Source organism: Chaetodon auriga, chromosome 7, assembly GCF_051107435.1.
Source record: "Chaetodon auriga isolate fChaAug3 chromosome 7, fChaAug3.hap1, whole genome shotgun sequence".
In the NCBI taxonomy this organism is placed as follows: domain Eukaryota; kingdom Metazoa; phylum Chordata; class Actinopteri; order Chaetodontiformes; family Chaetodontidae; genus Chaetodon; species Chaetodon auriga.
Window position 1 is genome coordinate 7,652,892 of NC_135080.1, and position 217,109 is coordinate 7,870,000.

The 217,109-nt window shown below is 42.7% G+C and overlaps 2 protein-coding genes across 2 annotated transcripts; one reads left to right on the forward strand and one right to left on the reverse strand.

The window, feature by feature from the left end:
- Nucleotides 1-994: 994 nt before the first annotated feature.
- rtn4rl1b (reticulon 4 receptor-like 1b) lies at nt 995-129,083 on the reverse strand. Its single transcript, XM_076735092.1, has 3 exons — nt 128,253-129,083; nt 4,344-4,795; nt 995-3,865 (listed from the first exon to the last, which is right to left on the reverse strand). Exons 1-3 carry the CDS (start codon nt 128,263-128,265, stop codon nt 2,972-2,974), a joined length of 1,359 nt encoding a protein of 452 aa, XP_076591207.1. The 5' UTR covers nt 128,266-129,083; the 3' UTR covers nt 995-2,971.
- Nucleotides 129,084-130,131: 1,048 nt separating this feature from the next.
- Nucleotides 130,132-189,279, forward strand: dph1 (diphthamide biosynthesis 1). The gene is made up of 12 exons (XM_076734506.1): nt 130,132-130,219; nt 132,557-132,709; nt 141,552-141,615; nt 160,591-160,712; nt 164,723-164,877; nt 166,826-166,947; nt 170,373-170,441; nt 171,134-171,290; nt 173,511-173,611; nt 179,045-179,123; nt 181,635-181,763; nt 182,151-189,279. Exons 1-12 carry the CDS (start codon nt 130,150-130,152, stop codon nt 182,229-182,231), a joined length of 1,302 nt encoding a protein of 433 aa, XP_076590621.1. The 5' UTR covers nt 130,132-130,149; the 3' UTR covers nt 182,232-189,279.
- Nucleotides 189,280-217,109: the final 27,830 nt, after the last annotated feature.

Sequence of the window (217,109 nt, forward strand, 5' to 3'; positions counted from 1 at the left end):
AATAGTTTAACTGTGCACATCATCCCCAAAGGTAGAAAATTGGCAAGATAAGATTTTGCATGCGGCTTCCAGCCAAAGCGTAATTCTCTTAGTGTAATAAAATTTCATTTGTATGACAGTTTTTGGGCTGTTCCAGCAATAAAATGCTTAATCTTGCAACCAAAAAGAAAGATATTAGGGACTTATATATATTAAAGCGGAAAAAAGTAGAAATAGTTATGGCATGGCTGCTGGAATGAGCTGGAAGGGGAGTAAAAGCTGCTGGTGGTGAGTAGATGAGCATCAAACACCAGATGCCAGACCTGCTATCAGTTTAAATATAATTACGCAGCACTCTCATCCATGCATATAACCACTCCTTCTGTGCTCATTCATCATTTAACAGAATTTGAAAAAAAAAAAAAAAAAGAAAGTTTAATGGAACACTTACTTGCGGATCAATTTCTATCACGGAGAGGAGAATGTAAAGAAGAGGAAATAGAATTCATGCTCTAAAGGCCCATTAATAATAATAATAGCCTAGAATATCTACAGATTCCATGTGACACTTTCATTAATATCCTTAGTGCTTTTCAATGATTTATGGAAGTACAATATATCACACCACGGCCCTTGCGTCATCTTTGAATTTTCTTCTTTTCCTGTTGGTCAGGAACTTATTTCATGTCTATCTCCTGCATGTTGCTGCTGTTTTATTCCACTTACATTTCACTCGTGTTTGCATTGTATACTGTGCAAGTTGCTTACAGGAAGAGAGGATTTGTTTGTAGGAAGCAGCTGTGGTTTAGCCAGCAGGGTCTGATCAGGGGGGACAAATTGCAAACTGGTGCAAAATATAGAGGAGGAAACGGGATGAGAAAAAAGCTAAATTTGCTGACAGAATCAATTTCTGGTTTAAATGAATTAAAATGAAAGAAAGGCAAGAAAGGGGGAATCAGGATGCCTTTTACTCTAAAACCATAAATGCAACAATAAACAGACTCAGACTGCAACGGTAGACATAAGAAGATATAGATTTTAATATCTTTATAAACATTTTTGTACTGTTGTTTTCTGATGATAACTTACTGAACAATTGATTTATGGCAAAGAAAGAAGATGAGTAGGCATACAGTCGGACGAGAAAGAGGGAGGTGAGGAATTGTGCCTTGACAAATAAAAGAATCTAAAAATATAACATGAAAAACACGTAAAGAAACAAATCACCAGAAAATCAAAACTCGAAAGACTCCTCCTGACAGGAGGAGCAGAAAACCCTGTTATCATCATCAATGTCACTGATATTGTTTTTCTCATAGTAATACAGTAAATGATTAATATCAGCACTGCAAGAAGTCCTCTTGTCTCCATCGTTACAGTTCACATCATTGATACAAACACCATCTTATCAGTACGTTTAAGGGAGGCACAAAAGCTCCAGAAGTACAGCGAGATGTCCCGTAACTGTCCGTCTGTCGATCTGCATTGTACTGCATCCCCTTGTTACTTCAGAAGCGATTGTCTTGGTCTTGGATCCCCACAACCATGAACAATCACATCAGTTAATGAACAGGCGTCATTCTCTCTGCATGATCCCTGTGTTGCCATGCTCCATTCAAAATGTTTTTTTTAATCTTTTATTGATCACGAGTCAGTTAAGGTACACACACATTTTTTTTCTTGAGTCTTGTTGTTGTATTCCTTTGAAGTTTAGTGATTAAGAAGAAAAATGTGTTCCTCATGTTCTCAGTAAGGCAGGTACGCCCTCACCGAGGAGGGATCAGTTCAGCACAACCTCACTGGGAAACTGAGAAAGCCCCGTTTGACCCTCGACCTCTAAGGCTCCTGTTGGCCCTGCAGCAGGGATCTGTCTCTAGGTCCTTTTTGTGTCTTAGAAAAATCAAATGAACAACATCTGACACAGATATAGACAAACTCCTCGATATTCACAGCTTGATCTCCCAGAGACACCAATTGTTTTTCCAAGCAAATGAAGATAGCGCATGACAGTCCTCGTCATCCTGAAACAATTAGCAGCTTAATATTCAGTTGCACAGAGGGAGAGACATGGTGTAAATGAAGATGGAAGCCGAGTTGTGCGTAGAAATGTAATACCAATGAGGAATACTGTTAAATAGGCAGAAAGGTTGGTACAGTACCTGAAAAAGCCAGCATTATGAAGAGAGTCGCTGTTACAATTTGTTAGGGCTTCATACAGAATATGCTCTGACTGGTTGCTCTGTTTGTAGCCTTACAACATCTGTGGCCATAGATTTCCATTTTCTTATGAGAATGGCACATTGCTATGTGTGATACTGACCGATAGGTTATTGCCATGCTTACTCTTTACCTCTTCTATGAGTAACACTTAGACCCAATTGTTCGGATCACTTGTTAGCAAAGGACGCAACACAAGAATATTTGGCAGAAAGGATGAGCAATATAGGACTGACGCTGAAGGATTCACATGGTCATTGACTTTCCATTTGTACCTTCTTAATAACAATTTAAAACCTGTGAACTGAAAATTAAAGCTGGATGGAGAACTTGTACTGGCTTATCTGTCTCAGAGCTAATGAGTCTACAAGTTTTACCTTGTTTGCTCTGTCGTCTCTGTCCTCTTTTTCTCTATTTTCACCAAATTTTGGTTATCTGAGCTCCAGTTGAGTGAAAAACAGAAGTTTAAAAAAATACACCAAGACATATGAAGATGAAATCATACTGGCATAAGTGGCAGTGCAAGCTTGGTCTGCATTAACTTTTTATCATTCTCTGACTCTCAGTCCCTCCGATTCTTGTCTTTCTGTTGTAGATGTTTGATGCTTTGTTGCCTGTTTCTGTCTGAACAGTAAAGCTCCCTACACAACATTTACACATATAATCACACTCACACACACATACAGAAAAGACACACAGGCCTTGTAGTGCAGGAGCAAGAGAGGGTCTGAGGGCTGTGTTTTTTGTGATTAGCATTTGCCAAACCCTCTGAAGGTCAACGGAGAATGTAGTCAATATTTGTTGTTATCAAGGCCACAAAGAGGGCAAAGACGTGTAGTAAGGACTGGGATAAGGTTGCCCTATTGTTGGCTTGCTGAACCCCACTAGGGGGGCGAACAGTGGTCCGGGGAGTGCACTTGTGCTTCCTCCGTGTGACGGTGCCGTCTGGAGACGTGTGGTCATGTTTGCCCCCGTCTGTGAAATCTGGGGAGGAATCCTCCTTGTCTGCCATGACCTCCTTTGAGTGGTGAACCTCATTGTCACCCTTCCCCTTGCTCACCCTGTTACGAGGCTTTGTGCAGTTCCGAGAACGGCCAGGCCTCGAGGGGTGCACTATGTGGGTCTGCCCTCCAGAGCCCACCACTACGCCGCGATTCATGGACGGATTCACCGTGCCAGATAAATTGTTAGTCTGGGCTCTGGACTCCGAGTTAGGTACAGTGGGCGAACAGTTGGGGAAGTCCTCCTTGCGCAGCTCCTTGAGGTCTTTCCCAACCATATCAGCTGGCGCCTGACAACCCACTGAAGACGTTGAGCCTCGGAAACGTTTCAGCCATTCCCATAGCGACAGGGCCTTGCAGTCACATGACCAGGGGTTGTCGTTGAGGCGCAGGTATTCCAAGGCGGGCAGCATGTCCAGGCACTGTCCAGACAGCTGTATCAGAGAGTTGTTGAACAGGTAGAGGGTGGTGAGACGTTTCAGGTCATGGAAGGCCAGGCGGTCAACCCACTCGATCTGGTTTTGGTGCAGAAGAAGTCGGTCCAAGGCTCGAAGGCCTCTGAAGGTGTTCTGGTTAATGCTCCACAGACGGTTTCCATGCAGAAACAGATGGCTCAGGTTGTGGAGGTCCATAAATGTGTCATCCTGCAGGAACTTCAGATGATTATCCTGAGGAGACACAGAGAGCACGATTTTTCATATTATGCAATGTTTTCATTCCAGAGTTACTGCACTGTATCACTATAACCTTAACTTGTGTCTACATGCAATGAATACTAATGTCCTCTTAAAGTACTAAATAATCTGGAAATGTACAGTCCATTTGATCTATTGCATGTTCTGTTGCCTTCAGTAAACTAGGCTGTTGTTGCTATTTTTGCAAAATGGAGAAAACTAGCAAACAGTGCTGAGTGGATAATCATGACACCAAACCATCTGACAAATAATGTGTTGAAGAATTTTGGATTTGATGAGGCAGTGGAGACACCGTGAATACAGAATATTAACTATAATAATGTAGTGATGAACAGGCTATGTGGGTTGTGTTCAAATTAATCCAAATAGGTCAAATTTGTTATTTCGAAAACTGACAGCCCTAATAGAGTCTTAGTCATAAAATGAATCAGAGTGAAACTGCCTAGTGTACCTGCAGGTAGAGATACTGCAGATTTCTGAGGCCTTGGAAGATGTTATTGGGAAGTGAACTGAGCCCACAACGGTACAGGTGTAGCGCATTGAGCCGACTCAGCCCGTGAAAGGTGTCCTCAGCCAAGGAGCGCAGGTGGCGGTTGTCTCCCAGATCCAGCTCCTCGAGCAGTGTGAAGCCGTGGAAGGTGGAGGGCTCAATGTATGTGATGTTATTCGAGTAGATCCAGAGAGTCACGGTTTCGGAGCTGAAGTGGCCCCGAAGTAAGCGATGGATCTTATTGTTCTGCAAGAAGATGCGCTCACTGTCAGGGGGAATGCCTTCAGGGACAGACAGGAAGTTGTGGGCTTGGCAGGAGACAGTGCTGGGTGCAGTGTAGCAGATACAGTGACGGGGGCAAGACCAGGAAAACTCGAGCCCACAGAGAACCAGCAGGAACTCCAACCCACAGCCTGCAGTGAGCGCGCGCACACACACACACACACACACACACAAAGAAGAAGGTTGAGAAAGAGAGGAGATTACATAAATCACAAACACACACACATGCACACACACAAAGAAAGACAAGAGAGAAAAAGGAAAACAAATTAAGAGCAGAGTTCATTTTAATTTCATATTTCAACTTAGTGCCTTCTTGTTGGAGAAATATTGTTTATATGAATAACACCACAAGTCTGCATCCGCTAGTGGCTCTGTGAGGCTGTACTTGTCCCTAAAACTAATATCAACATGCCCAAGATCTAAATCCCAACAATTGTAAATGTCATTGTATTTACTGTTCAGACTTTGTCTTTTTGTCCTCATTGAGCTGTATGTCTTTTTTCTGATGCAAATACACTGAGTGCAATGTCTAAATGTAATATTCCTTGTTTGAACACACACACTTGGCCAATAAAGCCAATTCTGATGAAATCACTCTAAGACTTGCCAAAATATTTCACACTGATGTTAACCTCATCACTGTGAATATCTGAACAAAGTGTCATGAAAAATCATCCAGCAGTTGGACGACTGACGCTGACATCGCATGCTGCCAGCATGGCTATAAATGGATGTATGTACGTATTGATGCATACACCACAGGTCAGGAAACACGAGCAATGAGCAGAGTCCACAAGGGATTGAGTCACGATTTTGCAAACAAATTTATATTCTGATTTTGTGCCAAATGGGGACATGTGTTGCTCAGCCTAGATTCATTTTGTGTTTTGTTTTTCATAAAGCAGTGATATTGTCTCTCTGATTGGTTCGACTTGTGCCACAGCGCTTGCTACACATATGGACCTTATCTGTCACAGTTTACGGACTGAATCCACTGAGTGTGTTTAGGCCTACAATGAGGAGTCTATTGAAGAGAGCAAACAATAACACCTGCTCCAGTGAGTCACAAGACATCTCAGTGAAACTGATTGGGTCCCTGGTGCAACAATCTTGTCTGATTCGACACATATGCGGCTATTTCAGAAATTACCAGTTCCAATATTCTCCCACCTTAGGGAGATGTGCTATTAAGAGTCCAATCCCTTCCCTGAATCCATTGGCACTACTTTGCAGCAAGTGGAGGCTGTGATCAGTCTTTTTGTGTTGTTAAATGGGGCATGGAATGCTTACTTAAACTTGTAGTAAGCTGCTCTGAGGCACTTTCTGATCGGTGACATGATTCCCTAGATCCTTTAGACGGGAGATGTGACTTATCCACAGTCTCATCGAAAATGAGCACAACTCACAGCCCATCATGAAAGTTCCATCTGACAACCCCTGGCTGTCTTCTACTCAATTTATTATTCACAGCATAGCGGAGGTCTGATTCACTGCCTCTAATCGATATGCTTCTGTTGCCTTTTAACTCACCCTGTAATCCTGGGTCTTTTATGCTGGAAATTCAGGAGCTGCAGAATCACTCTCCACCAGGAGACAGGCGTATTTATCTAATGTATTTTCTCGCCAAACTGTGGCTAAGCTGTGACATTCAGCGTCTGACTCCACTGACCTTTAACAGTACTTTTCTGTGTCTAGTTGCAGAGCTGGAGCAGGGAGCTGTGTGTCACCTGAACAGGAGTGTGCTCTCCTGGGCATGAATCTAATCCTATTTGTTAAGCCCTGCCACTGGGCAACAATGGAAATGCATGCATCCTCCTAAACCAGAAATGTGCCCACTAAATGAGGTGATTCTTCACGGTTGAACACTGTCAAAAGGTTGAACGTGAGTATGCGTTCATGTGTGCCGGCATGCATGTGAATATGTTGCGTTGGAGACCATGACGTGCCATGGGAGTGCTGCAGCGGGCCTAGGCTTTATTTAGACTTTTCATTTTAACGTCATGACCCGCATCACGTCATGGATCCTTTAGTGTATTACTGGCTCTATCCAGATTTGTCGCACTGTCAAGACTGAACAAGAAAGCTGTTCCACTGCAGCTGTTTTCATCTCAATCTTTTTCTCTACTCTCCATTTCCATCAAGATGTATCAAGCATGGCACCTATTGACTGAGTAAATGGGTGAAAACGTTTTGCATTACTCTCGGGAAATAAAGGTTTACTTTATTTATCAGACAAATAAGCAAGACGAGACATGTGAATTTTCCCAGCCGCTGTTTGAGGAACATTTGCATTAAGCAGCAGCTACCAGGTACTTGAGATGCAGATTCCTAGTCATTTGATATTTGGTATTTGTCGTCAATTTGTTCTATTATTGACCCACGCCACAGAAGAAGCATTCTGCTAAAGAAAACACAGTATGCAACAAATTGAATCTATCTTTTGCTGAAATGATACACGTTTCAATCACCTGCCTTTGCAGCGATTCATCCGAGAGATTCCATTATTCCTAAAACTGATCCTTCTCTCACTCCAGTAATTATATTTTTGAAGCCTTAAACTTATTCCATTAACACTGTACTTCATGCACGTCAATAGAATTAGGTAGCAGATTTCTAACAGCGGAATGATCAGAGCAAGCGAGAGACAGACTGATAAGTGCGATACACAGGCAAAGCAAGGGGATGAGAATGTAGATGCTGCCGAGATAGTGAGACAATTTGAATCAGTGATCCACTATGCTTTGGACACAAGGATGTGCCTCCTCTCACTCTCACTCTCCTCAGTTTGTCAGGACAAAGTAATAGATTCTTTATCCTGCCTAATCTCTTCCTCTAAAATAGCTGATTTTACTGCTTTGCCAAAATACCTCTATTTGTGGTGATAAAACATAAAGGGAAAAAAAAAAACATGGTAGATCAGGGGGGCAATATCTTCCTCATTTCTTTCCTGTGAACAAAGTCTTTTAACTTCATCCCTGATGAGGCTTTAGAAGATGTGAATTTATGATGTGAATGCTCTTTAGATGCTCAAAGTATCTCATACGCTCTCTTCTGCATGCAGAGTGAGCGGCGAGGGAGAAGCGTACACCGTGTTTCTCGTTTTGAGCCACGCTCAGGTCATGTGTGCTCTCTTTTGAAGCTGGTGTAACATGCACTTCCACTGGAGACTTTAACACCTGCCTGCTTACTCATCTCAGCACCACATATATTTGCATGTGCAAAACACTATAAATACAGATGTCAACCTAAATTCACACATGCATTCACACCATGTCGTAGAAATATTATATGTGGTCTTCTTTATGTATGTATGTACAATCACTCTATGGATACACTGAGTCATACATTCTCGGGCATGAACACATGCATGAGATTTGTGAATGAATGAGATAGATCGTGCCATTGTGACAAGCATAAAAGGCTGATTGATGCTTGTTTGCAGAGCTTTGAATAGGGAGAGTGGTTTGCAGCACAGAGGAAGAAATACATATTGTGTGGGAATGCTGTCCTTAAATGAAAATGTAAGAAATTAATGTGTGCCGTTTCTGCATTGTGCGCTCACACAATGAGCCATTCAGCTCAAATTGTATTATATAAATAGCTCTGGACACAACGGAGCATATATATGCCAATAGTGCCTATTGGAATTTGGCAGAATAGAGGAGAGGCTCTAAAAGAGAGATAATGTGTTTTTGGAAAGGGAAAGACACAGCTATTTCTGGTCAGAGCCTGGGCTGTGTTTTAACACTCTCCTCGCAAGTCTACTCCCCCCCCCGTCACCCCGTTTTCCTCCCCTGATTACTGATGACAGATGCTATTGATAACTCCTCACAGGCAGAATCACGTTTGACCCCGTGACCTCATCACCACCGAGTTCCCTTTTTCTACAGGGGTGTAGAAACGGAGATAGATAAATAAATGAATAAGACACAATGGCTGGGGTCCCTTGACAGACTGAGAAGGGACTGTGTAGAATATCAGTGAGGCATAGTTCACACTAGATTTGCCCTCATGAATAACACATGTCTGCTAATAGGAGAGAAATGGTACGTCTGTAGAGCTGTGTGACTCTGCCCGTCATTAGACTGGACAAACTCAATTTCCTGTGTCTCTCCAAAGACCCTGATAAGCACCCTGGCTTTTTCGCTCCTGCTATTGGCTTTTGCTAAATAATGCCTCGACTCACTCCGCACTCAAACGGTGTTTACTGTCATGTTCATGCACACAGTGGTTATTAATGTTAAAGCAGTGTATTAGATTATTGATTGAATGGGCTCATTCTTCTGTGGACCAAAAACCCAGCTGACAAAATGTATAATGTCAATATTGCCCTGCGGAGCTAAATGAAGCATCACTATCTGTAATGATCTGTAAGATTATACTCTGCAATACTGTAGTACATGTTATAGGGGGGTCTTGCAATGCTACTATCTGCATCTGTGTCTCTGTCATAAAATATCTGTATTGTTATCTGTATTTCTATGATACTCACATACTTATAGCTGCCAACAAAACATACAATAATAGTAATATATGAGCCATATACCTAAATTAATAAAGCGTTTTGATTCATATTTAAACCACAACTCCAAAAATATAAAAAGTTGAAACTGAAAATTTGTGACCATTAATGGCCATTTTTCAGGACTTTTTCTTGTAAAAATGGAGTTTGTTCTGAAATATCTCTTAAAAAATCTGAATCAGTGTAAAAATGCTCTTTTGGTTTTATGGCATACACTGTTGAGACGGTCCATAAATTTAGCTTGTCATGCATGGCGCCAGGCTTCAAAATCGGATGGTGTGGTAAAATTATACAATATTACTACAAATATCTTCAGAGCACATTATCTGTTTCATGCGTCCCTGATATTTTATCATAAAGTCTCCATAATAGGACGTTTCATCACAGGCATCTTTTAATGACTGGGAAAAAATCTCATTAACTCAATCAATATTGACTCAATGCTTCCTATAATGTCTTATGTTGAATTTAATGATACCAAATGCTGCAGTACAGAGAAACATCTGTAAATGATAAGTTTTACAGAAAATCATTTTCTGTTTCTATTAGTAGTTTATATAAGCCTTGATTTCACAGCAAGCTGAGCAAATGCTCTGAGTGGAACATCAGCTTCTGCCATTTCCAGCATAGGTCAATGATTGCACATTTATTTTAATTAACAGTGTTGGAACAAAAGCAGAACTGCAAGCATTTATTCTTAAAGGATAAAGAAACAGCAATAATGGCACAACACAATTTCTTTCACTGAAGCTGTTTCTCATTACCATTTTTAAAGAATGTTTCTGTTGACTTGTTAAAAACACTGATTACTGCCATTATTTTCTGACTGAACAACAAACTCGCACATGAACACTCCTGCCAACAGCTGTGGCCAGCAACACTTCTGCCCGGGAATGTGTCTTTTATTTTTTTGTTTCACAGCCTACTGCAGAATGTTATAGATTTTGTCTCATTTGCTATTCCCCGGCTCCACTGCAGGCAATATTGGCTCATAAGGTTGCCTGACTATTCTAGTGAATGAAAGGAAAATGGGGAGAGAACACTGACAATGCCGAGATCTCCGAGAAATGCAGCAGAATGGAACTATTTCAGAAATATATCACGTCGCCGAGATATTCTTCTGGTGCAGAGGCATCAACAACCTGAGAGATTGCTTACATGTGCATGAGAGTTGGTGTCTTTCTGTGTGTGCTGGAGCAGCATTGTAGCTGGTTTCATCTCTTATCTCATCCTCGCTCACTGCAAATAAATTAGGTCACACAGAGCTGATAGAGTAATTAGTATGTACAATAAATTTACAAAATATTAATGGTGTTTTCTTGATAATGATTCCAGCTTTCTGAAAGATCCTTGCTAGGCGTTGCCATAAACGTTTATCTGTCTCTTTTTCTCCATCTTCTCTTTTGTGATTGATATAGATTTTATGAGAGCGATCAATCAGCTTTTACCTCAATTCACCTCATCTCTCTACTTCATAAAAATACTTTTTAATACTTTGGACGTTTAGGATATTATAAAAATGTTCAGACACCCAAATGAAATTCAGACTGACAAGGCTTGTGCTATTGATTTCCACTTGTTTGTTCTGCTCCACATTTGATTCCTTTGATTTGTACCACGTGTGTTGGCACAGTATGTGCTGTGAAACTGTAAATTGTCAACACTTCCTGCGCATTAATTATGATTTGATCGTTCTTCTGTCAGGTTGGCTTCACATCAAGGGACTGAACTGCTTCATGTTTCTGACTGCATCCCTGCTGAAACAGAAGGACGGTTAAAGTAAAGAGAGCTGGAGAGAAATGGAGCCTGGTCACATAGCAGGCTGGCATGCGGAGTGCCAGGTTGTGTCAGGGGTTAAATGGGCCAGTATGTTCCTCACATTATTGCTATTTATGTCTGCTAAGAGCTATTTCATGGCTGTTTGATATCGTGAGCAGCAGTGGCTGGTCAATGAGGCGGCCCTGTCAATAAATCTCTTCAGATTCATTATTTGGAATGGACAACTAAAGAGATATGCTGAGAAACTGCAGACAGTGAGAGAAGGTCAGAGGTATGACAGAGGTCGCTCAGCTGAACAGTGCAGACAGCTGCAACTTCAGAAGGATGAGGATCTCATTGGTTACAGTGCTTCTTGATACACAAACTCATATAAAAGCAAACGCGCACCAGACCAGAGGGACGTCAAAAAAAAGGCAGAGATGGTGTGAGTGACAGCAGCGTTTCTGAGGTTGAGCAATCAGAGGGCCTAAAAGCAACTCCTGCAAACAATAAGCAGCACCATATGGAGCATGAACACAATAAAGAGGAGAGATTTGTGCAGAGTGTGCAGGTGATGGGACTTGAAGATGCTGAGAAGCCAGGCGGATGGCTGCTGCCTGAGCTGTCCACAGATGTTTAATACCTACATTTTAATTAACAGGCTTAATGGATGTCTAGTAGGTGCTAATTCCACTTGCTTACATTTGCAGGCACATCTGTACCCGCTGGTCTTTTACTCTTCACGCCTTCACAGCATTCTGTTGAACCTTGATAGAGGCCATACGGGCTCCATGCACACACACATACACAGATGCAAAGGCACACGCGAGCATACATGCAGCGCACACACACCATCCGGCGCATCACTGCTGTTTGGGGCAACACTATCAGCCACCAACTCCATTCATTCATCGTGACAGCACGAAGCCAAATGATTCAAATATATTGCACTCCCTGTGGCTGTATTCCCTTACACCGGCCAAACTAAAGTAATGGCTCCGCAAAACCTATATAAATCACTCAAGTGCATCTATATTTAGTTCAGCAGGAAATAGAGAGCATTTATAATGTACTTCCTGTTGGTGAAGTGGCTAATAATTATCTTTCATGGTTGAAGGAGTTTGATATAATCTTGTGGCTCTTTCCCGACACATGTGGGGAAATCTTCACAGGCTGTTTCACAACATACACGATGGGTCTTTGGCAGCAGTGTCATCTCATAAGCTAGTGGCACTAAAATGCATGGTAAATCTGTCTCATTAGCACAACATATGGCAAATTCCAGTTTGATTTATTCCTGCATGATGGGGCAACTACATACACTATGTGCCCAATTTTAGCTTTTATAGATTTTTGTAATGAGAGTCTCCACATTTTGCCTGAGAGTAAGTTGCTTTGAGTGACACAGAAGTTAAGCAACATTGTTGCCAGAATCACTGAGGCAGCAAAGCCCATGATAGACTTCTGAAAATGACTCAATCAACCAGCTAGGATGTTTGCTTCACAGCAATTTAATTAACAACTTCAGTTCCTCGCAGGGGTAAAGGTATATGCTTATTTTGTTTGTGATCTTAAAAGTTTTAAAGGTCATTGTGTCACGAGTACAGCTATGACAAATTTAGAACGAAATAATAATCAATGAGAACAAAGGACTGGTCGGTGGTTGAAGCAGCATTTAATTATTCATCAACATTACCAAAAAGTAACTGACCAAAAACTCCAAATGTAAATTTAATGAAACATTTTTTGAGTAGATGTAGTGAAAACAGTAATGACAACAGCTACCTTTAACAGTAGCTTTAGAAAAAAGCACAGCTCATTTGGCTGTTGTGGAGACCATAACCTTGTGAATTGACTGTTTGAACATCCATAGACAGCTATTTGTGTCAGTGTCAGTGACATTTTTGGTTTTAATGGTCAGAAAATGTAGACTTAATGTGGTTACACTCTGATATTGTCTTAATTTAAGTACGTAGATAAATTTACGCTGCTAATTAAGTTGCCCTTTTATAGCTGGACTGAGCCCATTTAAGGCTGCTGCACACTGAGCGTTAGGACACTAATCGCACACACTAACATTCTGTCTCCTGTTTCACACACTTGTACGCAGCTATACTCCGTTACACAGTGTGTGGAGATGAGTTTATAGCTTTCAGCAGCAGACTGGACGGTTGTCAGTCTCCCTCGCTCGTCCGGTCGCTGTGTCTTGTTCAATCACGCGCATGTATGTCAATGACAGAGTGCAACACAGCCACTCATTGTGTGTCTCTGTCAGAGTGACAGCTGAGTTGTGGTGATGCTGTGACGCCGAGCAGATGGACAGAGAGAAAAGCAGCAAATGACAAAAGAAATGTCTTGGAGAGAGATAAGTTATAATGTTCTAACGCCACTTAACTTAAAGTAAAGGGAGGCTGTTTTAAGGATCAGCAATGCACTTGGGGAAACATGTCTGCAGGACTGGTGCTGTAGTTTCTCCATGAACCAGATCAGGACCTGCTTACAAGCCTTGTGTCAGTGAGCATCTGCCTTATGAAGAAGCTGCAAAAGGCACTGAATCATTACCAGCTCCAGGGCTGATGCTCTTTAACTCGCTCCATGCTTTGATGTTTCTGTAGAAGGGGCCAAACAAAATAGTGAAATTTCCCCATGGAGTTAGTAAATTAACAGAGTGTTTAGAAGGCAGAGCAGAACGGCCAAAGCTGGGCTGCAACCAGAAGTGGAAGGAAAAAAAAAAGAAAAAAAAGAACAACCCAAAATTCTCCTTTTGGGATTCATGTGGCGACACGAAAAATATAATAAGCTATTATATATAACGTTCCAATCAGTCTAATAGCATGCTGATGTACCCCACAATTTGTCTCAATCTGCTCCTCATTTTGATCTCAGTGTCCTTCCTTTCAGATACCTGTCGGCTCAAACACCATAATCTCCTCCAGGATGGCCTGGGAGAGTTTACTGCACGACTTAACAATGTCCATGTGCTAACATGAATAATTTCACAGTATGTACCAGACAAATATTCAATTTGTTTTAGCACCTGAATTGTTATTGTGTTGCTGCTTGGTTATCAACAGGCAAGAGAGAGTAAATTGTGTTGCTGAGTGTTTTGTTAATTCTGAGACGTGTTTTCCCCAATGTCAACATCCTTCGTTCCACCATCTCGTCCTTTTTATACCAGACACGGTTGTGAGTCGAAGTCTCAATCCTGGTTTAGCTCCCTAAAACTGTTGATTAAAGTTGCATCATGTTGACGTGTAGCAGTGACATTCACTAACCTTGGAGACACCCACAACACATTCTAGCTATAGTACGGGCTGCTAAAAGCTTTTGTGGATTAATGATTTAGAAGCCGCACTGCTCTGATTTGAAACCATTGGGTAGAGTATAGACCTGTACCTGCACTGAAATGTGGCATTTTCCACCTCACTAGTCTCCACCTCCTGGCACCCCTTACATGTTTCTCTTAAAACAAACTGTAAGGTACCCTCCTGCTGCAGCAGCTGCCTCCTTGCATACAAACCTCATGTGCCCTAGATTCAGCAGATCAATTATTCATAGCAGGTGAGAGTTTGGTGCTCCATGTACGTAAAGGCACACATACCCATACAGAGGGTTTCAGCAGTCTCAACTAATAGCTTCAAAGAGGCAAGGAGAAACGTGAAATCAAGCAGAAAAGTGTGTGAGGGAACAGCGATGCATTGTGGCTCATTAGCTCAAGAGATGACCAAGAGATGAAGAAGACTCACTGGGTGAAAGTCAGAGCCGAAAGACAAGGGGAGGACATAACACACAACACATGCGTGAGTGTGCACAGAGGTCTGTACAGTAGAGCTACATCTACCAACACAGTGCACATTAATGTAGGCTACATGCACACACTATAGCTCAACGGCTGATGCTTGACGCTGCACATCAACTGCATTAAGTAGATTCAAGCAGATTAAAGAGGAACACAGGTATCAGAAGTTTGCAGTTTGTTCCTTCACAGAGGAGGGTAATCAACTTCGATTTGCAGCCATTACAATGGATTCAACTAGTGACTCAAATGTAGCAAAACATTCACAGAAACTTCTCCAACGCCATGATCCACTTTCCTATCGATCCAGACGCTCAGTATGCTCAGTGTGTTCCAAACAAACAATCAAATCACCAATAAATTGCTAAATATGCTACTTTGGATCTTCGGTTGGGGTTTAGGAGCTACGACAAGAAGATAGGGTGACGCGAAAGTGTATTGAGCGCTGTCCAGAGCCACAAACCGAAGGGAGTGAAACGTATCTGATGTTCAAAAGACACATATCTGGTGAAGTATTCATTTAAGAGGAGACATCCGAGAAGTCAATAAAGTGCACATAGACCTAAATACATGATGCACCCATGTAATCACAGTGCTCAGTGATTGTGGACAAAATTAGAACATGTGTTTTCTTCAGAGAGGTTGGGGGAACGAGGAAAGAAAACACAACAGGCTGTAAAAAGAGCAGGAGAAAAGAAGCAGTGGGGAAGAAGGGAAGTGCAAGACCTTGATCTTAAGAGAGTAATCCCTTTTCATTAAGTGTAGTTTTTCAGACCCTGAGAGCTTCACCATTGATTCTGGTGTAACGTCAATTCATTAATGTACTGCGCCTCGACAGAGCTTATCACCTTGAAGGCCTCCGACGCGCCTTCCCAACAAGCACGTTTGGCATCCACTGAAACTTTTTCTCACAATGAGAGGGGAGCAAAAAAAAAAATACTGTACTTTCAAATCTCATCCAATTGAATTTAGATCTGTTCTGCCCCCGATTGGATTCCATCTTGGTCCTTCCACTTTTTTAGTCCCGCTGTTCTGTCTTCATTCAGTCCGTCTTCGGTTTCATATAGTCTAGCTCCAGCTGAGGATGATAACTTATCATCATTTCATTCGCTCAATTCTCTGCCGTGTATTAGGGTTGCCCTTGAGTTACCATTGTGTCTCCATCGAGCAAATGCACAAATACCTGCGCCTGTTTATTAGTCTACACTCTGGAGAAATTTACCAGCCTCCATTGTGAAATCTCTTCAATTTAAAGTCTAAACAGCAGCAGTTCATGAATGTTACCTGTTAGGCTTCTATAAACGGATGCTGCTTATGTCTCTCTTGCTCATTCAAATTACTGTTCCTCTTTACGACCTGTCTCTGCCACTCTTTACTCCTCTCTTCCCTCCATGCCATGTCCCCCTTGCTGTTTAATTGATTCTGCTGTTGTTTCCCAAAACGACAGAGCAGGAGGCTTTGCTGAATAAAACACAGTCACTGTCTAGGTGTGATTAAAGAAACCCTGGTCTGGCCGTTAGAGATACTATGGCAGCTTATGGGATTTAGTGAGTCACTGAAAAAGCACAACACCGCACCAAAGATTCACTTCAAAGTCTGCCATCACCAAAACCTTAAAAAAACATACAGCCCACTAATGAATTTCTCAGTCTTATTATTTTGCCCAGATGTCCGTGTGTTATCCGTGAAGGCGAATCTGAGGATCGTCATAACAAATCGCTTGATCTTTTCACGAGACGTTGTGCTGTTTTATCATGTCGTGAGTGCTGCTGCTTTTTCTGCAGCTCTGCCATTTGAAGTTCCCATTTTGCTTTCCTCCTCTCCATTGTAAACCTGAACCCTCTGGAGGCGAACCACACAAACTACTCAGCTTTGTGAGTGCTTTCCCCTCCCTCTCAGCTGCTTGTCTGCATGCAACTACCACTCACTAGTGAGTGCTCCCAATCCCCTCTCTCCTTATAAAGCCAAGTGCCTTGCCGCAGACGTTCCATAGATAAGTGGTTTACCCCCCCCCCCCCCCCCCCCCCCCCGCAGTGATGGCCTGAGACTAATTTTCGTTGCATGTAATGACTTGGTCCCTTGAACTTTTTCGACGTATGACCAGAGAGAGAGCCTTCCACTGAATTTTGCACCATGTGAGTCATAAACAACAATGATATTCAGACAAGCAGTCACCAAAAGAGATGTCAGGCTCCATCTCAGTTCATATGGCTGGATGATGAAACATGATTCCCTCCAGCCCCACCAACCCCACCCCCCCACCCCCCCATCTCTCCTTGAAGACGGATAACGAGAAGTGGAGTCAAGGACACAGAGACAGAGCCAGTGAGGGGTTTGTTTACACAAGAAATTGTGAGTGTGGTGTTTCAAAGACAGACAGAAAAACGAGGGGGGAGACAGTATGGACATAGAGAAAGACAGTCACAGTGTGTGAGAGATGTTTTCATTTGTAACTTACACTTTTAATTTGCGTCTAAATAGAGAGGAGAACATTAAAGGGTAACCTAACACCCCCTGAAAATCTTGTCTTTGCTGACCTCTAGTGGTTTAACTCTTCACCTTACCGCAGTGACGTACAGGTGGACTCCATGACATCACTGGTGGGTGTGGTTACAGGTTCAGCAGAGCACAGAGAGCGCAGCAAAACGCGTCTTTTCAGCCTGGTGTTAAATTACTCTTTAACCTTTGTGTGTTCAGTTAAGTGTGGAAAATAATTTAAAATCAGTGCACAGAGAAAAACTTACAGGTGCTTTAAAATATCGTTATTAGCAGCAAACATAACGGATAGCATAATTTGTTATTTTGAATTTATATATATGTATAAATTCTGTTGTATTTTGTTGTACTACGTGTAATTTTTCCTTTCAGTAAAAATGTAAAATTGGTCTTTGACTCAAACACAACATCTGGGTTAAAGCCCAAGCTCCCGCTGAGCTCCATGTTGCCGAGAGGGGAAAGTCCCATGAGCCAGCTGGGCGTGAGCCTCAGCTCCTCTAACTGAAGCACAACTCTCACACAGTCTGGGCCAACAAAGTCCAAAGAAAAGAAATGTACATCAAGCACTGGGCATCTGCTATGCTATTTAGCACTGGACAGACACTACAGTCGCATATTATCTGGACATCATGAGTGACCAGAAACTGAGAAAGACAGACACTAACTGAGTGACCGCAGTCTGGCTGGTGAGACTGTTGGACAAACCTGGCAACCCAGAGAAAACAGACTGTGTAAGTTCTGCCAACAACAAGAGATTTAAAAAAGAGCAACAGTTCCTGCTACACTGCAGCCTTCATGAAGACAAAAGCACAAGTTCTTTACCAAAATAAAGCTAAAATTCAATATTCACCGTCAGAAAGAAAAATCTGGCATCGAGTATAGAAAATATGCCAGAACATGTCACAGCCTGAGGGAGAACCAGCACAACACATGAAACTGCTCGGATCTGCCTCCTCCATCTTATTTCCTTTCTTACATTGTTGTATTTCATTGCCATTGATATATACTAAATCAGTTTTTGAAAGCAGATACATACAGTACAAATATACTATAAGCTGTACAACTTCAGCTGTCAAGTGTAAATGTTACATGAATTGATATCAAAGAGCAAAAACATGTCAAGGACAAGAAAAACATACCAAGAAGAGAAGATACATTTAGACAGTAGAGCTTATATTATAGTTATGTAGCTGTGTACTGTATATCGTGGTAATGTGCAAGCTATTTATTGCCTTTCTTTGTTACATTGCGAGTCATAATACCTACATGGTAAACCTAACAACACCGGGCTTAATTACAGCGTATCCGTGCCAATAAAGCAAATTTGAATTTGAGATGAGACGAGAGAAAAAGAGTGTGAGAGAAAAAACAAGAGAGAAGAAGAGAGCGATCCAAAGCCACCTGAAGTATAAAACTGAATAAGCTGAAGATTACTCTTTCAGTTTCTGTGTGCAGTGCAGCTCTCCTTCACACCACACTGACCAAGCCTCATAACGCACCCCTGCCTTGCATATCTTCCCATTGGGGCTATTATCTTCACACCTCTCTGCCCTCACCACCGCAGCCGTTACCACCTCACCATGTCGCCCTTCCTCGACCACCTACTCTGCTCTACCCTCAGGCAGCGTTGTTGGTGGGGCCGCTTCAAAGGTTAAACTGGGCCCCAGTCAACCATGGGAGGCTGTAATGGCGAAAGCCCAAAGTCAAACACACCAAGTTTGCCAAAGTGATTCTTTCTGTTAAACTCACACTGTTGACAAAACAACAAACTTGATGTGTGTTCAGCACTTTTAAAGGGGATTTAAATGTACTTTGCAGAGAGTAAATAACGGACAAAATCATTACTATAAACAATAAAATGTCTTGACATTGATCAAATGCAGGGTTAAACAACCTAAATGCTAATTCAAGAGGCGAATTAAACAAAGTCACACCATAGGTGTCTAGAAACTATATAAAACTCTTAAATGAGACACACTGTTATAGAGGGTGACATGCTGCATCATTACCATGAAGATGGGCACCTTCATGCTGCAGTAAATACTAACCAGGACAACAAATGTGTCTTAATGCGCAACTGAAAATAGTCCCCAACAAAATCACTCTTTAGTTAGATGACTGGGTTGATTTATTAAACTCATGGTCATTGTTATAAGAATACAACTGGCCACCAGACAAAAGATCTGCAAACTGCACCTCCCAGTGCAAACACACTGTATGGACGTTTTGTCAAAGAGTTCTGGTTGTGCGTGTTCTGCACTCAGTGTCTTGCAGGCTTTGTTAACCCAACCAGCCACTTTGCTATTTTTTAAAGAAAAAACAAACAACAAAACATCTTAGAAATGGCTATTTTCATTAAAAGAAACAAAAGACAGAACATCCATCTACACTCTATAAAGCCTTGTTTTTTTTTCCCAGTGAATATGGTGAACAAAAAAGATCAAGCAAGACTGTCAGACATAAAAGCGATAGAGTTCAGTCATGAAAACCTCTCAGGGCCATAACATGGCATGATACAAAGTTATGTAGCAAATCAGCCAATGCTTGATGTTTTTGGAGCCGTTTCTGGATGTTCTTCTTCCTGCTTCCCTTGTGGAAATGCCCACAATTCTTTTCAGAGATTTCTACTGAGGGAAAAAGCTACAGTTGGCTGCATTGAAAATGGGATGTGTGGGTGGGTGCGTAGGCGGGTTGGGGGTAGGGAGGTTTGGGGCCTGTACAGTAGTTTTCCATGAAGTGATGATGGCACTGATTAATATATAGTATGTGGTTATCTTCTCTAGAGAAACAAGGGTTAGCATAATGTTAGGGATAATTGGAGGTAAAGGAATGTGAAAATTTCATGGTATGATAATCTAACAGGAGTATCACACAAAATGCAAATTCAGGGCCATGTGTTCAGTATGGCTGGGCTAAGTTTTATTGCTATTCAAATATACTTTCTGTGATGTGCTGATTGATTTCAAACTCGCACGCCACAATTGCTAAAGAAGTACATTTCGCATTTGTGATTGTAGAAGTGGAGTGAGGAAACAGTGAGTAAATGAGCTGTTAATGCAAACGCTTCTCTGCTTATGGCAAAGCCTCTTTGTCTTGGAAAATGATGTACTCCACCACGGTGTGTAATAATCCTTACAGTTAGAATTATGATGAAACCTAATGTAGATTACATTAATGGGTATCAATTTTAACATTTAATACTTTAGATCCACTGTATTATTCCTAATTCCCCATTACTTGGAATCCATCATACTACACTATTGTCCTGACCGCTGCAATGAATGTAATGAATCTTTCTTTCACAGACACATAATATGATCTTCCCTCTCTGCTTTCCGTGCAGCAGACACTCAGTATTCACTTAATTAGACACCTCTATTTAGCACTGGGTGGTAGTCTGCTGCTAACCAGTCTGTGACAAATTCCAGTAAATTATGTGTACTGAGAAGCTACTGTTTGGTTATTTGTGGAGTGTCAATCTTGACCTCTTTTATCAATGTGCTCACCATAAAACTGTATTCCATCACAGAAAATTAGTCTCCATTGTGCTGAAAAGGGCTGTAACAGGACAGTACCTCGAAGAGGAACTAGTGTGCCTGAAATTGACATGTCAAACTTACAGCCACCGAAAACTTGCTTTAAAATCTGACAAATGTTTCAATTAAAAATGTGACCAAGCAGACAACTAAGCAACAGGTCAAAGTTTGAAGAAAAATAAAAGAAAATGCGAAGATGATGAAGAAATAACCAAAATAGCTCCAACTGAGGCATAACGTGTTTATGTGAAGACCCCTCCAAAAATAGGCATTCCAGCCATTGAGGATTTGGTCTAGTGGTCAGTGCAACAACACAGCCAAAAAAAAAAAAAAAAAAAAGTTCATTATAAAAAGGACGAGCCTAAAGACTTCCACACCAAGTTGGAAATAAGTTAATATTACATAAAATCTAAGAAACACAGAGCCATGTCTTTTTCTTAGAACTTGCTAAGTGCCACTGACTGGATCTGGCAGCCATACAGTTTATGTGCCAGACCCAACTCACAGTTGGTCATCTGGAGACAGAATAGAGCCGACACTCAGCCACAATCAGCCCAACTTGGCTGGAAACACCTGAATCCCTCTGTTGCTCTCTGCCTTGTGTGTATAGAAAAGCACAGCAGGTGATAAACTGCAGGAGGGAGTGTGATCAGTTAAAAGAAGGCAACATACCTTACACGCCGCTCTCCTCCCTGCTCTCAGTTTGCAACTGCCTTCGAGCCGTCTGCACATTATGACACATTTTCATTTCGTTTTCAAGCTCTCAAGTTCAAAACTCTTACAGTAGTCCTTCCAACATCTCAAGATTTTTGTGTGCTGTTGAAGCACCGCCATAAGAGTCAGGCTGTGTGTCTTCAAGTGTATGTGCATCTGTTTATGTGTAAAGCTTTTTAAGGTGCTTTGAGGGTTTACAGGGAGCACCTTCCAAATGCTGGAAGCATATTGGTGGTGCAGAATGGTGCATATTTTGCTTTGTTTTTGTTTTTGTTTTTGTTTGATTTCTCATCTTCCAGTCCCCATATGGTTTCAGTACAGTGACAGCATAAAAATCAAGAGATTATTTACTAGCTAAATCATCATAATTTCAAAAACGCAGCCTTTTTTCTTAAGTTTTCACCATTTCACTAAGCTACATCACTAGCAGGAAACTAAGAAATGTGAGACTTGAACTGCAAACTTTATAATGCGAAAAATTCACATCACCCTTGAAGCAAAACCCATTTTTTGTCCTCCAGGTTTGATTTCCCCAAAACACAGCTTGCGAACGTGATGCTCGTCTGCAACTGGCTCTCAAATACGAGATGCCAGATCTTCCTCGAACACACCAGCACATTTTCATAGCCGTCTCCGCTCTCGACTGAATTACAATGAGATGGTAATGTAGCCTAGACAGGGGGAAATTGTATGCTCCCAGAAAGTGGTCAGAAGTGCACATGAAACATGGTTAATGGGCTAAAACATGAAAAACCAATGGTATAATCAAAGGCACAAGAACACTTTTCTTCTCCATCATCGCCTCCATGTACAGTAAAAGGTGGTTCATAGCACACATTTTGTGTCTAAATAAAAATAACATTGGAAAAGAAATGTTTCAGTTCTCTCATTGTGAAGCTATGTGCCATGATGAAATAATCACTAACTGCGATGCCAATATGAAATTGGACATGGGTCAATTTTTCCATCACTATTGATCAAATGAAGGCAGCGTGTAGTTTCAACTTGGCATACTAATTTTTTACGATCATAGCTGCCACACACGGCCATCGAGTGAGTGAGCGAGCGAGCGACAAATGGCACTACTTTCATTATACTCGCCGCCCTGACGTTATTATCCCCAGGCTGCTCCTCCACCGATGACAGCCTACGTGTTTGAAAGTGTAAATCTGCACAGAGATAATGCACAGAGTCCTGTACTTGGAGGGGAAGAGAAAATGAATCTTTTTTTTTTTTTTTCTCACCCAGAGACTAATGACACCAGGGGAGGTGAGAAATAGTGATGGTGAAAAAAATTGTGCAGCAAATGCTTCTTAGTCAAGAAGAATTATTCCCTGTTAAGTGCGGGAGATTTCTTTGCATCCTTCCCCACTTTCTCTCTGCCTCTCTTTGTGACATGTACTTTGGTACCCTGGGAATTCATTCAGTGGATTGCTCCAGTTAAAAATGACAAAACAGAAATTGGAAGTATATTTCTTTTACGGAAATAACTGCGCCAGAGCTGTGGAGTGAGAGGAATGCCGCTGATGTGTTGAGGGATGCAAAGTGGGGCACTGTGTGGCGTTTAGTGCGTTTTGGATTTTCACAGTCCACCTGCCCCACAGACATTGGCAATGATGTGCATCAGACTGATGAACACGTTCATATTAGATGGTGTAAAAGCAGCAGGAACTCCTCTCAGCTCCACATAGCTGGTGAAATAGAATCTGTTATGGACCATTTTATAGATTTGGAATCACCAACCTGACATAGCACGCTGTTTGTGTGTTTGTGTAGTGCTCACAAACCAATCTCTGTCAACTCGAAATTCTGCAGCATCAAACAGACTTGAGGTGAACCAGTTGGTGATCAGGATTTTCAGATATGCAGTGTTTTCTTCAGACAAATCAACATGAGATCTGGGGTTTAAATCATACGTCACTGGTAAATCTTACAAATGCTCAGTTCCTGATTGGCTTTTGGCCTTCTTCAAAACAATGCCTGTGCCTGTTCATAGGCACCATGACCAGTGCTACAAAGATCATTTTTAGGATCAGTTTAAAATGTGGCATGTTTTATCAAAATAACAATCAGAACTTTTTTTGACTATTTATCTTCTTGTCTTGATTTTCAATGGTATAAAAACATCAGGAATCAAAAAAATGGTTGGCTTCTTTTCTTCTATCAGAGTATGACAAGCAAGGATGGATTACGGACCAGGCAAAGAGGGGCCACAACCAATCAAATCCTCCTCCCAACACCTCTAAAGCACAGGAAGTCACTGTGCCCAACCACAGGAATAGACTACCACAAAACCAAGGACTAAACAAACAACATATTCCATAGGTTGATTTTGTTACCTCTGAACAGAGTCAGGCTAGCTGCTTCCCCCTGTTTCCAGTCTTAGCTAAGCTAACTTTCAATCTTCTCATCTAAGGGAGAATAAAGAAGGTCATTTTTACACGTCTCGACGTCCTGTTATGACGTTTGACCCTGATCCTGGGTCAAATTGCATGGGCAAAATTCAATTGAGTTCAATCACATTAGCACAAACAGGTGACCCATAAAGGACCCTCAGCTCCTTTATGCTCCAGAAGCCCCCGAGTTGGTTAATCTGAGCAAGTAGTCAGTGTATAGCTGCGCGTGTTAGAGGAAGTAGCACATAGTGGAGGACAATAGGGACAGTGTGTGTGAGAAAACATGTTTGTACTTGTGAGAGGGTATAGTAGTGTGTGGGAGGGAGTATAATAGTTCATGATCAACATTATGATGCTGTTGGGAGAGCAAGTGAGATTTATAGCTTAAACAGTCTCTCATATAAACCTGGTGTTCATCGCTCTCTTGACAAATCTATTCACAAACCCATCTGTTTTTTTTCCTTATTGTTCTCAGCAGTCAGCTCGCAAAAATGGCTTTTTTTTTTTTCTATATCTTTGCTTCCTTCCTCCATGCTCGTAATAGTGTTGACAAATAATACTGTACGTGCCCATTTGGCACATTGTCACATTTCTCTACATACAGTCCCTCCAGCAGTGGCGAGCCTACACGTACATGCCGTGGATATATTTAGAATAACACAGGCCGGTTGAACAGCCCTGCAATTATTGTAGTTTGTAGTGGTGTTTGTGTAAAGTTGGTCTTAAGGACAGCACTGCAGACATTTATCCATTTCACAGGATCTGGCACAGCTTTTAACAGCTCAGTTTCAAGTTAATATATTTACTTGTGCTTTTTATATACTAGAATTTAAACCCTTATCCGTCCATATAAATTGTCTTTTTGTATTGCTGTTACATGTGTATTGTGTCAAACGGCACAACAAGTCCATTGTCATGTGTTCTTTATCTGCACTGACCTACAAATTAGCCCTTGTTTCAGAAATTGTCTTGTGGCTGTATTGCACTATGGTCCATTAAATCTCCTGTTGGAGGAAAAGCTCTCTTGTCTGTTGCTCTGATTTTCCTGTTGGAAAATGGTGCAAATGGTTGTTGAAGAGAAAATCATCAAAATGTTTTCTTTAGCATGGATGTTTTCAATGCCAGAAAGACTTTCTGCTATCAAACCTGCGCTGGAAATAACCCTGTATGTTTGCATTTATGTTTGAAATGGGCAAAAAAGGGATATAAGAAGATGAAAAAACATGCTGAGTACACAAAGTCCTCCAAATCTGAAAAATACATCATTTGTCCATGCCCTCTTAAACGATGCATTCTGTTGACAGGACGACAACACTTCTTTGTACCATTGGAAACTTGTGTAACAGCACTGTGGTTAAGGTTTGGTTAAGTTTAGGGACAAAAAAAAGTGACTTGGTTGTGTTTGGAAAAAGGTCATTGTTTAGGTTAAAATAAGTTTTTAGAAAAGGTAAGGGAAACATTGTGGTTTGGGCTGAAATGACTTGAATTTCATTCAGGTCAGGAGACCTTCAACATCAAGTTTACAATAACTAACACTTAAGTTTTGGGAACGATCATGGTCATGCTTTATAAAAAAAAAAAAGAAAAAACCAACAAGGCTCCATATAAGTCTGTATAAGTGTTGCTGCAGCCTGGAAGAGACTCCATCAGCATAAATCATGCTCATAAATTCACTACTGGGTGTCAACAGGTTGATATAACAACTACCCTTTGACCAAGTAATGCCCCGCTGGGTTAACCACTGAAACTGCAAATGCCAAGCTGGATAAATAGAGTCTGGCTTGTTTGCTCTTATAAATGCATCGTTTCGCAGCTGCCCACTGCTGTTTTGTACAGTCGGGGCTTGTCGGCGTGTCTAGTTTCCAGCCTGAGAAGCCAGTCGATGACTATGTTGCCATCTGTCCCACCTTTCTGTCTTCGTGACTGCTGTTTGCTCTGCTACATCACTCACGTCTCGTCTGCTGTCTGCATCACCTCAGACTCGTAGTCAGTCTTGTATTTATCCACAGTATTTGTACAGAATAGATTATTCATGTGGCTGGTAGGTTAATTTATCCTTTTCAAATATCACACTGACATCTGATCCAGCGCGTTTATGGTTCAACAACTCATTGGAAATGTCTTTGTTTGAAACTTCCACTGACATTTGCTTTTTGTTTACATTTTAAATAGATGTGATGAATAAATTACACATTTAATGGGAACCTAGTTTATATGCGAGAGTGAGAACCCTGAGAGGAGGAAATTTTATTAGCTGTAATGGATGCTTGAAATTGTAACTTCAGATTCTGCGAGTTGTATGTTACATTTAGCTTTACTTGCATTCTCATCACATCGCCACAAAATGACTTCTCTGGCACAATTTCTTTAAATTTCCACAGCGAGGGAAAGCAGGACCCTACAGCAGCCTAATGTACATTCTGTATGGTTACAAATATTCAAGACATTTTCTATAAGTCAGCCATCTCCACTGAGCTGTTGCTGGATTGCCTGTAAACCTCTAAAGCTCAAACACTTGAATGTTTTTACCTTGTGATTACATTACAGTTCACTATTTATGGTAGTTTCTGTTCATATTGGTTAATCTCTTCTCACAGCTGCCCTTGTGATACATTGGCGTATCAGTCACCGATACCACCAGCACAACACTAACAGGCAGTGTTAATAGCATGGCCTCACATTTGGGCTCAATATGTTTTGTTTTGTTGGCACAAATGTGCTGATAAGTCACTTCTGTGGACATAAAAATGATCCCTTGTGCACTATTCTGCAGAAATAGCTCTAGTTGAATTGGAGGGCAGCCCTGTTTGCCCTGCTGTGAAAACATGGCACTACCAGGAGGGGACTCCCTCCAGAGCAGCATCATTAGATTTTGACTGATCTGCCCTGAACTCTCTGGTAGCTCTAAACATCCTGCACCTCATATTTTTAAGCATTTATGAGCCATCTCTTGAAGGACCTCTCCTTCGTAATACTCATTTCAAAGCCATTCCACATGTTCCCTTCTCTTCTACAACTGTCCATTTTCATTCACTCTCCTGTCGTCACCTGTTGCAGAACGTCGGCGCTGCGGGCAGTGGCGACACTAACAAGGCAATCCTGTGCGGGAGACATTGATTGATGATATTTTCACCCATTTCCCACTCATTATTCACGACAAGCAAAACTGTGTCAAATGTCGGGATACTTCCTACGTCCATAGATTACATCTGCTCAGCCGTGCTGACAGATGACTGTTTTCTCTGCTTAGTTCAACTGGTCATCTTTAGGCAGTGCTTTGATCTGCAGGCCACAGCTGCCGGTCACATCAGTAATCTGGCTTGTGGGGCACTGAAAGATGTTCCAGACCTCCCACTTGTCACGCTGGGGATTTTTTTGTCTTACTAATAAAAATGCCATGGAAGTTAGAAGCAGGTCATACCTTTATAACCTTCACATAGCTCATGGATAGACTGGTTTTAATGCAGTGCTTTAAGAAGCATCCAGGTAATGGCAGATATAAACAATAAATCATACATTTAAAAACTGCATTACAATTAAATACTTTTTATGTCCAGTGTGTAAGAATTAGAGGGATCTATTGGTGCAATGTGTCAGAAATGCCATATAATATTCACTGAAGTTTCTTGCACTATAATGTTATGCACACATTTGTTATGTTTATGCCCTTATGTTTTTTTTTTAATGCCTATGTCTACTTTCTACCTGTTTATCTGTTCCTCTCCACGGAAATGGCATTTCATCCCAAAGGTATAGGAGGTTTAAGATACGTAGGCTCATTTCCCAAACTTGCAGATTGATAATTAAACATAAAACTTAAAATAAGACAATGGAGATGACGGCCTCAGAGTTCAGAGAAAATCCAAACTGCAGAGTTACATCTGGAAATCAGTTTTGTTCACGGGATGCTCAGTTTATTCCAACAGATAAGCGGCCAAAAGCAGACAACAGAAGATGTTTTCAGCCGACTAAATCCTCATTGATAGCAGAATATCAATGATTTCAGAGCTTGACAGCAGAATATTTATGTTGTTGATAAAGATTTTGGTGTCAGCCTCACAGAGTCAAGCAGCAAATTATCCTTTCTTGACTCACCATTTGCATTGATGTTCTACTCATCCAGGGAGAAATATGTCATACAGGAAGCAGAGATGCCTCCAATTTGTTCCCAGTGGCAGCCGAGAAAGAGCTAAATGCAATGCAGCCACAAAACATGTCATCTTTGGGTTGAGTTACAGGTGTGATGCTCACTTTTCCTCAACTGGAAAAATTCTCCGTTATTGATGTTGCTTTTGATGTTGCTGCACATAACTGAGCTGAATGCATCAGTTTTTCCTTCACGGAGGGTTGTTGAAAGACATCGGTAATTGAAGTGGCAGGAGACAGGGCAGGTTAAGAGAAGGCAGATTCACAAAAAAAACAAAAAAAACAACTTAAAGTGCATCAGTTGAACACAGTGAACATCACAGATTTTACTTCATACTTCATTGTGAACATTTTCGTTATCGAAAATTCCAGACATGTTGTGGATGCTAAATGCTGAATGAGCTTAATGAGATCAGCTAATTACATCTGATAAACCAGTGAATTTGGCTGCGGTTAAAAAAGAAATGCAGCCAGAGAAGAAGTTCTCAATTTGAGGACTGCATAACGTTGAGATAATGAACTCATAACATGTATTTAAATGTACCATCTGTTGCAATGCTATGCATGAGTTGATACAGGTATTTTTGATGGATTTTGACCCGTTTCTCTCTGTCAAACAGGGCTCCATTTTCTGGGCCCATTAGAAAGAGACACTTGGTGATGCCGGTCCATATTTTTCACAAACCATCAATCAGAGCGCCCCGAGGAAGAGACTGTCGAGCCATGTTTGAGTGAGAGTCTGTTTTTGAGTAACATTCTGCTCTGGAAGCTATTTAAAAAGAAAAGAAAAGACAGAAAAATCTGCATAATTGCTGCCCTAAAATGTGACAGGCTATCATTAGCTCTGGACAGCAGCTCTCTTTGAGCCGGCCTTATTCTTTTTTAGAATGTGGTCAAAATTGAGTGGACACAAAGTCCATATTCTGTTTCAACTCTGGTGCCTCTCACATCCCAAAAAACACTTAAAAGCTACACTGCTGCAGTAATTACAGCCGCAAAGATCATTTGCCAGAAGTTGGATGTTTAATGTTATCACAAGCAATCAACACAAGGAGACACTGCCACATGTGTGATGAAAGTCTGTAAATGCAATGTTCCTTGATGGTTTTTTTTTTTTTTTTTTTTTTTTTCAATTTTATTCTGCAAATCATTATATTTGCCTGAGCTAAGAAAGTGCCAGTGGCTCAGCCATGCTTCATTACAGCTGAGCATTCTGTGCAACAGCATTTCCAGCTCATATTCAAAATAGCTATTATCACACAAACGTTTAAAGACTTTATTTATGTGTGTAAGAGAATAAAAAAATACCAGGTAACACAAACTCTGCTCAAGTATTTTGTCATGATTACATCCCAAACCCCTCACTGGACATTACTGAGAGTGCCAAGTATGAGCACATGCAGTCTGCTCTCATAACCAAGCTGGGATACAGCTTTTACTAGAGACTTCACAACCTCAATGAGTCACGGTCTCTCCAAACGATGGCCAAAAGGACAGCCCAGCGCCAAAACAAACATTTGCCTGTGACTAATATGAAACCATCTATGATGAAATAACAAAGTGTGATGAAATTGGTTGTCATGATTTCCATAATAACGGTACTTAAAATGATCTTTAGTTTCCTGGATCTTATCTTTCACTGACATCCAAGTCTAGCATATTTTTTTTTAGGAGAATATGAACCTTTTTAAACATAAAACATGCAGAGAAGGTGATGTTTTTTTTGTAGTGTCTGCAGGTCTTCCTTTCAGGCTACATTCAACCTTCACCAACAAGGGAAAGACTGCACGTAGCCTAAAAGGTGAAAGCCAGGGCGAAACAGGTGTGCAAAAAATATGAGCGTTATCAACATTTATCAACTCACATCTGTCATCTGGACTATAGAAGCTGGACAGTTAGGACACTGTTTACAGAGATTATAGTTAGAAAATGAACCTGAAATAATAAAAACGAGGGCGATAAAAACAGGATTTTGAAATGGAACATGTATGATTCCTGTACGTACACCCGATGAAGGTCATTTAGAGTAAATTTATCAAATAGACCTGTGTGTTTGTGCCTTTATGCATTGTTGATCTGATCCTACTTCAGTGAAAGCAGACACAGCATTTCTGTCCACTGAAACAATGAACACTTATGACAAAGACTCCCTGAACTACACATGATTTATATCCAACATCCTCCGGGTCCTGGTGCAGTTAATTCACCTGTCACATGTCACAAAAGTGAGTAATGTCAAACATAAGCGATGTCTGCCTAATCTTTTTCTTGGTAAAGGTTTGAGCTTGGCTTCTAACAGCTGAGTCAGGCATCCCGAGGATCTAACCCCCTCCCGCCCGGGGAGGAACATGTGAAACAGGGGAGCAGGCAGCACATAATCACCACATGACATGCATCTCCACTGCCAGACATTAAGGCGGATTAGGGTGCTTCATGCCAGTTTAACAGCATCTTCATGGGACTGAAATTTTGTGCCGTTTTATGGAATCAGAAAAAGCTCGCTCCTCGTGTTCTTTATGGACAGATTTGTCATCTTGCAGATAAATTTTTAATAATGACCCAGGGAGTTTTAAATCAAAACTCTACAGCACATACAACCCAAACTTTCTTGGCATTGCTACAGTGGGAAAATCCTTATTTCGGTCTAAGCTGTTGCGATCTGCCGTTTCCTCTTCGGCGCTGGAGGTTGATTGACTTTGCTGCGGTAGAATCCCTCTCTATAATTACCGGTAATTACATGTTTCTCCTTCCATGCCAGTGTTTACATGTGTTGTGTTTAATTTTAGACTGCACCATTAAACGATTCCCAACTCTCACTTATTTGTGAGAGCAGTAATAATTACAGTGATTGTCTGTGTTGGGTAAAAGCAGAGAATCAGAAGAGGCTTTCAGTATTGTTAGTATGAGAGGCTGTATTTCCTGTTTTATTGCTGCTGCTGATAGAAGATAAGGAATTGGAGCCTGAATGAGGTGTCTGAATGATGAGAACCAGTTATGAATGCTTGTGCATGTGCAGTTCTATCTGTCTATCTATCTATAGAGGTAGGGGACTGTGTCTTCCCAAATGTGGACAAACACCCGTCTCCCCCGGCCACGAGGACTGTTGTTTTTAACAAACTCCAATTATTTTCCCTTAATGAGCTCCCGTAGTGGTGGATGTGCTCCCCCATCATCATTACTGTAGGGACAGCAGTTGCAGTGCTGGGCCTGACTGGCAGCTTACATAGACCTGTTCCCCCTGACTGACTGCAGGCTGCACTCCCTGACAGCTGGAAGCCAGCCTCCTGGAGCACAGCATACTCTCTCTCTCTCACACACACTCACACAGAAAAAAAAAGCATGAACTCGTGAGGCCGCACGGGGCAGAAATACGCAGACTTTCCCTCAATATCGTGAAGACTTGTAATATCTACAAAATCAATATTACAGCACCACAACAAAGAACAAAATGCCTCAGAGCAAACAGTGTTCTTTACTTTAACCCATTAACATGTTGTTTTCTTCTTCTATTTCTCCTTTAAAGTTGAATCTTATTCCACACTGTCTGGCAGCAGTGCATATGCATTGTTTATCAGCTTGTTCCAGCTCTTCATTGAAGCTGTATGATGTTTAAACTGAGTGAAATATTCAAAACAAGTTGTTTCACAGCTGCACCGTTCCATCAAATGGAAATATTCTACATCTTGTGTGTCAGTTTGTACACATTTCCTCAAAACCCAGCCTGACATGTTTGGGATCTTAGATCTCCACTAGGATTCAGACAATGTTTCACTGCACAGCATAAGGTTTAAAGGGTGAATCAAAAGCACCATCATGAGTGCAACCTCAGCTTAAATTAACCTGTTTCAGCTCCACTTGTACATTAAATGATACCAAGAGATCAGAAATAATATTCTATATATATCTGGCTTCAGTTTGCTGACCAATAGGTGGCCTTGGACTGAGTCTCTTCCACTTCCTCTTCATTTTTTCCTTTTAACAGTTCTAATCCATGTATGCCACAGACATAAGCCCTCTGAAGATGATACTGACATTGAATTTCAGCTTGCACATTTTATGAAAGTATTGAACATTTATCAAATAAAATCTCAAATTCAATCATGCAAATTCTCTCCAGCTCAATCTCCAAAGAGAGAATGGAGTGAAGGATTGCACTCATTTGTGACTGCGTTTCTACTGAGACGAGACCGGAGGTCAGCAGCAATATAAAAAGCAGCTGCCATAGCAGACCCACACAAGACTGCTATTAACCTGGCATTATGAACTCAGTCTCAGTGTTGGATTTAAGCTGTTACATAAGTACAGTGGTAAATTTTCATCCCTCTTTTATACGACTTTCTGTGAAACTGTGTTTAAAAGTCTTCAAAGTGCAATTTTTTCTTTCCATAATGTGTCATTCTGATGATTAATATAACTTGCACGGCTTCACAATAGCTTTCACATCACATTTCACAGTATTGACTCTGCCTGCCGGCATCGCACGCAGAGAAGCCTAAAAGAGCCTATAAAGAGCTTGAAAGAGGAGCTTAAATAGAGAGCTTTTGCACTGGAGCATGCTTACTTCACCTGACTAAAGGAAGGATGTGAATTCAGCACAGAACATACCTGTTGACTATGGTTGGACTATGGCTGACTAAGGTAACTAGATGGGAGTGACTTGAACTTGGTGAATGTTTCATCCAAAAACATCTAGAATGAACGAGAGCTGTCTGACTTGTCACATCAAGGTAAACAAAGGCATCAGCAAGTGTTGTGTGCCTGTGTAGTTAATTAGTGTAGGGTTTTTGGGAGGTACTGTGGTTTGCCGTAGAGTACACTGCATATAGCTGACCGTAAACGTGGCTTGATTAAATTGACCCCTGGGGCACAGACACCCTGTCACCACGTCGGGCACATAGCAGTCAGCTCATGGCAGCTTCATTAGATTTTCCTCAGTGACCCAGAAATTGACCAGGACTCCTGAGCTGGAACAGTACCTGAAGTTTGTGCTAATTTGATTGAACACAAATTTAAGAAAATGTAACATGCGAGTGCATTATAAAATAATGCTAAATAATAAAGCACTTCACACTAGATTTTGACAGGGAGTCCTTGTTCTGCAAGACAAGGCAATTACAAGATAAGGTAATAATACAAAACCTACCTTTGTTTGCATTTGACTTCAGTGGTGTAATTTCTCAAACAAAATGAGCAATTAATTCAGCTGCCAGCGATCAATGGGGACCAAACCTGGAGGTTTTGGGCCCCCTGGTGGTCTGGGAGCCCCTCACCTGGTTGTTAATCCAGATGTGTCCATAAGTATGTATAATAGTGTGTATTAAAGCATTATAATATCATCCTCTTCTGACTGTAAAGAAAAAGTGGAGACTGTGGAATACTGAACGTTTTGTGCATCACGATATAACCAACCTGTTACACATGCTGCACAGGTATCGGCATGGATTTTGTATATTTCATTAACTAACCGATCAGTCCTACTCAGGTTTTCTTGATGTCTTACATTAATTTAACATCTTAAAAGCAGCTTTTTCGAATCCTTCGTTTCATTTAGTTTACCCACTAATCCTCAGCTTTTTTTATCTGAAGGAAAAATCGCTGCTAATTTACGGACTGTGGGATGTTTATTTATAGTCACAGTATCAGATAATGAAAAGATTACGTTCTGCTTTTTCATATGTAAAGTGCTTGCTGTGGTGGCTTGACAATATGAAAACAAAATGGATTTAATTTTGTTAATGCTACAAGTATTCATCCCCCAAATACACAAAAACTACATATGTATTACAAATGCAAGTGATTTCGCCAAATGCATATCAAAGTTAAAAAAAATTGAACTCCTGGTGAAGCGAAGAAACTTGTGCACGTGCCTCTCTAATTTCACGCATGTGTGACTGTACCCTTAAACCTAAAGCATGTGGGAGGACAAAAATGTTGCAAACACCACAAAGTAGCATTCAGATAACATAATAAATAAACTTGTACAACAATAAAAATACTTTAAATCTGATTTCTGATGCATGAACACATACTATACTATGCTAAAGAGTTTTATTGGTGCAGCTGGTTTGGGTGGAGTTCATTTTAACTGCTTTAAACTACTCAGATAAAGGTAGTGGAGTAGAAGTGACAATATTTCCCTGTCAAATGTTGTGGAGTAGGAGTACAAAGTGGCATCAAATCAAGAATAAATACCTCAAAATTGATTGAGCAAATGCACTTAGTTACATTACATTACCCCACTGCTTTCAGAATAATGCAGTCCAATCCAAAAATAAACTAATGCCCTAAAAATGACCTCAGATTTGAGCCAGATTCTCTCTGGCCTTGAAACTGAGCATCATTATTGTATTGCATTACATTATGCAAGGCATTTCTTTAGTTGCTTTGTGTAGTTTGATTTGATGGTCATGTTTTATAATTAGTTCACACAACACTGTCCTCTGGTGTTTTGAAAAGGACTGCTGGGAAATACTGTATGCCCTACATATCTAATATATGAGTGGGTCAATTGTCCTTGTAACAAGAATATTTACACCAAGGGGTTTCTGCAATAAGCGTCAGCAGTGTCAGTCATCTGCAGGTCCCATAGTGCCACCTTTGTGGTCACGTGACTGTCTGCCTAATGAACGTGCAGGCCGTGATCAGTGGACATGTGAACTCCCGGCAACATTGCGCCGAATGAGCCGAACACAGTGACCTTGATAGCCAGACTGAGAGTGGGAAAAGAATGAAGATTGACAGAAATGTAATGAAGTGTTTGGGAATATTAAGTGCCATTCTCACTGACATTGGATTGCAGTTTAGAGGGGATATTATTCCGAAATTGCCCACTGCACCTGTAGAAGGTCTATCCAGAAGTCAAAGTCACCCCATAAATGACACAAAGAGAAGAAAACAAATGGTATGGGGTGATATTGCAACCTGTGATGAAAAGCCGCCAAGTCCCTGTTTTGTTTTGATTTAATAAAGCGGAGATGCTGTTACCGGCCATCAAAGCAGACTTTAATTTTATCTCTGGCAGAGGTGAAGTGTTTGTGTAACCATATAATTGCCCAAGAGGTAAAAGACATTTGACTCTGCACATTGTATACAGACAGAAAGTGCAGTGTTTGTCTGCTTTCCCAGACAACTATTTGCCACCCACCCATTTTTCTGTGGCCTAGATCCCCACTCCATTGAACCAAGATTGCTTCTTGATAACACTGTTCTCACTCCTCAATCCCCAGCACTCATAACTGCAAACACTTCGACAAGATTCAGAATGGGAAAAAGAAAAAAGAAAGAAAAGAGTTGCAGTGGGGAAGATGTGTTGCACATATCTGGAGAAGAAAAGTCTTTTTTTTTTTTAATTCACACTCACACTCACAGGTTTGCTACATCTGTTCTTATCACGGTGTCAGATTTCATGGATTTGAGGAAAGTTTTCTATCAGTGCTTTGTGATTGCTGGCCCACTCTGTTCTAGATAAGTGCAAATTACAAGAGGATCATATCCCAAATGTTACAGCATTTTTGAAAGTCTTCATGTTGTTTGTGACAGCAGACATCATCATGGATGTTACATTAACTTTGGTTTTTGCTGAGCCTGCCGATCTGACATAATGAACGATATCAACTTCACTGTGCAAAGGAGAGCATGCCTTTCAAATGCACCTCATCAAAGCAGGCATTTTATAAGAAATGACCGAACACTGCCTCCACACATTTTGTCCACCTTTCACTAACTAAATAACTAGAATATAATTTGCCTACTAACTGCAATCAAAATGATTACAGATGATAAACATGAGACTCTGCATCCTAAACCTGCTGTTGCCATACATTCTGGCGGTGTACCAACTCTGCCCCTCCAGCCCTGCAGTCCTTCAGAAAATGGTGCTGTTGATAAAACTATTGATAAAACTACTCTGTGATGGATGGTTCAGGGATGTGGATGCAGGAAATTTCAGAATCAGAATCAGAATCAGAAAAAGCTTTATTGCCAAGAATGCTTTTACACATACGAGGATTTTTTTCTGGTGAAATTGGTGCATGACACATCTACTAAAATATGACACATCTACTAAAATAAGAGCATAAAAAAATAACAATTTAAATATATATACACAAGTCTGTTATTGTTAGAAACACCACCCAAGCCACAAGCTGAAGGCACAGGAAGACTGGGTCAAAAACTCTGCATTGGAAATTGGAAGGAAGTTGCATCAAAAAGAAAAAAAAAACAGGAAAAGTTTTTATTCTGTAGATCTTGAGAAATCAAAATCATTTCAGAGAACTTAAGCTTTTCATCAGCAGTCACTGCTTCCACGGTCTGTTTGTCTGACCCCTTGAAAATAAAGTTACGCCTACTTGTGGCCCCTCATCAAGGGCTGCAACCACAGCTTGTGAGCAGTTTAACTATATTATTAACAGAGCCATGATGTGTTACAAATACAGTATATGGTTATTGACAAGAACAGGCAGAGACTTGAGGAAATTCTGAAAAATCTTATCCTGTAAATAAGTATTTTGTGGCCTTTGATGACATCCTGTCCACCATTTGGGAACCACGGGTCATGAAGGTATCCTGTGGTGTTTTCATGTAAACAGCGTTATGTTTGCGTTCACGTTTCTCTCACCAAAATGCATCGTGTGTATCCTTGTCTTTGTGGGAGCATTGCTAAACATCTTGTCAGCAGCATGAAATCACTGGCAGGACTTGCAACCCACTCTAAAAAACACTGCTCCATAGCACTGCTAGTGGTCAAAAACTCTGACATGCACTTTAATTATTCTGTTTGGCCCACGTCCCATCTGCTAACATGGAGGGGGCGGAGTTTAGGATCTATACTGCATCCAGCCAACAGGGGGTGATCCAGATGTTTTGGCTTCAGTTTTGGGGAGCAGTCATATCATCCATCTTTATATACAATCAGTGGTTTTTGATCTTACTCCTGTTGTGTCTTGCTCTAATATCTGTGCACTGGCTAGGTTGCAATTCTCCAAATTGATTTGTCAGGATTTGAATCAGAGATAACACTGAGCCCTGCTCTGAGGGTGGGACCTGAATGAGATACAGGCTCTTTAGGAAACTGGTTGCTGGCGAGCAGGGCATTATTGTCTCATGATGAGATTGCGAGTGATTTAAGTAGAAGATAATTATAGATTAAACATGTAATCCTAATTCTCCAAAGGCAAAGAAAGATATTTCACCAGATTAGTTTTTCACAAGGATGAGGATTTGGGACTTTGCAGGTGATAATAAGGTTGTGAGACGCAGACCTGCACTGCTCTGATATGCCTTCAAGGCAGGATTGGATTCAGAGGAACCTCAATGAGAGCATGCGTCCCACAGTGGCATATCTTCTTAAGGGAATGCCACCGCAGAGGGAGATCACTTGAAGTTATCCTTGATGGTGGCATTCGGGAACAGTCGCCTTTGTCATTTTGTGGAACTCAGTTCATCACAATTACTTTCTGTCCCACTTCAACAGCAGCACAACACACACATTCACACAAACGTTTTATTTTATTCAGTCTGCATCCTGGTCCACACAAGCCAGATTCCAATTTCCTAATTACTCCCCCTCATAAAAATTCTCTGTATTCGTCTTCTCCAATCAACCTGACACACTGTAGAGATAGTTTGACTGGCAAGAGAATAACACTCACCCACCTTCGTCTCCATTTATCTATCCCTAATACATTTTGCATTAATGCTAATATTTGTAAATGGCGCACTGAAATGCAGCCCGGTGCTGTTTGCTGAAATGGTTCACTGTTTGTGGATACAAGGTTGAGATAGCTCGAAGAGATAATGGGCAGGAGTGTGTGTGAGGAGAGGAAATGGGAGTGAAACTGAAGCTAGCTGGCACCAATATAGACTGGATGGACAGGCCTGGCTTGTCCAATTATACTCGAGCCGAGGTCACGAAGAGCGAGAGTTAGGAATGTAGGCATCCATGTCACCTTGAAAAACTAGAACAGCGTGCCAGTAGTATCTATGTACAGTACGTAGACACTGGCTACCGCAAATAAATTTCTCTTTTCTGCTCTCTTTAAAGCAGCGTGAAAAGCACCATTAACTGCCAGCATACCATTGCAACTTAAGTCTACACTGTTCTCTAGATTTACAACTACTGCATAAGTCTAGGATGTGTGATAAACGCATGTGTTTAACTCTGGCATGGTTGTTGTGTCTTGTGATGAGGATAATACGAAATCCCCCAAAGGATCAAGGTGGATTTTCTTTTGTTTTCTTTCTTGTTTCCTCACAATACTTTTTTCAGGCCCAGCTGTGATCACAGTCAGTGTCACTGGTTGTGATCACAGCATGAGCAAGCACTTCGCTACAGCGCGTCTGACTGCGAGTCAGGCACTGAAACATCACTTGTAGGTACATTTCTGGCTAAAGGTATGTCTGGGCCTGTGGTTTTGACTCACTCCAGCACTTGAGACAGTAACACTGGGCCAGGAAGCTTTGTCGAGCCAGACTCTGCTGCCAGCAAGACAGCAGTACTGTGTGGGACTGCAAAACTTATTGCGTATGCAGTACTTGAGAAAACTTCACATCGTGACCTTTCGGTGTCTCCAAAGGAAAGTATAAATAGGAATCTAAATCTATCATTGAGTCAAAATGCCAAAATGTCAACTTTGCACATGAGAAATCTCATAATCTAATGGATGGATTATGATCATAGGATGTAATAAACATAGGGGCTGCTAATGGGACTGTAGATTTTAGATTGATACCAGCGTAAATCTTTTGAGCATCAAACACTCAATTAACACAAATTCAAGCTGATCAGCCTCTGTCTTTCCTGAAGGAGGGAACTCTGACATTTATATGGCTTCCTTTCAAGCGTGCAGTGGGTAATTATTTGACACTTTTTTTTTTATGATGGTGTAGGTAATTGTTTTTTTTTTTATTATTATGCCACGGGTAATTGCCTGATACATTTTTTATGATGGTGTGGGTAAGTGTTTGAAACTTTTTTATGATAGTGTGGTTAAGTGTTTGATACCTTTGTTTGATGCTGTGGGTAAGCGTTTGATACTTTTTTGATGATGTATAGGTATTTTTTTCTTTATGATGGCGTGGGTAGTTGTTGATGCCAATGTTCGATGATGGGGTAAGTGTTTGATACTATTTTCCTGATGGTGTTGGTGAGTGTTTGATACTTTTTTGTGATGGCCTACCACTTTTGCTCTGTTCTTCCTCTTTGCAGAATCACTGTACAAAAATAATTAACTGATTCTTCTCTTCATTGTGCGAGGGGTGATAACACAGGCTCTGTGTGCTTATTCAGGAGGTGTCGCCTCATTTTTTTGTCCAATTTTTAATTTGCACAATTAACGTGGGAGGAAGGCTAATACAGAAAGCATCAATTTACTTTTCATCAGCTTTTATATTACATTGTTGTATATTAAGAAGAGAAGTCTATGGATAATTTTGAACATCATTGGTATTGATGGTGCACAATTCATCAGGAAATTTGAACTCTGCGAGGACAGCTGATTAGTCTGCTACAAAGATTCCTCCTAGTTCTCTTCTGTCTGGTGTTGTGGTGTGTTTATGTGTGTGCGTGTGCATGTGTCGCAGTCTGCTTTTGTAATCAACCTCTTTTATTAGAGAGTTGTGCTCTGCATAGTTTTTTGAATTACTGTGGGCGCAGGTGGTTTGTCATCTAAGCTGATTGATATTGGATCTTTTAGTTTGTTGTATGGCGGCACAATAAAAGCAGAAGGAAGCAAAATTACAGGTTACTCCTGTGGGGCAGCAGGTAGCCCCCAAGGCAGACAGAAAAGCCCCTTTAAAGTTCTCACCAGGAGGCACAATGACCGTGTAAATATTGGTAGCAGGCAGAGGGGCTGCAGAATGGATAAGAAGGAGAGGAGAATGGAGTTGGAGAGGAAATACAGAGCGGGAAAGGTTTGTTGGAAGAGATGCTAACATGTTTTGTGCTGCTTTAGTCAGAAAAATGCTCAAAATGTTGCTGTGTTGTGCTGCAGTGTGAAAGCCTTGTGCCTGCTGATGAATGTGCTTTTTTCCCAGTCTATCTTTAATGAGTGTTTTTCAGATTTTTCACTGGGCCTCTCCTCTGTCTGATGCATGTGTTTGGTGAGTCCCTGGAGGATAGAGGCCTTTAGAAAACTGACTGCAGAACTGCACTAATATGAAGAATTGACCACTTTCACACTGGCTAACTTAAAGACAACTTGTTCTTTAATTGCTTATTTTAAAATATCAGGGGCAACTTGTCAGCACAGTCTACAGGCTCTCTCTACTGTGGCTCTTTCTCATCATGCCAGCAGAAGTGTCTAAAATATGCATCACAACAACCAAAAAGATGACATTGGCGGGCATATACATGACAATTTTGCTGTCTGCGAGATGGGAAAGGTAATTTGGGAATAAATAATGTCTGCCTCCTGCTTCAGGGGCTTTAAGTGGTGTTTATGCAGAGAGATTGCTGCTCAACGTAAATATTTATTTGTAGTCATGCTTCCCTTGATTGATTTTCTGGCAACTCCTTTCAGTGGAAAAACAGCAGAGGACTTGTGCAGCATTGTTAAACACAATCCTTCTGAATAGCTTCTACAGCCACAAACCCATACAAATCCATGATGACACAGGAGTCTATCTACTTAATTTTTTACATGCTGCCTCCATTGTCCTCAAAATACAGCAAAGCCAGCATGAAATTGCAGATGCATTAATCTGGCTAAATTACAGCTCGCGGGCTCAACTGGCGCTTCCTAAAATAGATGAGAGACAAGGGGTCAGTTACAGTTTTGTCATCCACTGATAGGAGCTGCTCATTCCAAGTCCGTTCCACCTACTTAGTGTGTCACCAGAGACAATTCCTGCATGTGTGATGGGCACGAGAGCTGTCGCTTTGATTAATGGGACAATAACATTTACAGCCACCATCCCAGTTTATCCTTCCTCAAATGTGTCCCCTGACCCCTCCAGTTTCACCCGCAGATATTTTTTACTTTGGTATCTTCCCTGGTGCTGAAAGAGCATGATGTGAGACAGTACAGGAAATTCACTTCCCAGCCTCTCCATCTCTTTCATTTATGACTGGCCCTGCACATAGAGTTAATACGGGGTCGACCGAAGGCTCACATGGCACTTTGAGCTTGTCTGGCGGTTTGAAAGTGGTAACATGAAGAAAGGAATTCATTCTGCTCGTTGCATTTATATTAAATCATTTGGAGCCCTTTAGAGTGATAGCAGCCAGGAGGAAAGGTGCACTGAATTCACAAATTAGTAGGGTAAATTTTTTTCTTGCATTTTTTTGGAGCAGCATCTGCAATTTTTTATTTATTTATTTTTCAGCAGAGCTAAACGAGAATATTGATATCATATCTATCATTAAATATAAAGCTAAAGCCAGCAGTAGAATGAGCAGAGCTTAGCATGAAGCATGGCTCTGGCTAGCATTCAACAAAATCCACCTACAAGTAACTCTAAAGCTCACTAATTAACAAGTTCTGCCTTGTTTGTTTCATGTGTAAAAAGCCAAAGTGTAAAAATTACGATCTGTGTTTTTAATTCCAGTCGTTATGCTAAGCTACGCTAAGTAGCTGCTCGTTGCAGCCTCATCTTTAACGGACAGATATGAGAGAAGTATCAGTCTTCTTGTCTAACTCTGCACAAGAAAACAAATAAGCATATTTTAAACAAACTATCCCTTCAAATCAATAGCAACAGTCCATTTAAACATGCAGATGCTTCGAGCTCTGCCTCAGCATGTGTTTAATAGTTATCTATTAGGTATCTAGTGTTAATGGTTACATTGAGCCCAACTCTGCCCCACAGTAATCATTTAGTCTCGGCCGAGTTTTATAATGAATATTTATTTATGACAGTTTCAGCAGCCAACATTAGACGATATAGATGATGTTTTTCAGGAAGTCATTATAACTTACTTTCAGAAAGAAAGATACTTCCCTTTTCTGCAGTCTCATTTCCTGTACCTACTTATGCACGAGTCTCACCCCTTTCTCTGCAGAGTTCCTCACAAGCCTCCCCGCCAGAAAACACCTTCCCGGCTTTGTCTCCTCCTTCTCTATTATTACAGGATCCACAGGGGGGACGCCAAAGCCTCATTGAGACCTGTCCAAAGCCTGAGTTTCACTGCCTGGGTTCATCGCTACCACAACGACATCGATCCCACTTCAACAGTCTGATCATCCCCTTGTGTTCCGCCCCATATCATTCTCCTCATTTAAGCCCCACACTTTACCTGCATTTCAATTATAATAATAATTTTTTTAAGTTAAGTTTTATTGGATTTATAACTGAATACCATTTGGACTCTACTCTTGATTTTTCAGAAATGTGTAAATGACTTAAGTTAGCCTGTTCGTGTGGGTTGATGTTGTGCGTGTGTGGGAGGGTGGGGAATGATGTGCAAGCCATGGTGCACATATCCATATATGTGTGTGTCTGACTTACATTTTTGATGTGTGTACGTGCAGCTCGTCTGGACGGGGCTGTCAGGCTAAAAGCAGGGCAGTGACAGGTCCTGACTGTGAGACTGACAGGCCTACTGGGAGTTGGACGAGAGATGGATTTGGCTCCACTAATTGAACTGTAAGAGCACTGAAGCTTTCAAAGTGGTTGGGCTGAGCACTGTTTTCACTTAAGATATGTTAAGGTGCCTGTGTGTGTGTGTGTGTGCGTGTGTGAATGCATGTGCGTTTTCACATTTCTATCCTTATTAATGACTCTGCATTCTGTCAGGGTTAATGACAAAGCATGGATGTGGTCCATGTTCGCCATAAAGAAAGAATGCTTTGATTGAGATTTCCCTTTGTTGCTGTGAATTGTTTTTGACAGTCTGTGCCGAGGCCCCATGCCTCACCATTGACAGCTCTAGCTTTAGTCAATGTTATGTTACATTTGCTATTTATCAGCAGCCTCAAAAAAACCCTCTTTCTCTATCTGAGATCTCAGTGAGGAACTTTTTTTTTTTTTTTTTTTTTATAGAGCCGCCACTGTGATATCTACATTGTAGTTTCTGTAATGTAAACCAAAAGACACACATTGTGGGTCACTATGCAAAGTTCCACTCACACACATACTCATGCACACACACACTCTCACCCTTGACTTCTTGTAAGACAGGTTGATGAATCTTTTATATGTTTGTCCATTTTAACTCCATGGCTGGTGTATTATTAAAGTGCTGGTGTGCAGCTTATTAACCCTCTCAGACAGGGCAGAGACAGGCTAGGACAGGCCAGTCACTCTCTCCCTCTCTCTCTCTCATATCTCACTCTCTATCATCTATCATCATCTGTTCATCTGCCTCTGTCTGTTTACTAGCCTTATCTCTATTCATCTCCGTCCTGCCTCTCATCCACTGTCACAGCCGCCTTCTTGCTCCTTGCACCTCTCCAACGTCCTTTTCTCAGTCGCCCCCACCTTCGATCTTCAGCGTGTGTTTATATATCTTTGCTGTCAGAGAGTCCCTATGCTTTCTCTCAGTCTCTCAGGAGCTATCTATCAAGATGAACTGTCTCTGTGTCTGTCTTTTTCTTTCTGCGTGTCTGAGCCGAGAGACCTAGTCCTCCTCATGGACGGCCTTTTGAGTCTGACTGAGCTTTGGCCATGGAGCTCTGACAGAAACTTTAGAGAGCCTGTCTGGAGGAAGACAGTGAGGGGAAATTGAGAGGGCATTGAAGAGGTTATGAATCCCTGTACCAAGTCCTCTGCTGACAGTCAGCTCATCCCTCCTGGCTCCCAGTCAGAGGCTGAGATGGATGGTGGGGATAGTCGGGATGGACGGGACCCAGCTGGAGAGAGAGCTATGAGCGGCGACACTGGCAAAACAACACCATCGGGGGATAAACCGAATGATGAAAGAGTTAGGACAACAGCCTGAGCATGAGCATGCATATGTTTGTGTACGGCTCCATGTTTGAGTTTATTTGGATCCGTATGGGTGCAGGGAACGCGAGGAAAGATGTGACTCGTGCTGAAGCACTGCAGAAGGCAGGGCAGATTATGTCTGGAAATCCCTGCATACATGTGTCAGCATTACGGGTGTGTGGTCTGTGAAAGAGAGTAAATACGAGGCAGGCCATGTTGGGCCATGCTGTTTCAGTACGCTGTGACTCAGTGCGGCCTCGGCTTCGCTCGTGCCTCTTTCCCAACCTGCCCATTGTAATCACAGTGCCTGGCACCGGGTTCTGGTTACGGCTCTGCCCATCCCACCTGGATCCTGGGAGAAACACAGTATTCCCTCCACAGACAAGGCCTATTGATTGCTGTGTCAGAGGCCATATTATATCAACCACTCACTGAACTGGCAAAGGTTTTATTCAGTCTGTCTCAGGCTGTGTGTACAGCCAACAGATGACATTTAAACTATGGCTGGTGCAGGCCTCTGGACTGGAGCTGACAGCCTTACTAATGGCTACTTTACAGATGGCATTTCAGTCTTGGCTTATTAACACTATTAAAAAACAGCTTGGTCGCACAAGGTGAAGGCCAATCATGTTGTTTTGGTCAGACACAGTTTCAAGCTAAAGGGGGTAAATATTGTTCATTACTAGGACCTTTTTAAAGCCTTTGCAAAATGACACAAAGCCATTGCAAAATTCCCTCTGACCTGTAGGCAATGCTCCATCAGCACAGAACAGAGTCATTCAGGGATACATAGACAAACATGTCATTCTCTTGATGTGCCGTTCTGCTTAGATCACAGTGAACATAAAGGTCACACTACTGCTCAGTCACAAATGCAACGGCTAAGTGGTCAAAGTTTTACATCCAGGGCCCAGACACCAGGAGCTACAGCACCTATGAGCCGCCAGCCTGCTCTGTTCCTCGTCAGCGGATCAGCCAAGCAGACCAGCTCATTTAAATCCCATTTAGAGAAGAATCGGTCATTATTGTCACGGTATCAACCACCTTGATGCCCAACGCAGCTCAGAGTCATGTCAACATCGGTTTAACATACATTTGGATCCCTTTATGTATTACTCCAGGGGTAATTGGTGTTCCGCTCACGTCCGCAGGCAGATGATACGGTTACATGTGGGAAGAAAGGATCGCCTTTGATTATAATGGAAACCAGATTATTAAATATAAATGGGGCAGAAACGACCATGGACAAATGCACACGGTCACAGAAAATGGCTGTTAAAATTGTTTTTATGTCCAAGTAATTCAAGATATTACTTGGACAGACTGTCTTGTCAGATGGCAGTGGCTTTTTTTGTACAACCATGATTTACATGTTCAGCAGGTGCCATGGAAATAAGCACAACGGGAAAGCAGCTTATAATTGGCAACACAATCAGGAGGAGAGATTGCAGTTCAAATGTCCTTCAAGCAAGTCCAACTACCAACAATTATATAAACTTTTACCTTGAGGAAAATTGATTTATTTCTAATTGTAGACATGAATGCAATTCCAAAATGACAAATGTCACTAACAGTCAATTTGACAAATTAAAGGTATAATTAAATAAATACATAATGAGTGGTTTGAATAATGCAAATTGATTTTTTAAGAAATCCAAAGCTTTTAACTCTTGTAATTACTTGCTTTGCCCCAAATCAGTCTACAACATAAATTAATAATACAACTACTGTTTTTGTTAAATTTTTTAACTTTCCTTATTCTCCTGGTCCCTCTCTGCATTTAAGTCTGTTATCTGTTTCCCCATTTCCCTCATGTCACTTTTTTATGCTTTCTTTGTCTTAGTCTTGCTCTCATTAGTCAATGCTAATTAGAGGGGTCTGTCTAAAATGCATGGCCAGTATTAGCTCATGTGTCCAAGACGTCATTAGGGAGCTTTATTTCATTCTTTTGCTTTTACACAATCCACATAAGCCTCTGTGTTTCCTAAACATCTGCTGCACTTTGTCAGAGATGTCATTTTATCTGATCTGTTGAGGGAAAAAAACCCCTCTAAATGTACTTTTAGGGTTAATTAGCACTCAGCGGCTAAGCTAAAAGCCTTCCAGTAGTTCATGGGGCGTAATCAGTTGCCAAAACAGGCTTCTGGTTGTTTTACTGCTGCACAAGTCAAACTAATAATGTGTAGCCATTTTTAAACACGCCTCTCTTACTAGGTTTTATGTAGGTGACAAGGAAAACGGAAAATGCTCAATGGGAAAATACTAAAGAGGTAGGAAAGTTAAAGAGCAACAAAAGCGGCTGTTAATGATACACAGGAAAATTCATTTTGCATTTGTTTTACGGAGCGATTGGCGTTTAAGTCGACTTTTTGCTGTTTATCCATTCCCATTATTTAACACACTCTATTATGTATTTGCGTGTGTAATGAAACTTTTGATTTGATGTTTGTCATCTTTGGGATCGCATGGACACTGTGCTCATTTCACACCTTCTGCCTGAGCTAACGCCTCTCAGAAGGTGTAGTATTTTCTACAGCGACACCTACGTGTGACATTTTCATTCACATAATTAGCATGGTATAGAGAGGGATCCGGTAAACAAATGCAGTTTAATGTCAGCGCTAATAAGGTGATGAATAGTTATGGTCTGCACTCCTGTCATAGCAGAAGAGGAGGGCCATCCGTGGGGATGTTGCGGCTGGGGTGAGAGCCGAGAAAACTCGCCTGAACCGCTGGGGGAAGAAAAACATGGGGAGTCCAGGTGACAGAGGACAGAGGTGCGGAAGATAGCGGAAGGAGACATCAAATGGGAGAGAGAGAAGTAGGATGGTGTCATTACCCCTGAGAGGACAGGTGTGGACCACGATTAAGACTGAGTTTCACTGGCAGCCATCTGGAAACAACCCTCACATCACCCGCAAGGGACGGGACATTTGCAAGCATCCACAGCCGTGTGCACACATGAGGCCACACACAGATGCACATACTCACTCACACACACATACGCACCCACACAGCAGCATCTTTATGAGCATGCTGCTGGGGTGAAACAAACAAACTATGCAGTGATGCTGCAGTTGAATTGGAGGCTAGAGGGACGCTTGAAATGAATAATGAATACAATAATATTTCCCTCCATTTTAGATCTTCCTGTTCCAGCCTCAGCCTCAAATGCAGACACAACCTCTGCTATAGGTCTCAGTCAGTCTGTCCTTACTTCTCTGCTGGCTCAACCCAAATCATTTCCCTTCCAAACTGAGCTGCAGGGTAATAAGGGAACAGGAAAAGGGAGGGAGAGAAAGAGGTAGAGTCTAAATGAAAAACCAGTTTGGTTTAACATCTTCTCTTTCTGGGGCACGGCTAAGCTTTATTGGATTTTTTTTTCTCCTAGTTTCGTAGAATCAGAGAGACTTTTCTCATAACCTTTGGCACATGTGCAATGTCAAATTTAATCACTTTCCTTGTCGAAATACACTGTACATGAAATTAAAATGCAAAGACAGGGACAAATAATAATTTGGTGTCTGACAAGAATTGCACATTATCCAGTCCCTACACCCTCTCCTTCTGTTCGCCAAAGTGATGTTGAAGTCTCCGCTCTGCATCTTAACACTACTTTAATCAAAAGTTATATGAGATTCAGAATCTCATGAACCCGCTTAATGCCTCGCCTCATTGTTGTTACACAGTACAATAACTGAAAGATAATCCCCCAAACTCATCTTTTTGATTGGAGACCCTGACCTGGTACGGTCAATCTCAGATTGTTTGGTATGAGGGTCAAGAGCCTATATGGAGCCAGGCTCCTTAAAATGTAATAGCATGATGGAGGTCGGGTAGAGAGGCACTCTGATGTGTGATGTCAGGAAAAGGGAGGAAATCTTCCCGCTGTATGATGAAGGTCAGACTGAATTTTCTTACCTCTTGATTCTAGTTGAATCAAAACATGGCAACCTTTTTTTTCCATTCACACACCCACGCACTCGGCCACCCATTCATCCATAATGCAGTAATAAAATTTGCTGATGAGGAGATGTTAAAGGCCACTCATAATTGCCTCTAATGGCCTGTAGATTGTCACACATTCAAAACTGAAGTGTTGCCCTCTTTATATTTTATTGCAGTGTGTCTGTCTCATTAATTCCGGTCCAGTTTCTGAGAGGACTCACATGTGAGTATTTCAGAGAGCGCTGCGATGAGTTAAAAAGTGAAACGGGAATTCAATGGCATTCATTCGTCTTTTTTTTTTTTTTTTATCATTTTATCCATAAAATTGATGTTTCTCTGATTAAATTATTATTTGTGACTCTGAATCCATCACACAAAGTTCAATTAAAAGTTGAAGATATTCACTTCTTAGCATAATCTGTGGGCCAGATCAGTGTTTTGATATTGACATTTAAACCTTGAATCTAAAATCAAATTCTTCTTATGTGCCTCAATAAATAAATAATGACGATAATAACAGTGTCAATAAAAGCCATTAAACAGTCTGACCGGTGCATTAACTGCAAAGCTGCATTTGAATCAGGTTTATATTAAGGCTTATATTAAGGCTCATTTCCTGCTCCCCCTATTAATGGAAAGTTCATCATCATCAGCTCAGAATCCTTTCTGCCCAAAAAGGTGCTTGTGCAAGTCACTGGGATGGAAAAACAATTCATTAAAAAGTAATATAGTGCATACAGTCTCTGAATGGTGTGCTTTGTAAGAGGTGAAATGATCCTTGGGCACGGTGGTGGAGTGAGTATAAACCAAGGAAAGGATTGGCTTCAGGCGAGAGGCAGCCATCAAATCTGAATATTAAAACTACTGCAAAGTGCACGGAGATGCAGTTCTTCATCTGTTGCTGATTAAATCATGGCTTCAACAAAACAATACTAAAAAAATGTTTTAAAGTCAATTAGAGTGTTCAGCATGAATCCCCATACATATCAAACAAAGAGGTTCTCAAGTGCAATTAATTGATTACTGCATGTTGGATAAAGTTTCACTTGGTGTTTGTGGATTTGTTTTCTCTCAGCAATGAAAACAGAAACCACAGCATCATGAAGTGAACTACTCTCAATCATGCATGAACGCAGCACTGCAGGAGAGATGGAGCCCTAAAACCCACACTCACTTAAAGCTGCTCCCTTGGAGAAACCTCATTTGGATGCAGCTGAAAAAAAGTGATGCACAGTTTGTAAAGCAGACCTTCACCCCCCTCATGATAAATTTTATGCTCAGTAAGTGCACAGATTTGTTCACATGGGCTCGTTTTCTGGTGTTAGCATTACTGATGTTGTTGTATGTTGTACACATATTTGTTTTTTTTTTGGATACATAAAATGTTGCCATAGTGCGCTCGAAATATTCCTGCTGCTAAGCTCCCCCACTCCTGCAACTCCTACTGGTACACCTACAGCAATGCCTTTGTGCCCTCAGCAATTACACACTTGTTTCACCAGAAGATGCAGTCAGAAATCTCAAATCGGAGGAAGCATTCTGTTTCTCACTTATTACAATTTCACAGGAAGGAAGTATGAGAGAATCACACTCAGCATGTCCTGAAGGTCCCCATGCTGCCCCTGCAGACGAGCCACTGACTGCTGGCACTATTACTGTGAGCAGTGAAGAGCTGAATAGCTCTAGCTTGCACACAGCTGCTGGGACTGACTTTTAATTCTTTGAATCTGGTTGAATCAACCTAAAAAGTAAACGTTTCCTTAATGTTACTGTAAACGATTTACTTCATAGAAATAGTAATTAAGTAATTAAGTATTCCTTTGTCTCTATGGTTGAAAGAAATACATCATGATAATATATAAAAGGGAGAAATAATTAATCCTAATGTTCTGTTTGGGACCCCCCCCCAATACTTCACATTGTTTAATCATCTTAAAACTTCTATTAAAATGCTGTATGTGTGGATATGTCTTTTTTAACAATATGGCAGCAGAATATACTAAAAATAGAATGAATAAAAAAAAAGAAATCAGTTCTGTATTTCTAGAGCATACGGTGTCTTGCGTAAGCCAGGAACCTCTCCACAGAGTTTAGCCTCGCCCAGCCAGCAGTCTGCACCAGGCGGTCAGCTAATGGGCCGGTGTGGCGCACGGCAGGAGCAGGCGTTCTTAATGACCCGTAACTGAGCAGCACTGGGCTGTACTGTAAGAGCACTCAGGAGCCTCGTGAAATCCAAGCCCGATCTCATTTTGTAACAGCGTGCGCTTCCTGTATAACATGGCGTCACTGGTGGGCGTGAATAATAGAGGAGATGGGCTCCACGCATGTAGTCTGACAGCAGTGGCCCTCTCTCAGCGCCCTAAGAGTAGTAGTAGTTTTGGCTCTGAGCATTTCAATTCAGCCAAGATTTATTCAAGTCTATTTCATCCACGGCAGCTTCTCTGAAGTCACTCCTACATGCATGCAGATGGGCTGAGCTGGTCCATTGTTGAGGGAGGGAAGGTGAGAGAGGCTGTGCTGATGCTTCACAGCCCCTAATCCTATTGCAAGTTAGGCCTGCTGTTTGTTTCCCTGTGTTGGCCCTATCAGTCACACTTAGATGAAGCCTGAGGGGAAGTAATATGGGTAGATTGGGCCTGAGTGGCACAGGGAAGTTGCCTGGGCAGATGGGGGACCGTGGAGTAATACTGTGTGAAGCACCACAGCCAGAGGTTCAGTTCGCTGTGAATGGATGTGCAATGGTAATGAAGAGAGATGAGATGAATCTGATACTAAGAGGAGGGAGATGTCTCACACACATACACACACAATAGGCTCAAGAATGGCCCCATGGATTACGCGCTGAAACGTTCGCTCGTGATAAACATCATTCGGCACGGTGCCATTTCTGCAGTGTCTCCACTTTTAAATGTTTCAGAAGAGATAGAGTGAAACTTAGAAGAATATAACTCACTGATATACAGTATGAAGGGAATGTGCTGACATAATAAATTGTCAGTTCTCGAATCATGGATGCCTTGAAATAATTTCTATGATAGGCTACACATCCACACGCTGTATCAGTGGGAAACGGACTTCCTCTGGCGCGCACTGAATAAGGACTCTGGAAGATGGACGGGGAGATAGGCTGGCATTTTAAAATGTCTGCACCTGATCTAGGCTCTGTCTGGCCTGGTGGGACAACAGTGTCAATGGGATGATTCAGTGTGCCTATTTTTGAACATCTAGCAGACACTTTCAATGCACAGCTAGCTCATTTTTTTTTACAGAATGTGCTATGACTTTTAAAATATGCAGTGATGAATGTCACATTCAGGCAGAGAGTGCATTTCGGTCTCGCTTCGAATAAATAAAATATAGATGGGACCTATCTTTAAAGCATTTTATCTTGAGTGCTTAAATAAGCTGCAATAAAATCAATAAGTGGACCTTTGACAATGCTTGTTATCGCATTAAAAGCTAAGCAAATACATCCAGTGTTTTCTCAAAACAGCTGTTCTAAAGCCCAGTGAGCTACATAATGAGAAATAAGAGAAAAATGAGAAATTATTTGCAGTCTGTGTTCCCACCCTAGCATGGTAGCTAATGAGCTCAGAGTGTCTAACAGTATCTCGGAGAGAAATGAATGGGGGTGGTTGAGGTTGCGCTTTTATTCAAATTAAGGTAAAAGCCATCAATAATACTCTTTAGTCAGTTGCAAGGTGCAGATTAGTGCTCGCACCGTGACTTCAGACCTATTTCTCTCCATAACAAAACAGCTCTAAAGAATCAGAAAACAGCTCCTTCCTCTTTTTCGAGCTGCTAATGAAGATTTATGGCTGGTGGTGTCAAATCATAGATGATTTACATAACGCAACGGGTAGCCTGCCACCAGTGGAAGGACAGCGAGAGAGAGCGAAGGGGGAGGGCTATTAAGAGCTTTGAGATCCTCCAGCAGGCATGGCGCTCCATTAATATGCACACATATGTGCCTCTGTTAAATAATTTTGGGCATATGATCATATCTGTCAGATTCATGAAGCACAGCAACTGCAAACAGCGCACATGATATAATTGTGATTAATACACTCACGCTCAGTGGCTCCAACTAAATAAGTAAAAGTCACAAGCAGTTGTGATTTTGAAATATCAGACAAGACAATTTGTTTCTCATTTGCATGCTAACAGCTAAACCTAAAACTTGCCATTAGCCCACTTGGGATCCTAAAGACCCTTTGACCCTTTAACAGCTCAAAAAACCTACTTAACATTTTTTTAATCACTTTGATACTAGATTACTTTTTGTAATTTTATTTGAATTGCATATAAACCTCAGTATGAACTGGTGACATGCTTCTGAAGTCCTCTACAGAAAATAATGCATTTTTTTTTTTGTATTTCATCAAGATGGCGTAAGCACTTAAATACTTTTCAGTGCACTGGGTATCACAAAAGAAATAGTTGAATTTGCGATAATAATTGACACTGAGAGACTTCCAACAATGAGGAAGTAAAGCTAATATCAATAAAACACATAAAACAAAGTCAACTAGAAATCAGTGCAGAAAAAAAAAACAATTAGAAAAGAAAAAACTGAAAACAAGTACAAGCCAAGTGCATCTAGCCAAGAGAAAGATAGCGAAAAGAGTGCAGCCCTCATCTTTTATGCTGATCAAGACAAGAATGATCATCATCAAAATCTCATTTCACTTCGTCTTTAAAGGACCCAGGAAGCAGGTGGACACTCCAAAGCCCGAAGCTTGGAAAATCAATCAGGAACGTAAGCGTGAGATCCACACAGTTCTCTTGTATAGTCGTCTTGCTATACCCAGGTTAGCTTTAATCATCGCTGATCCCTCGCTATACTATTCAGAAGCTCACAGCTCCTTCTCCTGCCCTGAAAGCCTTTGATATGGATAGGTGTGAAACCGGCTCTCATTGCTGATCCCTACCACCACCAGGCTCACCATCCCAGTAATTCAGTTTGCAGTCTCCGGTTTGTGAATTGATTACTTTGCTTTGCCTCTTTAAATTGGTGTCTGGAGAGTGGCTCTCTCTCTCTCTCTCTCTCCCCTCTCAAAAAAGCTCCCATCAAATCAAATGGAAATCTAATATAGGAGGGTAATGGGAATGGATAGGGGATGACCTATGGTTCCGAGTGATATGCGCGGGCGATGATTTGACGTCTGAAGAGATGAGTCCATAGCTGGCTGCATCCCACTTCTCGGGGTGTTTAACAGGTCCAGCACTCTTCAAGCCAGCAGGACTGCCTTGCAGGGACAGGAGCAGTGTGATACAGGTCCAAGGTCAGATTTCTAAAGCATGCAGCAGAAATGTTCCTGATGGGAAAATAATCACAACAATGCTTCTTTTGATTCTCAGACCTCTCCTCGCAGTCCTTTTTTCCCTTTCCATACCTTGTATCCGCCAGATCAGATCACTCCAGGGCAGACTTTTGTGTACTCTGTGATCCTATGTTGAGATTACATGCTTCATGGCTTGCCAGCACTTAGGATTTTGCCAGTGCAGCAGGAGGTTGCATGAGAAAAAAGGGCCACACGGTAGGAGGTGAGGAACTGAGGTGACTATGAATAATTATTTAGGCATGTGTCAGTCTGACTAATGCATGTGGAGCTTACAGTACATTCGGACTGTCTAGACTCGCCTCCTCACCTGAAGCATCACACTTTTGCTTCGTCGCACTATTGCACATTCATCTTGCCTTTCCTCAATATTATTTCTTGCTTCTCTAATCCTGTCTGTCTCTGTATTCCTCACCACCCTGCCGTGTCTAGACAGTGACTCTTGAGGCAGACTTTGCCATATCACTGATCAATGAATCACCTGGGGTAACACTTTGACAAGATGGTAAGATGCTATGGTAACACTTTGACATTGCATAGCCCCTGACTGAGTCTACATATACTGCAGTAGATTAATGTCATCCCTACAGGCCTCCCTGCCTACCAATCAATGCAGCAGATGCAAAATGTCCAGCTGCGATGTTATTGTACATTATTGTATGTGATGAGATGTAGTTCCATGGGAAAAAGGGCATCTGAAGGGCAGCTTTATCCCAGTAGGTTTGAACACAACGTATGAATTACTTATGGTGTTGTTGCAACTGACATGCCCACACTCAACATTCTCATGCTTAACCCATCTCTTTCCGGTCTCTGCTGGGTTTTATGAAACACCGCTGACCCCAGACAGACTCGAGCATCGCTTCTAACCCCAGACTAGTTGGAGTCTTTATGGAGGGTGTGTTGACATGCAATTAAATAGGAACAGAAGTGTTGTTTAAATATTTCATCACCCGAGTGAAAGAGCGGCAGCGCTAGTGGATAGTGTCAGTTTTAGTGCATAGGAAAGATTTTTTTTCGAGCGCCATGACATGTTTTTTTGTGCGTGAAGGAGTGAGTGAATGAAGAATGTACGAGGGAGGGGAGAGATGGATGGATGGAGAGGCGAAAAATGTGACAAGACAATGGAACACGGGGAAAGTGAGTGAGAGGGAAGAGAGAGTAAATAGAATGAATGAGTCAATATGTTTTTCCTGCCTGACTCAGAAAAAAATGGCCTATGGCTACAAGGATGTTTTAGCTTAGCAACACCTCGCGAAATTATTAAAAAAGGGGACATGGATGGATATGAGTGGTGCATAAACTCACTGAACATGTGGCAACCATAATCTTGTCCCCACTGAAAAATTTAAGGGATGTGCAGTGGAGCAATTTCACCAAGGGAGAGAAACTACATCCAAGACCAAGGACTTGCTCAAGGTCATTCCTTTTTTCTTTTCTCCCATGACAGCTTTTTTTTGTTTGTTTGTCTGTTTTTAAAGCAAAACCACTTTATATTCTTAAATTGTGAATCACAGTTATATACCCAACGTGTTTGCGTAGGTTACAGAAGCAGCAGATGATCAAAAAGGGAGTCGGCTTGATTTTTAGTAAAGCAGGTTGGTTTGAAATGAGACGTTAATGGGTGGGACAACAGCGCTGATATGATTTGCGTGTAGAGAAATATGTTGTGCTGTTTCTGTTTCAGGCACGTTGCTCTTGCTCTGACTCTTCTATATGACGGGAACAACACTGAAAATGACACGTGCCGTCTAGCAGGCAGTGACTCGGACTTTATCTGACTGTGTGAATACCTTTTCTCTTCTGGCTGTTCTGTAAGTTACACTTTATTGTTTCGGGTAGTTCATAGTGCCAGTGATTGCATAATTAGATTGTTCCTTGAAACTGAGAACAAAACTGCCTAACTCAGATAAAGTTTGCCTCACTCCTCTCCACTATCACTATACTTCCCCTTAGTTCCTCTTCCAAGAGAAAAAAAAGACATAATTAATAATGGCCTCGACTCACAGCTTTGAAAAACCTCTTGAGAGCGTGGAGGCAACTGTGGTGCAAGCAGAGCCTTGCAGCTCTTGTTCTGTGTGCAGCCTAGATTTGCTCCTCCTGAGATTGGTGTCTCCCTGGCGACTGTCTGGTCCGATTCCACCCAGTGCTGATGGCCTGTGAAATCCCAGTTCCTGGAGCGCCAGCTTCTAAAACATTCATCATTCCCTCACTTCCCTCTAGGTGCAAGCTCAGCCAATATGAGAGGATTTGACAGGGGCTTTTTGGTCCCCCTCCACCGCCCCTCGCTTGGGTAATTGAGAGCTTTCTGATCACACATCTGTTCTTCTCACTGGTCAATACGTTGGCTGGGTTAAGAGCTATGTGTCTGCTGCATTCAAAAGCCAGTTTACATCAACTCACCTGGCATGTCTCTGAGTGTACTTCAATCTATTACCTTTGGATAATGTAGCTGTGTTACAGCATGGGGGCCAGCTATTTCTATGAGATCCTTGAATCAGTCTGAAAGATGATTACTCACAGCTAACAGCTGTGCCAATGTTCAACTTTACTGTTTATTACAGTTCATTTCAATGTCACTTAAACTTAAGTATATTAGGTGCAAGGACAGGAGCCAACACTTTGCTCATGGTACTCAAATAAACATATCCCAGCCTGTTAGTGTGCATGACTGGCTTCAGATGAGGTGATGGAGGGTCATTTTCTAGCTTTGATTCATCACTGTAAAAGCCAGAGCTCACACAATTATTTGCTGCCATTCAACACCAAGCCGGTCTGTAGCTGTACCTACACAGAATGAAATTAGTTGTTGCTTTAAATCAGCCAACAGTGACGAATGTGCAGTTTTCCACAGTTCTTGCCAATACCTCTTCACAGCCACAAGGCTATTTGTTGCTAAATAAAGATCAATACAGAACAAGATATCCATGCAGATACTAGTACTCAGGGACATTTACTCATTAGTTCAGCACATTTGTGTTTGAAGCAGACCTTTGTGCACAAGAAAAGATTTTCCTGCTGTAGCCGAAGAGGAAGACAAAGAGGGTAGAGAGACGTGACGAGGAAAGAAAAAACTAACAAAACAAAAGAGCTAAAGCAGCTGTGATTTTCATGGCAAAATATAAAGTAATTTAAATAGCTCTGTACTTAAAGTAAAAAATTATGAGGGATACCTGGTTGTGCAAAGAAGCGCCCTCCAGGAAATCAGCCTTACCTTCAGTACACGAAACTGAATGCAGCACAAGGACTATTTGTGCTGTTGTTGTCTGTGCAAACAGAACACACGTCCTTCAGCGCTGTCACTCTCCACGTGCGTCGAAAGCTGCTCTCACCTCGTGTAAATTCAAACAACCTTCAGACTGTACTTTTTTCCTTTTTAAATACTTGCAGTTGCTATCTTGTTTGATTCTATCTACAAAACAGTGATAGAATACATGAAGGGTCTGTTCAGAGGCCCTTTTGTAGTGTTTGTGCAGTCATCCAAGGATGGGTCCTAAACAGATGTACCTCCTCCCCGTTTCTGCTGACCCCGTCTGCTGACACCCCCGTAAGTGTTCAGCTTTATCACCACTCCTCTGGGAAAGTCCAGCTAATAGAATTAATTGCATTGTGTTGTGTTTGTAATATTAATTGTTCTGCGTGTGCTCTTATGGGCTCACTTAATCCCTTCTTTCAGTCGTCTTTATTGAGGTAAATCCCAATATAAAAACGGCCGGCCTGACGACATCACGCAGCGCAACAAAGTCTTCCCTCTCCAGTCATCTGTTTGCTCTTTGTTTCTCTGTGTGATTGTGACCTCTGCTGTAGCCATCCATGAAAACAAACATCCTACTGATAAAGAGGGAATAAAACAGCAAAAGCCTTTGCATCTAAAAATCTGTCTGCTGTTTTTCCTTATGTCAGCCTTTACTCTGTGCAGGCAGCCAGCACAAGTTGGCAGATTGGCTCTTTGGGTAGGAAGTCTGACTGGAACAGTCGCTGTGTTTTTGTCCCTGGCAGTGACAGTGCCCAACATTACTGCAGCAAGGGCACCTTAAAACCATCTACAGTATGCGTGCTGATGTCCTCCAAGGTCTGGTAGTGAATACTGTCTGAGTAAAAAATAAATAAATTGCACACACTGTTTCACAGGCAGTATAGCCAACATTTCCTCCAAATATAAAACAATTTACAATTCTGTCCTTGGTGAAAAATCAGGGGACTATCTCTTATCTGTGGTCTCGTGTTTTTCCATTAAAATCGGCCAGTGTGACATGGAGCTGCAGGCTAAACTAGAAGTGTATGCAGTAGTGTGTGTGTGCGTGTGCGTGCGTGTGTGTGTGTGTGTGTGTGTATGTATGTATGTGTGTTTGCATTTGCATGTGTGTGTGCATTTTGTTTTTATATCCCGGTGGAGACTTAAACCTGACTACACAGCAACCTGTAGTGAATTCCTGTGACTGTGGGGACCAAATGGAAGCCTCCTCGGGTCCAGACTGATTTTTAGGGTTAAGACTAACAGGACTAAGAGGGATTAGGTTAAGGTTAGGATTAGGGTTATGGTTGTGATGGTTAAGGTCAGGGTATGGAGCTAGGGAATGCATTATGTCAATGGAACATCTCCACAGGGATAGTTATACAAATATGTATGTGCGTGCCTCTGTGTGTGTGTTTGCGTGTGTGTGTGTGTGCGTGCGTGCATGCACATTTGTGAAATGTTAAAATTAAAGAGTGGCTTGGTTAATCACCCTTTCTCAAACGCTCCAATCGGCTCCTTTGCAGTCCCGTTCACCGATCAGGCCGACACAGCCGCTGAGATGCACTAATAACATTGCTCATGCAAACAGAATTAAACCTGAAAGGCCTCAGCTAGTGGAAGGATCCCCGAGGAACTGCAGCTAAAAGCCTGGAACCAGACATTGTACAGAGACAGTCAAAACTGATTTGATACATGCCTATGGAGCACCAGCCCAGAGAGTGCACAGGGAGACATCACAATGTTCAGCATTAAAACGACTGTTTTAGACGTTATCCGATTACATGAGGAATAATTCAACCATATTGGAATCTGAATCCCAAAATGTCCATAATGTCTAAGCTCTTTGGTCCTCATAGCAGCATTGTAGAGTGAGCAAAATGACTGCTACATTCACCTATTGTGTAAGTCAAAGCCTATTTGAAGGGGATAAAGAGCTTTCTTGTGACGTTCATGGGGGAGTCAAGTTCATTAGTGGTTTTGATAGAGTAGGTGGTGTGAATCAAACCTGAATCAAAGACAAAGAGAGAGAGAGAGAGAGAGAGAGAGAGAGCTGAGCAAACCACAAACAGGCTCCAAAGAGGCAGGTCTTTGGCCGGTCTGTCAATACTGGGTCTCACACACACACACACACACACACACACACACACACACACACACACACACACACACACACACACACGTACATGCCAAACATACATATGAGCACTTAATGTTACCATGATCACTAATTTCCTGTAATTCCAAAAACCCATAGCTTTTAGTTTTTCATTGAACAGCCCCCTACTTTGTTTCTCCACTTTCTGTGAGTCAACTGGCATGATTACAACACATTCCACGTCTGTAAACTGTCGCAAACACCACTCAGAAATAGTTAAGCAGGAGCAGACAGAACTGGTCCACATCCATACAACGGAATACAGTTAGCTCAGACTGTAGTAGACCATTCTGATAAGTTCATAAAGGTCTTTTCTTCATCAGATAGGTCAGGAATACCACCACATTCTGCACACTTGCTTGATTCTGAAAGGATGTGTTGATTGAGACGATGTGCAGGTGCCAACAGTTAATGGAGTGCAAAGATGTTGCCTCAGCTTGGAAGTAATTTCAACCATTTTCTTGCAAAGTTTCATCGCAGGGAGGACATGATGCATTCAATTGCCCTTGAAATCTACCATGTGGCTAAATGAATCTAAAATGTCTGTTCAGTCTGGATTTGTTAATGCTAGAACTGGTAGATTCACAACATTTAGCGAACAAATCAGCGGGTAGGAAGCTTTGCTGTGTTCTTCTTCTCAATAGTTTGTCAGAAACGATAAATGAAGCAGTTTTATTGATAGATAGAAATGAACTGTCCCAGAAATTAAAGTTAATCGTAAGACAACTAGGCTTTCACTCTTCAGGGAAGTGGGGCTTCTGAGCATCCAATAAAATAAACAAGACTGGAAGCCACTCGATGACACAGTGGCAGTACGAGTAAAACAGAATGCAAAAGATAACGACAACATAAAGCAGACGCAACATGGTTTAAATTTAGAGCTCCTGTCAGGTAGCATCAAATAACAAACCCCTGATCAAAATGCAAGGTCACATGTGCAATTTGTTGTTTCACCGAGCAGCTTCCAATCACCTGTGTTCTATTTCATCCAGCATGAAGGCTGCAGTCTTGCAGGGCTCTGCTGAAGTGTTTCCTTACCCAGTGGTGCAGAATGAGTGTGCATGACATAGGCATAAAATTTGAAATATAAAATACTTCCAAGATATGCTGTCCTGGTAAGTCAAGTAGAACCCCCAGCGCGGCGCGACCTCAGCACTGAAATTCAATCAGCACTGAGGGGGCGTTGTGAGAATAAGCCGTCTGAGTGACAGCCCTAAAAGGGGTCAGGAAGTCCATGGCTACTGTTCAATAACTGTGTGTAAGTATACACATGATACATGCCCAACAAACACATACACACAAACACACATCTGTCTCTCTCTCTGCAGGAAATATACCTCAATTTAGGCTGTTCATTAGATATCACTAGACCCTCCACTATCTTCACTCCCTCCCACACAGTGGGAAGACACTCAGCCCTTTGAACACAGTCTGCACAGCTCCTTATTGTGTATTTACTACAGCAGACCTATGATTGGGTTTATGTTATCTCCCTGAAGCTGCTACAAAACATTTAGCCATCCTCCTCTCTATATTATTAAACGTTCCTGTCATTATTTCTGATGACTTCTCTCCGGCATTCCTCTGAAAATAGAAGGCCCTCATTCAGCGGCTGCCAGGCGAGAAGAGACAGACAGAGCAGAGGGTGGCGATGCTGGTAATGCTGGAAAAGAGATGGGTGAGAATATGTGTAGTCGAGAGACGGGAAAGCTGATCAAATGAGCGAATCCTCATGTTTGGCGCTAATGATGAGCCTGGAGGAGAAGCCTCTATCCGCTCGCCAGATGTGTGTAAGTTGGTAGCTAGGATGATAAAGAGATGAAGAGAGCATGGCCCATTATGGCTAAGTGCCTCCACTCAAACTTTAAAGTGATGCACAGTAGAGGCTTTATATTACCATGAGCAATTTCCAAAGAATATCATACGTTATTGACTGATTTTTTACCTTCCAGGCAGCAATTCAGTTGATTTCAGTGCGCTATTAAAATCAGCCTGAAGACCCGATACTCACACATCGTCAGCTTGAGATCCGGCACTGTGAACAGCATGACTTCTTTATTTAAGTTCCGCTCATATTTTTCAACACTCGCACCAGTGGTGCGTTTAAGGAACTTACACTTAGTCATCTGACAAAAAAGAATTGATGACTGCTGTTTGCTGGCAATCTAATCTAGAAGACAAACGGCAAGCAAACACTGACATTGTGAAAAGAATTGCTGTTGAGCAACACACTCTGACATTTTAGGTGTCAGAGAATTGAGTTTTTTTTTTTTTTTCTTTTCCCTGTTTTCAACTGCAGGAACATAGTGTGACTTAGGAAACTGTCCTCCAAAGAAAAACGACAGCATCAGTTGTTGCAGTAAACACACAAATGTCAGAAGTTCAAGTGGCAGAGCCCTCTAGCAGCAGCATTAATTATGACTCGTGTCTTTAAGGAGCAAAGAGGATATAGTGTGACACTGTTACAGAGCCATAAAGTGTGCAGAAGCAGGAGGCTGCAGAGGCTGGATGGGTCAACAGAAGGCTGGACTTTTCACACTGGAGCTGCTGTTTGATTCAGTCAATGCCAGTTTCTTTTAAATAAGACTGTGATCGTTTAACCCAAGCTACAATCTTTCTTCTTACTCGTATAAAGTCCCTTTGTGCCTGAACCTAACTAAATCTTAACCACGCTTTTGTCACATCATAAAACAGATTTATTTGTCAGCAGTGATTTGTAACGGTTTAGGAGCGCACAGACAAACAACGGCGCCCTCCTGATAGGCGGATCAGATTAGAAACTGCTTGTGTGTGTCTATCCAGATATGGTGGACTTGTTTACTGTGACAGAAGACTTTATGAACTACATCTAGGGGCTTGCCTTGATGGTAGAAAATCAACCTAAAACACAGGCTTCCAGTAAAGCAAAGTCTGTGTTTGAAATAGGCAAAAACATGGATAACGTGTCATTTCCAGTTGTGGAAACTTATTTAATATAAAATTTAATAAGGTTTTCCTGCAAATAACTAACTTTCTTGGGGCCTAATTACTGTGTACTTATTGAACAAGGCATTCCTGATTGATGCGTGTTTACAGCGGGCAATCCATGATTCAAAGCCATTCTTTTTTTGTTGAAAACCATCATGAATACTCCACATGTACATTAATGAGTCATGGCTGTAATTAGGTCAATGAATAATTCATATTGTTAGTATTCAAAAATTTATGCCTGCACATGACGCATCCATCAAGCACACGAAATGGAGTGCATCCTTATGCACTATTTGCCTTACAATGGAATGATGAAAGGAGCGCTGATTGTCAGGGCTTTAGCCTGGTTTCCTTTTAAATGGGGCCAGATACAGCTAGCCAGCAATCTCTGGTTTACTTCTGAGGAGAAAAAAAGTCATTCTCGTTGTGTCTTATTTATTTAAAATAAAGTCTGTTTTAGGAGATAAACAGGACTTCACGTCCAGCCTTAAATGTTAGCTGCAACAATCTATGGCTCCAGCAGTTCTCTCTCAATTTTAATCTCATTTTCGTAATCTGCCTACTTCTTTTAACCCGTGAGCAGCTGGTTTGATTCCACTCAAATCCATAATCTCCGTCTTTGTGCTCTGCTATAAGGGCTTCACATGTTAGCATCATGGTGGAGCTCCCTTCAGCAGAGCACTTCCTGGTCCCAGCATTACCTCCAGCCATTTCGATTACTGATGGATATCATTCTGCTTTTTCCCTCATTCCTTGGAGATACTTCTCAGCTGACTGTCAATCCCTGAAGGGGACCCGTGGGGTGATTCAATAAGATAGGTCCTCTTTCACAATAATCTACACGCGGTCTCTTGAGACTGACTCATAAACAAGAACGCACACATGCGCATGGAGGCAACTACACACATCCACAAACACTCTACCTCCACCCTGTTCAAACGCTGGGACCGGCACCATTTCTGCCTCATCTCTCTCCTACTCTGCCCTTTGCTCCTCTCATTTTCCACCTGTCTCTGATCCTCTGCCTCTTTTACATTTCAATCCACCGCCTGTTCCTCCTTGTCCCGACAGGGGAGTGAGCAGAGAGAGAGCGGGGAAGAGGGAGTTGTCCCCTTTGGGTAGCTAAGCGATTACCGTTTGAAAGATCCAATCCCTTGCATCATACCTCTCACAACCTCCTCTGCTCCTCCATTACTCTGTGGGAACCCGTTTCTGCCTCCTCTGCACGTCTGGCACCTCCACTCCTCTTTTCTTCATCTCTCCTTATCCATTTATTCTGACTTCATTTATGACTCCCCTTGTTGTCTCTAATCCCACCCACAAGCAAGCCATTTAATTCACGCTTATGGATTTCTATGTTTGCATTGTCATTATTCCTTTCATATCTATGCAACACACTGAAATATACTGCAAACTGTAATCAGGTATTTAAAACTGAAGAGTGGTAGAAGTACTTATAGCGCTTTTTGAGAAAGAATCATGTTGTGAGTATTTACAAAAAAAAATAATTCATCATTCATATCTGTAAGAGCACATGCACGCTTCCCTTTGTTGCCTATATTTGTGTGTTTGTAAAAGTATATCCCTGTGTGTGTTAGCATACGTTGTGAGCTGCTTCAGGAGCCATTTCTGCCTGCCTTATCTGGCTGAGTGAAGTGTTGGCTGCTCCAGCAGCAGAGCCAGAGCCCACTGCCCAATGCTTAAGTGGAAAAGGACTAATCCCTTTTCTCAAAGCCCACTCTAGAAAACACCACTTCTCCAAAGCCACCCATGCACACCCAGCATGTCCAGTCCAGCCACAGTCCTCAATATGTGTAGGTTATGTGCAGCCTGGGGATCCTTCACGAAGGGGGAAATTATTGAGGGCGCCAGATCTCATATCAAATAATTACCAGTTCCATGTTTCATTAAGAGTTGACAGCAAAGAGCTTTTTGCACATGCCAGCACTCAACAGTTATTTGTCCCTCGAATCCTTCAGCAAGGCAAAGCATGCCCATGTGTGCTTTCCTGCATCAATATACCAACCTGCCACATTCATTACCCTTCATCTCCATGATAACAGGAGGAGATATTGTTATGGAAAATATAGCAACCGGAGTTTAAATCTTGGAAATCTGAACCATCTAATAGCTGGAAAGGGGAGCAAAATTGCCAGTAAAATGTACCTAAATGGATTTTCATTTAAACCTACGGGGGGTCATTTCCGTTTTTTTTTTTTTGTTTTTTTGTTTTTTTTCAATTGGGAAGGCTCCTATGCCTTTGGAGTGCAATTTATTCTAATGGAAAAACATTACATCTTGAATTAAAAAGTGCTCAGTACTGACTAATACACCGAATAGAAATTTGAGTGAGGGAGAATCACTTTTCCCTTGGTTTAAGGATTTTGTTTTGCTGCTTTTCTTTGTGCTTTGTTTTGCAGTGCAGAGGCAGTTTGATAAAAAAAACAGCAGTTTCTAAGAGTTTTCTTGCCCCAGCAGCAGTGCAACCGTGGGCCATTATCTGCTTACGTTGCTGCTATGAAACAACGTATTTAACAGGAGAAGGTCAGATGCAAAATAGAGATCTGCCATATGGCGTGACGAGTCTTTGATGAGGAAATTCATCAAAATCACTGCCGTATCTGGCAGCCTTGTGATTTTTCACCGTAACACTTCCTTTAGCCATTTGGGGGACATTTTAAAGGTGGGTGGGTGGTTGGAGGGACGGGGTGGCAAATTGAAATTCATTAAAGTGAGCTTTGCATACACACTGCACTCTGCATGCACACTGCATGGATGGTTGGCTCTCCACTCAATCAAGTCTGGTAAAAATTGACCCACATCATCCATTCGTCTGCGAGCCAGGAACAGTGTGTAATGTGGCATGCTTTTTGCATTATTTCAGGGTGGCCTTGCTTTTGATAGATTTTTAGCTGTAGAGCAATTACACTGTTGTCGGAAAGCATGGTAATGTGCCCCTCTGTGGTACTATTGGACTTTAACTGGATATGTATAGTTTCCTATACTGCACTATGCAAAGAAGGTGTCAGATGAGGACCAAATAATTTCTTCCTATTCCAAAAGTATGGAAACATATGCATGCTGAATCAATTACCATTAAAGTAGGAGTGATACTCCAACACTATGAAACATGTGCTTGCAAATATAGCTTGAAAACACACACACTTGTAGACAAATGCACAGTAAATCATGAGTGAGTAAAAACCCATATGTGGCTGACAAATTATTCATTGAGCCTTATAAATGCCATGTATCAACAATTAAGCTGAGAGTTCACTGAGAAGTTTTATTAAATGCATTCATTCAAGCTGACTGACATCTCACAAAGCCTCTGCAGTCTGTGGTTGAATCAGGGTTAATCAAAGTTCAAGTCTGTTCAAATCCCTTAAGAGGACACACGGTAAACTGTTGAGCGAGTTAGAATAAACGTTATAAAATACATGCTGACAAGGAAGGGCATCACATTCCACAGCGGCCTGGGTGGACTAGGAGGCAAAATTAGAAGATTGAACGATATCAGAACTGGATCTGTTGAGTCAGGATGAGACGGGTCCAGTCAGGATGCGTCTAGAGGTTCCATTAGCAGTTCCCTGCACCTGCGAGACTGCTCCACGCTCTGGCTGCTCATCAATCTTTCAGGACTTTGCCTGGGAAGGCAAGGCGGCTCCGAGGCTGGGTCGCTGCCAGATGTAGCACAGCCAGATTCTGAGCTGGTGCAAACAAGCACAGACAAGCTGCAGCAGTCGGCTTGGCTTGGCTGGTCTGCTCCGGTCTGGTGGATGGGCACACCAGAGGAGCTCGGCCTGTTTGTCTGTCTGCACAGCAACAAAACAGCCCGGCTCAGCACAGTCAGTGCCGATATTTTGGCCACAGTCGATGCATGCATGAGTGTCGGACGCTTCAGTAACAACGGGGAGTGTGGAGAGCTGAGAAGACTCCAAGAACACCAAGCGTGCTAGGTAAAGTGCGTTTGTCTCTGCCAGTGAGACCACATAGCACTTTGATCCTTTTTTACTCATCTAACCCAGTACACACAAACACTGAGGCTATCTCAGACTGTCTGTCAGCTGTCAGGGAATACACATCGAGTGAGCGCTGTCTTTTTTCTTTTCAAAGCCGGTCACCGCACAAAAACAGGAATGTTATTTTCTGACAGAAATGTGTTAGAGGTGTAACCCTCCAATGTTACTGTCAGGAAAAACTAATGAGCGTCAGTTCTCATTCATCACTTCTCACTTCACACGGGCACACATCTGCACACAGATAAAATCTTCAGCTCCACCAGCCAAGGACATACTCTTCCACACAGCAGGAGCAGACACTCTGCAGCTGATTGTGTTTGTTTCTGCTGTTTGATGGAGTTGATTGTCCCTAGGGCACAGTCAGAATGTTGTGGGCAGCCACAGAGCATCAATGATGTGAGACTTGCTTTTTAGGTTGTGCCACCATCCAAACAAAAAAAAAAAAAAAAAAGGCACAAGAAAAAAGTGGAATAGCTTCTAGCCCATACAAAACACAGTTATGCTCGTATCTAGATTTTGTAACACAGCAGCATTTAACTGCAAATGTTTGGTTCAGGAAACCATTATAATGCATTGTGCATCCTGGTAATAATGTTCTCTGCATTAATATGTTGATTTTTGCAAAGTTAAATGGGGATAGCATCTGAGAGTGCTATTAAGCCTTTGCATTTCAGAGTGGCTTCAATTAACCTTTTTAGTGATTGCACTGGAGGACACATTGGAATCCATTGTTAATCCAATAATTATTGTCTGGCGGATGTACTTGACTTCGCCCCGTCAGCCAGCTAATTCACTTCATGTGTTTTTTTTTTCGTTTTTTTTTTTTCTTTCTGGAGTCAATAATTCTTCTGATTAGAATTAGATTTGCTGTTTTAAAGGGGAGATGTTTATCAGGTTGTTATCCACACTCCAGTTAACGTGCCAGCGAAGCAGATCCATGTAATTTACCTGTGAGAAAACAAAATGTTAAATCCCTTAAACAAAACATATGCTAATTTAGGTCTGGTAGTTACTTCTGATACACTCAGTTGACATAATTTATGATAAGTATGATGCTAAATGTATGTGATGAGCTGTATTTTTTTCTTTTCTCCTAAATTTATGTAAGTGATGAAATATAAACCCTTCCCTTTGTTGCAACAAAAAGGACAGCATTTTTATGACACCAAAAAAGCCAATATTTCATCAAATGTACCCTATAGTGTTGTTACTTATGTTTGGGGTAAGTAAGTAAAAGAGTGAGTCAACAAACAGTTATAAATCCAAACAGCCTGCTAGTAATTTGGGATTTGGGAGGCATGGTGCCTCAACACCAGTAACAGTTACACAACATATCCACAAATCCACTCTATTTAATCATGTTTTACAGCTTACAGAGACCCAAAACAGATGTGATGTGTCATTTTCTGGTGTAAAAACGATGAAAATAGGGTTGAAAATAGCAAGTCAATGTATCAATTTCTATTTGCCACAAGACAAAGCTATGATTGCCTTGAACATGGAACGAACAGCTCCACTCTTCTTGGATCAACTTGAATTTTCTTACTGAATTGGTCTCACAGCCAAGTAATGAGCTCCAAACTACTATCATCTGTCTGCAATGCTCCACACCAGCATAAGAGCACTTGCCATCATAAGAGCACTATTCTCTGTCAACTGCAGTGCATTCAGCGAGAACACAACTTGAGCTGCACTGGCCGTCTCACAGCCTTTTAACCACTGGACTAAATGATGCCCTTTCGGTCGTACGGGGTGGATATTTTGCTGCCTACAGTATGTTTCTGGAAAAGTGACATGTATCAGGAAAGCAAATTAAACCTTTGAGTCCAGGCACTGAGTGAGGCAGGCAGCCGCTCGTCCCTGTTCTCCTCTCACCATGCTATTTCTCCTCCTCTCCAAGAGACCCATCTGTTGTTAGAAATATATTTATTGATGACTATTTACTTCTCCTGGTTTGCTTTTGTGCCTCAATTTAGCCCCTTGAGTCATTCCAGCATTTCAATGACTCGGGCACTCCAAAGTGTTTGGCTGCCAATTTAAATGGCCAAGTATAAAACACCATGGTGTACCCACAGTATGCCTGGGAATGTGGGAAACCTGGTTAATATTCTAACCAGCAACAGCAGAGTGAAATTTGAAAGCAGAGTCGTTTTAAAGTGGTTCATTTATCTTGTGTGAGGAGAGCCGGCCCACACTCCACTTACAAGGAAAATCCCAATCAAGCAACAGAAAAGCATTCTGAGGCTTTTGTGCGGTCATTTGCTGAGAACAAATTTGCCTCTGTACACTTTGTCCTGCAGAAACAACTCAAAAATGTCTCCAGAACTGCTGGTAATTGTTATGACAGAAGGTGTCTAAATCGGAAAAGTACAGCGTCTGCCCCTTCTCCTCATCTACAACAAGCCCACAATGATTGAAGCAATTTTTTAAATTCCAGGCTCAGCTACAAGCCAAAGAGAGGTTAGAGGCAGAATTCAGATAAAAAAAAAAAGAAAAGATGATAGAATTCAGATCATAAGATGGAAGTGAAGTAGGTTTTTACGGGTGACGGTTAAGGTTGAAATCAACACTGATGAAACACACCGAGAAAATGAATGTGGATTTCTCTACAAGCGCAAAATGACTCTAATGAAGTGAGACAATATCAATTAAAGCAAGAGGGAGGAGGGGTGGAGAGGAGCAGGGGAGGGTACATGAGGAGCGGAGGGGGAGCACGAGATGAGACACTGTGATCGTAAAGGAGAGGTTTGAATTGAGAACATAATGTAGGAAGTGAACATTTTAAAAAGATAATTTACACTTCATTGCGTGGCTATGGAGGTCAATTTGAGCATGACAACAAACAACTGTGTTTAATGATTTATCTGCTTAATCTGATGCACATAATTAGGCGAAAGCCCCTGTACAACCACAAGGCAAGCATAGAACTATCAGCGAATCTGTTTTCTTTAACAAAACAACACAATTCTACCATCTGCAACACTTGCTAAGTATGTTTGGCAGCTGGCTGGGATGCACACATTCAAAGGAACGGATCCAAGATGTATATTTCATTTAAGATTGCCAAATCCTGCATATGCTGAATATGTGCAAGTCTTATTTATTGCCAACTTCTCCTCTTTTCTTCCGTTAATCGTGGTGGGAAGCGGGGGGGGGCTAAGCCTTGTGTTATGGTATGGTGGCTGAATTTTCTTATTAACAGCGGCTGATCAGGACGGGTATACAGCAGCAGGCAGCAGCCTTTGAGGGAGAACCATCCCAGCTGAGACACAGCCTCACTGCTGGGAAGTCACCAGCAGGACACACACATATGGAGGAATGTGTGCTTTCCACATACTCTGTGTGTGTTAGTGTGTGTGTGTGTGAGTGTGTGTGGACAGTGCAGTGTGATAATGCCGGAGCCTGTCACATAGACTCCATTATAAATGAGCATGGCTCACTGGGGCAGCTGGACCAAGCATGGGGCAGCTGGGTAATTTGGAGAGTTGTGGGAGAGCAGTTTGTTGGCCCAGCTGTGTTAGCTGAGGTGGTAAAATTGGTTTGGGTTGCATGATAGAGTGCATGTGTCCACACATATATGCCCTCTGTTGTGCATGTATGCACATGCTTCTGCAGAATGGAAGCATCAGGGGCGGCTAATCTCAAATCCTTGATGTAGACAGGAGGAATAAACAGGCCTGGAACTGAAATGACACTTCACTGAAATATTGATCATCCTCCACAGCAGAGAGAGAATGCACAGTGTACAGACAGACACAAAGAGAGATAGATGAAACAGACTGATGCAGATATGAGGGAATAGGTTTCTCAACAAAACCTTCCGGCGATGCACAGCACTACATAAACATGTTTTCTTTCCTATACTCTGAACCCTACATTGATAATTTGCTGGGATGTCAATAGGTGCTGCATTACCGATTCTGATTGATTCAGTGTTGGCAACTCATATATATGGAGGGTCCTGCTATAACTTTGAATAAATAAACAGATACAGCGCTATGAACTACAGTGCTGTAAAAGGGAAATGTAGCAATTCGTCTTGCTACTCCAAACAAATAAATTATTCAGCTTACAATCAACTCACCATCTCAGCTGCTATGCACACACACACACTGTAGGTGTAGAACAAAGATGGAGGAGTTGCTGCTCCATTCCCACTTCCTGTCCTTTGAAAAATAAAACTTTGGACTGTGTTGTCTTGTCACACAAAAGCCCTTAAAATACCATGAGAAACTGAGTGGGTTTTAACAAATCAATTAGAACTCTCTGCCTGTGATCCAGCTGACTGAAGAGCGCGAGGGAGGGGAGAGAAAACTAGAGGCGTTGGAAAGAGGGAGAGGACATGTGGAGGGAAGCGAGAAAAGGAGAGGCCTTTGTTTTTCTTTTTCTCTACCTCTCTCTAATTAGACAGGCCAGTGTGAGCAGAATCCCAATAACAGCATGCAGGGACTAACAGATGTAGAGAAGAGGAATGAAAAGCAGAGCGGGTGGGGGGTATACCATGACACTAACCTGAGCTTACACAACGGAGAAAGCTCGAGAAAGGTAAATATGGTCTTGTGCTGCAAGATGGGATGATAAAGAGCTGGCATATGTAAAACAGACAGATGGGGAGGTTGGGATTTGCTTGGTAAAGAGGAGAAAAAGAAGACGGAGAAAGACAACTAACAGAACTCTGTGTGCCTGATTGTAGACAAAAGGCAATTTAGGAGAGATGCTGCAGAGTGCAGCAAGCAGTGGCTCCCCACCCCGTCAACTATCAAAGACCTTGCATTGCTATTTATGCTCCTTTCTGAGTGACAGGCTCTCTAAAACTGTTTCTCCAAAGATTTCCAGTCATACGTAACTATTTCACATGGACTCAGCATGTAGGTTTTGGAGGGAATGTAACATCATCCAGATTATGTATTTTTAACCAACATGCTGTACCTGCACAATGTTGACTGGCAGCCTGTTTTAAAGATGCATGCAATGTCTGCTCATGTCAAAACAACAGGATTATGGTTAAGTTAAGACCTCGAAACACTGGGGCAACTGCAGCATGTTTAAAGTGTGGTTAAGGTTAGGCGACTGAAGCCGCTTGACTGAGGAAAAGATGGCTGTACTGTAACAGTGAAAAGAAATGTGAAACCAAAGTGAGATATGAGACAAATCTGAGTCATGCAGCTGTACACTCATCCACCTCAAACACCTTCACTATATCAGCATGACATAACTTCCTGTGCTGCCAGTTTTGCTGCTGAACATAATTTTTCATTGCAAATTAGTTGCATAAGAATGCAATTTGTGGGAGACACACACACACACACACACACACACACACACACACACACACAGGACAATATCACAGAGTGACTATCAGTATGCTCCCTTTTGAAGCCTCTTTTAAAGTCCAATGTTTTAGAGCGGCTGGAGGGCAGCAAGACTTACTTACTAAGCTTAATTAAGAGTAATTAAATAACTCTGGATCAAATTAAGCCAATAACAGAGCAACTGATGTAGGCAACACTGAACTATGTGATGTTACAGCATTTAGAATCAGTTCAGTGCAATTTTGGTTTATTGTCAAAGAGGAAATGTCTGCAGACTGGGAACAGTAGAGGAACATAATTGATTTAGTTAAAGTGGATCTGCAATTCAAGAATATTGATCTATGCTATGCCATAAACTGCCTACACACTTTTCAAAATGACAATGTGCTAAGACATCAGACGAGAGGTGATCAAAGTTGTATCAGTGCAATCAACAGAATCTTGTGTCTGAGACAAATAAACCTTTGAATCCTTAGACACGTGAGCCTTTTGTAACTTTCTTGATGAGTGACAACCCGCCCTCTGTTCTTCAAAAGCAAGCCTGTAAATGTCGCCGTCAGCTGTGTCAACTTTCAGCACAACTATGGAGTAGGTAAGAAAAAGCATCGGCACAGAATATTTGGGGAACAAATGGATTATATGCCTTGAGCTCAGCCTCATCGTCAGAGGCCAGATTTGTCATTCTGCAGGATTTGAAATGTCTTCCTCTGAGCTCTTAAAATGGCTTTCCTTGATTTGTGCCAAAGTTTGGATAGCCAAGCCCACTGATGAGTCAACACGGGGCTCATTTTTTTTAACAGTGCTGAGAGGGGGGTTTTCAAACTGAACCTGACTTCAGTTCAACAGAATCAAAGCAATTTTCAAATCAAAGCTTTTAATGCTTGAAATACACAGAAAAATGTGCATCATCACAAGGCAACTGATACAAAGTATGAAAGTAGAGCAGTTCAATTCTTATATTTATGATAGTCTCACACAGACTGTGCAGCATAGTACAATGGATGCTTACCGAGATCTAAGGTGGCTTCATCAAATATTGAGCAGCATTTCAAACGCAACTGTCAGGCTGTGATTGAGAATCGCACACTTGAAAGTGAGATAATCCATCAACACATTTGAACCTGCAAACACTGATGACCCATTTCCTTTTGACACCTGTTTCAACACATCAGTTGAAAGATGCATTATTAACAACATTTATCTTTCACTTCCTGAGCTTGTGGGCGCATGAGTCTGCATTTGTCTGAGCAGCCTTTGTATAACAAAGAGACAGGACTTGGGGAAAAAAAGGAAAACTGAACTTAATGACCTGCAATAAAGAAATAATGCTCTCTTTTTAGAAGTGTGTGTATCATACAGAGAATATTACCTTTGGGCTTTCAGTTCATGTCCAGTCAAGTACCAACATGGCTGACATTTTTTGGATCTTATTGCTATTAATAGAATACACGCTGTAAAAATCGCTTAGCTGCATTTACAAGCTCATGTTTCAGTCTTTTAACAAACAAAATGGTCATATTTTATTAAATGTATCTCTTTCATATGAGGACTTGGTTGCCATGCTTACGTGTGGTACTTTAACCCAGTACAATAGCTGCAGAATGGTTTTGAAGGCCATATTCCAGCACCACATTCAATGGACTTGTTTAATAGCACATTTTTGCCTAAATCCTGTCTCTAAATAGAGGCTAGCAAACCTTAACGCTGTTCTGCAAACTTCCTGGAAGCCCCCAACTCTGAAACAAAGCTTCCTGGCAACAGTGGATAATCCATCTGATTGAAGTTTTTTCAGGAGCTGTAATTAAATTTCCTAATGATCGAGGCACTATAACAGAGGGGGATTGGACTCTGAGTGGAATTGAAGTTCAGAGGAGCGAGACCTCTATAATGAAGCTTATTCATTTAAAGCATATAGCATGCCACCAAGCAGCGCTATCTCACTTTCACCATGTAGTCGCCAAATGACCTGACAAAAAGAGAATGATACACTGTACTGAATGTGGCAGCAGCAATAATCCAGTTTAATATGAAACCTGGTGCAGATCACCAAGACGCAACACATGTTTTTTAATGAGGGAGGCAATTAGATTGTGATTCTGAGGGTCCATGTGTATGAGATTGTTAATTTCAATTAGGGGATACATCAGTATCCACCTCAGCTCTCTCTTTCCTCTATGGGGAAATTTTAGAGGCTCCACTATATTAGGGAGCATAACTGTGCTAAGTTAGGTGAGCCTGCAATTAAGTTCAGCAGAACACAGCAAGAACAATTAAAGGGAGAGAAAACAGATGGAAAAGCTTGTGCTTTGAAGAAGTGCAAACTCTGCAAATGACGTCTGGATTTTGGGAGCTGTGCCCCTGGCCTGCACACAAAGGTGATGGTGCCCATTTTTATATAAAGGGGACTGAGAGGATATCTCTGTGTCTTGTTCATGAGTGAAGGTAAAATGGAGCATTTGATGAAACACGTTTGGAGGATTGGTGCCACAACTGCAGTCATGCAGACGTTGTACCAGACAAAGTTTGCAGTAAAAAAAGGCCTGAAGGCAAAGCTCTCAATCTACCAGGTGATCTGTATTCTTCCCCTTACCTACTGCCACAAGCTCTGCTTAGTAACTGAGAGGATAAGACTGATCCTTAGGGAGAGGGTGAGGGGCTCAGGGTGGAACCACAGCTTTAAAAACGCGCCAATTGAGGTGGTTCAGGCATCTGATTAGAAATCCTAACAGGCGCCTCTGTTTGTAGGGCATGTCTGACTGGGGTAAGACTGAAGGATTATATTTATTGCCAGACCTCGATACACCTTGGGATCCTCCTGGATGAGCTCAAAGGACACCCAGGCTATTCTGCTACAGCTGCTTCCACTAGTGGACCAGCTTGTACTGTAAGTCTCTTTAAGATGATAGAGGAGTCGTGGGAATTTGCTTGGTATCCGACAACATGTGAGCTGTAGATTTGCAAAGGACTGAAGACACTTTGGAATGTGTCTGTATTATCATTTGGTCTGTAGGTTTAAGATGAGAGCTGAGTTTATTCCACACTTTTGAAAACCAGATCCACCCTGCAGAGCGTCCTGTTTGGTGACATTTGGATTGAGCTTTGCAGATGTTGCCAACCTTCTGGTTAACCGGACTTTGAATTTCACTGTGTACTTGCCCGTTTTGCAGCGAAGTGTGATGAGTGAGGCTGAGCATTGGCACTTAAGTTTGAGGCTTTCTGGTTTCTCCATCCACGTGAGAGGGGATAACATGTCTTCACAGTCTTACTCATGTGTGACAGTAAGAGGGATCATGGGATTAATGGGGGGTGTCAGCTGCTCTTATTGCAGGTGTTACGTTGGGATAAAGGTGTGAAAGACAGAGTGGGCCACAGATCAAGGCTCTTCATTTTCTGCAGCTGGTTGGCATCGGTCATCTATGGTTATGAGATTTGGGTGGGCAATGAATGAAGAATGATGAAGCAGTGATGAGGTTTCTCTGCAGGCTGACAGCACGACTCACTCTGCATGATAAAAGGAAGACCTCAGCTTAAGAAAACACATAATAAAAAGTAAAGAAATTGTTTTGGAGAGGAGAACATCTGGGCAGCTCCCTTTCATAGTCACACTACAACCCTTAAAAAGATTACTGGGAAGAAGATGGATTAATGGATAAAGGGAAAAAGGAAAAATGAGCTGGAAACATCCACAAAACCACTTCCACAACTGCTACAGCAAGACTGGAAAAACATCAACACGAAGGCTTTGCAATGGCAACAAATGGCTCAACTCCCTAATCTTTAGTGTAATGCCATTATTATTGGTGACATGGTGTCAGCTCAAAAGCCATGATATGGTGCATCGCAGAGTCATTTTGTGTTCATATTTCACAATTGGATGGGGAGAGAGTGGCGTGCTTGAAAAAGGAAAACAAAATTAATCTAACGAGCTTTCGCTTGTTAAATACGTGCTCTGTCTCCGGCTGAATGACAATGATGAGGCGTCCGCTCACCACGATACACATTCCATTGTGAATAAATGAATATGTGAGCACACTGCAAAACAAAAGGCAAATGGAGGAATTAATTCAATGAAATGAAAAGCCTGCATTGCCAGATAAGCCATAAGGCTTCGCTGCCGAGGTATGAAATATGACAGCGTTTGCTGAGCCGCATGGATACGGTGGCTGGGTCTACATGTGACAATCTGTCCATGCAGCGTCCACTGTGGAAGGCTTGCAGCTCCGGCCAGAGTTTCTTGCATCATTAATTCAGCATCTCCCTGGCGCGGTGTTTTGGCTGCTTCCTCTGCATATGGGCAAAGTATATGCCAGGACAAACAGAGGTCAAAGAGCAAAAGAAAGAAAAACTTTCACAAGAACTCTAACTTGTTCTCACATTTACACACATCCATATTTTGCCTTAGAGTTTCGCCATAGTGATGTGTAAAGTGAACCCATGTGTATTTGATGAACGCAAGCCATGCTCTGTTTAGAAAATTCTGGCCGAGGCTTGGAGCTGAAGAATAAATATGTACTTGTGTGTGTCTACTCCAAACTTTACAGTGGGAGAGATCAGAGGGGGAATCCATACCAAGATCCACGTTCAGCCAGACCCACAGCAGTGCATCAGAGCCAGCGGCCGCCCAGGGGGGTGGGAGGCTGCTCGTACAGCTCCAGCAAGGCCACTCGGCTGTCAGGACAGCTAAAACAGGCCCAGCGCTTGGCATCGAGCTACAAAGAGCCCAGGCCTGCAGGGAGAGTCCTGTTTGATGGGTAGGTGATAAAGATGGACGGTCACCCTGCCAACTACCTCTGAGTCATAAAGCAGGGACAAGTGTTGGGGGTGGGCAACCCGCGGGAAAAAAATAAATAAATAGCAGCAAGGCAGAAAGAGCTGGATGGTTAGAGTATAAGCTGCGCTGAGTAGCTCTGAATGCTGGGTAATTGGAATGGGAGAGCTCTTGATGAGAGCGAGAGGATTCTGCTCACAGCTAAGGGAGACATTTTCCACTGCTGCATACTTTATTTCCTATACTGTAACTCTCCCGGACTGCTGATGGAGCGCTTGAATTTGCTCCGGCTTTGTCGCAAACGGCACTGAAACTGTCACAAAGTGCTGCTGGGAGGGCAGTGGGGCAGCATTCAGAGGACTGTACTATTCTTACTCCATAGAGACGAAAAGAAAAGAGAGGACACGAGTTTACAGTATGTGACTTATCCACTGGACAAGCTTTGGCAGCATCCTCACAGCACGCTGTTTCGCCTGAATGAGCTCATATGGTGACCAAGATGGAAAGAGTCCTTATCGCTCAGTGTAGACAAAGCCAGTCTGCGTCTGGAGTTTCCAGGAGGGAAAAACTACTTTTCATGAACAAATTAAACTGACGTGAGGTTAACATTTGATTTTTTTTTTTTTTTTTTTATCTACAGAAAGGCATACACAGGAGTTTTATATGACAGAAGTGAAGAAACTGATGGGCCCATACAGCATCAGCAGTTTAAATAATGTATACCCATTATGAGAAGTTGAGAAGGTTTAAATAGATTTTTTTTTTTGTATGACTGATTTTCTTCACTGTATACTGATGATCCAATAATAGATTCTTTAAGAAAAAAAAAAAGAAGTATGGATAGGCAAAAACTCAAATGGTGAAACCGTGCAAGGGGCCCCATTAAAATGCAGCTCAGCAAATACTCATTATTTTTACACTTGTACAGTCAAAGAGGAGGAAAAAACTCTGCATTATATGAGGGTACCACTTCAGATTAGTGGACTGAAAAGAAAAAAAAAAGAGTCAATTTGAATGTATTCCATCTATGCCTCTCTGTTCTTCCCTCTGAAGTGTTTCCAGAATGAAGGGAAGGTACATGGAAAAGGTATTTAAGCATGACAGTGGAGCTGGAATTAGTTAAAGCTACAAAATACTGCTGTCAGAATTCCTACTGCTCAGTCACACAGCTTTAGCTGGGCCCGCAAGTGACCTTGAATACATACATAAATGTATGAACACATGGAGGCGATATAGAAATATTTACATTTAGATACACCGGTGGTCCACTCTGGCTTATTCTCATATCCTATGCCTCAAGTTGACACAACTTCAACATTTCATTTCTCAAGTGTCAATTGCACACTTGGAACACCGTGCACACGTATCAGTCGTGATTACCTGAGCCATAAACAAGGGATTTTTCTATCAAAGGTTTGAAATTGTACAGCGAAATGTTGAGGAAAACATGATCAGATCCTAATTCCTCAGGGACTGAAAACAAATCTCCAGCGTGTCTCCAGTTCTGAAATAGAGCTGTTTAGCACTTAGATACATAATAGTGATAGAAGATGTTTTTATACTATATATAGATCATTTCATGTTTAAGAATCAGTCTTTTGACTTCCCTGTGTTGGTTAGTTTTTATGTAAGGACAGTTGACTCAAACAGCGAGCATTTCTCTTGTCTCTTGCTATAGCCCTGTTTTGATACTTCCACTTGACGGCGCTAAAATTCCAAATTTTCAAATTCTCGACAGCAGATTTAAAGGGGAAATCAACTTTGCAAATCAAAATCTGTTTACAGGGCTTGGGAAGTACTCCTGCAAGTTTGAAAAAAAGATTTATAAAGCTTTCTGTGACTCCAGAAGGAGCTGTGTGAAATTCGATAAACCGATAAAGTGACGTCACTTGAGTCAGCGTTGGTTGAGGCTGAAGGCTACAAGTTCGATGTTGAAATCTGGGGGTGTGGAGTTAGAAGGACGTGAGCTCACCAGACCTCTGTAGCCCGCTCCTCATCTCTGCTCGAGGCTAGCAGCTAGCACAACACACCCGATACCACATTAAAACATATGGACTGAAAGCAAACATTACAAAAGCTAGATCATTTCAGGTTCCCTTTATAATTTAAGAAATGTACAAGAAAATGACGATGTAATGATGAAATGATGTAACTTCCTGATTGTTATTCTTGGAGACTGCAGGTTTCAGTTGTGTGCAGGTTAAATTCTCAACACTGCCTCCTCCCATGGTGATTTAACACATTATTCAGAGCACTAATGCACGCTATTTCTGGGCTCTCACTGTACCTCCTGCCATTTTTAGATGTTTACTTACCAAGTGAAAGTTGACTGCGCTTGCTCGCCCTTATACATATTTACGCCTGGGACCCGCGTGGTGTGACCACAGACCTCTGCTATTAGCCACTATGCCACTTTGAGGCAATAGCGGGTTCGCTGCTTTTCTCAAAGGATCATTAACAGTGATTGTTAGAGCAGGGGAGAATGCACTCTGTTCACCACTTTCCCCTTTAGTCTCTTATCAGCTCTTCAGGGAACATTAATCTTCTTCTGGTGACAAGTCCAGCTCTCTTTATGCTTGGCCACCTCATAGCTCGATCATCATAGTTTGAATTGAAAGCATGCGCGCTGATATAGTTTCATTGTTTTACCTCCCAAACACACATTTCCTTCAAATTATTCTCTCCACATCTGATACGTTCTTGTCCGCTCTGGGTCACCTAAGACATTAATCAGTTTTTGTTATCTGCCTAATGTTTCTCATTAAGACTCACATTAACACTATCATGCGGCTGAAACAATGGAAAGCATTAATGACTATAGATACGACCTTTCACTATCTTTCCACGCTTCTTTCTTCACTCTGCTCTCTCTCACTCGCCACTGGCTCTGCTTTCTGTCCCTTATCCCCATTCCATGACTATGTATCATGTCATATCATGCAGTCTCAGTCCACTCTCAGTCCACCACCCGCTACATTAACCTTTGCACATTGGGCAAGCAAAAATCTACCATAAAAATCGTTGGGAGGTCTCAAGGGGTGAAAGGCCATTAAGTGGTCTACATGGAGTCTTAAACTCTGCCACCCTTTGCCTCATACGCCTGCCTGATGCAGCACTCCCATATGTCCATTACAAAAGGAGAGGGGCATTGCAGATACCACAGGCTTTTTACTCTATGTCCCAGAAGAGAGCTTTACACTTTCAAGATCTTCACAACCCACTGACCACTGAGTCCAGCAGTGCTTGCGTGAAGTCATGAAAAGACAAGACGCTTTAAACTATTTACTGAATAACCGCGGACCAGCTTTGAAGTAAACGCTGACAGCGTACAGGTTGCTGGATGCCCGAACATGCAGTATCAAACAAGAGGAAAAACTCTCTTTGGATTTGGGGATAATATCCATGTCGTTCTGCCCTGTGTTCATTGTGACTCATGGGAAAACTCTATTTTCTATGGTGAGGAGCTGCTACTTCTCGACGACTGCAGCTCTGCCAGTCACAGACTTCCATTGTTGTCAGAAATTAATTCGAACCAGCACACAGACGCACACTGCAGCTTAGACTGATGTAACATATCATGTTGAAAAGCACGTGTACCTGAGTTCAACTTCGCCAGCTTCGATACGACTGCAGTGATTTTTGAAGTTATACAGTCTTGCAAAGAAAAATGTGCCTTGCATGTGTTTTCAGCAGGACGGATTGCATTAGTTCAGGCAGCAGTATGTCTCTGTAGGCAGCTTTATGGATTTTTCACCACAATAGGAGTCTGTGATGTCGGTAGGTAAAGTGGATTTCTATTCACTGGTAATAATGGTGGTTTGGAAAAAGCTGCATTACTCTTATTATCCTTTAAGCAACACTGTATGTCTAGAACTACAGATGGCACTGATACAGTACATGTCCATATAATATGGGAGAATGTAGGGTGGATTTTTTTTCTTCAGTTTGTTCTTACACTAGTCACATAGTCCAATATGTCACTTCTTCTTGGGAGAAAGAAGAAACATCCCATCATATTGGATATTATATGATTTTATATACAGGCTAAATCATCTAAAAACACTTGAGCTGCCTTTGTGCAGCAGAAAATCTTGACACAAGATTGTGCAATGCAACTGAGCTGCTCCATTTCAAAGACAGCTGGTTTCACTTCTGTAGGGGATTGACAGAAGCTGTGACATTCACCACCGAAAATACTGTAATTCAAAATGACTTCTTCTGTTATTTAAGCTTTGTCTGTACATGTACAGGAAACAATAAGGTAAAACTGCATTTAAAATGAATAACAGACTTTATGACATTTTGATGGAGAGGAATTGAAAGTTTATAAGCTTCACAAGCTCATAACTAACATCACAGTCAGAAAGTATCAGTCATATTGAAACAAGGAATCTTGATGAAAGGCTTTTTCTTTCTCAGAGCAAAAAGCTGTGATTTTTTTCCCCCATTTTTTTTCCCAAACACCTCCACCCACACTGATGCAGCAGAAGTAACCTCTACAGTCAGTGAGAGGGTGAATAGCCTCCAGTGTGAGGAGGAAAAACCAAACTTGATCCAGCAGCCCCTGAGGCATTGGGCGTATGGCCTCACCAATGAAAGGGCTCCATAGTTCCCTCTCTGTATCATTCTCTTTGGCACGGCAGCTCACTGTATACTGTTTTTAGCGTTTAGCAAATAGTAGTGTGGAGCTGTACACCTTCTCCTCGTGTTGTTTTAAGGCATGAGAGGTTTATTCGTGTATCTGTCTCAATTATTTAAGCCGGCCATGGTCAGTGGTTGTTGGGAAAAAAAAGGGGAGATGATTTATTCATGACAAAGTGCAGCTGTGTGTTAATCAGTGGAGGCTGGTAGAGACGAAGTGAGAGCAGGGTGTTTTGTTTTATTTTACTGGTGGCAATGAGATTGACAAGGACATACTTTGTCTCTGTCTCTCTGTGTCTCGTCCCTCTTCCTTTCATTGCCACACCATCTTACAGTAAAAGGAAGAATCCATCCTCAGACGCTCTTACGCTGTTAGACATCATCAATTTGTGATGTTCAATTTGTGATGGAATGTGGTAATTTCCATTTTTTGCTGTGCCCACTTTGTTTCAACTTGCCTCATCAACTTTTCCCTCAGTCAGTGATTTCCCAGAATGACTTTAACCAGCTGCCAGAGGACGGCGTCTCACAACAGAGACAACCAATGACTCCCTCCTCTTCAGGTGAGGCAAGGCTCATTAATTGTAAAACTATCAGACAAATTATCGCAATCAGCATTGTTGAATTTAGACTATTATGTGATCGCTTCCCTGTTTAGCACCACGCTACAGCAGTGAAATAAGAAAGTACTAGACGTCATCTCTGCAGCCCTCCATTAGTGCAGAGCTGCAGTTAGTGTCTGCAGTCTTTCAACCAGCTGTTGGTTTTACTCTGATAGTGTGAATAATCCTTTCCCTCAGCGTTGCCATCTAATGGCTGCTGGCTGCAGAGTCTGCCACACACGGGAAGATACTGCACCATGCAAGAAAACCCATGAAATACTGAATGAATAAAGTATTGGAAATAAAAGAAAAGTTTTTTTACACTTATATTGGGCTTTTTACCAGGTGTTTGGTGTATATTTAAATTATATTATCTTTTCAATAACTATTCATATTTTTTTATATATTACATGCTTATTTAATACAATTTAAATGTGTCAGTAACATACCTGATATAGTAATTTGAGTAAACTGACGTCAAATATATAAGTATGTCAATATTAAGAACAAAGAAAGTGCAGTCATAGTTGTAATCTGACATTCATGCAGTCTAAAACAATACGGAAATTTCACGCATATATTAACTCTCTCATGTGCAAGACACCTCACTGCTGCTGACAATTTCAGTCAAAACTGATATTACCCCTCGGGGATGCTAAAGTCTGCAAATTTCAAATTCTATGCATGGTCGCTTAACAACAACAGAGTGAGGCGTAACATATCCAACTCTGGCTCACTCTTGACAAAAGGTGGTGGGATGATGCATTTTGGCACTGTGTTCTGGCATTTACAGAAAGAACTACACTGATTGGCCTGATGGGTACAATAAAAGGTCAACATTTCACATTTTACAATTCACAGGATGAGGCATCTTTTTACTGATGGATCCAAGGGGAGTGGTGGACGGGTGGGGGGGCTGCTGCATCATTTTACTGCTGTTTGGAGTAAACAATAAACCTGTCCAAGTCACTTCTGCATAGCTTCTTTCAATGCTGGACTCTTCACACCCCAGTGAGCCTTATGCACTGTCAGCAGTTGCTGTATGCATACTGTCCCCATTAAACACCTTTTATGATAGTGATGAAAGAAACAAATGCCATTTAAGGAACACACCAGGACATAAATCAAAAGACAGCTCTCCAAAAACCATGGTGCTTCACACAGGCGGCATGGCATCATTTATCACTCTCCTGATCCATGGCCGTCTGACAACTTCAGGTCGCCTGACATCACTTTCTCTCAGTGTTTCACCTCCAGCACAGTCAGCCATGTCATCTGTATCCACTTTATGGCCTGCCCTGAGCCAGCCCATCAGAACAGCATGTCACAATGCGTGTACAGCGACAAAAAAAAAAAATCTCCTTCAATGAATAAGAGTGCAGGGAAACTGGAATCACATCTATTCATAACTTCTTAGATTCTCTGTGAAGCCACACATCAAAAGTGATGTTGACTGTCTTTTTCTGGCCATCCATCACAGAAATGTAGACACACCGGACACAACGGTGCTGAGAAGAATAAGACATGCCACTTTTTATCCTCCCTACAAGGAACCCAAATAGTACACAGTGTGATTTTGAAGGCTTTCATTTTTTTCATTTACACTTAGAGGATTTAGAAGAGTGCAGCTGAGAGCAATTTTACATAAATGCCTGTTTGTCTCGCGCTCTCACACACACAAAAGAAGTTGAGATCTGAAGATACTTACAGTATCAGTATTTAATGTGATTAGATACTATCACAGCAAGGATGGCAGCTGACAAAAGTCCAAACTTAAGCAGCAAATAGCGCACTAGTTAAGGCTTTTATGTGAGCAGTAGTGCAGCAAAGACTTAAGCAAATTAATACACAGTATTAGTTGATTGGCCTAATTGGTCCATTCAAACATCACTGAGTGGATTTGCTTTTGATGATGCTCCTGTGTGGGAATGAGCGGCAACAGTTCCTCTTGTGATGTGGATGCATTAAAGGGTTCACAACTAACTAGCTTTATTATGTGTCAAATTTCACAGAATCATCACTTCACCAATCTTCCTCTCTTCTTTGTCAAGAGCCACATATTCTATTCTCTGCTCACCTCTCTTTTAAAATCCAGACAGTTTCTAATAACATGGAGATTGTGGTGATCAGCACTTCTGTTCAGCATCACAATGTCTCAAATTGCCTACTTTATTCCCATGCACTGTGTTATTGTAATCACAAAGGTTAGTAATTACCTCATATGGATGGCAGAGTGTTTTGGCGAGAAATCCTGTTAGTCATTTTAGATTGTGCACGTTGTGTGAACATTGTCCTTTACAGGGGTTTATGTGACACATTAATGGCTGGACAATCATCACTTACAACAGCTCGTATTTGTTACATACATGTAACAGGAATGTATTTCAAAATAATGAGCTTTGAAAAAAAAAAAGATTGTTTATTTTACGTGCCTGTAAATCCAATTTGAGTATTTTAAAAGATAAGGCCCTCTTGTAGATGTGGCATTCAGTTTAAAAGCTGGTTTGTCCACATTCGGGAATTTCATTTTGGAATTGACTATAAAATCATGCTGCAAAGAATTAACAGGTGATGAGATTTGCTGTTTGATTGTACATCAGATGATGTGTCATGAAAATGGCCATGTGTGCTATGTTCTTGTGCTATGAAGGCCCTGTTCAAAGAGGAGTGTTAGTTGTTCTCATGTCGGCAGAATCACCTCTGTGTGCTCTAGAAAAAGGGCAGCAGAGAGAGAAAGAGAGAGAGAGAGAGAGAGAGAGAGAGAGAGAGAGAGAGAGAGAGAGAGAGAGAGAGAGAGGGCCTTGTCTCCATGACCCCTTCACATAACACTGCTTATTGATTGATTGCTAGTACCAGGGCTAAACCCTCTTCCAAGGACAAGTGGCTTCACACGCCCATCCACGACTGCCCCCAACACACACACACACACACACACACACACACACACACACACACACACACACACACACACACACACACACACACACGCCTCTCCAGCTTTTGCTTTGAACAGGTCTCCAAAGTACACTGTGCTCGCCTTTGTGTTCGATGACAAATTCAGTACAGGAGCAGCTGCAAACACAGAGTCTCCCTCCATGCTGGAAGATGGCTCAACAAAGTCAGAGCCTGCCGCTGCTGGAGGACGAGCTTCTTAAAATATGTTTTTATATGAACTTTGAATGCAGCAGTGACACAGCTGAATACATAGGCCATGGTCAAATTAATTGTGTTACAACATGCAATGAGATTTTAGATAGTAGTTTTACGTGGATGGACACTGACCGTGAGACAGGCATTACCACCCCACATCTAACATCAATAAAGCACCTGTGGCTGAGTGGACAGCCCAGTCTCATGCCAAAGCGTGTAACAGACCCGCCGATTCACAGGAGGATCGTATGTCAGTATAACCATTTGCGAAGGTCAACTGTAGTATAAAGGTCAATAAAGTCCATAAAAAAATCAAAGTGGTCGATCAGGAGACCAGAGTTTGATTCCTGTGTGTAATCAATAATCAATGTTGATTGTTTTACGGAGGCACTCATTTTGAGCCAAACCATCAACCTTGCCAAGTAGTTTTGCTGCTTAAACCTAACCAAACTGTGACCGTCACCTTGAAAGTGTGACTGGACGTGCCATATTTTTATCGCTGAGTTGGCCGCAGAATGAACTGTGCTGTTTTCACGCCTAGCTGTTGTAAAAAGTGACACAGACCCAGTGGACTGGTGTGGACCGGTGAGTGTACTACATGCTATTGGTGTGATACCGGACTGGACTGCAGAAGGCAGGTTCCAAAATCTTGTGAAAAGCCTTCAGAGAAGAGTGGAGGCCCTTGGTTGTGCTCGTAGTGCTGTAGTATAGTTGCCATTAAATACAAGCAAATAGCCTGCCTCAGCCCACAAGTGTCCTTCTGTCACAGGGGCTGATGAATGTGCCTTTGTGTCCACGAGGGACATGACTGAGGTACATAAAACAGTGCAAATCAATTATTTGCCAAAAGCAACAATGTCGAACTGAGAAGTTAGTTGGCCCAAAGACTTAAAACCTCTGCAAAAATGCTGAGCTGCAGCCACTAAAAACACTTTCTGACAAGCAAAATAACTTAGCCTTTTTTTCACAGCACACTGCATTAACACATTACATGAATCTTTGTATTGTCAAGCACCATTTATTCGCTGCTGAAAATATATACGCAATGGACATAATCACTTAAACAGGAAGACCTTGACTTCTGTGTGTGTGTGTGTGTGTGTGTGTGTGTGTGTGTGTTTGACTTCAGTGTGTCCATCTCTCACCCTTTTCTATCATTTGTCATGTAATACATACAGGGAGATTCTTGTCGCTGTCCCTGAGCCACCATGTAATCATCTACATCAATCTGCGTGACCAAGCCCACACATATCACAGACCAATCACAGATATCCCACTGTCTCCTTAACTCCCATCCACTCACATGCCTGCAGCCATGTTTGGACTGTACACATGCAAATACGCAAAAACCACCCAATGCTCTGGGGTGTATGAATATTTAAGTGACTGAAGCGATGGGTAGAGTTACGAGGTTATGGGTGGAGGCTGCGGGGCAGGCGCTGGCAGGAGACAAGGAGGCCAGTGGAGGGACAGACTGCCACCAAGCAGCTGTTAGGCTCTTCTGGCCTGCCGTGTGTTATTTATTGCAGCACTGGTTAGGATCTCAGCGTGGTGTCTGCAAAGTGGGTCAGCATATTATCTACCTCCCTCCTTCACTCCCTCCCTCCTTTGCTCCTTCTCTCAGCCACTATCTCATACTCCTCATCATGCAGCCCCTTCGCTAACACTGACTCTGTCTGACATCTGTTTCAATACATATCTCACATCCTGTCTCTGTTTCCCCTTTTCCTTCTCTCATGCCTGCCCATTTAGCCTCTTCTGTGTCCTCAAACTTGGCTGTCTTTCTTCATATCAACCTAATTCTTTTTATTATCAGTCCAATCCCTCTTCTCCAGGCTGTCCCCTGATCATCCTCTTGATCACCGGTGCATCTCTGTAGTTTTCCACGCATAGCCCGGGCGAGAAACCGAGTGAGAGAGAGTGTAAAATGGGTGGAGGTAGCCAGTAAACAGCAGGAGTAGACTACTGCAGCTCAGACACCCAATGAGCTTCATTAGCAGCCTTCCACTGTGATTCAGGAATCACATTAAAAATAATAAATGCGCAGTGCTCACAGGAGGGTACACACTCGCATGCACAGCTTCACACTCACACACTGAAATACACACAAATACAAACAAGTCCCATGCTCAAAGGCTTTTCAACAAACTCAAGTTCATGGACTCACAATTAATTCCCCCTGCTGTGTAAGAATATGCTCAAACATGTTCTGAATTCTCTCTCCTGACTTTGCAAATCCTCCTCAGAACACCATCAGGCCACAAGGCTATAAGGATGCAGCCTGCTGAGTCATCAAGGTTTCTCTTAAATGGTCACTGGGTTCGCTTTTGGACCCTCAAGGCTCGAGCGCTGCCAGGTTTCTGAGGGGCAGCGCCGATGATTTGCAATCCCCTCTCCGACCGGCTTCACGCCTGAATCAGAATCTCAATCCCAGAAACCCCTGGGGCATGGGTGGGGCACCAGCCTGCTCCCACAACCAGCTTGCTAGGATACAACGCTTGGATCTCATAAAAGTGAGCACCTGTGTATGACTTGCACCTGCTATTCAAAGGGAGGAATTATTAAAATCTATGCCAGCACCTCTCCTCTAATCTCTCTTTCCTCTGCATCCTCATTTGATGAGAACGGTTCTATCTTCAATCTGCAGTCATGCAAACAGTTCACACACACTCAATCCTTCTCCAACAACAACAAAAACAGTCTATCCCACTGCTACTAAACAAGCTGCACTCAGTTTTTCTCAACCTTTCATGTTTCTGGACTGAGTTGGGGAAAAAAAAAGAAAACACATTGAATCTAGGCCATGCAAAGTCTGAATGTTTCATATTCTGCTTTTGGAAAACACACATGCACACACATACCCAGCAGTGAGGATATGATAAAGAAAATTAAGACACTCCAGCAATTCTTGCAGCTGTTAGTTTTTCAGATCCTCCTTCCTCTGCCTCTTCCTTTATTTTCCTGCCCAAGGTTCCTCCTTCCCCCCTTCCTCCAACCCTTCTCCCCCAGAACAATATAGAACACGTGCTGGTCGTGCGGAGAGAATAGCTTTGGAGGGATTGCAACCAATTAAAGGGAGCGGTGCTACACTTTGAAGAACTGCTGCACACAAGACAAAGCGGTATGTTTGTAATCTAGCCCAGTGTCTCCTTGCTGGCCCATGCTCATCAATCCTGACTACAGCGGGTGGCAAAGGGGCAGGGAAGAGAAGAAGCGGCGCTTTGCACCAGGGTCACTTCATCATCACCCTGCACCAACCTACCACTGCATCTCTCGGCCCTATTGCCTCATCCGCACGGCGCTATAAATGTCAGCGGTACCCACCCCACTCCACGGTCCATGCCCATATACTGAAAATCAACCCCCTGGGACTTGATACATGTTTTTGTCCTTCTCTGTCCACTCTTCTGCTACCCCAGAGAGCGCAAGGCTGCACTCTGCTGCATAATGGGCATCAGTCATGGAGACTCACTCATTCTCCTGCGAGACTGTGATGGTGTTTATGCTGACAGGTATCACAGGTGCTGGGGCTCAGACAACCAATCAAGACTGCCTGTTCAATGCAGCCGAAAGATTATAAACAATATGAGGCATCTTTACAGAAAAATAACACTGATACTACTCTGTTCTTATCCATTCTAAATAATTTAATTTGCTTTATGTACATGAAAATGGAAGATTGGCTAGTCCTGCTTACCCTTTGTGTGGATAATAGCTAGTGGAACTGCAGACCTGCAGCGCTGTGAAAATGAAGCCCACTGCAACAGTGATATAAGACTGTACCCAATAAAGACCTACTAGGCATGTGGTACATGTCCCATTGGACCACTGCTCATCTTCTCCACTGCTCTCCTCTCTGACATTTACTTACTGCATGCCTGTGTCCCTTCCTAATATCTTTAAAAGAAATTCCTTGTCCATCTGTCATTTTTTCATCGCTTTCATTCTCCTCAAGGGCGTTGGGTATTTTTATCCTTTTGTTTCTTGCTTGTGTCCTTTTTTTTTTCTTTCCCGCTGAACACCCTGCTCCCCTATAGAAAGGAGCTCACTGTTCTTCTTGGCCTTCACTCATTGTCCATATTTCTCATTCTATATCAGCATGAATTGTGCCTGTAGGACAGAAAACTTTTGTGAAGATACGGTTCAGTTTTTGGGGTATTCTTGTGCTGAAACAAGTAGCCATTAATTAAGGTCATTTATGATTATTATTAAATTTGTATCTCTCAGTGTTATGGAGAAAAGCGTGGGAACATCTGACATTTTATAGACTAAATAATTTCTCAAAAAATAATTACACAGATTAATCAGTTAAGAAAAGAATGTACCGCACATGAGCAAGCAAACACACACATGCGTGCTTTCTTTGGGAGCTGTGTCAAAAACAACCGCTGATGCAGGTCCGTGAAGCCCGCTGAGATGTTGCATATGATATTGAACTACAGTAAACAAATAAACTCGACTTGATTTATTCTCCAGCTGCAGTTCCTCTTGCCTGTTCTCCAGACCAGCTAAATAACTAACATTGATTTCTCCCTCTCTCTCGTGTTCATTCATATGGATGTTCTGTGTAAAATATATGCTTGCTCTGGCAAAATTTACCTTGTTGCCCAATTGACTTCATGTCATTATGTAACGTGGTGCTATGTGTGCAATGCAAACTCTGCTGACAGGCTGAGACAGTCTTTGTTAACAGTGACAAGTACTGAGAGGGACAGGAGCAAGACCTGCCCTCTCTCTTATTATCACCTCCAAGGACTGCATAAGCAGCCATGTTGGACCAGGCAGACTGTGCATACATGACATACTGATGGCTGTAGGGAAAGCTTTAGAGTCATGCAGGAGCTGCATTGTCTTTGTCACGGCTCCACGACGGATTTGAGGCCTTGTCCTTTCATAGTGCTGAATAAGTATTGCAACGCTTCGGTCTTTATTCCAGTGAGTCAGTGTTGAAAAAAATTATGGGCACGACAGAAATATGAGTGTATGAAAGCCTAAACCAGCTGTGGCCTGAATGTGTCAGGTTCAAACGTCACGTTGTGTTTTGAGTAAGGAATGGAGCATAAGCAGGAAAAGCACAGAGAAGCTTTATGGGACGCCATCAGCCTTAATGGAGTCTGAGAGGCATCTATGTACACCACGTCCTCTCGGATTGTTCTAGCGCTTTTCTCTCCCTATCTCCCTCGTTCTCTCCTCTATCCCTCAGTTGCCTTAAACACACATTTCAGAGCTATTAGAAAATGTCAGCTGGAGCAAGCACACAGACTAACAGTGGGGCGCATGAATATTGACTTGACACCCATATTGCAGCACTCTTTACTACCATTTTCCACACTGTCACATTTAGAGTAATTTCATTCTTATATACATGGTCGAATTACGTACCCTCCTCAGATAAAGTCCAACAATTCATATTTGTTCTCACCTCCTGACATGTGACCGAATAAGGCCACTGTCCTGCTCCATGTCACAGCATGTTCTCATATTCATTTTTCATTGTGACATTATGTTTCATTGGCCACTGCTTTCAGAAGCCAGTGGTGTTACAACAGCAGCTTGCACTGAAATCCACGACTGCATATCGTGAAATGGCTCTCTCGTTTCTCTAAGTCACGCCTCCCCTGCTTCTCGTCTCACTCTCTCACCTTCCATAGCTTTATCTGTCCCTCAAACGCACCATCACATACATGCCCTTACAGATACCGCCACCATCACCATGACTACCACCACACACTCACACACAGTCTTTCTCCTAATGATGTTAAGAAAATGCACATTTTTAATAGGCCAAACTACAGCCCGCGTCTTCATGTAGCATTTTTCTCACCTCATTAGTATCTCCCTTCCTCTGCCCACGTGTAAGAAAGAGAAGAGGAATGCAGACTGCGCATTGTTTGGCGCCCTTGATGAGGCTTTCCACCATAAATGAAAAATAAACATGTCTGTCTGGCTTTCTTCATGCAGTTCTGACATGAACTACAAAGCCCCATGGAGAAAGGGAGAAAAGGAAAATTAGCTCCTCCTGACATGATTGTGGCAGTTGAACCGTGGATTGCTGGTTCCATTCTGTCGCACACAAAAAGGCAGTTGTCTGAAGATCATGTATGCTTCTACCGAGCTCTGTCCTGCGCAGCCAGACACAGACGGATGCATGACAAATGCAACCGAGCTCAGTTACAGACAAAAGACGGGCTCTGTCTGCACACCAGGTGGAAAACATGCAAACAGTTGGAAAACAGGCCACTATTGGCTGGGAGACATTTCATGAGCGCAAACTGTGAAATTAACAATAGGAAATAAAAACAAACACAGAATGAGTGAAGGATTTTATGTCTCCACTGTCGTCCTGTGCCAGTAATTTGGTAGTGCTCAGAGCAGATGAGTCGAGGTTGGTGTGGTGCAACAGGTGCACAGTTGAAGGAACATAAGGACCAGGATCAGAAATATATATATAAATATATACACACACACACACACACATATATATATATATTCCTTTAGTGCTCAACAAGGACATGACTGCAGAAGCAGACAGCACTCTCTTTGATACACACACTGTTGAAATTAATGTGAATAGCTTGTTGGGGTACTGCTGGGGCATTCTTTGAAAAACATATTGGACATGCATTTAATTTAAGCTCTGAAGCTCGGCATGGCTTTCTTCCTGGAGTAGAAGGGCCGAGTTCAGAGAGACAGGAAGATGAGTGGCTGGGAGCACACTGGGCCAGACCAGAGAGCTTCCAAACAATAGTGGCTGATTGAATAATATTAAATATTATTTTTAGATATATTCTGTCCCCAGTGCTTACATTAATACATCAGGACATGGAAGAATTACATAGTGCTTAGTAAACTGCTGTTTTATTCAACACTGTACCCTATACTCAAATCATTCCTTGTAGATGTATAGCATGTGTGACAGAAATAGGGTATGCTGATGTAGGGCTGCATGATCACAGCTAACATAACAGCCTCTCAAAAAGATTGGGATTATTTAATTGACAAAATACTGTCATGATTTCCCTTAAAAATATACATAAAACTTCAACTGTATAAATATTTACATCTCTTCACATTAAATCGGTGGATCTTCTCCAAGTTAAATATAGATAAGTCTGGTCTCAGTACTCATTCCTTCACAGCATGCCACAAAAGAAAAAGGATTCATGCTTAAATGTAAAATTTGGCTACAACTTGCTGGTTGCCTGTGAAGTGAAAATGCTCTCGCCTACAGCTGCAGTTGTGTCTGGGAAGCACAGACCAGTTAATCACAGCGTGCTCCAAACAAATGGCTGCGATGGGTCAGACAGTTCACCTGCGTGAGTTTATACACCAGATCAGACACTTTAAATATAGAGAGACAATATCACAGCTGGCCAGGTGAAATTATAGTAATTGTGGAATCCCAAAACATGATTATTATAGTATTAACTGGGAAGCCTAAAATTCAAGTAAAAATCAAGCTCTTTATCAACACTTGCATCTTTGCTGTGGATTTATTGCGCCATGTTCGGCTAGAAAATGGAAAAGCAAAAGTGAAAGAAAATCCAGACTGAGGATGCAGGTATGCATATTTTATGCTATATCTAACCTTCAGCAGGTATGACTGCAGACTATACACATTACTGGCTCATATAATCAGGACTATACACATGAGCAAATGCCAATGAGGGGCTGGATCAGCAGTGCAGGATGGAAAGGATTAAAAGTGAGATATATGCTTGTCTATATTCATGAATCACTGTGCATCACCCCATGAGAGGGCTGCAGAGGGAAAAGTAAAGGAGGAGCACGGGTATGGCTGGCAGATGTGCTGTGCAGCAGGAACACAGGTGCAAGCCGCTTTAATGAGCAAAGGGAGGCCATGTGGACTAAACTCCCTCATCTGTTGCCATCACACCTATGATGAGTCCATTTTGGGGTCAGTTCCGCTCCGTTTATCCCCCTCCAGGACAAACCAGATTCCAAACCTGGCCATATGGAGTCCAAGGCGGGGTAGTGGAGCTTCTTGGCTCAGACCTGTTGGAAATGGACCACTTACAGTACAGGCAGGGCTTACCTGTGCTTACTGGGGGTGCTAATGCTGATTAGCAGAGTAATGAAGGGGGTGGGATCTAAGGATTACCTAAATTCTTATTATGACATTTTGCAATGAGATTTTCTCCTGACCTCTCCAGACAGAGCTTGAGAGTGATAATCAAGTAGTACTAAGATGCTGTACTTCTCCATGGAATATGAACAATTCTGCATGCTAAAGAGTGCAGACAAGGTTGAGAGTATACTTGAGTGAGGCTGCTTGGTCTGTCTGGTGTGTGTGTGTATATATTCTGTGCCAGCCTCTCAGAAGGCCCAGAAAGCAATTACAGGATTCAAAGTGGTAATGGGAAATATACTGTATGTCACACACTCCCATAGACACGCAGACAAAGGTTTGGAATTTGCAATCAACCCAGATTTCCCATTAGATCCAGACAAAGCTTTTGTTGTGCTGACGTGGTTGATGCAAAGCTAAAGGTACGTGGTCACAAGAGCTGACCTCGAGCTATCACTACATCCATTGTTATGCTGCATTGTGCGCTATTTGTTTTGCTTTGTTCTGATTTACTGAACAAGTATATCAGCTGTAAGATACTGGTGTTCCATTATTGTTCCGCTTGGGGTCACAAGGACAAATGTAGGACCGGCGGTGTGCTTTTGGAAGCAGATAAAACTGCATTTGCGTTTCTACCTTTTGAAGTCCCTCTAGTCTGACACGGCTGGTATGGATGGCTTGCACAGCAAATAGACTTAGCCGGTGCAGGACACATGTGGGAGATCACGCATGGGCATGGACAGATGAAAGGTTTTGGTGCCCTGCTTGTGACAACAGTAGTCACAGATCTCTGCTTTGATGGCGGCACCCTATGTTCAGCACCTGCCCCATCCTGCTAACCTCTTGGCATTCCTGTAGAGGAGACAATCACCTTCCCTCTCTCACTCTGTCTCTCCATGAAACGTCAGCAGCAGCCCTGTTATTTACCACCGCTTCAACTAAGTATCAAAGCCCTTGTGCAACATACAGAGAACCTTCTGATCCAAGCATCACAGTTCATTACCATCAGCAATTACAGATATCTAAGATTACTACACTGGAATAGAGCTGGACAAAAGTCGCTCCGCATTGATCGCAATGACGGTGAAATTGGAGAATTAATGGCGCTTGGTTATCACAGTCATTTATCAGCATCATGTCTTGTGTCTGAGTATGTGTCTGCGTCTCAACATCATGTGCTGTGGACAAAATGTTGTTTGTTAAAAATTCATTTGTATTTCAAGCAGCGTTTCTTATCAAATCTACAAGTCTGTGGCACCAACCAAAAAACGATGCTGCAGTTTATTTTCAATCCGGGAAAGAAGGACTGGGTTACACTGAACTTTGGGAAACACAACCTTATTTTTTAGCGCTGCCAGGCCTAAATACTGTAAGCCATGAGCCCTTTCATGTAAGCCGAGACTCTCTCTGAGTCCGTTCTGAGAGGTTGAATTAAGTTAGCCTCCATGGTTCCTGGGATGTCGATAAGATGCAGGATCACATGGACAAATGGTCCTGCCCTCGACGGGATATGCAGGGTTACATGAGAGGAGATACTGCGCGTCACTTAGGCCAGAGAAATAAAAGCAGCCCTGTGGTTTGCTTCCCTCTGCGTTTGACCTCTGAGCGGGAACACAGTATTCACTACAGATGGCCTGCATGCGCCTCGCTGCTCATTGCTCACCCAAGTACCAATGCTGTCACCTTGTTACCCCCGACTCACACACACCAGTCACACAGCCGACTGACAGGGCTAAGAGCTGGCGTGTGCCCAGCAGCCCGGGGCCCACCTCAGTGCAGCTGGGGAAGCTCTTACACAACTCATTTGAGAAAGCTCTTGGTCAACTGCCTCAAATGCAAATGTAGGCTCTAACTGTCTGTGTGTCACAAATAATGCACACCTCTGTATGGCTGCTGATAACTCACTTTTAAGTACCGTGTGGAACACCTGCCTCGAAAAATGAAGGTCAGAACTGGATTTCTGTAGAAACAAATCATGTTTATCTTCTGCTCGTCTCAGGACTATGTTACAATCTACAATGACATCTTGACTGATTAATATGGTGTTATGTGCATGTCTGTCCCCTGACTTTGAAGCTTTTGGAGTCTGCACAGTGCTTCATAACGGGGGATAGATTCTTAACTCACCGTTGTATCTTATTAGAAAAGGTGGGATGGACCTCTTTAACCAACAGAGAGGAGTTATGATGTCTATTATTTTTTGTAAACAAGGCAGATTCTCTAACGCCTTGTTACCCCTGCGCTATGGTTATGCTTCAACACATGATCAGACTGCAGCAAATGCAGTAATTATAGGGTCAGGTTAAAGGGAATGTTAAGTTTAGCTAAGATATTCAAACTAAGCTGGAAAATACAGATTTACAGTGCTGATTACGAATGGAATTAAAGTCTATTGTGTCTGTCAGCCGTGTGTTGTTGTGAACGTGTTTATTTACCTTATGTTTTATTTTTGTTCACAGATCTATCTTGAAAAGGAAACCTCAGTGAGATTGCCTATTTCAATAAGGGATTCATTGTAAGTCAAACTACGTTTTTAAATATTGTTTTCTGCCTACTTATACCATAATTTTACATTAATATCTGAAAATAGAGGAACACATTGAATCATGTATTAGAGGGGTGACATTTCGGATAAGATTGTCAAAATCAATCATATTTATTTAGACACAGTAGGTAGTAAATATAAAAGGGTATGGGTATGAACATGCATAAAAGTGAAAACGCTACCTTTGTTTGTGGTGTAATACTTGGCTGGTGATCAGGAGAACAAAAATAATCCCCTCACAGTCAGTCATCTGCCTGTCATCTGCTTTATCATGACTGCAGCAAAAAATCCAGGCAAACTGTGCTTTATGTTTCTCTTTCTCAGATCCAAACTGTTCTGTCACCCACTCACCTTCTCCCAGCCCATCACACCACCACTTTGTGTCTGTCAAATGCGGTAAAGCGCCCCCTCAAAAGAAACGCACATGCAGTCAAACATATGGGGACACAGAAACATACCGACCCTGCGTCCTGCAGCATTTATATTGTGGAATTACAGCAGCGGAGATAGTGACAGAGACAGAGGGGGACAGAGGGAGAGACGCATAGCTAGAAGAAGTTTTGCTCACAATAACAAGCACAGAGCGCTGCTAAATGCAAGGAGCCTCCAGCACAGATAAACACCAAATAAAACGCTACATACACATATGCAGCCACTAGAAAGGGTCTGTGAACAATTCCCTTCAAATGTTCAGAGACACAGTGATCACACTGATACGTGCATTAATTGACAAAATATATGTATGCAGCACTTCTTTAGAGTTGCAATATACATTTATGTTAATACAGCGCATTTCTTTCTACATATTGGCCATTCCTCAGGCTCTAATTGGTCTGTTTGCAGCAGGTTACAGAGCCAGATGTGAGTCTATCACTTCACGATGAGAACACACGTCAATTAGCTGAAACTGTAGTTGTGGATGGCAGGTAAATCTGGAACTGACAGATCCATGTTTGAATGAACACCACAACCACCTACACAAGGTAAATAAAGCTTAAAACTGCATTAAGTAGGAAATCAGTTATTGCTACTTTAAATTTTATTGTTTCATCGTTTCCTTCCGCATGTAAGCCGAAGCCCACCACAGTTCAGCTGGCTCTGGCAGACTAGCAGTGACTTTAAGGCTATGTCTAATCAGTGCATGATGCATGACTGCACCAGTCTAAACAACTGTCTATGTCAACAAAGCCGCGGACCTCATATGGCGTTGTTTTAGTGCAAATGAAAACAATGAAAATTACAATATAACAACGCTAAAATTCTTTTTCTGTCTGTCAAATCATCCTCAAGCCTGATTTTGTGTTGCCTCCCGCCCACATCCTGTGTTTGCTTCAAAACATTTCCTCTTTTGATGTACTCTCCCGAAAGTGAAGTCGGCAATGGAGTGACAGAGACAGGAAGAGAGACTCTGACATGTACGTTTGAAATCCGGTGCCTTTTCATGGCTTGTAAATACACTCAGCTGCTCACATGCACGTGTACGAGCATACGCCAGTGGGAGGGGAACAGCAGCGCAAAAGCCTTTTAGGTTATTGGAAGTGTCCTCATTGACATTCATCCACACGGAAGGATAGTGGTGAGGTAGCTCATATGTGATCGCAGATACATGTGTGTGTCTGCACTATGTGTGTGCTTTAAGATGTTTGACTTAGTGTGTGTGTGTGTGTGTGTGTGCAGTGTGTTAATGTCAACACAGAGTGCAGAGGGTGAGGCTCATTGACTTTGAAGACGTCAGAGAGAGATGAAAGGGCTTTCTCTCACTGATGCCCACCCCTCCCTGTTACCCCTCTGTACCTTTCTCTCCCTCCATAATCCAATGACGTGCCTAGCTCTCTCCCCTTTCCCTCCTCTATCCACACACATTGTCGTATTGACATGCATAGGCCATACCACTCTCTTCTTTAAAGGAAAATGGATTTTGCAGAAGTGAGTCGTGAAGCACTTTTGCCATGTTGAATGTCCCACGGGGATTGCGAATGGATAGATCTTTCCTAAGAGTAGGTATAAAGGGAAGAAACCCTCCTCAACACACACACACACACACACAGAGTTTATCTTTTAGCTCTCCATCCACCTCCCTACAGTCCATGAGCATCCCAACATTGGCTGAACACTGCCTTCCAAAGCGATGTTTACCTACATGCAAAGGTAAGGTAAAGGTTACCAAAGTAAGATTAAATTCGGTGAGACATGCCTTCTGTGGAGTCATTTGCATCATGTGTCCAGCTCTTAAAATCCTTGGTCTGGTGAATCTTGTTTTGACAAAACACAATTGTATTTGTACAAAATTGTGCAATGGGGATTGCAGGCAAAGGCTCCATAATGGTAAAACAATTCACATCAGGTGATATACATGTGTACTTTTACTTTTGTATTAAATTTGTGTTTCGATTACGTGTGGTGCATTTGCACATAAAGAATAAATATGGCACCTGGGATGAGTGAATTAAAGTGGCAGTCTCTAAGATTTCAGCCCTGGTTGATTTGGCAACACCTGTAGTTACTTGTGCTAACAGCAAAGGTGGTTTAATACTGCAGGTCGCAGAAAAACAAACTATTGTTGGTTTATTAAAGCAGTATGGCAGAAATTGGCCTTTTCTCATCATTCTGTGAGCAACCGTGATCTTATGCTGTGCTGCACATGGCATGAGTCTGCAGACAGAAGGGCACAGTGAAAGGAGTTGGTTACGCTGAGAAGTTGGAGGTGTGCAGCCTGTCGCCTGCAGCTCTTCATCTCACAGCTCACTGTGGCTGCACCCTCTTGGTCAACAACTCATCCACCGTCAAAAAAGGCTGAAAATGACCACTGTATTTTTGCACATTTTGTATTTTTTGGAAATCTGTAGATGCATTTTTGATTGCAACGATTGCAGTCAGTGCTAAGCACACTGACACACATGTTGCATTTCCTGTGATCACTTCATAATAAAAGACAACTTGTATTTTGCCAGTTAAATGCTTTTAATGTTAAGCTGCTTTCATCAGTGGGCCATGGGCTCACTGTGTTAACTCATGTGGCAATAGAGAGTGACTTCACCGACATTTCTTTCAATTAAAATTCTTTGGGATTGTAACTGTAAAGCAAAAATACATCCTCTAAGTTGCTGATTGTGAGGCCTTGCAACTCCAGTGGATAAACAAACAGAGCCAAGAAGAAAAGGAGAGGGGGCTGGAGGAAAATAACAGAAACAACTGGAGATCTTGGTAAGTTTTGAGGTCAGTCAGCACACATGGTAGGCGCGTACGTTGCTAGCTAGCTTCAGCTGATGTCTATGCAGTCAACGCACTGGCTGTTTGGGGTGGATGAACGCAAACTGTGCAGCAGTCAAATTTGTGTGAATAACAGCCGGTGAAAATTAAATGCTTTGCTCTCTGTCTGAACAAACTTTTAGACATGCACAGCTCTCACAGTAACTGGACTGTTTAATATACTGCTACCGAGCATTTAGGTCAGTGCGCCGAGGTCTGCCAACAGCTCCTCTCTACCTGCTCTCCCAGCACAGATGAGACAGTCTCAGCCATTCAATTACTCTGACTCTGTAAAGCGGCAATGGCACCAGGGTGAAGGGGTAAAGGGCTGAGGATGGGACCCCCTCTTCAATCTCTGCCCGACACCAAGCTGGGTGTCCTACATTCAGCAGCAGCAGCGTGAATGTCAGAGAGGAGAAGAGATTAGCAGAGTGTCAACCCTGACGTAGGTTAATGCAGGAGCAGGCTAACCATTTGTAACCCAAAAGGAGATTAATTACTGTCGGACTGAGCGTGCGTTAGCTTGAGCGGTGACTATCTCATTCGCTTTGCTGGCTTTTTTGTTGTTTCATGGATTGAACATGTAGCTTCAATGGGGATCATCTCTTGCTCTCCTTGTGCTATCTTCCTGCTATGCTGCGCTCCCTCATTCCTTGAATCAGCATCCACTGCATCATTTTTTTTTTTAAATTAGAAAGGGCAGGTCGTTTTTATTTCAGCATTTCATTAGTTTTTCAGATGCACAGAGAAGACAGATTGGAGGCTTGCGCAGTAACACACCCACTGCTACACATTGTGCATTGTAAACCTATTATTTTATGTATTCTCTGCCTTACTGGGCAGCATGTCTTGTCACAATATGTTTTGCTTTTATTCAGTATTTACCTGCCCACCAGCACAAAATAACCATAATGTATTTAAGCTGCAGTCAGTGATCAATTTCCCTGAGTCGAGGATTAATTTGCCAGGTGCAGAGAGTCTGACCTTTCAAAACTATTCTCACTTTTGGAAGTTTCCTCAACACACTCTGCAATTTTAAGTGGTGATTAGTGGAAGACAGACAGACAACTGAGTGATCAGCAACGCAAGACACTTTAGCATGCAAGACTAAAAGTATTTAATAATTTGCATATGAACATCTCCTCCATTCATAATGTCTTCCATTTCATCTCATCTGACTAGCTGGCTCACTCGCTCCTCAGCAGCTAAAGCGATTCACCAGCCACCATAACTCAACGAGAACGTAGAGCGAGAGCACTGAAGGACTGAAGGCTGCGTCACAGAGTTTTGTAAGAGGGATCCTTCGACCAATTTAGCAAATTACTCCAGCTCGCTAATAAAGGGCACTCAAGATTTTTAATACTGCTTCAAATGTCAGAGGGTTGGGAGCATAATGAAACAGCATTTTTATCTGGGTAAAGTTTGTAATAGTCTTCATTTTGCACGAAAAACAGTGTTAAGGAACATGGGTATGAGGTGTAGTTTGGGTTCAAGAAAAGGGAAGATATGATAAAACAGTGTGGTAAGATGTTAAAATACAGTCCATGACAAACAGTGACCATGGATGCATCTTTATGAAAAGTAATAACTCTTGAGATTAGATTAAAAAAAAATCCATTTAAAGAAAAGGTTTTTATGAGTTTTTCTAAACAATATAAAAACTTTATAATTACAAAACAGCAAACGATCCTGGCTATGATTTTTAGTCTAAAGGACAACCAAGCCTGAGACACAAAAAATTGAGAAAAAAAACAGCTTGAGGGAGGCCAGGAGAGTCTGACCCCACTTTGAAGCTCCAATTCCTAATTTGATTTGTTGTGTAGGCAGCCGTGCCAGCAGGACATCACATAATGCTGAATTATGTGATGGCGTAAATTAAACATACTATGTAACTATCTCCCCAGGTGCTGCAGCAGCCTAGAATATGTGAGAGTGCCTGCATTTCTTATTACTGTGAGAAATGGTCTTTGCAGTCTCTACATACATATTTTTACATATTTTTTTTCCCATATTTTATGTTTGGTGGTGCATATAAAATAAGTTTTACTGCAGAAGGCCTTCCATGTGGATCTAAGGGGCCAAAACCCTTCAAGGTCATTTAAAAGACGAGGCGTGAAAGCATGACAGCAGAGGAGAGAGACACTTTGTACAGCAGGAATATATTATCTCTTCTGCTGCCACTATTTAAGAGCAAATAACAAATTCCAACCAGCTGATATGAGCTGCAGTTATTATCAAGGGAAATCAAGTGCTGGGGTGAATTACAGCTCACAATAACCTTAAGGTGCAAAGCATGTTTCTAACACTGCACCTGTAGCAGAGCAAAGATCTTGGTAGTAAAGCAATTTGTAGCCCGTCACATGCTGATGTTCTCTGTCTTGTTTTATTCAGCACAGGATCTCTTCAACTGATCCGGCTGTGACACAGCTGAGTCACGTCTCGCTGTTGTGGGATAAAAGGTGGAAGATGGAGGGAGAATCTATCGAAAGGCTTGCATGGGGGACAGCTTTGAGAGAAAAGACTCAGCAAGGCAGAAAAGGCTCAGGGATGTGCAAAAAGTTGTCCCTGTGGTGACCCAGTCTGATGAGAACAACAACACTGCTAACTGGCCACAGATGTGCCCACACATAGCCCTCGTCTAGCAAAGAAAATGGGACAGCAACCTCCCTCCCTCTCTCGTGTACCCACAGGCTCTGTCTGTGGCTCTGCAGGTTATCCTGCTGTGATCCATCCTGCATTTAACAGCTAATTGGTTAAGCTACTGTGGCGGCTAGAGTAAGCGTCCTTTCAGGTCCACAATCATCACTCAGTCCACACATCCATTGTGAATGCCTGGTGTTAACACATCCTAGTAGCCGACCTAAGTCAAGCTCATTTTCACAGAAATTCTCTTTTCAGTTTGTAGATGGAGAATCAGATATGGCTGTGTTTGAGGGCCACATGTGGCTTTAATTAAGGCTCAGTGGGAGCTGTGCCCCTGGAGGGAAGCAAGGTCTCTAAGGTCAGACTACAATCACTGCCTTCACATGAGGCCTGCCTGCCTTCCTCTGTACCACTGAGAAATCTGAGCTTCCAGCCAGGTGACTTTATTATCAGCAGCCTAATTGGGAAAACATGCTTTTCATTGACTGCGTAATGACTGTGAATGGTTTTATAGCTTGTCAAACAACAGGCTATTTTCAATTACCTGCAGACCCAAGTGTTCGGATGCCATGAAATTGAGCAATGGAGGAGTTTAGGGAAAAGCCTGCTGATGTGCTTAAATCTGTTCATTTGGAAAATGGACCTCCACCACTGATGGCTGTATAATCACAAGTGAGAATGTAAACGCTGACAAGTCTTCACTAAAAATGCAAAAAATAAAAAAAACTGGCAAAGCATATGGGAAAACGGAAGATGCAGGAGAGGCTGATAGAAATGTTGTTTTCAAATACGCCTTGATGTGTCTAGATGCTGTGTTTCAAAGCGTTTATGTCGTGTTGCCACTGCCATTGATACCTGCTTCCAATCTACCAGAAAGCCATGAAAATGAAAAAGAGCAGGTTTGTCTGGAATTGTGCAGTTTGGTCACATCATATCGAATATACATACATATATATATATATATATATATATATACAGTAGAATATAGTTGATGGGAACACACTATTCATTTCCTTGTGCAACATTTAAATGGAAATATGACTTTCAGCACTCTTTGGTGACTGCCACTGTGAATGACACAAAGACACTTCTTTACTGAGGTTTAAAACATAATGGTCAGAGTTTCAGCATGACCCTGGAGGCTGGTCTATCTTGACCTATCAGCTCCCACCTGAATTCAATGCTTTCGCCTTCTTGCCAGCCAGAACGCCTCTGAAAATGGATTTAGTTCTCAAGTCTTCTTGCACTCCTTCACTTAATGCAGTTTTGACTGTGTTAAACTTAATTTTATCTATGTCTCTTTTGTTTCCTCTTCACAACATGTTTTTTCCCCAGCTCCATGTCTTCTGCACTGCTCAGTTTTTCCTCCTTGCCTCATCGTTCCAGCCCTCTGCCCCTTTTCTCCGTCCTCACTTCATCAACCCCTCCCTCATTTCTCTCTTAACTCTGGTCCCTCCATCTAAATCACTTCCACCCTTACATGCTGTCGCTCTTTCTATCCCTCACTCCCCAGTTTATAACCTCTAGAGGCTGAACTCTCTATTAATAGCATAGAAATGTAAGGAGAGGAAAAAAGAGGAAGAGAAAGAGAAAGAAAAGAAAAGCTTGCACGACATGACTCCAGTTCCAAGACGCAGACATGGATGCCTGTTGCAGGGCAGGCAGTCATGCACTGTCTACACACCACAGATCCCACTATTACAAAGAGCTGAGCCTCATCCCACACCCTCAACCCCTAAAGGCAGTCTCTACCATAGCACTCCTATTTTAACGAACCTGTGTGGGTTTAACAATGTGCACAATGGGGTTTAAAATCCAGGCATTCCCTCTGGACATTGTGATTCACTGACAGCAACAGCTCAGCATTGCTTTTGCTTAAAATTCAAGCTACAAGCTTAGATTTGTCTGTTTTTCAGTTATATAATACTCATAAAGAGCATTAAGAGAGAATAAATGTGAAGCATTCCTACATTATCACCCTTCTAGAGGAAAACAGGCTTAATACTCTAAACTAAGAACTAATTGGCACCAACGCATATATTATTATTTTTTTTTACACTCTTGTGTGTTTGTTTCTAGTGTGGGGAATGGTTACTTCATTAGGCCTTTATCTCATGGAAACAGACACAGTATTTTTATCCCCAGCTAGTGTTTGCTCACAATGGAGAAGCAATTTGGAGTGTAAAGAGCATGGGAGTGAGTATGGTTATGGAGGAGCAGACGGGGGAGACTGTGTCTCGAGGTCAGCCCAGCTGGGGGAGCAAACTCATTCAATCACTTGGACACAGATCAAGAGCGGTGAGAGCCTGTATTTCTTCCCTTGAAATTAAATGCTTTCCTTTTCCTCTTCCAAAGAAGAAACGCAAATAAGTAGCAGCAGAGGAGCATTAGTGTGAGGGGCAAGGAAGAGGGCAGGGGGTTCATTTTTCTTCCATTTAGCATCACGAGGGACGCGTGGCTGGAAGAGAGCAATGACAAATCCAGCAAAACGAGTGTACCGTTGAAAAAAACCCCCAGAACAACAGGGGAATAAAGGGCCATCTATCTGAGATTGTAATCACAGTATTGCACAGCTTGAGGCATTACTGAAAGCAGTATCTATCATGATAAGATAGCAGGAAAATAATCCTGTACACTGATTCGAGGTCTGGGATTGTAAGGCACATACGGTTTGTGTGTGTGTGTGTGTGTGTGTGTGTGTGTATCTTTGTGATTGTCTTGTGTGTAGCTGGTGGCTTGTATGTCGCAGCCAAAGCGCTGGCTCCATGACACAAATTTAAACCCTTCTGCCATTAATCAGTGTCACAAATATTTGTTAAAGTGTTATTAATGACTTTCACAAGTGCTGCAGAGTTTACCGTCATCTGTTGCCTTTTGTTCTGTTCGGATAGTGACTGCTCCTGTCATAACTCTTTACTGTGTATTCATTGTTGATTCTATCCAGATCAACAACACTTTGAACAGATCAGCACTGAAAAAATGGATTGCTGACTGACCTGCTGTGATACTTCACATTACTGCCCACCATTTTCCAAAGCACAACATATATTTTCAGACTGATTGCCTTCCTTCCCTGATGTTAGTTCCCCTGAAAGTTAGGGCACAATTTGACTTTTTTTTTTTTTTTTTTTTTTTTTTTGATGGATACTGTATGTATGATTAGTAGGTGGCCACAGTTCGGAGCAGGGGCCATTTTGAAACTTGATTTGGTGGTGCATTCAAGGATGCTCCAATTTAGCAATTTCAGAGCAGACTGGCAAAAAGCATTTCATTCATGAGCTGTGTTGCTGAAAAAGTCAAACCCAGTTGACAAACAGTGAGCAAACATGGACATTCTGAAAAGGCTAATGTGAACTTTTCCACATTTAAAAAGCTGCTCTTTGGCAGAACTGTCAAATATCTGATGATTGAACATCCTTGAACGTGCCAAAGTTTTCAAAACAGTCCATGGGCTCTCTGGAAGGCAGGAAATCTAAAAGGAAAGAGCAGTAAGAACAGAAATTCACACTGAAAAAATATAAATAAATAAATGTTTGGACTGAGGCCTCAAACCTGAAGCATTTTGAGTACATTTTGGTGAGCGGCTGTGTTCAGATGAGCGTTTGGCTGTAACATTTCTACAGGGTGCGTGAATAAACAAAAAGGGAGAGGATATGTAAAGATATCATGCGGCGCTGTGGATCAAGTAGAGTAATGACAGTGAGCTTTTATGTGTACCCCACCTGGCTGATTACCTGTGATTGCGGAGAAATTACTCTGTAAAAGCCATGCCATCACAAACCCTTTTAGCAGTCTGGGCTTGTGTTTCATATCGTGTCGGATTCTGAAATGGCTTGTGAATTATATGCTAGAACGTGGAACGTGCGGCCACTGAGACACTTGAGCAGGGCAGGTGAAAGGGTCAGGAAAGGCGTGAGATAAAGCAAGTGAAACAAATAACAGCGTGCTACGAGGAAAGCTTTTGGTCATGGATGCAGATCACATCCTGCTAGTTGCAAACAAAGAAATACATGAAAAGAAATTTACACCTATAAAACTTTTAAACTGCTAGTTCTTCCATGCTTTTGTGCATGGAAGCATTTATTCAAGAGTCTCGAGTTCATTAAATGTGTATAATACAATGTTTGCTGCAGTTCTGGGTTTATTTTTGTTGTTGCTGCACTGCTGCCGTGTCTTATTAATGTCAGTCATGATTGCTTTTCTTTCCTCTCGACAATCTGTGCCCTGACATCCCACCACTCATAACGGCTCACAACCTCACCCTGTTTATACTTCAAAACCTATTAGTCAGCCCAGAGTCACAGGAGGCCACGCTTTCCCCACAGTAGACCGAAGCTGCTATCACAGGTTTATTTCACTTCTGTACAGCTATGTCCAGTCTTCTGCCTCTACAACTCACATAGGCACATCACGTAGATGCACCGACTAACACATAATCGCAGACACACACACACACACACACACACACACACACAAACACACACAAGCTCCAGGAGGGGAAAGGATATGGAGCTGTAATGTATCACCCCTGCTGGCATGGCCTTTTCACACAAGCTGTTGTGGGTCTCTTAGCGCCCACATTTCTTTCATGTGCAGTGGCAATATTTCTACACTGAATGGCTTGGATATAACTATACATCAGCAGAAACTTTATGGTCTCTGTAGGAGTGTCCTGGAGGACAGAGAGGTAAACAGGTTCAAGGCTCGCTCAGTCGTCGCTCTCTTTGTTTCTGTGCTGTCATGTTGCAAAGGAGAGGGTGAGTCAAGATGGGAGGGGAGGATGCAGGGAATGAAAGGGAAGGGTGTGGGGCAGTGTTTGATGTGTGTTAGTACACAAGCATGCTGGATTAGACAAGGGAGCGACAGCACTTTGTGGCTTCAGCTCCTCCACATTATTTTCTCATTCAGTATCAATCGCAAATTATACTGTCACACAGTCCGCACTGCAGGGGTAGAAGTAATTATAAATATTTATTGACTCCCAAAATAAAACTAACTTTAGGAAGGCAAGACGCTCAGAGTGGCTACAGATATCCTGTTACAGCATAATCAAGGTGTGCTCAGACTCAAATTAGTTGCCTATTTATGTCAATAAAGACAGCGGTGAGATGCATGCATGAACTGTTGAGTCTGTTCCGCCTGATTCATCTTTGACCTGCAAAACTGTGCGGCTCTCCAGTGTCCAGCCTGTTTCAGAGAGCGAACAGCCTGACCTCTAATCCAGGAAATATTGATTCTCTCTGTCCTTGTTTATGCTGTGTAACTTCACTGCGAAATAATACATGCAGCAGAGGACAAGGACTGTTGCTTGGCTGCAGTAAATGCAAGGACAACGATAGATGATCATTTGAGTTTTTTATAAGAAACTAAATATTAGCAACTAGTGGAAAGCTGCAATTAGCCTGCATGCTAGCTCCTGAACAAACACTGCCTGTAACTTGTTTTAAATTTCTTCCCATGTAAGGCAGCCTGACTGTATGCAATGAAGCTATTGTTACTCAGCCACTTTTTCAAGGGCTTCTTTTCCTCTCTTACATAAGCACAAGTCAACTTAATTAATATTAGTAATATTAGAAGCACCAATAACAGTAGTAGGTTGTTGGAGCACCTTTTTCATTGGACAGCCTTTGCATCCATCTTAACTTCCCCTCAGAAAAATGCACATGCATCTCTTCCATTTGCCCTTCAAGTTGTGCTACATATCCATGACCTGTTAGCGTTACCTTATGTTTCATTTCTCTTTATCCTCTAGCTAACATGAACCAAAGATTGCACTTAAATGTGATAATATAGATAGAAATGACGAAGATAAGTAGAAAATGTTTATGTTGCTCTGTCTCGGCTGAACGCCACTCTTCTGTCTGTTAATCCACCACCCTCCTCCCCGAGGGTCGTCTGGATGTCTGAATTTAGGACTCTACCCTTTTCTCCTTCCTGGCATCCTCCGTTGTTTTCCGTGGCCACCACACATTGCCTCCTGCGGCGTAATAGCCAGACACCGAGTTGGCCGCCACACATGCCATCTGGTCTCTTGCGTCCTACAGAGTGAGCACCTCGTCAGGGTCAGCCAGGTAGTCCGGTAGAGCCTAGCAATGTCAGCTGCTGGGGAAGCATTTTTATTTTCCAACTTATTTCACATACAGTCGCTGTGGGATGGGGGCACTGGAGCAGCCCCTCATCACCCCCTAATCTTTTTCTCTGTAAGACATCAAAGTTCTTATAAAAAGGATCATTCATGCATAAAATAATTTGCTGATCATTTAGATCATTAATTAACAATTTATTTATGACCTACAAAATTCTGTTTATAAGAATCATGTGTGCAGAATATTCGACACTGACATTTTAAATGCATACTTCAGCTCCCTTGTTGTGCGGCTATAAAGTCAGCAGTTAAGAGGGACAATGCCCATGTGCTTCAGGACAAGCTATGAATTTAGAGTGGCTGTTAAAGTATTTCTCAAAAGACAATGTAGTTTTCTTGTGCAGGCTATGACATGGTGGAATTACAAGCACCACCACACTGTTGACTTGTTGATGTGTGAAACTCCTCGAGGAGTGTTTCCTTCATAACTAAAGCATGGGGAGGAGGGGTTATTGACAAATATATATTGCTTGACTTACAATCAGAGGATATTGTCCTGGCAGACAGGAGCTTTGATACTGTTGACACACTTGGCCTTTTACAAGAGTCTGTTAAAATACTGGCCTTCACAAGAGGGAACTGGTTGTCAAATAATGTGGAGACACCAAAGACCTGACAAACATTTGAACCTTTGTGGAGAGAGCGGCTGGGTTTTTTTCAGGGGAAAGTATTAAATTTTGCATGGTACTTTTCCAGTGACAGTAAATTATATTGCGATTATTTTGACAGATATTTTGAGTGCAGTATGAGCCTCAATTTTGGTGGGAATGGCCTTTTTTTCCATTTCATTTTCACTAAGAAAATCTAAAAATGATGATGATGAAGTCACTTTTGCCAGGTTTACACCAACCGAGGACGCTCCCTTACGTCTGGAGATGTGCAGGCCGAGCGTCCCTACAGCACCACGATGCACATTTATAATAGTACGCTATGACACATTTAACCTTTACCAAACAACTGTAGCTCCACTTGGCCATATTGTGATAATATTTTGAATAAGCCCTAATCCACACACCGGTCCAGACCTTCAAACTGCGCGGTCCACATTGAGCCAAGTTTAGGTCTGGGGTCACACCTTCAGGTGGTTGCACCTATGGCAACACCTAAGGCATCTCCTCAGCAGCTCTGGCAGAGCAGAAGTCTGGAAAAAAATGCCAAAACTCACTGTCCTAGATTCTGTTAATCACAACATCTTGAAGAATATGAAGTCAACAGTATTACACTTTGCAGACCTGCAACTGATGCTGCGCTTGATGTTTGTTGTCATAGTAACGGGCCAGTGCGAGTCCTTCAGTCATCAAACAGCTTCCTTTGGTTCTTGTACAGCCCTCCAGTGTCATGTCTTTGGCTGTGAAGGGGCACTTGATCTCACATATCCCACAGCAGACGGAGACAACTGACCGGTCCATCTGGGGAGGCTGCAACATGGGGCCACTTGATATTAGACTCTCTCGAATCCTGCGTAGCCATTCACAGATTTTTCTAGCATGTTTTCTCTGCCCTCTCCATTTTGCAGCCACATCTCACATCGAGATAACAGCTGGGTAATCGTGTCACAAGGCCTTTTAGCATTGCGTCATGACTAGCAAGGTCAAAGTCTGAGTTCAAGCAGAAAATAAAGAGCTGTAATTAACCATTTTAGTCAGAGAGCGACACAGAAAACCTGATTGAACTCCGACCCCAGTGAGTCATGAAAGAGCAGAAAGTTTCTCCCTGCAGCAGCGAGCTGTAGAACAGTTCAGATACAGTCCCAGTTCATCTGACGAAGCTGAATGTTTTTAATATCCCTTCCCAGTACTGCGCTCAAGACGCTGCTATGCTTGGTTTCCCTCTCCGGAGAAGCTCTCCCCATCATCTTGTTTTGCAACACCTCTCTGTTTGTCTGTTAAGTGAAGAGGCACTTTTTAAAAATAGAAGGCGTCGTCAGACTCAAAAATAGAAGTGCTTTTTCACATTGATAATGTGAAGTCATTTAGCTGGAAGTCTTCCCAACACCTGTTTAAACTAGAGAATCAGGGATCAGACAATATAAAGCCGTCAACTGGAACTGATAGCGAGCGTTTATATGTCTCTTCAGGACTCGCACCTGTTAGACCAGTCACACTGAGGGGACTCGCTCCCATTCTGTGTGTTCACATGTGTGTGAACTTCAATTCATCATGGTTTGAGGGGGAAAATATCTCACAAATTTAGATTTGGAGACTCGTCTCCGATTTGGGAACAAAAGCTGGTCCCACAGAGTTTACCATTAATTTTAGGGTTAAGACTAATAATATTAAGGTGAAGGCCTCAGGCTGCCAGTTGTGCAGAGGTATAAAAGCAGACAGGATGTGAACTCTCGTTTCATTCACTCATTCATTCATTCATTCATCCATTCATTCATTCATTCATTCATTCATTCATCACATAGCTACTGCCATCACTTCTTGAATGCACAACTGAGCACCGTGCCTCGCAGGCATTCCCCATTTGTATGATTCATCGTGTCGAGACTACAAAGATGCAAAAGACACAGAATTCTTTGAGAGAGATCAGGGGGAGGAAGTGATGAAGGCAGGCTGTTCGCCCCACCTTCGAATGTGGCCAAACAGAAATGGTATGAAGTCATCAGTATGCTTCAGCAACCAAAGAACATGCCGGATGGTTGAACAGCATCTGACACTCCCTCTCCCCCCGCCTTCTCTTCAAGGACCACTTGTTTTAACATCCCTGGATGAAAGATCTTGGTGCTGGCTTGGATTAATAGCCATAAAATCTAACCAAATAGCATCAGGACGTTGTTAGTGAATCAAAACAAAACTTGGCACGACAATTTGTGCCCTCTTGAATGAATTTTCCTGCATCTCTGACCACCATGATGCCATTAAGCATACATTAAGGAAGTCTTTTAGATGCCGGTTAATAGTACAGCTCTCCCCCCGCCCTCTCTCCTGTCTCCAGTCTGGGCCGGCTCAGAAAAGACATCACTGGCAATAACCCAAAGGCTCGTTTGACTCCAAAATGTCTTCCATCACAGCATATCTAGGTGGATGATGAATATTGAAACACATTAATTCAATATTTGACAAGGCTGAGGCACTTTCCAACATACATGCCACATATCTTTTCCACATTAGTGTCAGCAGACATGTTTCTCCACTGCTTTCCGAATGCCTGATGACTGACATATCTGACGGTGGCTAACATAACAGGACATGTTTATGTGCCAGTTATTCTATGTAAGTGTAATTATGTATTCTACAGTTGCCCTTTCCCATTAAACTTGTCTCTCACAACACATCAAAGAGTGTGAATTTTAAACGGCTATTATCCTCATATTAAGCCTGGGTTTATGACACTCACAATGGAGTGCTTTTTGATTGCGTTATTTCATTATTTTGCAGGGAAGCTTACATTTGCATGTGAGTAAACAGTCAAAACAAAGTAATGGCACAGGCAGAAGTCAAAGCGGAGAGACCTCATTTATCTTTCTCAACAAGATGTCATTTGTAGTTGAGCTCCATGTACACACACAACTGCAAATTCAAACACGCACATGATTGCTCATATACCCGCTGTCTGAGAAACAGACACAGGCAAATATTGTAGGAGAAAGACACACACACACACACACACACACACACACACACACATTCAGCTAGCCAACACATCAGACTGTGCAGGGCCCACCCCTGGTTGTTTCACTCTCTCTCTCTCTCTCTCTCTCTCTCTCACACACACACACACACACACACACACACACACACAAAACAGCAAAGAGGAGGGAGAGGGAGAAAGAAAGCGAGTGCAGAGAATTCCAATACTACACTGCAGATCCCTTTCTTCCAGACATATGACATTTAGTCAGTTATCATGGCTGTCAAAACAAGTGTTTTCTCCTCTCTGCAAAGCGCAGTAGGTGATGGCGTGGGAGACAAACAAGAGAGGAGGAAAGGAGGGGGGACAAGTGGAGAAGAGGGAGCTAAGTTGAGCCCAGAGCGGTGATCTATGAGCTGGAGAGAGAAGCTTGAATGAAAACCAAACCGAGATAAAGAAAGATCAAGCAGTATTTAAATCATCTGACAGTGAAGCATAATACAGAAACTGTGCAGCACTGAAAACTGAGGGTCAGTCTGTGTGTTTCTGCCATTACCATTCTATCTTAAACCATCCACTCCGACCACCACTCGATAGGCTCCGTACAGTAGTCTTCTCTGAACCGAGGCTGATCACAGACTGCCTCACTGTGGACACATCCAGCCCTGGAGGCATGCCCTGGGGAGGAGAGGCCTCTGGATTTCATTGCAGAGCTCTGATTTAGCTGGTCCTCTGATGATCTAGCTCAGTATTCTCTGCTCCTACTGGGGCGTGATTAGGTGTACGAAGACAGTTTGCACGTAATGTTAACACGCTGTTGGCAGTGAGCGTGGATAGATGCTATCTAATATTGCTTTGAAAGACTACAGTGAATGCAGGGCTGTGTCTGGGATGCCTGTTGATTATCATTCAGAGTGGTGAAGCCACAGGCTACCCCCAGAGCAAGATGGAAGTGTTTAATGACAGGAAACAGCTTAAAATGCTGTCCTTTATCATATCCTGTTGCCAAGGCCCTGCTACTGCATCTTAAGTAAGAGCACAGGTGGATTCATTTGGCAATGCAGGGAGCATGAGTCTCTCAATGCTCATTCAAACTGTTATCATTATGTCGCCAATTCCTTACTGTAGCTGCCTTAACAACCTGTAACCCTGTATTCATTTTCCAATCCTTCTCTTGGACAACCTCTGTTGCGCCCTCATTACCATACATTGATCGGAATAAAGGACTTGACTCTGAGTCGCTCTGGGCTGCACAGTCCCACGACATCCACCTACTGCCTCATTAAACTACTATTCATAATCCCTGTGGCCTTTAATGCAAAATTCATCCCCTTTGTGTTTTTTACAAAACACCTCCTATTACCAAACACTTGAACGAGGTAATACTTAAAGCAAAAGCGATTTCCAGCTGCTAGCGGTGGATATAATGGCACCATTTCTTTACGCAAGCTGCGTGTTTATGGCACATGCACAGCGATGAAAAAGCTAAGACATTCTGAAGCATCGGAGGAGACATGCTGCTTCCAAAACACCATAAGATCTATACTGCCTATCCATCACTCCTTCTTTGTCGTGTTATTATGCCTCTAATATCCATTTTATAACAAAAATTTCACTGAAAGTAAAGAAAGCTCAGGATGGAAACATGATTCCATCATTACATCTCACCGTGCCAGAGAATTTGAGAGACCAGACTCCTGCTTCACGGCACACGAGGCCTAAATCAACCAAACTCAGAACATTCTGTACGTTCCTTCTTCAACCTGTAGCACATACTGCAACTTCTAACAGGTTTGGCCTGAAGGAAGACTTAAACTATTGACCTTTGCTGGGTTAGAGGTGGGACATACTGATTTCTGCGGGACATGTTGATCTCTATGAGATGTGTTATGTATCTTTGTCCTTCATCCACTTACCTGAGATTTAAACACCCTCACCTGACTAGGTCTGGCACAGGCTGATTCTTGCATATCTAGTATATCTATGTCTACACACTGCCTCCACACGCACAGGTGAAACTGTCTGATTGAGGTTACCCGGCCACAGTATGCATAAGTATTGTGGGTCAGGTTCATTTGCATCTTGCGTGCCTTGAGGAAAGAGACATTTCTCCGAAGCACACTGGCAAAATAAAATTGATTCGAGGAGTCAAGCTGTCGTGAAATTTCTGTACTTTCAAAGAAATATATTTCCAAGGACCGGGCAATGAGTCTCATGAATAAAGCCCTGTATGATTGAAGTTCAAGCATCTGTCTGAAGACTACCACAACACATCCCAGCGATGGAACAGCGGAACATAATTGTGTTTTTGTTTCTTATGGTTGTATCACAAAGTATTAAATGGCTTTCTGAGCTGATGTGTTTCCACTTAAAGGCCTTCCCAGTTACAAGTTATTGAGCTCATTAAATGGCGAACATTCAGTGCAGTGCGACTCTTGCCCCGTATTACGGTACAGAGGCATTTGTTTCTTTGTGCTTTATTTCACCACATTGCTGTACCGTTTGTACTACTTGAACTATTTCCATTCAGGTAAAGAGCTTGAATCCAACTGATGTCTCTGTGTTGTCTGACCTGTGGTGGTCCGTTTTCCAGCAAACCAGTTTCAGGAGTCCAATGTCCAACATGTTATTTACCTAATTAATGTGCAGTTATTTCATTTCAGCTCAGTATGAGAGTCATCTCTGCTTTTTGCTGTCATTTTCAGTCATGCATGCTTTCTCTCCTCCTAATTCTCCTCACATAAAAAGCACTCACGATGCTGCTGCCGAGTCTCTTTCAAATGCATAAATATACATACACAATGAAACATTATGATGACGCATGCATTATCACAAATGCATGAAGATGTTCTTCACTTGACATAACACAAACAATGATAATTTATGATACTGCTTGGATTATTACAGCATACAGTAAGTCCTTACTACAGTTGATTTTTCAGTTGTGCATATTATAAGCCCCACCAGCCAACCCCTGATTTATAACTAGTTAAGAGCATCAGCAAGACACTTGAATTTTTAATTAATTAAAAAAATGTCACAACTATGTTTTTTTATGACTGTTGGTACAGTGCATCTGACAGCATTATGTGTGTTTATGAGTTAAGTCATAAGCACAGCTGAACATGAATGCATTATAATTCCCTTTGAAAGCCCCCATAATGCACTATAGATGTGGTCTTTATAGAAAGTGTTACCAAAAACAAGAATAAGCACACAAACAAACATCAGTTTGGAGGCAGGTGGTCAACATTAAAGATCTGTGAAGTGACACTGGGCGTAATTCAGCAAGCGTGGACTAAAGGAAAACAGCTGCAACCACAGTAGCTTAGCTATAGCAAGGGGTCCTGTCGGCGCTTTAGCCAACCGTATCTCTCTCCTCTCCTTCACTCCATATCTCCTCTATTGTGCTCTCTGAGGAGCTCTCTCATGTTTTCTGCACCGGCCTATTAGAGTGTACATCCAGCCAGTGCCACATTAAAATCCCTACAACCCAGTGCTTGTGGACTCAGATAAAGATCCCTCTTTTTACTGAATAGTTTGATCCATCTCAGACAGCACACTACATTAATATTCTCCCACAGATCAGAGACAAAAGAGCCTCAGACCTATGTGCTGTACTGACTGGTGTGTCATCTGTGCATCATCCAGAAAGAGAGAAGGGGAGAGAGGGAGAGAGAGAGACAGAGAGAGAGACACAGAGGATGAGGTGGGGATACTCAAATATATGGTAACACTGCATGAATTTTTCATCTGCCAGCAGCTGTTTTCATAACCTTTTCTCAGGGCAGCCACTGTGGTTTCTGCAGTGCCAGAGAGTCATTGGCACGTCAAGCTTGGCAGTCATGGGAATCTGAAGGAGCGCGAAAAACAGAAGAGGTGGGGTCGTTGGCCATGGTGGCAGGTCAGCTGCGGGGGGGACAAATGTGTTGGTCTCTTGGGTCTTTGGTTATGTTTGGAAGACAACGGGCATGTGTGTTGTGGTGAATGGATGACCCTGGCAGGTTTCCCTTCGAGGGAGTCAGGCAAGAGACAGGATGCTTATCCCTGGAGAAACTGCCCAACACTCTGTGCCAATTTGAGTCCTGCTGCTGGTGCATGATGGGAAAGAAAAATATCCCTCCCTCCCTTTCCCTCCCCTGTGAAAAGCACCCTGACCTGAATACAGATTCGGACGAATAATACTCGCTCTGTAGACGAGCGCAGACACGGCTTTTTGAGTATTCATCATCTAAAATCCCCCCTCTTGCCCCTTCAAGGTGAGATTTCGGGGTGTGAGGACTGCAACATCATGCTCTGGCTTGTGAACCAAGTGAGAAAGCACAAGAAAGACAGGGTGAACACTGTGAGGAGCGAGAAAAACAAGCAAATGTGACTCCGCAGTTGAGAGCTGCAGCCCCAGATTCACAATCATACTGGGAATCACAACACTTTTTAATAATTCAGGATGAATGGAGGAGAAAAAATTCTGCAGCAAGCAAGGAAGCCAAGGAAATGACAGGGAAGAAGAGAATTCAACAACACTCTCCCTAAAAAATTTCCCAGTCTGGAGACATGCTATAGGGTTACACTATACATCACTGTATAGAGATCTCTTTTAGCATAGAAAATGGCTGTGCTGCTTGTTATTTATGACCTTGGCTCACTCACACGTTCTCTAGCAACAGTCTGCCTCACCATGATGTCTTCATTTCAGTTGCAGTGATGCTTAAAAATGAGGAAATTTTAAAATTAACATGTCAGGTTAGAAATTTACTATGATTTTCATGTTGTAAACATGGAATTTAAATGCTCTCTGCAGCTCTGCCTGCACCTGAGGACACATCTCAAGCACCAAGCTAAAAGTTAGATTTTTCAATTTGGTGCACCTGTACGCTTTCTCAGACAATACCTTTCTTTTAGCATAGAGTTAAACTCTAATTAATTCTGTCTCGAATTAATCTGGTTGTTCTACTTCTCCCGACCCTGGCCCATACCACATCTCATTATGTTCCACTATTTTTAATTTCTTACCACTGGCAACAAGGAAGCGAGACAGAGAAAAAATAAATAAATAAATAAAATAAAACATTTGCCAATTAGTCTGAGCACTTGTGATTTTGCCACTCTTGCTAACAATTCCAATTTCCATTAATTATTCATTTTGAGGTCGCACGCACAGTTGTCCCTGCCAGAAGGGCGTGAAAGAGAGGAAGTGTTGTGGTGAGATCTAATCGTTTGTGTTGATGCTTTTGTGTTTCAAATGCCTCCACTTAGCACGTCTGTCGTCCGGTTTTTCTTATGTGGATCATGTTGAAATCTATAATGTGTTGTCTTGCTTCAAATGGGACCATAATATCTTTAATACATAGAAAAGAAATTGTTGGGCGTATGTAGAGAAGCTGTCTGTCCTTTGTCAACTGTTTTTTCTAAATCTGCATGCAAATTGACACCGTGCCACTCATCCTGCAGTCTTGGCAAGGGGCTGCAGACCAGAGAGAACACGCTTGAGCTCATTGTTCATACATCTATCTCCGTTCAGCAACGCCTTGTTTATTGTTGTGACTGGAGACATGCTGGAGCTCTGCGAGTGTTTACTGGGCTGTAGGGGTTCAGCATGCTGAGCTGCAGGGGTCACGGGACTGGTGCTGAGAGGTCACGGCCTTTATGTTCAGACATACTCTTTGGGGAACACCGCTTTCTTTGCCTCGCGTAAGTCTAAACACAAGCGCTAACCCACAAACAAACACACACACACACTTCGTAGACATGTCTTATTAATCAGAAGCCAAAGACCAGGAAGAGAGTTGGAATATACACAGCAGGACTGAGCTTGACTGCAGGCCGAGCTAGCAGACATGGCTGTGAATCAGGACCAATCCAGACAGATGTTGCATACTTGTTGCTTATCCAGACAGGAGACTCATTTGCACAAATAGGGATGGAAGAAATCCAGTTAGCTCCTGAGCAATACCAAGTGATGCAAATATGTCCACAATGAAATTCTAACATTCAATGCTGAATGAGGTTTTGTGGGATGTGAGTCTGATGAATTGAGGCTTTTTTTTTGTTTTTAAGTTCTGTTTGTAATTAGTAAAACTTGGTTTAACATCTTTTTTTTAATAATAATCAGCATTTGATGTATTGGTGCTGATTTGTAAGTGAAAAATGCTCTTAAAAGAGGCTAAAACAAACAACAACTCTCCCGTTCCTTGTTTTAAATTAAACTGCCTTACACTTGTGCATTCATCACAGGCCCTTATGATATTCATATATTCACAATATGAACTCCAACTCTATATACCAGAGTAACTCTTACTCTACATAATCTCTAACACAGAGACCCACTTTGCGAGTTTTGTTTGGCTTTCTGAGCTGTTTTTCTAAAGGCCTATCTATATATTTTGACATCTGCCATGCCTCTCATTTTTCTGCCCTGCCAACTTCAACTTGTTTTATTTTGGCATTGAAGTATTTGCGAAGACAGAGGTACCGAACTCCGCTACACCTTCCAGGCTGGATCACACAACAGCCAAGGATCCACTCTGACAGAGGTTTTCTGCAAACATGCATGTTGTCTTTGGTGACATGAGCCGCAGTGACATGGCCGAACGCTGAAGGCGACTTCTTAATATGACTCGCCATCTCACCGCAGTCAGCACATTTTCCACTTAAAAGATGACCTTTGTGTTACATTGTCAAAATGTGCAACGAACATTACAGATCAAAACTCTGAGCATGCTAAAGCGCAGCTGTTGGCTCCACAACAACCAGCAAGCTAACAGTATAACAAGCAGCATGAATCATCCCTGTGATAAGTTTCCCTGAAAGTTACGCTTTTACACAACAGCTTGGCGTCAACAGAGACAAAACAGAACTTTATAGTACAAACTGTTTTGTTTCTCACACGTGACCATAATATCACATTCTTCAGGAGGACTACGTGGGCCTCGATGAGTGGATGAGTAGTGTATGGAGAGAGAAAGCTGAAGCCGTTTGGTTCTATAGAAGTGCCTGCACCTGCTAGGTGGGAGGCAGAGAGCTGAAGAGGGCTCATGCATACGACGATGTACCAACAATGGTGTGAATCTCCAACAGAGAGAGAGAGACAGAGAGTGTCTATGCATGAGTGTCTGTGTGTGTGTGTGTGTGTGTGTGTGTGTGTGTGTGTGTGTGTGTTCGTGTACACCTGCAGCCAGATCGCCCCAGCTGCTCCCACATAGAGCCAAGAGCTATTCCGATCAGCGGGATAATAGTGCCATCATCGCATGGTTTCATAAGCTGAGGTGCTCCATGCCGAGATGAGAAACTGACTAAATGTATGCATTCTAACAGACAGTTGCAAGCCAGTGCAGTGTGTGTGTGGCGGGCCTGCAGCGAGGGGCGCTGACAGATTGGGCTGTGGGCGCGCCTTCTTCTCGCTGCCACATCATGTAGCTTGTACTGCGTGGAGACTTTGGGACAAGGATGATGTTTACATCATAAACAAGGTGTGAAATTTAGAAATAAACATGGCTGGCTGAAAGGCTCTCCTTTTCAGGGAGGGGGAGGGAGGCACTGATAGGGTTGCTTCTCAGCTCCTCCATATTAACCGATCTTTTCTGCTTTTCTTATTTCCCTCTGTTGTATTCCCTCTCTTTCTTCCAATCTTTTTTCTTTTCCTTTCTTGGAGGAATCATTATCTTTTACCCACCTAGAAGCAGATATCACGCCTGTAAACAGCACACCTTTAAAGCAATTCTGCTGCATCAGAATACATCCATCTTGTACTTTTTGTAAATAAATAACTTGGAAATCGTAAATGTAAGCATCTTTTCAGCGACCATTAAATGGCTTGGTTTGCATTTGTTTCTCAGGTGTCCTATTTGCATTTTAAAATGTCTAAGATTTTAAGCCTGTACAGTAGACTGCAGTGACCTGAACAGTGCTTGTAAAACAGGCAGATTAGATGGGGTCTCCTGAGGTGTCTATATTATTACTATTTTAACTTATAATAAAGAATAGAACAACAAACATGTCATTGTAAGACGCAGTATGTGTGAGAGTGAATGCGTGTTTATGCCCTGGTTCAGCAGAGCTTGTGCATATGTGGGTACATGCTCTTAATAAATGTCTGCTTGTTCCTTGAAAAAGTAGAACAGCCTCATCCGCACTGGTTCATGGAAATGACATCAGTCTTCGGGGTCAATGGACTTTTCATGTCAACAACAGCGTCTCAGACACACATACAGTACATTCCCGTCGACATCATTACAGCCCACTTTATCTCCCTTCCCCTCCCTTCCCATCCTCCCACTTCCTGTTTCACTCTCCCCTGTTATCCTCTCTCCATTTCTACAACTCTTTGTACTTTTCCATTGTTGACAATGTCACTGAATCTATTAACTTCCCTTTGACCTGTGTGGCACAGGCTCTCCCTCTGCAACACAATCTGTGAACGTGTTTAGAAACAGATCCACTTTAATACCACTGGCATGCATGGAGACACCTACCTTATACCTCTTTGACATACTTTGCGGTCTCTCAAAGAGAACGTCTTACATTCCCCAGAGAGAGCGAAACGAATACGTAAAAGGATGTAAGCTGAGTACACAACGCAGCCACATAAAACATGCCAAATTGGGACAACATGGCCAGGTTTTACTTTGCTATCATGACGCAGGGAAGCTAGGTTAAAAGTTAAAGTGTCAGATCGGTTGACTGACTGATCGGCAGCTACAGGAGGACCCGGTCTGTACCGAGGCCTCTGAGGATGCTGTGCACTCGGCTACCTAATTCACAGTGACTGTTAACCTCCCCATCCATCAGTGGCGAGAGCAGCCATGACACAAAAAACCTGTTTCTTCCATTAGAGCCCTGACAGAGCATAATGCCTGTCCTTGCGCTCTCTCCCTGTCTCTTTGGCCCGGTATCTCTCTGTTACAATAATGAAGTCCTCTGCCTCCTTCTGCTCACATGAAGTGAGCAACCAAACAAGTCTTTAATAATACTGTTTTTGTTACCTTCTCCTCGGTGCCTCTTTGTTTTCCCTTGATGCCCTCGTCTTTGAGAGATGAGGGGACTCACGTTGGCAATAGTGTGAATTAGCACACAGACACATAGGGATGAAAGACCAGCTCTTATTATGGCCTAAACGCATGAGCACACTTCTGGGAATAGAGATGTGTAAATGAGCTCCACACACCAAGTGCTGTCTTTTCTGGGCTGTTGTTTTGCTCTTTTAAATAATTGACAAGGCTGTGCTTGTGAAGACAGGGACAAATCTGCTGAGTTAATGTCGCAGCCAGAGGAGTTTTAGCACCAAATGCTATAAATCCCCCCTACATAGAATTGTTACCGCCATGGCAGTTCATAAATCTTATGTAACCCCAGCTCAGCTATATAACAAGTCAATATTACGCCAGCATGTTCTGTTTATTGTTTCGCTGGAGAGCTGGCAGCGGATGACATCTGCTATATTTACCCTCTAGATTACATTCCATTTCCAAACAACACTTTAACGTCAGGCAGGTCTCTGCATTGGGGCTGGGGACATATTAGCGTGATTGCTGAGGGCAAACTGTAGGCTGTTCCGGGCCATCTGGGGAATAAAGAGACTTGTAGTTTTTGTGAGAGTTGGAGCTGTCAGGGGTGCACACATGGCTTAGACAGTGATCTTATACTGGGGTGTTGGGGCAGAGCCGTGGCAGTGTTCACTGTCGCAGACTGTGGCATCTCTGTGTTCTCCGGCCTCTCATGGGAATTGGGCAGTGTGTGATTGAGGCCTTGACTGGGAGCAGCAGCTACGAGACACAGCATACATGGTAGTGACTATCTATTAGCCTGACAGTTTTTTTTCTTGCTTCTTTTCTCTCTCACTCTCTCTCTCTCTCTTTTTTTTTTGACTGCAGGCGAGGCAGGATGCAGCTTTCTCCTCAAGGTCCCTTGCCAACCATAGCAGATGGGTGGAAACCTCTGTTCAGAATAAAAACAGCTCTGAGCTTTCCCCTCTTGCTCACCATTAAAATCCCAACAAAAAAAACACTCCTGCACCGCCAAGGGAAGAAAATCTATATCTGACTGTGTTTTCATCCAGCCTGGCCTTACTCCGCCCTCAGACCACACTGTTGTGACATCTGTCCTGCTGTTGTTCCAAAATGATGGCCAAGAACAAGAACATGACAAAATGTTCTGAGAGCGGTTCGCTTTCCGTGCACTTTCATCTCAAACAGCAGTTTTAACCTGAGCAACGTGCAAAGGAAAGCGCTTCACAACGGAAACCCTGCAGGATCGAGCTGATTGGAATGTAAAACAAGCAGCTACCAGCTTCACTACTCCTCTCCACTGTTTCTACTCCTCCATCCTAAAGCAGGATCTCCCTGGCCACACCTCTTGCCTGAAAAAATAAAAAAAGAAAAGAAAAAAGGCGCTGCAACATCCGTTAACGAGGCCAGGGATGCGGCTCAGCACATGCCATCACACTTTAAACAGTCTTCCCGGATGCACCATGTTTCACAGTCTGTGTCATCTGAGTCCAGCACGGGTTCTGTGCTCTTTAGCAAGTACTGGAATAATTAACTTGCTTATCTCTGGCACACAAAACAGCACCTTGCACCTCTATTGTGAGTTTGACACCCAGTGTTTATGATGCAAGGTCTTATTGGCTTGAATGCTTTCCATGAGTGAGGGCCAATGTTGAGGAGCGACGCTTGTTAGAGAAGGGAAACAGACCAATGTCAAGGACTTTACTGTCATTCAAAGAAGTGAGATACATAAGACGGGAGTGTGCGCGGTTCTTTCTGCACCAGAAATAGATTTCAATTTGATGGAGGTAGGCTGTGAACACAGCAGGACATTTCTGATATGTGGTTTCAGACATGGGAAAAAAATGGAGAGTAAATTGAAACTGGTAATTCCAATCCGTTCTTATCCCCATTGTACGAGCCTTAATAAGGTCAAAACATGGTTCTGCTGCTGTAAATGACTGAATTTAAGACCATTCTAAGACAATTGTGAGGGATTTGCATATAAAAAGATGTGTGATTGTGGAAAAGACCTTGGCCTATATTCTGTAATTACTACAACTACATCTGTCTCTCAGTCCTGCCTTTGAAATAATACTCATCCGTTCCTCTCTTCAGCTATCTTTTGGATTCTATAGAGTAAATCCTCTTGTCCTCGTCCCGCCATTATAGCAGACAACATCTAGTGCCAGCGCGTATCTCGACGTTTCACTCTTGAAATATTTAATAAAAACTTAGATGAATGTAAAGTCCAAGCTAACTTTGTTTCCGTAGAGGGTTTTTCTCATCTGCACCCAAACCCAACACGATTGCAATGGTGCCCCACAATTAGCATAATCACCCTGCATTAGAGATGGGCTGAGTTTTAAGTGGTTCTGCAGTTGCAATATCACAGGTCACAGCGTGCATTAACATCACACGGCCAAATTAATCCTAACAGGCTGCAGCAATTACCTGAGCCCTGCCTGTTCCTAAAAACCAGTCTGAGCCGTGACAGACGTATGAGCACAGATAACATTTGCCAGAGCGCAGACACGGCTGATATTACAAGCACTAAGCTCAGATGTGACTGTGACAGTAGCCTGTCTCATTAAAGCCAGGGACGAGGGGGCCGGCTCTCGTGGGGCTGTTGGGCAGAAGGTGAGTGGAGCGACGGAGCCAAAGACAGCAGCCTCGACAAATGGAAAGACGATTGTTGTTCGTTTTTCCTCAGCACATTCCCCACTGAGTGTTTTAATTTCACTCAACAGCCAGAGCAGAAACTTTCATTTGGACGCGTCTTTAAACATGGATACTCCGGAGACGGAATTACCCATTGTTTTTGAGTCAAACATCTTGAAATGAATGAGTTCTGGCTGTGACATGGATGGAGTGCAAGATTAATCCGAGGCATAATAAACCAGACAAATCAATGCCAGAATTCAGATCGGTTCAGACTTAACGTCACATGGGAGAGGATGCATGCCGGTGTGTGCGTTGACATCAGACACCTGAGCTTGTGAGCGCACATACAAATGAAATTACAAAACCGCCCCATTCTTTACTTGATCATAAGAAGCACGAAAGTACATGGCAGACTCTCTCTTCTCCCCTTTTCTTCACCTCAGCTCTATCTTGTGATGTTATGCCACTCCATCTTGAGGACTTGCAAACTCTCAATGGCAAAAGGGCAGATGCCCAGGTGCTGGTGTAGCTGAATTGCTGTCCTCAGCACACAAAGGCGATGTCGCCTGGGGAGGATGGCTCAGGAAAGGGGAGAGCTGTCAGAGTAACAGGAGAGCACCTGGGATTACTGTCAACAGTCTCCTGGACTGTCTCTCTGCCCCTCCCCAACCCCCCTCCTGTCTTCTAAGATCCATGGCATTCTCATTGACATTGACCTTTAAACTCCAATTAGCCACTTAATCAGAAATTAATTATTAATATTAGAAAAACCAACAGGGCTTAGGTTGTTTGTCTCTTTCACCTCATTATCATCCACTAATGACCATCCTTGCATCTCATTTCCACAACAAAGGCTGAGGAAATGGCGTTTGCACAAGAATCGGGTGATTTTTTTTTAATTAAAAAAAGAGATGGACAGATTTTTCCACACATGTTCTGTGATTTTCACCTCTGACTCTTCTTCCAAGCGGGAATGTCCTGTGGATTTAATCATTCAGATGTCTCTTCAGACTGCATTAATAAGAGAGTCCTCAGCTGCATAGGAGCACCGCATCCACTTCTGAACTTAGAGCCCTCATGCCCTAATTCAGTGTGAAATGGTTGACAGGGAAGTGTGAAAATGGCTCCAGGAAAAAAAAAAAAAAGTTCATGGCAAAAAAGTGACATGCACACCAGTCACTGCTATCTTCACCATACACACACACACACAAACACACACAGAGACACACTTGTTAATTATTTGTCATCTTCTGTTGGGCGTCACGTGGTGAAACCGTGCCAGAGGCTTCCATGGAAACACTCCTGAGTATTGGCCACTAAATAAATGGCTTTTGGATTTGAACAATCTCCTTTGGCTAAATGGGATGTTTGGAATGCACTGACAGAGCCAGAGGTGCATTGTGTGGCAGTATAATAAATGTGAGTCAGCTATCCAATAATTGGTAATGTTCCTCTGTCAATTACTCTTGACACTGTGTTTTCCGGCCTGGATCTACAGACTACCACTGGGTCAATTTGTTAAAGTTTTTGGTTGACTTATCCTCTCACATCAGAGGTTATGCTTGTTTATTTCATTTCCCCGCATCTTCCTGACGTCTTGATTCGCTGATTCTCCCGTTTTAAACACAAGAAGTGAGGAAAGTCTTAAAATCTACATTCAGACAGGAGTAAAAAATGTTGTCCTCTTCTCAGATTTGCTTTCTGTTTTTCAGGCAGCTTAGAAAGATTTAGGGGATCAGTTTAAGGTCTATATTTCTGCTCCTCTCCACATTATCCTCTTCACTTCTCTTCAGACATCCTCTCCTCCATACCCTCAGCCGTCAGTCCGCACTGCCTCTCACCCGAATGGAAACACAAGCCAGGCTGAAAAGTACAACAATGCAGAGTTGACAAGGAGTGATAGCAGAAGGCTGACACTGTGAGAGGATTAGGAAGATGATAATACGAGCGGGGAATCTATTCTCTTTAAATAGAACTCTTTATGGGCCTTGACGATGGCTGCAAGTTTGCAACATATTACAGTGACAGATGGGCAGTTATTGCTCTTGCGCAATTTTATGTTATCATATCAAATCACTTGCATGGCGTTCGCTTCAGGGTGCATCTCTAACTCTGGGAAAACCTCGGCTTGTCCTTTGGTAACAAAGAGAGACCATTTATTTTTATGACTTCAATATTTTGCTTTATAATCATCAACATAGCACTTGAAGTCTATGAGTCAGATCATCCTTTGGTTAAAAAACATCTCCCTGTTAGAAGAGAGGAGCCCCTTGACGTCTGTGGTTATTAGATATTGTGGAGAACAGATTTGGAGCTGTGTTGGCTGAAGAGGCGCTCTGACGCCACCTTCGCACATCTATGAGATCTGGCCAGCAGTGGTGAGCAGAGCTGGAAAGCTGAAGAGCAGAGGCCACAGGTGTTTCCCTTGTGCTGCATTCATTTTGCTGAACTCATTAATGGAAAATCCCCCAACCCTGTCTGCTAATACTGAAAGGAACACGAACAATGTGCTACTTTACAGTCAATGCTCGTAAGAGGAGTTGGTTTACAAAACACGATTACTAATGCTTCAGGATTTCATAATTGCTACAAGTAATTATCTTTGCACATTGTCAATCACTGGAGATGGAAGATTAAGGAACAGACTGTCGTGTTTCAGATGATATGTTTATGACAGAATGTTCAAGATTTCAATTAATTAGTATTCATGCAACTGCTGATGTGTATGCCAGTGTATACAAACATAAAGCCCGCATGATCTGTGGTGTTCTTACAATCCCCTTTGTTCTCTCAGAGATAAACTCCTTTAAAAAATGCTCAGCACGTTAAGTCAACACAAAAACATTTCCCAATTAGGCTTATCTTGCAAGTTGGACACTTACAAAAGTGAAACCTTGCTGTATTTGTGTGCACGCGAGTGTGTTCAAGCGTGTGTGTGTGAGCCCTTCAAAGTCCTATTTCAGGTTAAGATCTTGGATTTATGCTTGACGATGGATTAAAGCTCAGGTACATGTGTTGAGGTAAGGCATGTAGTGCCGATGCTTGAAGCTGCTTATCTGTGGTTTTGCATGTTTTAGCCTGTTAAGTGCAAATTATGTGTGTGTGTGTGTGTGTGTGTGTTACATTACAGCCAAAGCATACCAGTATTCCAGAGCATGACACAGGTTGTGAGTGATTTCCTAGCTCCCACGCAGCCATCAGTTTCAGTTAATGCCAGTACAGTATGAAGATCTACTTGCAGAGACTTACTTAAGACAAGCAATCCCTCACAGTGCACATTTAGTTGCCTTCATTTTTGTGACAGTCTACATTGCCGCTGTGTGTTGGACGTAGATGCAACAAGAGTTTTGCTTCGTGTTTAAAAAGTTGCTTTGAAAGCTCCGAAATGCCCTCAAACGTCATGTGCACTTTGACATGCACTTAAAAGCACCAATGAAAAGGATTTTAAAAATAGTTTCTGCCTGCAAGAGCATCACTGTGCAACAATGACGTAAGGGATTAAAAAACAAAGGCGAAGTCACGTTGTGTGTGATATTCTCAAGCATGTTTCAAGTCTTCGCAAATTGATTTTCATGCTGTTCTGAGATGAATAGGAAACAGTGGCTGCCCATGGGAGTGAGAAAATCTATGATGTCCAGGTCAGCAGCATGTTTGTAAGAAATCGTGCAAAAACATTGGAACATATGGAAGAAATTGAATCAGCAGACGAACAAGGACGTGCATGTATGCTCATCTTTGTGTTTGGACGGGTTCCACGCTGTACAACGTTCAGTCACTGTCCAATGCAAAAGGTAGCAGAAAGCAAAAAAAAAAAAAAAAGCCTCAGAAGAGCCTCCTCCAATAATCCTGAATAGCATGTAGCAGCAATTACAGCACGCCACAGCATGGTATATTCAGTGGACATCTCGTCCTTTCCATCTCAGAGCTGTTCTGACAGATCATCCCTTGTGCCCACTCTATGGCTGACTGGTTTTGATAAAAAGAGAGATTGTGAAAGCGAGACAGAGAGATCGACAGAAAAGCAGAGACAGAGATGGAGTGACGTGTGCTCGCGTGGCTACATAAATGTACACATGTACTCAGACTCACACTCAATCACACATGTAGCTGTTGTAAAAGACATAGACACACACAAGCACAATCACAAACACCAATCTGACTGTTCAAACAAAGATATGAGGTCTATGTTGTCTCACCTGCAGTTGAATACACACCACCAATAACGTTGTACATTTCTAGACATATTTGTGGACGGTATGGACGTGAGCGTACCTTGTCGCGGCAATGATAAACCTGTAAGAGCTTATGGCCCACGGATGAAGAGATCAGCAGCCGGAGACTGTCAGACAAAGTGTGAACCAAAAGGCCATCACAAAATCTGCATGTCCACTCCCCCTTGAGATGGAAATTTGCCACAATGTGAAGTTACCCTGAGAGGTGCTAACAGTGTGTGTCAGCTAAGACGCTTTCCATCTATATGTTTGTGAATGGTGGATCTGTCACAGTAGATGCTGTGCCTGATGCATCAGCCAGGCTGCCTAGAACGTGTTATTTTAGGTGCAAAAAAAAAAAAAAAAAAAAAGTCAAATTCACCAGAGAACTTGTGCGCTGTTCCTGCCAACGCTGACGCATCTCTGCCTCACTATTGTAGACTGAGACATTCTGGCATACTGAGCACTTTTGGCAGACTGGTGAAATCTGTACTTTGAAGTCGTTTGTCTTGAATTAAGTGATTTTCTGTCCAGCGCTGTGCAGTGGTAAGACAGCTGATTCACATGCAAAAACCTTGGACGGAGCAGGGATAGATCATCCCCACATGCCAATCACCTCCGGTCTCAGCTCTCCATTTAACCCTCAACATAAATGAAAAATGAATGTGTGCTGTGGGAAACCATCTCCTCGAGGATCTGTTGATGATAATGATACATTATCAAGAGTAATAGCGTTTACCAGCATGCCCATTACTTTGACACAAAACAGAGACAGACATGTTTGCTCATACATTAAACAATAAAGAGCCTCTTCTGGAATACGCATCGTGAGTCATGCGAGTTCTCCCAAAAAAATCAAGACGTATCACTTCTCATAAATGATAAGAAGATCAGTTCTGAGTAATGACAAGCTGCCAGGATGCAGGTTTTGACAATGGGCCTTCCCTCAAAGCCGTTACAGCCATAAGCACTCATCACCATAGTGTGTTTCATCTCCACTGTTGGAACAGCAATAATCGATCTGATGGCAGAAAGAAAAACATGTTGTTTGTCTCTGCCCCAGAGGCATGCATTAAAAGCACGCACACGCACACACACACACACACAAAACAGATGTTTTTTCACATGGCAGACTGAATAAATACAAATATGACACAAGCCTTCTTAATATAAACTGCATAAAATAACTCAACGAAAGAGCAGGCTAGTTCTAACTCATGACAAAGTGATGTGCAAGGCAAGGTCTAATGCAGTGGTTCATAAAGTGGGGTCTGGGGACCTCCAAGGGGTCCCTGAGGGGGGCTCCAGGGGCCGTAGCAAAATGAGAAACAGTTTAATTTCACTATTATTTCACTCCCTGGATAACAGCACAATGGGAGCACATATTCCTGTAATCTATTCTCATTAGAGGTTTTACTCTCCCTACTGTTGTCAGACATCCAGTGCAGACAGTTGTGCAGCTGTACGGCCAATTAAAGCCTGGAAAGAATGAGACGGTCCAGGGACAAAAGATCATCACATATGGTCCAACGCGTATCTGTCGGGGGGATCTGGATATTAAAAGTTTGAGGAGCTCTCCCCTTTTATATGAGGTGCTTAAGGTCTTCAGTGCTCATATAGCGCGTAGCCAGAGGAGAATAACCTCATGAACTGCGGTTTGATCCATCGCATTTAGATGTACTGACACACAGCGAAATAATAACGCTTCAGCAGAGTGCAACGCTCGGAGAGATAGCCTTGTGACCGGGGTACAACTCATAAACTGCAGTGCGGCATCAGCTGTATTAATATCACATAGTCGTCCCCATGTTTCCGAACACAGATGAATATTTCATTCCCAGAAACCTTCAGTGCGCGCTGTGCAAACTAAAGATGCGCTTCAAATGGCGCATCGTCCGTAATAACACATCTGCGGGGCAACGTGGTGCATTATGAATGTGTTTAAACATCTGTTTCATAACCGTAAAAAAAAGTACCAGCACTGGATTCACACATTAGCAGAGCGAAGCAGAATTCTCCTTACAGGCGCCATAATCCTACTAATAAAATAGGGAATATGGCAAAAGAGCGAGATGAATGTGGGTGCTAAAGTTGAGACTTACTCACCCCTTTTGAACATTTTGTAGGCCTAGGTGTATTTCGTCCCCTGTCCTCTGAGAATCATCTATTCTTATATTCCAGACTTAAAACTTGTGCGCTTTAGTCTTGAAGTTGATCCGGAGCTTTTGGTCGCTCGTCGGGTGAATGTCAGTTGTCAGTCCTCGGGATTTTCTTGCGATCCACTGTGCTGAGTTGCGCCGCAGACTGCCGCGGGTTTGGCAAACACTGACAACAAACAAGAATCTCCTTTTCCACAAAGTCTGGCGGACCCGGGTCGGACGTGGGAAATTAGGCGGCAATCATTGCGAAACGGGCTCATTAAAACCATCCCCTCAGTCCGAAATGATGATAACTCCAGTGTGTGTGATGGGCGCAAACGCGCACCAGTCCGATGCGAACCGCTGATAGCCAAGTGCTTTTTAGGCGCAAATGACCGTAGAGGCTGCAAATCAGTTCTGGGGGCAAGTCGACGGTGAACACAAGCAGCCCCCCTCCCCAAAAAAACCTCACAGATATTTAAATTCAAGTGGCCAATCTAAAATTCTCCTCTCAGTGCTTCAGAGCCGTTCAAATCGCATCATATTCGTTAAAATCTCTAATTAACATAAGTTATTTGGATTCACATTCCGCCTCTGATGTCGGATTATAAACGCAGACTCCTCAAATCCTCCTTAATGTAGACTTTGATGCCTTCGGTTTCCTTACAATCTCCCCCCTTTTTTCAGCTCTCCTCTCCACTCGTAATTGTTACATTTCTGTGATCTTGTCTGGGAAGATCTCTCAGCTTTCCACCTATGGATCAGAGCTCGTTGATGCGCTCAAGGAGGGAGAAAGTATGTTGTACTGCCTCAGCCCCTCCACCGGGCAGCATCCTGCTCCATCCCTCTCACTGCCTCTGTCCCTGTCTGCGCCAGCCCGAGACACGCTGCTCCCTGACACCAGAGGTCTTCAGAATGGATATGAAATGACACGACGGGCAAAACTGACATGCAACAACAGTATATTAACCAGCAGGCGGAACATCAGGGGACATTTATGCTCAGGTTATGCGCCTCGTCCCGAGGTGGGAGACAGCTCTCATAAAAAAAAACAAAACTGCGATTTGGTGATCAAATAGCCTCCACCCAGATCAATATCTGATAGTTAACAGACCAATACCATCAGATAACTCTCTCTCTCTCTCTCTCTCTCTCTCTCTCTCTCTCTCTCTCTCTCTCTCATACACATAATAATAATAATGACATATTTGATCACATTAGGCTTTACTGAACAAGATTTACAAATGAGGCAAATTTTTTTCAAATATAATTAAACTTTATTGGATTTTATGTGTTCTATTCTTAATTGACTGAAAATTTACCCCAAAAGTGAATGTAAAGCACTTATTAGTTTTATTGATTATTATTTTATATTTTATTTTATGTTTACTTATACTTGACTTTGTTTATTCTATTTTGTTTTACTTTTATTTATGTTCGAATGTACATAATTATTGTAACCGTTTCTACTCTACTTTTTACTTTTTAAAATGTCGGTCAGTGTGTAAATTGGGCTACACAATATTTTATCCTATGTGTCATTTGATTAACTTTGTGTTTTACTTTCCTTTTGTTTTGTTAGTTTATAATTATTTGTATATCAATTGCATATTATAATGTAAGTTCGTGTAAATTGGGCTATACAGCACTTAACTTTTTCTTAATTATTACCTCATTTTATTATTGCCACAGCGGACAATGGACACTTCAACCCATAGAACTGTACCGTAATGAAGTGCAGTAGTCTAACGTTGTGGTCCTCGTCCTTCTGTCCCGTTCAGTGACATCGGTTGCATCGGTGTTCGACTTCTCTCCACTCGCCTCTTCACTCGATTGGTTTCGCCTTTCTTCTCCTCACATGTTCCATGTTTGGGAGGAAAAACATGGCGGCGCCCTCGAGTGAAGTGCAGATTGTTCCTGCCAAAAAGCCCACAGGTAAATATTAACGTCGAATATGAAATATTTAATGTAATAGACAGAGAAATACTTGACTTCAAGAGTACTTTATGGAAATACCTGGCTTCCACCTCGATGAGGCGTAGCTGTACTGACACTCGGCTACTTTCAGCATAACATCACAACACTTTGGCTATGCTGCTATGTTTGTTGTCTAAGTGTGTTCATTGTCAACAATTTAGGCGTTAAAACTTTTGCTTTTTTAGCTGATAGTTAGCATCAAGTCAGCGTTAGTGTGACGACTCACCAGACTTCAACACGAACAGGAGATCGACGTAGAGCGCTTGTCGATCAGGCTGACATATTGGTTGCGTGTTTCAGGATGAATCAAAGATGTTTTATTGTTAGCGAGAGTGTCATCGCCATTTTTGTCTTCGCGCATTTTCGTTTGTCACAACACGATGATAAATGTCTTTGCAGGGTCCACTGGGGAAATTACATATTACCATCTGAAAACCGTGGCATTTCCTCTGGTTACGTGATTGCAGAAATACAATTAACCGTGAACATAACATCTTAGAAAATGTGAAAGGTGTTTTCTAATCAGGTTCATTGCAGGTAAGAAGACAGTAAACAGCTCTCCTCAAGATTGTGTTTATAATGACAGATGGGCCGGGGGCATTGACTTTGATTGACAGCATTTTTATGGTTTCAGATATTTTACTTGAGCGTCTGTAATTTATCATTCAAATATGTAATATTCGTGGGCTGTGCTGTGAAAGTAGCTCAAGTCAGTTGATTGCATCTGTAGCGGAAAGCAAACCAGTGTCACTGGTGTCTGGTGGCAGAGATTTATATAAATAGTAGTTCAGTCGGTACGTGAATTATGAGTGCAGTGCGTGACTGTTTAACCAATGTCACATTTACATTTTGGGAGAATAAATCTGCCTGTGTGAGTTATTTATTGAACTCGACACGGAGCCAGTCAAGTCGAATTAAAAGTCAAAGTAAAGCTGTGTGTAGCCGAGCATCAATAAACACTTGAAAATGTGAATGTGTAAAAAAAAAAAAAAAAAAAAAGTCATGCCGTGTGTATACCGAATGCAGCTGAATAAAAAGTGCCGATGCAGTCCATGTGGTAGAAAGCTGATGAAATGTGTAAACTGCTGAGTCACAGTGATTTGACATGTGAGGAGGTGCAGACTGTTCAGGCGTAAAAATGAGAAGACTTTCTCTTTTCTTGAGATCTGCTGATGGACACCAGACGAGCCACGCACGCCCCTCTTTGACACCTTGTTTTCTTCAGTATATCGAGCCTGTTGGACGTGTTTTGTTTTCTTAATTCAGTACAATAAAGGCCGCCCTGAAAGTTTTAGTTTTAATCATCACTTCCTAAATAAGATTGTAGATTGTGATCAAAAATAATTCTGCTTGTACTTGAGAACAAGTGGGGCTACATCAAACTTCAAACTCTGCCAGTAAATCTGAGCCACATCTCTCAGCTTTTTTCCCATCACAGCTGGCATGTCGGGCTTCCCAGTAGTTTGCAGAAAATTGAAAATGAAAGATGCTACGAGGACAAATTGTGGTGCTCTCCCCTTCTACCCCTCTCGTACCTCTTAAAAGTTGGCCTGTCCCTGTGGAGCAGAGTGGCTCATTACCCGCCTCCACCCTCAGACTGTAGAACATGTCTGAAGCCAACATGGCTCTCAGTTCTGCGTTAGCCTTGTATTCAGCCTGTTTTCTATTAACATAATGAGGAAATGTTGTTCAGTCAGATACCTGGCAAGTTGCAAAAATCTTGATACTGAAGGTATGTTTACTGACAACATGTTTTATTTTATGCCAAAATAGGCACTCTTACAATGCACTGACCTCTCACAGTGTCAACAGCATTATTCAGCTCTTTTAGGGATATCTTTAGGCACTGATTATGTTTCAATACAGAAAAATAACAGAAAAAGCAATCACAGTCCTTCCCTGACCTTAACCAAAGTGCTTTTGTTGCCTAAAGCTAACCACAGGCTGGATGTGAACCCTGGATCTGGTGTCACAGTCGTGCACTTTGCACGCCCTTCATCCACCCCGAGCGCCTCCCTGCGACTTCAGCGTGGTGCATAAAATGTAGTGTTTCAATTACTCAAATGAAACTGTGAGCAGATTCCAGGCAGTGACTGTTTGTCAGCACAGCGTAGTTATGAAAGCAAATTAGTTGTATATAAACGTCATTTCTAGGGTTGCTTTGTGAAACCAGCCCCAGTTCTGTGAGCACCATCGCGATGTTTTACTGTGGACGTCGTCATGTGCCGCTTCGGTAGACATCGCCCTTCAACCTCTTCTGTTGCTAACAGCTCAATCATTTCACTTTCTCTTCAGTGGTCCGAGGACCGCGACGGGTTGCCAATCAAATTCCAGATGAAGTCCTGCAAGACCCTGAGCTGCAGGAGGCGATCAAAGCCCTGCCTGCAAATTACAACTTTGAGATCCACAAGACGGTTTGGCGAGTGAGACAAGCAAATGCTAAGAGAGGTGAGCGGTGTCCTTTCTTAATACACTTGACTTGTTTTGTGCATGAGATAATCACTGTATTTACTACACATTTCAAAGAATAGAAGAGCAGCTGTAGAATAAGTTTTATTGCAAAGGTGAAATGGCGTCTTGGAGGTCCTCACTTAAGAAAATGGGAGGTTGAAAACAACAAGCACTTCATGTAAAAGCTGAGCCAACCATATCGTCCACAATGTCACAGTGCTCACAAACACAGTTAATAAGTTGTGCCAGAGACTTTTCAATTACACAACTGACTTGAAGAGGAATGGTTCCAATTTATAAGCATATTAACTAGAAAAGACAGAGCACAAATGATGCTTTTAAGTAAAGGACCTCTGTCCCAAAACCTGACAACCATTACACTGAGCCATCATGCCCTATATCATCAAGATTCACAAAAATACACGTGTTATGCCCATGAATGGCAAAAGATACTACTAGTAATGCTTCACTGTGTCTTCTTAGTCACACCCCACAAACAACATGCGTGCACAGCATTACGAATCATATACCAAAAGACTAGGTGTGCAAGCATTCATCCAAAGCACCGTCCACGACGACATCTGTGCTTCGACCGACTTGGACAGCTTCATTGTAAAATCCGACACCTGCGAGGTTCACACAGGTTTCTCCAGTCACAAGAAAACAGACCAGGTTTTCTAAAGGCCGCGTAGCTCAGCCCACAGTGACGATGCCGAGTGAAACATCGCCGAACAAATACAACAATGCACACACACATCAGCAGCAAACACTGTGAAGAAACTGGTACATTTAAGATGTGAGTGGGTTCACACTGCTTCTGTGAGGGGGATGTGTTAGCCTTCTTTGATCTTCGGGGGCGGGGGGTGTTTATGTGTTATTGACAGAATTGGAAGGCTTACACTCACAGTACAGCTCAAGCTCATATTTCACCATCCGTGCAACGCAGATGTGAACTGTAACCCAAAGAATTCCTATTTTTTTCCACTTCTTTTTTGACCCCTGTTAAAAGCAGATCTTGGCCTCATAAACAGCAAACACTTCAAGCCCCGTCTCAGAGTAGAAGGAGGAAAAAGGTTACATTCATCAGCTCTGAAACCGGGCAACGTCTTCAGCCGCCTCTGTGACAAACTGTCCACACGTCACATCTTTTGTGTTATTTCAGGATGGAGGTCATTTAAACTGATTCAGGATATGGGTCACTTAAGAAACAGCATAGTTTACGAGAATATTCAGATCAGAGAAAAAAAAAAGAAAGAAAGAAAGAAAGAAAAATCTGACTTGAGTAGCGAGGCCTGCAGTGGGATTTTCGCCTCAGGACTAACTGAGTGTGGGCTCCGTGGGAGGCTGCACTGACATCGATGTATGTTGTGGTCTATGGCAACAGGCAGATCCTTTTCTGTTGCTCTAGAACTGCCTTTAGTAACATTTGACAGTAGTATTACAATGTTTATACCATTATTTTGTAACAGTAATGATAATGATAGATTATTATTATCGTTGTTAGTAGTAGAAGTAGTCGTAGGTGATAATCAAAAGCAGAACAGAGAGCTACAGTGAATACAGCCGAGAAGCTGTGGAGGGGTGCAGTCAGTCCCCTTTTAGTTTTGCATTATTAAGGCAGAGCTGTATTTCAAAATTCCAAAATCTGCAGGGAAATGAAGAAGCAAAGAAATGAGAATCACTGTTGATTATGCACACAGTGCTTCACGCTAACTATCCAATACATAATTTGCAGTTTTTCCATAAATTGGTTCCCACTGACAGTCAGCACAGGTCTAATATTGCAAAAATACACGCAGGACTAATCAGATGGTGTGCATCCTTGAGTTATGCGCTATGAATCACCTCATTTTTAAGGCGCTCTTCGTTGGTCTTTGCATCGTAACGGGACCACATTAACAGCATTAAAATCACGTGAGACACAAGAGATTCTTCTGTTCTGTTTGCAGGACTTGAAGGGATATAACTAATGTGCACTGTTGACTTGAATATGTGTTGCGCAATCGATCCTCGGTTTGGAGGAAGCGGCGTGTGTGAAAACAAACTGCAGTAACTCCCCCTCCCAAGTGGCTTGAAGAACAAACAGTTCAGACTCAAGCATGCAGTTCAAGTGTGAAAACGCATTTATTACCTGAAGCAGGACTCCTGTGTCTTAATTATCTCATCATATGCCCAGTTCAAATAGCCTTGAGTGCCGTGTTCTTCTACTGTTGTCTCATCCTGTCCATCACTACAACCTGTTCAAGAAAATCACAGCGATACTTCCTGTGTCCAGGGGTTCCTCTTTAAAATCCAACGAAACACGTGTGAACTAAACACCTTTTTGGTTTAAGATACCAATGGTTTGTATTTTCTGTTGTGCCACAGATTGTGTTTACCTGGCAGACGAATACAAACACAAAGAAGGAAGTTGTTACTAAATAAGACTGAAGCCTTGGGAGCTCTCCGCTTTGGTCCTCCATCATTTATACTGAAAAATGCGAACCTGTCCTTTGTGGGCAGCTGTAGCTCAGGAGGTAGAGCGGTTGTCTGCCAATCAGGAGGTCAGTGGTTCAATCCCTGGCCTCAGCAGTCCACATGCCGAAGTATCCTTGGACCTGAACCTCAAATCTGCCCCCGGTGCTGCGCCATCAGTGTGTGAATTCATACGTACGTCGCTTTGGATAAAAGCGTCTGCCGAATGACTAATAGTAATTGTAATTGCATATGTGCTTCAGTTTCCGCCCTCATGCATTGTTGCATGTATATTTTCACTTTTCCTCGTGTTTGGTGTTCCCTCGGCCGTGTTACAACGTCGGCCTCCAGCCTGGGAAAAAAAACAACGTCCTTCACTAATGTAAGTGTCAAAATGTGTAGCCGTTCACTCCTTCCCGCCTTGGGTGGAGATATGCAGATGACACGCCGAGAGGATTGAATCACGATGTCCCTGCAGGGAGCGTGTGGTTTACCACAGCTTGCTGGCTTTGCTTTTTTGTTGTGCCCGTCATCTCCCTCTGAACTGGGAGAGCATAACTCACCTTATCACCCCTGTCGCTCTCGGTTCCTCTTTGTGTCCATCTGTTTCTTTGTCAGCCTTTGAACTGCTCTCGAGTCTCATGCGCTGTGCTTTTAAAACAGAGTGAGGAACACACAGAGTAATTTGATTTGAGCTGCCCGGCCGGCCTCCTTTTCTCTGAGTTTATGAATAGTCAAAAGCTTTGTGTTGTTTTCTCATTTTAATCTAATTGTGTGCCGTTTTGATATAATCTGTTGTGCATCTCCGCTTTTCACAAGAGCGGCTTAGTTGTTTGGAGTTTTTCTAACTGCTGTTGGCTGTCTGCTGTCTTCATTAGCGTCACACATTCAGTTTAAGATAAAGCCGAGCAAACAAAAAATTAATTAGGTGATAATCAGTGGCTGACGAGTCTAATTTTTTGTTTATAGAGAAGCAATTGTTTAAATGCTGCCTGGAAAATGGATTCAAACCAACGCATGAGCCAGATGGAGGTTCTTCAGGCTAGCCATTCACAAATAAGATAAAAAAAACTGTCATAAATGTTCCAGGTAACATCTGCCCTGAATGGTGCCCATAAAATTAAGAAAATACAGGTATGTTTGCTTTTTGTAGCTTTGATTAAGTAATGATTGTGTTGAAACTACAGCCAGCCTTATATTTTTAGCCATATATTGATACTTGAGAGTAATAGAAATCTGATAATGTGCTAAGCAGCTACTTCATCACTCAACTCTCACTGAAAGCACCATATGGATTTATGGCGTAGAAATCATGTACAGCGTGACTGTTCATGAATCTCAGTTCATTTTTACCGTTTTATTATGGCCTTTGTCTTCCAACCGTTGCTCAGCTTTGCACACAACTGCTGAATCCCATTTGGAAAAACAGAAAAATTAGAAACGACATCGAGATAAAGCAAAAGAAGCAAAAAGCAGTACGGCCTTGAGTGTCTTGGGGGACCTTGAATTCATGAAAGTGCTTCCCTGCTGGGTTTGTGAAACGCCCGGGGAGTTGTTCTGTTTTCAGTGGTCGTCTAACAACTAAACTACAGACAATCAAAAGATTAGCACAGTTGACAGTTTCTCTTTAGACGTTTCCTTGAGCTCCAAGACAAAAAGCAACATGTGCAGCATTGAGTTCCTTTTCCCATGGTATAGTCGCTTTTATGAGGGGGTGGCGTGAAAATAAGAGAAAAGTTGGAATAATGATGTTGTAAAATACCAAATTCTTACAATCTTAAATACAGTTTTGAATCGAGGATTGTCTAAATGCCAATGTGAAAGATGCATAGAATTAATGGCCGCCCTACTGAACAGAACAAAGTCCAACAAGTCCAGATCGACAAAACATCTGGTTCAGTCCATGGCTGGTGCCTTGTTTTTCCCTCAGTTAATAAATGGTCTCTTTCTAAATAGTCTCTTTGTGCATCCCCCAGTGTTTTCTTCAATTCTCAAATACAAAACGACTCCCAGTAAGCAGTCCAAGATGGCCTTTTTTTCCTCTGTCTGAACAGCATGTTTCTTTATAGAAAACATGACAGCAGTGAGAGCGCTGGCTGCCGGTGAAAAGTGCAAGCAGATCATTGTCAGTGGTATCCACAGACTGGACACGCACACGTGGACGCATGCCTTCTCTGAACAGAGCCTTGTTAATGGTAAATACACACATTTACATACAATAGAATATCTTTGCATAATTGTTCCCATTGTGTCCTAATTTAAAGTCTGTTTGTTTGAAAAGAAGTCAAAGTAATGAGCTGAATAATTATGTCAGATAATGTATATTTAATATATTAATAAGGTTAAACTAAATATGTGGTGAATAATGCAACGCAACATAACAACTGCAGCCTCCAAAATGACCGTCAACTTTAATCAACACCTCTCCTAAACAGCTACACAAACCTTAACATTATGTTATTATAGGACTGTTGTATTAGACTGCAGTGGCTTGGTGTACCTAATAAACTGGCACCTGAGTCCATTAAATGTATTCCTTTGGTTATTTTGTTACATCCCCTTTTTCTAATTTTGAGGGTTTTGCTGTTCATGAGGAACATGATTCATTCGTCACCTCTAACCTCAGATATGATGCATTCACACACCCAAAATGTAATCTACTGCAGGATAAAGCCTCGATACGTATAAACGTACTCAAATCTTCCGTAAATTCAGAGTAATCCCTTGGATTTGCACGTTGGTCTGCTGTTCACTGATAAATTGGTCTTTCCAGCTCTTTCTTAGTTTGTCCCCTGTCTTTGTTTGCTAACATAATCCCAAATGTACCTTTCCTGTTCCCTATACCGCCCTTTGCGTTGTGCAGTAAGTGTGTGTCATATGACAGCATCGTTGGATAGCTGGTGATTGACCGCGTGAGCCAAAAGTGAGCTTTTGTCTGCAGGAATAAGGAACCTTCCACACACACGCCAGCCGGCGCTATTGAATGGCCTCCTCCTGTCTCCTTTATGTCTGCCTGGCCTCGGTGCTTTGTCTTTTCCGGGTGCGGGAGTGCGCTTCCGAATGCAGAAGCGGCTTATCGTGATTGCGTGCCGACTCGAACATGCCTCCATAACGGCCAGTCCCACCTCCAGCTTCTGACTCACCTTTTGCCGAGGGCAGTGGACGGAGAAAGCTCTTTGCTTCTGTCAGCTGTGGCAGAGGTGTGCTCTGAAACCTTTCTCTGTTAATAAACTTGCCCTTTTCCTGGTAATGACCTGTCTGTCACTGTCTGTGTGAGTGCTTGGTGATCCCTTAACCTTTCATCAGTAAGAAACGCTCGCGCTCCTCCTCTTCGCGCTGCCCCATCTATCACTCCATCTCATGACCATCCTCGCTCAACCTCCTCAGCCTTTTGTCTGTGCAAGCTTTTATTGTTTAATGCTGTCTGCCATTGAATTCTTGAAATGGTTTCAGGGCCTAGTCATGTGAAACCGCGATGTGCGCCGAATTCAGTGTCTTCGAATTGTAAGTGTCCACTGAGACGTTGATGGATTTATTGAAGTAAGGTGTGACGGACTTTGACGGGGAGAAAATGTCACGGTTGATTGAAACAAAGCCTTTGTCTCCAGGTGCTCGCTCCATGCCTCTGACTTGGTGGCTCGGACTTCACACCGAACGGGTCAATACCTGGCGAAGGCATGTTTGTGATCATCTCGAATCTGGTGTTGACAGGAGGCCTCGCTGATACACAAACAGTGCAGTCTGATATAATCCCAGACAGCAGAACCTCAGTATTTCCCACAATAACAAGCAGAGAAAAACACCCTCACATTTAAAAATCAGTTAAAAAATGAATTCTGGTTCATTAAAAAACGTCAATCTAACATAATTTTACAAAGCATTAGTTGTTAGTTCTTATCTCATTTCATCAAATGCTTCTATTTTAGGCTTCTGCATTGGAAATATGTTCAATTGCTTTGAAAACAAGGAATTAATTTCACGTTTTCTTGTAAAAAGGATGAAACAACGTCATGTGCTCTTCAGATTTCTCCTTGTCTTTTGATTTGGCACAACATGTTGACACTTGTTGCTCGAAAGCTGAATTTCTTGCATTATTTCCTCTTTAAAAACACATTTCTTCACTGGAATCTTTCCTGAAATAGTCGTGACGGACTGGTCAACTAACAGAACATTAAGAGCAAAGTGTTTTGATAAAGGGTTAAAAGTTTACATTTTCTGGTTCAGGCCCCTCAAATGTGTGCAATCAGAGGTTTTCTGTGTTTCATATCATTGAAAATTGAGTCGCTTTGGGTTTTTGACTGTTTGTCATATGAAAGAAGAAATTAAAATATGTCTCATGGGGCTTTGGGGGATTTTTTGATGAGTATTTTCAACCATTTTCTCACATGTTATAGAGCAGCAATTAACTGGGAAAATAATCAGCAGATTTTTTGATATTAATCATTACTTTCGGCCTGAACTGTGCATAAAATTGCCATATTTTACCGTATTTGCTTTCCTTTCTGATCTCCTCCCTGTCACTTCTCATCCACTTGACGCTCTGATTCCTGCTCTGTTATTCCTCGCAGGCTTATCCTTGTCATGATCAATGTCTTAGCCCTTTCTGATACCAAGGTGTGGCCATGTTTAATTGATGACGAGGTGGCAGGATTAATGTACACTGCATCATGGATTCTGTGGGATCTTTAATGCAAAACCCACAAGATTTATCTGGTAGGAAATCCCCAAACGGCATTTGGATTTCCATCTTATGTTTTCAAGGAAACATGATGGTATTATCTTGAAAGGAAAACCGAGAAGTTCCAGTTCAGTTTGTCTGTCAAGTTCAAACAAACGATTCAGCCGTGTAAATCAATTACTTTACTTTAGAAATGTAAAATCGATGCATGTGAAGTGATGTTACACGACCCTCTCAGGCTGTGAAAACAACAGGTTTAACGATGCCAAAGCTAAATCTTGCAGCGTTAATTAAAATGAAATCTAATTTGCGTACCCACCACGGGACTCGGATGTGCTCCAAAACTGAGTGGCTTCTTCCTTGGCCCACGCTACACCCTTCCACCACCTTTCATGAGAATCTGGCTTGTAGTTTTTCTGCTAACCTGCTTACAAACAAACAAACCGGACTGAAAACATTAACCTCCTTGGTGGAGCTAATTAGAACAATACATTAAAATCATAATTAAGTCAACAATTTAGCAAAAGCCCTTATATTGAAATGAGTTTTAAGGGAAAGGGAGCATTGTCTTGCACTAGCCGATCATTTAAAGCCTCATAACCACACCTCTCTGTTGTGTCTTTGGTGCTTTACACATTGTGTTTATGATTATGGCTAATTAGATAAATTCCTTTCTCTAAAGCGTGATTGCATCTTGTTGTCGGAAGCTTTTTTCATATGCTGTAATTTGTTTAAAATCTCCTGCACTCATATTTGTTTTGAGCTCACACTTATTATTGAGAGTTCCATAGAAAACCTATGAAACAGTTAAACTTCCTTTCCTCACTCCCGCATCTGCTTTTCAGAGGTGGAGAGTCTTCCATGCAATCCTGATCCCTGCGCTTACGTCAGTACTAAATCCAGCAGAATGTGCAGCCTCAGATGATTCCTCCAGTCATCATTTGCGTGATTTTCCTTTCTAAGAATATGCACAAAGAAAGGAGCCAAACTTCGCTGATTGCAGCCAGGGTGCAGTCGAGATGACAGGAGGCAAACTGTGCTTCCGGGCCCTTCTCCCTGTTTGATAAAAAAAATATGCCCGTTTCTCGATGCAGAGCGAGTCGGAAACGAGGCGCAAACCACTTAGCAAATGCTGCCTTAAATAAGGTTTTTTTTTCCTCATGCCGGTTGGTGTCACACATCAGTAGATCAGTGGATCTCCTGTTGTCAGCACGCAGCACCATCAGCAGGACCAGTGCTTGTTAATCGGTTGCTTGATTTCAATTTTCATCACAGCCCCAGCAGTTTGTCCATATTCAATTCTAGCTTTGGGACAAAAACTCACGCGAAGCTGGGGAAGGAGGGTGTTTTTGTGTGTTTCTGTAGCAAAGAGAGTGAAACTGTGACTCACGGAGCTGGCGGCAGGCATGGAGACGGACAGGAAAAAGTGAGAGTTTAATGGCTCTGTACAAGCCATGAGCTGTAGAGCTAGACCTGTGGTGATTGGTTTGGACTACATTTCCAACAGCCTGTCACTCGCTAAAATAAACCAACAGTACTACCGTGGCAGAGGGGAAATTGCCCTGAAATGTCACTATTTGCTGTCAGTGGAGCACTCTGAACCAGTACCAGAGGCTATGTATAGCTGTGCCATCCAGGATTTATTAAATAACATGTTGCCGTCACTCTAACGCAACTTTTCTGTTCGCCTTTTCCTGCTCTCCCCAGTGGCTCTGCAGCTTCCAGAGGGCCTGCAGATGTTTGCCTGTGTCATCGCTGACATCATCGAGAGGTAAGGCGCAGAAAGAAAGAGGTTTCTTTTTAATTTGATAAGTTATTAGAGAGTCCAGGAGTAAGCAGCAGATGTAGAAGCCGAGCCAGCAGCGTACAAACTTTTAACTGCCGCTGCCACTTGGTGCTCATTAGGAGACTGAGAGCTTTATCGTTAATTCCCCGCCTTCGACTCAGTCAGGGATTCGGCAGAAAATGAGACACGATTGCGCTGTTTTAGGACAGAGCAGATATCACAGCATCCCTTGCTCACAGTTGGAGGAGGGAAGAGATATAATTCTTGTTAATTACATCTTGTTTCAGTCTGCATATGCCCTATTGCACACACCAGCGCTCGATCACACAGACACCGCAAAGGTTTTTTTTTTTTTTTCCTGCAGTGAGAAGTGCTGCAGCATTAATGCGCTCCAAACCTAATAGTGGTTTGGCCTACACTGTGCTAAATAAAATATGTACTTCAGTGCTTGGTAAATAGCAACACACATTCTGACAAAAAGAAACCCTTAAGTGAAGGCCGCGATGAAGCAAGAGAAAGATCAGCTCTGTCCATTTCTTTTTTCCTTCTGTGTTGCCTCTGTGGTCTCATTTCACCTTCAGCTGGCCTCTGTTTCTCTGGAACACTGCCTGCCAAGTGTTTTCTCCATCAAAATGGCTCCTAACACTAAACACACAGAGTGGATTCTTTTCAAAGGTGTTTAGTCAATACGAACCTGATTACCAGATGGACACGATGAAGAATAGAGCGGCTGGAGCGGCCATATGCTTTTCAAGCAAGGCGGATGTTTTATTTCACACAGGAAACTCGGAGCCTGTCGGTTTGACTGTGTTTTTGTGCCCCGTACATGCAAAGACACATTTATTTGCCATAGAAATAAAAACATTTTAGTCTTTCTCTTAAATGTATTGTTCGGGGGGGGGTCGTCTTTCTCTTTTGCCTCAATTATTTTATCTCTCTCTTTACTCCAGCGTTTTGTTCACCTTTCCTCAAAGCTGCATCAGGCCTCCATCGCTCTATCCTTCTATCACTGCCTTTACAGTGATTTCAACTTTTTTTATCGCCGGAGAAATGATAGAGTGAAGTGCTGATGATAGGGTCTGGTCTTATCAGTCCTGCTGCTATCAGACTGAGAGCGAGCGCCGTTTGCCGCGTGGCTCTCAAACCACACACCCGTGCAGTCCACATTTCTATGTTGGAATCGTCCCTGTCCATCATGGACTCTGCTAAATCGGCCCCATCTCTTCTAATGAGAGCAATTAACGGACACTAATTGCTTTTCTCACTGCCTTCATACCTCGTCCTCTGTCGCTCGTCCCTCTGTATTTTTCACCCTCTCTTCACCATCCACATGATTTCTCCCCCAGACTGCGGCAGAGAAGATTGTTCTCACGGTTTCCCTTCATTAGGTCCTGCTATATAGTTTCCCTGAAGCTATTTTGCCACTCTCTGTGCTGTCTTACTATGTAAGAATTTTCTTTTGCAATTCTACCCTTTCCAGATTTAACAGATGGGTTCTTTGAATCCTGGATGAACATCAGAGCCTCTGAGAAGTACTGAATATCTTCCATCTTGTGCACAGACAACAGGCTGAGTGTATAATTTGAATGACATCAGCTGAGTTTGAGTGCTATTGTCTGTCCGTTTCTTGACAAACTCAATGACGGACAGACGTGTTGGTCATCCAGGATCACGCGAATGCAGTTTTGGCTTTAAAGAACATTTCCAGTTTGTTACTACTTGGGTATTATTTTTGCAGTTTTGGCCTTTCCTATTGGTTATGGTAACATTTTGCTGACAAAAGTAATTGCTGAGATCTGGGAACATGGCCATAAAACTACAGTGAGGCGGTCAGACTTTAGATTTTAGACACAGCTTCAGCTTTTCAATGGTAAACTCAAAGATGTGCAGTCTTGAAATTGACGTGATGCGATCAGCTCGAAAGACTCCAAAAACTCTCCCCATGGTACAGTGGTATTATAGAGCGATGCTTCATTTATCTATAAACAAACTTTGGCTTTAATTATTGCGTCTGTGTCAGAACAATCACTGGTGCAACCAAATATTTTTTCACATTCACATGTGAGAGAAGGCATGCAGTTGCCTTAATTAAGTTGACTTAATATGTGTAGATATCGTGATTGAAGTGATGGCAACAAGGATGGTCGAGGTCGACAGCCACGTGACGTTTAAGGACCTATGGGAGCAAACGGTGAAGCCAAGGTCAGGGCCATCTGCTGGCTTTTCAACGCATGATCTTTGATCCTGATGTGAGGATGAAATTGTAAGAACATTTGTAAGGAGGAAGTAAAGAAACTCAAGGTCTTGGTTCAAGTCTGTTTCCACTTCATACTGTAACTGGATAGATAGTGCCACGGAAGTCACAATAGTCCTGATAACAATCTCAACACAGGAGCTCAGAAATTTGGCTGATCCCTTCAAAAGCTCTTCCTGCAGGTGAAACTGTCTGCTTTTGGATGTTTAATCTGCCCTCCAGATGAAACTGCTTGTTGCGGAGAAACCAGGATGATGTGCTAAGAAGCCTGTCAACAGTTCAGAAATGAAAGGAGGACATGACATAACTGAAGTATCTCATGCAAAACCTGACAGTGATCACCAATGGACAAATATTTAAAGCAGACTTTGCAGCAGCTACAGTTTCAGAGCACTTTATTGTGGCAACAAGCAAGCTAGCTGTTGCACTGATGGAAATGTAGCCAATGGGCACACCCCTCCTAATGTGGATCTAACATAGGATTGGAGGGTGGTGTTTGGAGAGAGTGAATGACCGTAACCTTTGGATGTTGGCACAGCGGGCAGCAGACCTTGTGTCACACAGCTTATGTCGAGGGTTACCGGAGGTCCCAGGAGTCGGGCAGCTCGGCCATCACCATCATTGACCCGTTCTCTGGAGACAGGGCTGAGATCCATATCAAAATGGGGATGAAAGGGCTAAGCTGGCCTCAGAGTAAGGAGCTTCAGTGGGAGGGACCGCTAAGTCTTAATGAGGACAAGCTGCTCTGAATTATGGCCATGCTGCAGTTAATACACTTAGGCCCAAATGCACACCCTTTACATATTAACACACTTTTACAGTCACATATACACACTTTTACAGCCACAGTGTATCATGCTTAATGTGATAGGCACTATACTTCTCTTTCAAGCATTCTCTCTCTCTCTCTCTCTCTCTCTCTCTCTCTCTCTCACTCTCTCACACACACACACACACACACACACACACTCACACTCACACTTCATCTATTTATACACTAGCAACCAGGGGAAAACACATGATCATGCACTCATATTTATGCATTTACAATGAAACAGCACCACAAACTGGCCTACAAAATAACCTCAGAGTAGACTCAACACATTTGGGACTTCAAAGTGCTTTAAAAGGAATTAAGAAGACCCACTGAAGAATCTCAGATGACACTCGGGTTCTTATGGAGTTACCAGGAAAGGGAGGGTTGTTGATATTGGGAATAGGTTTTGATTTTTTTTTTTTGTTCAGAATATTTTTATATAACATCACATTATTTATCAGGTCTCTATCGTGGAAACTATAGGTTATTGTAGGGTTAAAGGAATTAATTATACAGCATTTTTCTCAGTTAATATTGTCATTATTATGGGAAGTGTGGTAACCAGTTAGATCATAATTTAGCAGGAAATGGCAACATCCTCTCCTCCCTACTGGAGAAACCAAACCTACACCCTAATGCTTGAAGGTGATCATAAACCCTAAGATATATAATCATCCAATACAGATCTGCTAAAATGGGGATTAAGGTGCTTCATAAAGAAGAAACTTACTCCAAGGCTGTTCAACTTTGTTCCATTACACTCTATTTTGGTAGATGTACTGTCTAATCAATCAAATCAGTAGAAATCTTTAATGTTGCAGATGTTAGCAGATGTTTTCGCACATAATAATCCAGATCACATATCAGTTTTCAGTTTGCAGGCTGAGCACTTTCAGATGGGAGCCCGCTCGAGACTTTAAAGTAGATTGGTGTCTGCAATCTAAATTACCATGTCACCATGTGTAAAGCTGCAGTCCATTTATTACAGTGCCATCCCCCTTTATCAGATTCTCTCTGTGCCTTTTCATTTCATTCTTTACTCTGCCCGTGTTGACATTGTCATAGAAATTCAAAGACTTATGAACTCTGCTTTCACAAGTAAACAAAAAAGAAAAAGCTTTCAGAATAAAAGAACGAATTGGTAACTTGTGCAGGCAGGCAATGATGCATGTGCTGTCACTGTACCATATGTTTTATTGCCTTTGATGGTATGCCAGCTGTCTCGTTCTAGCTTTGAAAGATACTTTTATGAACTTACTTCAGTATTTACTGCTGCTGCTTTGGTGACAGTGGAGGAATATAAAGAGAGGAGCAGAAAGCCGGGTGTGTGGGGCTGTCGCCATGTCCTAATCCCGAGGACAGCACTAGCATCTAATGTTCCGTCTCTGTTCTCTTGGCACGGAAAACCCTGGGCCTCGACATGGAGATGTTGGCCTGTAACCTAATCCGAGGTCTTGTACTCTGATGTTTGGTGGTTGAATGACAAATTTGCTGAGCACACAAGGCCAAAGGGCTCCTGTTATTTGGAGCAAGAAAGCAATTGTGAAAAACGAAACATTCCTTGTCCTGCCTGAAAAAGAGTCCTCTGACTATCACACATCGTAACAAGACCGTATACGTGTTTTCACTGCGCTGTTGTTTTATAGTTTGCTGTTAATATATTGTACCCAGGACTCCCTGTAAAACACTATTTATATTGAGTGAAATAAAATAAATTGAATCGATTTTATTATGAAGCCAAACTTCACTGCAAGCTTTGTACAACAAATTACATCAACTTCTTTAGAAAACAGGTAATTGGTAGATTGAAAAAAAAATTGGTTCAGAGAAGACGGCACCCTCGATGACAGCTGTGAAACACAGATTAATATGTTTTCATATATTGTCTTGTATGCTATAAAAAACAGTTCACCACATGTGTTTCTGTTTCTCACTGAGGGGGAAGCTGCTTTATGTTGGCTCGTGTTTTGCATATTTTAACTGCTGTTAGACTGATGAAGTGCTGTGGCCACATGTCAATGTAAAGGTCGTTGTATTTCTTCAGTCAGTGTTTGTTCACACGGCTGAGGATGTTGAATAGGCAGCTTGAAGCCACAGGCTGTCACCTGCCCTTTATTAGTCTTTAACTAATGATGACCAATGGGTCAGGTTGGCTTGGTAGGTTATTCCAAATTAGAAAGGCTCACTGAGAACGAGGTTAGAAATGATTGGGTGAGACTTTGAGTATTTTGGTGTGACCGTCATGATCTTTATATTTATTTAGCTTTTATAATCACAGTCTGTTTGTCAAGAGATTCCTGATATACGAAACGACACTTCAACAAAGCCAGATGCACATTATTCTGAACATAAAATGCATTAAAGCGTAGTGAAGAGAAAAAAGAGAGGACGATAGCAGAACAGGTAGAGATGGGCAATTAAAATGTATGAATAATGTCAGACTGAAAGCAATGACAGTCACCAGAATATTAATTTTCCCTGGGTTGCTGGCAGTTGCCCTAAACCCATTCACCAGTTACCAATTCCCTTAGTACCTTAGTTTTTCTGCAGAATAACAGTCAGCAAAAATATTCTAAGTCTTCAGACTACAGTGTAATGAGGCCCACATTTCTGATTAATATAGAAACAAGGGTAGGAAGGAAGCTTTCCCAAAAATGGCCTTATAAATAAAGATAGACCAGTGACTAAGCCTTCCCATTGACGGAGATGGCCAACCAGCCCCGGCGGATGGAGTACAGTGATGAGTCAGGGGATTTGCAATTTGTATCAAGCTCAAAACACCATTTTAAATTGTGTCTAACATCCAAAGACACTGAGCTGATGGAGTCACAACACATCACCATAATCATATAATAGTAAAATTTGGCAAAAAACAACTTTGTTCTTCAAACGCATCAGCTTTTGTGGATGCTTTTTAGCTTGTCAACAGCGTTTTCAGTGTGGCACTTCAGCAAACTACAGCCATCCATTAAAATCTTAAAACGTCTGAAGCAAGACACCAGCTTTCACTCCCCTCCCCTCGTCTAGTCGCTTGTGTGCTCAGAGGCCTTGCAGTCATTTTTAGTCTCACTAGCAGCGAGGCTCTAGGGATGGCAATGTTGTCTTTTCGGTCGGCCCACCACTTTGGTCTCAATCAAAATATCTCCACAACTCCTACAATTAAGATGGATTGCTGAGAATATTACAAAGGTTAATGGGCCTAAGAGGATGAATCCTGTGTTTTTTGGTGATCCTTTGACTTTTCTTCAAGCGCCAACAGCAGCACTTTCCATCTGGTGCCATCATCAGGCCAAAATTTAAATTCATCCAATGCTTTGGTTCATGGCCAGATAGAAGCAAATGACATTCCCATCAAACTCAGCTGTAACTCGTGTTTCTACCTGCTAAAGTAAGATGAATAACCATGATACCGGTTTAACATAAGTCAAGCGGGTGAGGAGGCAGTTGGTTTTGAGATGCTCATTGTCGAGTCTTCTGGAGGAGTTGTGTGCTTGCATATCTGATTCAACAAAACATGGATGGAAGATGCTCACGGTGATCCCACTGACATACTGGATCTTTTTTCTGTCTCTCTCCATCGTGTACTATCCAAAATAACTGTCAACATAGCCTGCAGATGGCTCAAGTAGCAGCCATGTCAGATGCAGCGTGTTGGTAAATTAAGGTACAGTGTGCGCACACAGCCCCCAGACATCTCCAGGTCCTTCGCCGTAGCGTTTTCATCCATCAGAATAGATTCCTCTGTATTCCGTATGGCAGGTTGAATCATTTCTGTGGGAGCAGCAGCCACAGCCCACAGCCTCCCAGGGTAAATGTCAACTCTACCATTAGGAAGGAGCCTGGTAGAAGCATCCACCGCCTTCATGGCCTCACATCATCACAGTCTTCACGGTGCCCACAGCACAGCTGAGCTGTAGCAACAGATCTAGGCCTAAGTGTGTGTGTGTGTGTGTGTGTGAGACTGTGTCTGGGCCAGTGTGTGAACATATATGCTCATGAGTGTGATTTTGTACATATGTGCACCATGGTTTTGTGACTGTGCCAGCTCTAACTTCTGTCTGCTCTCCAGCTATATGAGATCCTCATATATGTGGTATCCACATATGAGCTCCCAGCACTCCCACAGAGCCATGTGCCCTCTGATTACCTCTCCTGCCAGGGACACCCACACTGCCCACCTGCAGCATGTTTAACTGAAGCAATATCTCATCAACGACCACCTGCAAACCCTGTAGAAAGCTGCCAGCGTGGGTCAGGTTTCTCTGTCTGTCTTTATATATGTGTTTGAGACATGTTCGAAGGTTAAACGAGAGACGAGAAAACTTCAGCTGTCTGTCCAGCACCCCATTCCAAGTTTGTGTTTGGAGAAGAGTATTTTGTCTGTATATTTAATTAGTTTGTACAAAGCAAGCTTACAGTATTAGAGTCTTCTCTTTGATATATATACATCAGAGTTCAGAGCGAGAAAAGCGAAGGCAAGCTCAAGACCGTCCCTGCAACCACCCCAGAAAGTTTTGCTGAGCAGGTACTGATCACCTCCCAGCGATGGCTTTACACTGATGCTTTCTCAAGTGAATTTCAGTTTCACGTAGCGCTACAGGAGACCTTAAAGTGAATCAGCCACACCCGTGTCCCTGTGCGCCTCACAGACAAAGGCCTGGAGGACCACAGAGATACTGCTGGTCCTATCTTTGCTAATCATATCGCATCAAGGGGGACATCATGTCCAGGCAGACTGGAAGTCCTGATAGGTGCTGACACTGTGTAATACGATATCTTGGCAGATAGCACCTTGGAAATTGCCTGAGCTGTCATGAAAATAAAATTGATTCCCTCTAGAGATACAGTAAGGAAAAAAAGGTCACTTTGGCTGTAACTCGGACAGGACTGAGCCAGATGGAGGTTGTGAGTGTTTTTTCTTAATGTCTGGCCTTTGGCTTTCCAAATGAAATGTGACGATGGTAACGAGGGCATGTGGAGGAAGGCGGTAGATGCTGATTCCACCAGTGTTATCTTTGACTGAATACTTCTAATTTATGAAGTAATGACATAAACACATTTTCCCTCTTCTCAGCAGTGTGTAGTGGAGATAAGCTTAGTGCTGAAGGTTACAGTCTCTCTTTTCCCCTCTGTTCTCTCTCCAACACAAACACTCAGACCGGCCATAATCACTCTCATTTTGGATGGCACAGTCCCAGGCACATGCCCATGTAATTGCACTCACAAGAGCCTTGTAATATTATGCACAGCCTGGAAAAAAAATGTATTGGAAGAATATTACATGTGCTTTTAAAATGTCCTTTCACAGTAACTCCACTGACATTGCTCTGGCAGTCGGAGGCCACAAATTGGGACTGCACAATGTGGAGACTGGAATAAAAACAATAAAAAAAAGCATGAAAGCATAATTTGAAGTTGTGCTTTACATGAATATTGAGAGCTGCAATTTAGTGTTTCATTCTCTCTTATGAAGCACCATTGAGTGTTATGAACCCAGCACAATATACGGCTAGAAAAGACGGACATGTTTCATAATCCAACATGAAACAGCTGCTCTTCTATTATGAAAACATGATCATGTCTTTTGTCATTTTCATCTTTTTTTTCATATTTTGCCCTGTTTTGTTCAGTGATCATCGAGGATTGATGTAACGATGCTTTCTATTAAGACTAGGAGAGAAAGAACAGCGGCTAATATGAGAATGTCCTTTTAGTCGGGGGGATAAATGAAGGACAACTCAATCAATGCGACCCACCTCGGCTCATCATCACTGAGGAAAATCCTAATGAGTAGGCGTTCCCAAAAATTAAGTGAGAGATGTAATGATCGACAGCAGCTCAGAGGAATTATGACAAGGAGCATAGGAGGAGAGGGAAAGAGTCAAAAAGCTTGAGAAAATGAAGAAACAGGAGAGAAACTGCGAAATGACTTGAGGGAGCCGAGTGACAGACGATGGAGAGAAGCCTTAGGGATGAATGAAAGAGGGATTAGATGGATGTGACCTCATCAATCAATACAAGAAAAGGTTTTTATAATCGTTATTTTTCACAGTTGACTTTTATGTCATGAGAATTGGGGCTGAAGACGCAGTGATGTGCCGGGTGTGATAAATATTGTTTTTGAAACAGGACTGAACAGATGCGGCGCGGAAGTTTTTTCCTTTGGTCTTGATCTTTGAAGTTCGTACTTGATGAAGTTTGAATGCCCCCATAACCCATTTACTTAATCAGCTTGGTACAATGAGCGATGGGGTCTCGCATAGATACACAGTTTTCCACAAAAGTTCCCGCATGCGTGTCCTTGCTTCTCACACCGGTCGCACAGGGTGGAGATGGGCAGGGCGGAGTTGGACAAAGGGGATGTGGCGTACTTCTTTGCACCAGCGTTTAGCGAGAGTTCAATGAAAATGGGACGACAGTTGTTGGGTTGTTTGTTTTATCAGCGGCGTCATCCAGTCTGATCTGACCACACACCCACACCGTCTCGATGAAGCGGATTAGCTGAGACTTTTTATATTAAACCCACTATAACTGTTTTTTTGGCCACATGTGGGCAGTGGAAACCAACTGTTAACACCACTGCATCGTATCTGTTTTTTTTAAAGGTGATATGATAAACTTATTAACATACAGTTGCCAATAACATTAGCATTCCTTTGGAATTGTGCTTCTAGCCACCTGATCTTCGCTCTCTTTGAGAAAAACGCCTCTTTTCTTGAGGATCTGTCTCTTTAGCTCCTAAACACTCCACCGTGCTCACCTGGTAGTGTCTAACTTTGTCCGTCTGCTGTTTGGTGCAGGACAGATGGCACATTGTGGCTTTTTAGAGCTTCTTTTTTTAAACCTGAAAACATCCAGCAGCTGTGTCCAAAAACTCACTTCAGGAGTGGCGAGAGTGAGCCAAAAAAGTACAGTCGCAGCTCAGAAAACCCAAACAGTGAGCTGAAAGATGCTGAAAAGTAAAGTAGGGTAAAAATGATCTGTGGCTTTGTTACTAAGGAGACCGAGTTCCCACCACATGCACTAATTTTGTCCTTTGTTGTTATAAAAATATTTACAATAGCTGCTTTAATAAATAATAACTTTTTTTCTCTACTTAACTTTAATTCTTGCTTATTTAATCATGAATATTTAATGTTATTGCCAAATAGTTAATATTTAAAACCAAGTTTTTAGGAGCCTTAAAGTTGTCCCTGAGCACAGTATTCACATGTGGACTTTCTATAAGCCCCTAAGTTATGATGAATTTACCTACGCAAGAAGTGAATAAATCATTTCAGCCTGCAACCGCAGCTTCAAGGAAGCTTTGGGGTTCTCTTCTTGCAGAGGCACAGTAGCACTTAATACCCACATTATCTGTCCTCGCTGGTCCCTTATCCCAATTCCCGTCTTCATACCCTCACGCATCTGATAACCACTGTGTCGAACTAGATTCAGTTTTCTGTATTTTTTCCTCAGAGATTAGATCTGTTCCTAGTTGTAGGCCCAGCCCTGAGTTTTCACCTCCTACAGCATCATCAGCACAACTGCCGTCACTCGTAATAACTGTTGCCATATCGTCATTTGGTTTTGTTTCGTAAATTGGATTGCCGCTCTTCTGAACATGCTCTGCTATGCTGTTGCAGTTTGCAGCTCTATCTTGATAAAGCTGTAGGCTTTTCCATAATGACCCATGGCTCAGGCTTTTGAATAAAAGCCATGACAAATAGATGAGATACACTCACAGAAATAGCAGTAATGATCTTGTTTTTCAGGGAGTTATAGGATTATCTAATGGCATTACTGAAAACATCTGTCTAAGCATCAGCCCAAACTCGCTGCCTCACGTCTCTCTGTTTACACATTCACGGCAGATGTTCAGCGACTGCAGTTAGACTGTCATATTTTACAGGGGGCTTTGTCTCCAGATTTTCTCTGTAGAAGACAGGCGGCCTAGGATTCCTGTGTCAATATGACAAAGAAATATAGCGAAATAGGCAGGGAGAGACATCGAGGGAAAGATATACACAGCGAGGGAAGGAGTGGAGATCATTTAATCCTCCTGCCCAGTGTCCCTTGCCAAATTTATTTTTGGAGAGGAGCACTTTGTCAGGATATTTTCTATGTTATATGTGCGGAAAGCAGATTATAGATATCAGATTTGCTAATATTACAAACCCGGCAGCAAACAGCTCATCTGTCTTAGGTGGCCTGTCCTCTCATCATCATCATCATCATCATCATCATCAGCCCTCTCTCCTTCGCTCTCTCTCTGTCCTCGTCTTTCTCCGTATTTCTGTCTTCGTCCTCTGTAGAAAACACTTCTCATGTTCTACCATTCATGTGTTTTCCCTCTGTATTGTCTCCCAGCCAACATTTTTTCTTCCATCAAACTTTCATTTTGCTCCTTTCTTTCTGATTGAATCCTTCTTCTCCTCATTTACCTAAACTGAGCTCATTTAAGGAGGAAATAACGACGCTTCATCTCCGCTGAGCTAGCCTGCCACTGTTGGGAGAAGCCTCTTTTCCCGGGCCAATCTGCTCAGCCCCGTGCCAAAGCCCACTCACAGACACACAATGGGCTGATGGGGGCTGATGTCTGAAATGTAATGGAATAAAAGATGAGCCATTGCCAGATGTAGGATATTATTCACCCATGTATGTGTCCAGTGATAGGGGTGTATGTGTGAGGTTTGACTTGGTATGCAAACGCGCCACATATGCTCATTTGAGCTGTCTGCCCACAGTGTATCAGTGGCAACTGTGCATGAGCAGTGCTGCTGCACCTGCACCCACCTTGCTGACCTGCTTGTCACTTTGTTCGTTTCCTCTGAGACCAGTCTGCTGCCTCTGCTATTATTAGACTTCAGATGTAAAAATCTCACTCGCAGTGCAGTCATATAGACAGACAACCTACTGTGTGTACTGCAACCTTCCTCTTAGACTGCCAGGAGAGACAGTAACAATACACCTTTTTGGTGTAAGAATAATGCCTCTGGTCCAGTCTAATCCTCACTGTCCATATGTTCACCTTGAATTTTTGAACGTATAGTTGCTGATTGTCAAGAACAGAAAAAACTACTTTCCCCTCGTTAATCCCTTCCGCTCATTTATATTCTCCTGCTGCACAATGATTCATTCGTTCGAGTCGTTCAAATGTGTGCACACAAACATGCACAAAGGCAGCAAAAGCAAGTTTAGTTGTGCCTGTGTGTAATGGCTCACAGCTGCTAAAATGTTAAAATTTAAAGATGTTCCTCGTTCCTCTGTTACTTTGAGTATTTATACTACCAAGATAAAAGTTAAGCTAAAGTAATGTTAAAAGCCAATTTTGGATAAACTCTTGGTAATGCAAAAGCCACCTGCATATAACCAGTGTAGGAAATTAAAAAAATACATTTTTGGTGGGCAACCTTTGCCCCCATTATCTAAGAAATTTGAGCATTTGCTCAATTTTGGGGGCAATTTTGAAAAAGATAGCATTAAGGCCTTTTAAGGTGAAATCAGCTGATATTAAAATGCATACAGTTATCACCACCTTGTGCCAACATGAGTAAAGAAAAAGCGTAACTGTGCACTCATCTGTATGTGTATAGAATACGGTCCAAAAGCCAGAAAGACTTTCAGCTAGACAGCCCTACAGGCAAACCTCTCCCTTGTGCATGCAGCACATGCCACAGCCTCAGGTGTTGCACAAAATTACAGACTAGTGGCAACAAGCGCTCTCAAGAGCCCAAATGAGTGCAATTTTCCTTCTTTGCTGGTGCAATTCTGTAAATAACTGCAGTTGAAAATTTTTGCATGTTTTATTTCATCCCCAAATTGAACCTGAGATTTATTAGGCCAGTTTTGCCCCTGAGCATTGTCCAACGCTGCTCTTCTCTGTTCTTGCTCCAAACTAAACATATTTTGAGATCTTGAAGGTTAGATTTGAGCTCTCTGAAGGACTCCTCTACCTGAATGAAGTGACTGTACTCAGGGCCCACTGTGAGACCTCGAACGATTTCAGAGGGATTCAGTAAACACACTCACATGCTCATGAAGATCTCAAAAAATAAACTTTTGAAAACCCATGCCCTATTTACCAATAACACAGTAAGAAGACATTTTATTGAGACATCTGTTTTATTATGAGCTCCAAGCAATGGCAGAAAAGATTCTTTGAAGAAGAGCCAACTGGATCAAAGTAGCTCTGAGGATCTTTTGGAAACTTCTGACACTCCTCATTATATCATGAATAGGCACAGGAGCAGCTAAAGGAATAATCTAACCGTGCCCACACGACTTTGGCGCATCACATTCTCTTTATTTGGGGAGATCACATCTTCAAAACGTGCTGTGGAAAAGAGGGGAAGCAGGAATGAGCTGAGATGCTCGCTGAGTGCTCCATAACACTCCAGATGAAGCTGTCTAAGGTCCCGCTCTGGATAAAATGTTCTTAAAAACTTTAATGAAAGAATAAGTTGCTTTGATATACTGTAAATGTCAATATGTGCAGGTCAAAGTGAACTTGCCTATTAACTGGAGCTGCAACGATTGATCGATTAGTTGTCAAATACTATTTTGATAATCTGTGAATTGCTTAAGAACAAAAAGTCCAAATTCATTTGATTTCAGCCTCTTAAATGTGAATATTTTCTGTCTTTTTTTTTGCTTCTGTGTGACACTAAACTGAATATCTTTAGATTGTAGACAAGGACGTCAGCGTGGGTTTTGGGGAACACTGAAAATAATTGTTAGTTGCAGTTCTGCTATTCACAGCTGCCAATGAACTGTAATGTGAGAAAGATTCTGATCCTCTGGCTGTGTTCTGCAGGATATTATAGTTATTATAGTTATTTATTGAATTGAATCATATGCACAGTGTACTTTACTGTATTTTAGCAGATGTTAGTGTAGGAACCACAGCACTCAAAAGACATAGGTTGGCCTGACATGTAAAGAAACACAAGGTAACACTGTGTACGGTGAAAACACACTCTAGAGGTCGCTGAGATAGTCCATCCCAGCATGCACAGGGTGACTGAGTGAGGAAGTGAAACAGTCTGGATAGATTTCCAATCCATCATGGGCAACATATTCACAATCCTGCTCGACAATTTAGAGCCACATAACAATTTGCATGTGTTTGGAAAATGAGAGAGAAGTCAGAACCCCTGGAGGAAACCCACACACCCAACGGGGAACATGAAATCTACAAATATAGAAAGGGCTTTGGCTGAGGATTAAAACCAGAACTCTCTTTTGTGAGAGGACACTGCTAACCACCAAGCTGTTCTGCTTCCAGCGTAATATGTGGTGGGTTGCTGGTATTCCCTGTTGTAACTTTACATTATTTGAATGACTCAATCAGATGGCAAATGCCCATTAGGGGCCATGGAAATTACCATTTGGTACCATAAAAGAGCTGTGACATTCACTATTGAGCCCAAAGGATGCAAAACTTTAAAACCTGGAAAGCTTGGAAAGGCTCCAATCATTTCCTCACTCATTTTGCACTCGACTAGCAAAGTTACTGCTGAACAAATGAAATCACATCAGCAGGGAAATAAGGAAACATGCAAATTGGATTAGCCCACCTGATGATGGGGTTTGTTTGTTTTTTGTTGTTTTTGTTGTTGTTTTTTAGTCTGACCACTTGCCAAGCAAACGTATAAAGGCATTGCACAGCAAGCAGCACTAATGTAGAGCCTTTTTTTCTTCTTAAATGGGCTTGATTCATTCTGCACATCAGCACAGTGAAGCATCATAAGAGGTTTTGCTTTTACCACTGCCTCCTTTACATCAGCAGACCAGCGGGATAACATGGAGGTTGGGGAGTCAAGCAGGAACATTTCCCTTTCATTCTCCATTCTGCATTGCCCTTGAGCAAGGCACTTAACCCCGTTTCTGTTGCAGTGGAGACTGAGTTAGAGACTCAGACTGAACATAATGCACCATTGTAGTGCTGTTCAATAATGACAAAATCAAATGAAGCCAAATGTTTGACTCAGTATTGATGTGATTGGTATGTTCCAGTGTTTTTCATATGACTATTGTTGGAGCATTTGATCTAAATTAGGGCTGAAGTTGGCAAAAACTGTTTTGTTGATAGAATATAGTCAAGCAGGTAGACTGATTAACTGTCCAAACACGTTAGCATGAAGTGAAATGTGTTATTTAAAGCACAATCCAGGCATAGAAAATGTTTTCTGTCAGCCAGTTAAATTGCAAGAGTTTTGGGGGGAGTTTGGTGTGGTGACTTTGATTACCTGTTTGTGTTTCATTTGGTACCAGTGAGTCAAAATTTAGTCCATCTGTGGTCTATTTTATTGGCACATGGCCGGTTTGTCATTATTCCTGACAATTTAAGCTACAGCTAGCAGCGGATGTTGGTGGTTGAGTGAAGCAATTATACATGTTCTGTGCATTAGCACATACAAAATTACAAAATGACACATGCGAGGTACTGCATGATTACTGCTTCAAAAAAATAACTCCAACTATTAAACATAGTGCTTTCACAACTTTAAACATGCTTGGCTCACAAATATGAAGGAGAGTATTGATTTGTGTACATGCTTTAAGCCCTGAATCAGAGTGAAACTTCAAACCTCGACAGATCCCTGTCTGTGTGACTTCTGGAATATGTGAAACACAAGTGTTGAAGTTGAGGACTGATACTGTATTTGACAGCCTCCAGGTGTGAATGTTTGAAATATTTGAATGTGTGAAGCACTGTTGCTTGAAGCCCAGTCAGTCCACTTTCCCTGAATAAATAAAGAACACTCCTTTGAACACTCCTTCAAACACACAAGTGGAAATTTGCATGCAGAAAAATCCAGGAAAAAAATGTAAATACAGTAAAATGCATCACCTATCCTTAATGTTCAGCCAACCCAAAAATAGTACGGTATTGAAATTTTAGGATCAGCATAGTGCAGTTCCATGCAGATGTCTGTGTAACAGCCGTTTTAAACTGTAATGCCTTCTCAAGCTGATAGGCTCAAGAGTAAACCTGAGTGAAAATTACCTGCAACTTCCCTCATCTCAAAACAGCAGAACCTTAAATTAACGGCTCTTCAAACAGAGAGTGGTAGCCTGTGAGTTAAATCCAGACTTGTAATTTTCATCAAAAGATGAGTGTAATTGGTGACAGAATGGTTTTGAGAGTGCTAATGGGATGGTTTGCGGACGGGAGAAGTTTTTCATTCTCTTTGTGCGCTGCAACATCTCCGAGCTGTAAGGCCCTGGTGCCGCAAGTTCGTCTTTTATGCAGGCATCAGAAGAAATTCCTGTCAAAGTCAGAAAAGTATATCATCTCCAGAGGACAGGAGGCGGAAGATTAATCTGCTTTCATTGCCTATGCTGCCACACTAGGACAATAATGGAGATGAGAGAGATGCTATTTATATAAAACATATCTGCTACTTAACCTGTTGATAAGCAGTGATACAATCAACTGGCATTAAATGTGCAGTTGCGGGAGCGTGCACACTCGTGCTGGCGTATGTGTGCACGTGTGCATATATTGCAGTCCGCTCCAGCTCTTTGTGGCAGACACCAGCGCGGTGGTTTTTACAGGGAAGATTCAAATCAGCTGGCAATTTCTCACACATATTGAGCCGTATGCTAAAGAGCCAATTAACAAGGGCTGTTATGGAGTTCAGAAGCTTCTCTGACATCTTAATTAGATCTTAATGACATTTCAGTTGGAATGGCTGAACCGAGTACCCTAAGATGAGGCAAAACCAGTGCTGATATACAGAAGGGAACGGGAAAGCGAGTGATACTGGAGACGAGTTCAAGCAGGAAGGAGAGGAGAGGAATAAATGGAAATGAGGAGGCACTGGAAGACATTGTGCTTTATATCCCCACCAGTCACGTAGTATGTCCTGTGTAAGATTAGAGATAGGATAGAAATAGGATTTGATTAACACTGGTATACTTTTCACTCTGTCGCTCTCTCTCTCCGACGTTCTTTCATTCTATCTTCCCTCGTCTCCTCTCTCCCAGTGGGATGTGCGACTATATGTTACCCAGTAATTACTCTGCCCCTGTCCCTGCAGAATCACGTCTCTGATGGGCCTCTTAATCAGATTCTTAGCATTTATTACCATGAAATTTCAGTGTACTCACTCTGCAAATAGCTAGATATGCACTGCGCTGCCAATGGAGATAACATGATAATGGTATTTCTGGCAGATAGATGGCTGATTAGATACAATAATCTTCTGCAGTGATGTGTTTTGCATTGTAGATGGTTCTGCATGGTCTGCCGTGGATTGTGGGGAATAGTCTCTTTTTTTTTCCTGGTGGGCAGGCTGTGTATTTTTAGCTAAAAGGTTGATGCACATTTATGCAACTCCAGACAAAGTCAGCGGACTGCGATGAAAGAACAATGGGCTGCACTGACTGAGTCCACACACCTCAAACTAGCCGTGTGATTATGTGATTTTTAGTAACCCGTAATTACCCTCCCGCTGTCGGCAGCACACGCACGTGCAAGCAGCACAAAGACAGAATCAACACCTTGACCAGAGAGAGGGTGATTGATTCAAACCTTCAAAGGCAAATATTTATTTACCGGATGAGTCGCTCTCTCTGTGTTTTCCCGGGCTCAGCTGGCTTGTGCTGCCCTTCACTCCCGAACAGCCATTAGCAGAGAAGGGACGGGGAAATAGGGAGAGCAAGTGGGAGAGAAACAACATAGAAAACTAGGGGACGATGATGAGGAGCCCAGAGAGAGTGCAAACCAGAGATTACATCAGAGAAAATGAGGGAGGAAAGGCTAAATAGAAACTTTGTCTGAAGCCCCTCGCGAGGAGCAGAGCGAGGAATAAACAGAGGGTGGATGTGGGTTGAAAGATTGGGCAGCAGGAGATACATTACTAAGAGTCTGTTGGTCGCTGCAGATGCTGTTCTGTGTGTAGCCATGTCTGTTTATCACTTCCTCCTTCTCCCCAAGCCCTCCGTCTCATCTCTATTCTACCCCTTCTGCCTAGCCTAAATCTGTCAGAATGCAGCCACAAATACCCGGCAACAACCGCCATTTACAGCCACCCCCTCGTCTACCCTTCCCCTACAATGCCTCAAGCTTCTGTTCATTTGGGCTTCCTCCCTGTTACTCTCAGCCTTTGTTCATTTTACTTGCCTTTATGGCTTTGCTTAGCATTTTATTTGCCCATAAAGGGCGATAAAAGAAAGAGCCTGTTTTTCTGTAGTGCGATCGGCAATTCATTCTAACAGATCTGGCTCCACAGATGCCTTTGTAATTTGGTGCTTTTCCTTCCTCTCAAGAAGGCCATGATTTTTTTTTTTTCTCTTTTGCAGCTGCAAAGTGGAATGTTATGTCCACGTGGTCTGCGCTACGCTTTCGCAACCTACTTGTGGCATAAAGCATCCAGTCTGAATAGTTAATTCCAATGCTGCAGACACTAACTGTTGCTGAGGCTGGCGTGTCCTGTTCCAGGCAGATGTGCTGTAAATTCAGGCCATACATAGACGAGCAAACCCTAATCTGCTTATGTGTACCAGTCCTAGCCCTCCTCTTCTTCTTTTTCTTCCCTTTGTGTACCCTCCTGTCTGTGGCCAGGCTGACTGGCGACCTATTAACCCTCGTCTGGCAGGGCTTTAACTACCAGACAGCTTGTGCCGCACTCGGGCCTTTGGCTGCCGGTCATGAGGAGCAAAAGAATAACAGTGTGTCACCCCGATATGCTCTGAGTCAGCCATTGACTGACAACGCTGTCAGATGTTATATAGTCTACTCCATGTGTAGCAAGTGGATAGGGATTGATCTTACTCAGCTCTCTCATAATCACACCGTGCCTGGCATGCTGTGTGTATTGATCGCTATGGAAACGAACATCAGGACGTGCATATGGTCTGTGACTGTGCTGATTAGTGTCTCTGTGTGCGTACATCCCAGGTTCACAGAGGCAGATACCATTGTGATGGGGGATGTGACTTACGGGGCGTGCTGCGTGGACGACTTCACCGCCCGAGCGCTGGGAGCTGATTTCATGGTGCACTACGGCCACAGTTGTCTCAGTGAGTGTCTCTACCTGTCTGCGTGCATGTTTGTCCATCTCTCTTTCACTCTACATGCAGATTGTACCACACACAGAAGTAAGAAAGCATCAAGGACACCCTCCTCAACGGAGCGTGCTGCGTGAAAAAGAAGTCAGACCGACAGACGGAGCTATCGATCAACGGAAAACACAACTAGTTAGTGCAGCCTGGCCAGCTCTGGTGTGGAAGGCATATGAGACCTTTGGAGCCTGAACATCACATTTAGCCAGCAGATCAATGGGGAACATGCATTAGAGCCGTCCTTTGAAAACCTCATGCAGTTCTTGAGGACCTTCACCCTCGCCCCCGCCGTCTGTCTCTTGCAGAACATGGGAGGAAATGCTAAATCAATAGTTTTGATATATCCCTGCCAGAACAACCTCACCTCTCCCAAATACCAGAAATGACCAACAGAATTTTAATACACTCAAAAGGTGTTGGTTTGAGCTTTTTTTTTTTTGGCATGTGTGTGCATGGTGTGTGTGTGAAACGGATAAGATGTCACATAGCCATTTATGCTGAGAAGAACCCAATAACGGCAGAGATAAAGGCACCAAAGATCAATTCTTTGTGGTCGTGAAGTTAGATCAGATGTTAATAGATGGAAGGGATTTTCATAGAAATGGAGCAAAGTACATCATGAGGACATCATCTGCACCATTTGTCAAGATGTTAGATACCTGTGGGAGATTAAAGACACAGTGTTCTGACTGACTCAAACAGAAACTGCACTCCTTTATTCCCCTTTTATTCATAAAGCGTCTCCATCTCGTGTAGGAAAATACAGGCAACATCATAAAACCACGACTTTGTATGTTTTAAAGTTATAATGATATTTACTGATATGAGCGATGGGGATTTTATTTAACCTCAGTGAGGTTTAAACAGTGAATATCTGACTAGACCGAACAAAAAAAGCACCGAGATAAAAAGGGAAAGGAGTGAGTGTGGGTGGGCAACAGAGAGAGAAGCGAAATTCAACTTCTTTATATTTTCCACTTCGCTCATTGTGGCTATTTACCAGAATGGAAAAAGCACCTGGAGAAAAATAAAACTGGCCAGCCTTGCTCAGATAATGCCAGGCCAGCTGCCATAGCTCCAAGTATTACTGGACCGTCTTCCACATCATAAGCAGGTCCTCACTATTTTGGTGGCATGACTCATTTTAGAGGAGCTTTGTACAGCAAAACTTACCCAAGGCACCAACTTTAGTTTGAGCAAATGCTATTTATGTGGGATAGCATGACTCTTGGGTTTAAATAACAGGCAGTTCTCATCCATAGATGTTTATCACAAGGTTTTTATTTCTTCTATTATTCCACAATACACATCACGAAAAAACATTTCTAATTGACCTCTCAGATTATTATTGTTATTTAAGACTGCCCTCTGTTTCCCTTTGAACACAGTGCAATCATTACAGTGTTTGATGTAATTGTCAGTGATTGGCTAGAGGAAGCTAATATCCCGTCTGAGAATGACGTTTTGGTGGGGTTTTTTCTTGATAAATGGATTTTCTGAGTTGAACATTGGAGGATCGATTTGTTCAGAGAGTGTATGGCTCGGACATAGGTGGAGTTCAGTCACTCCACTTTGAAATGAAGGTAGAGTGCATTCACAGTTCACCAGCCATGGCTAATTGTGTTCTGATATCTCCATCCATCCATCCATCCATCCATCCATCCACCCTCCCTGCTTATCCAGGCCCAGGTCACAGTGGTAGCAGGTTAAGCACGGTAGTCCAGACGTCCCCAAGGTGTTCCCACACCAAATACGATATATAATCCCTCCAGCTTGATCTGGGTCTACCCTGAGGTCTCCTACCAGTTGGACATGCCCGAATCACCTCAAGTGGCTTCCTCTGATGCGAAGGAGCAGAGGCTCTACTCTGAGCTCCCTCCGGATGTCTGAGCTCCTCACCCTATCTGTACGGATGAGCCCAGCCACGCTATGGAGGAAACTCATTTCAGCCGCTTGTATCCGCGAAGTCATTCGTTTGGTCACTACCCAAAGCTCGTGCCCACAGGTGAAGGTTGGAATGTAGATCAACTGGCAAATCGACAGCTTTGCCTTCCGGCTCAGCTCTCTTCTCACCACAATGGTCCAGTACAATACCCACATTACAGCTGACGTCGCACCGGTCCGCCTGTCCATCTCACGCTCCATTTGCCATCACTCATGAACAAGACCCCAGAATACTTTGCTTGGAGCAGTGACTCACACCCAACCCAAAGGGAGCAGTCCACCGTTTTTCAGCAGAGAATCATGGGCTCAGATTTGGAGGTATGATTTTCATCTCAGCGGCTTCACACTGACCTGCAAACCTCCCGAGTGTGCGCTGAAGGTCACGGTCTGATGAAGCCAGCAGAACCCACCAGATGTTGAGTGACGTAAGAGTAAAACTGTGATGTGTCTGAAGTCGTACTGCCACAAATTGGACATAGATCAGTTCAAGACCACATATTGAAGCTGCCAAATGTTTGCTGTATTATTCATAAAACTGCCCGCATGCACAGCATAGAATGGAACTGTTAGTGCATATTGATTTGATTGATGTAAACAAGCCATTTGTATACAAGCCAGGACACCATTATGTCCAACCTTTTTTTAGTCCCCTTTGTTCTGAATGTTCCTGTCTATTTGTTTACATGGGTGCTAATAAGCAGCTCTACCGAGTGACCTTATTGCTATAACACATAGATGAATAAAACCACAGATGGGTCAAGTGAGTCCTGTCCATCTCATTGACTGTGTCTCTAATTGCAGCGTCTAAGTGCTCTCAGGCTACCATGCTAATGTGAACACAGATCGATGTCACTTTTCTTTGCCCTTTACGTTTTGGGAGTGCCTATAAACAAGCAACAGACAGCTGTTAGTCAGTCTGGATGTTTTTTTTGTTTGTTTTACTCAACTCCTCCAACCCTTTTTAGCCTCATGATATATTTAACTCCTTGGTTTCTCACTCAACATGTGTCCTGCAGCAAAGCCCACCTTTTTAAGATCGCTATCCATCTCTTCCCTCTCTGCTGAGATGTGAGCCCATTCATCACTTCTGTTGCCAGTTAATCGACGACCCCCCCCCAACAAACACACATACATACACACACATGTGCAGCATCCTGTTACTTTTTTCCACTCCTCACTTCCATGTCCTATCTTTCAGAATTTATATAGTACATTAACCCCCATATGTAGCTCTCCCTTATTGAATTTCAGTGTTTCCCAACCTACTTTCATTATAATTCCTCATTCCTTGCTCCTGGTTACCATCCCATTTTCCTTCAGTCCCTTGTATAGAAGTGTATCTCACATATCTCCGGTCTCTCCGAGTCCACCCTTCTGTGTTCTCCTTCTGTTTTCTTCCCTCTTGTCGTGCTTTTGCTCCCTTATCTCTGCTTTGGTGGTAATCTAGGCCATCAAGTGTGCTGCACTCACTCATAAAACATTTGCACCATAATGGACCATTTGCTTAATCCAAACAAAAAGGGCCCGTCGCTCTTGATCTGCAAATTAAATGTAACACAAGACAAAGAGTAGTTACGATGATCAGCGCCAACGATAATTCTTCTTCCTCAGCCGTGCCCTTTCCCCTTGTTTTCTTGGACGCTCACCTGCTTTTTCAGCATCTAACTCAGCACGTCTCTAGCTACCTCTCGCAGGCCCGGCTGCGTAGTAAATGGCCTGTGAAATTAATGGCATTAATAGTAATCGCATGTGTCCCTCTCCTTCCCTAAATAATTGAGGTCTTTGCATCGGTTCCTGCATGCGCTGGAGATTTACACTGAGTGAATTTCAGTGCTACCACTCTGGCACCTACGGCGAGCTTCGTATGTGCATGCGCTGCGCTCCCATATAACTGTATATATGTATATATCGCAGAACATGTGCTGCGTGTTAATGTTTGAGGCACCATCAATAGTGTATATACCACAGGCTTACCTGACATAACAAAGTGAATTATTCATTCTTTTGTCTTTGTCTCTCTGCAGTCCCCATAGATTCTACAGCGGGCATTAAGATGCTGTATGTGTTTGTGGATATCCAGATGGACAATGCACACTTCCTGGACACGGTCAAGTTCAACTTCCCTCCTGGAAAATCTCTGGCACTCGTCAGCACTATTCAGTTTGTGGCAGCGCTGCAGGTGATTAAGCACCGGCTCTGTCTGATTCTGTGTATGTGTGGGTGAGTCTGTTGTGGTGTCAGAGAGAGAGCTGACGCATTGAAGAGCGATTCAGTGTCTTTACCTGAATAATCATTCACTGTTATGTATTTCCTGTTTTACCCAAGTATTTTTGGTTGTACAGTATAGGAACACACAGACATACCTAGCTCTTCTGTACGTTTGTACAGTATACGTTTCTGCTTCCTGGCTTTCATGAACAAGCTCCCACTCCACACTTAAGCTCAGTTCAAGTGTGGGTTTGAGAAACCCGGCAGCAGTTATTTTGGATTTGAAAGGTGGAATGAACTCGGAAGGCCTCTCGGTTCAGTGTTGTGCTTATCTCTGCGCTTTACGTAAGCAGTGGCAGCAGCTATAGTATTAAACTCGAACATCCTTTTATTTTTCTGACTGGCTGCCTCTCTGTTCTATAATGCCTTCTGCTGCTTTCAATTGCAGTGCTGGTCCAACACCACCCTTCACTAATGTAACCGGCGTTATTTTTATACCGCGCTCTGCCCATGTGTGTCATGTTTTATGCTGGGGTGTTTGACTGCATATGTGTTCATACTGTATGTCTCTGTTTTTGTAATCGTGTGTTGCATGCATGTGTGCCTCCATCTCGCTCATGTCTTAAGGTGTGTAGGCTTGCTGAGGTCACACAGTAAAGGCGGGAGAAGCAGGGAGTTCACCAGCATTCCCTGCAGACCGCCTTAATTTAGCCTTAAATCGCTCAATTTATTGTTCCGCCCCCAGGCACGCTAACTCTGTTTGAAGCGCATTTTTCTTGAGTATTAGAGTTCTCTTTTCAGAGAGTATTTATTTCCCTTGTTAATGCATTGATATTCTTCTTATCCACATCTTTTTGCAATTTCTTTCTCAGTGGTTTGCAGAATCATGAATCCATACATTTAGCCGTGAGCGGCTACATTGGGAGTTAAACCTCTGGGAGAATGAGTCCATTCAAGGGCACTTTGGGGCACATTTTCAGTGTAATCTTTTCCGAACTCTTTCGCTCTCTGTCATTGTCATCTGTCAATCCTTCTTTCGACTGCTGCTTTCCACTTTTGTCCCTCTGCGTACGTTTTCCATCTCTTCTGTCTCGCTTGCATCCGCTTTCTGTGCCCTCCATCCCTGCTGTAATTTATTCTTTAATACAAAGAAAAAAGGAGGGGAGCCTACTTAAATACAAATATTTAGCATATGAATATTTCTCACTTTTCTTTTTTTTTCTCACAAAGACAGACAGTCAATGGCAAGACAAAAAAAAAGCCTTGGATCAGCAGCTACTCTGGATTCATTTCAAGCTTGGCGCATCAAGATGTTTATGAAAAAGCAGGAAGTGACAGCATAAATAAGTCATAACATAAACCTTAAATACAACTGTGGAACGCTTTCGCTATTGATAAAGAGGACTGTACACGTGATCCACTAACATAACAACGTGTTGAACACAGAAACAATTTATGATATTCACAAGGGATAACAGACTGAAACACGTGATAATCAGGAGGCACTGAAGTATCTAATAATTGTGTATGAATATGAAATGAAATTAAGAACTGAAAATGCAAAAACTCCTTTCAAATATATTATCAGTAGGTTATGTTGTGATTTAGAAGAAACAAGCTCCATCTAATTCCTCTTGCCATTCAGTGGCTGTATTTGAGCTCATATTTAGTATACTTCTCTTATAACTGCATTCGATCTGCTATGAAACATCACGAGGAGAAGAAAAATGTGGCCATCCGCACACTTTTTGCAGGTGTACATGCACATGTTTTCTAGTGATGTGTACAAGTTATGAATGACATCCAACAGGTCTCTTTTTGGAGAAAGCTTCCAAAAACAAGCCGAAGGCTTAACGGTGAGCTGGTCAAAACATGTGAATGACTAACTATCCTTCCTTCCTTCTTCCTCCATGCTGCAGGCTGTGAGTGCAGCCCTCAAGCCAGATTATGATGTGCTGGTCCCACAGTGTCGGCCTCTGTCACCAGGAGAAATTTTGGGCTGTACCTCCCCTCGTTTGGATCGCCATGTTGATGCCATCATGTAAGAAACCGCCTTCCTCCTGTCTCCCGACTCACGGTTTTCAGCACGACTTGTCCTTTCTTTCTGTTAGTTAGTAGAGATATCCAGGCAACCAAAGACATCCAGCCTTGACTCATCCAGACCCCCCAACTCCAGCTACTATAATTGCCCCTGACATTGCCATGCCCACCCATGCGACATGAGGAATAATCAGTGTGGCATCACACCAGTCACACCAGACATCGCTAGCTGTGACAACTAGGTATGTCTGTGTGCTTCCAATCAGGCTTCTTATTATAACCAGCTAGAAAGAGCCGGATGCTGTTCATCCAGAATGGCAATGCTAAAAATACCTTCATGCTGTGCAAAGCATTGAGTTGTATTAAGTCAGACAATCACTTTTGGCTGTTTCAACCCAACCATGATACTCACACCTGCTCGTCACTTTCCCATGTTTTAAAGAAACGTTTTCAGAAAGTGTGACACCTACCGTGACACGTTCATGGTGAGAATTGATAACCTGTGTGACATGTCAACATTTGTCTTCAAATTTGTCTCTGCTTGGGTTATTTTTTGTGTTTCATTTCCTCTAAATGAAAAAGAAAAGATGATGAATCCAGTAGGTAGCTGCATGTGTCCTGAAAGACAAGCTCTTCAGCGTTTTTACATCAACATAAACGCTGTGCATGTGAGACTTGTCAAAGTGATGCTTATCCTCCCTGTACTGCAGGGAGGAGAGTGCTCTGGCAAAGTAACAGATCAGGCAACAAACAACACCTCCGCAGCCACTTTGTGACTATACATCTCCTACAGCTCTGCAGTAGAGAGGATCCTATGCTTTGTGGTGCACAGTGAGTTGAAGTAATTCCCCACGTGTAATTATGTCTAGGTGCATCTCTTGGTGTGTCTGATCTACATGGAGTGTCAGCCCATGTGATTAAAACCTCCCAGTGCATGAGATTAAAATGGCTACACAAGGACAAGCTTAGCTATATGCATAAGTCAGGCCCCATGGGAGTGTGAGTGTGTGTGTGAGTGCACGTGTGTGTCCCAGCGTGTGTCTTTGTATGTGTGAAAGAAGTGCAAGTGGAAGGTTTAGGGTGCGCTTCACCTGCTAATCCAATGTCTATTGTCTTTGATGTTTGAGTTGGGATGCGATGGGAGAGAATCGATGAGGCTGACAGAGAGTCAGTTCTCTCTCTCTCTCCCTCTCTCCGCCTCTCTCCCTCTGTCTCTCACGTGCACATTCAATGTGCATGCACGACATATGGATGAGTGAAGTCGGCCTCATCCCCCCCCAGCGAGCCCACTCCTCCAAACTGTGTGCTTAAACCTAATTGAAAGAAATGCTTTATTATGTGTTGACAGCTGTATTGAAAGCTTAATTACTGAGTAATAGTTTATCTCTATTAACAAGCTCCCTTTTACATCAATAAATTAGTCTTAAGGTATTGATTATCCTCTGTCTCAAAGAAGAGCTGCACAGAAGCAGCGCTTTTTAAAGGGAAACTTCAGCATTTTTCAATGTAGGCTGTACTTCCCCATGTTTTTGTGTCAACGTGACTGATGGGGACAGCAGTTTTTTGAAGCTGGTTCAGAACTGAGCCAACACTGCAGCCACAAAATATGCTGCAGTCGTATTCTTTGGGCAATAGCGCACCATCAGTGCACGTCCACTGAAATGTTCTTGCCACTGACTCAGATTGTTATTCCAAATGTCCCTGCAGAGATTAACCTTTTTGTTAAAGAGTAAGATCCTTTTTATTGAACCAGAAACATCTAATTCGCTCTCACCAAAGCCACCAGACTCCACCCACAGAAACAGTGGTTCTACGTCGCAGATCATCGTAGAACACACGTCATTCCATGTGAAGAAACAAAATAAACTGAAACCATCTTGCTTCGTCTTTCCACTGTTCTGACGATCTCCAACTCCGGTTTGGTTGAAATAAACCCTTAATTAATCTAATTGAAAATTAGGTGTGAAAAAGTCGGGAGAGCGGCGAGAGGGAGATGTCAGAGAGACGGTGGGGAAACCAGCTTGTAGAGCCAGAACATTTTCATGTCTGACTCCGTTAAAAAGTAGGTTGAACAGTACAGAAGTTTCCCTTTGACAGTGCGTAGTTTTGTTCATCACTTTTGTTAGTACAATGAATTCATATTTAACATTAGGTCAACCTGCATCAATTAGGAATGAGTCTGTGCTGCAAGTTTAATTGTATTTTACCTACTCTTTGAGCTACTTGAGTACTATGGAGAATGAGTAGCGGTGTATGAGTCCTTGAGACCCATCTCGAAGCTTTAGAAAGGGCCTGGTCTGTCTCATGTCTCTAATGAAGGAAAGCATTTTTAAAAGTTGAAAAGTACCTTGAAAAGATCTATGAGAAATGATCAGTCGACCATTTCTACCTGCTGCCTCTGCTTCAGCTCCTCTTCTGAATAGAGCCATATGAAGACCTGAATGTGAAGATACAGTGTTGCGTAACACAGAGACGCATAGCATTACCGTTGAAGGGAGAGAACTTCTACAAAGAACAATAGAATCTGGAGGGCAGGACTGTGATCCAGAGTGGAGCGCACCAGCCTCTTAAAGCTGCAGAGAGCTGAGGACAACCGCTGCTGAAATGCAGCGGGCTTATTGTTGGGAACATAATTATACGAGGACCTTGGACGTTGCTAAGCAAAGAGTAGCTCTGTAACAGGGGCTCTGCTCGGGTCCTTTTTGTGTCGTCGTTTGGTATTATTTGTCACCTACACACACAGACACAGTGATACATGTATGCGTACACACACACACACACTTATGAAAGCCAGGTAGCTTATATGGCAAACCACCCACAGCCTATTCCAAGCTGCTCTAAAGGCTGGCCAGTTAGCTGGTTTAATTGCATGTCCCGTCTCTGTAGGCCTACTGAGGCTGTACAGTAATGAGTAGGGTTCTGACCTGAGCCCCCTCATACTAACAGCAGGATTCTTCTCTGCCTGACCCCGAGAGAAGGGTTTATTTAAGACTGTGTGAGCAAGACTGCCTGAGCCTGTGTTTTCGGGCACCTACATCCCTCTGTGTACTTAAGGTTTGTGAACTCTCCCTCTTCTCGGGCTGTGGTGAATCCCCAGCACCAGACCCTGGGTTAATTGCAAGGGCTTCCATTCGCTGTAAACAGCATGCTCCAATCGTTGGGGTCACGTTCCCTGACAGCAAAGATGGGCAGCCCCTCCACCTCAGCCTCAGGCCTTCTGCCTGGTAACACTTTGGTCTTCTGTTAAAAGGCTGCAGAGAGGAATGGATTTAAAAATAGAGCAAGGGAGAAAGCTGGTGGAGAAAAGAAGAGAATAATAGGTCAATATTTATTATAGTTACACATTGGATTTTGAATGTCTCGAGGGAGTTTCCTTTCCGCAAATTCTTTGGCCCTGACATTGAACTTATTGTTGTTTTTCTGTAGTTATCTGGGAGATGGAAGATTTCACCTGGAGTCAATCATGATCGCAAACCCAGATATCCCTGCCTACAGGTACTGTGAAACAAAGTGGCACCATTTGTTGTTAAATATATAATTTCTCTGTCATTTCTCTGCTGACATCAGCTGCAAAGTAGTCATTGTAGTCAATAAGCATTTCAGCTCTAATGTATTCACACAATTTGAGAGCAATTGATAACATGTAAATGGAATAAAGTGACTGCAAAACAATGGGGAAAAGTCAGTAATTGTTTAAATATATATTTAATACATATGTGATCACAGTTTTATGCATAGAAAATGCGATTCAATGCGGTGATTCCCCTGCAGTCAAAAACACTCACCTTATGGCACCGTCATGCTAACATTTTGTGAGGATGAAGTTCTGTTTTGATGAGGTCTTGTTTGTATGCAAAGTGAAATTGTGTTGTTATAGACACATGCACTGCCGCACAGATCACAGGTCTCTCTCATAAACAAGATTCTAATCTCAAGTGAACCCCTTGTACCGGAGAAAAGGAGATTAGATGCTCAGAAATACCTCCATTTTTCCAAAGATACACTAACTCCTGTCATACTTGATGGCTTTTCATGATTGGATTTTTTCATCTTTTCTTGCATTTCTGGCCTTAAGATAGACACCTGAACAATAGATGTGTATAATATGGTTTGTCTGTTTATGTTGATGCACACATTCCATTCACGGCTGTGTGTCTTTCCCGTTTTCTGTCTGTGTTTGGTTGTAGATATGACCCCTACAGTAAGGTGTTCACCAGGGAGTACTATGACCACGAGGCCATGCGGGCCTTAAGGCTCCAGGCTATTGACAAGGCTCGATCGGCCCAGAGATGGGGCTTGATCATGGGCACACTGGGCCGACAGGGCAGCCCCAAAGTCCTGGAGGTGAGTCTGTATCCTCATTTCGACAGGCTGCATATCCTGAGGCCAGTTGTGCAATGGGTTGTAATATGTATCAGTGTGAGTTCCTCTGACAAGCGGTTTTGTGACATGAAGTACTGATAGGACACTGGGAGGTTGTTATTTCACATTTAGGATGATTCAGCCAAACAGCCACAGACAGAAAATTCTTCATCCCACTGTTGGCCTCAAGGTTGGCTGCATTCAATTGTTACTGCTAGAAATGTATGTTTTAAGTTATGTTATTGATTCTCCAACACAAGGGAGATCTTGTCAATCATAAATGAATATATAAAAGCTTAAAACATATTCTACAAAATCCCTTTTTCAAAGCATAATTCCAGTGAATTCAATTGTTGATACTCATGTTGTCATTCAGCAAATTAAAGAATTCAAAAGACTGAATATAATAATCCTGAGAAAGCTATTTACAGATACTGTGTGTGTGTTCACGCTCATGCTGGCCCATTAGGTGCAGGCACTTTAGTGAGAAGCTCAGTCTTTGCAAGAATGAGCTATTATGCATTAGCACGCACACAAGTCTGTCTGGGGGTAGCAATCGATCGACCGAGGAGCCCCCTCTGGTCACCCACAGCTGCTCCTCCTGCTGCTTTCCCCTCCACTGCCCGTTCCATGTTGCTCTCTTCATTCTTTCTCCTTTGTTGTGTGTTTTGCTTATTAGCTTTGCCTCCTTCACATCATGTCTGTAACTAGCAGACATTGCAGTATGGTCGAATGCCTGGATTTCCACTTAAATGCTACCTGTGAAACGTACACAACACTTAATCAGTCAGTGTTGCTATTAAGCTCACATTGGTGCACATCGTTTGTAAATGTCCAGATTTGAAAGATGAAGTTAGCATCGATGGAAAAACATCAACCAGAGAGCGAAAAAGTTTCATTTTAGGCTGGCAGAAGAGGATGGAGTAAGAAAGGGGGATTTGAATAAGACCCACCAGCTCTCCCATTGCGATCTGTCAAGATTAAGAAGTATATGTCAGATAACCTCTCAAGTAAGGGGACAGAACTCCCTCTGATAAGAGCACAGCTGTGGAAATGTCTCATGATACTCTGAAGGACAGTGGATATCAGCAACAGTCACACCTTTATCTCACCAAAGGAGCAGTTTGGGATTTTTTTTCCACTTGGTTTCTGCATCCCTGAATAACATCTCAGTCCAAGTACCAATGCTTAAAACTTCAAAGGCAGATTTAGCAAGAGAGCGGAGTTTCAGGCTGGACTCTCCTTTCCCAGAGTTGCCTCTGGGAATTATGAATGGTAGCAGTCATAATTCCCCTGCTGAGCGCCACAGTGTTGGAGTTTTCACTGTAGAAAAAAAGAATCTATATGACTGTGTGTCACGGAGGCAAGGCTCAGCCAATTGTTAAAGCTCAGTTTCAGAAGGACCAAAGCGCACTTCCTCCTGTTTGTCCAACAATGGTCCGGCCCTTTCACTTGCCAGGGAGGGTCATGGGAATTTTTTTGCTGGACTTTAGAAGTGTTTTATGATTGTAGCCCCCTGGATGATGTGTGGTACTTCAATAATAGAGTTTGTCTGTCTTGGCTGGGTTTTGCTTTGTTGCCAATGCCGTGATCTTTATGGACAGAACCCAGAGGTGCATTCAAGGAGCTTAGAGACACCAGATTGGTGACCTCAGGATTGCATCTTTGCTGATCATAAAGTTCTTTTGGCTTCACCAGACTGTGGCCTCCAGCACTCGTTGTAGTGCTTTAAGGTTATTAAGGAGACTGAACATCTGTAAGGAGGTTGGAGTGGAAACACTGACCTTTTGTTCTGAAATGAGCCAGTTGAGGTGGTTTGGACATCTAATCCAAACGGTTCCCTGTGGAGTCGTTCGACCCAGAGGAAGCCCCAAAACCTGCTGGAAGGATCTAGAGAAGAATCTGTCTGCTGGGTAAGCAGCAGAGAAAAGGTGGATGGATGTAGGAGGCTTCAGAGACTGAGAACTGGATGAAATAGTAGTCTTCATGGTGAGATTATTAACAGTAAAGCAAAAACTTTTGGATGACCCTAGACTGGAGTGCTTACAGGATTGTGCCTGTGTGGGTGGAAGTAATGGGCTATGTGATTTGCAACTTATCATTCGATATAGTGGAGTTTCACAACCCTTGAGTGAATTATATTTGATGTTTGGATTGCAAACCTCTCCATTGGTCCTTTATTTTACTTCTCTCTCTTCGTAGCACCTGGAGTCGAGGCTTCAATCACTGGGAAAGTCCTTCACTCGAGTGCTCCTGTCTGAGATTTTCCCCAGCAAGCTGGATCTGATGGCAGATGTAGATGCGTGAGTGTTAAGATGCACACACCATACAGATGCTAACACACACCAAAATTAGGACAATCAGAACTGCTTGGCCAAATGTACTTTTCACTGCGTAACATGAAGGTAGGGAACAAATCAGCCACTTTATTTAAGTGCTGACAGCACCTCCAGTGCATTGGGGCCAACACATGAAGCACTCTGGTCCAATGCATTGTTGAGGCAATTTGTTATTGCAGAGACTTCAAGAGCCTATTATATCATGTATTTGGTGGTTTCTCCTTGTCCGCATGCCATGGCCTCCTGCAACATTGAGGCTGAGTTTACTTTCATCGTCTTCTACACATCTTTTAAAGGTGTGTGGATTTAGTGGCATCTTGCGCTGAGGTTGCAGATTGAACCACCTGAACACTCCTTGTCACTTGTAGGATGGCAGTAAAAGACCCTCTCTTGAGTTAGTGTTGGTTTGTCTGTTCTGGGCTACTGTAGAAACACGGTGGTTCAACACTGTGGAAGAGGACTGTCTCCTTCAGTAGATATGAAGAGCTCATTCTAAGGTAGCGAAAACATAATCGTTCTTATTTTCAGGTGATTATGCACAAATGAAGACGTAACTGTGAATATTATATTCCATTTCTGCCTGTAGAGCCCCCTCAGTCCTACACACTGGACCTTTAAACACTTCTTCCTTCGCCTCATTGTTTCCACCCGTGTTTCTTCGTCATAAAGAATCAGTAATTCATCTTTCACATCATGGACGTCTGCCTACCCATTATGACCAACAGCAACCTTACCTTACAGTTGCAGTCAACAAGATTTGAAATGTATTCTGCAGGCATCACCGCACACATAACTGGGGAGTCAGCATAATTTGCTGTGCACACTGTAACAAGGAGCTGGCAAACAGTAGTCTGGAGTGTATATAACTCCAAAAACAAAATTGACATTCACGTCTCGGTGAGATTTCCATAGTTTTGCCTCCGTAGCAAAAACAAATTGTCCAGCCTAATCAACTTGGATGCTTGATACAATTTCCTCCGCTTTGACACACAGGGCATAGACAGAGGGATTTTATACTTGAATACTCTATTAAACTGCTTACATTTCAATGTCGTCTCTTGCAATAAGGTCTGAGAATATTAAAAAGTAGAAAGATATACAGTGTAAGCCAGGATGTTTTTTTTTTTTTTTTCTTTCTTCTGGCTCTGAATTCATTTTAATCATCTTATCAGGAGCCTGAAAATACCTATCCTGACCACTAACTCATCCCTTCACATACTGTGAAGTTATTGGGGAAGTGTGACTTTATTAATACATTTTCCTGATAATCGCAGTGGCAGGTGCTGAGACACCGAACGCTGTCATCATCCCACAATCACTCGTCGCTGTCTTCAAAAAAAATAAGCCAAAGTTTCTTCAATGAAATATCGAGCGCTCAGGCCTCTCCGATTGATCTGACTTCCAACCAGAAGAAGGCAGGTGAAGATGGACAAGGGGGTTAGTGAGACGCTGGTGTGCTACCGCTCCAATCACACACACGCGCGCGCACACACACACGTGCACGCTCCTCGCACTCCCTCAGATTGGCCTCTCGCTGTGGAGTAATGAGAGGTGTGATGTGTGAGGGAGGAGTGGGTGAGAGGACAGAAGGTCTGAGAGAGATTGAGAGTGAGTTGGAGAGAGCGATGGAGAGATGCAGAGGTAGTTGAGGGGGTTGTGTTTGGAAAGCGAGCGATCATGTCGTTTTTTGTTTTTTTTTCTTAGTTTTTTTGGCTCTCCTCTTCAGACTGACGTATGAGTGCAACTCTGAAATTATGTAAGTCAGGCACGATTCAGCCGACCAAAACAAACCCTCATTACAGCCAAAGAGTTTTTCAACGAGGCAAAAACAAATGTGTTTGAATGCAAAATTAAGGCTTGTTTATGTGTATATCAGATACCAATACACTGGATACTTTTTTATCTAGTTGCCAGTTTATTAGGTACGCCTAGTCAGAATGTAATGCAACATTAGTTTTTCCTTTGTGCTGGGCTGGGTATCATATTAAGATGTTTAATACTAGCGCCGACACAACACTTTTATTTCCATACTGTTGCCAAAATAATAAATTTTTTCCGAATGCTACTCTGAGGAATAAAAACATGTTTTACAAAACTCTTTTTTCATTCAACAAAACTTCTTAAATGCAGTTAAAAGTTGACTAAAATTATTATTTAATTAAAGAGGAATAAGATCCTGAGCAAGCACTTGATGCCAGATTCCAGCTGTATTGGAGGCCATTGCTGTTATTCATGACTGTGGTTCCTTTCTCAGTGTAAAAACCAAAAAAGGTTGTTTTCAGTGTCCTTTAATGAGCCTCGATCAGAGATTAAAGTGGAAATCGAGAGTGGCTTTTGGAAGATACGATTGGACAGCATCCAGTGGATCTCTTCTCTCTGCAAATGTTTTGGTGCTGTTTTATTTTTTCTCTTTTCCTTTAATTCTTTTCCCCTCGCTGCTCGCGATAGTTTGTAAGAACACAGCCATCCTACATGAGGCCACAGCAGACATTACAAACCGCCGGGTGTCAGGAGCTGCGGTGAATGAAGGAGGGATGGAAGGAAAGAGAGAGAGCGGGAGATTGAGAGATAGATGGTGGGGTGGCGGAGGATGTATTAGTGCTCGGCACCAGCCGACACAGCACACTGTACTGAGCCCACCCCCAGGCTCTCTCTGTCATTAGACACACACATACTCACTCATATAAAGAGAGAGACACCATTAGCATATGCTCCTAAGTGTGTAATTAGGCTGTCCCCAAGCAGGTTTTAAGCTATTGTACAGATATCTGTACACCGCACACACTTATCTCAACTAGACCGCAAATGCCACCCAGTCTTTTATCTTTCTGTTAGAATTTTAATTTTTGACTCCATTGCAGTGAAATTGTTTGTTGTAATTCAATTAAGTTTTGCCGTTAAAGGTGAGCACTTTTCATTTTCCCGCGGTGCTGAAAGGTTAATTGTTCTTGCTTTTTGGCGGGTCAAGACTGTGAGTGTAATTGAAGCGAAGCCGTGCAGGTGGAGGTCCCCCTAACAGAGTCAGGGTGTAATGGGCCACAGCAGGTAATGTGGCGAGGCCGGGGCCGGAGCTCACGTTGCATAACTAAATGTCACGCAGCCTTACCTTTATGTATCACTGCACAGTCCCCACCAGCCCCGCGTCCCGCTCTTCTAATCCACGCCTGTCTCTTTGTGTTGAGGGATTCTACTTTTACTGAAGGAAAAGATCCTTTAGACGGGGACCGAAGAGACAAGATTTCTATCAAGCTCCCATTCATACATAGTTTATGTCAGTTAATCTTTGTTGGGGAATAAGTTGTGAAGCAAGGTCCACATTTTTCTGTCTTTTTTTTTTTTTTTTTTTTCACCTTCCTCCAGCTCTCTCTTTGTTTCACCGCTCCGCATGATGTAGGATATCTACTGTGCTGGCTAGATTGAAGACCAGATAAGGGCTGGAAGTACAATTTTGGGCCTGATTCTGGGGGCAGTACCTGCTGTACCACCACGCATTTCACTGAGCATTCAGTCAGTCTCTGTGCTAATATTAGAAAAGTCCTTTCTGGCTCCATGTGCCAATCAGCCATCTGCTCCTGAGGAGGGATCCTCTTTCATGCTCTCTGTCTTACCTCCCTCTCTGACCCTTCTCTCACAGCTAGCCCCAAGGATTTAGTGGAGGAGTCTTGGTCTGCTTATTAATCACCCTCCCTCTTTTAACCACTCCCATTGTTCTTTTCAGCTCATTATACACACAGATACATACAGCGAAAGTGCATGCACACATCTGCTCACATACGTGTGCACACACAAATGGAAACTGTCAGACTCCCCCTCTGTTGTTAGTTCCTTGTTCCTGTGTGGGCTAAGGCGGTTTTGATACATTTGCCGCGTTAGGCTATGTAAAGGTCTCTGATAATGAATCGCAGCTGATGGACTTAAAGGTCATTATTTCAGACTCCACATCTCCATCTCAGCTCAGAAAACTTGTGTCTGAGGAGACTGGTGCTTGGTGCAAATATGTTTGACTCAGGAAATTAGGGGGATGAATAAGAATTCACTCTTTGGGGGTAGACATTAAAAAAAAAAGTGTTATTTGAAAATGAGAAAATGCCATGTGCGTGCCCAGAGGGGGTGGAATATTTCTGTGACAGAATGCCGAGTGGAGGGAGAGTCAACGGTGCAATCAATTCTGCAGTTGAGAAAGTGTGAAAGTTGGAAAATGAAGAATAGACAGATGGGGATTTTGACGCAGTCGTGTAGCCATGAAAGTATACAAGCGATTGCGTCGAAACTTCTTTTTTTCCTTTCATGTGTGTCCATCCACGCGTCTGCACTCGCACACGGGCAGTCTCAAACAGGTGTATTCTTATTGGCATTTACCTCGATCTAACGATATCTCCGGGGCCTTTACATGCACTGCAGCTCAATTCATATTTGTCAATATTTCTGATGGAGCTCCATCGTTAGGATTAGGGACGAGGGAGGGTCCGCTCCCTCGGTGGAGATGGAGCTGTGGATAGCATTGATCTATGAAAGCTAACCCCGCAGCCCAGGCCTCTTGTCTCCGTCTCCATTTTCCCATTGTTCATTTTTTCCCTCCAGCTGTTTACATCCACGCCCTCCTCATCCCTCTTTCATGCGTTTTCCAGAGTAAACACTTTTCTCCCTGCCAATCTTCCTCCTCACTTCTGCCTTCTGTGTTCTCTCCTCTCTTCTTGCTTGTGCCTCTTCAGCCCCCCCCCCCCTTCTGTTTTTTCATCTTCATTGCTCTTTCTCCCTATCGCTGTATATCTCTGTCCTTCTCTCTCTTTTTTTTTCTCATCCCTCCTCCCCATCTCTCTCATACACAGCCCCCCTCCCCCCACCACCCTCACCCCTCTCCACCACCCTCACCCCTCTCCACCACCCTGTCTACCAGCTATGTAGGCTACCTCCGTGGAGACCGGGCTGGTGCAGGTTTTTTATTCACACTCACCTCACCTCTCCCTCTTTTCTTTCACTGCGTTTCTTCTCTTTTCACCTCTTCACTTCTTTCCCTGTTTTTCTGTTTGTGCCTCCTGCAACCCGTCTACCCCCCCCACCCCCTCTAGGACAACAAGCCCTTCTCCCTCTCTTTTCAGCCTCCCTCGTCCACTGGCTGGCTGTGCATTCAGACAGTGTAGCGTGGCTGTCTTTAGAGCTGTTGCAAATCAGGACAGATCTCCCCAACAGATGCTGGAGATCAGGTGGAGGGAGGCTCCCTGCACAACCCATTGCATCACGTATTCACATGCAACGTGCAGCCGCAGATGTGCCCTGCCTGCCTAATAGGATCTTGGTCTCTCGCCCTCTCTAACTGCCTCTGTTTTCACACGCACGTTTGCACTCTGCACTGGATGTACACTTGATTGCACATATCGTACCTTCTCTTTCCCACAGGTGGATCCAGATCGCTTGTCCACGCCTTTCTATCGACTGGGGCACAGCCTTCTCCAAACCACTGCTGTCCCCATATGAGGTAAACATGCACCTTATAGTCTCGCAGAAAGATCACAGCTGTCCGTCAGTTAACAGAAGAGGCTCGCACACACGCACACACACACACACACACACACACACACACACACACACACACACACAGACTTTCAATTAAATAAAGGTCTGTGTGTGACTTTGTGTAGGACTCATCAAGGCCTGCTTGTGCTGGAGGTGGAGTGGCGCGCCTACTCCTCCTCCTCTCCTTCCATCTTTCCCTCCCTCCATCTATGCCATAAAGCACACACACAGCACATTAAGCAGCTTCAGCAGAAGACCAGCCCCCCCTGCTGGCCACAGGACGGCACAGTGTGTTCCCCCCCCCCCCACCACCACCTCCACTGTTGCAGCTGTCTTGTTTTTCTAAAGGGAGAGAGAGATAGATCGGACAGCAACCCGTCTAGATCCATTTCAAAGCAAGTGTTTGTTGGTGTGCCGCTGCAGCTGGTACAGCAACTTTGGGACGGGTTTGGCAGTTTTGTGTGATTATGTGACTCAGCTGGTTATAGCATTTGATGTCGACTATGAATCCATTCAGTGATTTACCTCAAAGAAATGCTACTGATTTGAATCCCTGTGAAATGGCTGCAAGGGGAACGGCTGTCGTGAATATCGGATTGTGACTTGAAATGGTCGCTGTTTTTGTCCGGCCACACATCTCTGTGCACCGCTTGTGCTGCACATACATTTCAGAATGAGACCATTAAGAATAATGATAGCGTCCACCTTAGTAGAAAAAGTGATGATTAACTTTGAATTGTTTTTGACCGAGGTCTATAATGGAGCATGTGAAGTCTGAAATTCGCCCCTCTGTAATGAGGAAAGCGGCAATCTGTTTTCTTAAGCCCTTTTCGTTAGAGCTCGCTTTGCTCTCCCCGCTAGCTATTTGGGAAGAGCGTCTGTGCATTTAAATCATTTCCAGCTGTGTCTATATGGGTGCTTGTGAATGTTTGTGATAAGTCTTAATTCACCCTCATCTAATACCTATGAGTGTAGCGTGTCTCAGTGCACTGTGCTTTTCACTGTGGCATTTACAATGAAGATGAAGGGGAACGAGATGGGAGGGTGGAGTGAGCAAGGGGAAGGGTGGGGGTGGGGGTGGGGGGGGTGCAGCATTTATTTTCAGTGCGTCTCATGTTATATTTATAGTCAATAAGACACACTTGGCTCTCCTGTCAGCGCAGGGATTAGCAGGAGAAGCTAGCTTCCACAGAGAGGAGCAGTTGGTGAGAGAGGAGGGGAGAGCAGTGCGTAAAAAGAAATGAAAGGCGGGTGGAATAAGGGCAGAGGAGAGGAGGAAATGAAGAAGCAGGAGGATGTTTGGGGGAAAGGAAAGGGGGGAAAAATAAGACAATGAAAGATTTATCCCACTACGCAGTTTGTTTGTTTAGGAGGAAACACTTTGGACCTCGGTTGACCCTCATATTGTATTCTCAATAGCTGGATATGAAAGAAGAAAGCCAATTTGTTCCACTTAAAAAACATGCATAGAAATCAGATATGTTACATTTTACCTTTTCTACATACATGAATGCATAGTATGACACAGTACCTGTGCCTCCATTAGCTCTACATCTCTGTCTCCGCTGCTGCTGCTTGTCTCCTTTATTGTTGGTTCCTGTGAAGGTACAGAAAACACGTTTAAGGAGAGTGTTCAGTGTCATTTTCCTGTTTCTATTTAAAGATGCAGCCAGTATGTAAGAGAACACTACCTTGTCAGTGCTGGTACACACTACACTAACAGAATAAACCGCACACAAGCTGGGTAACAGTGATGAATTGTGTCCCACTAGAAGAGAGATTTCATCACTTTCAGGCTGCATTTTTCATGCCTCCTTTGAACTGAATCCTTCAATTGATCAAATGACCAGTTCTGGAGATTTGTGATTTTAACATGGCTTGTTTTCTCACCGTATTCCCAAACATAATCTAAATTCCCCCAGACTGTATGATGCTGAAGTTAGGTCTAGGCATCTGACTGGTTTAAAAGATGAATGAGTTGTTGGATAAATGAATAAATGAACAATCGAGTGATTTGTTCTTTTGTTCCGCTCGCTTGTTTATTCATCTGTTCAATCATTCAGCTGCTCTTCCTGTCATTCAGAATCAATATGCACAGACACTTCTCTTCCATATGGAGTACTCTGCACTTATGTTACAGCACTATCATGCCTGTGCTGTTGCACTCCTCTAACAGCTGTTGTGTCATGCAGTGCAGCTGCATAGGGATAACATGACAACTCTGCCTGTTATCCAAGTTTAATATTATGACACCTGTCGTGTCTGTTCTGTCTTCTCATCACTCCGTGGTTTCCTACAGCTGGTTCGCCCCAAAACTGCGAATACGGTCATAGATAACAGGGGAAGAAACAGCAGAATGGTGCACCACGGTGCCTCGCACACATGGGCTGGTCTTACCCTTTCAGGCTGTCAAGCTTCTTCTTGCTTGTTTGTGTTAACATTATTGGTGACTGTCTGTCTCGTTATCTCGCAGGCAGCTGTGGCTTTACAGGAGGTTGGCTGGAAGGAAGTCTACCCTATGGACTTCTACTCCAATCAGAGCCTGGGGCCATGGGCGCCCAACCACCCTGACAACCAACCTGTGCGGCCCACTCGCAGACAGGTGAGCAGGGGCGGGAGATAAAAGAATGAATGGCAGGGGGAATAGAGGGGAGGGGGGAGAATAGCTGGTTGAATGTGAATTCACACTGTTCAGCATGTGTTTGAGGGCTTTCATCAGTATGTCACCACACTGACACCCAGTGGCACAATGGTAACAAGACATGCGTGTGGACTCCTCACTTAAAGGCGTGGTTATGACCTTGACCTTGATGTGCATCAGAGAATTTTCGAATTTAAAAAAACATTAAAAGACAATTAGATATGCAGCTAAGTGCTGCAGTGTAAATACACCCTTCATTAGCCATATTGGCCTATATTACTATTATTCTGTAGGTAGATAGGTAGGTACTGTCACATGTGTTAATGCTATACCACTGCCTGCCTGCAGAAACAAGACTTGAAGCCAGCCCTTCCTACCAAGCAGTGTGAGCAGAACCAGTGCGCCCCCTGTGGCTGTCAAAGGGAATAGCACGTCGTGACCGGCGCTGCCTTCGACTGCTCTCATGCCTGCCAGTGCCTCTCTGCTTCAGGTAATGACAGGAAGGCAGGAGGAAGGTACAGACTGGGTTTTTGTCCAGACTGTCTATCAGCAAGCAGAGCTAAAGTCAGAGGAGCTCTCAGCACCTCCTCGAATGGATTACCAGCCATAAATAATCCCTCATTGTACAGCACGGCAGATCAAACCGAATTCATTGCTCCTATTCAGGTTCTCTGCATGTGGTCTGAGCTCCAAATACATGCACCTGAGAGAATAGGCCGTGTGTTTGAGCTCATGCACATCCTTGTGTCAGGTTCACATGAAGGAGCTGCTCTCTGCCGCGTGAACAAACGAGTTCTTCCTGCACAGGGGAAATGTGTGGGCCTCTCTGTAATGAAGACACGGCTTTTGTAATTGTTAGAGGGAGAGAAAGCACAAGATGACCTTGAGTATGTTGTATGGAATTAGAGTGTTAATGTGGGTGGCTTTAGTCAAATGCGATCCACTTGTCCCTGGATAAAGCAGTGTACGTTGTCAGACACTTCAGATGAGCTTCCCTTCATGCTGTGTTTCAAAGACATTCACAAGCATATTGTATGAGGCTCTTCATTTGATGTACAGTATGTGACTGAGTATCCTGCTGAAATGTGGAGAATAAAAACGTGATGCACCGTGACTTAACCTGCGTTCTCTGTCTCGCTTTTCGAGTCAAATTCGGAAACAGCGCATCAGAAATGGAGCCCTGCTTCTCTGCGCGTGTTTTTGATAAACGCAGCGCCATGCAGAGGCGATGGGTCTGTTTTTAAAGGCTGAGCGCATGAGATTCCAGATGCATGCAGTGCTAGTCACGACTGCTCTCCATCCTCATTATTTATTGATGATGGAGTCTGTCAATAAGTAAATAAAAAAAAAAAAAAAACACTCTGTTGCTGTTTGGCTGCCACAGCAGAAACTGATTGACAGCAGCGCACCACGGCTCCAGCTGATCCCCAGAACTTGTGAACCTTCCCCAGGTTGCCGCGCATTGTCTCATGTGTTTACAGTATTCTGTGAGTTTTTTGTTATTTGCCAACAACTACGGGGCTTCTCCAGTCAGATCCTGCCTCTGCTTTCCACTATCATATCTCCCTGGCAACAGAGGCCAGTGTGATGCAGCCCGTCCCGCCAGATGTCCGTCTTCCTCATGATGTGCCTCACATGTCCCACTAGGGGCTGTTATTTTGAAGAGCTCAGAACTTGGTACATCGCAGCGTGTGATGCACGGCAGTCGAGAATAAATTATTGGGCAGCAGAGCTCGCTCTCAGCTGATGCTTGATTTATTTTTTGGCACACTCTGTCAGGGGGAAAGATGGAAGAAGTTTGATAAATCCTCTTTTCCTCCCGTCTAAAGTCTGCAGTTTTTAGCCTCAGCTTAAAGATTTGTTTTGCTTTAAATATTAATTAGTTCCCGATTTTAACATCAGTAAAAGAGATGATGTCTTTCAGAACGTGTCCTTGCTGGCGAGGCATACTTTTAAACCATTTTGCATTGAATTTTTGGGTATTTAGATACTTCATAATTGAAGTCAAGTAGGGCCATTATTACATTGCTAACACTATGAGGGAACAGTAGTAGCTCAACACTGGAGAATGTTTTCACAGTCAAAACTAATGATGTGCTCTTGTCAGTGTGTCTGGAAATGCATTAATTTACATTAAATTAGTTCATATAGAGGTTTGTGGTATTTCCTTTCTGTTGGCCCTTTTAAAGTAATGAGGATTAGATTGAATCCGTTCAGTTTTTGTCTGTAAATACCATCCGAAGCATTTATTATAATTCCTATCCTCGCTCTCACTCCTATTGCTTATTGTTTATTTGGATCCTCATTGATTGTTACCTTGGCAACAAGTACTCTTCTATCGATCCATGTTATAATAGACAAATGTTTACTCTTATGCCACATACGGTGCATTTTGTCAATATTCCCTCACCATGTACAGCAATATCACTATTAGTCCCATCGCACTAAAATAACATCAGAGCACCAAACGTATATGAAACACCAAACATTAAACAAAGGTTTGACCAAGAAAATAGAAGAAGATACATCCCGTTTGTTCTTCATCGTGTGGTCTTATGCTGATGATGTCTAATGTGGCTCAGCCTCACCTTATCAACATGCTGCAGTGTTTGTCCTTGTTTTAATAATGGCCAGGTAAATAATGCACAGAGGCATGTTTCCTCCAGGTGGAGCGCCAAAGAAAGCTTAAAGGAGAAAAGACCTGTCCATCAAACCCTTCCTGTGTAAAATGGAGAAAAACAACAAAATAATAGAGTTGCACCGAACCTCCTAAACTCAATAAAAGTGAATTTCTGAGCAGTTGAACTATTTCAAAGCGTTTGTGGTTGCTTGATTTGGCTCTTGGAAGCAGACTAATAGGGGAGTTAGACCGGAAAGTTAATGAGGGTCTGATCTGTGTCGCAGACCAGTCAGTCTGGCCTGTTCTCTCAGGTTCGTTACCAGCTATGCTGACAGCTGAGCGCCCACTAGGTGGCACTGTTTGCATAGCTTATTTTGCAGTCTTGTAAAGTAATTCAAGTCACACACTTTTCACTGTGGAGAGGCTGTGCTGGGCACGGCGGCACGTGAGTGAGAGTGCTTGGCAGAGTGCAAGTACCCGATGTACTTCTGCAACCGGTGTGTACAATTTTTTCCAGATGTGGTAGGAATTTGACTCCGCGCTCTTTCATTCGTCCTTGGCATCACGTTTCTTCCCTTCTCTCCTGCAAGCATTCAGATCTTTTCGAGTACAAGTGCTCGTGTCACAGTGTAGAAATACTCTGTCAGAGGTGAAAAGCTCACATCCAAACTGTTACTTGAGTAAAAGCGCAAAAGTAAAAGTACTCATTATGCAGAATCATGACCCATTTCAGAATATGGATTATATTATTGGATCATGATTATAGATGCATTAATGTGTTCATCACTTTAATGTTGCAGCTGGTAAAAGTGGAGCTCATTTGAATCACTTTGAACACTTGAATGTATAACAATGTATGATCATATAGTTAGAGTGATATTTTATATCAATACTAAAGCTTTGAAATAAATGTAGTGAAGTAAAAAGTACAGTATTTGCCACTAAAGAAGTATAAAGTAGCAAAAGATAGGAACATTTGAGTACAAGTACCTCACAATTGTACTTAAGTATTTACCTGAGTAAAGGTACACTCCAGATACATTCCACCGCTGCCATCAGCACCCAGCTTCCTGTCCGGAGGGCTCAGCTCGCCGTAGAGAATTTGTGCCATGTTTATTGCGGGCGTGGGACTCTGCAGAGGCTGCAGGTTTGAGCCTGTGCTTTACACAACAGGTGCTCAGGTCACGCACTGCTCACAGTGGTATCGATATACCCCGACTGCGCGGTCAGCTGGTTGCCATTGGTGCCCGGCACTTGTTTGCGTAGCCTACAGCACTAAGCAGCGGTATGACTCAAAAGCCATCAGCTAATGCACCCTGAACAACCACACATCCAGAGGAGTTGACTGAAATAACACATTTTCAGTCATTTTCTGTGGCTTTGTCTGGTACCTGCGAGCGGATAAAGCATGTCAGCACTCGTGATGTATTTAGTTGTTTATTTGTCTGACCAGGGAAAGGCTGAGTCACAGCTTCCCCTCGCCGCCACCACCTCTCTTTACATTTACCCTCGCAAAGTAAACGCATTAATGCAAGCTTTTATCATATTGCTCATTTGCCTCTCATATGTTTCTTATCATTACTGGGCTTTTCTGTACAGAGGCATGGATGTAAATCAGACACAAGTTTTGAAATATCTTTTTATGACTCATGGCACTACAACAAAAATAAACACACGCGGAGGAGATTTGATTCGCAAGTTTGTTTTTGCATTTGTTTTTTTTTTACCAGCCGTGTTGCTTTGAGGCACAGTGTGACTTCAGAAAGCCACATGTGACTGAGGCTGAGCTGGGGAAGGAGTGGCAGCAGAGGACAAGTATATAAGACCCAAAACTGAGTGAATAGAAGTCTGTATTTCGGTGTCTGTCTGTATGTGTCTATTTTTCTTTCAGCTATTCCCCTGGATTACATTAGAACTTAACAGAAGTGACAAGAGAAAAACGACTGATTTGGCTTAACTCTCCTATATTTACATCTGTCAAGACACTGTAGGTGGGTGAGAAACTCTTTAGGGAAAAGTGTGGAGGGAAAAAAAAAAATCAATGCTCAGCTGCAGAGGAACGCTGTTTGAAAGATTTCTTTGAGGGTGCTACGGTAATATTAATGGATGTCTGATGTGATAGTGCATGTGCAATTTCAATTTCAGACGAAGGGCCGAGGGAGAGGAGCTGCATGTTGTCAGTGTACAAGCTGTTTCTGCATGATCTGGATACTTGAGTGAACATTTTCTGAAGAGGCACAGGTGAACTCAAAGCCCGTGTTAGCTATTGAAACACATTTTACAGCATGTGTAACCCCAAAGGTAGCGTGCACTTGAGGGAAATGGGCTTGCAGGTACCACTGATGACTCATGTTGTGCCTTTCTTCCACATGTTGCTGCTTATGAAGTCTTCAGCATAAGGAGAAAAGCATATGAGACCTTTGTGCATTAAGAGAAGGGCTGGAACAGTTATGTTAAAAGCCGGCTAATTCCACTTGTTCCTTCGATTTGGTTCGGTTAAGTAGAATCCTACAATGGCAGAAATTAGCAGCTATGTATCGAACAAGCCCTCGTCCGCATCCCTGTGGAAATTTTAACAATAAATGATTATGACTAGAGGCTGCTGAGTGTGTGTGTGTGCGTGTGGGAGAGAAGAAGCCTGGGCGGCCAAACAGCAATGTGAAGGAAGGTTGCTAGAAGGTTGAATAAGAGTCTTTAGTGGGAAAAAAAAAAAGTAAGTGGTGTAAAGAGATGACTAATTCTGCGTGGGAGGTCAGCCTGTCCCTGATCATCCGGCCAAGAGCCACCCCAGCACAGGGCTGTCACAAAGTCACCTTCTTCCTCAACCCACTCCGTCCTGCCGTGGATTGTCAGCGTTTTCCTCTCACGCTGTGATGTGCCGCTTCTTATTCATTCATTTGGTCTTTTCGTACTCCACTGGGAAGGGGGTAAGCAGAGCACCAGTTAAGTTTAGGGGTTGATTCTGTTGCTTTGCTTGAAGATTTTCTGTATCCTTTGTTAATAATGTGAGGGCCATTCAAATGCATTGAAGAATAAGAATCCAATAAAACATCTGATGTCAAGTTTAAACTAATCTCAGTGAAAAGTTTCTGAATACTTTTCTCCCCCTCAAAATACATGATAGATAATACATGTTTAGGTGCCCTTGATTCATGATGAATTATTATTAGGTGCAATCTGCATTATTTTCCTGCCCCTTTACACAAATTTTGCACCTAATCAGTGGGATGTTTGAGGTATTCCTGATAAATTCAGGTGAGATGTCAGACTTTTCAAACAAGCACGAGCGGTCACACTTTGCATTTACTGAAATTTCTTCACAGTTCAGGCAGTTCAGTCCACTGCCAAATACCTGCTGAACTGCCCCTGTGGTCTGTTCTCTGTGTTCTACCCAAAACCAAGCGAACATCAGTTGCTATTCACTGTAGAGGACAACATGGTAGATGCAGACTCGATCGTGCTAATGTACCAGTGGCTGATGATTAGTTTCTGGATCTGTGAATATGCATATTGACCCTGTCTAAATTATTAGATTTAATAGCAATGATTTAGTCCAATTTCCAACTGGGAGCAGCTGCCCATGACTCATAAAACGCTGGAATAACTCTGCAGATGTTAGAAATGAAGTCAGTCAGATCAGGGAGGAAATGTGAGTCATTTGAGAGTGATGGACTCGTAGCTCTCCGCAGAATACCGCATGTCAGTTTACCGGCTTACCGTTTTGTGTGGCTGCGTTAGCTAATAATATGACATATGGATGTGAATATTAATATAAATGTGCCTTCAACATGATGAATTTATTTTCTTTCTTGGCATCTGCAAGCCTCGTGGCACTCGTGAGCTCATTATGTTTTCCCAGTAAGAACTACTACAACTATGTAATTGGTTTTGTGACTTATTACCACCTAATTTTGAGCTAATCAGAAGAAAATGCAGTGAGACAGTGGTCAGCATGCAGATTCACACATGATGATGAAGGGAGTTACTGTTACTGGTGTTTACTGGTTATTTAACATTGTGTCGAGGAGAAACTTCTGTAGCACGCCACTGTGTTTATTGTTATATTATTCATTATTTTAGATACTTATTCTGATTTCTTACTTTGTAACCTTGGTTCTAAAAGGTTGTTCTTCACGAACACTTGACATTTAAATACACAACAAAGCATTTACGTGTTTATTCTGACATAAATGTAAGAATATGTATTAACATCATCGCTGATAACCTGATGAAAAGCCATTATTTTATCATGTGCTCCAAAGCAGGTAATGTTCCAAATTGTACGCACAAACAAAGCTTTTCTTCAAATAAAACATGATGTCACTGCCATTGATGTACTAGTCTGTTATAAATGATCAGGATACAATAGGTAGATCAGAGGTAGTCATCATGAGCTCATTGTTTTAAGGCTTTATTAAATAGTTCTTTTAAGATTTTTAAATGACGGTGCTGTAAGAGGTTTAACAAACACATTAAAAATACTTTTTTGACACTGAATGTGGTAGTTCATGTTATTAATGTTTTCCCTCCATGCTCATCCAGAGGAGAGGAAGACGACGTTCAGATTTCCTCTTTCTTCTCCTGATTAACTTGGATACCCACGAGCATCTGAATACACGTTAAAGGGAACGCAGAGTGTTTCTAGATAAGGTCTGTTTGTGTAAACATGACGCCTGTTACACACTGTTCTCATTCCCAGGTTGTCAAATACCAGCGCTTGCTTGCTGCCTCTGAGGGCAACAGGTTTATTCTGTGAAGGAGGAACAAATCCTAATTTTATTTCTGGCTTATTTTCAGGGACAGACGACATGTTTTGTGGCTCAAATGCCATTTACTTTAGATATGGACTGTGATCTCCTTATGTTAACAATATTTCATGTTACTTGAAATCCTTGGACTGAAAATATTTCTACCCTTGAGGCTATTGTGAAGTAAATGGAGCACTTACCGCTGTGAACGCTCTCTATGTGTCTGGCCCCTTGAGAACAATTCATCAAAGATTTCTGCATTGTGTCATTCATTTCTCCCACTTGTTGTGGCACTGAATGTACAGGTTTGTTTAGCATCTAGGCACAAACACAGGCTTTGCTGTACATGCTCTTCCACTCTATCTCTATATGTTTAATCAGCGTTTACCTTTTCTAATCCTGTGTGGCCGAAGCCTGCTGAAAAGACAAAACGTTACCAAGTTAATTGTGGATATTAAATTCAGCCAGCAGTTGTGCAAATTCCCTGATCTGAATCTCTGAACGGTAAGATTGTATATGCTGCCGGAAAGGAGCCCAGCATGTAGAGACTTACAGTGCAGAGACTACAGAGGGACCCTAAAGATGGCAACTACACCCTCAGGATGTCTAATGATTAATGTAATTAAGTTCTTAAACAAGTACATCCATGTTGGCCAGCCTGCTGGCCTCAAGTGTCCTTGAGGGAGACATTGAATCTCTGCCAAGTCCAAGGTCACCGCTGTGTGGCTGACCCTCAGCTGCCACTTCATTGTTAAAAAGCAGCGCAAATCATTCATGCTGACAAAGATACAAAGTCTTGTGTGCTCATGATTGATCCATTTATTGATAGGAAATGATACATTACATGGGTATAATTCAAACATGCACACCACTGGAAAGGAGGATTAATCCAAAATAAAACTGAATAGCCCCACATAACTGCTGATACGGTATAAACGTTAGGATTCACAGCAGTTTCAGGATGCTCCCTGAGCTCTTATCCTGGCAGGAGTGCATCAGTTTTCATCAAGACTGGACAGGTAGCCTCTGCCTGACACTGCTGTTCTGAAAAACCTTCAAAACCCAAGACTTTCATCTACATGTCAAGGACTCGTCCCTCCTCCAGGATATGGGTATACTGTAATATTCCCTCTCAAATGCACAGCAGATATGTGAAGGTTTTTTTTTTTTTAACAAGGTTCAAATATTCTGTCCTCTGGATAACATCTCTGACATGCAAGGATATCTGGTCCTGTGTGCTTCATTATGATTCACAGAGTTAAGATACATACTGCATGCAGCCAGGCTCTTTGGTTTGCATTGTACATCGTGTTTTTCTCACCACCAGGACTCAGATCAATCTTTCGTTTTCTCTACTTCATCAAATGAATCAAGGGGATGAAATGAATTCTCCACATCGACTGCTGTAAAGTATCTTTGAGCCAATTACATAAAACAACACCGCTGTTATTATTTGAGCATTTCTTTGGCCACTCTCCCTCTCTCGCTCTTTCTACTGTGTCTTTCTCAACAGCTCTTTTGCACCACACTGGTTCAGATGTGTGTTTTGCCCCCTAGCGACCATGGCTGTAGACTGTTACCAGTGGTGCTGTTGCTAAAGTAACAATCTAATGCCACGGTCACCATGGAGACAGCGGGAGAAATATGATTGGCTGCGGTAACTGCTGACGTCCTCGGTGGTTTGATGATGTTGGTGATGCAGCCTTCAGTAGTGCTGGGCTCCGAAAAGGAAACTTCATACAGTACAGCAGCTTCTTCCCACTCAGCTTAACTCTTACAGTCACAAAGGTGAGTTTTATCACACAGAGCAGAGGTTTGCCAGACGTCAGTAGCCATGACTGTAGACTGTTACTGTACTTTGGAGGAGTTTTAGCAGTAAGCAGTCTAGAGCCAAGGTATTGATGCACTGACTGATAGAAAGGGAGCAGTAGCATGGCATTAAATCAGACTGCAGAGAGTGAAAAAGCATACAAGCCGATAACAACATGCAGAGGGAAAGGTGGGGCGTGCAGAGTGCGAGAGACACCATGATGCTGCCCTTTGTTCAACAATTAAATGTCATCCATAATTGCATTACATAAACAAATCAAGGTGTGAAGTGCAAAGGAAAAATAGCCCTGGAGTGCTCTTTACAGTTGCCAGGCATATCTCTGTGGCTCACTACACAGCCATTAGCCAAATCAGATCACATACTATGACACAGTGCTCACAGTAGCGCACATCATAGCCTTTCCTGCCAGAGGCCTGAGGCTACGTGTGGCCAGACTACCGGTGACATAGCCCACTTGTTGTGTTTGTAGTATTGATTTCCATGCCAATTATCTATGAGTCAGCCACAGGATATGGACGGCCGTGAGCACAGGGTGGATTGGTGGCTTATGCAAGCTCAACTGAGTAACTCTAGGACTGACGTCAGCAGTCACAAAATTCGAGTGATAACAATCTGATGTTTATATACTGGCTGCTTCAAGCCATGTTCAGCGGTGAGTCGTGTGTTTTCACGTGAGCTGCTCTTCATCTGAAGGAATATGGAAAGGTGAGGAAGCAAAGGAGGGAGGGCTGTGAGTGGGCAAGTGCAAAAGTTGCCACTTAAAGTGTCACCAGAGGTTCACAGTGACTTGGATTTGTTCCTGTCTCATATTTGTGTTTATCTCCAGTGGTGTTACTACCAGTTACTTCCATCAGTGCTATCACTAGTATGTACATCCAAAAAAAAAAAAAAAAAAAAATCCATCTTTTTCATTATAAGTAGATCAGTTTGCTCTGTGACAGAGTACTCTGTCGCTGTCCATGGTCCTGAATAGCGTCCACTGACCGACAAACACTGCTGGCCGAGTTTCTGCTGCTGCGTGAGCCGTAAATATCTCTACAGATGCGCCTCTCTATTTGTAAGAGACATACACATGTTAGGCAGAGGTCAGGAAGTTTAAAATATCCCCGTGGGACTGATCAGAATCGTACTTGAGGGCAGGGTAAATGATCTACAAACCCATGTTAATAAAATTGTCTAATATTTAAAAATATCTGTCATATTGCTGACTGTTAAGTAGTGAGTAACGACAAATCTGCAGCTTCACAGCTTGTCCCCATGCAGGTCAGCCCTCAGACGCGTTCAGCACCGCGGACAGCGCCACGCAGCTTCCGCGGGTTAGCTCAGATCCTCCAAAGAGGAGTGCTCTGACAAGTCGTTTAAAGCCTGTGAGGGTAATGCTCTGTGCAGGTTATTGAACCATGCTCATTGAAATTCTGGTCATAGTCCCTTCCAGGAGTTACACTGGGGAGTTTTCATCAGACCCCCAGGCCTTCCCGCCCCCTCGCCTCCCTCATCTCTCCACCTCGTATAGAGACACATCGCAATGCAGGTCGTAGACGTATATAGGCGACTCGCACTGTTTCTTTAAAGCCCACTGATGGGTGATTGGGAGTCGTCTGCATGTGCGCAGGAATGACGCAAAATTGACTTCATCTCAAGAACGCGTCACGATGTCATTTCAACGCTAAAAAAAGGGGGAAAACTGCCAAACTAGAAGGAACATCTGCAACTGCCAAAGTGAGGAACAATAGGTGACTTTATTTAAAGTAGGTCGCGTCATAGAGGTGCATAGAACCTTAAATTGGTGGATTTTTTTCCTCCCAGTTGAGTCTGCGCTATGCGTTTTATTTTGGTTCAGCTGAACCTTGACAAGCAACACATGAGTACATGTTGTCCCGACTGTACGCGCCAGTCTCGGCTGGCGTGTACAGTCAGCATTCATAAGGGCAAGAAGCAGCCGGTTAGGACACGTCCCACACAGGCTGACTGGTACCCTTAAAAATAAAGAAATGAACCGCATGTCGTGATTCTTTTACTATCTGCGGGGATGCAGCCTGGTTAACATGCAGTCAGCGCAGCCTACACCCTACAAGACATTCTCTCCTTTTTTCACAGTTGTCACTGCCCATGTGCGCCAAAGTGACTCACACTGCAGTAACTTCCAGCCTCTGTAATCTACCGTAGATCCACGAAATGGCACGCAGGGGAAAATTCGGTGACACGAATGATGAGTGAGCTTCCACTGATTTTTTATTTATTTATTTTTTAAAAGCTCATCGCTGTTTAATGTAGCTATTGCTGCACGTGGAACAAGACTGCGAATGTAACCGTTGCAGATATGGAAAAGCCCAAAATTGACACAATGAAAAGGAAAACTTACCTCTTGGTCTTCATCAGTCCAGCTGAGATTTCTTCAGTTCACGACTTGAACTATAAAGAAAGCATGGTTTTACCATTTTCCACCTCCTCTAATTATAACTTGACGGCGGCAAATTTGCTCACATATGATCCTATCTGCATCCTATCTAACCTCATCGCCAGCACTGGTGCGCAATTTTCGGCAAAAGTAGCGGGAGTTGTGCTTCATTTTTCAGTCTCGCCTCTCGCTCCTGCACCTCGGTATCTCATCAAATTCAGCGGGCTGTCCCGGTGATCTGCTCTTATAGACATCCCGTAGTACTAGTAATGGAGATGGGAGGGGACACTCATTCATTCAGAAGCATCACCTACATGGACGATGTACGTGGACTCTGACGTCATCGAGGAAATTTAGTCAACGGGAGGACGCTCAGGGTTCCGCGAGGGGAGGGAGGAAAAGGAGAAGAAAAAAAAAAAGAGGAGAAGGAAGCATGACAGGGGGTGGGGGAGGGATTGTGTAGGTTTGATGGGAACAATCTTTGGCTTTTTATTGGGCGCTGTAATGCTACCCTCGAGTCCTGCTTGTATTTGTCAAGCACGTTTCAGAGCAGAGGATTAATTGTCCCCCAGGAAATTGCTGTAGAGGTGTACAAGCCTTTGTGCCAAAGTGAGGCTGGAACAAGAAATCACACAGGAAGAAGCAGAAAAAGTTAGCTGAAGAATTAGTCACCTGGACCCTCCTGTTGTGGGCTTAATAAACTATATGTTTGTATAATCCTGTGTGTTTGCGCCAAGTAGACGAACAGGAATTCACTTCCTTCTTTGACTCTGTTATGAAATACCTACCCTGCTCTCCTCATCAGAGGATAATTACAAGGATCAAAGAGATTGTTGTCATTCTTAGATTATCTCTGGGAGGCACCGTGGAGCTGTGGGACTCTGCTCCAGCCTCCCTTTAATGGAATAGTCCAGCAGTTTAGTGCCACACTTTCATAAAACTGTGGGGTTTGTGAGGAAAAGATAGGAAAAAAAGGTTGAACGGAGGCTGTGATAACCTGACTTTAAGCCCAAACTATGAGTCACTCCCCCGAAACCAAGGATCCTACATTTCCCACAATGCCACTTGATAGCTTCTTTAATCACACCCCCTTTTAGACCTCACACAGGCTGTTCTCAGTGATTCTACAGCTCATGACGAGTAAACTGGTCATGTGTGGAAGTGGTGCAGCACCCTTTCAAAACTCTGATGTATGTGAGAAGCAGTGAGGAACAAATACAAAATCAAATGTGTATGGATTTTGCCTTTAGGCAGACAGCTGATCAGTTCAACATCAGTCCAAAACTTTTTCTCATGCTCTTCAGCAGACATTTTGGTGAGAGATTTAGGTGATAGAGTGGAGCTCTGGACCCTAAGTTTTGTTGTTGGTGTTGTTAAGTTCAGTTTCTAAGCTCAAGACTGAACCCAACAAGGATGAGTAGTCCTACAGCTGCTCAGAACAGAGGAAGCTTTTAACCTGTTCAGTTTCAAGACAACTGAAGTGACATCAGCTGATGAAGGCTGTGTGATGTGGTCAAAAGCTCCAGAGCAGGTGGACAGGTGGACCTTCAGTGGTTTTGTGAGCCAGTTTTGTCGAGACATTTCTAAACAGTTCTTGGCTGTTTCAGATTTGTCCTTAACAGATCTTCCTCACAGCAGCAGCATTTTGGCTCATCATGGCTGGAAAAGCACAGGTGTAACTAATAACATCAGCGATGGCTCGTTTCCATTCAGTAAGCCGTGTCAGTGGCTTATCAAGGTTACCAGTTCCACCTGTGTTTAGCGAGTGCTGATATTTGCTCTTAGAAGAGTCTGGGGTCTCTACATAGCCATGATTTGCTGCCTGTCCTTTGAATATTGAAGGCTTTTTTTTGTTTGGGGGAAACTCTTGATTAAGCCAGAACCTGCAGGTCATCACAAGCATTGAGTTCAGCAGTTTGAGAGTCTCAGGGCTGCTGGATGTGGGCAGTTTGGATGTTGATTGAGCTGATAGAAGCACATGAACCGCAGCTTTGAGGCAACCCTTTATCCTGACCCCGAAGTGTATTAGAGAGAAAGCAAATACAGAAAATGTATCTGTTTAAAAGCCATTTAAATGGGTGGTTCTTGGGGAAAATGTATGGATCTCTAGATACCTCTGTCTTTTTCTGGTTTTGCTTTTTTCCTCATGAAATACTGAATACTTTTCCTGAAAGTCCTTCAAATTAAACAATCCAAAGTAGAAAAAATGCATGGCCATTTCCTTCTGATAAGGGGTTAGTGGACAGTTTTGTTTGTTTGTTTTTACAATCTCATCAAGCTCCTGAACTTCCTGAAATTTGTTTTACTGTAGATGTGCGTCTGAAGCGTACACGATTCAATGACAGCGACAAGTAAAGCATCCATCATTCTAAAAATGACTTGTAAATGAGAAAAAGGTGTGATCAGAATAGGATTATATAAAGATCCCCGATAATGCATTCGTAACGTATCTTCGCAGCGTCTTCCTTTTTCTTTTTCCTGCTTCTCTCACACACTTCTCTCCTGCTCATAGGTGGTGTTCTTTGATTGGCTGCTGTGTGTGAGTGTACAAGTGAGAAAACTGCAGTTAACAGGAGAGGGAGGGCGCAACAGTGATGATTCACTTGTTTAGTGTAAGCTGGAGAGCGACAAGGAGGAGGTAAATATCTACTGGGGGAAAAGAACAGGAGTTGCACAGGATGGGCTGATGAACAAACACTATATAAGGGCGGTACATTAAAGATGGACATCACACATGACAAGTGACTGGCCATGGGCACACTCCAGTATGTGACTGACAGAAAGTTCATCGTATGGAGCTCTTAAGCCTGCTATAATCGTGTTAACGGTGTCTCCTGGGCAGCTGTTTCCTCCAAGGATGGATTATTTTGTGTTCAGGAATGTCCATGGGTAGACAAAATAACAGGAACGGCTTACAGTATAATGAAAAACCCAATACAACAGACTCTGACTCCGGAGGTTGTAGTGACACACTCTCAAATTGAACATTATGAGCTCCATAAACGTTTTATAGTATTTGTTGCATTATGTTGTCTTATATTACACTATATTCTGTGAAGTTCCTGTTGTTTTGCTGACTTAAATGTATTTACAAGTGCTAAAATGTGTAGACTTCATATTAATGCTCTTCACTTGTTCCCAAAGGCAAATATGAATTCACTGCTCCGACTTCTTGTCTCCCTTTACCAATACTGATAATTCAACTGTGCCAATCCTGAATATCAGTCTGATACCACGGCTCTGCTTGACACACATTCAAAAGCTGTATGCCACATGGATTAAAATTTTGTATATGAAGCTGCATGTCCATATGTCAGGTCATGCCTGATAGTGATTCTCTTAATTGGGTCAGAATTAGCGCTGATATTGACACAGTTGTCTACAAAATCATCTATTTAACATCAGAATTTTTACTTTGACAGTTTTTGAATCAGTGTGTGAGACTGACTGTATCCCCGTCATATTATGGTAGACACCTCACCCCTTACACTCATTTGTTTAGTGAATGTGATTGAAGATCCGGCTAATGATTTAATGATATTAATAATTCAGTTATCGGTTTCTATAAGCCGTCCCCTCACCTACGCATTTCCCTCCACACACTCATTAACTGAAGCACAATTCTCTATGAGGTCCAGAAAGCCATCTCTAGAAGAGAGACCTGAAGATGTGATGAGTTACACAAACTAATGAGCCAAACATTAATAAGTCATACAGAATCAAAGGTAGCGGAGGTCTGTGCTCTTACTCACACAAATATCAGAACCAGCCATCGATGTTCTCACTGAGGTATCATGAATTAAGTATGAAAAAGTAATACGTCACTGGGAGTGAAAATCTCAGTGCACCTCATGTTCTTATGCTCATTTCACCCCCCCTCTGCCCCCTATTTTCACCCCGAGGCTGAATTTCACAAGTCTTTGCTACAGATTCCCTCTTTTCTTACATTGTACGAGAGTATCATCTCCAGCTCCCCCACCTCAACCCACCCCCTGCTTTAACTTCTTCCCCAGTAGAAAATAAAAATCTGCTCTCCAATGCAGCAGTTGCATGTGTCAGGGAGAGACAAAAAAAAAAAAACAAAGAGACAGATAGCTAGAGAGAAAGCAGGAGGGAGAGACTGTGGAGACACCACTTTGATGTCCAGATAATGTCTCTGTACACACTGTCTGATCCCTTTTTTTTTATGCTGCAAGTGCAAGTGATCCGAACCGCGCTACTACCATCGTTTAATTCTCCTCTATCTCTTCTCTCATCTGCTCCCATTCAGTCCGTATCTATTCATTTCCCCGTGTGCCGTTACATGACCATCACTTTTGCAGACAGAAAGAAAGGGAGAGAGACCCAACAGGGCTCAGCATTCACCTGCAGAGTGCGGCTCTCCTGCCCCACCTCCCCTCCTCTCTCCCTCTCTCTTACACACACCACTAATCAGTATTCTGCTTTACCACTCTTCCTCTTCCTGCTCGTTCCTTCCTCTCTTTTTCTTCCTCTTTCCTTCCCACTCAGTCACTCTCTCTCTCTCTCTCCTTCTTTCCTCCCCTCTGTCCCTCATTCTATGCAGCACAGCTGCATAGTTTTACATGCACTGAGGCGCAACATTGACAATGATTCAGCCCGGTTTCCAGTCTGCAGCTTGTTAGAACTGAGGGCCTGGAGCCATGTCAACAGTGGTGCTACAGTACATTGTCAAAATAGGGAATTACCCCTTGCCCGGTGCAGCAATAAAGCAAAGCAATGAGGATGTTTTCCCCACAATCTGCTGTTTCGCATCCTCATTCCTCTGAATTATGGCATACATCTTGCGATGCATATGTATTTGCTTCTCATGTATATTTAATTGGGGGCTCATTTGGTTACAGCATCCCTTTCACTTACATTGACATAAAACCCCTTACTTCATTCTAACATCACCACTGCTCATGAATCTTTCATCACACCCCCCCACCCCCAACCCCCGCCCCTCCTCCTCAGCTCTGCCTCACCCCCCTCCCCGTTGGAAAGCCAGTGTTAGTGGGTGAGAATTAATTAAACAGGATCACCCGAAGGCAGTTTGATTCCACCAGACGTGACTGTTCATTCAATGGTACAGGTGTGGGCTCTGTAGAAGAGAGGGAAAGAATGTCTTTGTAGCTCATCCAACTGTGCCGTCATACTAGCCAGTGCATCATCATGCCTGATGTTCGCTCATCTTCCTTTAAGTCAGATGCAGCATGTAAAGTTGATGCTGTCCTGCCTGCTGCGCATAGATACAGTGTGTTCGTCACCGACTGTTTTATGGCAGAGGGCTGCTTGATCGAGGTGTAGACCTGGAGTCTTCCACTGACTCACTGAGGATAAATCAGATAAATTTGGACAAATTCGTCAGTCTGACTCAGCTTATCACGATTCCTCCAACCAAAGAGTTACTAACACGGTAGCACACTTTCACGAACAGTTCGGCACCGCTGCTGCCCTTACTTTGATACCTGCCATTTATTAGAGACCCTCATCCTCCATTCATGTAAATATTTTAGGTTGTCTGTAGTCTGCTGTGTGAATGAGTGGCATACAGCCTTGTAGGTTAGGAGGATGCGATGGGAAGTGAGAACTGAGGCATCAGGGGAACACAGCAGTCTTTGATGTGAACCTGTTTTCGAAGGGACAGATGAGAAAAGGGGGAGAAAGAGAGGGTGAGGAAAATGGGAGAAGGAGAGAGAAGATGAGCTCCGAATGAAACCCAGAAACCCTCTGTGATGGGTCTCAATGAAATAACTGCCGTGAAAATTTCCAGACACCCCAGTTCTCTTTAGCAGCTTGTCTTGAAAAACCAACACACCTTATTTCTCTTATCTGGCTGCTTTTTCATGTGTGTGCTTTTTTTTATTTGGTGAAACTTTCTCAGTCCCCAGACTCTTTCTGTTCTTCTCCTGTACATCTCCCTCTGAGATGTTGCCTTGAATCTGCATAAGTAGGGTCCCCCTGCTGGTTATAAACACACACTGCAAGCTGGAGCTCACATGAATGATATTAAACTGTATTCGTCATTCTGTCTCTCAGGAAAACATTAAAAATGTATCAGGGGCGGCAGATTTTACACGTAGGCCTACGACGGTGTCAGACGGCAACTTAACACATCTGTTCTCTTTAACTATAGTTCGATTTGGTCACATGGAGCACCGTGACACCTTAGCTATTCCACTCTAGCCTCCACACCCCAGTCTTCCTCTCCCCATCCATCCATCCCTGAGCTGTCCACACACACCGCACATGACTCATCCAGATGACTCAACCCCACCCCACCCCCTTCCCCCACACGCACACGCTCACACATCTTTGTATTATCTCCCCTGGCTAACCTTGACAAAGAAACACAGACAGGTGCTGGTATTGTAAGACATAGCTGGAGATCTGCTGCTTTATGCCACCTCCGTGCTTTACATAAGCGCCCTATGGACCAGGCCGAAAAGCATTATAAATGTACATTATAAATGTATCTGCAAACATCACCCCTTTAAGAATAGCTTATGTTGTCTAATATACTTTGTGACCAAGGACTATCATGACACAATGTGAATCCTTTTATTAAACCAATATGTTCACATAGAAAGCATTTTCCCCCTCACTGACACACGGCTGTGTCTCCACTGAAATGTCCTACATATATAAAAGGGGACAAATGCCAAATGTTCCATGATTTCAGCAACAGAAGCCGTTCGGTCCTCAACAAGATCCAGCCTTTTTGTAAGCTGATTCAGACCTTTAATAGCAGTGCTTAAACCAGCAATCATTCTGGCAGAGTAGAATTAGCTTCTATTAAGTGTCATTACCAGGTGTCAGTTGTGCCAAATGGTTACTGTTTCATTCACTTTAAGTGTAGTCTGTTTGGGGATCTGTGGGCAATGTTAAAGTTCCCCACATATGAAATTCAGGTAGGCTCTACTTTTTGAATGACGCGTATTAAAGCACGTTTTCCATGTAGTGAACGTCCCCCTAACCCTCTTGATGCTTTGTCACTTAAACTGCCAGCAAATGAAGGACGTCTCTGTTAGTTCACATATTTCACATTTACATTTTATCCATTCAAGGTGTTTGTTCCTTTCAGAAAACAAGCCCTTTTGTGACAGAACCATATCTCTGTGGAAAGTTTTAAAAACTCTCGGGATGCTGAATCCTTGTACTGTAATAATCACTGAGCTTTTGTGTTTTAGGCTGAAACTGCGTAAAAGCAAAATACATGTGAGTGGTTGTTTGTGAAGAGGCATTGATTTAACTGCTGTCTTTCTACATGTTTTGACAAGAGTGCACCAATAGATGTCAGTGTTGGTCTGACGAAACTTTACTGACAGTTCCTTCACATTATGTAAGCTTTAATACATCCAATATATATGTATATATGTACATGTATATAATTTGCTATAAGCACAGGGAGAACAGGAATTTAAAGCTATTTCGATTAGCCGCTCTGATTTTCTCCTTAAGCCGTAAGTCTTGCTTCTTCTTCTCCATGACTTTGAGAGCTTCACTCTCTGTTCTCGCTCTTCTTGGATATAAACATTTAATAAATGGAGGATATTGACTTCCTGCTTTCATCTGATCTAAACTACCTGGCCTCTCCTGACTCACATCTATTATTCAGTAATCCTGTATGTTCCACTATGAGCAATATGATATATGGATGCATCTTACAAAACCTCTGTGCTCTCGGCACCTGCAGTGGAAAGCTTTCACGTTGATCTATATTTAATTGTCCACATTGCAGATGTATGTTGCTACAGCATGCCAGTGTGTCAGCTGTGGACCTAGCTCTTGTTTGGAGGTACCAAACACCAACTCTTCATATGTGTGAATTGTTTAAATTTGCTAACTTGTTGAAAACCGAGTTAATTTCATTGTACATTCCTCTAGTGACTGTGTGGGTTAAGATTGCGGCTCCAAACTGCCATGGGAAGAGCAGATATGGCTGTGATATGAAAAGATTTAGTGTTACAATCGAAACCACTGCTGGCTGGCTGCAGCACGGGTCACCACACACTCTGGGTGTGTAATCTATCTCTGGTCAACCTCACACAGGATATGCCAACACACACTTGAAACCCGCTGAATGCCTTCCTTTTCAAAATCCACTTTATGCTTTGCAATCTGTGTCAGGAGGCAGGGTGGGGTGGGGGGGGTTAGCTTATGGTGATTTGCGCTCATGATTTTCACAGCACTGTAAAGTATTTATCACTGTGTTTGAGCACCATGCTGGAGCAGAACATGGAAACCTTCGTTTTTATTACAGTATATGGCACTTGACTGTGTGACAGTTAGGAAAGGCCACTGGAATTCTACATGTCCACCCTTCATAGATTTGTAGGCTAGTTTATGCTAGTCGGGAACATTATTTGGCCAGAGTTAGGGTACAGATGAAGGGGCCAACATTTTCTTAATACCAGGTCTTCTCCTCAACCAGAGAGCAGAGGCCTGGAGCTCAAGGTTTAAGTAGCGAAAGAAAGTCAAAGAAACAAGAGAAAGATAAAGTAAACAGGCATCATACTGTATTTAGATATTTACTTAAATGTTCCCAGAGAAGAGATTTCTTGTAAACAAAGAAAAGATGCATTTACATTAAATGTTTCTGAGTAAAACACAATGTATGTATCCTCGAGTTCATTCAACATTGTGCATTAACATCCATGTTTCCTTGCGTCTTTTGACTGATGGGGCATTGCTACGTTTGTTGTCACATTACCTCCGTCAAGTGTTGACCAGAGCTTTGCTGTGAAACTGACTGCAGGATGTGAACTGTGTCGATCATGTGCTCGCACGAGGTGGCCGTGCACAATACACGTAAAATGGGGAACTCTTTTGTTCATATCATGCATGTTGCTCCATAATGCTACCAGTGGTCATAGACTCCACACGTTGACTTTGAGTGCTATCTAGTAAGATGACATGTCAGAAAGAAGTCCACAGAGTTTCAAGTGTAACGGTGGAAATGAAGTTATCCTTAATTGGTTGTGGTTAATCTCAGGATGAGGTCAAATCTAGGATTAAAACTTGGTCACTCAGACAATACCCCACACAGATTCCACCGATATTTAAATGCAGCTCTGAGATCTCTCACATGAGCAGTGATGACATTTTTCCAATTACTTTGACCTTCTCTCCATCTGTACAACACAAAAACATAGTTACTTAAAGATGAAAAATTGGTTGACATTATCCACATCGTGATCAAAAACTTTTTTGACATCCGTAGTGAGTCAGTCAAGCCGTCATTGCAGTCAGTGAAGCAACCAAAGTTACATGCAGGGGTTGACTCATAAGTTATGTCCAAAATAAAAAAAGAGAGAGAGAACCAAAAAATGATCAGAATTTGAAGAGGACAAGAAGGCAAATCCTCCAAAAATAAACATGTGTATGCTAACATGCCGAAAATATAGGAAATCTGAACCGCTGCATAAATACATGTGAGATTTTGATTCAAATGTACATGATTCAGAAGAAGACGCAAAGTCATGTCATACACTGAGGATCAGGGTTCATTCTTGACCTTTGGAACACATACCTGTGGTTAAAAAAATGTGCTCGGGGGTCGTTACGTGAGTCATGTGATAAAAACTGCGCAAGTTTCCATTTGCTGAAGAAGGCCATGAGATACAGTTGAAATATAGTTGGTGACTACTGAGATTAGAATATTTGATTATATGTAGTACACTGACTAAATCCAGTGCTTCAAGAGCCCGATGACTCATCGTCCCTCATTAATTAAACACAAGTTGTGTGATCTCTTATGGAAAGTCTGGTGAGTCAACCTTTCTTGCCCAGGTCTGAAATGCGCACGTATATACAACTGTGTATGTGTGTATGTGTGTGTGTTGTGATGCACAGTGCACGCTCCCTGCGGTCTGGCTGCAGCAGCTGCATGGCCAGAGTCACGTCCTTCAGTGCAATGCTTGTGGGAATGTGGTGAGTTTGGTTGAGACCAGCTCATAAAACATTGCACCCTGGCACTGTCCTGCTTCCCCTGCAGACAGGGAAGCAGCGACCGATGGGGAAGCCACACAAGCGGCCAGCGTCAGGAGCTTCTCTCTACTGCTGCTTTTTTCGGTCCCACACATGCTGCAACTCAGCTGACCCGGGGGTCAGGACCTTGAGCTTTTGACCACTGTGGGGTTCTGTCTCTGTGACTAGTTTCACTTCACCTGAACCGAGAAGAATGGAGTTATTGTGAAAGACGCTTTTCCTCATGTCAACTTGATTTAATAATTCTAAATATTCTGAGTTGATTTCACGCTTGTGTGTTCTTATTCTGTCATCTTGTTTTTATTTCCCTAATCTTTGGTACTTGTTGCAACAGGTTGCAACATGAAAGATCAGTATCAAGGTCGCTATTAGTGTTGTTAAAGCTGCTACTGATTGTGTAGAAAAGACACAAGAGCATCCAATGAAAATATCTTGAAAGTGAAATTTGAAATATTAAACCAAAATGAAGTTTATTGAGAGTCACATGCTGCATTTTTCTTGTGTATAAGTGCAGGGTTTTTGCTGAAGTTGCTGTTTTTTGGTTTTTTTTTCAGTGCACATGCTGCTTTGCAAAGCATCTGCAAGTACCAAATTTTTAAATGAATCCATCAAAAAGAGAAACTGCTCATCTTAAAGACAGGAGCTGCAGTCAGAAGGAACTGAACTTGACTGAAAGTAGATTCAGGATCATATTTGACCTTTTGTTCCTGTAGAGGTAGGAGAAGTGACTTTGTGGTTTGCTGTTGTGTTGTGACGCAGAAGTGAGGGTGGAAGCACCTCTGCCCTGTCAGTGCACTCTGTGGGTCCCGCTCCCACACTTTCACACACACACACACACACACACACACACACACACACACACACACACACACACACACACACAGACATACACACACACACACAACCACACACACAGACACTGTTTAAGCCAAGCAATAATTAAAAGCAAAAGTAAATCAGTGGTTGTTGGATGTTTTATGCATCATTACAGTCCATGGAGCACTGCACCACAAGTGTAACTCACTGCTGACAGGTCTCATTTTTCTATGAAGCGAAGAAGCTAAATCGAGACTTCACTGTACCCGTCCACATATTCAGTTTGACATGTCGAAATAAGCCTTAGTGTGTGTGCGTGCGTGTCTCTGTGTAATGCAATTAATGTAATGTAGTTAATGTGTTTGTTTCTTTGGGTCTCTGTGTGTTATTTGCTTGTATACCAGTGCGACAACGACACCATGAAAGCTACAGTACACAAACACAAACAGAAACCAAAGCCAACACTGGCTCCACAGGGCTTCACCAATTCCCAGAGGTCCCAAACCCAGTCAGCTCCAGCGTTGTCCTGGCCTCAGTTACAGTCTCCATCTCTGTGCTTCTGCCATGCCCTCAAACCCTTGGAAGGCCTTCTTCCTGCCATAAATGTCACAATCCTCTCTCACAAGATAAATGAACCTGCAGCCACGAGCCAAATGAGATAATCTAAAATCAGCAGCAGCATCTTCTCGTACCTTCCATTTCTCTGTGATGTTTTTTTTTTTTTTTCTTCAACAGGATCAGGTCAGGACTTTTGAATCTGTGTAAACATGTCTAAAATATCCCTCATTCTTTCATAAATAAGGAGCTATGCTGAGCAAGGGATGAATGATTTGCATTGTGTAGCACAAATTCAAATTTTAGAAAAGACACATTTATATCAAATTTATGAAAAATGAAAACGTTGCTGGTCATGTGGCAAAGACTGAAAGACTGTGTTGTTTCAGACAGGAGTGTATCCTCCACATTTTCTCAGTTCTCAGTGTGTATTTTAATGTTGGTATTACATCAATGTTTAACACATCTGTGGACCAAAATATGAATTACAGTCCACCTACACTAAGGCCTCCTCTTTTATCCTCTTTTCACACTCACACTTGTCTATGCGAAATTTGGTCTATTTTTATTATATTTAGATATTTGTATTCATCTCAGGTGTTGCATGGAGATCGATTTTTCTCTTCTTAAAATATGTTAGTATTATGTTTAATGTAGTTTTAGGTAAGTGCTGATGAAGCTTGATGGCCTGAATAAAACTGAAGAGCTCATTTCTGCACAGTAAGAGTGAAGCATCTACACAATGAGAAGCGCATAGAATAAGCAAAAAGCAGAACTTATACTCAATTACTTTCTGTTCAGTAATAGACATAACATCGGTATTAATCAATGTGTCAATATTCAAGATGCAAATTCTTCAAAATTCATCTGGAAAAACAGCTTATATAATTAATAGTTTAAGAAATTAGAAGCTTTGTGGGTCAAGAGCTGTGCTAACAAGCTAATGCAGCTCCTGAAATAGCCTTTACTGAATGAAACAGGGCTTTCTTAACCACTGAAAACACCAGGCAGACATTAAAGGACATCATCACAGAGTTGAAAACATGCAAAACCTCTGTGTAATCATTGGTGCACATAAAAATTTCTCATTCCTATAAATAAACAATATCTGAAAGTACATGGTGTGAATTCAGAGCCATAAAGCGAACAAAAGCTTTCTTTTAGCTCTGAGCAAAGGGAAGCAGTGTCGCTTTTTGGCATCTCTATGTTGTGCAGCTTGTTTGCTTATCTTTGCTAACATTTGGTAACCTGTTTCTGCCTCACTGTGGTTTGCTTTTATTCTGAACTGCGCTCGCACTTCGTGGTACTACAGGCCACATGCACGTACACACATACACGTGTACACAGTCACAGACTTATGCCCATGATCTACACTTTCCCTGTATTTGTATCTGTGTTTCCCTCCAATAAAAAGTACCTTTTGCTCTAAGAAGTCATTCACCATCAATGAAACACATATGCTCCTGCTAAGATGCATACTTCTCATTCACTTTTTTCTTGCTGTTCCAGACACAGTGATTGAATCTTGAATGGATGTGATTATGATCTGCTGTCAGAGTCTGGGGCCAGATCAGACAGATGAAGGTGTGCGTATGCCAAGCCAGCTGTTGTTGGCCTTGAATGGGTCTTGGCTAACCAGAGTGGCTAGCCTTTCAAAGAGACCTTATCTTCTCTACATATCGGATGCTGGATCACTCCGTTGGCTCGTAACAATATAACAATCATCCACCTGTACACATGTATCACAGAGACACTTGGACAGCTGGACTCGGGAGGAAAAGCCCTGGAAAGGTAAGCAGAGAAAAAGAGAAAAATTAAGATTGTGCAGGTATGTTTAATAATGTTGGAGTATGAATTCACACATTTGCGTATGTGCACCATGTGTTAAAGCTGATACATATGAATTTAGTGTATGTGTAGGAAATGGTCTGTTTTCAGTTGGCCTGCATTGGAGCCAGGCCACAGAAACGTATGCTTCTAGACAACCACCACTTCTCACCTAGTGGGAAATGTCAGGCCGTATGAAGACCACATTAAAAGAAGTGATGTCATAGGAGACGTCTGCGGTTGCCTTTTGCACAGCCTCAACAGAAACAGGTGTATATTTTCCAGTTAAAGACATTTTGTGTTGTTCCAGTATAACTAGAGAAAGTGTGTTAATGCTTTATTTGCAGCTTATATACGATACTGTAAGTGATGAAACAGAGACTAACTGATGGTAAAAACAGACAAATGAACAACAGCCAAAGGCAAAAATTTGCACTCATTTTGATCTGAAGTACGAGCTCATGTTCACCCTCGTGCAGAACACAAAAACTATCCTTGGTGCACTATGGGGGATCAGTGTGAGATGTTGCACAGGAAGTTGATGAACACCATCATGACTCACTACAGGAGAGAGAGAGAGAGAGAGAGAGAGCGACCGGTGGGTATCAGTGGGCAGGAAGAAGAGACAGCAGCACCTCGGCAGCTGTTGCCAGGGTTACCGCCTCTCGTCATCACTGGCGAACGCACACAGGAGCGGTGCTCCAACAAAGGCAAGGCCAGCACGCTTCTTGAAATGTGCGTTGTTAATATACAGTTTTTGTTGCGCTGCATTAGTGTCTGTTTGTGCGTGTTCGTGTGTGGACGGGCTGATATGTCTGTGTGTGTACATTCTGTCTGTTTGTTTTGCTTCCGTACGTCTTATGAAACCTTGTTTGAGTTTGAACCTTCACAGTGATTATTATTATTATCATTATTGAGGTTTACACTGACATAACAGTAGGTTTATAGATATTCATATCAAAGTATTGCCTATGTGCCCAGTATGGCCAATGTCTGATATAGATTGTTCCTCTGTGCCTTTACTTACTCAAGCACTAAATGGATATTAATTCTAATCAATGACATTTTTATCTGACTTGAGTAACATTTGCCAAAAACCACAGAGAACAGCTGTTTTCTGAAAGTACTGGCAACTTTTTTTGAACAAAGCCACGCTAGCAGCTCTGTGAAGCTGTATTTTGGCACAGCGATGCTTTAGCTACATGCTAACTTCAACATACCGATGTGGTCACCACGTCAATGCTAACACCATGTTTAGCAGGTTTACCGTGTTCACCATCTTAGTTTAGCATGTTAGCATGCTGACGTTTGCTACCTAGCACAAAAGACAATGTACAGTGTTGAACAAATCACAATTCTATTATTAATTTTACCGTTATTACACTTAATCTTGAAGCGGACATGAATGTCTGAACCAACGTACAAAGCAACCAAGTCAAAACCACAAATGTCAACCTCATGGTGGCGCTAGAGGCAAAGTCACCAAAGTCATTAGGATACATCATCTCAGGACCATGACAGTCTGTACAAAATTGCACAGCAATCCAACACTTAGCTGTTGGGCTATTTCAACCATTTAAAACTGGCATTGCCATCCCATTAATCACACAATATTTAACATCTCCCCATGAGTCATGCCAGGTAGAATTTCAATGGCAATGCTAGTTGTTTGACAATGAAGACAGCGGCCCCCATGATCCCATCCTACTTCTCCTCATCATCAAACTCTGCACGCACTCTGGGTTTAAAAGCAGCCTATGTATCTGTGGTGGGTTCTTAAAGATTTATGTCTTCAGTCGGATCAGATGGACATGTTGACAATAAGAAAGCTCAAGAAGAACTCCAGCCTTATCCTTTACCCCGTGTTAACCATAATGGCCTTTGGAAGTGAATAACGCACCCACTCACTGTATTTCAAGCACATGATTTTGTGTGTGTCTTTGTGTGTGTGTGCCCACACGTGCCGCGTGTGCATCTCGTACTCCTAAGGGCAGCACTTAACCTAACAGAGGGATTACCAGCTGACTGTGGGATAAACAACCTCGCCACTTGTGCTAACACTAAAGTGCCAGACTTGCTTCAGGGCGTCTGTATACACACCCACAAGTGAGTGTGTATAATCTATAGAAACACTCTTATGGTGTGTTGATACTGAAGGTGATTTATGGGTGGCTCAACAGAGACTACTGTATAAACCATTGATTTAATCCTGCCTGCTCTGGGTCAGTGCTTTGTTAATGTCTGTCTATATGACTCTGCATATTAAAGACAGCCATTAGCTTTTGACTAATGGTTGTTTCTCTGTGCCCGAGGCTGCCTTTAAACAGACTCCTGCCTCCTGACGTGGCTTTGGCTCAGCGGTGTCTGACACATAAAGGTGCAGTATTACCACTGAGGGCTGCCCTGCTTGTTGGTCCGTCTACTAAGGTTTTGCCCTGTTAGTGTGAGGTTATTTTTGACATCTAACTAGCTTTGTTTTACAAGGTGCTGCCTGTGCTGCTTTGTTGGTGTGTATTCTTTTTGAAATGGTCACAATCAGAAAGCCGCATTGGCCCATTCATAGTGATGTTTATATGTATTTCCTAAGAAATGTTAGTCATAGTAAATGTCATTTATTTGTACTTTTCTTCCAGTATTTGTCAATGCATTTTATCTATCTTTGTAAACCTTTTTTTCCTGATATTTAAGGAAAAAATGTACACCACATGTTTAAGTGTATTTGACTGTAGTTTGGGCCCGATGTCCTACCAAGCGAGCAGGTTTCTGCAAGAGTTTGATGTCACAGATGCAAAGTCACTCCTGTGTTTGTGACTTGTGTTACAGCTGCTCCGCTCATGAGGACAGGTCTTACATTCAACATCAGGCTGCTGAAAGCACTCAAAGTGTTGTACATGTAGTTAAAAAAGGCCGTCAGCAGAGGGCAGACTCTTCCTTTGACAGAGAAAGACCGTCTCCGGTGAAGTTTGCTGGACCAGCTGCCTCGCTGCATGCACTGTGACACTGATTGACACATTGACTCTTTGACATTCAGTGTCACTTTCATATAAACCCACTTTGTCTGTGTAGCTCACTTTCTCTCTCTGTCTTCTTGCATTTGTGTCCGCCTGTCTGACTTCCTAAAGCTCTTGTTTTCTCTCCCTTCTGTCTCTTCCTCTCTTCTTCTCTCTCTCTCTCTCTCTCTCTCTGAAATACGTGTGTGTGTTTGTGTGTGTACGCTCTGTCTGGTCTCAGTGACAGTGTCTGGGAGTTAACCAATCACAAGAGGAGAACAGGGTCCAGAGAGGGCTCAAGGGCCATGAGAAAGACTCGCCCATCCCTCCAACACCCGCAACCTCTACCCCCAACCAGTGTTGCTCTCACCCCTGCCGACGCTCCGACACACACACTTAGTCCGTCACATGCGCTGAACACAAACAGAAGCGCGCACACACACACTCTTTGATGCATCACACTGGTATAAAATCTCCGACAAACAGAGCCTTTTGTATTTCCATAGCCAGAGGTCAAAAGGTTACAGATAAGCGCCATGGGTTGATTAAGAAATAGTCTGACAGTGTGACCATGCAAATGAGGCAAACACAGCTCTAGCTTATTTCCCAGGGTCAAGTTCCCCATCTCAGTATAACTCTGTATCGTCACCACAAACACATTTTCTCATGTGCTTATTTCCCCTGCAGCGATGTAGGCAAGTCTTAGTACTCTCACCAGCTTCCCGAACTCAGATTCTGGCAGATTTTTCTCCCTTCTGCCAAATAATGGGCGACATGCACACACTGGCAAAGTGACACACGCCTTTGTTGGTGTGTGTTTGGTGGTGTGTGGCTTTTTTTTTTTGTTTTTTTTTTGTTTCTCTGTCTCCTTTGGTGCCCTGCAGGCCTTCTCACTCTCTTTGTTTGACGTGAGCTGTAACTCAGGCATCCCCTACACACACTTTAGATCAATACTTGTGATAATAAATGCAGAACAGCAGGTGTGGTATTTGTGCCCAACATTTGCCCGTTGTAATTCATTTTGCTGCCTTGTATAACCTCTGACTCTATAATTGCATTACATAGAGTGAAAATCATGAGACATTTTTCTACGTGTGTTTGTGTGTGTGTGTGTGTGCCCTGACCTGTACGTGAACCTTAATCTCAGTGCACTGGTGTTTCAAGAGTGCTGCCACACCAGGCAGAAGTGAAACCTGTGGGTGTGTGGCTTTGTGTCAGCCTGCTGTGTGCGTGTGTTTCTAAACATGTGCCTATACGTGTGTGTCTTTTCATACCCACATTTGTACAGATAGCACTCTGCTGCACCTCTGACGCCTGCCTCTCTTTTTGTTCTCCAATTCTCTCTCATTTTCTCCATTTGTGGTGGGCATGTTCACTTCGGTGTGGTTGCACATGTGCGCACTTTTGTAGTCACACTGGGGCCAAAAGTCATATGCACACACTTTCACATAGACACAAGGGCAGATCGGCACGTACTCGACCTGATTTGCGCACGTACTGTCCTTTGCCCCTTTGTCGCCGCAGCCACCTTTGCATGGGAAGGCACATGTGTCCAATTTCACATACTCACAAAAACAAGCTCTCTTTCATGCCTAACATGCAGCCACAGTTGTCATGTGTCTCTGTGGTTTGCAGGGAGAAACATGAGATGTCCACTGGCCTCTGTCAGTGTGAGAGCAAAGACAGTGGGAAAGAGACAATGTTGAGTGCAACTGCTTTTCACACATCATGTAGATCGAAAGAGAAAATGTCCTCATTACAAAACTGTAATATGACAGTTGATTGAAAATCTTTGCATGAGTGTTTGTTGCCAGTGTCTCATGGAAACTACTTGAGATGAGAGATGATGATAGGTTTTGATAGTCATTTGTCAAATGTCAACCAAAGTTCAACTGCATTTCAGGGTCTTTCTTTTCCTTGATTTTATGTTTTTCATTCTTTTTGCAGCTAATTGGTCAAAATATTTGAGAGAGTCAAGCTCTCCTTTATCCCTCTTTAACTGTTTGTTTGTTTTCATCAATGGTTAATATGGGTATTTATTTCTTATGTTCAGTAATTAGAGTTGATTAGCAGAGGATAGCTGTAATTTCCAATGTTTTTTTAGATGGATAAATTGAACCTTGAACCTTGAAGTGCAATAAGAAATAAAAACATCATACCTACTTGAATTTCAAGCCGTCAGTAATGTTGTTCACTAGACTTCAGAGTCAAAGTCCATAATGTTTATTGCCACATTTCAGCATACCTGCATTTGTGTTTTCTAAAAAGATTAAAAATAACAAGTTTGATGTTTCTTTTTGGGGGGATTGTTAATTCACTACAATTCATTCATTATTATATGCACTCCCTAGGGATGGACAGTGCGTTTTACCACCAAACAACACTATAATGCATTACATATAATAGTTTTTTTATGGTTACGATCAACAATATGATCCAAAGCAGCATCATTCTCCTCAGTGATAAGGACTGAATGACTGATTTCCCACTGTGCCATATTTGGTCAGTTGGATGAAGATATAAAGACATCAAGATTGGACAGAAAGACAAATACTCAGGGGCTTGAAGTGCATGGCCAGCTTTTTACTTCTCAGTAAAGCACAGCTGAGAGTGATTCAGCCACTGATGGAGTTTCCAGTGAAGGTCCTCTCAGTTTTCTGCTGCTCTGCCAACAACCACCAACCCCTCTCTCTTTCCTGGCTTTAGCCCCTACCCAGGGGCAAGCAGAATTAGGCCCAAGGGGGCGACAAGGGGGTCAGAGGGATCAACAAGAGCTGGTGTGTGGGTGGCAGTGCCAAGGGATGGTCGAAGGAAGGGAGAGGAAGAAGAGGAAGGTGGGAGGGCACTCCAGGGGAATGGGGAGAGGAAGGATTTACCAGCAAGTCGAGTGAAACATTGTATGATTCAGGCCACAGTCAGGGGGGGAAGTGGGCAACAGGGCAAAGGGATGGAGAGGGAGGAGGCGAAGCTTGAGTGGAGGAAGAGCATGTGTGCTGAGAGAGACAGTAGGGGAGAGGTGGAGGGAGTGACGGAGCAGGGAGGGGTGGAGGGCTGACAGATGCCACAGTCCAGGCCCACAGCACAGGAAGTCATTCATATTGGGAAGTGCTTGCTGCCAGCTCCCACTGTCCACTCCAGAAAGGAGTCAGAGCTACAGTTACCCACCTTTGGATGATCCTGTGAAAAAACGGCTCCCACACAATGCATCAGACCATTAACAGACACCTGAAGAGAGCTACAGTATGACAAACATCAACATACGCACTGCAGCACTGATTAGGCCTTTCTCTTCATGTGCAGACGAGTGCTCCTCTACACTTTAAATAGCTCATTCTACAGTCCATGCAGTGGGTTTTGGGTAGAACTTTCGTAGAAGAAAGTTTGAAGAATGAGATAATGATATATTATTGATTTGTCACCTTAATCACAGAAATGAAACATTTTTAATGGGGTGTGACTTCTTACAGTTGGAGACGTTTCTCTTTGGTGGTCTGTTTCTAAATTACCTCAAACATACAGATCTCTGGCAAATGTATTGATACTTATTGGCAAACATATAAGCTGACATATCTCTCATAAGCTTCAATTGGCCACGCAGAGGTATTGATCACACTCTAGTTAGGAAAGTGTCACAACGTGCCTGTGTCTGATATCATTCACATTTCATCTCGCTGTCCACTATTTAGGGTGTTTGCTATTTTATAATGTTGTGCCAGCTGAGATTTGTTATAGGCCTACTCAATATATTGCACTCAAATTATCTCACAAGGCAACGGGCAAAGTAAGTATTCAACTGCACAAACATGCAAAAGCTTTCATTAAACAGCTGTTGCATTATGTAAATGAACACTAGGCGAACTTCAAACCTGCATGTGGATGAGAGGCTTGTTGCTGCTGTTAGCAGCGCAGCATCAGGTCTAATCAGCTAAATGTAAAAGCCACGTGGGTGTGGCAAGAGGATCCATCACTTTGTGTGTGTGTGTGTGTGTGTGTGTGTGCGTGTGTGTGTGTGTGTGTGTGTGTCACAGAGCGATGAGAATGGATGGGGATGAACAGGGATTTTGGGGGGGCAGATTGTACTTTGGCAAGGAAATACTGTTCTGTGCCAGAGAGGGGTCTGCTCATCTCATTGCCCGCTCACTCGCTCACACACACACACGTGCGCACACACACACACACACACACACACACACACATGCACGCACACTTACACGCTAACCCCCTCTCTTAAGCCCATTTCCTTTGCACAGGGCATGGGAACTCCCCTGATCTCTCTCCTCCCACTCTCCTCTCTTCCTCCACATCATCCCTGTCCTCTTGCTCACCCTCTCTCCTCTCGTCCTCTCTCCATCTTCCTCTCCCCTCTTCTTTACCTCTCTCCAATACATCCTCACCCTGTCCTGCCCTCGCTCTGTCACTCTCTCTGGTACCCCCGTCTTCCCTCGTGGTCCTCCTGTCATCCGCTTACGCTCGTTTCTCCCAGTGTCTTCTCCTCGCTCCTTTTTATTTCCTTCCTCCATCTGTGCCCAATTTATCCCGAGCACGGTCTGTGTTTTTTCCCGATAATTTGTTTTTGATTCCACAGAATTAGAAAAGCATTGTGTGCACTTTCACTAAGGCGAGCGCACATACAAATGCATGCACACACATGCGCTCGCACACACGTACGCACACATTTTTATTGTATTATTCTATAAAAGTTCCTATAAATCACTGGTTATTAATCGGCCCCAGACGGCCGTCCCCCTTTTGCTCCCCCTCTCCCTCTCCGCACAAACACAGACCAGATGCATAGGAAATGGGATGGCAAAAAGGGCACCCAAGAGACAGGCTGCACTTTTTTTTCCCCTTTTTTCCCCCCCTCTCCTCCTCCTTCTTTTCTGAGAACGTTCATTTATGTAGCAATGCCCAGACCCCGGACTCACAGAGGAAATAAAGTCTAAATTAAAGTTTAGAAGAAATAAATTAAATAATAAATACAAATTGTGATCTGCTGCCAAACAGCCCGGTGTGTGGGATAGAGGTTAAACGTCCATCCTCTGTAGTTGAAGGCGAATGGATTCAATTCCAGCTGTTTGAATCAAGCCCAGTTCATCTCAAATGTGTTCATATGTGCAGTCGACCACACATTCACCCTGCCTTTCTCTGTGTTTCATTCAGCTCTTGTAAGGTTACCCTCATTACTGCAGTGGGTACACCACTTCCTGCTTTTGACTTGTATCGTAGCTTGCACCTGTGTAGCTCGACTAATCTGAAAGTCGGTTTCTTAACTGGCTGAGACATCTGTGTGCCCCCAAACTGACACTTGTCTATGAGACAGTGCCTGCCAGACACCCGGTTTCCTCCCTATTAGCTCAGACACTTTCATATTAGCAGCTTTCCCTCATCAAACTACACTAAGGCAGACACTCACACACCTGCACTCAGCTGGCTCGCTCAGACAGTGCGAAAAGGGCAAGTAACCACCAGAGAGAGGGATTTGGATGGAGTGAGAGTGAATTATAGAGAGGCTTTGGAGACAGAGGAAGAGAGACAGGGAGGATGTGGATGTAATGTAAGTGAGAGGACGTATTTGTCCCACCCTGTCCTGCATTGCCTGGGAGCCTGGATGATGTGAGGAGGCTGAAGTGAACTGTTCACAGAGAGCAGGCAGAAAATGTGAGAAATGTGCGCGTTGGCTGCAGGGACGAGGGGGAGAACGCTGGTTTTTCAGGCACGCAGGGACAGCCTGCAGAGTTCTGCCAAGAGAAACATGGCTCTGTGTTCCTTGCAAGAGCTATGGGGATGAGAGAAGAGGGAAGGGGCAAAAGAGAGAGAGGAGAGAAGGTGTGTGTGTCTGTGTGTGTGTGTAGAGATGAGGGGTGCAGGGGGTTGAAGAAGAAGACAAGGGACTCCCAAGGGCACCTCCAGGGGCCTAATGCCAAAAGATGTATAAGATACGACAAGGCATGACATGACCTGGCGTGTAGATCATGAGCGAAAATGTCTTTTTGTAAAACTTGCTACATTACAGTAATTGGGATTACACATAAAATATGCCCTCTGTAGTTTCACAGTATGTTATGGATGATAATCATATATTACGTCTGGTTCTACATGTGTAAGTTCATCCTAAGTTTTCATAAAAGATAAAATCTTAAGATGTCCAGTGAGCTGTACAAGGCTGTCAAATGTATAAAGTTTCGTCTGTAAGAGATACGGCGATAAGGGTAAGGGAGTGAGCCACAGCCCAGGCCCAGATGTCCACTTTCAGCTGTCCTGGCTGACCACTGCCTCTCCTGCCAACACTCGGCTGAATATCCCCACATCGCTGCAAATATGTAAATATGTTGACTTGGAAGGATGTCCTCTTCTCTTCCGACCTTGTAGCACTTTTGGAGAGAAGCAAGACAGCGGAGAGGAGAGAAAACAGCTCCAGCGCTCCATATAAGGGCCTGCTTTGGGCTCGAACACCGTCTTCTCATCACTTTCTTCTCCACTGGGCCATTACACAACTGGGGTAACACATACTGGAACCCTAACCTTCAACACTTGGTATACACACTCAGACACACGTACACACTACATGGTGAGATGTGGACTTATGGGTATAAGATTTAACCGGACTCCTTGGGTCGCGTACGCTGTGTTCCACTCAAAAGTGAAATGATGCTTTTGCTGCAGGTGTGGCTCATTCTCCTTTTTATGACCACATTCAAGCACGAGGTAGAGGCGGAAAATAACTAACAAGTTTAACCAAGTACTGCACTTGACTACAAGTTTAAGGGATTTGTAGCACTTTGTACTTTGGTAATGCAATTCTACTCCATTGTATTTCAAGTCATTTAACTGCATTACATTTATTTGACATGATGGATGGATGGATTTAACATTATCAGGTCTAGTTATAATGCCCGTTACACATTGCCTTACAACCCATTAAAGTCTTTGAAACAACCCTAAAAGAGGTGATTTTTTTGGAATCACTGTTGTTAAAGCACTTTAAATTTGCGGTATTGGTATTTTTACTTAAAGCCACTACGTGTAGGATTTGAAAATGTCTGACTTTGGCGCCCCCCTGTGGTGTTATCAGAAAAGATGGGTTGTTCAGCAATGCACGCTTGACAAGCCACCTCCCCCCACTGTGGAGACACGGAGATGAACGTGCCGAAACCAACAGCGGCATCAGCCTCTACTTCGAATGGAGTTTTGCTACTTTTACTCGAAGTACAACTGAACACTTCAAGAGCACAACTGAGCATGCACACACACACACACCCTCACCCACGTGTCCTGTGACAGACGTATTTCAGACCAGTCATCACCTCCGTTTCCCAGGCTAGGCAGTGTAGTATATAGTAAGGCTGTTGCTCATCTCTGTAGCGGCACCTCCCCGCCTACAAGCCTCCTTGTCCCTGCTGAACTCTGTGTGCCCTTTCAGGCCTGGATGATTAAAAAGGGGGAAGAGAAGACAGAGAAAGACAAAAACCTCACTCATTCTCATTTTCCAGAACTCTACCTCTTTACTTGGTATGTGTGGTCGGTTGACTGTG

Bases quoted from the DNA above. Each gene is read 5' to 3' on its own strand.
- rtn4rl1b (XM_076735092.1), bottom strand. The intron at 3,866-4,343 runs GTACACTAGGCA...GTGTCTCCTCAG, and splicing joins TGCAGTATCTCTACCTGCAG to GATAATCATCTGAAGTTCCT.
- dph1 (XM_076734506.1), top strand. From the start codon at position 130,150: ATGTTTGGGAGGAAAAACATGGCGGCGCCCTCGAGTGAAGTGCAGATT. The intron at 160,713-164,722 runs GTGAGTGTCTCT...GTCTCTCTGCAG, and splicing joins CTACGGCCACAGTTGTCTCA to TCCCCATAGATTCTACAGCG. The intron at 179,124-181,634 runs GTAAACATGCAC...GTTATCTCGCAG, and splicing joins CACTGCTGTCCCCATATGAG to GCAGCTGTGGCTTTACAGGA.